The sequence below is a fragment of the Sinohyriopsis cumingii genome, chromosome 13 (genome assembly GCF_028554795.1).
Source record: "Sinohyriopsis cumingii isolate HCF-2022 chromosome 13, ASM2855479v2, whole genome shotgun sequence".
Classification (NCBI taxonomy): Eukaryota; Metazoa; Mollusca; class Bivalvia; order Unionida; family Unionidae; genus Sinohyriopsis; species Sinohyriopsis cumingii.
The window spans coordinates 61385038-61673395 of record NC_142973.1 but is presented as its reverse complement, the minus strand read 5'-3'; the positions used below and the strand labels follow the sequence as shown (position 1 = coordinate 61673395).

General features: G+C 36.1%; 2 protein-coding genes across 2 annotated transcripts; one reads left to right on the top strand and one right to left on the bottom strand.

Annotated features, from left to right (window-relative positions):
• The first annotated feature begins 93958 nt into the window (after positions 1 to 93958).
• LOC149785685 (choline/ethanolamine kinase-like) lies at positions 93959 to 143874 on the top strand. Its single transcript, XM_089979523.1, has 9 exons — positions 93959 to 94337; positions 113534 to 113756; positions 115284 to 115417; positions 118694 to 118798; positions 120752 to 120822; positions 123272 to 123356; positions 125124 to 125232; positions 135725 to 135895; positions 136380 to 143874. The coding sequence occupies exons 1-9, from the start codon at positions 94033 to 94035 to the stop codon at positions 136449 to 136451; spliced, it is 1275 nt and encodes a 424-aa protein (XP_089835649.1). The 5' UTR covers positions 93959 to 94032; the 3' UTR covers positions 136452 to 143874.
• Positions 143875 to 145531: 1657 nt separating this feature from the next.
• Positions 145532 to 285047, bottom strand: LOC149785684 (low-density lipoprotein receptor-related protein 6-like). Its single transcript, XM_089979522.1, has 16 exons — positions 284868 to 285047; positions 223918 to 224311; positions 211767 to 212167; positions 208395 to 208526; positions 203865 to 204065; positions 197072 to 197267; positions 196379 to 196629; positions 195994 to 196134; positions 184566 to 184861; positions 183477 to 183703; positions 182929 to 183113; positions 178169 to 178372; positions 169683 to 169820; positions 167722 to 167936; positions 162089 to 162297; positions 145532 to 160968 (listed from the first exon to the last, which is right to left on the bottom strand). The coding sequence occupies exons 1-16, from the start codon at positions 284920 to 284922 to the stop codon at positions 159378 to 159380; spliced, it is 4836 nt and encodes a 1611-aa protein (XP_089835648.1). The 5' UTR covers positions 284923 to 285047; the 3' UTR covers positions 145532 to 159377.
• Between the last annotated feature and the right edge of the window lie 3311 nt (positions 285048 to 288358).

The window sequence follows — 288358 nt, the reverse complement described above, 5'->3', positions numbered from 1 at the left end:
ATCCGCTTTTCAACTGCCGCAGTCGCAGCCCCTGAAAAAGGTTGAAATACGCGCGAGGAATAGAAATAGTTCGCCACTTGTTTGCATTTGTGAAGTATCATACTTGGATGACCTTAATGCCCCTGAGGTGCTCTTTTATTTGACCACATTAAGCTGATCAAGTTGTGCTTGGGTTAGCCGGAGAAAGTTTCAGTGTGAGCCCGTAGTCATTCCTTATAGCGTTCTTTTTTTTTTGCTAAGACTAACTTTAACTTTCAGAGTTGACATTGTTTTGAATTATGCTGTTCAACTATGAATTTTAGAAACGACTATAAGTTTTCTATGGGCGCGCCAATGACCTTTATTCAGCCAGCAAGGGAGTATTCTTGGAGAGGATCACAGCAATGCATCTGTATTTATTGTTGGTGGAGCAGGCGGGTTAACACGTGCATGAAAGTACATGTCGACCACAGAGTGCTTGAACAACTCGATGTGTTGCAAGGAAAGGTGATAAATCGGGTACAGTATAGTGAAGTCCTGGTGGGAAATCTGTAGACCTGTGTCCATGTTTCGATGCCGGTGCCAATATGACAATAGCTTCTGATATGCAAGTGCGGCTTGATTTTCCGAGCCGCGAGCACCTTTGGCACGCCTGTGAACAATCCCTGGACAACATCACCAAGACCAATTCTATATGTCACATAAATGGGTTTTCCAGAGTTGACAATGTGCATAGACATCGCATGTCCATATACGAATGCCATTGCATTTGATCAGGTTTGTCTCTAATGTACATTTGTATTGTCAAGATCTACCTTCGGAGCTCTAGTATGTGCCCGACCAGGTCCACAAGGGTAAAACGAAGGTGTGTCAACCGGGCATTGTGGCATGGAAGATACACGGGAGTTGTTGGAGTAATCGAGAGCCAAATACTCGGTGGCAAATTCAAGGAGAACTCGAATAATATGAAATACTGTGAGGCCCCTCTGTTGGAAGCTCTGTTTTTTATTTCTTCTCAGGCGATTATGGGCAGTTTTACGGCTTCGGCCAGCATACTCTGTTATGGTATCAGTCAGGTTTTGATATTAGATTTATCATGGTCATTTAAGCTGCCTCGTCCGAACCTGCGTCGGTCGTGAGGAATTTTACGGGTCCTGGGTTACCTCTGCGAATATATTCCAAAATTTATTCGACGAGTGGTTGGCGCCAGGTCCAATGAATTTTTGCAATACCATGCGCATCAAGGCCGCGAAATAGCATCAACACGTTAAAGCCGTCACGCATGACTTTAGGCACGTGTGCGTATCGTTCTGTCACATATACCCAACGTATGTGTTTTACTGCCGGACACGGTAAAATATTCTCAGGTTGTCAGCTGTTCAAGCATCAATCTGCGTAAACAACAAGATCATTCGCACCCTGGTCGAGTTCGTCAGTGCTGGTGCTTTATCGATCGTGGAAAAGAATTAAATGGTGGACGACGAAGACGTCTGAGACAACGCAATCGATTCTGTGAAACCCTTAAGTACATCATAACACGGTTGATCGTCCACTGATGATGTTATCACATACAATGGATTCCACGTTAACCATCCCATGGTCAGATTCAGCAACAATTGGGTTCTCCCAGTTCCAGTTGGCCAAACGATCAACGCACGAACCTAGTTTTGGAGACCTTTTACTGTGTTTAGACAGCCGAGACTTCACCGAGGCAGAAAAGTCACCAACGGTTAAATCTTTTTCGGTGTTTCTCTTTCGCGTCGATGCCTTGTTGAATATCAGTTTCGGTATTACTCAATCAAACCTTCATATTGTTTGTGATGCCGCCTGAAAACGCGTACCGTGAATCCAGCTCAAGTTGTAATGCGTAATGGTAGAGCCGGAATCGTGAAAGCTTGTGTCCGACGTGGAGAAAAGAAGTTTTTGTTCGTGAGTACCACCGTTGGAGTTAAAAGAAACACCAGTGTGTGTTTCCTTGACCGGGTATATTTGCCACGTGTGCAAATTCGCTGCATTCGAATAAACACTCTATATACATATTATGCTTGATATCTTTAGAGACGTAACTTCTGTGAACTTCTTTTGTTTTCTTGATGTTCACACCTGATCCTGAACTTCCAGTTCCAATCACAATCGAGTACGTTCATTCGCGCAGTGTCATGTATTCTTTCATAGACTTGCCAGCGCATTCACATTTGAATTTTCTAATGTCTTTCTTGTTGGTGTTAATGAATATTTTGGGTATTTGATGATATAAAGTTTTGTTTACCAGCAACGTCTAGCCCATATCCTATTGATATTGTGCATCATCAGCGAGTAAGAATCCGTGTACACCATTTTGATGTTGTCACCGTACTGCGGTTTGAACTCATTGTAGTAAAACTCGTACATAAGCAATTTTAACGAGTCTATTACTAACACGTCAACGTAAATGGGTTTTGTCAATTTTAGCTTTATTGCTATGTACCGTAAAGAGCCTAACATCAAAGATTTTGCGTGACTAAGACGCATGATCTGCATTCAGCCTAATGAGTTTGTCTTGCTGTCTGTCAAGAAGATCAACGCGGCTTCGCCTCAGCAGGTTGTTCATAGTTTTTTCGAACACAGCATTAACCACGAACTTGAAGTTGTCTTCTCAAATTCGTTAGTTGCTATTTGCTCAGATCCGTATTCATTTGTATATATATAGCGCCATCCAGACGAACTTAACACACACACACAGAGGATCCGAGCCGCAAATACAACTGCATGTTTCGTACGCTTTCTGTAAAATTGTGTCCGCATTCATCCACGATTCCACACGGATATGTTTAGAGCCACTCGCGGGGCACTGACAGAGCTTCTGGGGCCAGCAGATAATCATTTTGGGCGTGACGAAACTCGTCTGGATACCCATGGTCAACTTGAAAGAAGTATCCATAGTTGTTGTTGCTGTCGTATTCGTGTACGTGTTTGTAGACATCCACGTACGTGGGATCGATCCACTGAAATTCGTCTATGGACATTTGGTTGCATCATCGGCGAGTTATGCAAGTTGTGAAAGTCAAGATACATAATGTAAATGTTTGGTACAGCTGGGCCATATCCATCCACGAGCGTGGTGATGACTCTGAAATACGACCAAATTGTATACTCTCCAACCTAAATTACACCCATCCATCATAGCCAGAGAGTTGGGAAGACAGAAGTGAAAATGAACTCAAGAAAAAAGTAACTAAGGAACCAATAACTACTTCTATTCCTAATGTTCGTTGGACACGCAAGTGTGGCAATTTAAAATGCCACACGAGCAACCCTAAGAACCGTATTAAAACAGCCGTTGACTTAGTGAGGAACAATCAACATCATCCACAGAGATACAATTTTAGCCAGCATTTGCTTCAGTCCTGTTCATGCAACTATCTAAGGTGGAATTCAAAAATTCACTTGTGCTGCTAAAACCAAACTGAAAATCGAAATACTCATGGTAGCAATCTGAAGTTTCGTACTTTACATAGGGTTTAATTTGTAAAGAAAGAGAAATTTCCAGGTTTTTCTAACTGGTTATCCTGGCTGTTTAAAAATGGTCTTGTATAGTTTAGGTATTGTTAAAAGAGCTTTTAATTCTTTTTATTTATGAAAGCAACATAGAGGTACGCCAACATTCGCTCTAGTGTGCATGTTGCAAATGCAAACAACTTCACCTTACACCTCTCATTGTCCAAAGTTATATCTGCAAAGCACCAAACACGCACTGTGTTCACAGTAAGGTCGTAAGAGTTACCCCCCATGCATCGTTCTACAGTAACACGTTATAGTTAATATGCACTACTGCGAATGAGACCGGTATAAGGCGATGTTCTTTGCAATGGCAATATGTATATAGGGGAGAATTCTGGCAAAACTCTATGCTACTTTCATGTATTGTGACTGCAATTTCTTTACATACTGTAATTGTGAAACTGTACATGATGTAAGCACACAGCTGACCATGGGCTAAAACAGATCAGCTGTACTAATCCAAAGTACACTAACATTTATACGTTATTACATTAGGGAAAACGAATTTTGCTAGAGAATAAGATTTCTGCTTCTGAAAATGCAATTAATGAACCCTAAAATATATTTTAAAAAAGAAAAAAGTTATTGCCTCGTTCCCCCCACCCCACCCCGATTTTTCTTTGAAGTCCAGGAAGTGAAAAGAACCAAGCGGGGCTAACAATCTTTTAAAAGGTGCACATCTGAAATACGGCCAAATCTTATACTCTTCAACCTAAATTACATACATCCATCATAACCAAATTAAAGGGAATAAAAGTTCGTTTAATAATATCTAAGCTATACAAGGACTATTTTTAAATTACATTAAAAAAAAAAAAAAAAAACGTGAGGAAAACCAGGGAAATTCTTTTTCTTTTAAAATCAAACGCTATGAAAAATGCGAAACTGTAAAGCGCAACGTAATAGATTTGCTACTCTTCCCTTAAAAATAGAGAATAGGTAGGAGTACCAGGAGTGATTAAACGTACTGAGCAAAAGCTCATCAACAGAGACAGTTAAACTACTTTGGGGAAAAACTTGAGGCGGAAAAGGAGAATTTCCTGGCTGTTGGGAAAATCTGTGCAAAGTGTGAGTTAAAGAACCATTTTCCGGAATAAATCAACGGGCGAATTGCATTCATTATCTTCACAACGACTGTTCAATAGGCGTACAAGAACGTTACTGCCAATATAAAAAAGACCCCTAATACCAAGGTCACAGTCGCAAGACAGTACGAGATCACAGTTCTTCGTAACCAATAGAATGATACTACAACTGGAGTGCAAATGAACTGACACCATTGCACACTGGATATGTTCTAAGGGTAAAGCCCAGTGACAAATAAAGTACATGTTGCAAGACACATGAAGAAGGACAACCTTATATTTGTTATTATAATTTTTATATACAGAAGATGGTGTGTAAAGAAGGCATCTATGACCCATAAATGATCATGTCATATACCTTGTCATTCAGGACACGCACGGAACACCCGAGGAACTGCGTACAACCGACCGACTTTTTGCCGTCCGAAATCCAGCAAAACACGGGCAGAAATCATGTGCCAAATACATGCAGAAACTGAAAACAGAGAAGAAGAAAAAATGGCGCAAGATTTCGTCTCGAACTAGATTGGAAGACCCGTACCAGAACAAATGATGAGTGGACAAAAACTGTTGGATGACAATGGTGGCTCTCCTGACAACTATCAGACATCTGGAGGGAGACGCGTTAAAAAAAAAATTGTGTATTTGAAAGACTATATAATCTAAAAATGGGCATGTGCGTTAATTCCTACGACGGTAATCCACAATTAATTCACAGTAGGAAAAGTTTATATAGGATAGACGGATCTTTCAGGAATTCATTTTAGTGAAACATTTAGCTTGCGATACCTGGTCAAGCTGACAGTTTTTATTTAAAGGATAATTTCATTCATTCCACAGGGGCTCGTATAGTTGCTTACAATCAACCTGTCATACATGTACTATATAATAACTACAGTTATTATATAGTACATGTATGACAGGTCAAGTTTAAGCAACGATACGAGCCCCTGTGATTCATCCTAGTAATGATTCTAGACGCATAAGGCTGAACAATTCTAGTTAGATTTTATTTGTAGTAATTTTAAAACTAGTACAAGAAAACTGCTTTAAGTCTGACATCTATATTAACTTTATGTGTAAGTAAGTTCATACGAGAAAATTTATTTGAAGAGGGGATATGTGATGTAATTTGTATGTACATCCTTTAGTCCAGTTCTCAGCAAGTCGTTTTAAATGGATTTGCTTCTCTTAGAAAGAAAAAAAAAGAACAAATAGAACATCTGCTAGGAGTTTCAGACCAAGCTCTGTCTTCTTTATTCAGTTTGTCCCAGTAAGACAATACAATTAATAAACAATCGACGTACACGCTACACAAATTCATTCGATGAAAATATTTCGACAGTCAAACTAAAGTAGCAGAAATCATCAACGGTTAGAGAATTTAGCGGATGTCTCTCAGTTAAGGTTCCAAATATTTATTTTGTGCTATTGACGCGTTTTCAGAATCTGTTAGGGTAGTTTCTCTGACTTCTAAAACAGGTTCCGAGTTAGTGCATCACCCCAAGTCAAGAGAAACGCATGGAGTTCTTAGTGAAATAGTCCTTACTAGAAGGTCTCCGCGCGTTACTCTTGCCTTGGGGTTCTTACAAGGACTACTACTAAAAACAAACGTGTTCTGAAGGATTTAATGCTATTGGTCAATAGTGTGTGTGTGTGTGTGTGTGTGTGTGTGACTTGTATTTTTCACGTAGCTTTAATAATTTTTCAGTCATATCGCTACGATGTCTGCAGTGTGGCATTTGATAGTGATGTCTAGCACTGGGGCATCATGCCACAGACATATAGCATTATGTCTCACCCAGTCACCTTATCCTGACACCAGGATGACCAGTCCTAACACTAACCTCTTAATGCATGAGCGCCAAGCGAGGCAGCTGTTGGTACTATTTTTGTAAGTCTGTGGTATGACTCAACCAGGGATCGAACCCACGACCTCCCGCATCTGGTCAAAAGAAAATGGGTTTTACTTACAATCTGCATACAAAGGTCAGTCAAAATAAATTTATTAATTACTAGCAAACGGTCGATAGTTCGAAAGTATTTTTGCAGAAAGATCTATTCCAAATAGTGCCTCGCACAGCTGGTCTCAGCTGCCAGAAATGTCAGAAAAAAGCGGAGATCTACTTGTTGGTCTACGTCTAATATGGCAAACCATTAATGACACCGATTTATTAACGAAGATTTTTAAAAAAGAATTGAACGTGACACCTTCATCTTTTCATCACTGAAAATCTGGAAACGAAAACCAGTTCGCGATAACGTTTTCAACAGCTTCGAAAGAACTTGTGTGGAAATATTTTACACCTCTTCATACTCAAATACACAGACATTTTACTACGTCTAATCAAAACTTGCAATTGAACCATTGTTGCAATGGACATGTTCTAGAAGAAACGACACCTCACAAACGAAACGATTATGTTTGGTTGTTTGGAATGTTAAAGACCCAAAAAATAAAAAATATAAAAAAATAAAATAATAAAGCTGGTGATCGTATTCAGTAACGGCCTTAGCCCAATTTGGATCATTTTGGCGGGGAAACCTGAATTTACGCGCGGGGCCCCTTGTGAGCATAGCATTTGGAAATAAACTTGTAAACAAGTTTGATATTATATTGAACTTAAAATTGTCTTCCATCGATTTAAAATTACTTTCTTTCTATAGATATATGATTAAATATTACTAACGCGCGGGGCCCTTGTGAGCGCAGATTGGTCCAATCGGCCTAAAGGCCGGCCCTGATTGGAAAACAAACGTATTTTTACGACGGTTAGTTATCCTGTGCTATGGAACAAGAAGGTGGACGTAATTCTTCCTGATAATGAACTGAAAGCTACAAATGGAGGAGTTTTAAAAGGAACTTTTTACTTGCCTAAATTACAACGAGTGAGAAAGAAAGAAGGCGACGTGTACGATATCAAAAGCATTTTCGATAATATTTAAAAAAAAACAGTGGGAAAACGTTCACATGTATTGTAAACACGCTCGAATTAAACGTCGGAGGAAAGACAAGAGTGGGCATTTTTCGAAAATATTCGTAAATCCGATCCATCGTCGCAACTTGCGCTCCTATCATAGGGTTTAATCATGTGGCTCTTCAGTGACAGTCGACAAGAAAAGTGTACCTAGAGATGTAAACTTCCGGCGCGAAAGGACTCCGATTAGAATAAGTTTTCCTATATAGTCTCTTCATTTGTTTCTTAGTACTGAACTTTCCACTGTGTCCTACTCCTAATAAATCATATGTTAATTTAAAATACCTTGAAAGATGAACCAAGGGTGAAGTTTTTTTTCAAAGGTTATCCGGTATTTTATGGGAGAGGCTGGACAGTAAACAAAACAACTTGCAATGGTCACAGATTTCACTTCCGGATCATCATTAATACTTCATTACTCACTGTGCACTGTCACCAAAGTACTCACGACACCCCCATTATAATGCTCATATTCTTAAGAATAAACAATTACCTATGAATCAATACCAAGAACGACTAAATCTAATTATGTTAACACCAACAAAATGAGAGGGAAAACATATAAAAGAAGATTGGGACTACATTCATGGATACTGAATCCAAAGTAATAATTGTGACCCGAGTCCAAATGATAGCTTGACAGGCGATAATATTGGCAGAGCTAGATTCACGGTCTAGTATTTGGTCTGAGGGGGAAATAATTCCTAAGAGACGAAGTTAGAAAAAAACTATCAGAAGATCATTGTTAGCCCTACAATAAGAGACCATCAACCAGGAGATTTGTTCGAAAATTGTCAACTCGTAAGTATTGTTTACTGTAGTCAATTGTTTAGAAATAAATAAATAAAAACACGCATGTTCGAATTCATTCTCTTCTCCTTGCACTGTTTCCTTCTTTAGATATTTTCCATTAAATAAACACTTAAGTTCACTTCCAAAAATGATCGCACAGATGTGTCAAACATTAACGTTGCCATCGCCGTTAGGTCTTTTATAGTTGTAATGTGCATAAAATCATAAATAAAATACTCGATGTTTCATTCCATCTTCAGGTATAATAAAACTGAAACTTGCTATGATATGAATTGCAAGTATAGATTTTAGGTTAAAAAATATCCACTTCGTACAAACAAATAATACATAAATGCATGCAAGGAAGCAACTAGAGTGTCGTAGAAATGTTGCATATATGTTAAATTGGCACTGGGAACATGATATCTCATATAAACTGTTTATCAAAGGTTTCTTTACAATTAAATAACAACGTTGCATTTGACCAAGGTATTACTTTTGCAGTAGGTGCCTCAATATGACCTGTAGAAAACAGAGTTTAGTATCCTCTATAAGGATATAGAAAACACACACACACACACACACACACACACACACACGATATATATTGGCTTACCGGTAGCCACAATTACCAATACGTTGATGAACATTTTCAAGATTTCATTAAGTGCTGTTAAGCAATGGAAATAATTTGGACACCTTCTTGCAAGGTTACTAATAATATTGGTTAAAGGTTTTGTTTACACATATTTTATTTGATATATTATGATATATTTATATATTTTATTTTACTAAATTATGCAGATTTGGTCGGGCTACAAGTTCTCACCTTAGATAAGCCCCTCTTAATACAAATATTGTGGTACAAATTACTCAGACATGACAAGAAGCAGAGAAAGATATCCAACGCAAGTAAATAATGGTGTGTTACCAACTTTGGAAAGAAAAGCATTTAGTATGTAATGCACCCACAACAACTATATATATATATATATATATATATATATATATATATATATATATATATATATATATATATATATATATGTTACACAACCTGTTGATACAAATCCTTTTAACCCCTCATACATAATACCAACTCTCTCATATGTCCTTTTTAACTCGTGGGAAAATAAATACAAGGGATTTGTAAGCCATCTGTTAAATTTAACACTTGTCTGTGTGTATGTATGTATGTATGTATATATATATATATATATATATATATATATATATATATATATATATATATATATATATATATATATATATATATATATATATATATATATATATATATATATATATATATACCCCAAGGGCATGTATCACTAAATGTAAGGCCTACATTTTTACGATTGTCAATAAGTGTTCGCTTTTCTCTTTGCTAAAAAATACGACTTCATTGTGAAGCTAGTATACTTTCCATTGATTTCACCAGTCATGTTTCTAAGTCAGCACTGAGAACATATTGGCTACAGAGAGAGAGAGAGAGAGAGAGAGAGAGAGAGAGAGAGAGATATGTCTCTGCAAAAGATGTGTCGAGGCTAAGTAGATCATCTGTAATATCACTAATATATGCAAGAACCAGTAACTGTCCTGGAACTGAAACCTGCGGAGCCCAAGTTGAAGCAGACTGAATTGTGGAGTAAAGCTATAAGCCGTCTTATTATATTTATATTTTTGATATATCTGCATGCGTCGTTTTATCAAAATTGTATTGTTTGCAGATAAAATTGTACATGGCCATTTAATTAAATGAGTCAGTCTATTCATCAATAGAAAATTAAAAATTGGGGTGGAGGACAATACTTTGACAGTTCTAAGTATTTTCCAACCTAAATGTGTGCGGATACCGGATGAGATCTCAGCATTGGCCTTGCAGAACAATGCTTCTTGGAAAGCGATATCTTGATATAAAACAGCAGCAGGGAGGGTGAACAGACCACTTTGTAGGAACGTCCAAATGTCGAAAATAAGCCTTCCTACGAACGATCGAAAAATAAAAAGCGTCGACAGATTTAAAAAAGCGTCGACACTTTACTGAGAAAAGCTCTATGGAATTTCCAATTAATACTACTCCATTGTCGGTGGTGATTTTTTTCTAGTTTATTATGTACGCGCTTTACGCAATTACGTCTTCGCGAGGTCCCACCCTCCCTGCTGCTATTAATTAAATCGTTATGTTATAATAAAATAGTACATCCGGAATCTCATATTGCAAGGATAGCTCGAGAACGATTAGAAGCAATCAAAAAAATTATTCCTGTTAGAGATTCATTTAGAGAAAACCTACAAGCGCAGCAACACTCACAAGCTGAGTACGAGGAAGACACTAAAAGGTTATTTAAACCCGTCACTACAGCTGATGAAAAAGCTGCAGCGGCTGCTGAAAAAACTATATGGGAAGATATTGAGGATGATGAGAAGAGGAAAAAGGGTATTTTTCTAGTATTAGAACAAACTGCAGCACAGACTGAAAAAATAGCAAGAAGAACTAAACAGACAAAGAAGATTTTACGAGATCTTCCAACTGATATAGCTGCGGCTCGGCCTCCATCCGTCGATGAAGAAATACTTGAGGGTATTGGAAAACTTCGTACTGAAGTCGCCGACGTGAGAAAAGAACTTGCATCTGAACCCAAACCAGTAGAAGAAAACGTAGAATTGATTGCAAGATTTAGGAAAGGGTTTGTCGAAGATATTAGAAATACTAAAGAAGCTGATTTGCCCGAAACAATATTATTTGGTATATTTAATAAATCTGATATTTTAAAACCCCGTCATGAAAAGTAAGTGATGATAATCTTATTAGACGGGTATATCGTATATATTACAACAAAAAACAAGCTAGAGGTTTAGAATACGATAAACTTATTAAAGAAAAAAAAAGACTTGATAGAGAGAGACTGGAACAAATAGAACAACAATATCAACTTCCTCCACCGCAGCAACAGATAGAATGACAACAAGCTTCTTCACCGCAGCAAAAGTTGATGTCAAAACTTAAAACAATTGAACAAGCAGAAAGAAAACAAGGGGAAAGGGAAGATCTGGAATTGGATGAAATTAGACGAAGGAAAGGATTATACTCACCAGGTAAGGAAGAAGGAGCAACCGGAAGTGGTTTGGGAAATAATTTTGTTTGTCCTGACAATATCCTCAATGATGTGTCACGGTTAGAAGTTCTCATAGGGGGAAAACGTGCCGGAAATAACTCACCAGAAATAACCAATGAAGCAGCTGATATTTGTCAACGATTATTTCGCGGCAGCATCATGGATATCGGTGTTTACCGGGAACTTATTGATGAGCTCGTTGATGATTACAGTGACTAGTTGTTAGATAAATGATAAATAAGATAACATGATCGTATATAATAATTATCGTAGACCTGTGCCGGTTAGAGTAGTGAACTCACGACTACGAGTCTACAGAGCAATTTACGGAGATGGACTTGGTGATGTTATTCAGGGATTATTTACAAGGTTAACCCCAAAAGTAGCACCTGTTGCAAAACAATTATCGATGAAAGCTATCGATGTTGTTCGTGAAAAAGCTCCTGGTGCAATTGGCAATGTTGCTGGTAAGGTGTTCTCGGCGATCAAAGATAGACTAGCACGATTAATAAGACGAAAACGACAACCAGTAAAATTACCAAGTACTGAAATTATGCCCGCAGATGTCAGTAAAATAATAAATCAAGCTGCAAATCAAAAACTAGCAGCGTTAGCAGATCGGGGACTCGGTGAATCGGGAAATAATATCTCAAGTTTAATATCAGAAAGTGGAACTTCCCGAAGTGGAATTTCCCGAACGCGGTAATCAACGTGTTAGACGAAAATAATTACAATAAAATGTTCAAGCGCATGTCCGACACAGCATTTGACATGGAAGCACCTGTCATTAAAGATGAATCGGTACGTGATTATCAGTTTTATTCTTATGACGCACGAATACCAGATCAACGTGGAAGAATTGAACTACAAGTTCATGACACAAGTAGATATTTTCTACCCGCTGAGGCTTTTATTGAGGTAGAAGGTACAATTGTAAAAACGGATACTACTAATTACGCAGATGCAGTAAAAGTTGGTTTTGTCAACAACGGGATTATGGCATTATTTGATAGCGCCACATATATGATCGATGGAAAAAATATTGAATCAATTCAGAAAGATGTCGACGTTGCTACAACAATAATTGGTCTAGCAAGATATTCTGATGGTTATACAAGATCAGCAGGTCCCACAATGATGTTTGTAAAAGAATTCTGGTAACCCTGAAAGCGATCTGTATAATATAAGACGACCAAGAAACAATCTCAATAACGCTGATGCTGATGTGTGGCCAGTAGTTCATGGTGCTAACCCAGATTTCAACTTGGGATTTGCAACGCGTAAAAATATGTTGATAGGAGCCAATAGAAGTTTTTCATGTACAATTCCACTATCGCATATTTTTGGATTTTGTAGAAATGTTAGAAAGGTTATTTTTGGAACTAGACACACGGTTGTTTTGCAAGAAAGGGTGATGAGAACGATGCTCTGTGGAGACCTTTTGGTGATGCTGGTAAAGTAGTATTATCGAAACTTTCACTGTGGATGCCGGTAATGACTCCAACGATCGCAGAAGAACAAAAATTGATTTCTTTCATGGACACATGTGGTAAATCCTTGTTGTCATGGTTAACAACAAGCACATATAGTATACAAACTGATATTAACGGTCAGTTTACATGGCATATAGCATCACAACAAGGTGTTTCTGCACCACGGCATATTTTTATTGCGTTTCATAACCATGATCGTTTAAACTCACAAACTTACTCTCATATGATATTTGATAAACTAGGTATCACAGATATTTCTTTACGGATAAACGGACAACTAGAACCAACAGAAAATTTACAACTAAATTATGAACAAAATCATATAGGACGTGTATATCATCGTTTGATGTCATTCATGGGACGTGATCAAAATGTAGATACTGGGTTGCAAATATCACAGTATGATTTCAGAACTTTGTATCCGATTTATTATTTTTCACTGGAGCATCTTGATCGATCAAAACAATCTGTCGTTGATATACATCTTAAAGCGACGTTAAATACAGGTGGTGTTGATTATAGAGCAATCGCGGTTATACTCAGTGATAAAGCAATGTTACTTCAAGGTGGTAGTGGTCGAATGAGAGTCATTGATACACCAGTGGAAAATCTTTAATCATGTTATTTAAAAACACGAGTATTATCATAAAATGCCATATCATCACGTTAGTGTCAGTCTGACTCCTGGTCAGATTAAAAACCTTCAATCAAATTCAGCAAAAAACTGCGGAATGAAAATATCACTAAAGCGAGATCAGATCACGGGTGGTCAGAATAAACTCTCATTATCAGAACGTCAACTTAAACATTTCAACGGCGCAAAACAATCAAAAACAGGAGTCAAACTTAATCTCTGTAAGGGTGCGATTAAGGACTCAGTTAAAACAGGTGGTATTTTTCCACTTCTCGCGGCCATTCCGGCATTAATAGCTGCTGCTGCTCCAGCCGTAGCAAAAGCAGCCGCGTTAGGTGCCGTTGAAACTGCTGCTGGAATGGCTCTAAAGAAAGCAACAGGAAAGGGATACAAAAAAAAGGGCGCGGCCTAAGATTGCCAGGATCTCGTTGGGGAAGAGGGCTGAGGCTTCCAGAAACACGTTAGACGTTCCAGCATCAAATTTTGATTTACTTAATGCTGCTAAACAACTAAAAATATCTGCCTTTAGAGGTGTTTTTATGCGAGATCAATTACCGAAACAACCGAACAAACTCGAAACAGGTATTATTAATCTTGACTCAAATTCAGGACCCGGTATCCATTGGGTATCATACGCGGTTGATCCACGTGGAATCGTTTATTTTGATTCATATGAGTTAACTCCACCGCGTGAGTTTATCAAGTAAGTTGCACCACTTCACGCGCAAGTTTGGTATTCAAAGCTACCCACACAAACAATGACAGATCCGCTAATATGCGGCCGTGAAGTAATTAATGTACTTAATGCTATATCAAAATCATCCAAACCGCCACATAAAGTCGTGCATGATTATACAAGCAACCGCTTCGTTTTAAACAGATCTTAGATCTTAGATCGTATATAATGGTTGATATTTACGGAAGAAGATCTTCCCGCGTTAAGAGAAAATCCGATGACATTGATCTGTCGAAGTACGCGACTAAAGATGAACTCGCTGATATTATGAACCTGGCTGGAGTTGACCCAGATGAGGTTGTTATTTTTCAGGATCGACATAGTAAACTAAAAACCAGCAATATCAAATGGAATGATATAACTCGACGAGTACTTGGCGCAGTTACGGATAATATCCCTGTGTTTACTGACAGCGGAAAAATCAGGGATTCGAGTGTATCGTTTACAAACATCAGAGATCAAATTACAGCAAGTGTTGCTAATCGCGTGAAAAATACCGCTGACACAATGACGGGAGAACTCAACATGAACGGGAATAAGATAGTAGTTTTAAGAGATCCAACATCCGACGAAGACGCAGCAACAAAAAAAGTACGTTGACATCAACTACAACACCGTAGATGGTAAATTATCCACGTTGCGGGCCGAGTATGACGTTCACACAAACGCGTTCACAAATCTTCGCAGAAACTTTAGAAAAATTAATGAAACCGCAGAGGAATTTTTTGGTAATCCGTTGACTGTTGACGTAAAACACGTTGATATCAAGACGAACATTGACACGATCAAACAAACACAGCAAAACATCGTAGCGGGGATTCCTGAGATCGTTAATAAAACCAGTTTGATTAAAATTCCCGGCGGTGTTACTCCCGGGCATATTACCAACATAGCATACACAGTATCATCTGGATTCGCAACATGGTCAACGCAGAATAATACTATTAAATATACCGCAATAGTCACTGGCGTGTACAGGCTATCTGTGTTCAGTGCCGCAAAATTTGAAATATTTACAACGTTTCCATGGCGTCATTCAGCTGATACGTTTTCTGGAGTTGCAACTATCATATTAAACAAGGGAACCGAAGAAACATTTATTCTGGAAGCAGCAGATAAGAAATTAACCGCAACATCTTACTGGTGGTGTCTAGAATTTGTAGCTGAAACACCTCAATTGGTTACTGCATAAAATATAATGAGTACCTCAATCGACGTTCAAAAATTTAGGTACAATCAAGCGCGTGAATGGCAGGCAGCGTTGAAAGATCGAGTCGAACAATATACGGTAAAAGTAAAGAAATATCGACGACGACTAGTTATCGTCGACGTGATCGTTTATTCAGTATCCGCTGTTGTTGCTGGAACCGGTGTGATATTATCAGCGGTGACAATGATGGCACCAGTAGCCGTAACTATTTGTATTTCAGCAGCAACAACTATTGCAGGTGTGCTCAATTTCATCGCAAAAAAAAATATGCACCTGCATGAATGAAAAATTATCCGATTACATGATACAATTACACACAGCGACGGTCGCATACTCGAAGTTATCTTCGTTGTTATCAGCAAGCCTCAGTGATGGAATGATTTCTGATTTTGAGTTTTCAGAAATGATTAAAATATATAACAGTGCTTTTAAAGGTACGAGTATTAATAATGACATCACAGGAGCTACTCCAGCAGATCGTGACAAACACAACCCCGCACAAGACCACGATGATCTCGGTAAGCTCGACTAATCCCGAATTTACTGTCAATTTTCCAACTGCGATTCGCGCGAATGAAATCGCGTTAGCACAATTACGAGTATGTTACAGCTGGCCAGACATCAGATCGAAATCATTTGATGGTACACCAGCAAATAATTCACTTGTATTTGCTAACAAATACCAACTGGCAGTTATGAGATCGAACAAATCAATGATGAATTTGCGCGTAGAATAAAACCAATAACAGGAAAAGAATAAAAAATATCGATTAACGTTCATGAGCCGACGCTATCTTCTAAGGTTGAAATAAACTCTCCTGATTATGCCGTTGATATTTATCAGTCCACGATAAGATCCGTACTAGGTTGGCCTGATATTGCGCCAGAATATCATGGACCACCAGAACCGAAGTTAAATGAATTTCTCACTGACGATGCCAAGTTTATAATAACTCCAGAATACCGAAATGTGTATTCATGGACTGGTAGGGATACTCGTGTTATTCGTGATGGAAACTTATATCCTACGGTACCGTTTTCTATCATTGATTTTGATATAAAAACTTCAACTAATATTGTTTATGAAGGAGATTTCAAATCATCCGCTAATAGAATTAAAACCGAATACACAACTACATTAACGACATTAGCACATTTATTTAAAAACTATATCCTGGAGTATCCCAATATCAATCTAAAACATCAGATAATTGCAACGATACAACATTTAAATCAAATTGTATTAGATCTTAAATACGCTAATCAGAATATTATTGAAGTAATAAATGCTAATAATTATATAGATTCAGGAAGAAAAAGTATCAAACAAACATATATTGGTCATTATAAAATAACTGAAGCAGATTTATCAAATTTTACATTTCCAGGATTTGAAACCGGCGAATTAATAAGATCACTCAACGATCTTATCGCGAAAAACTTTCCTGAAATACTAGCTGTGTGGAGAAAAATAGCCCCACCAGCAACTGTTCTTAGATATAATAACGAACCACAAGGAGGTGGTAGACATATTTCACCAGAAATCGTTAATATAACAGCAACGATCGCAGTCAATCTTGTTTGTGACGTAATCGATGGCAGCTATCAAATCAGGCTCAACAAGGATACATCTTATACACGTTCACACCACAAGTTCCCCCTGGGGATTTGATCGTGCAAGAACCAACCAATCCTGTTTATCTACGTACACATAATCAGTATTTGTCACGAATAAATTTCAAACTCACAGACCACATAGGACGATTAATTGACCTGTGTGAGGAGGAATTTATTGTGAATCTACATGTAAAGCCTTAAAGACTTTTATCGTAGATCTTCGTCTTAAAGACTTTTATCGTAGATCTTCGTCTTAAAGACTTTTATCGTAGATCTTCGTCTTAAAGACTTTTATCGTAAGATTTTTGATCATAGATCTTTGATCAGAAACATTTTATTTTATCATAGATCTTTGATCTTAATATTTATTTTATTTTATCAGAAATATTTTTATTTTTTTTTAAATATTTCGACATTTTTAGTCAAATTTGTTATTTTTTCAGCTATTTTAGTCGATTCGTCGAGGAAAATTCATCAAATTACAGTTTTTCGTCAGGGCAAACCTCAAGCGGTTCTCTAATTGATTTATCGATAAATCGTTAAAAATCCTCATTTTTTTTCGAAAATTACCAGAAAAATTAACAAAATCGCATGAAAAATCTCATTTTTTGAGCCAATTTTACTGATTTTTGGCGATTTATCCATAGATCAATTACAGAACCGCTTGAGGTTTGACCCGAATGATACTGGAAAATTCATCAATTTTCCTTGACAAATCGACTAAAATAGCTTTAAAAAAATAACAAATTTGACTAAAAATGTTGGAATATTTCAGAAAAAATAAAATATTTCATAAAAAATAAAATATTTCTGATAAATTAAAATATTTCTGATAAAATAAAATATTTCAGAAAAAATAAATATTAAGACCAAAGATCTATGATAAAATAAAAATGTTTCTGATAAAATAAAATATTACACGTGCTCGGTCGTTTCACCAGCGAAGTTACTTTGGATCGTTTCGCCAGTAACGAAGTTACTCGCTGACATAATTTTTCTTAATTGTCTTATACGAGTACTAATTATTTTTTTTTTTTGCCTCGTATTCGTGGGATAACTCCAATCTAATTTTTTTCTACTGCGGCAGAGAGAGGGACGAGTTCCTTTACTTGATCTTCTTCTACGTTAGCTAGCGACTGAAACATCACCGCCTGAATCTGTTTTATAAACTTGTATTCAGATGATAGTGTGTGTATTCCTTGGTTCTTACGTTCTTGTAAAATTTCAAGATCAGAAATTATTTTTTCAGGATTTACTTCATCATATATATTAATTCCATCCTTTTCCAATATTTTAATAGCAACAATTACATCTTTAATATTTTCATAGTTCATTATTATATGGTATATATTTATTTAAATCAAAAAAATATATCCTCATGTGAACCCCTAATCGAGTGTTTTAGCGAGCTCACGAGGATGTTTCAAGGACAGCATAACATGTATGATGAATGATAATCTCATGAACCTCTATCGAGTGTTTTAGCAAGTTCAGTAGGTACATGAAATATATACAATGAATGAATGACAGCAGAAACATTTATGAAATATATACAATGAATGACGATCCATGAACCTCTATTCGAGTGTTTTAGCAAGTTCAGTAGGTATATGAAATATATACAATGAATGAATGACGATATTAATTAAGGACGGCACAAACATATACAATGAATGAATGACATGAAATATATACCATCAATGAAATAATTAAGGACGGCACAAACATATATGGGGCCATTTTCTACGCTCAACAGAACACCCCCCCCAATAATCAGCCATGGGTGATACAAAACATGTATCTACCACCAGTGACGTGGTTAGAGGGGTTCTGTTGTGCGGAGAGGGGCTGGCGGGGCCCCAATTAATTATAAAAATCACTAATAAGCGTAAACCACCGACTGTTGTCAGTCATGAGATTCGATCCTGGGACAGTGAGTATTACGACCAGATACGTTATCAACTGAGCTATCGAACCATCTAACAATATACGTTTCAGAAGTTATTTATATCTACAGATCGGTTTCTGAATAGATTGTGTATATTTCAGTATGGATATAATAAAACAGCGGTTTCTGAATATATTGTAAATATTTCTGTATGGATATAATAAAACAGCGGTTTCTGAATATATTGTAAATATGTAAATGAGCAGCGTGTTCTGCCTTGATTTCTCGTAACAGATTGTAAATATCTTGCACTAACAGCGTGTTCTGCCTTGATAAAATATATTTAGATACTACCACTGCACCATCAGACGTTTTACCACCTGCAGATCGGTTTAAATATTTTTGTATTTCTGAACAGATTGTAAATATCTGCATTGAAACAGCGTGTTTTGCCTCGATTTCTCGTAACAGATTTAAAAAATAGCTCGCTATATTGTACGATGTGAAATACGTTTATTTTTCTATTTTGTAAGTTAGAAACCATAAATATCTTTCTTTGGTATAATTATTGATATTAATTACGACGTAGATGATTAATTAACTAATTACGACCATAAAAATCGGAAATCTACGAAGAAAGCTATATTACAGAAGTAATCTCCCTTTCGCATAAGTCAAAAAATAAGTAGTATAAAATTAGGCTTTCTGACAAAAAGGATAAATAATTAAATAAATAGTAAAAAATATAATTCTACGTAATTACTTGATAGTGATGATTGTTTATCTCACTAACAATATTGGAATATGATTTTCTGTTTATATTTACTGGAAAGAGTGGATTTGGTCATATTTTCCGCGACATATTTTACCACACGCGAGTTAATATCAAAGTATTTCGCAGCCGCGTTCATTGATTGAAATATAATTACTTCGCTGGTTTCTGTATTTGTAGATTTAACCGATCTTGCAAATTTTTTCATGTTTGCCAGTATTACCACGTGCAGAGTTCTCGCTCTGTGTAACAGCTTGAAGATTGGATAAACTACTGTCGATTTTCACCCCATTGATGTGATCGTCACAAGACCGTCTTTGATCAACCCAAAGAAACACTCGTATGTGAAACGATGACAAAGATAAGGTTTCTTCCCAGCAGTAAACAATAGGTAACCAACATTATTAATAACACCAACTGGTTTTTTTAACCTGCAATTTCTGATCACACCGTCAATATTTGATTCGTAGTTTGTTATTATAGGATGTGGGACAAATTTATTTTGCTCCATTATATAATAATATCATTTGTTTAAATCATAATTTGTCTGAAAACTTAGTTAGATAATCCTCCACGGATTTAATAGCTCCGTCACTGACGTTATTTTTTTAATCATAATATCTCTTAAGTTCGCGATACTTTTTACCACCACAACACGCACACAACTCTATTTTACTTCGTACTCCAACACCACATCGCAGACATGGTATTGGTCCTAAGCTTCCACGGTGAACGTTTTGCATGTGTTGTCCGCAAAATTCCCTTTTACAGGATTTATTGCAGTGAGTCAATGAACCCATCATGAGCCACTTGCATCGAGACATTGTATAAATAATATTTTAATTTAAATACTTGTTTGAAATATAATATGAACGAATTCGATAGATTATCCCGAATCAAGCCTTGGAGCGCAGATAAATTTAATCTCGACAGAATATCTCCTGATTTACCAATAAAACATCTAATTGATCAGAAAAATAATTGTTTGATCAATAAAATTCACGACGCCAAGAAAGAATTTCACGCAGATGGTGCATCTCATATCTGGTCAACGTTCAAGATTATACGCGACAAAGATATCATCGACGCTACGATGAATGACAAACGAGCAGCAATTATCATTAACTATCTTGATAATCGCAAATATCTTTTCAGAATAAAATTTGTCGTGTTGACAGAAACAGATGATTGGATTATCCGTGACAAATATGATCCTGTACACGGTGATAAAAAAAACTGTCATACTAAGTAGAGATTCCAAACCAGGTCTATTGACCGGTATTGACAAACCGCATTATGAACGAGCACATCCTGTGACCGCGGTTATTTATGGAATCTATGTGATAAATGAAAAACCCAGCGTTGATAAATTGGCGCCGATGAAATTTTCAAAAATAAATTGTGTGGCTGAACGAGTAATAGAACATTTTACAAACGCGGCCCGTGGAAACGGTCTAACGGATAAAAGACGAAAAATAATAAACACGTGGGGAGAAATGGTTAAAGATACCAGGGCGTCTATCAAAGATGTCACTGAGTTAGGAAAAAGATTAAAATTTCCAATAACCGTAGCGACGATAACAGGAGAGATTTTGTATGAATCAAAATATAGATCAAAAGGAGCTTCGATCGAAATTATTGATCATAACGCACACGCGTGGACTAACGCAGTAACAGTGTTTCCACGAGATTGAACTGTTAAATGTTATCCCGGAGACAATTCTGATGGAGATATGTTTGATTTTATTAAGGAAATAAGTAAAATCGATCCTGTGTCAGTATGGTTATTTCAGAGTTATGGCGACGAATTATGCATGAAAGAAAAGAATAAATTTGATCAGTTTGTAAGACCAAATGGTGTTATTTATCGGACAGATCTTCTCCACGAAAAAATGGAAAATCTTGCACTGCAATATACTGATGACACTGACGAACTATTGACCAACTGTTTTACTGTTCTGTCAGTTGCGGCTCATTTTGCTAGAAAGAAAAATTCGTGGAAGCCAACTCGGTCTGATTTTCTCAATGACATAATACTGCGTTTTGTCGAATACGGACACGGCGGACTATGGAATACTAAATACGATCATAAAAATGTTATTTCAGTTGATACGGTTGCATGTTATCCGGGAAGTTTTCTTGGATACGGAGATTTTTCTGTTTACTTTGAGCAATTCGGTCATCCGACGCACGAGATGACACGAGTATCGATAAATGGACCATTACCGGATTTTGACCTAACTGGATTTGCTTGTATCGAGTCATTTGAAATGTCTAAAGAGCTCCATGCGATTTGTTATACCTGGTTTGGAAAACATTTTTCAGAAAAAATGTGGGCACCAATAGTACTGTTACGGTATATACTCGATTGTGCGATGTTAACACGGTTGATTGTAAGTGAAGCAATTATATCATACTGGAAACAAACCGAAGTTTGGTTACCACAACAAAAGGAGTATTCGGATGAAAATCCCGATATAACCAATTACGAGAATAAAATTACAAAAGATTTCGGTAGAAAAATAATCGGCAAGTTCACTCAAGGAGGAGCATATGATCACAGACGACATTGTACAAGACTGATCATGAACGATGCTGAGTTAGATTTTATAATCGCTGATACAACGAACAGAAATACGTTTATAAGTCGAGAAATAGCTTTCTTGTCAAATGGAACTAAATTAGGTACAATTGTAAGTTATATGGACGGTGAGTCACCGCAGTACACTCATTTAAGATCTTCAATGCTCGCGTACGTTTCGATAAATCTATTATCGATGATAAAGTTTCTACACTCGCTGTCAGAGTTGCTACTGATTCGTTTTATATAAGTAAAAAATATTCAATACTGTTAGAAAAATTAAGCATAGGCACTGGTGCATCGTGGGGTTCGTGGAGAATAAAAAAGGAATATATACTCGATTATTCCGAATCCGCTGATATTGCGGTTAAAGATATTTACCTGATAAAATCACGCAAAAATAATCAGATATCTTCTGCACCATCGGTATACGATCCAATAACCAGAAATAAAACGGTTTATCTAAACGGACCTGGGGGTTCTGGTAAAACCACTCGAGCGATCGAACTATTTCAGAACTCGGATATGATCGTGCTGACACCTACACACAGACTCGCGCGAGAGATGAAACAACGAGGAGTACAATCATGTACTTATCATAGCTTCTTCCGATGGAAGGGTGATGCATGGACATCTTTAAGGATAGGGGAGAAATATATTCCGAGGATTATAATATGGGATGAAATATGCACGGTGCCGTTAGAAACATTAAGAACGTTTCTAGATTGGTTGTTAACAAGAAATACTGCTGTGATAATGTGCGGCGATCACGGTCAACCACCACCGTTTGTTGGACTATCTCCACATGATTGGCTAAAGAACTTTGTTGACTACTATGAAGAAATAACTGATGATCATAGAGCGCTTGATGCAACGTTGAAGGAATTAAAAAAATTAATCAGACTACAACCGAATAAAATTCAGTGTGAAGTAATGCGTGGAATAATTCCAGAAACACCCATGAACGACTTTCTACAAACGTGGCGACCAAATGATCTGATGGTTGCAAGTAAAAAGATAGTTCGTGATACACTTTAACGAGAGTTGTTTCAGTTACAACGAGAAAAGTTTCCGACGCTGCCACTGCCGTTGTGTTATCGACCAGCTGATACACGGCGGCAAAATATTGACGTTGATATGCCAGGACAGACCGAGAAACAGAATTTAGTATTAAATGATATTATCACAGTTGATGTTGATGTTGTTGAAGATGCATTATCGTTGAACAAATCTCCGTGGACACTAGGATATGCAATGACAATACATTCATCTCAGGGATTAACTATTACCGATACAGTTGTTTGGATTATAGATAATCGTATCGAGTGGTCAAACTTAGTTTATCTCGCAGTGTCTAGAGTCAGAAAAATATCTCAATTGAGACGAATTGTCTTGGACGAGTCAGTGACTAGTGATGATATTGACAATGATATAATAAGAAAAAATTATCTGGTTATAAACAAAGCGATAAAAAAAAATCGAGAATTTGATCTTGATGTTCAATTTATCAACGCGCTGAAACAACAACAGAATAATCACTGTGCAAGTTGCAATTGTGTGATGTTATGGAGATATTCGAGTAATAATCCAAGACAATTTACCGTAGATAGAAGAGATAACAGTCGCGGTCATACACGCGAAAATATCATGTTGACCTGTCTTGAGTGTAATCGACGTAGAGGAGCTAGTTAAGTGATCGCGGTGGTAATTGTGTGTCCTCGGGAATTACTTGTAATTGTTCACGTACAAATCCACGTTGAGGAGCAGTTGAATCTAATCTGTAGATTGCGGGTCTACCTGAGGATCTTGTTATGTTAGATATCTTATGTGTGGTAACACTCCAAATAGGATCAGTCACTCTTTTTTTTACCACCTTCGAGTTCACCTCGTTCATATAAATACCTCACAGTGGTATTACCTAATACTGGTTGCGCTGAAAGAACACGTCGTTGTGTAGTTATACTTTTCTTTGTGGCTGCGCTAATAGGTTTCATGTTGGTCGTTCGAGTTACTTCATTATTTAACGCGGCTATCACACTTGGTAATCTTTCAACCCATTCACGAGATCTCGTATCCTGAATAAATTCCTTTGCATATTGATATCCAAATAACCGCTTAGCGAGTGTTCGATTAAATCGTTCAACAATTGCCTGATCACGATGAATTGCAGTATGTCCTCGTCGTATTTTGGTATTATGTTGTTTCATCAGCGATGATACTGGACCAAGAAATTCCTTGCCAGGATCAACCTATAGCAGCTGTGGCCATAGCAGACCACCTCGTTGATAAATTCGTTTAAAAGCATCGGCTACTTCAGATGCTGTTTTCGTTGATAGCGGTTCTGCATCTTTATATCTACTTGCAACGTCAACGACAGTTAACGCTTATTTATATGTCATTTGACGTCGACCAATTTTAACGGTATCATGTGGTAGAAATAATATATCAGCTTGATGAACTTCATTAGGAACACTAACATCAAAATGTGCAAATCGAATTTGCTTAGGTGGTGGTAAATAAATTTGCCATATTGCTTGTTTGGATAACCACGCTTTAGCAGTGTAATGTTAAACCACTGCTGCATCAGCAAGTTTACTAATTGCTGCTTTACCTTTCCAGTATCCAATTGGTGAATAATAAATCGATTCCATTTTATATATTACCAGCCCCTAGTGCTAATTTACCTTTCATTGCGGATCTTACTAACCAATTAGCTAATTTTTCTTTGATATTTTTATTTTTTTATAGAATTTAACGCATGAATTAATTTCACATCTGCAATATGCCTATGTTGTAGATCATTGCTTTTATACGCAACATCATGCTCATGACATGCTTTATCAATAGCGTTTATTGGTTCCTCGCCTAGTTTTGGTTGATCCTGATTATCAAGCCTGATATCGAGTCGAGTACCAGGACCGCAATAATTATATCCTGGTAGATGTTTTTCTCCTGGGTATTTAGCCCACGGAGTTCCCGGTAATTTTCCTAATTTTGCTGCAATATCACCTCCTCGTTGCTTTTTTTTTTTAACGCTGACTTTGCCCCTGAATTATCACCGGGAATAAATTTAAATTTCTTTGTACCACACCGCGTACACTTACCCGTAACCGCTGATCTGTTATTTTTTGTGGTAATAGTTGCTAGTATATCCGTCGGGGTACGCGTCCTGCACTTCACACAATATAAATCCATGGATATTTTATACAGCATGGATATATATGATTTCTCAGCGACAAAAAAAAAACGAGAACCTGTCAAGCACCATCCTGCGTTACCGAATTCCATCAGAATTATAATAATAGGACCATCTGGAAGTGGAAAGACGCAGTTGTTACTTAATCTTATAATGAGATGGTTAAAGTGGGATAAATTGTATTTGGTAGCCCCGTCAGTTGATGATCAACGATGTTATAATGTACTTAAGGATTTTATTGAAAACGCGCGAATAGATAAAGATAACGATGTTATCGACTTTATAACCGATATTGATGAAGCACCATCAGTTGATTTCATAGACGGATTTATTCATAATTTAGTTGTATATGATGATTTGATGCTGGACAAACAATCAAATCCAGCTAGGATTTTTTCTCGAGGTAGACATAAAAACACCGATTTTATTTATGTTACTCAACGATACACACAAATACCAAAAGTGATCAGAGATAACTGTAATATTTTAGTTGTGTTTAATGGAATTGATACACACACGATGAGAAATATTCATAAAACTTGGTGTAGCGGTGACATGGATATAATTAAATTTAAAAACTTCTTTTCACGAGCGCAAGCTACTCCGCATGGATTTATAACAATAAATTTGCACGATCCTAGAACAAGATATCGTATTGGACTTGATAAAATATTTGGATAAATTAATAGCAGCAGGGAGGGTGGGACCTCGCGAAGAAGTAATTGCGTAAAGCGCGTACATAATAAACTAGAAAAAATCACCAACGACAATGGATTAATATTAATTGGAAATTTCATAGAGATTTTCTCAGTAAAGTGTCGACGCTTTTTTAAAATCTGTCGACTCAAAAATTTTCGATCGTTCGTAGTAAGGCTTATTTTCGACATTTGGACGTTCCTACAAACTGGTCTGTTCACCCTCCCTGCTGCTAAAACTTAGGACATCCAAAGTATCGAGGACCTGTGTTCTGTCCTGGAACATACTTTGGCGTCGCAAATTTCGTTTGGCAGTTTGACTTTTGATCAGTGTAAAGATAATAAAACCCGACATTTTTCTTTGCACATATTTACGCTAGGAAGGTGCTTGCCTGAAAGTTACGTAAGATTTGACGTTAAAGCATAGTTCATGAAACGGACAAATCTACTCATATGAGGTCACTTACATAATTTACGCCAGACATAGGTTACACACAACTTACACACGTTGGTGAAATGATCCTTTGTTCCGCTGCTGAAAGTCATTCCTTTCAACGTGGTTTCTGCCATAGCTGCATACGATCAAGGAGGAAACGCGTATCACGTTCACCGAGAAGTTTTAAGGAGATGTTTAAAAACGAGTTTCGTACTGTAGCACCCATTTTGGAACCTATTGTCGCTCGAGGACTGCATGCGTTGGAAGATTCAGCTCTGACTCAAGATCTCTGCAAAAAGTCCCGAAGAAGTCTTGATGAAAACAGCACGTGCTGATTCATAAGAGAAAATAACTCATGGATTATCGAACATCAATATAAATTCGCGTCACACTCCCGGCGAATGCATTGATTTCTTCTTTATGCCATAGAAAAGGAAAGACTTGAAAGACACAAAGAAACACTTCAGACCTCATAGACATGCATCCGCTCAAACAAAGAATGGGAAAAGAAGAACAGCAATCCGAATTTTACAATGTAGATGACTAAACAAAAAAAACATCATGGACCGAGATTCTTGTGAATGTTTCAAGTAAGAACTCGATTTGTTTGCCATGCTACCGACGATGACGACGATGCAAGAGTCTGAATGGGTTGAAATTTGTCCCGTGTCGTCTTTGACTATATCAGCTTCTATCGAATTTGAAATCAAAGAAAAAACCGAAGATTACTTTAATCGTAATAACAGTTACTTGTACCTGCAATTCAACGTTATCAAAACGAACGGCACCAATATAGGCGACGATGTCAGAGTATCTCCCATGCACAGTTTCACTGTTCAGCAAGTTGATTTGCACTTGAAGAACAAACTAGTCATCAGCTTACCTGAAAAATCTTTAAACGTGCAGAAAGGAAGCCAGTAAAGCACATATGGATGCCTCTGTGTTGTGGAAACCTGACACGTTAAACAAGTTGAACAACACAAAGTTGACTGCTGATGACGATGTTTACAATACTGAATTTTACGACTGTCAAAGGAAAATTAAAGAAGGGCGTTGTTTAGAAATGATGGATGGTTTGCACCTGGACATGTGGTTGCAAGAGAAGTATTTGTTGAATGGAGTGGATGTTCGCCTGAGACTGAATCCAGATAGTACCGTGTTCCATTTGAAGGCTGATTCTAACGTGTACAAAAAGATAACAGAAGATTTGTTGTTGTTGTTCTAGGGTTTAACGCCATTTTTCAGCACAAGATAGGCTATACATGGCGGCCAGTATAACTGGTGGAGGAAGAACCCTGGAAAACTCAGGGAAGAACCACCGACCCACGAGAAGCTACTGGCAGGCTTTCCCACGTACCCACGCTAGCCGAGCCTTGGACTCGAACCCACGCAGACAAAGGTGAGATAACAGTAATCCGGAACAGTGAGCGCTTTAGACCACTCGGCCACTCGGGGCCCCGATAACAGAAGAAGCCAGACTTTACGTAATACGTGTGGAAATCATGCTTAAAGTGGGAAATTACATTAGTCAAAATGTGAGTAGAACGACAGCAAAATATCCTATACCACGAGTGGACATCAAAACATTCGCCGTTGCCTCTGGACTCCAATCCAGTAAAGAAGATTATGTTTTCCAACGTTAACTGCTAAAATATTTGCTCATTTGCATCGTCAGCAATGCGGCCCTCAACGAGCTATCGATCAAAATTCTTCCGAGTTTCAGCACGTCAATGTGTCCAAGATAGAAGTCACCCAAGATGGCTGAATGTTGTGTACTAGACCCTTTGAACCTAACTTTGCCGATAAAAATTACTTGAGATCTTACTTTACTCTTGAATCCATGGGACAATTAGGAACAAACAGTAGCCACAGTATTTCGTACGACGATTATGCAGGAGGATATGCTTTGTGGGGCTTTGTTTTAACTCTTGACCAAGGCAAGAACGGAGGAGATTTCCACTCTGTAAAATCAGGCCAACTTGCATGGAGCTAGCACTAGCTCTAGCGAACTGAGTGAACGCCATCTTGTATGTGGAATTCGATGTTAGTTAGGAAATCAACAGTTTGAGAGAAGTGATCAAAGGCTGTTAAAAAATATTCAGCACGAAGTTATGGAGATAGGCGATTTCCAGAACAACAGTCGCAGACCAAGTGAAGAGGAAGTGGAGAGGAAGAAAATAGCCATGATGTCAGAATGTCCAAAAAAAGAACGCCACCTTGTCTTCCGTCTGTTTGTCAGTTGGCTGAAATAATCACTTCTAAACAGAGACTTTATTATGGTTGTTGAATCGACCGTCCTAGTCAGAAACACCACGACAAATATTGATGATGAGTCACGAAGAACAGTTGAAAACTTATATGGAAGATACACAAACACGCATCTAAGTATAGAAGATTTTGAAAGAGCGGCTTAAAGACTTAGGTTACCGTTCCTTATCTCCTTTGCCGTCTTTGGAAACTAAACACACAGAAGCTCCCTTGCAACAAAGTACAGAGACTTCCCCTTTATCGGTTGGTTAGCCGGAAGAATGAACGGTACCGTATTCGGTTGTGCGGAAACCGTTCTCGTCAGCTCCAGAACTGGTCGTGCCGTATGCAAGGATGGATAGACGGGCTTTTCATTAAAGTCCCGCCATAATATGCATGCGTAGCTTAGGGCTGAATTGGTCCCTAAGATTACCGTAACTGATGCCGTATTGGAACGGCTGGGCTAGCTGAACGCACTGTATGGCTCAGGACGACAATATCGTACGGTATGCTAGATCTACTGGGTCCAAAAAAATAGCCCATGCACCCAGTATTGCAGGGTCGAAGACCATGCTCTCATATGCGCGAGGATTAATGACCACTGGGCTGCCAATAAATGGGGAACACTCACCCATTTTATCTATAAAAAATACAGTTACAATAACCACTCTCAGATGAGAGAACACTATGCTGGATCTGCCGATAGTTCTGCCCAAGAAGATAAAGGTCAAGTGGAATATTTTGAAGCAGCCACAGTCGCAGGTGTTCCACCCCTTCCAGGACCGTCTTCTCTTTCACCTAATTCATTTCAAGACTATTTGGATATATTGTAGCTGTAAGGAATTACTGTAAATTAACTTAACGGATATTTGATTTATAACTGTCACTGGACGTCTGTAAATTCGTTTTTTGGATTATAACAGTGACTTTTCTGTTTTATTCAAACATCATTATAATTCACTCATTTGGAATACTTTTGGAACTTATTCAGATTACTCGAAACTCTTAGAACAGATAGAACATAATTAAGACTTCATTTACCATACGGTATGTTATGTCTAATTCTTTCACTTTGCATTTTAGGGAAATATATTATATTTTCAATTATACAAAACTTGTCGGTTATCGCTCCTTCTTGTTACTTATTTTAAAACCACAGAGATTTAACACGACTTACATGCCCTTTCAATCGACCGGGACTATCTTCAGGTCAGAATGGAGGTTTTGTGATCTCATGACACAACACGGCATTGTAGCCGAGAACTATCGTCAGTGGACAATGAGAAAGCCGTCATAAGCTCCTTCTCATCTATGCTAAATTGAGAGTATCTGTCCGGCAAGATCCTGTCCGCGCACTCAAACAATACCCTCGGCCTACTCTGAAGTCTCTGAAGATTAGTGTCTCGTCATAAGGATTTTAGCTTATGCCATTTGAGCGATCCGTGACAGCCTCGCGTTCGAATGCAACATTTCGATCCCAGACATTATATTATTTATTGGCTAGCATGCAGGGTCAACCTCCTCGAGTTTTATCTGAGGAATTTAACTCCGTAGAGACAAAACCCGACTCTGGTGTTTCCTGCGGCTATGGTCCAGACGACCACCAGACACAATTTAAACCAACACAGCCTCTTAGCTTTGCTGGATTCGACAGTGAGTGATGAAGGTAACAAATGTTCAATAATAATCATCTTAACGCAATAGATTGGCAATCGATCGAGAGACCATAGACTGTGTTGCTTTATGTGTGAGATCGAGTCAATGTTCACGTAGGGAAATCAATCATCCTTCCTTGGAAGGATACCCGAGGAATATGTACGATGATCAGCATTCCCTCCTTCTATTACATATTCTCCTAATATTAATGTTGTCCTCAAATAAATTCAAAGGAAATTAGGTTTCTCAGACAATACTTACCTTTTCATATTACGTAAAGACCCTCCTAACCACCCCGCTATGTACGCAGCCTCATTGCTACTTCTCTCTGATAAAAAAACTGACGGTATCTAGCGGTTGCGACTGGAGGTAATGGGAAAGAGTTATTGCTCTTTGTCTATATGATAAAAGAGAAAACGAAAAATAATTCTGGGTTTGAGAAGTAGCAGGCTTTGATGTTTATGTGTTCGGGTAAGTATTCTCGTAGAAACAGTTTACTAGAAATATTTGCTGTCTCTTTGTTTGCATGCCTTGTATTTTGTGCACATATTAGAACCGCTTTCATGATTGCGATTTTCGTATTTATTTGTGATCACCGATTGCATTTGATATGCTTTATTTTATGTGATGGCTTCTACAGACAACAAGGTTGTTGTGAAACGGACAGAAATAATTATCATCTCAGGCAAGAACGCGAACCTTACAGTCTTTAAAACTGCGCGATACCCTTAGAGCAAGCAGCTCGGTTACTAACACACTGTATATTTTGTGTTTGCTACCAGTATTACACAAGGAACACAATAACACAATGTGAATTAAAAGAATAATATAATATGCAAACCCAGTGTATGTGCTGTTTGTATATTAGGTCTCCATTTATTGTCTTGATAGCTTTTAGTCATTAGTTGTTTCATTATGGGGAATAGATGTTGGGAAGATGTTTTTCAACCGTGTGGTAGGTACGTGCGATATACTGAACCGTAGTCACGACACTTGATGATAGCATTAAATAGGTTTAGAAAATGGACCATGAAATGTTCTCAACATAAGAATTTCTTGAGATAATCTTCTCCAAAAAGAGTTTATTAATCAGAGCTAGGCATAAATATGTGTATTTGGTATCTTTTTTTGTACTGGGTGGCATGAAATACCGATTAACGGCTTAGAAATGCAATATAAGTGTGAAATTCGTTTAGTTAATATATGGTCCTTAATTGGATTAAAAAGAACATTAAAGCACCCTTCAGTTGTTGCGTTGAGACCCTTGAAAGTGTAGGGGAAACAACGACCTCGGAGCAGAGTGTTCGATATTGTTTTCTTTGTTTCTTTTCCGCTTGGCCCTGTTGTGAACTTATAATCAGGCTGATATTAGACCCCTGGCTTGTTACAATAACAATATTTAAGGGCATGTAAAGGTTATTTAGCCTGTCTGAAGAATATATGTCTGATGAAACCCTCTCTCTCTCTCTCTCTCTCTCTCTCTCTATAATATATATATATATATATATATATATATATATATATATATATATATATATATATATATATATATATATATATATATATATATATATATATATATATATGTGTGTGTGTGTGTGTGTATGTGTGTGTGTGTGTGTGTGTGTGTGTGTGTTGTAATACCCCGTGTGTTTTACATTGAAAAGACCGGAGTTCAGGACTTAAAAATGTTTGTTATAAATAATAAAGGTAAGATAGAACATGCTTTAAATATCGCATAGTGACTTTACATCAACACAGTGTTTGTCACAACACTATCAACTTCTGATAATATGGAGCAGTCGTGTGTGTCTAAATGCCAAAAGACAACGTTGTAAGAAACCATGTTATGGTGAAATTAACTTTTATTATTAAATTCATGCGTATATTAACATCTAAATTTATTAGATAGACTGTAACACATTCTGACATAGTAGCGTGATCTCAATGAAAATAGTGTACTTGAGCACTTGAGCAGTGTGGTGGGGGATAGCAGTGGCTTCATTTATATAACAATTTTAAAGCATTTAAATTCAGTAGCAATCATGGAATAAATCTATTTAAAATTTCTTATAACAATTTGATTGAGTTTTGAGATTTTACGGTGTCAAAGTTAATGTCGGTTATGTTAAAAAAATATAATTTTTTTTCTCGATTGGATTTTGGACTATATGGCCGAAATTCTTTTCTACTTAGATGTTCATGCTTTGCCGCTCTGCTAGCTATCTGCTGTTGTTAGTTGGAATAACATGGTTTTCGTACGGATGTACCTGTTCCAAGGCCTGCCAGTGCACTGTCTGCAAACATATTTAGAACTCCTATTCATGTCACATGACCTTAGTTAGCCAATCAATGTTTGTCCTTCTCAAGGCTAGCCATTGTGGTAACCAAGTCAAATGTTCAAACTGCATCGAAAAATTCCTCCGAACACAAAATTTAGACAGAATTAAGATGTCCTCTCAATGTCTGTGGTGTGCGTTTTCACTTTTAATCTTATCTGTATATTTATACCTATGATTACATAGAAATGAACGAAAAGAACAAGTGAATTTCGATGCGGATCAAAGCAAGAGTACATCGTACTGATGATGCAATGAGTCATAATACGGTTAGAAATAGTTCCTATACTATTTTGCACATTAAAGTAAAATAACAAATTCTACATAACTAAGAACAGTAACATTAGTTCTAACTTATTGTTCAACAAAAGTCTGACAAGAGAAATGTGATTCTTCAACTGGACACATTGAGTTCATCACTATCCTGCATCAACGCTGTTTCGGTAACAAAACTCCACCAGATGGTTGAAGTTACTAATTTATGGACTAACATCATATTTCTGGTTTTGATATTCCAAAATCATGGAAGGTAAGATAATCCATTTCCTAAACTATTCACGAGAAATTCCAGCACGACACACGCATGGTCCAACATGAAAATGAATAGGGCACAGTAACTGCTAACATGCGAACTTCTTTCCATTTAATATTAATGTCCTGTGGCTTGTAAAACGTTTGATGTCTTTAAATGAATTCCTTGACGAATTCATTAATACTCATGACAACAGCGTGACATTACGAGGACCAGAGCAAGGTTTTATACTCACATTTAGTATAAAACACAGAGTACACATTTAGTATAAAACCCAGAGTACACATTTAGTATAAAACACAGAGTACACATTTATAAGAGATGCAGACGGCGATCTAAACAATGGTGAATGGCATACGTTCAAGAACGGAAGAAGTAATTCACACGTGTTTTCAGTAACAGATAAAAATGACATGATCAAATATGCCAAAGTCTCCTAGGTCAAACATCATCTCGCATATCAACGTTTAACTTCAAATAATCCTCACACCTTAAATGGACAATGTTTGTGCATGCAAAACTCCATTCACATTCATGTTTTTATGACTTTTGGTTCATGTTTTTACATTATCATTTTTATTATTATTATTGGAAAAGGAATGTAGATCTTAATAGTGCATATTTGTTTGGTTTGATGAGTTAGATATTACTATATATATATATATATATATATATATATATATATATATATATATATATATATATATATATATATATATATATATATATATATATATATATATATATATATATATATATATATATATATATATATATAACCTTTGTAACCTATCGTCCTAAATGTTAATAATATTAAATTTACCTTTTTATTATACTGAAAATGCCTAGTTTAGGCTTACTTTACAAAGCCTATGTTCGTGTTTGCTCTATATTTACACTGACGCGTTTGAATTTTTTTGTTGTTGTTGTAAATATTTATGATGCTGCATTGAAGCTTTCATTTTTCAATATAACTAAGCATCAGTATGGCAATCCTTTGCTTTTTAATGTCTGCTTTAAAAGTTCGCGTAATTCTGATCAGAGTCTGTAATCGCGAAAGCTAACCGATCTTATAGCAGCTTTATCAGCCCTCCCCAATCCATGAAAATACCCAGAAAATAATGCATTTTTATTAGTTTTTATTGATAAAAAATACCTTGGCTACATTAAAACATTTCTGTTTTTTAACTGTTAGTTTAGACGTTCGATGATTCTAACTAAACATATCTTTAGAACTCTGTATAATGTTGTACTATATCATTAAAAAATGTTGTAGTTAATGATTATTGAATTTATTTATGAAAAATTGCATAAAATGACATGACAAAATTGATAATCTCTTTTAAGATTTATCTACTCAGTGTCGAAAGGTAACGATATATAGATCAAATAAATTATATCGGATCCCAGTCCAAATGCAAATTTAAAAAATTGTTCCTCCATCTGAGATTTTTAACTATTTTCCTTTTTCTTCATTAACAACAATGCATGTTTCACGCAATATTCCTAACAACAGTTTCTTGTTTTTTTTTTTTATATATTTCTTTTTGAGTAAATTTTGAGCGTTTCCTCAAATTTGAGAAATTCATCAACTCTGAAACTGGGCCCTGTTACTTTATCCTCTAGCTCTAATGATACTCAGCAGGAAGCTTGTTGATAATAAATCATCTTAATTTTCAATAATTTAAAGCATGAATTTATTCCCTTCAATTCGTCAAGTTTTAGGTCAGTGTCGAGATTTCAGTTCCTGGAGTCAAATCTATTACAATTACAACGATACTCCATCTGTAATACTGCTTACGTCATATCTGACGTAAAGTCTATTTCTATTTAAAACTAGATCCCATAAGTGTATGATATTTCCAATTTCACTGCAAGAACAACTGCAGAACATCGTAGACAGATGCGTCTGTGTCCGGTTTTAATTTGATTTCTGTTTCGTATAGTACGCTTTAATTTCACAAGTATTACAATGTAAAGATGGAACAAATGACTGGATGAAAGAGCGTTACTTAACAAAGAAGTGTACTATATATACATCATACAATTTTGTCTCAGTGAAGTGAATTTGTTGAATATAGATACAAATTTTACATGAATTCAAAACATTTACTCTTTGGGAGAAATCTATTGTGATTTATTAATATATACCATTCTCTTGTCGCATGTGTATATGTAAAGCATATTAAGCGTTAATTTAAACATGGTTTGTTCACACTGCTGTAAACACATGTATTACTGTAGAACATTTATGTACATGTGGGTACTTTGAGACTATGTTCAATGTAATATTTTGCCAAAGAATGTTCTATGATTGTCACACGATTTTTATGTGCGCTACGTTCGATGCCATACATGTATTTTACGACGTCCGACATTTTTGTTTTGGAGGCAGTGTGTATATTGGAGGCACCCACAGTTTTCATTATGCGGTATATACAAGCGTAGTTGAACATTAATAAACAATGAACAGTTTATATCACGAGTTTCTACTTTATAATCAAATAATCGACATACCGTATCAGATCTGCAATGCAGGGTTTTTAAATCAAAAGCTATTTGGATTGGAAATGAAAAAATTATAATTAAAAAATGTCAGAAAATTGATATTACCTGTTCAATGACCAATTTTAGATTATTAGATAACTGAGAGTAGATTTTTCTTTGAATTTGGAGGATATGATAGAACTTGATTATTTTTTGATCGTTCGTGGCAAAAACTGGTTTCTGAACAAATATTGGTCAAATTAGGTGGTACACTGTTATTAAAATTAGGAAAAATCAAACTGAAAGAAATCTCTAAATCAACTGAAAAATGTCTTTCGGCGTGGTGTTATTTATGCTTTACCACAACGGAACTATGAACCATTGAATGTTCATGAGTATTTGTCTCACGATGTTCTTAATTTAGTAACAATATATAATTTTAAGTCTTACACAAAGTAGACTACAAACCGTGTTGTATTATTAAGCACGTCTATGATGAACAAGGATCTCTATTCAATTTCGAAGAAATAAAACAAATACTTGGTACAGTACTTTGCTCTTATGTCAAAGATATCAATGAAATAAAAAAAGAAAATTATAAGCTTTTTTGTTGACAGTGTAAATAGTTGTCAAGTAATTTTCGATAAAAAGTCGTTCCTATGAGTAAGAGCAAAGAGTAAATACATTTATAAAGATTTTATAAGAGCCAAGATACAACATACGAATAGTAAAAATTAAACTTAGTCCAGGCAGATGGAGTGTGCAAATGATACATATTAATGGACCGACTCATTTGTGTAGGAAAAAGTTTGTGCCAAAAATACAAAAGTGGTTAGGTTTAATTTTAGATTGCTACATAGAAATATTGCCTCATCCCAGTTTTTGGAAGAGATTAATTTAAGTGATAATAATAAGTGCTCCTTCTGTAAGGAGGGAATAGGGTGCATTGACTATTCAGTTACTTAACATTTTTGGAAGTTATTTGTGGAATGGATCCAAACTTACTATCTAAATTGTAATATTACACGAAAAGATGACTTTATAGGAAACAACAACTTTTGTGATCTTATTAACTTCCTAATTTTGTTTTAAAAATATGTTATATACAGACTATACGTTGTTCATTAAAATTACTAAATCACGGCTATTTAAAAATTGTGATATATAATACAAAAGGCTGTAAAATTATGTTGCCAAATGGAATAACAAACGTGATGTGATAATGAGGAGTGAATCATATTGTCAACTTTTGGTTCGGGATTTTTTACATTTTGTTTATTTTCACATCAACACAGAACCAGGCAATTTAAAACACACTGGGGATTGCAAGAGTGCGGCTTTTGTGTCCAATAATTGTGTACGTGCGTGTGTGTGTGTGTGTGTGTGTGTGTGTGTGTGAGAGAGAGAGAGAGAGAGAGAGAGAGAGAGTGCTGTGCTCGAGTAAGGGAACACATGTAAAGATATGGTTAAAAATATTTTAAAGTAATACCCCATACACCAGGTCAGGTGGTGAAGTAGAGAAACATTAAAATCCTGACAACTTATGTTCAATAAATAAAAGAAATAATCCACTTACCATGTACTACAAAGACGACATATCCGCATTGTTCACGTTCTTATTTTGCCACACCACCAACCTCATTTAGAGGCTAATGTTTGCTGTTATACATTTTACACAATGATTGTTGTGTTTTGTCATCTATTTGTAATTTAACGTAGAATAATAAAATTAGCATTCATAATTTTTCTTGAATTACAATATTTTAGAATTAGTTTTTATATTCATTGTGTCTTTCATTCCTGTTAGAAATATGCACTATTTTCGCTGAGTGTTACATGGTGTAGCATAACCTAAAGTTATAATCAGGGGTGTCGTGCACACCGGTCAGTTTTCGTTCGACCGGCTGCTGGTTCGTGTGAAAGTATAATATATACTGTGTTCCCATTTTGCAAATCACCTTCCAAAAGTGGTAGGCAATGTTATCATTCTTTAAACAGAAATTAATTTGAAGCAATCGTATTGAAACACATACGGTAATATCTGCAATATAACCTTTTAATAAATTTCTGTACTAAAGAAAATCAACTCAAAGATTACAGCATTGACTACTTATAAATAGGGGTATTGAGTCTCCATAGAACTTACACTATTTTAGTACATTTGTATGACTCTTAATTTTATTAAAAAAGAAATGGTCACCCATTTCACATGAAACTTGTATTTATTTTAATAGAACATTTAAGGTATGCTATGCCAATTTATTTATTGACAAATATAACATAAGAGAATCTTTTATCTTTTTCCTATTCCGAGATTCTGTTGTCCATCTACTGGGATGGATATATTGTTTCTTGACTTATAAGTAACTCATTTCATTTCGTATATTATCAGACGACTTTTTATATATCACATGATACTGCAACCAATTAAAGGTTTCAGTTTAAGGAACGCTGAAGACCTGAAACGGGATGTAACTCTCTAAATGTAGGTGAACTTTAAACCTGGTGAGCACGTTACATACATACATACATACATACATACATACATACATTGTGTGTAATATCTACGTTTTTTTTAGTGACTATACAGAAATATTTCACGGGGTATGTGAAAAAGCTTGTCATTATTTTTCCGTGGGTAGGTGGTACTTCCTGGGGTCTTCTCGGCCTCTGGCTTTACTAGATATACTGACCGCCATATATGGCCTATCATGTGCTAAAAATTACGCCAAGCCCCCAAAAATCCCGTGATTAATAAGGCCATGTACACTGACATCAGTGAGGAACAGTGTCTGCTACCTAATGCTCACTGTTCAGTTTATGTATACATGCAATGAGTAAAGGAGTGGTAAGGATGGCATGTCATAAGCAACCATTATCATTATCCTGTGTTGCCCTGCCACACTCGGAAATATGCGGGAAACAACGACCTGTAGCCAAACTAATGCAGGATGTTCGACATTTTGCTTTGTTTTTTCCCGCTTGGCCTTGGTGTGTTAAAAGCTTGCTTTATTAGTCCCCTGGATTATTACAACAACAAACGTCAAGGGCATGTTGTTGTTGTAGGGTTTAACGCCATTTTTTAAGCACACGATAGGCTTTACATGGCGGCCAGTATTAATTGTGGAGGAAGAACCCGGGAAATCCCCAGAAAGAACCACCGACCCACTAGAAGCTACTGGCAAGCTTTCTCACATACCCACATTGGCCGAATCCGAAACTCGAACCCACGCAGACAGAGGTGAGATGGCAATAATCCGTAATGGAGAGCGCTTTAGACCACTCGGCCACTCTGGGCCCCCTCAAGGGCACGTAAAGGTGATGTAGACTTCGTCAATAACATCTGCCAGATGGAGCCCATTATTAGCCTTGGAGTTTGACACAGGGCCAAACCTTTGAAACTATTAAGATCTCGATACAAAAAAAGGACAACAACAATAACAAGAAAAAGAGAACATTATATGTTGTTCCAATATAGTTCAGCTAGCTTGTACGCCTTAACGCTGGATCATTTAATATAGCAAGTTTATATAATATCATGAACAGAAGCTTTGTAATATATCTCCGAAACTGTTTCTCATATAAATTGTACCTTTTTAAAACTGTAATCCGACATATATTATTTTAAAGATAAATGCGTAGATTAGAATTACATTACAAAGGCTATCTTTTTAATTACTCCATGTTTAATTGTGTTGTTTGTTTTAGACATTTCTCATGCTGCATTCCATTTTTTATCTTACAACATAACTAAACTAGAGTATGAGAGTTCTTTACCATTGTACACTATGTTTTAAATGTTTGTGTAAGTCTGTCCAGATCCTGTAATCTAGAAGGCTATTAAACTCATATCATCTTTAATAGCCCCTCCCCCACCCCATGCATAAAAAACAGAACAAAATCATTTTTTATTTATATAAAATACCTTGGCTACAGTAGAACATTCCTTTGGGTTTTTTTAAAAACTGTTAGCAGGGCCGACGGGGGGGGGGGGGCGTGTGGTCCGAGCCCGTAAGGGGGCCCAGGCCGAACCACACTTTTTAATTTAATAAAGAACAAATTTGTTTGAACAAGAACTAGGAGACGCCCGGGTGTTTCTCATCCCAGGGCCCGTGATCGCTATCTACGGCCCTGACTGTTAGTTTGACATTCGTTTGATTCTAACTAAATTGATCTTTAGAAATCTGTGCAATGTTGAAGTATATCCTTTAAAAATGTTGTAGTGAATGAATACTGAATTTCTCAACGATAAAAAAGGAGCGAAGAAAATGTCATGACAAAATGATAACCTCTCCCTCTCTACTTGGTGTCGAAAAGTAACGGTGTATGGATCAGTAAGCTTGTTATTGATAGGCGCCTTCATTTTCCATAATTTAAAACACGTGATTATTCCCTTCAATTCTGTAAGTAGTTTTAGGTCAGTGTCGAATTTTTAGCTCCTTGAGTAGAATCTACTAGTATTATTTTAAAAATTAATTCTGCAATTCTGCTTACATCATATCTGACATAAACTATATTTCCATTTTGATTTTAAACTAGATCCTGTAAGTGTATGATATTTCCAATTTCACTGCAAGAACAACCGCAGAGCATCGTAGAGAGATGCGTTTGTCCGGTTTTAATTTGATTTCTGTTTCGTATAGTACGCTTTAATTTCACATGTATAAGAAGAGTACAATTGAAAGAGCGTTAATTAACAAAGAAGTTTACTAGTACATCACAAATAAATGAAGATTGATGGAGAAAGTGAAATGGTTGAATATAGTTAAAAGTTGACATGAATACCAACTATTTACTCTTTGGGAGAAATTTAAATGTGGAGTAATCTAATTATTAATATTTGTATTGACTGATACTATTTTAAAGGTGGTTAATATTTGTTGTGTCTTAAATCCCTGTTGGAAATATGCACCGTTTCGGCGGAGTGTCATTTGCTGCAGTACAACCAATAGTTATAAATAGGGGTGTCGTGCACACTGGTCAGTTTTCGTTCCATTGGCATCGGGTTTGTGTGCAAGTACGATGTATAATGTATTTCTATTTTGCAAATCACCATTTAAAAGCAGTATAAAATGATATCATTCTGTAAACAGATATTAAATTAAAGCAATCATATATAAAAAAAAATACATTCATTTCTCCAATATAAATATTAGTAAAAAGATATAGCATAGAGTACTTATATATAGAGGTACTGGGCCTCCAAGAGTATATGCTATAACAGTATATGTGTATGACTATCAATTTATAAAAACAGAAATGGTCACCCATTTCGCACGATAATTATATTTATTTAATAGTTTTGTTGCTGTTGGGACTCTAATGTTGCTTCTATGAATCCTCTTAAATCCTACTAGGACTTTGTGGTCAACATCGTTATTTAATACCAGCTGTTAAATCCTACTAGGACTTTGTGGTCAACATCGTTATTTAATACTAGCTGTTAAATCCTACTAGGACTTTGTGGTCAACATCGTTATTTAATACTAGCTGTTAAATCCTACTAGGACTTTGTGGTCAACATCGTTATTTAATACTAGCTGTTAAATCCTACTAGGACTTTGAGATCAACATCGTTATTTAATACCAGCTGTTGTGACTGTTAGTTATTATGATATGTCATGAAATAGAAGGATATAAGAAAAGAACATGTCATTTATTTATTGACAAATATACAATGCTAAGACTTTTTTCTCATTGAGAGTTTATGTTGTCGATATGATTTGACAGATATCTAGTTTCTTGACATTTAAATAACAAATATCATTTATACAGGGACTACGTCGAGTATCAGACGACTTTCAATATACCACATCATTACATTGCAATCAATTCAAGATTTTAAACCGCTCCGGTGGCCTAGTGGTTAGAGCGTCCGCCTCGGATGCGGGAGGTCGTGGGTTCGATCCCGGGCCGAGTCATACCAAAGACTTACAAAAATGGTACTAACAGCTGCCTCGCTTGGCGCTCAGCATTAAGAGGTTAGTGTTAGGACTGGTCAGCCTGGTTTCAGGATATAGTGACTGGGTGGGACATGATGCTACATGTCTGCGGCATGATGCCCCGGTGCTAGACATCAATATAAACTGCCATATTGCAGACATCGTAGCAATATGACTGAATTTTTTTTTAAAGCTATGTTAAAAATCCAAATCACGTCACATCAAGATTTTAATTAAGGCCTAATGATGTCCTGAAACAGGAAGTGACTATCTGAACTTAAGTGAGCTTGCGCAGAAAATTAAACACCTGGGTGAATAGGTCTCTCTCTCTGTCTGTGTCTTTCTTTCTCTCCTTATATATATATATATATATATATATATATATATATATATATATATATATATATATATATATATATATATATATATATATATATATATATATATATATATAAGATAAATATTTCCTTTCAAACTCAAGGGAATGGGAATTTTCAACCCAGCCTCAATAGAAGCCATTTTGTTACCTTATATATATATATATATATATATATATATATATATATATATATATATATATATATATATATATATATATATATATATATCTTATAAACAGACTTCTAATGAGTTTGATAAAATTGTCTTCAAGCGTCTGGACAAGTCAGACGTTGGCTTTCAAGCGTTTTGATAGGTTAGAGATTGGTTTTCATTTGTTGTTGTGCAAGTTACATCAGAAGAAATGTGTTATTGAACCACTGTACATGACAGTGTACATATCATTAACTTCCACTGCACCACATACAACATCACCTTCCCTTGAAAGTGAGCATTTTCACAACTTTCCTATCATAGGAGCATAATGTGTCTTGCGTTATATAAATCATAATCTGTCTGTTTATTTTTCCCAAATCAGCAAAAAATGTGTCCTGCAATCGAAACGATCCGTTAGATCAACAAAAAGATGTCCATTGAAACACAATTTAGCTACAAAATCAGTGTCATCGTCATTGTTATTTCGATGACGCATTTGACTGTCAGCGGTTTGAAAACTACCATAAACATGTGTCGCAAAATTAGAATTAGTATGTAAATGTATTCTTAGAGTACGGATGTCTAAGTTAGACTCAGGTTCATATATGCAAAAAATTATGAACTGAATCGTAAGTCTACAAACTTGAAAACATTTTTCTTGTTTCTGTCAAAATTTAAATATTTATTACAATAAAAGACATCAGAGTAAGTAAAGTCCGACTGAAGCAATTTGACTTTAATTTGCAGAAAAGCGTCGATATGGGCTGCCATGTGTGTGAGATATTCCTGAAAATTTGACTTCTCGTTCCGAAGTTAATGGACTTCGGAATACGCTACACATCGCCGTTATATAGGCAGTAAGACGGCGACCTAAAAAAACACAAACAACACAGTAGGCGTCGTAAATTGTAGGACTAGTTGAGACGATAAGCGAGTATACTTCAAACATCGTACTCAGTCATAATCAAATCATGGTCTTCCATCAAACTAATGGCTTTAGTAGCTTTCGGACTATGTTTTTCTCCTGTATAAGGACCTGAACGATTACCATACTTGACATTGGTTTCCTAAGTAGTCTATTAGTGCTTAAGATCAGTGTACTAATGCGTACGTTGACCCTTACTCGGTCGGTTCATGACCCTATATATTCGTTAATTATTAACGACATCGTTAGAGACCTAACAGACCTATACAGAATTGATATAGTGTACATGCAGATTATACGGCGAACTAATAAGGATTAATCAGATTGCGCCAAATTGATGACGAAGCTAAATAGGTTCGTTAATCTTCAATAAAGAGACACTGGAGCAAGGCACATAATTAAATTCAGAGACAATGAAGCAAGGTGCATAATAAAAATTCCGGTTGGGTTGTAATAGTGCCTTTCATGTTAAGTATGTTATTAGTCATGAAAATAAAATAACGTTTGTGTATATGCATATGCATGTATGAGTGTTGACCAAACCGTTCATGCGCTGTAGATATTCACGTGAACCAAACAAAACCATTCACGAGTCCATGACGTAACTGGTGCATCACTTCTTGGTTTCAATGATTTGAAGTGGCATTTAATCAAATTATTTCAGTCTTTTTTATTCGGTATTGCTCAGGTAGTCTGATAAATCAGCCCCCAGACCCGTATTAGCATGTTGGTGGTTAGGGATCTATTCACACCGATTAATAAAAGATTGCAATTATTGCAGACAAATCGACCGTCTTGGACACATGCCGGTATTTCTCGCAGCTCTCTTGTTACGGTTGGTTAAACCGACCTTTCAGGGTTCTGTACCCTATGTTTATCAAATCCCACAACTGAAAACTTGCAGATCAACGTGGAATTATGCAACCCTACCGGCCGTCGTCATTTTGAATTACCTGGCCGATAAGTGGAGTAGTAGTTGATGGGTGGGTGGGTGTTCTACTACTTTTTGCCTTTTTGTTTAAAACTATACTTGCTGCGACGATTAAAATTATTAATTTTTAATGCTAAAACAAGTACTCTTTTCATCATTCTCAGTTTGGCTCTGGACATTAAATATACTTTTGTAAGGATATCATTCAAAGACGAATACGATCGTTGCAGCAAGTATAGTTTCAAACAAAAAAAAAGGCAAGAAGAAGTATAACTCCCATCACTTACTACTGTATTATTATATCATTGTTGTCTATTCTTGACGACGTGTGATTCTCTACCAACTACTGATCATGGTTGAGACAAATATATTAGAAATCAGATATACTATATTATGAGTTACTACTCAAAGCCCAAACCTGTTATTGGTTTTAATCTCACAGAGATCTGGGTTAAGTCCCTTCCATCAGTTAAAGATGCTGCAAGATATGTTGGGATTTCTAACACCACGATATCTAACAACTGCAATGATGAAATTAAATTTGTTTATTCTCAAAAATACAAAACAAACGGGATATTCTTGAATGATAGTAATCCAAAATTAAAAGCTTTTGAGAATTATACTAAACTGATCATTAGTGGGTTAATAGAAAATTTAAAGAAACCTGATCCAATACATGCTCCTGTTTTTAAATCAGAGCGAAAGTATTTTGTTATTATATATGAAGAAGATGGTTATAAGATTATTTATATTATTTAGTCACAAAACATGTATACTACAATATATCTATCTTGTCATATAAAATTTACACTGCAATATATTAATCTATCACATAATATTTGTATAATGCCCAAGAGCAAACGTATTAACTCCGTCTTTACAATACAGAGTATGATTAAAGTCACACAGGCCTGATTTATTTATGATATTAGTCTTAGTCTTATGACGATCTGATCTTATAACTCTCATCTCAACATGATTAAGAGATCCGTTTAGCTCTGCAAGATAATTATCAGACAATAATAATTTGTTAATCATGTTATTTTGTATGCCTTTAGCAACCTTTTTTTAATTTTTTTTCGTTGCTAAACTTATCGCAGTACGTCTTACTCCTCAATCGGATGAACTCTGTTAAAGGCGTACAGTTAGTTTCATCTTTAAACTTTCCTATAACTTTTTTGTTATCATCGCAGTGAAATCCGCTAGACTAGGGATAATCATAACGATAAAAAAACTCACGCAGATTATAAATATATTTGTACATATCATCAGTTTGAGTAGCATAACACAACGAATCTGCATCAGTAAATAGCACCTCTGAACTCGATCGCTGCTTCTTCACGAAGTCATAGTGAAACCAGTACATGAGCAACTTAGATATCTCTCGCACTGACATTCCAACATAGATAGGTTTGTTTAAAACTAAGTTTGTTTTTCTCTTATGTTCACCAAGAAGATTTTCACTAAATATCTTCATACTCTCAAAGGTATTATCAGCAACAACCCTATCACGTCGTTTAGAATTGTTTATAATCTCAACATTAACACGCTTTCTAATATTCTCACTCGTCTTACACTGTTGTTCATAAGTTTAAAGAAATTCTTTTCAAAGTCTGTCTTACTTACAGCTCTACGTTGTGTGTTAGAATCAATATAGTTTTTCATCCAGGTTGACTGTCTAAACTTTAGCAGACGATACACATTTTTAGCACTTGGCCATGATCCATTGCCTGCTGGGGATTTCTGTAACGCAGTATATATCGATGATTGTAGAATAAATTTGGAACAAGCTTAGCGACATTATTTTACCCAATACCAAATTTGTGCTACGTTAGGATCACTAGATAAACCTGGTACTAATTCTAGTATTGACTCAAAGTCAGCAATGGAACTTTCATTTTTCAATTAAAATTTTTCAAACATGAGTGTATTTCCATCATATATATATATATATATATATATATATATATATATATATATATATATATATATATATATATATATATATATATATATATATACGTTGTTAGATCTACTTTCATCAACTCCAAACGTATTGATACTAAGATTATATTGCTTCTCAAATTTAGGAATCTGACCTCTTCTCCATTCCTGAAAATTTAGGCCTATAAACACATTCTGGTACTTTGATAATATTTCAGGATGATCAGTAGCTGGATATACTGTTGATAATACTGCCCACTGAAAGCATTTGTTATCTTTGTTATCGACATTATTACAACACTTGGAGTTTTTAATTTTATCTGGCAGCTTAACAAACGAACGGATTATGATCTGCGATGTGAAATACAATTTTGTTTCTATATTTTGAAATACCCAGCCTGAGCAAAATGTTGTATAATCGTCTATTTTCGTCCAGATCTCTTGATGTAGTTCTTCTACGAATTATTTTAAGTTTGTTACTAATAACACTTTTCTTGATTTTGTTGTAATAAACGGAGTATAGATTTCATAGTTGTTGCTAAGCAATGTTAACATGAACTGAATTATAATTTTAATTCCCTTGTGCTTGTTAAGCACTTTGCACAATAGGTAGAATCAGGTGACGACGATCATGTGATGAAAAACTTAATAACATATCACGATGATCAAACTGCAAGCTGTTGTCAAATCCTGTAAATGCTGTTGCGATTTTTGTGCTGGCATTAAATTTCATTTAGCAATATCTCTTAACCGCAACATCTATACTATAAGGCTGATTATTTCTTTAATTAAGTATAATAACAATTAGAGATTAGATTGCACTATATTATTTTGAAGAAAAAAAAAATAGCATAAAGCTCGGCAACGTTATGCAAACTGCTGCAGAACAAGAAATATTGACCTAATCACATATAGGATTATTACGCTGCAAATATGCAAGGTACGGTGATTAATCTTGAAACCTATTGGAACACTAAGTTCGGCTGGTTATAAGATTAAAGTAAAAGGAACAGATCCTGCTGAATACACGAGTTTGTTTGGACATTATGCTATGATGATGTTTCAAGAGGATTTCGCGTTTATTATCTTAACGATCAAGTTACTGATAATACTATCTCAAATCTTGATCTGCAAACAGAATTTCAACCGCATACTGTTTATGATCGGTATGAGGCTAATGACAAAGATATTATCCGAAACGTCATAACAAAGAAGGTGGTTGAAAGATTAAACAATATGGGATACTTTTCGAAACACAGATTTTGTTTATTATTACTCACATCGTTTTTTTAATGAAATATTTCATGAAGCTACTTCAGATGGCTTTGTTGTTGATCATATAAACAGTATTAGATCTGACATCGTATTGAATATCTTAGTCTAGTTACATATCAAGAAAACAGCAGACGAAATAAAGCTAAAGATTTAAGTAACATTAAAACTGCTCAACCTGTTGTATCAACTAACCTTAAAACAAGAGATTAAATATTATTTTTATCAATATAATCCGCTGTAAGACGCTTTAAAATCAGTCTGATATCATTAAAACTTGTGAGACAAAATCGGCTTTATCAAAAAGATTAAACAACAAAATACGTTTCTCCTACTTATGATCTAGACATTAGAATTTTGGAGAATATCGTTTGTTAAGCAGGATTCCATTTTATTTATAGTTTCGTTATCATCCTCTACCCAAATAGTACCATGTTTATACATATGTTCTAACTGCAACGTAGTAAGCAATACTCTGCTATTATTTACCTTTTCAACTTCAAAGTGTGCTACCACATCCTTAGCACTACTAAAACGCTTTATTATAGCTTCTTCTATCTGATGCGGGTTTAGAATTTTTGCTCCAACTTTAAGGCGCTGCATTATTGACTTTATTCAGATAAAATTTTATTTAGGTCATATCTGGTAATGCAGTAGTGTCCACATTTCATTAATTGTTTCTCTGTTGTAAATAATGTACAAGTTTTTGCATTTTTTGGAGTTTCTATTTTATCATTTCTAAGATACAAATTACTTTTTCTTATCATCGTTGATATATCATCGCTAACGGCAACAATAACAGGAACATTGGTTTTAAAACATTGCCCGACAGCATCTTTGAATTGCTTAATATTTAAAATGTTGGCCTTTGCGTTTTATCTTATTTCTTCCTCCAAATTACAATAAATTAGATAAAAATTATATTATAATGTCGTTGTTAAGAAAAACTTACTAATCTTAAAAAGGATGATCCTGTCTAATGAACAAGATGAAAAAACCAGTCTAACTTTAGTCTAGATGAATGTGATCTTAGCAAGTATTTGTTTGTTTAATAGCATCACGAGCAAGATGTTGGTAAAATTGTTGATTACGATGACAATATTCTCAGTGGACAAATGAATCAGCAACACTACTATGCAGCATCAACTAGAGATACAACGTTAAGTGTTACATCAGAAAAAAATCAAGATTAATTTTATTATTGAGGAGTATCAGCAGTTTTATAATATACTTAATTACTATTATAATATAGTTAATTGATATACTTAATTATTTTATGAACATCAAAATAGCAGGTCGTCAAAAAAATTTAAAACTCGATTTTATTTTTGCTAAAATATTTAGCATTATAATGAGCAAAGTTTTATTACACATAAAAGAGCAGAGTATTTATTATAATTTTGCAAACCTGTCAAAGAATATTTAAAAAAAATCTACGCTGATTTAATTAAAAAGAGATAATAGAACGCTAAGATCTTTAAACATTTTTAGATGCTTTCAGATGGATTTTGCTAGTTGGCACCCAACTATTAAAACTATCGCTATAACCAAGCCACTTAACTAAACCTTTTTTCACACTCTTTGTTATTACTTTTTCTATCAAAAATGTGTCTTGAAAGGTTTTTTAAGTTTTTGACCGTAGAAGCTTCCAGTAATATTTTCTCCTGCTAAATATTTTAGTTTATATGTCACTGTTATCGTTTTTAGAATCTTATCAACGATGAATACTTCTTTAGACCAATTTGGAGTAAATCCTTTTTCAAATGTTTTTTTAACCAATGAAATTCTAGCTTTATTGTTTTTCTTAAACTTATGCTTGCGATGCATATCTTCATTTGCTAATATAGGATTCTTAACTGCTTGAGCAGAAGTCATTGCTATTGTCCTGTGCTTTGTGTTATTATACTTTGATACAATACCAGGCAGTTCATCAATATACCTATTAGTATTTTAAGCTACAAAGTATTTATAGATTTTTTCTTTAAGTGTGCAATTGAATCGCTTTACAATAACACTTTTTCCTGCTTTTCCAGTCACACACTTTTCAACATTATTTTGTTTCAGAAATTGATCAAACTGCTTATTAAAAACTCTGCACCATGATCACTCCAAATCGTATTGGTTTTCTTTATGTTGTTACTATAATATCACGCAGCGCGTTTGTTTTCGTTTGTCCAACTTTATCAGCAAGAGGAATACTAAAAGCATATTTACTAAAAACATCAATAATATGCAGCAAGTATCGGTTGTTGTCGTTAAACTGAGAAACATTTTGCGTATCAGCTAGATCTACTGCCCATATATCATCAACGGCATTTGCATCAATCTTTCTTTTAAGAATTTTTGTGTGCTCTTCGGTGTAATTCAGAAGCCAGCCTATCAAATGTTTGCGTTCCAAGTCCAAGTGTATGTTTGGTTCCTATAATGTCCTGCACAAGCTTTCTATCAATACGCTTTCTTATATTATTAGGTTTCATATCTCTTAGTTCATCGAGCATTTGTCACCACTTGCAAACTTGTCATCTTCGTGATCTCTGTACTATCTTTGGCATCCATGAGTGATAGGTGCCGTATAACAAACTGACCGTCATGCGCTACTCCTCCCGATTTAAAAACTATATTGTTGTTGATATGAGATCTATTTAACATTATCGTATGTTTTATGCTACGAAAACCTTTATTCGCATCTCTTCAAAATCAGATTATAACAAAGAATGAAAGAAACATTGTAAGCTGAGCACCAGCAGTAGAAATCTTTTCGCTTAGCAAAACCTTCATTGTACAACTGTTACCGAAGATTTGTTACTGCTAACCTTATCGCATATTCAATATCAGCATTATCAGCAGGATTAGGTGGCGCTCACCAGATAATATGTACTTTTGAGAGAGTGACGTATGTAAGGTGAAGTAGTTCGCATTTAAAACATGCACAGTGGAGAGAACGTTTGCATACCTCTATGCTACATTAATGTAATGTGGATGATATTTCTTTTGGATATTGTACTTTTGGAAATTTTACATGATTTAAGCACACTGCTAACTAAAATGACTGCTCCCTTGTGTTAAAAAATCAGTCTGAATTAGTCTAAAGTACACTATACATAGCAGCTATTAAAATAGGGAAAATGAATTTTGCCAGACTAGACAATACCAGCTTCTGAAAGTGCAATGAATGAATTACCAAATATATAAAATGTAAAAAAAGTTATCGGCTCTTTTTTATACAATTGACCTCTGAAGTTCAGGAAGTGAAAATGACCAAGTAGAGCTAGCACTTTTTTGAAAGGTGCACATTTGAAGTAAGGCCAAGCTGTATACTCTATAACCCATAGTACACCCATCAATCATACACCAAAATAAAGGGAATTAAAGGTTCTTTGCATTATACCTAAGATATACAAGGTCTTTTTTAAATAGCCAGTATAACCAGTGAGGAAAGCCGGGGACATTCTTTTTCTTTAAATTCCTAACCCTATGCAAAATGCGAAACTGTATAGCGCCACCTTAGCAGCAAGATTATTGTTAATAACACCAGCTGCCCCAGCGCCTTTTATAAACACTGTTGAAACAGGTTCACCAGATCACGTATCCTTAAACCACATCATATTTGTAGCTGTTGATCTCGAGTAACCTTCGCTAAATGATAATATGTTGATAATTGTACTTGATATTGGTAGGTGTTCTGAAATATATGTTATTGTTCGACTAGCCAGCTGGTAACGAGCACTACGTAATAAACTCCAACCGTTGTTAAGAAGCGCTATTTTCTTCACCAGCATTAAAGCCAGCGCCAGTAGTTATATCGGCCCTCGCAACTCAAGAAAAGCTTTATGTGGCAGCAAATACAAATTCTCATCTCGTATATTTATTGTTCTCTGTCCTGTAGTGTTCATATCATTATAATTATCGTCCAAGTATTCGATATACTCAAATTCAATTGTAGATTCATCAATAAGTTGAATTTCGTTAAGATCGAGATAAATTTTTGGTAATGACATAATTATTATCTTTCTTTAGAAAAAAAATTCATAAGCAAAATGTTGATGTCATCGTAATTGCAATATGTTTTGTCTAACGCTTGACTTGTTTAAACTGCAGGTATGTCAAACCTTGGCTGTCCTGTAATACGTAATACAAATCTTTCTTCACCTTTTGATGATAATAACTTTTGGTTGTTTCCATTTTTAGCTATCATCATCACATAAAATCCCATCCCATCTTACCTACTGTAATTATCATCACATCTGTATATGTTATCATCGCATAAAATCTTATCAATTCCACATCTAAACATTTTGTTACGATCTGTTGTAAAACGATCAGATAAAAACAACTCATGCTTACCATTGCTAGTAGCTTGTTGAGAAAGATCAGCAAATATTTCCTTTGTAACACTGCCACATTGTTCTCTATATCTTAATTTTATGCTCGCTATCATCGAGATCTTTTACAGGTATAACATCATCCGGATATTTTATAACAATTATATCGTCTTTTACTCCAAGTTGATTTTTTAATGTTTCATTATACGCAGACAGCAGTTGATATTTATCCTGTTCTGGATTAAGTGTACACTTTATCGTAGTTTGGATTGTCGTTAAGCAATAAGTATATTAACAAATTAGCTTTACCAAAACCAGGTCGTCCTACTATTAGGTAGTGACAGTTAGGTAAATCGTTATTAAATTTCTGTTTAAGTTTAATATACTGTAATAGACCTGTGGGCTCTAAAGCTGTAATATGATGGGTGGGAAGGGTGGTTTTTCTATGTCATAAATTTAACATGTTGTTCATGTCAATGAATATATAAACTGCTGAAAGAATGAACATTGTAATGTATTAGAATTGTATAGATCGCGACTTACCTCGATATCTGTATTAAACCGTTCATGTTGTATGTCAAGTGTGATTGCCGGTCATGTGGTAACATGTGTCATCAAATTCAACTCCCACATCGTTAAATACTCACAAAATCTTCTGGAATATTATTTTATATGAATTTGTCACACCCAGAAATATGTTTATCACACTTAAATTCCCACCCAAATCATCACTTGAATAACACTAAGCTCGATGACTCCAACAGCTGACATCATGAAAATATGTCTGCAGGCAAGATGGCCGACACTAGATCACATGACCGGTTTCAGACAGTAAATTTGTCAAGTTCATTTTTTTTTCTTGAATTAATTTCACTTGTTGATTGTAAATGCTGGCCTTCTTTTATACAAGAATAAGTATGTTTTGAATATTTAATGGTGTATTCTTCATTTTTATGCTGGTCAATATGTTTTCAATGTTATCAGCGTTCATCGGTAGTTGTGTACTCTTCACCCAAGTTTAACTGTCTTGGTTACGATTTCAAGTACGTTGACGTTTGACGGACACAACAAAATACGTAATGTTAATATATTTGATAATGAAAGAGTGTAAACGGACAAGTGATGATAGTTAAATTGTATATTAACCCTCAGTTTGTGTCGCTGGTTGTAGAGTATCTGTTCGGCACCATCAGACCTGTTCGGCGTCCCGGACAAGCAATGATTGGTTAAATTTACGTCACATGACTACTTTCCGAAGAGTATAGATAGGAGTGAAATTCGAAATTCGGCAGATAGCCGTCAACATTATCGCCTCTATCAACATCTCTCCACCACTTAAAAGAGCATTATATTGAGGTCGTTATAATTACAACTTTCTTGGATGGCATAAAAAAGCTCATAGATACTTATAAAAATAAAACAAGTCTACAAATTTTAATTTCTTTATTCTCAAAAAATAGACTGGAATTACATGTATATTGTACAACAATAGGAATCAATTCAATTCACTGCTATTGATTCAAGCTTAATATAAAAGTAATATGGTGCCACATAAATAAGCAGCTATCCCCCGCCACACTAAGAATTTAGGGTTAACTTTCAAATTACTTACTCCGTGGATCGTCTATTTCTCGCCAAAATTATTACGTTAAGGTATTGCAGGCCAGCATATTATATCATTTGTGTATTGCATAGGTTACACATAATAAAATACATTGATGTTTTAGTCATATTTCTTGTATTAATTGATGTTTTAGTTAGATGGGCTAACTTGTGTAAATGTAATAATAAATTGCAAGAATGCTCAAACTTTTTATTTTTACTATGAAATTGTGATAAGATGCTTATGAGTATGGGACTCCACCCTCCAATCTGTTACTATACTTACTTATATAGTAGCGTAGAATACATTTTGATGTAGTCATATGAACGATTCATGGTATCTACACTTTTATCAGCAATAAATCGCTGTTAGTAAATCTAGCATTCATATTATCTAATATTTTATCAGTGATAACTATTATAAGATGAGCTACTATACAAAGTTTGGAACTCAGATTGGAAGTAGTAGTGCATCTATTGAAACAAATGTTGATCTAACAAACTAATGTTAAAAAATTGGAGATAATTGGTTAGGAAATCTTAGTATGCTGTGAAACATCTTGAATCAACTTATCCTCCTACAGATACTAGTCAGGTTGTTAATTATACTCAACATACAACCACTGTATCTGACAAACATTCATTATCTGGTGGCACTATGAATGGAAATGTAAATAAGCCAGGAAATAAGATAATAAATCTGGAGAAAACGTATCCCTTGACTAACAGAGATAACACTCAAGCAGTAAGTTATATTCATCTTACAAAAGTTAGATTTGATAAGTTTCCATTATCTGGTAGCACTATGACTGGAAATGTAAATATGTCAGGGAATAGGATATTTCTGCAAGCAACGTATCCTTTGTCTAACACAGATAACACTCAAGCAGTGAGTTATAATCAGCTTACAACAGCTGTATCTGACAAGCTCTCATTATCTGGCGGTAATATGACAGGTGCTATAAACATGACGGGAAACAAGATAATAAATCTAGAAACAGCCTACCCACCAACTAATCAGAATCTGAGTCAACCTGTAAGTATAAGTCAGTTAAACACTGTATCTAATCTAAAAGTTAATAAGACTGGAGATACTCTCACAGGCACACTTGTGTTTTCCAATGGTGGTAAAGTAACACGACTTCTAACACGTTTTAGTGGTAGTTCTGATGCTGTATCTTAAGCTTAACTGAATGTAGCACTTACCAATATCTGCCACTGTGTGGCGGTACTATGACTGGCAGCATTAATATGTGGGTAAATTGATAATAAACACTCGATTAGACAACACATTATTGAGCAATAATTCATATGTAGAAAATGTAAAATTTGTAAAAGACAACTGCGTTATTAAGTCTGGTGACACTTTGACAGGCAATATAGATGTGGGTACCAATGAACATATGTTCCTGCTGCAACATCTGATTTAACCAATAAAAGTTATGCTGCAAACACTGCACTAAGAGTTTTAAAATCAGGTGATATAATGACTGGATACCTAAGCATGGGTGATAATAAAATTACATCTACATATGTTCCTGTAGTTACATCCGATCGTTCAAATAGGCTGCATGTTGATTAAGCAGCTTCAGGTAAAACGAGATAAGAATAGTGAAAGACATATTCCTAATCTTATCGATGCCTCAGATAAACGTTGGGGTTTATTGCCACTGCATCAACTCAATATTCAAGAAATTATTCTAACTACGCATTTGCTTATAATAATGCAGTATCAGGATTTCCAGAATGGACAACAAATGATGAGACATTAAATTTATGGCTTAAGATAAATGTCGAGCACAAGTTAGTATATAGAAAATTCAGCTAAGAGGACGGTTAAACTCTAGTGTAGGGCGATTATACAACTGGTGTCTAGAGGGATCTGCAGATAATACAACATTGACAACACTATATACTATCACTGGCAACACTATACACTGCAACTGGAGTATATGTTGGCGGGAATCAGCAATATAGTCTAGATACATCTGAAACTGTCAGCAAATACACTTATTTTAGAATTTACCTTGTAAATGCTGAAAGCACTATTCCAAGTCTAACAATGTTTCAGATATACACACTTGATGATTTAATGTAGCTAAATATTAATAATGACAGAGGAAGTTCCAATTATTACAGTAAAACCTGTCTTGAGAGACCACTGCTATGAGAGACCATCTGTTCTAAGAGATCAGAATCTCCATGCACAGATGTATTGATTATATAGCGTTACAACCTGTCATGAGAGACCACCTGTCTTGAGAGACCATTACTTTTTGGCAGAAGGGGTGGTCTTTCAATACAGGCTCTACTAATTAGTATTTAAAGAATTTTACAATACAATATTAAATCGTGATGTAAAGATTCCACAAACTGTCTCGGCATCAGAAATAGACCAGCAGGCAGCATCGGTCAACACTATTATTAAGCTAAAGGAAACAACGTTCGATACAGCGCAAAACGATACTGTGGCAGGTATGCTAATGCGTGGTCCGCAGGTGCGAGATGCTCTTCGAGAGTATGATCTAATTTCCAAGTACTAATCAGGTGAAATTATCGTAAATACGATACCAAAAAATTAGAAAGTTATTTTTTGACACGCTAAATGATTTTAACAATGAAAATTTATATTTGATTAACAGATCCAACATAATAAAGTCAACTGCACATGGTGGAAAAAAAGAGCAGGAAAGAGTAAAGCAATTTCATGATAGTATTGACGAGGCATCAGAAAATCGAAAATGTAAGATGGTAAAGAAACTAAGAGAAAAATGTGCTAACTGAATACTATTTCGTCGTTTTTTATGAAAGTGCCAATGTAAATGCACTTGCAACATCTTACTTTGTTTTAGCTGCGATATTAATGAAAGATGATAGGCACAAATACAAAATAAAAGAAATCAACACTGCATTAAATACAATAGCAAATATTGAATCAAGGTTAGAATATGCGACAGATGATGAGCGTAATGATTTTTATAGTGAGCTTGACAAGTGAAAGACATAATTAAGTATACTAATGTTGAAGGAGATTTAATAAATCCAGAGCGATATAATAAAAAATTATACTGCAAAATTATAAAAAGATGACGAAAAAGTACTAACAGAAGAAGAGATATACCAAAACATTAAAATAAATTATAGTAGATAATCTTGGAATCACAAGTGACACGTCTTTTAATACTGTGACTTACGACATAACACAATTTGGAACAGCTAATGCAATTCTAAAACGACATATGACACCTAGTAACTTATCATTACATGAAATTTCAAAAGTAAAAAATTATATTGAGAAAACAGAAAACGAGCACAATGATATGGTAAATGATATACCTGATATCGTTTTCTTCTTTGATGCAAGCAACTTAAATGACATAGTTACAGAGCTTGATAGTAGATATCAAAATGGACAATCTGAAGTGTTTAACAAGTACAGAACTTTCTTAGCGGATCCACACACAAAAAATAATGCTGATTTTGCTTTTCTCGTAAACCAAGCAAGCGAGTCAACATTACTATTTACTACTGTTTAGTTATAATGAAGAGAAAAAGAGTATAATAAAAAAAATACCAGAGGAAGAAAAACAATTAGCTTATTTCGTATTATATTTATTATCATAAAAAGCAAACTGCGCTAAGAGAGCATATCGTTATTACGGGAGACTATTAAAAGTGGTAACATACGTTCCTATAATATTAACCACAAATGGTATTGCCTCATCTGGAAGTGCAGCAAATCCTTTTCTACTGATCATCTCTGGTGATGATATAGCACTAACAGCATCAAGCAACAAGCTCAAACCTAGATATGAAAACAAAATGCAGCTTGCAAAATAACACTTACAACGTACAACAAAATACGGAAATCAGCTGAGAACATATCTTGGAGGTGAAAATTATATTATGTTAGATCTGATACAAGAATTTCGTGTAAAGGATCACATGCTTAGCGATCTAATTCCCTTTAGATTATCAAAATATGATAAAGATTATATCAAAAGTCATGAAGAGATAACTTGGTTTTGCTAGATCTGGTTAGGAGTTTTGCTAGAGTATCCGCAATTTAGTGTTAATTATATAGTATAATGAAAGACAAAATAACCGCAGACGAAACTACATTAAAAATGAACAAAATTCTTAAAAATGGTAAGCATATGACAATATTGATTGAAAATTAAAAATATGGTACTTATTTCAAGAATAAAAAAAAGATTAAGCTGTCGTTGATTAAGACTGATAACTGAGTACTTTGATACTCTAATTTATATTACAGACTTTTTGTCTGATAAAATTAATAATCTTTCTGATCCTGTTTCTCGGGATAAATATAGAAAAATCACGATTGATGATTAGCTAAATAAATATTTTGTTGATGAGACAATTGCATCTCATGGAAATGTTTTTATTAAGATGCTATTAACAAACGGAACTTCTAACTATCGCTGTGTGACTAATTTTCAGCCACCAACATGTAACTGGACAAATAAAATCTAAAATCTCGACATATCAAATGAAACTTTAAGCACAAACAATTTTATTTAAAATCTGAAGGTGGAATTTTCGAAATAAAATATTGAAATTTAAATTACCACTGTGAATTAAAAAGATAAATCTAAAAACTCGACATAGCAAATTGCATTTTCAACCACGGCTTTATAATTCAACAGATACAATATCAAAACTCGACACATGACGTGGGACTTTCAACGCAAACAATTTGATTCAACACAAATAACTGGTACAACAACTGCCTCAAACTGTCTAGTTTCATATACTGATAAAATTCCCTTCAGATTTCAATAAATTAGTATTTTGATTTTAGACATGAATACAACGTAATTATCACATAAATGCACCTAAAAATAAAACTATTGCATTTCAAAACCATTCTAAATTGGATTGTCCTTGATGTCCTAGATTTTGTTTGGGTTTTCATTTCATGCAACTATCTTCCGCCATGTAGGTCGGTCTCGAGAACGACTTGTGCATCGCTCCAGGAAAGTTCTGTCTCTGGTCAGCTCGGTCATCACTGTCCTTCATCAGGTTATGGTCGTCCGCATTTACGCTTACCAGCAGGTGTCCCTCTGAGGGCTACCTTGGGTATCCGTTCTTGGGGCTTCCTTATTACCTGTTCGAGCCATATGATCCTGCGCATCTTGATCTACAGGGAAATGTTGCTACATCCCGTCTTTTCATATAGGTTCACTTTGGAGAACTTGTCTGGCCTATAGATGTTGCAGAATTTCCGGAGGCAACTATTGAGAATTAATTTACTTTGCTCGTGTCTGTCTTCACTACTCTCGAACACTCGAAGCCGTACAACAGTACCGACTTTATGTTACTGTTGTAAAGTCTGATCTTTGTCTTCAGGCTATATTATTTTTATTTTCATATAGGGCGGAGTCAGGGGAAAACACTTCTTGCTTTATTTAACCAAACCTCGATGTCCTTTTGGGCACCGTTGTTGTTGCTATGTAAGTTATCCAGGTAGGTGAAATCCTCTACAAACTCATGCGTCTCTCCATCAATAGTAATTGGAGGAGAAGATGAAGCATTTGTGGACATCGCTTAGTTTTTCTTTGCATTGACATACAGGCCAGTTTTATTTAGCGCACTTACTGAGTCTTTCAGATTTTTTCTTGAAGATGAGTGTGCCTTGATAAAATGACGGCCAAATCATCGGCAAAGTCCAGATCTTCAATATGCGAGTGACATGGTCAGATGTTGTTTGACGCATTATCCAGTCGATGATGATGAGGACCAGAATGGGAGAGGATGCAACCATGCTTAACACCAGATTTCACTTTGAACGACTCAGTAAGAGTGTTGTTAACGATAACGCTGCATTCAAAGTGTTCGTAAAACTTCCCAATGAGTTTGACTATATTTGGTGTTATTCCATAGGCTCTAAGAATCCTACATACATCTCGCGGTGAACACTGTCAAATGCCTTCTTGAAGTTAATGAAGTTGATATAAAGGGGGATATTCCACTCTAGACACTGTTGAATGATGTTGCGTAGAGTAAATATCTGATATATGCAGCCGCTTCCTTTGCGTAACTCTACTTGTTCCTGTCAGAGTATGTCATCTATGGCTGTGTAAATCCTTTGGAGAAGAATTCTGAGGAAGACTTTGTTGGGGATGGAAAGGAGTGTTATCCCTCGCCAGTTTGCACAGTTACTGGGTAATTTTATTTGGTAGTTTAACAATGAGGCCTTTTCACCAGTCTTGTGCGATCACATCATTTTCCCATATCTTTCTAAAGAGAACTGGTTATATCAGCTTTTAGCAACTCACCTTGTGGAGAATCAATCATATGTGCCTTGTCGCTCTTCATGGATGCTTTGACCTCTGCTTGGGTGGTTAGGCTGATACCGATGCCATTAATGTCATCTGATGGTGGCGGAACGGTTGGCTCTTCGGGCTCAGGCTGGTTTAGTATTTCTTCGATGTGCTGGACCCATCTCGTAGCCTGCTCCGTTTGCGTTGTTATCACTATTCTCTGTTGATAGTTAACTAGAATGGAGTGGTTGGAGCCTTGTCCACAGAGCTGCTTTGTAATCGCGTATACCCATGTTCAGTTCACCCTTTGCTGCTGCTTGTTCTGCCTCGTTTGCCAATTCCTCAAAAGTTATTTTTCCTTCCGGTCACTCATTTTCACTTCTTTATCCTTCGTCTTATGATCTTTCTGTGCTTCTTCAATCAAACTTGGTGATACAGCACATAGCAGGGTGTCTTTGGCATTCATGTCAGCTTTTACTCAGTCTGAATTAGTCTGGCATGCTTTTACGATTTTCAGGAATTGAAATTCGGCAAGTTACTAGTTTTTTTCAGGTTCTATAAAGAGTTATGTTTAGTTGTTTCAGAAACTTATTAAATATGGGTTGAAAATAAGAGGGCGGATTAACTAAAGTATGGATACCTTTCTTTAACGTAAGTTGTTTTGTTTCTAGCATTACTCTTGGCACATCAAGATCAACGCTAATGGATCTCATACTATTTACTTGACTTAAAATAAACTTATACACCAAACAATTGTATTTTATTACTGATGTCAAAAACTAATTTTTTTCTTCTTCATATTCACAAAATGTTAAACCTACTCCCCGCAATATTATCCTGTTATGTATATTTAATTTGTATTTTAGGGCTTTCTTTCTCTATGAGTATATGTTATGTATAATTGTATTTTAAACTATGTGAAACTGAACAGCAGCCGATATTTCGCTCCTCAAAATGAGAGTTGATTGGCATTGTGGATCGCCGTGTGACATTTGTTGAAGAAAAACAAACTAAACTAGGTGGAGCTTGAAAATATCAGTGATCCCATTATACAAGCGATATAGAGAACAATGCACGCGCATTATTCAATTTAACTCCAATGGAAGTCTACGCCCAATCGTTGAGTTAAATTGGATAATGCTTGTGTCACGTTTTCTATACATACCTTTTTTGTGATAAAACCTTTTCTTCATGAAATTGTATTGTCCTCCATTCTTTCTTTACAGATTTCTTTCACAAATGTGGTGGATGTCATCTCCGTTTTCTTGATATTACTTTTTCAACCATGCTTATTTTGAGAAAATATCACTGTCAAAATCTGCGTGTATCCATTTTTGTATTGTATTTGCTTGCATATCAGCAATATCTGCCTCTCACTGGTCATCAACTTTCATGGACCCTTATATACGGAAACCTTTTTCTCGGCTGCATTTGTAATGTGCTGGTGGATTATTCATGAAACTTAAATTACCATCATTAAATGAAACATAGAAGGAATGAAAACATATGCCGCTCAGCATATGTGCAAGACACATAACTCAAAATAAATATCTTAATTATCAAACAGCGTTAAGTGCCTTAAGAGCTGACACTAATGAACAAAGGCGTGTATAAAATAGGCTCTTTAGAAAAAGTGAATTACTTTTGGCACATATATAGCATCTAAATACATGTGAATTATAACTACAGATTTAAATCGTTGTCAAGATAAATTAGCAAGATTTAGGTACTGATATTCAAATCTCACCAGTTCAATGGATCGTTCGCGTAAGGTTTTATTTCTTCCTTTAGTTAGCATTAGTGTCATTTTCATCACAAGCGCATTTCCTAAAAATGAAAACAGATTATGCCGACTTGTTTATCGATTTCTCGTATTTAATTAGTTTTCCTCTATTGTGCATGATTTTGAAAGTATCGAATTGAATATACCAGGCATTCGATGTTTGGTAATATCGGACGTTGCGCTAATTACCCCCAACAAACAATTTAGCATTACTTTCGCAAACGATAGTCTTTCTTCGTTTCGTTCGATGTGTTCTAATATAACGTCTTCTAGGGATCGGTACGGTTCTTTGAATTCATTTTTGTCTTCTTGGGTGTGACACCAGAAAAAATAATCGCTCATTTCTTGTTTCAGTTTCAGAAGCTCGACGATATAACCTGAAAAGAGCCATGGACTCGAGTCGTCATGATATTGGTATTGGTCTGTGGTAAGAAAGTGCCAAATCTCGTATATTTTGAACAAGCGGTATCCACGAACAAGAGCATGAAACAATTCGATAGTCACCTGCATTACTGTCAAGGCTCGTTATTGGTCATCGTGGCGACAAGGTTTGTGTTGATGAGACGACATGAAGTAAACATCGCATATTCATGAGGATAATGAGGTAAGGATGGTACAAGGTCGTCGGTGAAAGAACTTTTGAATGAATTAAACGATCGAACGCTCTTCTTGACAAATGTATTCCATTTCGACGTATTCTCTCAAACTTTCAGTGACCGGTGGGGGAATCGAGCATATTTTCATACCTAATGATACAATAAAGCATACATCGATGTGTTTGATTTGTTCTCTTCAGATTTGTCAACTTCGTGCGGCCAGCATTGATCATTTATCCGTCTTTCACACAAACTGTTACATGGATTGAAAGGTTGGATGTCCATACAAAGTTCATTGATATGTCGAATTTTGAAACTCTTGAAACATGGATCATAGTCCCAATGTTACAATCACTTAATATTCAAGGCTTTTCAAACTCTGGCGTCAGTGGTAAGTTTTGTCTCACAACTCTTCTAAGGCGGATTCTCAAAATAGGATTTTTTCAGGTCCTGTTGAGGAAAACAGGTCCGGCATTTATGAAATAAACATCCGTGACATTTGTACACCATCTGTGACACTACTTAATCTCAACATCCACGGAAAAGGATCCAATCTTCCTTTCTCCACCGTTTCTACTAAATCTCAACATCCACGGAAAAGGATCCAATCTTCCTTTCTCCACCGTTTCTACTAAATCTCAACATCCACGGAAAAGGATCCAATCTTCCTTTCTCCACCGTTTCTACTAAATCTCAACATCCACGGAAAAGGATCCAATCTTCCTTTCTCCACCGTTTCTTGCATATTGTATCTACTTGTTTTGAGTTTCACACAAGTAATGTAATCAACCCAAAGTTTTGGTTCAATATCAACAGCTGTGAAAGTTATGGGACTGATGTGGCATGAAGACCTAGTTTGTTCTCGGGAACGAACTTATTTCGGTGTACTAATTCTCACGCTTTAGCAATTATGAAAGATTCATTCAAGGGATCGATACCTTCGTAATCAGGAAATGTGTCGAAAATATCCACATGAACGTCGTAAACTGTCCACATAGGATATACTGTACTTAATCATTTCTTCATGAACATTAAATGGGTCTAAAGAGCAGGCTTGTTATGAAGCGTAGAAAATGTATTGCTTCGCATACCGTCGGAGTCGTAGTGGACTTCATCCTAATGCTGGAGTATTACATGTTGATTTGCCATGGTACTGAACAAGTTTGCAAAAGCAGCCTTTGCCCATTTTTCCATTCGAACTATTTTAGCCATTCCACTGAAATGCATGGTCAAATAACTCAAGGAATTTTAAAATGTACGTGTCCCAGTTTCATATAAATGATTTTCGCTCCATTCACGGGTGACTGCTGAAGATTTGATTCCTTTTCTGAGTAATATTTCAAAATCAATCCGTTGTATCCTGATAAATTATGAACAATGTATGAAGCGTATTTATGTCAATTCTCGTAACCATGCACTTCCTCTTCGCTCTAACACCCTTGGCAGAAAAAGTATGAGTGTTACTAAATCTCTTTTAACGTCCCCCTGGAATCAGGCTGTAATTCCGATTGTGTTGAAATAAAAATACCTGAATACAATTATCGCAAGTGCGATGAGCCGCACAAAATTAGAGTTTGAATTCCAGTATCATTAAAAGTCAGAAGAGATAAAACATGCATGATTCTTTTTATGGTTCAGGTAATAATTGAATATTTAATCAGGTTTATTGTCATATCTTTGAATATAATATTAATGATCCAACTCGACAGCTTGGTCACAAAAACAAAGTCATATCTTTTCTGGACAAATGTTAGGGTTTTTGTTATCGATGCAAACGTGGTATCCCCTAATGGGGGACACTATCGATAATTCGTATGCATTGCAACTGTCTCATGGTATGTCACTCGTAACATAGTGAACTGACGAATGTTAGCTTGCAGGTAAAACATTTCATTCTTTCTTGTCATTCATGAATGCAATATCTTGTCTGTAAACAGCTACCACATCACTCTCCAAAAAAAATATGGTGCTTCTGACGGTCAAGTCCATGATCACATTTGTTGCAATGTTATCTGTATCCGAGAAATCCTGTCACACTACTAATAGCATCGAAATGATTTTAATAATGATATATGTGAATGTATTTTCCGTCTGGAAATTTCGGCCCACGAAAGAGGAGAACTCCAAGCACGACTAGTGGGCATATTTTCAATGTATTTCCATTGGCTAGCGTCTTGACGATTTTGCATTCTATAAACTCCTTGGACGGTGTCTTTCAAAATTCCGTGCTTCTTATAAAAAGGAGTTATTCTCTTCGTTGATTGGATTTGCCCCGTTGTCTAATGTTTTATCTATAGTCGTTTCTATTCTGCTGTATCGTTGTTATTTCTGCATGAGTTCGAGTCATTATGGTGACACGGGCTAATCACGTCCGATGTTGATGGTTGTTAATCTGGACAATAAATTGTTTGGTACTGGCTATTAATCATCCACCAGTAACACTTAGCGTCATCCGCTTTTGCAGAGGGGGAGAAACGTGTCGTATTAATTTTTTTCATTAATCATATCAAACTCAGCATTGGAATGTTGGACATATTGAATCTTCTGATTTTTGTAGAAGTTAATTCTGCATGTGAACTAAACTTGATCCAAAGAGATTTCAAACTGTCCTGAGAGATAGATAGTGCAAACATAGCTTCGCACGGTTATTTGTTTTTTAACATAGACTTTATTAAGTTCGTAATGAAGTCAACTGCATTTCTGCCGGAACTTGAGGCCTGAACGCATTAAAGTTAACTGTGTAAATGTAGGCCGTAGTTCTAAACTATTGGAAAGACACTTTGTGGGTATCTCGACTGTGAAATAAGCTTCAAGGACTAACTGACAACCTTCTTTCTTGGCCGATCATGACTCCCGGTCTTGAGAACGAGAGAGATCGCGTTGAATAAAGACCACGAATGTCTGCCACAATATCACTAGTGTGAACTTTTGTCAACGCTTCTCTCAGAGTATGAGGTGACACAGAACGTCGATGCTTTGCTTCTGGTTTCTCCTTTGATCTTGACATGACGGCAGGGGATTTAAGTGTGATTTGACTAGATTACTTCACTCTCCCTTTATATACGGCACAACCTGTACCTAAGTCAAATAAACTCATTCAGTCTCAGATCTGAAGATGGAAAAGCCACGACAGATGCTAATTATCGTCATAGTATGTCATTCCAAAATTCACTCTAACAAGAGTTCTTATTACTCATCTCCAGATTTACGACAAGATACTTGCTGTGTACGTCGAAGGAAGAACGTCGGGATCCGGAATGTCCACAGCGTAAAAGATAAGGAAACCGGCAAGAAATCAATAGTAATAAAATACATTTGTCTTCCACAATGTGCAGAAAAATAAACGAAAGAGAACACCAAAATTCCGATTCGCGAGAATATACCCAAAATGTTAAAGTATATATACCTAGATCTGTTTTCTTTTGTAGTTTGGATAAGATATTAACATACACTGCATAACGGTCGATTTTGGTTTGTTTGATTTGGAAGTTGTGAGCATTATTGATTTCCAAGACATCTACGTGACCCCGAAAAGGAGCTGTTACTGTCTTAAACCTTGTCAACATCCGTACCTACAGTTGCTGTAGAGGTAGTGCTACTTTTGTTGCTGAGAGAGAGAGAGAGAGAGAGAGAGAGAGAGCAATAGGGCACAAAAAGGCTAGTCAGAGTTTACAAAGTACATGCTGCTTTTCGAAATCATGTAGCAAATTATTAGAAGTATGATACAATAGCGAACAAGAATTTAAGAAAAAGGCCAAATTTATGCAACAAACATTTCTGTTTTAATTTTTCAGTTAAAAGTTTATATTATGTAATGGTCAAATGTTACCATTATTGCTGTGCAAAGTCCTAGATACCATTATAAGTTCTTTTCGTTGGAGTAGAGTCACTACACATTTTTGAGGACAAAGAAGATTCTTTTTTTATTAAGAACACTTTGTGTACGATGCACAACTTCAATGTATACTAGTTTTGCCTTTTGTTTTTAAATAAAAACTGTCAGAACTTTACAGTTCAAACAACAACAACAACAACAAAAAAGAAACTGGCTTCACGCCAATTTCTGACTCAATTAAACTGTGTGCAAAATTCAACTCTTTCACCAACGGTACATTGCCATAGCTAAGACTTAACTCATTGTATTAAATAGTACTATTCATCTAAACGTAAATTGAAACAAAACAAAAATAATTGGATTTCATAGGAGTACAAGAATTTCTGATAGTGACAACTTCTTTTTAAGGATTTTGAACTAGGAATCGTCAGTACATGGTTTTGTTCTTAACATCGTGTTTACGTTTTGTGCTGCATTTGATGAAACGCAACAAACAAGCCTCTGGAGCTAGTTTTTCTTCGTGCAAATTCTTGTATAAATGCAGAGGCGTCACCAGGGTTGGTGTCACCCAGTGTGGTAACTCATGGTGTCACCCTCATGGAACTGCTTCCATAACAGACCATACAAAAATTTCAAAGTCATTTTGGTGTCACCACCTATGATGGTTTCACCCGGTGCTGTCCACATCCCCCTAGTGACGCCACTGTATAAATGTGATGACAAATCTCCCACGGTGGTGCATAAATGTGTTGATATTCTAGTTGTCTCATAACAAACACATGCTTAAGGGCCTCTAAAACTATTTTTCATGCACAAATTCTTGCATAAATGTGGTGATATATCTCCCAAAGTGGCGTATAATTAGCAGATATTTTAGTTGCCCCACTTTTAAAGTACGGTGCTAATGTATTGGTATTTTGCTCAACAAACGATCTCCAGAAAGTCGGGTAAGTTTTGCAAAGAAGATTTGGAGTTATGAAATGCAGCCAAAATGATTTTATTTATGGTGAATTGGGAAAGAAGTCGCTACAGACAGATAGGTCCTACTGTATTTTAAAGTACTGAATAATGTTATTTGTGTTAATAATATGAAATATGTTTCTGTTGTTTACCATTTAATACTGACCAAATTTAAAATTATCCCGGTTAGAAAATTTTACATTTTTAGTTCCATAGTTTTTAAATAATCTAAGTTTTGGAGAAGCCTGGATAAACCATTTGCCTGCAATACATATGGATTTGTATCTTTTCCCAAACAACGTTGGACTGTCCAGTTTTCTATGTAAATTTGTCTCTGGAGTTTAGATATAAGAATATTTAAATTTGGATACAACACAAAACAATTTTGAAATGCTATTTCACAACTATAAACATTTTCGTATAATTTGTATATAGAATCTTGTAGATGGAACAGACCATATGCAACTTCTACTAAACACAGATTGTGTCCTTTGTGTTGGAGCGGATCCTAAAATATCGTTTGGTGGTAGTGGGCGGAAGGGGGGTGGGGTGGCGAGGGGGTCTATGGGACGGAAACTTTGGTGGAGGCCCAGGGAGCGAAGCCTTTGGAAGTTCATTGATTTTAAGTGTTCCTATGAAATAATTGTAATCATTTAACTGTAAAGATAACTTGCTCTAGGAATCGTTCGGGTTGTGCTCAGTTGGTGGTGGTCTGGAAAGAAACCTCCCCATTTTTGCAATGTACTCGAAGCTGAATGAATATCGTGTTATCTTCTTCTGATTAAATACATAGATCGTCAGTTTTGGTGTAGACCAAGTCCATACACAATTATTGAATTTATCAACATAGTTGTGTTATCAGAAATCTAGATAATTTTGTATACAACACCTTTATTTTAAGGTCTTTATTTAATGAATCACATCACTATATTGAAGATTTATAATGGATTCCTAATAATAGCATTTATGGCTGATTGATGTAATTTTAATTTTTTAAAAATTAAAAATAAGAATCGTATTTCGTGGCGGAGGTATGGATAAACTTAGATTTGTCAAGTTGCAGTTGATGGTGTCAAGTCTATAACTTTATTTTTCCAAACCCAGCGGTCTTTTTCAGAACCAGTCAGTTCTCTAAGCAACATATATGCTTTTCGATCATTGCCAATCTCTATGTTTTATATTTGTGTATGCTTGTGTCTTCCAAAAGAAACTAAAACGTAAACCCTTATATTTCTGTTGTTAATGTATATAAGTATTTTCATATGTAGTGTGTGTGTGTGTGTGTGTGTGTGTGTGTGTGAGCACTCATAATTTGTTTGTGCACGAAACGTATTTCTACACAGATTGAAATTCTTTTAAGAATTTTGTTTACCAGCAGATTGTTTGAAGCATATTTATAAACAAACAATACATACAAAGTCATGAGCATCCAAAACGTTATATGTGCCCTTGTTGTAATAAAGGTATTGCAAACAGTGGTGAATACTAGCTGTGTAGCTCCGTGTGAAGAAGACATTCGTCGTACTCTTCTCACTTACCAAAAAGTAAGTATGGTAAGTTGGCAAAACCACCAAATGTATTACTGGAAAGATGTGCGTGCCTGGTAAAGTCATGGATTCGATGCTTTGACCTAAGATGATGCTGATTATGCCAACGACATTGTTTTTGACAGATACAAGAAGAAGAAGAAAAAACCATTAACTTTGTGTTTATGAAATGTGAAATAATTTTTCGATGGTGTTTTACTATGTGAAAATTAAATATATGAAATGTATAAAATCTCTGTTGACATTGATGGAATGTTAGAATTCTAAACACATCTCGGTTGTTACGGTTACTTCATACGTTCTTGAAGTGTTTGACGAAAGGTCAGCTCGTTAAAAGTTGGGCGGTACGGGATGATTAATATGTTGATTGCTGGCACTATTGGTCCGGGCAGAACTGAATATGTCAAACATGAAATTGTACACAGCTTTTGTTCGAATGATGATGGAGTAAAACGAAGCAAATTGTTTAAGTGAAGAAACTAATGTTAATTTAACTAATATTCTAAATTTCTCAGATACTACCAACTGCGTGAACCGCTCCAGTGGCCTAGTGGTTAGAGCGTCCGCCTCGGATGCGGGAGGTCGTTGGTTCGATCCCCGGCCGAGTCATACCAAAGATTTACAAAAATGGTACAAACAGGTGCCTCGCTTGCCACTCAGCATTAAGAGATTAGTGTTAGGACTGGACTGCCTGGTGTCAGATTAATGTGACTGGGTGGAACATCATGCTACATGTCTGCGGCACGACGCCCCAGTGCTAGACATCACTATAAAACTGCCACACTGCAGACACCGTAGCGATATGACGGAAAAATTGTTAAAGCAACGTTAAAAATCCAATCACACACACACACACACACCTACTGCGTGAAATTAGGATTTTTCATATAAATTTTAGTGGACTTCACTTTTCACATATCCCTTGTTCTTTATATATTATCCTTCACCCTTCTGCAGAACCTCAATACTGAGACTCTCCTGTGTACGTTTATGGCAACAAAAATGTAGTCGTCATTCTTTCTTTCCATTAAAAGTTTTCTAAATATAAAGAAATGTATCTGTTTGTTTGTAATAAAAAGACTAATGCAATCTATTTGACTTAACGATGAATATTTTACTGACTTACACGAGTCTTGGAACTGACCGAGTTAAAATTTATCTCGCCGCACTCGATAAACTTATGTCGTGCCCATATCTATCAAGCTACATACCGTATGATAAGATATTGAGAAATAAACAAATGGACTAATATTTATGACAGATTTGAAATACAGCGGTAGTCGGATACAGTCACGATTTTATTCCATACTTTACGTAAACTGAAGTAAGTCCGTTTATAAAATAATAAAAAAAACCAACAACAACTAGCTCGAACATGTATTACATATGTTATGAATGAGAAAATTCTGTCAGCTATACAAAAATGGCACCACTGTGAGACATAGTTGTTTAGTTAGGCCCACAATAGATGCAGTTGTATCGATCGGCCTGGTTGGTTATCCTCAAGCATCGAATACACCCGTTTAGGAGCTTGAGCCTACCAACTTCCTGAAGAACTCATTTTGAGTTTTGACGGTGATCCTAAAATGAACGGCTACCAGTACCGAGACAAACAAGGGGCATTTCCTACTATAGGTAAAGTGAAAGCACCAACATTGAAATGTTTCAATTTGACAGTGTAAGCGTAAAACAGTCGTTCTAAAGTGTCTGGAAGTTACTTTTCGGGTAGCTAAAATGTGAGAATATTGTTCAGGAGCTAACGAACGACTTTCTTGACGGATCTTGATTTTCTCAATCCATTGGAGGTATTCCGTATTGGACAGGGGTCACTAGTGTTTTCTTTATAATGGATAGCGCGGACTTCTGCTATTACATCTCTGCTCGTATTCGGCAACATGGAACGTTGTCGTTAAGTTTCTGGTTATTGGGAAGGGAGAACAAACATATTTAAAAAACTCGAGACCAATTTCAATGTTAAATGTCAATTATAAGATATTATACGGAAAGATAAACAGATTTTCTATTCAGAACGAACGACATTAATACCCTAGTCACGATATAAGAGAAGGTGACCAAATACATATATGCATACACCCGAAAATTAAAGCTGTGTGTTTTTGTTTGTGTTATTTGGATTTTAAACGCAGCTTTAACAAATTTTCAGTCATATCGCTACGATGTCTGCAGTGTGGGAGTTTACAGTGATGTCTAGCACTGGGGCATCATGCTGCAGACATGAAGCATGATGTCCCACCCAGTCACATTATCCTGACACCAGGCCGACCAGTCCTAACACTAACTTCTTAATGGTGAGCGTCTAGCGAGGCAGCTGTCAGTACCATTTTTATAAGTCTTTGGTATGACTCGGCCGGGGTTCGAACCCGCGACATCCCGCATCCGAGGCAGACACTCTAACTGCTCTAACCACTAGGCCACCGGACCAGTAGAAAAATAAAACTAAATGCAGCGATGTATGTATATATATTGCAAAACAAATATAATACTTCAAAGAACATACATCTAGGGCGTTTTTTTGTGTAGGAATATATAATACCTATAAATGAATCTGACTAAGCGAAAACCAGTACTCACAAAAAAAAACAGTGTAGAAGTGATGTGATTTTTATTTTTAACGTAGCTTTAACAATTTTTCAGTCATATCGCTACGATGTCTGCAATGTGGCAGTTTATAGTGATGTCTAGCACTGGGGCATCATGCCGCAGACATGTAGCATGATGTCCCACCCAGTCACATTATTCTGACACCAGGCCGACCAGTCCTAACAGTAACCTCTTAATGCTGAACGCCAAGCGAGGCAGCTGTTAGTACCATTGTTTAAGTCTCTGGTATGACTCGGCCGGGGATCGAACCCACGACCTCAACAGTGTAGAAACATAACATTATAGCATATTCATATAGCACACAATGGGCATTAGGAAGATCGTTGGCCACGATCACTGAGAAATAGGGACAACGTCATGGAAACCAGCCAACGACCGGTATGTCAATGGGTGGGAGTACATGGCATATAATAACTTATCATTTATTGGTACAGGGAAGGAAACTGGGGATCTGCTTGGACAAGGACCCGGGAGTACAACCCACCCATAAAAGATAAAAATAGCAATATAGAGAAACCCCTGCAATTAAAACAACTACGTAATTTTTTTTTATTTCAAGATTCTTTTTGATATGTTATTAGAAAACAACACGCAAAATTGGACGGGAATACATGAAAACATAATAGACTATAAATGTTTCGGAAACGTCAAGGGGGCGGGGACACCCAAGGCCAAAAGCTTATCATAGCTAAAGGTCGAAGGCGTGCCCACAAATAAATGGTTTCCTTTGAATATAGTGTTCGTTTCATGACGGTAAGATTAATAGTTCTCTCTCTCTCTCTTTCCATATCGCAGTACTCCTGCATAAGAGAATGCAATCACGCCATTTCAACCAGAGAAGATAGAAAAGTCACAACTCATTACTCTTCTGGTCAGAGACTGAAAAAGAGACATTCGAAAGTACACATCCAAAAGGACTACAGACTACCCCTCGAGAGACTGAAGTCAGGATATTTGTTACAACTGTTGCGAGAAATGACATTGTGCAGCCGAATGTCCGCAGTGTCAAAGAAATGGAACCTCTAAGACATACAAAAAGAGAAACAAACGTAAAGATACTGTGATAATTGTCAAGAAAAAAGGCAATGGTTTACAGTTTCCACGAGTTGGTGAAAACGACAAAAATGAGGATTTTTAAGAAGAATAAGAAGAAGAAACATAAAAAGAACCCATTCGTGCAAAGAAATTCATCAGATAATCGAATGAATGATCGAACTCAAATTGCAGGCATGTCAGCATGAAACAAGAAAAAGCAAAATCCCAACAAGCATTTTATAATCCAAGATATAAATTTATTTTCCTAAAATATAAAATCAAATAAACTGACAGAATAAAAATAATTGTAGTATGTTATGAATTCCTAGAGTTTTCTAAATGTACTATCAATTTCGCATAAATCGCTACAAAAGTATTGCGAATGAAGCTTTTAATGTGATTAAGTGCTAGCACCAAAGAAGAACACTGTTCTAATATCCAATAATTTTATTGTTCAGGGTAAATCCAAAGGAAATTTTAATGTCACGCATGTCTTTGAATGTTTCAAGGTAATCCAACTAAATTAATAAATATTTAAGCCCTTGAATAGTTTCACAATACTCCGGTAAGGTAATGTCTGTTTAGCATAATTTAATCAGCTCTGCAGTTTCAACGATCAAAGTATAACTAAATCAAAATTCCTCTTATAAAACTCACAAGAGTTGGCACACATAAGATAAGAACGCTGTATATATGTAATCTTGCAAAGTATTTGTACATGTTTTGCTGCAGCACATTTTGTAGTAGTCAGTGTGACACAAAACAATAAACTTTAAAGTGTGGCTTGGTTCGCAATAAATTGCTGCCTGCAAAGGATGAAACATACTCTGTTTGGGGACATAATTGGATTTAAAAAATGCCCCGCTAGGATAAGAGTCCGACAGAGATTGTGACCACGGGTCAAGTAGAAACAAATGACAAAAGTAGAGACAATTAGAGACAATTTGTGCCATTTGGAAATATGTGTCATAGAATGAAATTGTGCAGGAATTGTCTTATTACAGGCGGATTAGAGAGATTTATTCTGACCTCGATGTGAGTAATAAAATTTTGGCGGTTTGAAAGAAGTTTATTATGATTGGCTAAGCTAAATGAGGGGTGTGTTTCGGATAAGAAATTAAAAGTTGTAAGTAATTTCAATCGCAAAATTTGGCAGTCCAAGTTCTTCTGTCGAAAGGGAAAAGGGGTGACGGTCTGGAAGAATTTGAGGGACCCAGAACCAGTGGGAAATTCGGCTGCATAGAGAAGGAATTGTCTCAGTCGCATACAACATGTTCATTGATTTAAGTTTGTAATTGTTTGTTGAATATATTTGTTTTCAATTCATACTTCAATATTCTTTGAGTTCAGAAGTTAATCGTTCATTCACTGTCTTGAATGCAAAGCAACTCATGTATTGTAAGAATGTTATACAATATTTTACTGACATGAATGTGTTCGGATTTAGTTGTTTGTATGTAATAAAAATCATGTATTTTGGGAATTTCATGCATTACTCTGATACTAATTGTGAGAATTAATTTACATGTTTAAAATTATATGTATGCTAAGAAATAATTTAACTATGTTTATGTCAATGAATCTTTAATTGGCATGTAATGTAGTTAAGACAAGACGTAACGTCCATTAATTGGTTTGTGTAATTAAATTATAAATTCTCTTAACAGAGAAAATCGACGTGTGTCGACTGATACCGTTCAGTAATTTACAGCTCGCGGTGGGGTGTAATAGTTATCACAGAGGTACAGTTATGTCGTGGTTCTAGTTATGAATGCAATAGTCTCTAGAGAGACATTAGTTTTATGTCAGTAGGATTGTGAATTAGCAACAGGTTGCTAACTGACAATATTAGCCTTGTCTGTTAACATACGATAAGACGATATCTGCATATTATATCTATTTGAAGGGGAAAATAGCCCCATACCGGTACTACCCAGTGGGAAAAAGTGCAGACTACAACCAAGTTCCGGTTAAAAGATCTGGAGAGAGAGAGAGAGAGAGAGAGAACTTGAAAAAATACGGCAATGCTGACCTATCACCAACAGCCATTTAGAAAGAACCATAAAGAACCAGGTTATGCTGACATGCCGGCAATTTGAGTTCGATCATTCACTCGATTCTGTGAAGAAATTGGTTTGATCAGTGTAACAGAACGGCTAATTGCATTTCGCATACATTTTGTAATTCTATGAGGAAGTGTATCATTCAACTAAAATGTTCAATTTCATTTTGTTTATGTAATTGATTAAATTGTTATATTTTACATATGGGGGCTAGTGTTGTTCTTTTCTATATCTCTGCTCAGATCTATGTTATTCCATCCATCATTTTCATATTTTATTTTATAATTTATTCCATCCGGACAATAACACAGTGGTCGATCATCTCCTAAAATACGATAACCAAACCAAAGCATCGTAACAGGTGTGGGAGATCATATCATCCACTCGCAATATCTAGTCACTGAAAACGCAGCAAATAAACAACTCGAAATCCCTAGATTCCAGGAAGTTTTAAATTATTCTATACTGCAAAATACTTTAGCAGTCAACAGTTTAGTTTATATGATTTGACCAATCAGTAGCTTGGTCATTCTTGACACATCTACAGTAAAAATGTATTCACTAGATCACGTGATGACCTGTAAACAACATTCATGTCCTACTTAGACCGATATATAATGTTAAAGTGAACTTGGCAATTCGACCGTGTGACAATATAATAGTAGATCACAGTACTGCTCATTAGTTAAAACATATTTATTGACACATTTACAGCACATGAGGTCAGGCTATATGTCCTCACAACTTACACTAGCCATCCACCAAATATACAGGTAGGTACACGAACAGTGGCAAGGACTAACAGTATGTGTATATACTTATATGTGGATCAGAAATTCAACGCATTAATATGAAAGAATATCTACAATAACATCGTAATGCAAAAAAAAAAAAAAGCAATAATAGAAAATAAGCGTATAACACCTACTTTAAAGAAGAGAGAGGGTGAAAATAGGGGCGGGCACACTACCAAGGGATTCCGTGGCGTGCACTAGTTGGATGTTCGAAAGCATAGTTATTCCTTTTTTTTATTGCATACATATATACTTTTTAATTCTTGCCAGCAAAGCACTCTTCTCCAAAAACTGCATAAAATAAATAAGTATGTGTTTGTATTACAAACCCAATTCCTCCCATCCAACTCCCGTTATCTGTTCCAATAATGCATTTTACAAACACAAGTCTCCCCTGTGACAGGAAAAAATCGATTATAAAATGTTGAACGTTAATGTAAAAATAACGGCGAAACACAACGGATCAAACTTTCGTTAAAATCAAGCATCACACAACGCGTGCGCACGAACACACACACGCAAGAAGCACAAGCATACGATTTCGCAATCTCTCACTCTCCACCTCACACCTAATGGCTGAAGATGACAGTACTGCATTGCGTCAAACATGTAAACAAACAATCAGTACTTCTTTAATTGAGATAGTTGTGACTAATGCAACAAAAACGTTGGCGATGACACATCTGGAAATAACTGATTTAATACGTGATTTGCATGATATATAAGTAAATTGTCATACCTGCAACAGCGATCAATTGATTCACGTTATTTGATAGCCGAGAGCTAGAAAATTCATTATCACTACGTTGATAAAATACTAAATTTGGCAGGACTGATGCATTGATAGCCATCATCTGTGGTTTCTTTTATGTAATTTGCTGGGTATGTTTTTTTTACTTTTTATTTTTTACATAAATATTGCAGCTGTTACATAGACACAAACTACACATTTTAACAACAAGCAATCTCCATGTCGGCGAATTGAGTGTTCGACACTAGTCGCACGTCACCGAAAAATATCAAAGCTGCACTACTTTGTATTTCCACACTTTAAGCAGCAGTTCTTGTATGTCCCTGTCAACCCAAAGATTCCTGCATATTTGATCAGTCATACATTCAAGTTATAAGGAAACAGAGGCTTAAAACCGGTAATATTGCTCTACATCAAGTAATATATATCCTAAAGTCAAAGGATCTCGACGCCTGACTCAATTAAAAATGAAAATATTATTCGCTTCCATTACGGGTTATGCTAAAGAAAATTTTAAAAACTTTCTTAAGATCGTCATCGTTTATCAGTGATTAGTAAACCAAGCATCTATCTTTCAGCAGAGAATTTTTTCATGCTTACAATTCTTAGTCAATAGTACATAAATCTAATGATTTCTGTGTCAAAAAGAATCGGTTATTTAATATATAGATCTATTCGCTGAGAGTGTATTTCATGTAGTACTAATATCTATACTTGACCTATCCATATTTCAGATCGTGGCTATCACATCGTAACTAGCAAAATATATATCTTTTCTAACCAATCTAGAAATGGCAAAACTAGAAAGCTCAAAAAATTGTATTGCATAAATGAGTATTATGAAATTTGAAACCTGACCCCACCCATCTGACTCCTTTATCTATTCCATTAATGCAAGTATGCAGGATGACAAGTAAGGTAGGTATATTTGAAAATGTTTAAACTCTATGTAAACTAACAGTAAAACACACAAAAAACCAATTTGATTCAAATAGAGCATATCTAACACAGTTAAATCACAACCAAACAGTTGCACAATCTTTCAACATATCCCTTCTGCAACTCACACATAATGGCTGAAAATTACAGACACTTTAAATACTCGATACTTCTTTAATTGCCATACTTGTGACCAATACAACCAAAAAAAGACCAGTGGCGACACAGCTAGAACTTCTCGGGGCCTGTCTTATGAGTACACCGATAACAAACATACATGGTAAACCTATTACTTCATACGATATTTCCGTTAACATGTACCTATGAACCATGGAAGGTCGCGGGTTCGAACCCCGGCCTAATCATACCAAAGACTTATAAAAATGATACAATCAGCAGCCTCGCTTGGCACTCAGCATTAAGAGGTTAGTGTTAGCACTGGTCGACCTGGTGTCAGGATAATGTGACTGGGTGGGACATGATAACTACATGTCTGCGACACGATACCCAAGTGCTTGACATCTCTTTAAACTGCCACACTGCAGATGTGGTAGCGATATGATTGCAAAATGTTAAAGCTACGTTAAAAATGCGAATCACACACACACACACACACACACACACACACACTATTCATTCTCTATTTTCTCATTTGCTTTAAGTTTATTATTTTTTTTTATATATCTTAGTTTACGAGGTGGCTCTATTAATTTCGTTAATTTGCTACTACGATATATTTCTGGCATGTATTTGTAAACTGCTACTCATGTATATTTTTAGTTTTCTTTTAGATTTCTAATTCACTGTATAAGATTAGTTATTTATTTTATATATATATATATATCCTTTGTTGAATATTTGGGCCGATATCTTGTTTATATCTCTATAAATACTCTGGTGGAAGGTAATGTTCCACACCATATGAAATGCACTGTTATTTAATCCATAAAACCTAGCATTTTATCGTTCATATCTATTGAATGTGGCACTATATATATATATATATATATATATATATATATATATATATATATATATATATATATATATATATATATATATATATATATATATATATATATATATATATATTACTGTTTATATATTTTGCCAACCTGTACTCTCTGTCTCTCTTTAAAATATTGCGAGATGCTAAATACCAAATTTCAATGTGATGTTCAACTTTTTCTAATATATATTTATAGTTCCCTGTCATAGGATCTTTTCCGAAAAATATCCCAAGATATCTTTCTTTAATTACGTGGAGAAAGTCCAGGGTAATTTCCCCTCCATTTGCTTATTCATAGTATTTCAGGGTTTTATTTCTTCCTGTGTTTTTGTTAGAGCCCGAGGCTTCCAAAACCCTAAAATTCTTTTTCTAAGTATTTAATAAAGAAATGATGTACCATAAAACATCATCTACATGCCGTACAATTTTTAATTCATGCTTTAGATTTGGTATTTTTAGTTCCTTTAATATTGGTAGTAGAGTAGTGGGATACTTTACGGACAATGGAAAAATACATTACAGACCCCTCCCCCGCCTTTGGGAAGGTTTACGGACACAACGTTTCAGATCACCCTAGGAACGTTTTCGGACAATGTGAATTGAACATGGGGAATATTGGGATTGTATACGGACAAGGGAAAGTTGGGTTGTTGTATAAGGATAATAGGAATGGAATATGTGAGGTGTCGTCACGGTACTAGACTTTGGCAACAATGTGGCAAGGAACTGACCTCAATCTCTATCATAATATATTAAGAGAGAAGGTACGGAACTTCCAAATACTTCGTTCCACCCATGATCCTTGATTTCCTTCTGCTGTTTCCGTCGTTAAAGGCACACAACCATACTGTATGGCTTGTTTTACTCCTGAGATATTTTCCTATTCATCAAGCCGTCATTAATATTTTTGCGCTGTACCAAACTGAAGTTACGGGCTCCGAAACGTTAAAGCTGTATGCTTGGGCCAAGTGCGGCAAGACGTCAATGTACCTGAGAGTGTGCTGATGCGTAAAATATTTCCCGGCGTGTTCTTTCAAGGTGCGTTGAAAACGTTCCACGATGATGGCTTTAGTTTCGGGATTCTCGGTGGTGAAAAAAAATGAATGTCACGTTTCTTTAAATCTTTTTGGAAAGCCATCTAAGAGGGTAATGATCACATTGTTTTAACACCAGTTTGAGGGCTCGCACTAACTCACTGCTCGATTTGGAAGTCAATGGCACGACCCAGGCAAATTTGGAAAAGAAGTCGATGACATATAACAAATATTTGTAGCCACGACTGTAGGTGGCCAAATGAGAGCTAAATCGGCTTGCCATTGGTGTTCGATGCCCTCCAGTAAGGTGCGACTTCTGGAAAATTTTCGTCGAATGGGTTTGTGTGAAGTGTTCGTGGCTTGTTCTTGTAACCATCGTTGCACTTGAGGTAAAGGAAGACTTTTCAGACGGGTTTTTGGAAGCACGATACAATTTCTGAACTCTTCCGTATCCGGCAGGTTCTGATGGATCGTAGTGAACGCTGGATAACACCTTCTCAATTTTTGTTAATAAGTCACCCAATATTCACGGACGCTACTGATTTCTTCGTGTTGTATTTTACTGGATGTAATACTTTGCGTGTCCGGCGAGCGATAGGTGTCGAGGAGGAGGAGGATGTCTGAATAGGGGAAATCGGTTCTTGTTTCACTTCTGTCATCACCTTCCTTTTCTCTTCTGCGGAAGAAGGGTAGGCCATAATCTTTTTAATCCTTCCAATTATGGATGTAGTTGGTGTTGTTAATTTGCGTACTTTCTCTTGTGATGTTGTTAAATTGTGTACTTTTCTGCTAGAGTTTGACACTCTTCTTTTCCTTTTTCTGTCTTGTTCAATGGGGTTAGTGGTAGTGGACTTTTCATCAGGGTCTTAAAATCTTTCAGAGTTGGCAGAGCTATTTCGTCTAATGCTCTCTGTTGAAAGAGTTGCAGTCGTTGCAACAGCTGACTGTATCTTTGCGATTTTTCTGTTTCGGACAAATAGTTGCGATCCGTCAACGATTGTAATTCGCATTGAAACTGGGACATCTCGGTCAAATGAGTATTGGGAGCCAAATGAGGGGTCCGTTGTTCTTGCCAACGATGGTATTCCGTCTGTCATTTGTAAAGCACTAGAGCCAGTTTTCGTCCTTCCATCGGATTTCAATGGTCATGCCTGAGATCGTTTGACTCCAGAGGTCCCTTTTATCTACCTGGTTTTTTTCTTATCTTGCTCCCATAAGTCCTCCCGGCACTGTTTCCAATACTCCTTTTTAGCAAGGGTCCTAACAACATGGGCAAAATTCCTCTGCGTTGTACCAACATCTTCTTGTTCTGACCTATGTTTATTTTCTTTTGGATCATTTGGCGAGGAACGTGTTGATGCTTGGCTAAGCATTATTTCTGGTGTTTAGACAAAGGTATCGTTTCTTTTCTTTTCTTTACAGACAGAGAGTGGTGTGCACTTCTTTAAGGGGACATCTTTTTGGTTCAAGATCACAAAAACAATGATCCCATTAATTATCCCAGGTCTTTTTTATATTGCAATGCATCGCCACTGATTGTCTTTACGTCGTATCAACTGGATGACAAGCATCACACATCGTAGAGGACTAAATCGGGACAGTTCTTGCTTGGCCAAATCCAGTAAACTCTGTAACATGCCTGATCTCTCTAGGACTTTGATTTTGGGGCAGATACTTTGTGAGCAGTTGAAACTATAGCTGAAGAGGAGGAGATTGTCACAGCTGGAGGAAAAGTTTTGAAGACGTGGGTTTACATTGTTTCATCAACTTAGGAAGACGGGTGTCAAATTGGGTTTGGTAGTCATCACAAAAAACGGAGAAGTGGAAGAACCTGAGGCTAATGGAGACGTGGTTTGCGAATGTACGGTTGCGTCCTTGTCGAAGTCTTGACACCACTGTATTGGCTACTGGAGACGTGGTCATCGTCGCTGTAGATCGTGGCCTCTTGCGGAAAGAAGCTGTGGACTTTTCTTTTTCTGCAGGCTTTTCTTTTTCTGTAGGCTTTTCTTTTTCTGTTGCTGTGATATGGTCTTGATACCACTTTTTCTCTTCTCCTTGGTCTGTATGGCTTTCTTGGGAGTGGCGTTTTTCTTGGGGAGGACTTTGGGGGCATTGGGATCCTATTTTAAGAGGGAACGAATGATGACACCTCCTAAAGAACCGCTACCTCCAGGTTTCAAAATGATTTGCTTTTGGATTTGAGTGTCAATGCGAGGATCGACCAGTCGCTTCAATGCTACTTTGTTCTCTCAAAAATGCGGTTGGTTTTACGTGGAATGTGAATGATGCCTTGCAGTAATTGACGTGCTGTCACCGTAAACCATCGTAAGACTTCTTTGAAACTGGTTTCTAAGATACGAGCACGTATGCGTGGATTTTTTCGCGACTGATGCCGTACAAGGCACGAATCAATTTGACGGAAAGATGAAACTGTGGGACGTCATGTTGACGCTGTGTGAGACAGACCCCAAAAATCCGAGGTTTTTATAGACTGGTTGTTGTTGTTGGTAAGTCGACGAAGGGGACGTGTACACGACAGGCCCTCCGTGTTGGCACCAGTGGTGAAACAGATGGGTACAAACTCGCAAATAATCTGGGGTGGTGGGTTTTAAATCCACGAGTAAATAGGCGTGTGGGGTTTGAGTGGCATCGTCGTACGCATGAATCAGCCAAGGCGTTCCTAACTGTTTGGCTAAGACTTGCACTTACGATTTATCTCTAGGGCTTTTAAAGAAGACCACGTAATGAGCATTGAGACTGATGGTGCGATGGGCTTTACTTTGCTGAAACAAATTTTGAGTGATGTACATGACACTGGCATTACGATGATGCCCTTTGGACGTAAACCACAGTTTAATTTCGTCTTCGTCTTCCCCTAACATGTCGTCAAAAATGGCTAGATGAATTTGAATGAGGTCAGTACACGATCCCTTCGTCTTCGCTAGGCATGCCTTCCACAAACACGCTGGAATCGCCTTGACTTTCTCGCAAGAGGCTGTACGCCTATTGCCACTCTTTGTAACACCACACGATCCGTTGAGGTGGATTATCGATCAAATGATGTTTATGTTTGATTGAACGTTTGACAAATTCAGTTTTGCCTGAACCGCTATGTCCGGCAATTAACATGTTACAGGATACAAGGCCTCCCAACTGGCACGATATAAGTGTTCGTCGATGACTTTGAAAGTTGAAGAAGAGGGAGCAGAGACAGTAGAGGTAGCCATAGTAGTGTAGGGAATGTCACTTTTGACACGAAAACAGACAAGACAAGAGTTTTTATACTTTTTTGCAGGACACGTATATTGATTTTTTTAAATGGAACACCACGAAAGACAAATATACATAAAAGCCATACGGTTAAGTAGATGGATAAATGCACATCAGAACGATCAAAGTGGAAGATAAACAAAGTTACTGTACAACATGTTTTTGGTACCAAAGGTATCCTAGGGACAGTGTGTAATGTTCTTTGAGTCACTAAAGTTCCCATGATGTCCTGTTGTATCACAGAGGTCACAGCGTACGGCATCCCTGCAATCGCAAGGTACAGCATCGCGCTCCACTTCAGAATCCCCGAATTTGAATGATGTCTGTTTAAAAGTATTCATCTTTCTCGCCTGGTCTTTGTAGTCACAATGAACTATCGGTCTTAGTATTTTTCCCTTTTTGTATGGTAACCACTTTCGACGTGACCGTACGGTAAAGTGAAGTGATTGGGAAGCCGAACTCGCTTCTGGTACACGATGCGACACACTTTTTCCAAAGGTCGACTGACGATTTGGTGTGTGGGTAAACGTACAATTTCGTGCGGTTCGCAGCTGGTCAGTTTAAAGTTTCCATCCCGTCCAGACTGCACGTCTTCTTCAATACGCCAAAGTTTACCAGTCGACTGTTGCGATAATTGAGAGTCAACCCTTTCTCTTTTTACACTCCGTGTGCACTTTTCCTTGTGGGTCCCGGTATTCGTAGCCGTTATTTTTAGGACCGCCACTAGCAAAACTTGGAATCTTGTCGTCGGGATGCTAGTTCGTCCAGGCTCCTAAATGGTCTTCTTCAATGTCAGGGTGCCGGTGAATCAGCCGATCGATGTACATGCAACTGTACGTGTAAAAATACAGAATGCGATCTCCTAGCACTTCTAAAGCTTCGTACATTTTTAAGCGAGCATGGTCTGTCACGTAAGCCGCAATGATGACATTTCCAAATTCGTCAGCTTCTACAAAGTCCAGTTCTTCTTCGTAAGTGACTAGGATCAAGTCCCCACGAAGGACGTCCACCCGTTTCATGTATTTGGTTTTGTCGTGAATCATCTGGAAGTAGCGGAAAGGTTCGGTTAAATACCCAGTCTTGGGTAAACAGGGTCGTCGTGACATTTTATGTTTTTCTCGATGTTTCTGAAGTGATGCTTTCCTGCTCCCAGTATTTCTTTGAATTTCTTTTGTTCTTCGGGCGTGTGGCACCAGGAAGGATAGCCGCTGGCTTCTCGTTTCGGTTTTAAAAAGGCATCCACGTAGTTTGCGAAAATGCCTCTCTGAGTAACGTCTTCCTTGTGGTATTTAGTTGGCTTGGGAAAATGGTAAATTTCGTACCTATCTAACAATTGGTATCCCAGGTCCAGAACTTTGAACGCTGACCCATGTTCCGGTCATGGCGCGTTCTTCCTGGGTATGCTGACAAAGCACGTTTCGGCACAAGTACGGCACAAAGAAAACGTCAGTTTTCCTTGGCAATGGTGAGGTAAAACGGGATGGTACAAGCCCGTGGGAGGCAAGACTGTACTTGATCAATCCTTCGTATTGTAGAATGTTTTCCACGTCGATTTGGTCGGTCAGCAAATGCGGGTGCCCTGTGGGAAAGTGATTATATTTGCACACGTAATGATACTGCGAACACACGTCAGAGTATTTGGTTTCTTCTCCTTTCTCCTAGTCGGTTTGTTACAGCAAACAGGTGGCATTCGACCGTCCTCCGTACAAACTGTCACCTGGGTTCAGAGGGTCCACCAATTTGTATCTTTCCACGATTCGTTTAAATTCGGGATCGATTTTCAAACGGTGATCGTACTCGTGTTCCCAAATTTCCACCACTTGGTATCCTTGTTGTTCTAACTTCAAGCACCGCTGATAATTAGTCTGGTACAAATCTTCCATGGTTCGTTGTAAAAACTGATTTTTATTGTCAAATTGAGGGTTGCTGATGGGACGTCTGTGAAATAAGCACCAGTTAAACTCGTACAAGATCTTGGAGTTTTTTTAGGTCCCAACCATCCACCGAATACCTTCCGATGGTCTTTTCGGCTCCTCCGTTTCGGGCGTGCTGTATCCATTTGTCTTGCTTGTCGCACAAGTAATGTAGCCAGCGTAGGTCTATGACCAATTATTGACGTTTGACAAAATTCGTTGTTTGAGGATTAATGACAGTCAGAGTGTTTACGGGCATGAATCGTTGGCGGGACACTAAGGAACACGCTTTGGCAATGGTGCATGCTTCGATCAAAAGACTGATCTATTCGTGCTCCATAAACAGTTCTCGAAGTTGTTAATAGCAACGCCGTAAATAGACCACGTCAGAACAAGAATATTTTAACGTTTCTTTCTTAAATGCGAAAGGGTCCCCGCCGTGAGTGTGGTACTAAGCGTAGAAAGCTTCTCGTTGTTCGGTGCGCATGTTGTCGGGGTCGTAGTAGTGATCCCCATGCAAATGGGGCTGGATGGTGTGTTGATTGGCTTCGGTGTTGAAAAAGTGTGGTAAATAGCCTTTGGCCGTTTCAGTCATTCTGTTCTGGCCGGACCAGACAGTGCAACCTAGTACATGTGGACCCACTTGGCGAAGGTGAAAACAAAGACAACTCAGTGTAGAGGCTTGTATTTATTCAAATTCCCAATGGATGTACAGTAGAATGGTAAACTGAAAAATAAGGTAAGGGGCTATTACAATATGATCAAAAAATGAGGGAAAATTATAATTACATGACGAAATATATATGTGACGAAATGTCCAGTTCATACGAAAACGAAAATACAATTCAAAACATTGAAATTACACATCTGACGGTTGTAAACTAATAATTAATACATTGAACAGTCCGAAATAATGTTCCTGAGCACAAAGGAATAGATATATAGTCTTACTTGACAGTAGTTTGTCCTGTCCTGTCGATTTAAAACGTGTCGTATGTTGAACGATTTTCAGGAAATCCAGGTGTAAGTAAAATAGCGGAAGCGGAATACGGAGTCAAATCCGGAAACTAATGAAATTTATTTAAACGGTAAAACGGGAGTTCGGGAATTTAATAAACAAGATATTTAATATATTTCCACAACGGATCGAATCACTAGAGGAGTGAATGAGATCCAGAACACATTCCAAACGTTTTAGGCATTCGACTTAAAGGCACAGCCAAGTATCTCATCGAATCTTTAAACTGCACTTGTCCCACTTGGCAGGGAAATGATTTCGGCTTCGTTCAAAGTCACTTTCGGACGTTCGGTACTTTGTTCTGTATAGTATCTCAAAAGAAACTGTCCATCGTACCATGAGAAGTTGTGAGCCATCACCGTGGCATGACGATGACAATCTCCTTAACGTTCGATGTCCTCTTGGTTCCACGTCTCGTCGATGGAGTATATGATCCATTGGGCGAAATCGGCTAGCGTGTAAGGTCCCCGAAAGATTTGTTACGTTCTCCAGGAATCTTGTTGCTGTGAGGACAATGACTAAAGATAGGTATTTGGATGCACTTCTCGCACGTTCGACCAGCCACGCAGAAACAAGGAATGTGAATGCCAGTCGCTTTCGTGTATCCTAAATATAAAAGGACGATATTGCCTTTCTTCTGGTCATCTTCTTCATGTTGGGGCTAGTATATTTGAATGTAGCATTCGTGTTCCGAGTCCACGATTTGGTGAGAAATGTAACATCGCTTTTTTCCTAAACATAGTGCACCTTGGCATTGTTGCTACGTATGATTTATCCACAAGTAGGGCACAACTTCAGGAGCTGACAAGCACTTTTCTGATGTGAACCTTGCGTCTTCAGATGTTGGTAACAGGCAGGGCTGACAAAAGTGTGCTGTCAAGCAGGGAAATGCACACGTTCTTGTCCTTCGTCCAGACAGGATTTAGAAGCCAAACATCCCGAGCATTTCGATACACAATACTTGTGTTGCTCTCAATTGTCATAGCCATAGTCACATTTCTCACAGTAATAACCGTATCCCAGGAATGCGGCGATACTGGTGATGGCATCGAAATGTTCATGTTTTCCGTCTTTGAAATATTTGCCTCGAAACAATGCGTACTTCTTGAGGGTGTACATATGTCGTGTAGCGTGGAACCAAGACGTATTGCAATTTTTGCATTTCAGGAATGCCCTAGGGTGTGTCTTTAGATAGCCCAGCTTGCTGTAACAGGAGTTTTGCTTCTCTTCGTTGTTTCGCTCGGTTCGAGTTTTATATAGTTTGCCAGGCTCTTTTCCACTCTACCGTGTCGTTCTTGTCGGCATACCTTCGTCCTACGACGATGGTACTAGTTAAACACATCTTGTCTTGAGGGTTGTTAATTCGGACGAGACTCTTTTTGGTGCTGAGAAGTTCGTCCACTAATAAGATTGGCGTCCTGTCCCGTGGGGAAGAAACACATTGGGTCATGAACAGTTTCGCTTTTCCATCGGTGATGTGAAACTTGCTGCTGGATTGTTACACGTGTTGAATCTTCTCGATGACTTTGGAAGGTGTCTGTTCTGGTGGACTACTAATCTCGATCCAAATGGGAACTTCAAACTGTCTTGATGAATGGAAAGTCTCAAGCGATCGTCTTCTTTGGCTTGACATTGCCGTTTCAGACTGGTTAACAAAGAATCTCACACGTCAGTGATGAACCCCTCTGCCTTCTCCAACGGTACTTCGGACTTGAAATCTTTAAACTTCGCCGTGTAAGTGTAAGCCGTAGTTCTAAATTTTATAGAGGAGCGCTTTTCCGTCTCTCGAATGTGGTAGTAGATTAAAAGGGTTAATGGTGGTGGATTTTGGTTGGGTGTAGAATCTCTGAGTCTGGATTCTGGCTCATTCATGTCATCTTCAAAATCGCTGGCATGAATTTAAGCCAAGAATTCAGCTACTGTGCGAGGTGATAAGCCACGTTTCTGCCTCATACTTTCTTCTTTCTCTACGAAATGATGTGATCGTTTCATCTTATCATCTTAACTGCAAAATGTCAAATGACTACATTTTACACGCCATGGGTCCCTTTATATCCATGTGAGACCAGTATATATATATATATATATATATATATATATATATATATATATATATATATATATATATATATATATATATATATATATATATATATATATATATATATATATATATATATAAAGGGTCAGTGTCTTCCCTTCCAGTATTCGTTTCCCTCTCAAACCGACCATAACGATGGAAAAGCCCACACAGAATCGAACTTCTGACCAGAGCTTTGCGAGGTGTCATACGAAAGTTTTCTTCAGACAAGCAGACGGAGTACTCCCCCTCCTTTCGAGATAAAAGTCAAGATACCTGCTATATATGTGAGAAGAAAGGGCATTGGGCTACAGAGTGTCCAGACCGTCGGAAAAGCAAGACAGGTATCAGAAGAGACACAAGTCAAGCTACCTGTTATCATTGTCAAGAGAAAGGACATTGGTCTTCAGAATGCCCTAAGAAACAACGGAAGGAAGAGGACAGAGCGATTCCGAACAGAAAGAAGAGGTACCCTCCTCAAAGGAAGAACTAAAAAACGTCAAGAAAGAGAAATAAGAGAAGAAAAGAAGACGAGAATAAAGTGAGGAAGAAGAAAAGAACCTGTGAAAGTGAAGAAATTTAAAAAAACAGATTAAAATACAGAGAGTGAACAAAACGACACAGAAGTTTATGAACTATTTAAAGTGTTGTGCTGTGTTGCGAATTGAATTGTAAAATTTGTAACAAAATAGTCCAGACAGAAAACGTAAGTGTGTCTTGGCTTTGAATTTTTCGAATATGGACCTACATTTGCCCACTCACTCACTCACACGCGAACATCATGGGGCAAAAAAAGGGATTTTGAGTTTTAATTGATTTTGGCAAAAGGAATACTATCTCTTGTCGAGAGAGGTGGGTGGCTCTAAAATGGATCGTTGGGTATTTATTTTTATATATTAAAACATAGCAAACTCAGGAACGGGATATAATCAGCTTTAACTGCCTTAAGCCTTTGCCACGGCCAAGGCCTACTTCTGGACTTGCTCCTGTCGATGATGACTTGGTAGAAATCACTAGGGCTGGTATCTCAGGTTTAGTAACAGGGTTGGGCTGTTTGGTTCGAGAAAGTCTTTTTTTCTTGGGTCGTATCAAAGAAGTCTGATACATTTGTTTCAGACTCCTTAACTCTGCCAATATGTTTAAGAGTACCGTCATCGTTTGAATTTCACTGTACTCCTTCTTTCCTAGACCTTGTTTCTTCTCTGCTGCTGCTTCTTCATCCTGTCGTTTCCTTCTTGCCTCTTCTTCTCGCTGTTGCTGTTGAATGAGAAAAGCTTGTTCTGCTTTTTTTTGCTGCTGTAAAAATTTCTCCAAATTTTATATCTGTCTCTGTTTAAAATCCTCGACGACGTGTGGTAGAGAAGGAGAAGGTGATGAAGGTGCTTGTACTGGAACAAATTCTTACGAAGAAGAGAGGAAATCCACTAAATCCAAATTAAAATCGGTGTCTTCTGGAAGTAGGACTGTGTTGACTTTGCTAGCCGCTGATATACTGTCTCTTCTCGTCTCCACGGCCGGTGCACCCAAATTGATCGTCTTCTTAGTTTCCGTGATGTTTGAAAACTTTGTCGCATTGATTCAATGCGCACAGACGCTAGCGCATCTATATAGGAAATGTGACGTCACAGGCATCTCTCTCTCTCTCTTTTTCTGCGGATTGGAAGACAGACTCCACACTGTGACTGAATTTTGTAACGCGTGTTAGGATTGGTTTTAAAAAAATCAATCCACTTCGATCCGCTCTTCCACTATAAATAACCCCGTTCACTACATTCCCTTCACCTGTTCTTGTCGCAAGATGTGGACTAACGTTGAATCATCTATCCTCGTATCGTCAATGTTGTTCCGTACGGACTTACCCATGTATGTGAAATATCTTGGACAATTATCCGGATCATCGATACCAGCGTTTGGAAAAGACGAATCTATATGTAGAGAAAAGGCTGCTGAAGAGAGTCCTTATCTACGGTCCAGAAGTCAGAAGAAGTTTGAGGAAGATAAGAAGACCTATACGATGCCCTCTATGTTAACGGAAAGGTGTTAACAAAAAACCAGGGTCACTCCGATGCCTCAAAAAGATATTTATTCTCGTTGCCATATATGTGTGTCTTTGTTTGTTTGTTTGTTCACCTGTCCCACCAAGCGTTGTTTTATTGGTATCGTTTATGAACTAGCGAAAATTACTCGCTACCCGATACCCGCCACTCGATGCAAAAACTTAACTTACCCGCCAGCCGCTACCCGCCACTCGCCGAACTAAGTGAACTTAACCGTCACCCGCTACCCGCTGAACTAACCCGCTACCCCATGTCACTGTTTTCTGTTTGGCCCGATTGAGGTCAGCTCCTTGCTACATTGTTGCCAATGTCTCTCGATTACTATGTTACTGCAAACACTGATTATGCCTAGACTAGATCAACTTTCGCGATTTGGCGCATGAATTTAGTTTTTTCATTATTCATTTTTTTAAAAATAAAAATCCTGTTTAAGGACGACCTCTGGCCTGAAGCGCAGGGCCCCCTCAAGAGCGGGGCCTGGGGCGGTCACCCCACTTGTCACTCCCAAACGCCGTTCATGGGTTTCCATCTTTTTTTTCTTCTCAAAAATCTTCGTAATCCCCCTTTTCCCTATATATTCAGGGGTCTCAGACTTAAATCGCCACGAGGGACACATGAGGACTAGTACATTGTCCCTGTACCAAGTCACTGAAACCTTTTCATGCAGAGCAAGCGGTTCAAATAAAAAGTAGCCAACTGAAATGTTGGGAACAATAAGTAACGACCGAAATTTTACCAAAACTTGCTGGCTGTGAAGAAAAATTTGCATTATTAATTATTTTGCAAATTCTGGGTGTCATTGCGGGCCACAAGCGACCCGCGGACAACGTGTTTGAGACCCCTGTATTATAATATGTATCCCCTCTTTCATAAGTTCTGTCATTTTCCCTTCTAAAAATACATTTTTATATAGTAGATCTAAAATTGGAATTAATTGTTGTTTAAAAGTTATATAACAGTTCGATGTTAACCCATCTGACCCAAAGGACTCTCCCTTCTTATATTTGTCCTAATGTTGTTGTTTTTTTAAATTAACAAATTTGGTCTATTTCCTATCTTGTTATCCATTGCCCTCGGTTTTCCCCATCTTCTTAATTTTGTATAATAATACCCTTTCCGAGTACTTTTCTATTTTTTTCGTGTCCTAAGTTTTGTGTTATATATAGTAGTTGGTAATATTTATATGTTTGTTTTTAAAAAGTTTGTCTTTGCAAATGACATTATCAGCTTTAATTTATTCAATATTTCTTTCTTTTCCTTTCCTTAATTCCTTTCGTTTGTAACTATCACTAACCTTCGTATAAAGTGTACCAATTTGTCCACCTCTTATTTGTATGCCCTTCCTTTCAAAATCCTGTAATATATCATATTCATTTTTACTTCTTCAGTGTCGTCTTTGCTTGGAGCGCAGCATTATGGGTTAGTGTTAGGACTGGTCGGCCTGGTGTTAGGATAATGTGGCTGGGTGGGACATCATGCTACATTTCTGCGACACGATGTCCCAGCGCTAGATATCATTATAAACTGCCTCACTGCAGACACACACACACACACACACTTTATGTTCTAAGGAAATAAATTATTGGTTGAATTTTACAAAACTTGTTGGTTTTCGCTCTTTTCTGTTACTTAGTTTAAGAGTCGTAACAAAAGCAAAAGTAAGTGTAGCAAGCAAGATGATAGTAGGGTGCTTCCCATTATGAAGTAAATAATCGTTGACAAAGTGCTTTATAATATTGAAAATGAAGCCAAAATACTGGGACTTTGGTTTGTTGCGCTTTATACAAAGAGCAAATCTACAATAAAGCTTAAACATGCCCACAGCTATGAGGCAAAATGTGAAATTTTCCAAAATGAAAATTTCCAAATCAGAAGATTTGAAATATTTAAAGTAGATACGGCACAATGATCTTTTGAGTTGCCTCTCTTTTAACGCGGACAGGTCAAAAATTGTTCAAACGCAAAACAAAGATTAACGCAAGCACTAAAAAGTGGGCCAGAGCAGAATAAGATTTTGTGCTCATTCATTTTGTGGAAAACAAAATACAAAATTAGCAAAGAGAACCAAAATCGTTTCAAACTCCTGAATATAAAGAAAATGGAGCGAAAACACACACACACACACACAAAAATCCTAGATTTTGTGTTATGTCACTTTGTGTAAATAGAAAAGCAAAATTTGCAAACAAAACAAAAGCATGACATTGTGAGTAGAATTTTAGTTGATATCTCCTCACGTGCACGGGCTTGCAGTGAGCAGAAAAGATAAAACAAAATGACGAAAACAAAACGTATGTAGTGAAAGTATGATAGTAAAAGTACAATTTAAAAAAAATGTTAATGATTAATCAGTAGACTTAATAACCGGTGTTCTTAGTACGGGCCATTGCTGTAATGAGCATGCGCATTTCCTTATCAAGAATACGTGTTAGGTCTAAAAATGGTGTCTTAAGTGAATGTGATTATTTTAAGTAAATATTTGTTTTTGATGTCTCCTTCTTGGGTAATTGTTTTTTTCCCAATATATGTGTACTTCCATTTGTGTCAGAGTAAATATATTTGTAATAGTGAGATAATTATCATCTGGCATTTGCCAGTCATGAACTTCCAAGTGACGTCCACAGGGGCTCGTATCGTTGCTTACAATTCACCTGTCATACATGTACTATATAACAACTACAAGGGAAGATACTTGTCTCCTTGCTCGCGTGACCTATTTAAGAATAAACGCTGATATTTCTCCTTGCTCGCGTGACCTATTTAAGAATAAACGCTGATATTTCATGATACGCTTTAAATTTGGTACCGATATTTAGCTCAGGCATTCGACTGTTTAACAGTATGAAAAGTTTGTCTTAATATCATACCTTTAAGGAATGCCAAATCATTTTCCCACGCTACCGCTTGACATGGCCCTGATCGCACCCGCTTAATATGCAAGTGAGATCCCGCTTAATGGAATACTGTCCTCACTGGTTAAAAGAAAATTACCTGCAGTATTTATTTATAACTTATTTTCAGTTGGCTAATGAGAAGGTAGTATTCCATTCAGCGCGTTGTTCTTGCAAAAAGGAACTCGTGCCTTTCGACAGTGCTATATATGAGACAATTTCTCCACATATACAAGATTTCCCTTTTGCATCCCTGGCTCACCACATACCATCACATGTGTGTGTGTGTGTGTGTGTGTGTGCGTGTGTTTATCTGTCAATGTGCCGAATAATGCACTGAACAATTAATGTATGTCTGTAACAGAAGATCATGCAAAATGTGATCCGTACAAATTAAAACCATTAAAAGTTATTTAGTCATCATGATATAAAAATGTATTAGTGTTTTCATTCAATGTACCAATAATCATGTTTTAGTTTTTTTTATTATAAAGAATTAGCTTGAGTTATTAAGGTCTGGATGTCGAGTACGTATGAAATACAGTTCCATTTCTTCAATTAAAGATTCATTGCTAGTTAATACTTTATATAAGGGAAAGACTTTGAAGTTTCCTTCTGAACAGTTATGTATATGTTTATTAACTTTTAATAACCTGGGTTCTTGTGTATTTGCTTGCTCTCTTTGTACTGTCATTCTCTTTATTAGTTCATTTCTCGTCTGACCTATGTACAGGGCTTCACACCTGACACATATTAATGTATAAATCCCATTTTTTAAATTGCAAGTTATGTTATGTTTAACTTTAGGCACCTTATAATTTTTTAATTTTACTGAGTTTCCTTCTATTATATTTGAACAAATTTTGAATATGCTCGTACCACATTTGGTTACTCGGGCCTCTCAATGAAGTCAAATTTAGATCTGAAAAGACTTTGTTTCAAATTTTTGGTTTGTCTATTACTATTAATAATTTTCCGGTTTTTAAAGACATTTTTCATTTGATCACAACTTTTGAATAAATGTTCAAATGTTCGTACCATCGTATGAGATTTGTATTCCGTGAATTAAAGGTTGTAATCCACAGAATTCTATTTGATGATGGGTTTATGTTTTCATGGTTATTTCCCTTTATCGGTTATTACGGTCTCTTCAGCGAGATAAAAATTAACACGTTTATTGTTACATTGTATCAACACACTAATACATTTTCATATCATGATGGCTAAATAAATTGTTAATGGTTCTAATTTGTATGGATCACATTTTACACTGTATCAATGCATTAATCTGCCTTCACAACATCTGAAGACAACAAATTTAATTCATAGATGTAGCAAAGTTGTTAATATCTAATATATAATCCGAAAATCAAACCTTTTTTCACCATGCCAATGATGAAATGTTCGCACAATTCTGTCATTTTTGTCAGCACAACGATTACGAAACGTTCGCGTATTTCTTTCTCATGAGCATGCACGTGAACAGAAAAGTATTTTTGACACTGTTACGAATGTTAAAGATAATGACGATGACTATGATGGCAATAACAATGATGTAGCCAGTCTCTATTTTTAAGATCAACCCCGAGTGTTGGAAGCTTTGAGTGCCAGTCCTGTTGCTTATAAACGTGTTCAGTTCATTAACCGAGGTCATTCCATTGTCAGTGCACAATGAGATAAATTGTGTTCAGTGTACGATGCGTTCCTCGGCTCTAGACACTCGTGTCAACATTTGATTTACGCAGACGTATTTCTCATTTTTATTTTGGTTTTAGCGTTTATCTTTTGTTGTACAGTCTAAAGTGCGTCATATAAAATTAAAACTAAAGAATATTAAGGTGAAAATATACTGTAATTAAACTAATGTGAAAAGAATTTAGTTTGTAAACATCTCCACTAGCGTAGTGTTCATCATGTGATATATCATGTGATATTTACAAGTTCTCAGAGTAAGTCATCCACCACAGTTACTTCCCTTGCTGACCTTTTACTGGCGACCACGTCATTCTTTCCTCATACATAAACAGTCCAAACATCAGTGATAACCGTACTGACACTTCGGTGATGGCGATTTTCAATTTTGGAGATATGGCAATCCCTCGTGCTGTGACACAACATTTGTACAATTTGGGTCTCATAGATAAATTTGGGGAGATACATGTACGTTATCTCTTTCTGCAGTTTCTACGGTTTATGATAAAACGTCTTCTCAGTCATGTACAAGGAATAGTATTCGGGAAAAGAACGATAAAGATGGGTGAAAACCCTAGTCCCGAGGTTCGGAAAAAGGGATTTAAGATGTGTAAAGATTCAGTCGGAGGTGTATGGGCAGATTTATCAGAAAGTGATTTTGAGATTCAAACTCTGAGGTAAATATAGAATTATTATTTTTACTTGAGCGTGATGGAGGGCATGTTGTGTTCTTTTCCCCCACGCGAGCCCCTATAGAAGGGATGCTTGCGGGCTAAATGGTTGTTGCTGTTGATAAACGGAATTCTCACAACTGATACGTGTTAATTTCCGTTGGAAAGAGTGTGTATATATATCTAGTGTTTACATACATACATACATAACGACTTGTGAGGAGGAAGATAATAACATACTTTTCATAGACCCAAAACTGCTACTTGATATGGATTTTAATTATTATTTTTTTATACAGAAAATGACGTTCACAGTAATGGTGAAGCATTGTCAGTCCATTTTTCTCATTAACAGGCAAGCCCCCATGTTGTTTACATCATTTATCCATCATGTGACGGAAAGTTTCGTGTAGTTCAAAGCACATATTTGGATCGGTTCGTCAGTAGCGGTGGGAAAAACTATAAAAACTATAACATGCACGCCGTGAGTGAGTTTGTTGTGACTGGAGCTCACGGCCCATTACTAATTAGGTCCATACAATTAACAATAGTTGACTAATATTAATATATAACGAAGATTTAAGAGTTGCATTTTATTCATATGTAGGCATCACGAAGATGGGGTGACGTGTGATTGTTTCACTGGTGCTTTGTTTATCATTATCTAGAGATGATCGACCACGGTGTTAGCGCTAAACAATACGATGAAATTAATGGAATAAGAGCTCTGATCAGAGTTCTAGAAGAAGAAAAGAAAATTAATGCCACCGTATGTAAAATATAAAAATTTAATCAGTTATATAAACAAAATGAAATTAAAAATGACATTTGAGTGACTCACATTCTCTCAGTGGGGTAGACAAAATTGTCATATAATCGAGATGCTCATCGAACTCAGAAAGTTTGTCATGTCAGCATTATCCGGTTTGTTCAGATTCTTTCCAAATCACTGTTAATGATAGGTCGGCGTTTTTCTCCTCTCTAACCGCGACGGTGGCCTTAGTGGTTAGAACGTCTGCCAGGGATGCAGGAGGTGGCGAATTCGTACCCTGGCCGAGTCTAACCAAAGACATAAAAATGGCACTTTATGCTGCCTTGAAGCATATAAGTTTAGTGCTAGGACCAACAGCTGATGCCAGGATGATGGGACTGTGTGGGACATGATGCTATATGTCTGCGGCATGACGATCCAGTGCTAGACATCGCTCTAAACTGCCATACTGCAGACATCGTAGCGGGATGATTGAAAAATTGTTAAAACTACGTTAAAAATCCAGACCAGATACACACACTCACACACTCTATCTTCCTCTTGTTTCCTCGGGTCATCAACCGTCTAGGTTGTAGACTGTGCTTTTTCCCCCTGTACAGTACAAGAATGGAACTATTTCCCTTCAGATAAAATGTAATACCCAACGTAAATATGTGTCAGGTTTTTCCCCTTTTCCGGGGATCAAACAATATTCCCATGCATTTTACGTCAGATATTGTCTGTCGTAATTCGACAGAACTAAGTTTTGGTCAGTTTGCAACCTAATTCACAACCATCCTACCATCATAAATTAATGTCATTTCTAGCTGCTTCTCGCATTCCTAACTGAAACCATGACATGATTGGACCTCTTTGATAACTATTACTGTGCTTAAATGGGCTGTAAATCCCCATCTGAATTATATCAGTTGACACGTTCTTAATGCTAACACCATATATTTTCGGTTGAAAAGAATTCACAACTTAATTACACAAACAAATTAATGGACTTCACTCTTTGTCTTCAATGAATTACTTTTGTATTTAGTGATTCATTGACATATATTTCCAGACATAGAAAAATCACTTCTCAGCATACATGACACAGTTCATCTAAGACATAACTTATTTCTCACAATTCAAATCAGAGTAAATGCATGAAATCTTTACGCGTGTTTTCTATTATATACAAAACCACTAAAACCGAACTCGTTCATACCAACGAAATATTATATGACGTTCTTACAATGCTTGAATCAAGTAACATTCCAGATCACGAATGCGCGATGTTTTCTGCCTTTGGGTAAAATTTGAAGTATGAATTTAAAATTAATAAATTCAGCAAATAATTACAAACTTACATCATTGGGCAATTGAGACTGACCTTGTGCGTTATTTAAACCCCCTCTTACTATGCTGCCGAATATCTCGCTTTCATGTCCTCAACTATCCGACACACGTCCCTTGGAAAATCTAACGAGAAACACCTATTATTTCGTGTAGCTAAATTCTGGCTTTCCTTAGACTTAGATTGTCTAATTTCGCGAGGGTGATTTTTTTCTTCTTCAAACCTTGAATTCCATCTGGGAAATCACACACTTTCATTTCGCTTAGCCAATCAGGATTACTTTTTATAACCGTCCAAAGTTTAGAACACCCATCGAATTCAAAATATTCCTCTCTAGTCCGCCGTTATTAACAACTCTTTAACATATTACTTATTGATTACATGGTTTGTCTCAACTGTCATTTTCAGCTATTGGCCATACGTTAACATTGGCTTCTTCTATCTGACCGTTATGGAACTTGCTCGAATTAAAATTCAGTTTATGCCCCAAACAAAGCAAATCCCATCCCAGTAAATTTTATTACGAGTCTAGCCCATACGTCAGACTTAATGGTTACGTGTCACGCTGACCTCAACATAAAGTAATGCGAAATTACCTGTCCAAAGTTTTGCGCCATTACAAAGCGAAATTGTGGTTTTATGACTCAATTTTCAGCAAATGGTGACATCGATCTTTAACGTAAATTTCTTATTGATTACAATAGATACAGTCTAAAAACTTGTGGGTTTTTTAATTTTAAAAAAGCCCTGACATTAGTGGATTTTACAGGAATGTGACTTCTGCGAGAACATTAAATGTGGCAATTAAAAAAATATGAAAATTTCATAACTAATCTAGTATTGGTCGTATTATATTTATATATTGAGTTTTATTTAATTGGCATCCGATTTTGTTTACACGTTCGTGTTGTCTTGATTGATAATGTAGCCCACATAAGTGATGCCTTAGAATGAGTACCAGTTGGGTCAGTAAAGATTCAGTCACTTGGGCGCTATTGTTTTTCACCGCCTAAATACATCTTATAAAGAAGTCAGTAGAAAAAATCTTTCTATTTTACCACCAAAATTCTGCTGAAGAAAAACGATATACACCTGAATATTTGATTACATTATTATGAATTAAGTTAAATCCAGTGCACAATAATTACAAATTTAAATATGTGTATAATGTAGAAAGGAAATGAAAGTACCATTGATTCCCTTGGAAGACGCAGGACAAATATAAATACTAACGATATATAAAGAAAAAAATGTTGTACGAGATCGATTTTAAACTGCACCATACTAATTCCCATTATTAATCAAACATTGTACATTTCACTGTTAAACAGAACACGAATACTTACTACTCATTGGTGATGATCATTTGTAGTGATATACCCCTCGAAAGGGCCTCTCCTTGCACGAGTATATTCTAACCTCAACTGACTGTTTGAATCCTTGATTTTGTTCAAAATCTATTTCATGGAACATGGAGAACATGCTTTGGAATAACTCTCCGAATGAGAACTCGGCTCCAGTACTTTTGGAGAAAGTCGCCCCAGGGTGGTCAGAGAAGTCGTCCAAGATTGTCGATCGATCGATCGATCGAGAGAGGTTTCTGGTATATTAATTTACTTTGCCAATTGTTACCTTACGTATTAACAAAGAATTAAATATGTTATCGTTAATTATATAAATACTAAATACTAAAGCTAACCGTAATGTTTTGTATTTTGTAAGAGTTGTGGTGTCTAGCAAGCATAAAATGTTGGGCCTCTAATTTATAACTAGATCAACTTTTTTTACTTGTTATAAATTTTTAACGGCGCTAAAAATGCGCCACTGATATTGTGCTGTACATTTCAGTTGCAGTTCAGATATGAAATTGAGTATCTATATCTGATTACGTGTGTGTGTGTGTGCGTGGATTGATAATGCACGCGTTTTTCACTGAATTTGACAGTTCATATATGACAGATCATATATTTATACTTGTGCGCATGCCAGCTTAAATTATATGCACGTAAATTTAATTATAACAAGAGGTTATGCATAAACTAGCAAAATAAATTGAATCATAAAATACTGTTTATAAAATGTAAAATTTGAGTGTGCAAGTTAACGTCATCCTCTTTGACTTTTAAATAAATTAACAGGAAATGTTTCAATGCAAGCACTGTCCACTATTTTTATAATGCTGAAATTTGCATATTTCTCACGTTATAAAGAAATGTTTGGTGAATATTTAGCTATAAAAACAATTGTATTATCTGTGTTATAGGCACTTCCAGAGCTTTTCTTTGCTTTTGTACAAAGCCCCCCCCCCCCCCCATTTAAGATTTGGTTATGATTAGATATTTTCGGTAACTTTTCATTACCTTTAAATCAGATCAGTGAAAAACAATAATTGAGAACTAGTCTGGAACATTTCCACAGTTCTACTTCTGTTTATCACGTTATTCTACTCATTCAGCTTTTCGACCGCTTCGTTGGCCTAGTGGTAGATTGTCCGCCTCGGATGTGAGAGGTCGCGGGTTCGAACCCTGGCCGAGTCCTACCAGAGACTTTTAAAAATAGTACTAACAGCTGCCTCGCTTGGCGCTTAGCAGTAAGAGATTAGTGTTAGGATTGGTCGGCCTGATGTCAGGATAATGCGACGGGGTAGGACATCATGCGGCATGACACCCCAGTGCTAAATATCACTATAAACTGTCACACTGTATACATCGTAGCGATATGATTGAAAAATTGTTAAAGCTACATTAAAAATCGAAATCACACACAGACATTCAGCTTTTCATATTGCACATTATTTCCATTCATTTTTCATGCATGAAGTCAGAAGCGTGTACATTTTAAGTTTGAACATTAAAATTTTGGAATGCTCAATTTGCGATAGTTTTGTCATGATTCTGATCACTCTTATTATACAAGTTGTGAATAAGCAACAAGAGGACAAGTGTTAAAATGCAGAAGTCAGTGAAGGAACAAGTAGGTTCGCAAAAAGTATTATAATATTTTTTTTAAAGAAATGAGTTTGACTAGTGAGTGTAATGACTCTCTCTCTCTCTCAACTAATCATGGAGATCGTATATACGTGTGTATATGCGATCTCCATGATTATTTCAGAGAGAGAGACCTCACAATGAAAGCTCGTTATGGCACTTTTGTCTCTTAAATTCAGTTCCTTTTCAAATCAGCGTTGATAATGTTTAGCTACCTGTAATTTTATTCCAAGAAATCTTAAAATCTTCTTTGAGAGTCAGATATTCAAAACCAGCGATTTCTTAGATTGTCAATCCCTACACTAAACCTACGAGACGGACATACACTAAACCTATGAGACAGACACTGTTATCAATGCTGCAGGCAGACTCGCAATCAATAACGACACTAGGTTCAAAAGTGCAACTTCCAGCGAGAGGCTTCGCGGGGTTTTTCCTTGTACGAGGCTCACAGCAGCAGTAAGCATGGACTCGTATTTTGGCATCCATTGAGATTTGTTGCGTTACATGAGCATTTGCAGAGGATGAAAAGTCAGAGGGATAGAATGGGGCAAAACCCAATCATTTCCCGGGGTCTCAAATCCCATTATAATACTACTTCTTTCATTACCATGCCTGTAAAATTGTTACAGGTAGGAATGTTATAAAATAATGATATGTGATCTTATTAAATATGTACATCTCATTTTGCACGTAATGAATAGTCTGTTGAACTTGTACAGATGATGGGAGGAACAGATTCTGTGCTGAAATTATATTTTTCAACCAAAATCGATATTGATTTGATCTATTCATATTTCTTTCAGAGAGACGGCTGTGGAGAATTGTACATCATACCACCCTCCCCTAGTTAGCTCTACTGCAAAATAACCAACATGTCTACAAATTTTACACGTTTTAGATGTTGCTTAAATCAGTTTAGTACAACTGCAATTGACCAAACGTTTTTAATGCCCAGTACAGATTCACACACACTGTTGGTCCTCACCCTTACTTCGATCAGTAACGCAGGGGTCGCCACACGTGGTCTCTACAAAAGCTCATGCTAATGATGCATTCGAAAGCCAACAGCTTAACAACTATACTTGGGATTGCTGTTTGGTCATCTGACGTGTTTACATATACAAATTGGACGGGTGAAAGTTATGAAAAGTGCACACGATAAACACTGTAAACTGTACCCGAATGCCAATCGAATATCTTTTATTAGTTTAGTTACAAATTTGTTAATATTTTGACCCATTTACCCTTATAAGAAGTTAACGTGATTACAGAAAAAATATTTGGTTGCCATAGATCATAGATCTAAATGAATATTTCTACAGGGTTTAGCAGTTAGGCCAACAACATAAAATTACCAAAGATACACATGCATGCCTCTTAGAAAATCGGCCCTCCCCCACAATGCAGTAACAGTTAATTTCTCTTGTACAACCATCATATTATCTTTTGCAATTCAGCCAGAATGCGTACTTATATTGTGAAGGTTGGTATCATCGGTATATACGACCGTATTTGCTGTACAGTAAAAATAGCCTCCAGTTTTATACGTCGGATAGTTTTAGCTTTATCTGTGTGGAATTTCTTGTTGTGCATACGACACCCCCCCCCCCCCCCAGTTTACCTCCAATCTGATTAAAATCAGACTGATTTTGCTTGAACTGTATTGCGTATGAGCTGAACACAAATCTACCAATCAGGCCTTGTAGATAGCCAGAAATGGCTAGGTCGCGTGTTTGCCAGGGCTATGAAATCTATTTCTAATTGCACCGATTGCTAATAATATATGGCTTATTATTTTTAACGGCTTTTTAACATTTATTACGGGTATAATTTCCTTAACTACTCAGAACACACCGCACCAGTAGGCTAAGTGGTTAGAGAATCCGCCTCAGATGCGGAATGTCGCTGGTTCGAATCCAGGCTGACTTATAAAAATGGTACTAGCAGCTGTCTCGCTTGGTGCTCAGTATTAAGACGTTAGTGTTAGGACTGGTCGGCCTGGTGTCATGATAATGTGACTTGGTGGGACGTGATGCTACATGTCTGCGGCATGTTTATACATCCTTATAAACTGCCACACTGCAGAAATCGAATCGATATGATTTAAAAGTTTTAAAGCTACGTTAGCAAGATAAATCACACACACGCACACGCACACGCACACTACTCGGAACTGAAGTTTGAAGAGGTATTGGCATCAAAGTTTGTTAAGTCGCTATTATTTCCTGTCGAACTTGAACCGTTCGTATTAGATGTCGCGAATATTGTCACTGTGTTCGCTTTCATTATTGCAGTAATGCTCACTCGTTCGACTTTCAATCTATTAAATTTCTGAAGCATTAAGTTCGTACATGTTAAGTATGACTAGACTCGACAACAGATGATAAGAAAAGCACACTGTTTAATAGCACGCCAATAACCCAGTTAATTATATAAATTCTTCTTAAATACAAAATTAATTGCCACGCAGCAAGTTACCTATTTTATTTCGAATAAAGTACGAAATCAAAATTGTGCTTCCTAGTTTTGTCAGTAGATAAATTCCAAAATGAAGGTTTTAATTGTATGTGCCAATTTGTGCAGTAATCAAAGCATATGGTAATGATTGTTTTTATATTTTCATTAGTTGTACTTAAATATAAATAGGTTATGAAATTGAATCTTGAAAACTTTTTTTATAAGATAGCAAATTTTACATTTTTTATACACGACACATGTCATGAAATTGATATAATTATTACTAAAAGCATATGCGTTATATTAAATAAATAATTTAATGTAATGAAAAATAGCACCACCAAACTGATTTTATGAATTATGAAGATAATGTCTGTTACTCCATTCATATATGAACATTATATGAATGCAGATATACGCATCGCAAAACACCATCAGTAGCTTGTTAAATTAGAATGGTTAACTAGAAAACATGATCTTATGGAACTTTTTGGGATTTAACGTGGTAAAACTCGTGGAGTCAACTCTTACCTTGACTTACCAAGACTCGTAAAACCTACACACGTGTAGGGGTTGGGGTGGTTTACATAACATTCTGACCATATTTTAAGGATTTTTGCTACATTTATATGTTCTCTCTCTCTCTCTCTCTCTCTCTGTGTGCGCGCGCGCGTGAGAGATTTTTGTGTTGTATTTAATGCACATTGCTTACATTTATTTGCTTGATTTCCTAAATTTGTGTGGAGTTGCCTGTTTTAAAAATATATTTTTCAAAATGTGCCTTTTGTTTTCTTCATATAGTCACTATTCTACTGGGGTGCCCGTAAAATTTACGCACAAACACACACACACACACACATGCATACAGTCCTCCCTAGTAAATATTGACCAATCAAAAGAGATCAATGATCCACTGGGTTCTTGGAGATATTTTTTCTTCTTCACGCCATTGGAAGGGAATGGTATTGATTGTGTTTTTGCCCATGCGTAATGTTACAAAACTTATTCTACACCGTTTAAGAAGAGAGACTTGAATCTTGGAAATGGTTGGGTAGGTCATAGTTATGCACAACAATTTCGTAATTTAAATCCATCCCCCGTGGTTGTTGTTGTTGTTGTGGGGTTTAACGCCATTTTCAGCACACGATAGGCTTTACATGGCGGCCAGTATTAATGGTGGAGGAAGAACCAGGGGAAACCCCCGGAACGAACCACCGACCCACGAGAAGCTACTGGCAAGCTTTCTCACATACCCACATTGCATCCCCTGTGGTGCAGCTGGAGGGTGAAGACAAAGTTATATATAAACGAAATATAAAAAGTACATTCATGAGAAGTGGTATATCTTGTGACTTCTCCAAAACCATTACACTGAGACTTTCAACTTTGGATGGCTAGAACAGTAAATATTTGTAAATTTAACCCAATTAAAACATTTTGTCATGAAAGGCTTTCAAGTTTGTACAAATTATCAGGGTTCTTAATACATGCCTACCCTCGAGTTTTGGCGCATGGAATTTAAATTTTAACCATTTCTCAAGCATCGAAATTTCAATCGGTGCGGTTGGGGCTGGAACATGTTTTGATTACACCTGATTCGCCTCTAGAATACTTTCCTGCCGAGCGAACGCTGTCCATAACAAACTGACCATTGAACTGGGCAGAGACAACTGGTAACTGATGTAAGACTTGGGTGGGTATCTAAGTACCTTGGATAAAGTCAAATCCACTAAGAAAAGAGTACGTGTCAACGATGGCTTTGTTGTACAAGTGTTTACATGTTAGCCTTGTACTCTGCCCTCCCTGGATGTTCCGCACATGAGGCCAATGGCGGCACGTACCGTCGAATATCCGATAACAGAAATTCCAGGTGGCGGAACGCGCGCGCGCGCGCGCACACACACACACACACTTGGGAATAAAAAAAATTGTATTAAATCAGTTAACAGCTGTGTCGCCACCGTTTTTTTTCGTTGTATTCGTCACGGCTATGGCAATTAAAAAATGGAGAATTTTGATGAAACTGTCATTATGTAGTTCTGTAATTTACAGCCATTATTTGTATGTAGGGGAGGGGTACGGTGAGATTGCGCAACTATACAGTATGATTTATTTGCTTTATTTGAATGAAAGTATTTTGGATTGTGTTTTACCGTTATTCTACATAAAGTTTCAACTATTTCGAATATACTGAAGTGGCCCCGAGGGGCCTAAAGCGCTCTCCGTGCTAGTGACTGGTAAATCGTACAGTTGAATGATCGAGAAGGGACTGTCGCGTTATCTGGAGACGCCTTTTATTCTTACTATGATGGTAAATATGGTGTAGAGTTACAGGCGAAACTAGGCTTAAAATCATGATTTTACTGACTTAAGGTAGCGTAGAAAAAATAGTTCCCGGGTTTTTTTTTGTTGTTTGAGTTGTGATATCTATTTTATGGATTTCTGCCATCTCACCTCTGTCTGCGTGGGTTCGAGTCTAGGATTCGGCCAATGTGGGTGTGTGAGAAAGCTTGCCAGTAGGTTCTCGTGGGTCGGTGGTTCTTTCCGGGGTTTTCCCGGGTTCTTACTCCACCATTAATAATGGCCGCCATGCATAGCCTATCGTGTGCTGAAAATGGCGTTAAACCCCACAACGAATATATCGACTTTCCTGTCATGCTACATAGTTGCATTAATGAAACGTTTATAGGGGTGGGATTAGGTCCTACAATGTAAGACGCATCACCTGATATTTATGTTTGCGGTCGCACTATCAACATAACTACCAAGCTATACATTGTAGGACTTACTGTGATTATGATTAATATAAGTGTTACATAAGTGTTATGTAATATATTGTGTTTGGAGTGTCATTTAGTGTGTTGAGTTTGGAGTGTCATCAAATGTGTTGTGTTTGGAGTGTCATCTACTGTGTTATGTTTGGAATGTCATCTAATGTGTTGCTTGCAGTGTCATCTAATGTGTTATGTTTGGAGTGTCATCATCTGTGTTGTGTTTGGAGTGTCATCTAATGTATTGTTTGGAGTTTCATTTAATGTGTTGTTTGTAATGTCATGTAATGTGTTATGTTTGGAGTGTCATCTAATGTGTTTTTTGGAGTTTCATCTGATGTATTGTTTGGAGTGTCATCTAATGTGTTGTGTTTGGAGTGTCATGTAATGTATTGTTTGGAGTGTCATCTAATGTGTTTCATTTGGAGTGTCATTTAATATGTTGTTTTGGAGTGTCATGTAATGTGTTATGTTTGGAGGTGTTATGTTTGGAGTGTCATCTGATGTGTTGCATTTGGAGTGTCATCTAATGTGTTGCATTTGGAGTGTCATCGAATATGTAATCTGTAGTAAAAGATGAAAGCATGCCATCTTGTTACATCTCCAACTAGTATGATACAAGAATAAAAGTTACAATGAACTGTATGCACATAGATATTTAAAACATATATATATATAAGATGGCATGTTTTCATCTTTTACTACAGATTACATATTTGATGAGACTCCAAATGCAACACAATTAAATGACACTCCAAATGCAACACATTACACTCCAAATGCAACACATTAGATGACACTCCAAATGCAACACATTAAATGACACTCCAAACATATGTATGTATGTATCTGTGTGTGTGTGTGTGAGATAATGTAAAATTGTAACAACAGGTGTTGACTTTGTTTACAAAACTGAAAACAGTTGGCTGTGCAGAAAACTGGCTTATGTTGTATTGTAAGAATACAATCATATGTAAACCTGCCAACCCAAATGTTACGTAATTTTTAACTATTATACTAAAGTAGATTATTTCCTTAAATAAATGCATTATATTTAAGACAATAAATAATTGTGTACAATCCATTAGTGATTAATTGCATACCAAGACTAATATTATTAATTTCAATTTGATCTTAACATTTGATGTAATTTGAATCCTAATCATATTCATGAAATAAAATGTACCATATATACTCGCTTATGAGTCCAGGGCAACTTCAAACTGCATGGACTTAGATCTGCTGGCACATTATGTGACAGCTGATTTGGATCAGTGCAGTTTGTTAGCAGTAATCAGTAGAACAAACAATACAGACTCTGATCTACAGGCATGTTATGCTATAGCAGATCAGGATCTTTGTTGTTTGCAATTTGACTCTTATAAACAAGTACATACGGTATATTGTATTTAATATTCAGTTATGTTATCATCTGCACTATAATATGTTTACATCATGAGGTCTGTAACTGTAAACAGATTTTTTTTAATGCAAAATAAACTTTGTGTTCTGTACTGGTTGGATAGAAGACAAATGTTTGTGATTGTTGTACTTAAGGGATTTACCCCATAGGTTTGGTAGTATTGAGTGCCATTACTTAATCAGATATTAACCGACCCTGGTAGGTTATTGTGAGTTCTTACCAATAACAATGAGATCATTCAGGCACACAAATGATATTAGCAAATAAAACAAAAACAATTTCCGATTGTTGTCCGTCAGAATTTAGGATACCCCATGACCGGAAACTAATCCAGTTCTGTGTTTATCTGAGTCTTTCTATTGTTGATAATGGTATTGTTAATACAGTTGAGTAATACAACAGAAACAACATAATCCTGTGTCTGAACTGTGAACGAACTGTTATACTATCTACGTGGCACTTTTACTAGTGGACTCCACCTGTTAATATATTGTGCAACAACAATCATGAATGGTATCAATGAGAAAGCATATTAATATATTATGATTTTTTTCTTCGTTAACATTACATTGTCAGAATCATTCAGTTTTTTCTGTAATGCATGACTTAAAATTACATGAAACCTGTCTAAAAATAGTATCATATATTAAGAACTACTTTGATTTTAAACAATGTACGCTCATGTAGCAGATGCCGAGTTTTTAGTTTATTAGATTTGTTGGTGAACTAACTAAGGAAACTGTTCTGTCCATTGAAAGTAGAGATAATACAGTTAATGATGTGGATGAGTTCACTGAGTCACAAATTAAACTTTCAAACAAACAAACCAACCGCTCCAGTGGCCTAGTGGTTAGATTGTCTGCCTCAGATGTGGGAGGTCATGGGTTCGATCCCCGGCCATGTCATACCAAAGACTTACAAAAATAGTAACTAACAGCTGCCTCGCTTGGCGCTCAGCATTAAGAGGTTAGTGTTAGGACTGGTTGGCCTGGTGTCTTGATAATGTAACTGGGTCACACATCATACTACATGTCTGCGGCATGATGCCCCAGTACTAGACATCACTAGAAAGTGTCACACTGCAGACATCTTAGTGATATGACAAATATTTTTAAAGCTATGCTACAAATCCAAATCACACACATGCACAAATAAGCAAACCAATGAACGAGATATTCATTGTCTGCAACAATCGTGAGAGAAACAGCATAAAAAATATTCTGATCATTTAAACAGTTATTTTGGAGAAATGTTACTAACTTTTCACTCATAGAATGGTTCAGACTATGAACAGTGCTCTCTAGGGTCTATAACAATAGCTTAGAAAAACACATTGTGTCCAAGGGTTATCATATCTATCCGATACGCATCATTTTACAAGTTGGTTAAACTAAAAAAAATTGAGAAAAAAATGGAACTGAAGGTTTTGGTACAGAACTTAGAGCGTCAGAGCCATTAAGCCAAGATGTCAAAGAATTCTTATATCTGCTAGTTAAACCATACAATCATGTATTTAGCTGGGGCTTGTCCAACAGACAGCATGCAAATGACTTTTCAGAAACATAGTCTTCCTTAGTAAGATAGTCAATAATTGCATCATGAATTTCCTCAAAATGTACTTTCTTAGTTAGTTATGCAAATCCAAACTACATGGCCCTGGTCATAGGTTCCACAACTCGATACACACCACAAAATTGTAATGTCAACTGCATTTACAATAGAAATCACATTCTCTTTACTGCACTCAAAATAAAATGAATGTGATATTCAGTAGTGTCTTTTTGATCGTTTCAGTTAAAAGAATTAATATGTTTCACACATTATGTGTCCAAACAATCAATGACAGAAGAGAAACAGAGGTGCAGTTGATTCAGTGCCAGTCCACTGCACAAATCACATGTACATCATACGGAATTGACTTGGCTTGTAAAAAAATTCCAGTCTATCAAAAGCACAGAAGCCAAATTGAGTTGGGTCAACAAAAAACAAAATCCTTTCATTCCAGACCAACTGGAAAAGTTGTTTCAATGCACATTCATTCACAATACGATCCTAAATTTCAATTTTAAGCAGACCAAAACTAGAATTTTCTAAACTAAGTAGAGCATGTGACATGGTTTGAAGATCAGCGGGCGGTGCTATGTGCACAATAGTATTGTTACTGTGTATTGATGAATCTATGGTAGTGTATTACATGTAGTTCAGTTACTTTGTTACATGTAGTGTATACTTGTATTATTAACCCGTAGGTAGAAAAATAAATGAGTATATAATAAAAAGGTTACTATATTTGTGGCAAAATATGAACTCATTTTTTTTATACTAACACTTCTCTCCCTAGGTTGTGCAGTATTACTAAGAAAAACTCATTCATATTTTCCAATACATATGCAATAACCTATAAATATTCAACCATAGGCAGTCAGTGTTAAGTCTTTTTTCTTGAAAATTCACACAGAGGGTTTGGTTTTACGGAGTGTGATTACTTAATCAGACAATCAATGTAATTTGAAAACTTGCCAATTTTTTCACTATTTTTTTCTGTAAAAATAAAATATCTGTCCACAGTATTCCTTATTTAACATTTATATTCTACTTGTTTTAGTACAATTTTAGAAGTAAAATAAATGAATGTAAATTTTCATTGTGCAGTTGTTAATATTGTAACAGTGTGACTCACTTGACATAGGATCCTAATGGCAAAAAATTACCTCAGTGTGTGTAGCATGTACACTCTATCATTGATACACAATGAGATGTATAAAAAAATTTTATTAAAATGAAACAAGGCTTGCCAAGTTTCCTTTTCATGAAAAATTTATACAACAATAGTATATCAAAGATATACATACTGTACATATATTTTATTTAAATCACATAAAAATACACATACTTGCATTTACAAGACAGTTGAGATTGAATGAACTACGCACAGTGCTGTCCAGTGTGTCTGCTACAAAATGTAGTTCTTAACCTTGTGCAAATAATCAAAATCTCCATTGCGAATTGATAACTTGCTTGTTTTATATTTAGAACTTCTATTTTCATTCATATTGATTAAATAAATATAAGACACACTTATGACTTAAACCTGAAAGATGCTTTATATTGGAAAAAGTAGAATATTGCAAATATGCTGGCTTTCACATAAACAAGATGGAAATATAAACTAAGCGAAATGAGTAACAAGATAGAGGTAATTCAAACATTTAAATATATTTACAGTTCCTCTAAGTCATTATTATGATTTAATTAACATTGATACTGACCATTCAATGTTTTCCTCTTTCCGTTTCTTCATGTGAGTACATGTACATTTTTCCATCATTCATGGGTTCAGAGACATCGTCACATGACATAGATGTTTGTTGTTTTAAATGGATTTTCACTGGTATCTTGCTATGAAGGTCCACAGAGAGAAACTGATAAAGTATGCTGGCGGACCATATGAGAGAGAGAGAGAGAGAGAGATGTGGTGGGGTTTTAGAGACTTACCATAAAGGTATTTATTGATTGCCTGTCCCTATGTTTCTTTACGATTTGTCTGTTGTCATACCAACCCACACAATGACAGAACAGTTGTGGGTGGGTAGAGTGACATTTGGACATTTTAATATTAAATATGTTTTTCAAACCTGTATTCAAAGGTTTTAAAAAACATGAAGAAAGAAATAAAAAAATAAACAAAGCATTAAGTTGATTACAGTTTGAGTATTCTTCCTTACATATAAATGTTCTGTACAAGTTTTGACAGGGTGTTGCAACTTTGGTATCTTTGGTACTGTGAATGCTATTAAATTCTCATGGAATGTTTACATTGTTTACACCTAACTGTTAGGAAGTCCCAGGTTCTTGTAGGCTATTTTGTGTGAGTTCAGTTCCTTTTTTCTTTCACTCCACATGACCCTGTGCATGAGAGAGAGCAGAGAGGATTTTGATGATGTTCCGTGTAATGTTTAATTTATTTAGAAGATAGGGACTAGTTAGATTATTTATCGTTATTTTATTACAGTGCTAATGATTAATTAGTTGAAATTCATCAGATTTAGAGAATATAGTAGCTATAGCCTACTGTTATCTATCTATCTATATATATATATATATATATATATATATATATATATATATATATATATATATATATATATATATATATATATATATATATATATATATATAATCTGATTTTAATCTGCATATTTAAGTTCATTATGATATAAAGCTATTGAAAATATTTTATTGAATCAGAAAAGAAACATATTTAGAGAGGTAACAGTTTTTAGCCGGTCAGATGTAAGATTATGCCATTATCAAATGCAGATCTCACATGTTATAGAACCTTTCTTTGAGATGTTATAAACGTATTTACAAATGCGGGAATACATACATAATTCTGTGGTCAAGTACAGTTTTAGAGAAAGAAACAATATAATGTACACATGTAAATAACCTATTATTTTCTGAAATTATATAGTTATACGTGAAAGATAAATTATAAGCTTTAGAAGTTAAACAAAAAAAATAAAATCAAAATATAAAAACATGAACAATAATTTTGATTTTCACCTTTAGTTTCTGTGTGAGAACAAATAATGTTACAGTTAAAATCATCAGTGACAAAGAAAGGGTGAAACCTGCTTATGTAGTCCAAAATATAGCAGCATGATAAAATGTGATCAATTGATCAGGCTGTTGTGGTGAGTCACACTAACCTGACCATGAGTTACATCCTATTTCATGTAAATATCCTTGTCAATCACACAGAGAATTTTCTAGTTTGAAATTATTTGAAGTGAAAAATAAATAGTAAAGTTAAAAACATAATTCAAGCAAGTGTGTTTGTGATTTGGATTATTTATCGTAGCTTTAAAAAAATTCAGTCAGTGGGGATTAAACCCACAATCTCCCACACCCGAGGCAGATGCTCTAACCACTAGGCCACCGGAGCGGTTCAATTCAAGCAAGAGTCCTTTCATGGTCCAAAGAGAATTGACAGAAATTCAAGATAAGACCACTTCTCTTTAGGTGGTGAGTGTTGAAACCATCTATGATATTCTTGACTGACAAAATTTTCTAATTAGTCTCTGGCATTCAAACTGAATCTGAGATGTGGCACCATTTTCATTTTGGACAAACCAGACACCATTAGAAGAATTTTGGTGAAAACAGCTTATATGACCATCTGTTCTGGAGAAGTACCAAAATTTTCAATATGTTCATTAGTATTGGATGTCTGCAACTGCAAAGCACCATAATTTTCATTTGGGACTAAGTTATTATAAGTCCTTTGTGACTAAGTAGATATAATTTATCCTTTGGGACTAAGTAGATATAATAAGTCCTTTGGTGAAAATCATATCTTGAGATAACTCAGTTTTGGAGGAGTAGCAACAAGAAGATTTTCTTGGTGGTGGCCATGCTGGATGTCAGATCAGCATTTGTCGTACCAACTAAACAGCATAAGAAGTCTTCTGACATTTCACTTTGTATTCATCTTGAGACGAAAATGTGTCTTGCACCAAATCATTCCAGGATTTATGTAAAATTTGTTAAAAATTGTATCCGTGTTTTGATTTTAAAACCTGTTCACTTTTTACCACCAAACATATACTGAAGGTACTTCTTAGGATGGAGATCAACTGTGCACCAAAGCTTGGTGGTGGCTTCGAGTGGCCGAGTGGTCTAAAGCGCTTTCCGTTATGAATCACTGCCATCTCACCTCTGTCTGCGTGGGTTCGAGTCCAAGGCTCAGCTAGCGTGGGTACGTGGGAAAGCCTGCCAGTAGCTTCTCGTGGGTTGGTGGTTCTTCCCTGGGTTTTCCAGGGTTCTTCCTCCACCAGTTATACTGGCCGCCATGTATAGCCTATTCTTGTGCTGAAAAATGGCGTTAAACCCAAGAACAACAACATCAACAACAACCAAAGCTTGGTCATTGTGACTTCCTTTCCATGGTTTATTTTAAATTGTAACTTCAATGCTATTGCACCTACTGACAAGATAATGTGCCATTATGATGCTTATGTTCCTCTTGTATATTTGGCTAAATCTTCATTCCGCACTAATGTCAGAAAGAAATGCAACCTAAATTGAGTGTGATGCTGTTATCATATCATACATTGTTCACCAGGTGCAGCAATGAGGCTGTGGCATTTTCCTACCAAGGGATGTAACCCACTGGAGTATGTGAACTCCTTGTATGTCTTGCACTTGGTTACTTCCCATTGCTAGAATAATACTCTAGTAAATGTGGTAAAATGCCACCTGGAGAAAACTGTATGCTTTGATAATGTCAGCAAACTCAATTTGAATTGAATTTGCAGCAATCTTTTCGCAGCAAAAATGTTTTTTTAAAAAGTGTTTGGGGTTTATTTTGAAAGAAAAAGTCATGAATTCTTTACTCAGAATGATGGAGTTCAGGTTTGATAATTCAAGCTTGCATGCAGCAGATGTCAAAAGTATAGCAATTGTATCATCAGTAGTGTATCTGAACTGGTTTTCACCCTTGTTTTTGATTGAATTTCAATCTGTAAAGAAAAGTAAGGTTTAGTTGGTATGCTTGTGTGCTAATGTACAGAGAAGATGGATAAAGGTATGATTTTAGTATGCTGTGTGCTAATGTACAGAGGTGATGGATCAAGGTATGATTTGAGTATGCTGTGTGTTAATGTACAGAGATGATGGATTAAGGTATGATTTTAGCATGTGTGCTAATGTACAGAGATGATGGATTAAGGTATGATTTTAGTATGCTATGTGCTAATGTACAGAGATGATGGATTAAGGTATGATTTTAGTATGCTGTGTGCTCATGTACAGAGATGATGGATTAAATTATGATTTTAGTATGCTGTGTGCTAATGTACAGAGATGATGGATTATGGTTTAGATGATCCCAGGGTCAAAATAGCATTATGGCGGTGATATAATCTGATATTTTTTGTGAACTGAGGAGCATGGTGAAGTTCTATCAAGAATGAGCATGAAAGAACCAGAATAATTGAGAAAACTCAAGATGTGTTACATTGCGATGTCATTGTTACATTATGATGTCTCATGTGCTATCTTAGAACATCATTGACCACGTGATCCATCATTCTTTCTTTTTTAAGTGTAAAAGCAATTTGGATGTACCATATATGTATATATTTCACTTTTAAGTCGAGTCAAATTGCAAACAAAAATCCTGATCTACCACAGCATAATCCACCTGCAGATCAGGGTCTGTAGTGTTTGTTCTTCTGACTACTACTAACAAACTGCACAGACCCAGATCTGCTGGTGCATTATGTGATGACAGATCTGGGTCTGTGCGGTTTGCAGTTAGACGTATCTTATAAGTGAATGTATATGGTATATTTCAAACCTTTTACAGCATGGTTCATTTGAATGCTCAATGTAATTGTGCTGAATGAAGTTTAGCATGTTGTTCCTAATATTGTTGTTTTTGTTTCCAATATTTCAGTGGTGGTCTGACAAACTACATGTACCTGTGTTCAATCCCAGATCACATCGAAGTTCCGGACAATGAACCGCGTACAGTACTGCTGCGAATATATGGCTCCTTTGTCAAGCAAACCAAATTCCTTCTGCAGAACTCAGTTGTTTTTGCACTTATGTCTGAGAAAAAAATGGGTCCGAAATTGTATGGCATGAACACAGAGGGACGAGTAGAAGAATATATTCCGGTATGTTATTTTTAGCTCTACTGTTCATAGGACAAATTATGGGATGATCTGTCGTCCATTCGTCCATTAGCCCAAGTCTGTTATCACTATTTCTCCTAAACTATTTTTAGGATTGCCATCCAAATTTACACACACATTCGCTCCAAGGTTTAGTTGCTCTTAGATGAAAATGATGCCACTTAGGGGCATGCAATATGGCCATCACAGTAACCATGTTCAAACTCTTTTTATAGCTAATCCTGAATGGAGAGTCATATTGATAGTCATAGTCAGATTGATTGGTGTTTACCAGAAGACCATTCATAATGTCTAGTTGGTCCTAAATGAAAATTGTGCTGATCTGATATCCAGAAGAGTAATTACAGTGGACAGTTGCCGTCTTAAAAATCTTGTTATCACCTGAATGGATGTAACATTAATATGGGGCTTTCACTAAAGACTTTTTATGATGTCTGTCCTACATGAAAATAGTGCTGATCTGATGCCCAGTATCTTTGTCACAGAAGCTATGTTAAAGACTTGTGGCTACTCCATAACTAATATTGCCATGGGTATTAACTGGAAAACTTGTTATATTTGGTTGGTTCTAAACGAAATTGGATGCTGCTTGTTAGTGACCATCTTGAAAATCTTTTTATCACTTCTCCGAAATGGATGGTCATATCAGCGTGGGGTTATTACTGAACAGCTTTTTACGATGTCTGGGTGGTCCTGAATGAAAATGGCATTCTCGGACATCCAATATAGTCCCCACAGTGGCCACTTGAAAACGTTGCTGAATGAATGGCTATATTAGCATGGGGTTTTTACTAAACAGTTTCTGTAAAGTCTTGATGGTCTTAAATGAGAATGGTGCAATTGGATATATATATATATATATATATATATATATATATATATATGTGAGAAAATCTTTATCGTTCCTTCCTAAAATGGAAAGTCATATCTGTATGGTGTTTCCATGATGTCTTGTTAGTTTTAAATGGGAATGGTGCAAATTTGATATATATTATGGCAGCCATCTTGAATATATGATCGTTCCTTCCCTAAAATGGAAAGTTATATCTGCAAGGTGTTTTCATGATGTTTTGTTGGTCTTAAATGGGAATGGTGCAGTTTGATATATGTTATGCAAACATGGCAGCCATCTTTTTGTTTCTATCCTAAAATGGAAAGTCATATCTGCATGGTGTTTCCATGATGTCTTTTTGGTCCTAAGTAATAATGGTGCCAATCTGATATCCAGTATGTCCACCACAGTTTCTAATTTGAAAGCTTGTTATTATTGAAGAATATCAGATGGTTTCATCACTGGGCAGTTAAATGGAAGAAATAGCATTATCCTTAATTTTTGTTTTTTTAATGGCTAATAGTGTCTAAGTCCCTTCTTTTTTCTTTGTTTTCATTGTCAGTAGTAAAGTATGAAACCTAAAAATATTTAGTTGGATACAATAGTTAAGCTTTGTCAAGTCATTAAGTAGTGGATAGAGTCAAAATACATATAATAGTCCATAATGCAAATTTCAGTCCAGATGCCTTACAACTGTGGAACTGCAGAACCCCACCATATCGAGAGAGATTGCCAGAAAGCTAGCCAGTATACATGCTTTAGACATGCCACTCTGTAAAGAGCCAAGATGGCTGTTTGACACTTTGGAGAGGTATGTATATAAATCTTCTGCATCATTGTATTTTTGCATATTAGGATTTCTCTGAATTCTTTGCCTTGTTCCACCCAAGCATATTCATTAAAATATGACTTGGCAAGAAATGCATGTAGCATTCAAAATCTCCATGTGTAGAAAAGCTTTTCTTAACAAAGGATTGAATCACATTCTAATAGATATTTAGCTTTAGTGGACAGAAGAACTTGTGTGGTGGCATGTCTTCTATCAGCTGGTGTCGGTTAGTACAAGTTTCTTATTGTTAGTCCTCCACTACTACTGGGAGGATTGCCACGATTCTTTTCAGATGCATTCATCCTATGGTCTAATATGGGCCTGCTTAAAACGTCATCTCTGTGTATTATGTATCTCATCACAAATTGTAATGCAAACAAAATCAAGGGAAGAAGAATCGGACTGTATTTAATGTTAAGTGCTCTTCATTGTCATGTGTTCAGTATATTGTGATATCTGTTGCATGCTACATGTACCTTGTAACACCATAGAAGACTTCTTATGATGTTAAATTGGATGTAAATAAAAATAGCGCTCCACTGATATCCAATATGGGTGCCACATCAGACATTTTGAACACCTTATCACGCATTCTTCCATAAGCTATGTGGGGTTTTCACTTAAAATAAAGCTTGCAGTGTCTGCTGGGTACTAAATGTGAATACTTAAATCGACCTTTGGCTTGAGTCAGAGGTCATTGTTAAGATTTTGGTACTTCACTTAGCTTATTAACCAGTAACACTGTACTTGTATATACACAAGGGGATTTTTTCAGACAGACATTTAGCATTGCACTGAACAAGTTGATAGTACCTTGCCATTGATTTTAAAGTCAACAGTCCTAATTTGTATGGATACATGTGATGACTTCCTTGAATGTTCAGGTTTGGTATGTTTCAGTTCTTAAGAGTATTAGAGATGGTTTCGTGCTTAGCAGTAAAAAAGTAGAAGCAGTCTTTTTTATCTTTTATGCCAGAAATTCTGGTATAAACCAGAAATTCTTTTCCCAGTTGAGCGTAAGTTCTTTTGAAGGATTCGAAACTTAAAACTTTAAACTTGAAATATAAAGAGAGAAATGATAATTTTAATAGCACAATCCAGTGTTTACTTTCATGATCCCACTCATGCATAATTTGAAATGGCCATTTTACAATTTATCAACACACATTTGATCATTGAATGAGAAAGTTTGGTGGTCACGAAATTGGACCACTTTATTCAAGTAGGCTGTATAAACAAAGGGAGGTAAATCATGAAGTGTTCATGAGGTATCATGTTACTAGATGGAATTTACACCTAATAACAGTTGATTATGACCATCAATATTTAAGTGACAAAAACAGAATATACAGACAGGGCTTGAAATTTTGGTGAAAAAGAAGAAAGTCATGGTTATATGATGTACATTCTGGTAAACAATTTTATATACATACTTGTAAACAATACATTATGTACGTACTTTTAAACAATACATTATGTACATACTGTTAAACAATATATTATGTACATACCGGTAAACAATATATTATATACATACGAGTAGACAGTACATTATGTACATACCGGTAAACAATACATTATGTACATACTGGTAAACAATACAGTATATATGTACCAGTTAACAATACAGTATGTACATAGTGGTAAACAAAACATTATATATGTACTGTTAAACAATATATTATGTACATACTGGTAAACAATATATTATATACATACCAGTAGACAGTACATTATATACATACCAGTAAACAATACATTATGTACATACTGGGAAACAATACATTATGTACATACTGGGAAACAATACATTATGTACATACTGGTAAACAGTAAGTTACATACATACCGGCAGACAATACATTATGTACATACTGGGAAACAATACATTATGTACATACTGGGAAACAATACATTATATACATACTGGTAAACAATACATTATGTACATACTGTTAAACAATACATTATGTGCATACTGGTAAACAGTACATTATGTACATACTGGTAAACAATACATTATGTACATATTGGTAAACAATACATTATGTACATAGTGGTAAACAATACATTATGTACATACTGGGAAACAATACAGTATGTACGTACTGTTAAACAATATATTATGTACATACCACTTAACAATACAGTATGTACATAGTGGTAAACAATATATTATGTATGTACTGTTAAACAATATATTATGTACATACTGGTAAACAATACATTATGTACATACTGGTAAACCATACATTATGTACATACTGGTAAACAAAACATTTTGTACATACTGGTAAACAATACATTATGTACATACTGGTAAACAATACATTATGTACATACTGTTAAACAATATATTATGTACATACTGGTAAACAATATATTATATACATACCAGTAGACAATACATTATGTACATACCAGTAAACAATACATTATGTACATACCAGGAAACAATACATTATGTACATACTGGTAAACAATATATTATATACATACCAGTAGACAATACATTATGTACATACCAGTAAACAATACATTATGTACATACCAGGAAACAAGACGTTATGTACATACTGGTAAACAATAAGTTATATACATACCAGGAAACAATACATTATGAACATACTGGGAAACAATATGGTATGTACATACTGGGGAAACAATACATTATGTACATACTGGTAAACAATACATTATGTACATACTGGTAAACAGTAAGTTATATACATACTGGTAAACAATAAGTTATATACATACCAGTAGACAATACATTATGTACATACCAGTAAACAATACATTATGTACATACTGGTAAACGATACATTATGTACATACTGGTAAACAATACATAACGTTCATACTGGGAAACGATACATTATGTACATACTGGGAAACAATACATTATGTACATACTGGGAAACAATACATTATGTTCATACTGGGAAACAATACATTATGTACATACTGGTAAACAATACATAATGTTCATACTGGGAAATGATACATTATGTACATACTGGTAAACAATACATTATGTACATACTGGGAAATAATACATTATGTACATACTGATAAACAATACATAATGTTCATACTGGGAAATGATACATTATGTACATACTGGGAAACAATACATTATGTACATACTGGGAAACAATACATTATGTACATACTGGGAAATAATACATTATGTACATACCAGTAAACAAATCTTTTATTGAAGGTGTCAGGATTATTAATTATTCTTCTTTTCAGTTGGCTGATGGATGCAATGAAATTATTGAAGAGCGCCAACAAAAAAGATGTCCTGCTTCAAAGACTTCTCAGTTATGAATTAGACGATGAATACAGAGTGTTCCTGTAAGTTGTGTTGGCTGAAATGTTTAATTACTTGACTTGGTTGATTAGTTTGCTGACATAATTCATTATTTATTGCATTGGAGTAATTGTTTGTTTTTGTTTATTCATTTGGCATAAATAATTGTTTTTAAATAACTTGTCATTTTAGAATCGAAAGTTATAAAGATTGTAGTTACCAATATACATAACAATTCTTACATTCTTTTGTAATATACAGTAATAAGTTAGCAGTAAAAGATGTCATTTTGATATAAAAGAAATCATCTAAATGCTTTCTTCTAGTAACTTAGCATGACATTATGAAATATGGGGCAAATAACTTTTGTTTTACATACCGTGTATACTCGCGTATAAACCCGTTTGCGTATAAACCAATCCCCAAACTGAACAGGTATAAACCCTAAAAAGTGTTTGACCCGTGTATAAGCTGACCCAGAACTCTGAGACATCTGTCAAGGTCAGTTCTTAATGCATTTATTTAGGCAAACTTATATTTAACAAATTACAGCCTTACTTATCTCAAGGTTGGCATGCATGATTATTAAAAAGAAATGGTATGAACTTGTTTGAAAAGTAATTTAATTTTCTGTTTTCTTATTGTTTCTGCCAAATTTAGATTTGTGTGTAATTTGATTGAACAATGACAAGAATTTAGCAATTGCGAGTTTCTAACACTGCCTCCCCCTTTTGACTCGATTATTGTTTTTTTATGCATTATTGCATTGGACAGTTTATATCAGTGCACCAGTAATTAGGTTTTTACTTTGCTTTGAAATTGTAAATACCTAACTCATTAAAATGTAATACCAGTATGATAACACAGCAAACAAGAATACGGTTCAATTCGATGCTCGAATTTAGGCTACTGAACGTATTTAGCATTCCATTGTGTGGAAAGTTATGTTTGTTCAGACAAAACACAAAACTAGAATTGATTGATGTTGATCTTAGTTGATCTATATGAGAATTGTAGCCATTATTATCACCACTCATCGTAAACATGTAAATTATGCTGGTTATGTGCCTTGTACAATTAAATGTGTACCTTTTAAAAATATTACCTCAGCTTGTAGGATCATTTATATCATTGAAAATGAGTAACTTGTGAACGTGTGATTCAGTCTAAATGAAACAGTAATTAAGGACTAGCTGAAATGTTATCTGGAAGAATGCAATTTGGTCAAAACAATGAATAAAGCAAGATCTTCATCTAATATGTTTGGAAATAAATAAGGATTTAAGTGATGCTTTGCACTGTGTAAGTATTGTACATTATAGTTCATCCTGGTCGCCCAGGTAAACTCAACCGGCCCATGAATTATGAAGTCAGTATTTACCTTTATTTAATTCAGTGCTGGAGAAATCAGAAAATATGCACATGCAAAATAACAAAATCAATCATATTACTGTATAACAGTTTAAAAATTGTCGGGTCACCGAAAGTTACTGGTTTTACATGCCTGTTTCTTAGGACACAGAAAAAGTTATTTTTTCGTGTCTCAAGATTTACAGCCATTACAGTATCAACAAAAAGACCTAAACACTGTCAAGTTTAGACTTGGGCCTGCGGATAAGCTGACCCCACCCTTTTCCAGGCCTTTATTTTTCCCTAAATTATTTAACTTATACGGTATATATTCAAAACCTGTCCAGTTGTAATGAAAGCCAGAAAGTCTATTAATTTATGCACCATGTTTGACCAAATGGTCATAATTTCTGATGAAATTGGCTGTAGATAAACTGAATTATAAATTTCAGTTACATCCCACTTGAAGAAAGTATAGGGATGGTGTTGTAACTGTGGTCTCTCAGTCTGTTTTCATTTTTGTCACTAAAAAGAAATACAATATTGTGTTAGAAAATTTGGCCCTTTCTTATCACTGGTGATGCGATTGGTTATATTTTAGCTTTTGATCAGCTTTTACTTCACAAATTATCCTTTTTTCTTTCCAGTGATATCATATCCAGTGTGAAGTCCAGAGTGAACTGTCCAGTTGTTTTTGCTCACAATGACCTCCAAGAGGGTAGGTATTTCACACATGATAGTCTTTTTGCCCCCTGCTTGCAGTAGATATATCTTTGTTGCTTATATCTTTTTTCCTGAGAAGCTCAATGTAGACAAATTGGAAAGCTTATTTGTATGCATTTATAGAAAACTTGATATGATTTTCAGATCATTGCAAAAAGCTTTTGTTTTGTTCACATTTTTAAAATCTTTTTGACAAAAGTGTTATGGTATGATTATGTAAAAACCTCTTGAGGTAGGTAAATGAAATTTGTAGGCATAATTTTTAATTGTATTTAGATAATGTTATGAGATGTTTGGACCATTAAAGTAATTTTTCAATTTTGTACATAGATTGAAACTTTCTGTAATATTTGTTTTATTATAATCAAAAAAGCTGTGTTACTACCATAAAGCAAACACCATCTGTGCTTGACAATGAAAATTTGATATGCATATTTACATATATAGATGACATTAATAGAATTTGATGCCATTCTTTTCAATTTGTTTAACATTTCTGTTATTTTTGGACTTTGATTTTATATATTTATACAATCACAAATTGAGTTTAAATTTTCACCATAAACAATAGGTAATCCTATTCCAGTTTTGTTGTTGGTGGTGAATTTTAAGGAATTATTATGTCTGATAGTCTTATCTGCATCCATTTACACCCTGCTTGGTAACTCCGTAAAAACTTTAAAAATAGTCACAATTCTTTAAGTTTGCCGTGTCTCTGTTCTGACAAACAGATTTTCCGACATGGATATTGGATATTGAAGTACATGAATTTGGATGGATATTGAATTACATGAATTTATATGGATATTGAATTACGTGAATTTGTATGGATATTGAATTACATGAATTTATATGGATATTGAATTACATGAATTTATATGGATAGTGAATTACATGAATTTATATGGATAGTGAATTACATGAATTTATATGGATATTGAATTACATGAATTTATATGGATAGTGAATTACATGAATTTATATGGATAGTGAATTACATGAATTTATATGAATAGTGAATTACATGAATTTATATGGATATTGAATTACATGAATTTATATGGATATTGAATTACATGAATTTATATGGATAGTGAATTACATGAATTTCCTTTTGTATGCAGAATATGAAGAAAATCTGATTGGATAAATATTTTAAATTTCATCTCAAACTTTTTAAATGCTTTTTTTAAACTGGGTATTTACTCCAAGTGCATAGTTTTGCATTCAAATCCTGTAAAAGTCATTGTGACCTAAATATTCACAGAATCTGATCATTCCAAATGCTTAATCAAACTGATTCATGAAGCTTAAGCTGTTGTTTAAATGTTGGGATCAACATTTTTATAAGTTCATCTGCATGCAAAATATGGAACTGTGGAGTGGTTTCTTAAGCAGTGACAGATCTTGATCTGTACTGTTCACATTTTGATGCTCACTATACATAGATAAATACTGTACTTTCCCAAGAGATCCATTTCTGCCACTGAAATGCTTTTCAATGGAGCCATCAGTGGTCCAGTAATATCAGCGAGAACCTTCTTTTGAGGGATGTTTAAATAATGCATTACAACAGAGGGGGTGACACCAAAATGACTGTCTATAAAATTTACTAAGGATTCTGTATGGTCTGTTACAGAAGGATGTCCATGAGGGTGACACCATGAGTTACCACACTGGGTGGCACCAACTCTAGTGACGCCACTGCATTACAACACATAAAAGGGTATTTAATGATGTGAAGTTAAATTATAATGTGCCAGAAATGATATAAAGTGAAATAAGTAACATTGAAAAAAAATATTTGGTCCATTTTCATGGGCTCCTTAGCTATACTAGCAATATATTGAGGGCCTCTATAGTGAGAGACCTCCCTATCACTGGTATATTGGGTTTTTTCTAGTGAGTTACCAACATGTCAGCAGTATATTGATGGTTTTTAATAGTGAGGGAGGACTGTTTGCACTATATTGAAGGCCTTTACAGTGAGGAACCACCATACCAGCTGTACATTGAGCACTTTTACAGTGAGGGACTACCATCAGAATGCAAGTCTTCATAATAAGGCACCACCATGATGGCAGTATATTGATGGTTTTTACAGTGAGAGAACACTATGCATGTCTTCATAATGAGGATCTCTATTTGAGCATTAGATTGAAGAGTTTTATTGTTGGGGACCATCATGACAACAGTATAATAGTTTTTTTGTAGTGTGGGACTACCACATCAGCAGTATATTGAAGGCGTTTATAGTGAGGGAACACCATATTAGTAGTATATTTGAGTCTTTTATAATAGAGAACCACCATGCTAGCATTGTATGCTTTTTTCAGAGGAGTTTCTGCATACATTCCATTTGCATCCACACTTTCAAGTCACATGATGACCAGATTGTAATGATAGGCAAATTATTGTGAAGTTTTGTAACGGTTTCTTTTCAGGAAATATTTTGTACAATGTAAATTCTGCAGACAACTCAAATATGTTGACTGTGATAGACTTGGAATACTGTGCTTACAATTACAGGTAATTTTTATCAATCTAAAATTAATTTCTCTTTTTTCCAATGGCTGTATTTGTTTATTTGTCATTCTCAATCTCTCTATTTGTTCTTACTAAAATAAAAATAAGCGATGAAAAGTTACTTTGTTGAATACTTTGCCTACTGTTGATGATAATTGTACTGTAAATGATATCATTTTGTATGATAATCAAAATACCTACTGTTGATGATAATTGTATTGTAAATGATATCATTGTGTATGATAATAAGAGTGCATACTGTTGATGATAATTGTACTGTAAATGATATCATTTTGTATGAAAATTACATTGCCTACTGTAGATGATAATTGTATTGTAAATGATATAATTTTGTATGAAAATAACAATACCTACTGTTGATGATAATTGTACTGTAAATGATATCATTTTGTATGAAAATTACATTGCCTACTGTTGATGATAATTGTACTGTAAATGATATCATTTTGTGTAAATTAAATACTATGCTGTAGAAAAGTATTTGCTGCATTTTTTGTTAATTGTCAACCCATTGATTCACAGAAGTGTGTAAAGAAGGATTTTGCTTTAAAAAAATATTTTCAAAATGTAATTTTATTTTCAAAACTTAAACAAAATATTTTGATGTGGATTAAATCATACCTTTTTTATGTTCCTTGAGTATCTCTCTTTGATACACTTTTCTGTGTATTTGAATTTTTATTTCCATTGCATCTCTGATGTCTACATCTTATTCTGTTAATTCTTTCTTGTGACCGCTTCAGTGGCCTAGTGGTTAGAGCGACCACCTCGGATGATGATATCCAGTTGGTCTTACATAAAAATGCTGCAGATCTGAGTTTCAGTATGGCCTCCACAAAAGCCATCTTGAAAATTGTGCCATAGATTGAATCGTCATATCAGCATGGGTTTACTACTAAAAGTGTTTTTCACCAAAAGACAGCTAATGATATCTGGCTGGTCCTGAATGAAAACTATGCTGATCTGACATGCCACCACTGCAGCCATCTTGAAAATGTTTTTATTGCTACTGCTTCGGAATGGAAAGTTGTATCAGCATGAAATGCACTGATCTAGTATCCCAGAATGGCCACCTCATTTTCTTGAAAATTGTATTGCTACTCTTAAATGGAAAGTATATCAACATTGAGCTTTCACCAGAAGGCCTCTTCTGATGTTTAGTTTGTACTAAATGAAAATGGTGACTGTTTGGCATCCATGATGGCCATCATGGCAGCCATCTTGAAAATCTTGTTGTTGCTGCTCCTGTCAACATTGGGTTTTCACCAGAAGACAAATTATTTTATCTACTTAGTATCAAATGAATATGAAAATGGTGCCAATCTGACTTCAGACATGGCTGCCACAAGGAAAATAGTAAAAATTTTGTCAGTGATTCTCCAGAAAGGCTAGTCACATCAGTACAGGGTTTTCACCAAAATTCTTATGGTGTTTTTTAGATGCAAATGGTGCCAATATTTGATCCTATATGGCTGCCACAGTGGCTAATTTGAAAATATTGTTGCTCAACAATATCAGAGATGGTTTCAACACTCTGCAGTTAAATATAAGAAATGCTTTCATTTTTAATTCCCTTAAAAATATTTTCATACTGTAGAGCATCTGCCTCATAGAGAGACTTGTTTATGCAAATAAAAAGGCACTGGCATTGTGTACAGCTGTTGATTGAATTGAAATGCTTGATAGTTCTATTCATCAAATTATTTGAGGAGTACGGAAAGTTTTCTCATTATTTTCTCTCATTCACAGAGGGTATGATATAGGGAACCACTTCATTGAATGGTGCTATGATTACACAGTCCAAGAACTCCCCAAGTTTAGTTTTACGCCAGAGTATTTCCCATCCAGAGAGCAACAGGTCAGTAGCATTTGGAATTATTATTACCATTATAGTAAGTTTTAAATTTAAATAACACACAGTACATAGGTTCAATAGACACTTTATTGTACATATAAAATAATCTTTGGCATAATGGGGGCACCAGCCTAGCTCTGAATTTGTTGTTCTATAGGAGTGCCTCAGGAAGACACACTTGTGGGAGTTTGTAGGGTTGTGAAGTGTGTCCGACACTTGTATGTGGAGCCACAAGGGGCTGATATGAGGTATACAGGGACACTGATAACCGAAACTAGACAAGTCTGATGCTGAGGATGCCATGATAACAAACTTTAGCCGATACTCCATACATGCACTGTAGGAAGTAGATATTAAGTGTATATGGGCATAATAGTTGAGTACATTTAAGTACTGACACAAATTGGGCTTCAAAAGTTGTGAATGCATGAAACTTTGCAATGTCCCTTTTGTTCCATAGGAATACCTCAGGAAGAGAGACTCTTGGGAGTCTGTATGGTTGTGAAGAGTGTCCGACACCTGTATGTGGAGCTGCAAGGGGCTGATACGAGGTATATGGGGACATTGAAAACTGAAACTCGATAAGTCTGATCTTGAGGATGTCATGATAACAAACATCCGCCAGTACTCCATACATTTACCATGGGAAGCGTGTATGGAGTATATATGGCCTGAATAGTTGAGTATATTCAAGTACTGACAAATTTGGGGTCCAAGCAAAGTTGTGAATGCATGAACTTGGGCAGTGGTCCCAAGAACAGAACTGGAACAGTATGCTATGCAGGTAATGCCCCAAATAAATGACATGGTGGAAGGAGGGAGGCGGTTGGTTCTTTCCGCAGATAATTTTAAGTTAAATACAGCATCGACACTGAAAAACATGCATCTCTACAGGCATCCCAGTTTAGGTATGAATGCCTCAAACAACTGACATAATGTTTGATCACATGCTTCAACTGGGTCATCTGATTGGTTCAACATGACATATTATCTAAATTTAGTTACTAGCTTATTAACATATACTGGCTGCATTAACATCATGTCTGGCATAGCAACCATAGTAGACAAAGAGGGGCCCAACAAGGGGCCAGAGAAGGATGTACTGTGTGTTACTCAAACTATATTTAATCAGTTAAATTACAATTTAAATAACACACAATACATAGGTTCAATAGACACTTTATTGTAGAGATAAAATAATCTTTGGCATAATGGGGGCAAGTCCTGTCACAGCACATTACACCAGCCTAGCTCTTGTGGGAGTTTGTAGGGTTGTGAAGTGTGTCCGACACCTGTATGTGGAGCCACAAGGGGCTGATACAAGGTATATAGGGACACTGATAACCGAAACTTGACAAGTCTGATCCTGAGGATGCCATAACAAACGTCAGCCGATACTCCATACATGCACCGTAGGAAGCAAGAATGAAGTATATGGGCATAATTGTTGAGTACATTTAAGTACTGACACAAATTGGGGTTCAAAAGCAAAATTGTGAATGCATGAAACTTGGCAATGGCCCAAAAGAAGTGAAGGGAGTGCTGTGACTATGGAACAGTGCGACTGTAATGAAGGCCCTCAATTTAAAGTAAATGTAAGGATATATACGGATAATAATGATTGAAAATGCATGAAATAAGTTTGGAACTGCCTGATAAGCCTGATGTACATAAACATAGAAATGTTTGACATACATATTAGATAGCCAGTTAGGAATTCACTTGTCTACTAATAGATGATACAGTAAAGAAACAAATAGTGCATTGATTAACACTAGCGTGAACCAACTTAAGAGGCACATGCTGTGACATATGTCTCTATGCAAAGTTAATTCTATCTGGGTGCATCTGAATATACCTACAATATGTATTAGGGGACCATCAACCTAAGGTTTGGATAAGATGGTCTGAAATTCCAGCCTTAGCAGCACTGGTAGCCAAACCCATACAAAAGGAATGCCCATTATAACAATGTGAATCGTAACCTAACCTGGACAAAACGGCGTTATTGGTAGTGATAAAGAAAGTTCTGCTTATATACGTGAATATTGTCCATGAGAAACAGAGGATCAGAAGGACAAGCTCCAGCCTATATCCGAATACAGTAGAATTTCTTCATCACACGGTAAGGGCATATAAGGACATCACAGTTCATAGCATAAATACTGACATCCACCCCCTGACAGAAAACATCAGTTTTAGATGTAGAATAAATAGGCACTTATCCGTATGGAATATTATGTCCTACAGACAGATTGTTCATTGCAGGAAAATGGGCTTCATGAATAGTAAATTCTCCACACCACAAAAAAGCATAAAAAGCAAGTGCACAGGCAGTTTGTCGTAGGAGTTTAGCGTCCTCACTCAGTCCATAGTGTTACAAGCACTGGCATATGTCACATAATATATCATATGTAGTCGGAAGTCGTTTCTGTCTGCAGTCACATTGCACCTTTTGGACAATATATTCTGTTGTCTAAGTAAAGAGCTAGTATTAGTTAAAGGTGTGTGGACACCAAGATGCAAGTATGAATGCCGAATACCGGCTAGATAAAGTTTTATAGTCTGTCAGGTGCAGCATCTGCGTACAATGTGCAACAAAGTAAATCAAAAGTGTCCTCATTCACAACAGGGGGCAAACAATATCCTGGAAACAACAATCCTACCATTAGCAAGAAAGACCTGAAGGTTTGGAAGCCTGTTGAATAAGCACATCTGGTGTTCGTGGTCAAAGATGAGTCCCACAAGAAATTTATAGTAGGCTCTAGGTGAGCAGTAGTTTTGCTGGAGGAGGACACTCGCATGGTTGTTGTTCTGCTGTGGGCGCCAGCTGCTGGAATCGTGTAATCTGTAAACGAGATAAAGCATCAGCTATAGCATTTTTCTTCCCTGGTATATGTTCAGCATATATGACAAAGCCATTAGTAGCAGCTGTCAAAGTCAGATGGCACATTAGTTTCATAATATCAGGACTCTTAGATCTGCCTTTTTTTTATTATTGCAACTGTAGTCTCATTATCACAGTGGAAGACTATTTTCTTTTGATGCCATTCCTGACCCCACAACATTGCTGCCACCACTATGGGATATAATTCACAGAAAGCTATAGACAGTTTATGGGCCACCAAAGGATGTAGCTCCTCTGGCCATGAATTTGCAAACAAGCAACTTCTAAGATAACCCCCAAAACCAACAGACCTGAAACATCAGTGTAAAGTTCCATACCTGCAGAATCAGGGATAACAGCATCATAAAATAGAGAAATCCCACACCACGAATTGAGAAAACATATCCACATTTGTAAATCTTTCTTGCGTTCTCTGGAAATATGTAGGCGATGATGTAGCACCCAAACAAATGTTAAAATTTGCAATAAATAGGAGACAAATGTCCTGCCTGGGACATTCACATGACAGGCAAAATTTAAGTGTCCCAGGAGACTTAAATAGTTCATGTTTTGTTGCAGATTTCGTTTTGAGAAATTGAGTCAGAAGGTTTCTAATTCTGTCTATTTTTTCCTCTGGTAATTTTGCTTGCATGGTTAAGGTATCCACAAGCACTCCTAAATATTCCAAACATGTGGTAGGACCAAGAGTTTTATGAGAAGCAAGTGGGATTCCCAAATGAGAAAAAAGCATTGTCATGATGGCCATGGTTCTATCAGCCATGTGGTGTGGGTGTTCAATTATTAAGAAGTCATCCAACAAGTAGAGCAGATTGTCAGTGCCATAATTATTCACTGCAGTCCAACTGATAGCTTGTGAAAGTTGGGTGAAAATCTTTGGTGAAGACCGAGAACTGAACACTAGACGTACTTAGAAGTAATACTGATTGTTCCATTTAATGCCATGGTAGGGCCACAGACTAGGGTGGATGGGGATGAGTTTAAATGCATCGCAAATGTCAGATTTACATAACCACGCCCCTGGACCTGCCTTTCTCATTGTCTTTATGTTAACATCGACCTTGACATATTTCATGGAAAATTCCTGCTTGTCGATCAAGATATTAAGGTTTCAGTGTTCGTGATAATTATGCAGGGCTGAAAGATCAACAATTAGTCTCTTGTTCCTGGAGAATTTACCCTTAACTATGCCTATAGAATTTACCCGGTAAATGGGGTAAAGTGAAGAATCAAAAGGTCCTATCAGAAATCCCTATTTAGGAGAGTATAACAATGTACATTGTATGAAGATAGCAATAATTACTGTTTACTTAAACATGTTTAGTATTAAAATATTAAATTCCATTATCTATGAGAAACACATACATGCTCATGATATCACAAGTGTCCTGAGGGTGGTCATTCTTGCACTATTTACATTTTTGTAATAAACTGCAGTTAGGCCTGCTACATTAGGTCTCATTGAAATTGTTGCATATTTGTTTCCCATTGAACAGAATTACTGGACGGCCATGTCGATCCATTGGAGTATGACTAGCCGAGTTGAATTTCAAATATTTGGTAGTTCTCTTAGATTGTTGAGTATTCAAAGGCATTGTGAGGTTAGCTGGACAGAATCCACTTGAGTGTAGAGTACTGTTGCAATGAATGCAAACCTCATTCTTTCTACCAGAGAAAATAGCTAGAAACAACTCGGTATCCCGGGCAGACCAATTTACAACAACATTGTGTTGTATTAAATACTGGGAAGCCATGCAAGAAAAAGCATTATGATACTTATAAAAACCAGTTCCACTGTATTTCTGATGCAGTTCGTCAATAAAGTCAGCATAAGAGTCTAATTCAGGCCTCCTAAATGGATAGACCTCACAGAATGTTTTTGTATTTAGAGAATGCCTTATGAAATTCAGAAATAGTTAGTGTGCCTGCCAAACATGGGTCATTCCCATTCACTACAATATGCCACCTTGGTCGATAATTTTAGTCTCTGAGCAAGCATCCATTCCAGGTATCAGCAGTAAGGCAAAATTAACATGCTTACCATTGAGTACGTCCTTGCATATATTGCTGGGCACAATGGTGGGAGTTTGTCAACAGGCATGGCATAATGCAGTGTTTGGGAGAATCTCTAATCCTACAATGTAAGACATAGCACATGTTGTTTTTGTTTTAGTGCTATGTCTTACTATCCAAATAATGGCCTTGTATAGCGTGTTCCGATGTCTATGACATCAGAATGAGTAGTCAAAGTTTCAGGAATATCTCACAAACTTGGCTGCCGATATCGACACTCTTCCACTAATTTATGTGTAATTAATATACTTACTGTGCTGTCTTTATCCTGGCGGAATGAAAATATGACACTAGCAAATGAACGCACTTTCATGTTACGTTAACATACATTTGAATTTGTTGTAATGTGACGATAGTCGAGGTATGCCGAAGTATGTTTAAGTAGGTTCATGTAGGGGATATGTTTCTTGAATGAAACAAAACGATGCTTGCAGTTCCAATAGGCATAATATATTTTTATTCATTTCGTTAAAGAATAATACTTCAATGTAACTCGATTTCTGCATTCCTGGCTTTCATTGCTTTCCAGCCAAATGAAATGTAGGCCAACGAAACCTGAAAACGGGTCCATTTCTTTTGTGAATTTATTAGAGAAAAGACAGGGTAAGTAAAGTCTGGCAAAAACATTATAACTTTACTTTGTAGAAAAGCGTCGTTATTGGTTACCAGTTGTGTGTGATATTCCTGAAGATTTGACTATTGTTACACCGTTAGTCAACATCAAAACATGCTACACAGCGCCATTAGTTAGGCAGTAAGACCCATCACCCACCAGAACAAAAATATCAGGTGATGTGTCTTACGTTGTAGAACTAGACTGATTGAAGGTTAAAGTCACTATGTGATTGACATCTATCCTCGGCAGCTGGACTTCAGGAAGATTGTGAAGGTGTTGTACCTCGCAGTGATATGGTAGTCATTGTGTCAATGTGGTGGCAGATGCTTGTAATTCGGCTAACTGTTGCTTGATAGCTGCCATGTCTGACATGTTGAGATCACGTGGTGTATCAGCTGCTTGCAGGTCATGTGACGATGCTGTTGAAGACACATATGAAGCTACCATCAGGCCACATGATGATGCTCTTGAACACAAAGAAGAATCACCTGTCTGCTGCACATTATCTCTGTACAGTTGAATAAGATGCTTCTTTCCAGTTGAAACTGAGACCTTGATCTCTCAGCTAACTGTTTAACCAATTTTGATGAAGTCTTTGGGAATGTCCGCCCAAGTTGAATTTGTCGCAGTGATGGTGCACTGGTTAAGTTTTGTCTTGCGAACGCTGGTCAAATGATTACCAGTTCATCTTGATCTATGAGAAGCCATTGTGGACTGAATAAACATATGATCCCCAAAAGATGGAAAGTAACATGTGGTATCAGCAAACAGTTTCTGTATGAATGCTTCATGCAACTGACATAATGCTTGATCACATGCTCCAACTGGGTCATTTGATTGGTTCAACATGACAACATATCTAAATTTAGTTACGAGCTTATTAACATATACTGGCTGCAATGAGATCATGTCTAGCAGAGCAGCCATTGTAGGACATAGAACACAAATAATTTTACTATATGTTCTCTACATTTGTTTCTCAATACTGACCTTAACACTGTGTACAATCAATACAAATCATATGTTAATTTAAAATACCTTCAAAGATGACTTCACGGTGAAGTTCTTGTCAAAGGTTGACCTGCATTATTTTGAGAGGTTGGACCGTCAACAGAGCAGCATGTAAACAGAACACAGATTTCACTTCCGGATTGTCACCAAGGCCTTATTACTGACTGTGCAGTCTGTCACCGAAATACACATGGAACACCACACCCTGAGCTCATAGTCTCAAAAAAAAAACCAATTACCTTTAAATCCCAACCAAACATGCATAAATATAACTCTATCACCACCAAAATGAGAGAGGAAAAAAGGTTCTAGAAATAGACTAGAACTACATTCTTTTGAACTGGAAGTACTAATTGTGACCTGATTCCAGTAGACAAAGACGGGCCAACAAGAGGCCAGAGAAGGATGCACTGTGTGTTACCCAAACTATGTATAATCAATTAAATTACAATTTAAAATGTCTGGCTGAAGTGCTGTGATTGAAAACAGTAAAATTATAGAAAGCATATACTCTAATGTATTTTCATGGATATGAAAGTTTTTTGTTTTATTGATCCTTACAATTGTGGATTCAGAAGTGAGCCCTATTGTTTCCACAGAAGGATTATTTGTTGGGTGTTTCAATTCCTGGTTTGTAGCAACCACAAAATCCATGAAAAATGGTATCCCATGAAAATAGGGAATTCACATAAGATTTTTTATCAGAAGGTCAAGATTTGCTCGTAGCAATATGCACTTTGTTTCTCCATGTTAACCTGATTTGAATTGTTTCAATTTGTTCTTACAAATATGTTTAGGGGCCCCGAGTGGCCGAGTGGTCTAAAGCACTCACCGTTACGGATCGCTGCCATCTCACCTCTGTCTGCGTGAGTTCGAGTCTCGGATTTGGCTAATGTGGTTATGTGAGAAAGCTTGCCAGTAGCTTCTCGTGGGTCGGTGGTTCTTTTTGGAGGTTTCCCGGGTTCTTCCTCCACCATTTATACTGGCTGCCATGTATAGCCTATCTTGTGCTGAAAAATGGCGTTAAACCCTACAACAACAACAACAACAACAATAGATATGTTTATTTTATGTTTGTGAAAATGGTATGACACACTTAGGCAATTTTCTCAATTGTGAGTCACTCTATTGGTCATGCATCAAAATAGGATATGAAAAATTTGTTGCAGGATAGACATTGGCACTCTTCGATGCCATAACTTGAATTTTGAAGTGTATTGAGAATTTAATCTTGATGTAATAAAAGAATAGACCATCTGATAAACAAACCTTTCCCCACTTCACAAAAGTATCATGTGTAAAAGAAAACATTTTCAAATGAATCAGAGTAAAATGCAAGTTTTGTAGCCCCATCTAGTCAGTCAAAATTCTGCATGAATTCATATCTGTTTATCTTTTTGTCAAAAAAAGAAAATTTAAAATAGCTTACTCAGAACAAGAGACACAAGGGAGTCTGAGATTGCTCATCTGTCTTGTGTCTGCATAAAAGACAAATGCAAGAGAAGTTGACCAAGAAATCTGTCAGTAGGATGCTTTCTGTAGAAATTTCTCCCATGTGTTACTTATTTCATATGTTGTAAAAAGTACTTTTTGGCTCACCTTTATGTTGAGTCTTTTGACTGCACATTGAACCTTTATGTAGAGTCTTTTGACTCCCATTGAACCACTGCCATCCCACCTCTATCTGCGTGGGTTCGAGTCCCAGGCTCAGCTAGCATGGGTACATGGGAAAGCCTGCCAGTAGCTTCTTGTGGGTCGGTGGTTCTTCCCAGGGTTTTCCAGGGTTCTTCCTCCACCAGTTATACTGGCCGCCATGTATAGTCTATCTTGTGCTGAAAAATGGCGTTAAACCCTAGAACAACAACAACAACCAAAAGTTTGATAACTTATGATAAACAAACTAATGAAAGTGAGAGATTTGAAAGCAGCAATACATTTAGATAATGATGTATGTTAAATGTGTATAGTTCATTTTGTAACAATTTAACAGATATAAGATCTGGTAACTTTTTGAGTTGAATGAGCACTCAGATTGAGTTTTGTTTATACAAGGATAAAGAAATTCTGTTGAGAGCCCTTTTTGATGGCAGATTGGCAACAGTTGTAAAAACGTGTAAAGCTTTCATGCCAGAATGCTTTGTATTCCACATATAGGCATTATTATTAGTACAGACTTGAAAGCACTCTTATGCTGGATGCTTTGAAAGGAAGTCACTGAAATGTTCTGTTTGCAGCAGTCATTGATATTGGATTGAAATTAGTTTTCCAAAATTTAAAGCTTTTTACACCAAGATGCTTTTTGCCAAATTTATATAAAAATTATTTTGGTTTTACACCCTCCATAGGCAGAGGTATTTATATGTAGTAATTCTGTTCATCTGTCTGTCCTTTCTTCTTGCACTCATTGGCATAGCTGATCCTGCAGGTTTTGAATGATTGCCATGAAACTTAGTTAAAATTGGGTGCATTTTGATCAATAACTTGCTCCGGCAATTTTTTGTATTGCTTTTTTTATCTTTTAACAGTGTATGACAGTCTCGTTAGCACAGCTAATCTTGCAGTGTTGAATGGATTGCTGTGTGACGTAAATATTAGGGTTATGACTTGAAGATGCGCATTATAAAAATCACTGAGCTGATACAACTTATTCCCCTTTTTGTCTTGTAGTGTATGACACTTGTAGTGTATGACACTTGTAGTGTATGACACTTGTAGTGTATGACAGTCTTGTTAGTGCAGTTAGTCCCCCAGTTATAGCTCTATTGACAATAGACTAGAAGAGCATAGGTGATGATCTTTTGTCCATTATCCTTTGTATCTCCATTGTCCGATGTCCATCTGTCCAAGTTTCTCTACTCCTCATGAACTACTTGGAGGATTGCCATAAAACTTTAAAGACAACTACATGGTCTGGTTGGTCTTGAATGAAAATGACACCACTCAGACATTCAATACGGCAGCAACATGAACACATTATGGCTACATCTTCCGAAGGGATGGTCATATCAACATAGGGTTTTCACTTAAGACTTCTTATGAAACAGGGGGAGTATTAATTGAAAATAGCAATGAATAACTTAACAGCATATTGGCAGGCTTGAAAATCTTTTTATTACTACATCTCCAATGAATAGTTGTAATGACATGGGTTTTTCACAAGAGCACTATTACTGGGTCTAAATGAAAATGGTATTTTAATCATCTGAATTTCAACATGGCACCATAGTGACCATATAAACAATCTTGTTTCTCTTACCCCTCTTTTATAAATGGAGGCATCAACATACAGGGGATATGTCAAATCACTGACTACATTCTGGTTCAGAATTATGGACTATTATTATGAGATTTAGTCAGCATAATTGTTGTGATTATAATTTTTTTGTTTTGTTGTATTTTTAATCTCAATTTGATGTATATTCCTTCATTTAAGGTTACATTTCCATAGTTTTTTTTTTTTTATTTTTTCTTTGGTTGAGTACATGTATAGTCTGTACCTGTAATTAGTACCTTAATGATGTACCTGTAATTAGTATGTTAATGATCTATGTGTGTAGAGATACAAAGTGACCAGGGATAAGTAGCAGAGGTAAATATGAAAGAACTTTCCACAGGAAATATTTGTACGTATGAATATCAAAGGGGATGTATAAATTAAGAGTTGGATGGGCAATTTGAAGTAAATAACCCAAGTCCTAATTAATGACCTTTTTATGTATCGAGATTCATAGACAAGTTACCCAATTGTATACCTGGAATGTTTTAAATGCACCAAACTGGGTCAGTCATACCACATATCACTATCAAGAAAGTCCCCTCTCCAACCTTATGCTTTGAATCCTGGTCCTGTTATGTTTCTCCAATGTTATGATAAACTCTTCCTCTTTCAGTACGTCTTTTTCCGTGCCTACCTAGCGGCTTTCGGGAAAGAAGACATAACAGACAAGGAACTAGCTGAAATGTACGAGGAGGTCAACACTTTCATCCTGGGAACACACTTCCTTTGGGGTCTTTGGTCCATCCTACAAACTAAAATGTCAGAGATTCCATTTGGATATAGGGTATACTTGATTATTTTCATAACCACAAAAAGCCATTTAATTTGCTTGTTTCAGACTCTGTTACAATCATTTAAATAGAAAAAAAACTACCTCCAATATCAGTATCCAATTAAGAAAAATGGGTTATGTTTGCAATGCAGATTTGACTAATATTTTAACATTATAAACTGTGTGATTTTTGTAGACTTAGTTTATTTATTTCCACAAAACATTGATACTTTTTTATCTCGTATTTGTTGTGTTGCATCATAAAAGATCAAGATTTCAGCAGATTTAACATTTTTGCCTAATTCACAAACAAAAAGGTACTGTATGTAATGCAGAATTGTGCAGTGTATATTACTGGTATATCTTGATGAGTCAAATTAATCTTATCTAACATGCAGGTACTTATACATGTTACAGATTTGATGAAGCCAGTTGAGTGTGCAGTTGTTTTTTGAAGGCAAGTTCATAACATAGTGATTGTTTTTTCTACACACAGGAATATGCTGTCAGCAGGTTTGATGCCTATTTTGACTTAAAGAAGAGATTGGGATCTTTGAGAGCCTATTAAAGACATGCAGAGGAGCAAGAAAGGGACATTAGGAACACACACAGGCCTATCCATTAAAGATTGGAACAAAAATACTTGCATTTACCAGTATATGTACCCTGTTTACCAGAGTAAATCATGTGCACATCAGACACAATTGTAGTGATCTTCCAGAGATGGCTTATTCTTGGCAGAAATATTCCCCATGTTGTTTTCTCAAGCATGAACTCGTTGGGGATCTTTTTTTACTGAACTTTTGCAAATAATTCCATAAAGGTGTCATAATGCTTTTAACATGATTCTGTTTTACCTAGTGTATTTTAGTGTCTTGCTGACTTTGCCAGTCGCCATTTTAAAGTGATTTACCTCATTTTATGCTGTATAATGCTGTCAGTGTTTCCAAGATGGAATTTTGTGGAAAGGCTACGAGGTGTTCCAATTAAAGGAGAGGGTAATATTAAGTCAGTATTTCCAGGAGAAGTCTAAGTGGAGACAACTCTCATAACAAGACAATCATTTCATTAATCAGTTGAGATTACCAGTACATTGTATATAAGCCAATATAAATGCATCCATATATGTGTGTGAAAAGCCACTACATGACTTTCTCACCAGGATGAACATGCTGAACTGTAAAATTCAAATTGTTTTGGCAAGTCATATGGGTTAATACATTTATAATTCAAAGAGCTTTAGTTAAAAAGATGTCTTTTTTTTCAGTGGGCATTAATCTGTTTTGTCTCAAATAGGGATATCTTTATTCATTTGAAATATCTCATTTAGTAATGGAGATACAGTAGAACTTGTCTTGAAAGACCACCCCTTCTGCCAAAATATAATGGTCTCTCAAGACTGGTGGTCTCTCATGACTGGTCATAACACTATATAACCAATAGATCTGTGCAAGGAGGTCCTGGTCATAGCACATGTCTCACAATGTAGGTTTTGTTCTTAATAAACATATCTGTTTTAACATCCCATGTATATTTCTGCATAATTAAAATAGGTACCTAGCTATTAAAAACAGAGATATCATTATTTAAGACAGATATTACTATTAGAAACAGATACCATTATTGTTAAATGATATTGCAAATAAAAATAGAGATATTGTAGTAGATCAGGATCTGTCGAGTTGATATCAGTCAAACAGTATTGACCCTGACCTGCCGTTCAGTATGTGATAGCAGATCAGGATCTCTAGTGCCGAAACTATATATGATATCAGTCAAACAGTATTGACCCTAGCCTGCTGTTCAGTATGTGATAGCAGATCAGGATCTCTAGTGCCGAAACTATATATGATATCAGTCAAACAGTATTGACCCTAGCCTGCTGTTCAGTATGTGATAGCAGATCAGGATCTCTAGTGCCGAATCTATATATGATATCAGTCAAACAGTATTGACCCTGACCTGCCATGCAGTATGTGATAGCAGATCAGGATCTCTAGTGCCGAATCTATATATGATATCAGTCAAATAGCATTAACCCTGACCTGCCGTTCAGTATGTGATAGCAGATCAGGATATCTAGTGCCGAATCTATATATGTTATCAGGCAAATAGCATTGACCCAGACCTGCCATGCAGTATGTGATAGCAGATCAGGATCTCTAGTGCTGAATCTATATATGATATCAGTCAAACAGTATTGACCCTGACCTGCCATGCAGTATGTGATAGCAGATCAGGATCTCTAGTGCCGAATCTATATATGATATCAGGCAAATAGCATTGACCTGGACCTGCCTTGCAGTATGTGATAGCAGATCAGGATCTCTAGTGCCGAATCTCTATATGATATCAGGCAAATAGCATTGACCTGGACCTGCCTTGCAGTATGTGATAGCAGATCAGGATCTCTAGTGCCAAATCTATATATGATATCAGGCAAATAGCATTGACCTGAACCTGCCTTGCAGTATGTTATAGAAGATAAGGATTGATAGTGTTGAATCACCATTTGATACCAGGCAAGCAGTATTGACCCGACCTGCCATGCAGTATATGGTAGCAGATCTAGGTTTATAATGTTCAGTTGTCAACTACATGCTGGGCAGTATGAAACATTATAAGTTACTTTCTTCTTTAGTATACTGTTATTTTTTATATTTTTAAAGCTATGTTTAAAAGTAAATTGACTGCAACAAATAAGAGTTAACTGACTTGTGAATTCATTCATTTTTAGGGCTACCATTTATCTGGTAATGCAAATAACATTTGTATCAAAACTTCCATTCATGGATTGCAAAAAAAAAAAGATGGGGGGGGGGGCTATTGTATCAGCAAAAGGGGGTGCTATTGACTCCACAAAATGGTCCTATTATATCCACAAAAAGGGGTCTTACCATACAATCAAAAGGGTTTCTGTTGTATCGAAAAAGGGGTCCTTTTGTAACCACAAAGTTTGACCTATTGTATCAAGAAAGGGTCCTATTATATCCACAGAAAGTGTCTTATTATGTCAACAAAAGGGGTCATATTTTATCTCAAAAGGACCATTTTTCTTTGGTGTCTTACAACATCATGGTTTGTGGCAACCGTAAAATTTACAAATGTGTAGCCCATAAAAATGTGAATTGACAGTGAACAAGTTGCAGTTTGTGTTCTACTGAGGTATCAAGAAAATTGTAAATGATGTTATCATAGCAATGTCTTGCCAGGGGTAAAAGCATTGGTGTAAATTATTTTTATCATAACATGTTGTTGTAAATACATCGCACTGTAAATAAATTTATGAACATAAATTGTCTTTCAAAATTCATTACTTTTTTAATAATGTATTTGTTATTTTATCACTATGTGGAAAAGTGTATTATTGTATCAGTCAGATGTAAATAATTAACACTTATGAATATTTCATGATTTTTAATGTTGATAAATGATTCCTATCATGGGATCAAATAATTTGAGGGCCTTCAACATTTTTGTGCAGTTATTCTTTTTCCTAGGGAAAAATTATAACTCAAGATTGTGGACTAAAAATGTACAATTTCCTCCCCTTTCCATCTTGTTTTGTCCAATATGGCCACCACTGTCCTGCTCATATATCCAATATGGCCACCACTGTGGTCATCTTAAAAGTCTAGTTAGCACTGAATGGTCGTTATATCAGCATGGGGTTATCACTAAAGGACTTATGATTTTTTTGTTGGTCCAACATGAAATTGGCCCAGATTTGGTATTCATTTATCTTGAAAATCTGGTCATTGCAACATCTTATGAAAGGAAAGTCATGTCAGCATTGGGTTTTCACCAGAAGAATTCTTGTGGCGTCCATTTAGTTTAAATAAGAATTGTGACAATCTGAATTTTAATATGGCAGCCATAGTGACCATCTTATTGCTACTCCTCCTTGATGGAATGTCATATCAACATCGGGCTTTCACCTGAAGACTTCTTACAACATTTAGTTGGTACTAAACGAAAATGGTGCTGATCTGATGTCCAGATGGTCGTCATCGTGAAAATCACGTTATTATGGTTCCTTTTATTGATGGAAAATCACAAAAACATGCGGTTTCATCAGAAAACTAATTATGATAACTAGCTGGTATTAAATGAAAATGGTGCCAGTCTAACCTCCAGTTTTTCTTTCACAGTGATTATATCAAATGGATGGTGATATCAACAAGGGGTTTTCACCAAAAGTATTCTAATGGTGCTTAGTTTGTGGTAAATGAGAATGGTACAGATCTTACATCCAGTATGGCTGCTGCTGTGGCTAAATTGAAAACCTATCAAGAATACCAGAGATGGTTTCAACACTCCGTAGTTAAAATGAAGAAATGGTCTTGTCTTCGGTTCTTGGAAATTCTTTTTGAACAGTTGTTTTGTTTTGTTTGGCGAGGCATGTCTGTCAGTCTAGAAGACATATAAAAGATTAAACCTTTCCTGTACATGTGGGTAATTGACCAATCCTATTCTGAGGTCTGTCAACTGCCACAGCCATAGTGAAAATGACCGTCTTTTTATACCCCAACCCAGCTTTTAAGAGCTATAAAGAATAGTTATTGTCCAGTATTATTTATTAAATTTTGCTTTAATAAGATGTTGTGAAAGGGGATGGTTTATTGAAAGTCGTGAGAAATCCATTTATTAGATGGGTAAAATTTGTTTATTTTTTTATATAAAAGAAACTATTTGTACGAGATAGATATGGAAACTGAATAACTTTAAATTTGTGGACATCAAATTGCGTTGTTTGGTTAAAATTAATATTCATGGGTACTTAATTTCATGGATTTGTCATTTGTGTGAGAAAATAAAATCTATTGGCCATTGTACATTTTAATAAAAGATAATGTATTCACTTCCATGTGCTTTCGAATGCCTACTGCAGTAATTAGGTTGATTGGAATGAACAGGCTTAATGCCTATTGCAGTAATTAGGTTGATTGGAATGAACAGGTGTAATGACTACTGTATTAATTCAGTTGATTGGAATGAACAGGTGTAATGACTACTGCATAATTCAGTTGATTGGAATCAACAAATTTAATTCTTTCCTACACCAGTCATTAGGTTGATTGGAATTAACAGGCTTAATGCCTACTGCGGTAATTAGGTTGATGGGAATGAACAGGCTTTGTGCCTGCCTACTGCAAGTCATTAGGTTGATTGGAATTAAAATGCTTAATGCCTGCCTACTTCAGTAATTAGGTGTATTGATATATTATTCATTGTTAATACTTAAACATACATCCTTAAGGCAATTCATGCAAAGTGAAGTGCATTACTACCACACATGATAAAATGTCACTTGGGATGGATGTGAATAAATTGGGCTTTGAGAAAGTGGGACTACTGTGCCAATTTTATACTTGGCAGTTCAAACATGTTCAGTAACAAAAATATGATCTTGTGTTCTGTTTATTCATTGAAATTATGAATTGTACTTGTGATTAACAAAATTAAAAATGCATTGAATACATTTTATTTGTGAAACAGCTAATATATGAATCTGACATTGTCATGTCTTTTGCACACACATGTACAGATTATATACATATATATGTATGTATGTATGTATGTATGTATATGTATATATATATATATATATATATATATATATGGAACAGATATATGGATATATAGATCATATGAAACTGCTTCAGGATCCACGCATTGCTTTCAGTAATAAGAGATCATGCTTAATAGAGACCAACATAATTCAAGAGTGTATGTACTTCAGAAAACAAACTTGGATTCATGTTTAATTATCTTGAAGGTTAACACCAACATGTTTCTTTAATCTTTCCTAATTTCATCAGATTGCATACAGTTTTAGTCACCATTTATTATTATAAATGGATGTAATATTTTCTATGCAAAGTAAAGGAGGAGTAATTTATTACTCTAGCATTAGTCATTGCATTAGAAACAAGTTTTCAAGTTTATGCATTTGTGCTGGCCAACATAAATTGTATTCAATACATTTTCATTGTTCACTGTTTTTCATAAATGTTTTATGATTTTTATTTTTCAATCTAAATACTGCTGATATTACAACAAGCATGCAATGATGTTTTGCCATCATATGCCACATGGGGGTGGCAAGCATTTTTAAGATCAGTTTGGAAAATATTTTACCATTTGTTGTCTACCTTACCCATGAAAGCCTTGAAAATTGGTATCCCACGAGTTTTATAAATATATGATTTACATTTCCTATATAAGATTAGAGATCTTTTATGATTCCTGGTCTTAATTTGCAGCAACATGTGTATGCATTAATATGTCTCTAAATAACAAGGTTCCATTTTTAATTTGTAGTTATTTTTATCACATTCCATTTTGTCATACATGTCATACTTCATTGTTGATTTTGTAAAATATTGTTTGAAGGGCAGTCTCTGCTCTCATGTAAAGGGTAAGTTACACTCACAGTGATTTTATTTCTTATGGAGTTTTGTGTTCATTAGCCAGTGATCATCAGTCCACATTAGTCTGAGGTTGATCAGTGACTCTTGTCTAGCAAACACAAGGGCTTAAAACTGTCCAGGTCATCAAAATTCCAATATCTTTGAATTTAGGTTAAAAGAATATTATTGATTTACTCAAATACCATTTTGTTGTTAATTGTTTTGATGTTATAATTTCCAGTTTCTAGAGCAAATGCATACATTCATGCAAGCTAAAGTTTCAAATATAAATATCCATTGTTTACAGTTTTCAAATATTTTGAGGGTATGTTTCTCAGTTAACTTCCTTGGTTTGGATTCTGAAAAGTCCATTTTGAATCTTGCACAGTAAAATTTGTTTTGAGTGACCTTTGCTGCAAGTGATTGCCTGTCATTTACAACTACAATCATAATGCATGGATTGATTTTCTATGAACTCCAGTGTCGTCAGTGACCACCTGCAGAATGCAACAAACAGCCACAATTTTGACACTGCTGAGAATGGCTGTATTGCAAATACAGCAGTAATCATCCCCGATCTTTATTTAATCCTTTGTAACCATGACTGCTTAAATAGTAAAGACTTATTGAAAATAAAAAGAATTAGGCAGTTTCTGAAATTTTACAGATCAGTTGAGTAGTGATGTGTATTACAGAGTGTAAACCAGACTAAATTACAAGCAGATTGATCCAAATTAATGACTATCTTGACTATCTCGAGAAGAGAGACAAACACAACTGACATTTAATCCTTTGTAACTATGACCGCTTGAAAAGTAATGACTCCACAGAATAAAACAAACAAACAAGGAAACAAAAAAATATGAAAAAAAGGAGCTCGGCTATTGCTTTGTAAATTATGTAGGTCATGCATTTTGTGATGTTTGTAAACCAGGCTAAAGTGTTTGACATAAACTGCCCATTATGGTGCTGAAGTCAAAATAGCCATCATATAATTGGTCTTTGGAGTTAATCTGTAATCCCTGGAGTGAATAGGGTCTTTGTTTATGAAACCAGCAAGTTAGAATTGTGTCCTGTCATTGTTAAAAGGTTTGTGTTTGTTGCTTTGTTTTGATGTTACCCTGATTACAATTCACACATCAAGCCATCTTAGTGTTGCACCCTTTGTTTATAGAGTTGATTCCTTTTTCATCTGTGATTTAAACCATTGACTTTTCTCTGAATAAAATTCTGTTTCTGGATGGGTTAATTACCAGGTATGTCTTTTTATTTCATTCATTGGTAAACATACCCAAGCTCCCCCCCCACACACACACACACACATTTCCCCCAAAACCTGATCAAAACTGTCATTATTACAGTTGAGCAGTAATAATGTTAACAACTACAATGAGATGAAGATTAAAGATCTGTAAAACAAATTCAGGTGTTGTAAAGGCCAGAAAGTCAATTAAAAATGATTTCATATGCCAATACACATGCATTGATCTTCAGATATAAATGTGATTCATGATTGATATATATTTTTCAGATGAATGCATGCAACATTTGAAGAATAGGAATAAAGACAACAATATATGTACAGTGATTGTGTTTATTTTTACCTCTTAAACGGTGCTTAATTTCAAACTTGGAAACAGGTATTTTTGTATAAATTTTGTTGGCAGAAGGAGCGAGCAATCTTGAGACCTGTTTTACTGTGTATGTTAGCATGACTGACACATAAAAGAACCATAAATAGTGTCAATCTAATTGAGAATCAATCTATAGTCTGTAAGAATGGATTTGAATTGGTGTCCAATGAACCTGGGTTGATGGTCATGATGGTGGGTGCAGTATGTTACTGATAGGATGATGCCACATCAAACTAGTGAGCTATTGATAAGGCAAGATTACACCCACCCACACGTTCACCCCTGGCTCATGGCTGTATACATATATAAGCAGATAAAGGATTTCTTTTCACCCCTGGCTCATGGCTGTATACATGTATAGGCAGATAAAGGATTTCTTTAAGGGGTTTGAATCTGAATGGGATGGAACAATTTTGCTGACAAGTGTTTTTTTTAACCTCCCGCATCCGAGGCTGGTGCTCTAACCACTAGGCCACTGGAGCAGTCAACTTGTAGATTAGAAGCTAATAAGAAAACTACCAACTCAGTGGGGCCCTGAGTGGCTGAGTGGTCTAAAGTGCTCACCGTTCCAGATCACTGCCATCTCACCTCTGTCTGCGTGGGTTCAAGTCCAAGGCTCGGCTAGCGTGGGTATGTAGGAAAGCCTGCCAGTAGTTTCTCGTGGGTCGGTGGTTCTGTGGTTCTTCCCTGGGTTTTCCAGGGTTCTTCCTCCACCAGTTATACTGGCAGCCATGTATAGCCTATGTTGTGCTGAAAAATGGCGTTAAACCCTAGAACAACAACCAACTCAGGTGAATGAGATATGTCTTGTCAGCAAGCTGCCATATATACTCATTTATAAGGAGAAACTGCCAACAACAAAAATCATGATCTGTCATAGGATAATGTGCCTGCAGATCAGGGTCTATGTTTTGTTGTACTGATTATGCCAAAAAACTGCACAGACCCAATTCTGCTGCTGCATTATGCAATGGCAGATCTTTGTGTAGTTAGCTGTAGTAATCATCTTATAAGCAAACATATTGTAGTACTGATCAAACAAAAGTTGACTAGTCAAGGGACATGTTTTGTGTACAACACTCATCAAATTGCAAACACCAGTGACAGATCTACTCATGCACTGACTAAAAGCAATATATTGACATATCTGGGTCTATGCACTTTGCAGCTGAATGCATGGTACAAAAGACAAACATGGTAGGTAACAGCACTGGTGACATTACTCACAAGGGTGTTTGTATGTGTGTGTGTGTGTGATTTGGATTTTTTAACATAGTTTTAAGAACTTTTCAGTCATATTGTTATGATGTCTGCAGCATGTCAGTTTATAGTGATGTCTAGCACTGGAGCATCATGCCACAGACATATAGCATCATGTCCCACTCGGTCACATTATCCTGATACCAGGCCAACCAGTCCTAACACTAACCTCTGCATGCTGGGCACCAAGAAAGGCAGCTGCTAGTACCATTTTTATAAATCTCTAGTATGACTCAGCCGAGGTTCAAACCCATGACCTCCTGCATCAGAGTGGGACGTTCTAACCACTTTGACCACCAAAGCGGTCTCATCACAGGGGAAAAAAATTCACACAAACGCCATTTAAATTTTACATTTTGATATGATTCTCTTTATTGATCTTAATGTACATGGTTGTTTTATTGCAACCAATTAAGCTTATATTTATGACAATGTTGTATTTACAATGAGGATTGATAGCAAAGAAGCAATACAAAACATGAACAATAAGGCACATATAACTATTTTCTTTTCTCCAGTATTTTTCGTTCAATCCATCTTAAATTAAACTGCATTGTATGCTCTAGTATTGATAGTAACATGGCACAAATAAAAATAATGACTAAAGGAATAACATGGCACGAATTGAAACAGTGACCAAAGAAGAAATTTTGGCAAGTGAAAATTTACACTAGTCAAACTATACAGTTTTTACGATCTCAGGTCCCAATTTTAATAATACATTTTACAACATGTTTGGTCAAACACAAGTTAAACTGAATATTAATCTTAGACACTTTCTCCAAGATAGCAGTAAAGTCTAGACTTTTGCAATTTGATTGGAAAAAATTTAGGTTAAATTTCATCCAATAAAATTGCAAAGAACATAGGCACTGTAATTAAAAAGATTCATGACAAGATTTCTACTTTTGGACCACTGTAAAAGTTGGAACACCCTACATGATTTAAAAATATAAATTTTGGGCATGTAATTTTAATGACATTTTTTAGCAGTGAAAAGTTAATGATGCTCTTTTACGACTTCTAATTCCAAATCAGGTTGATTAAATGCCAGGTGTTGGGCGAAACTGTTTACTAGGTGCTTGAAGATAGTTAAACACACCTCTCATATACCACTGCCTAATGCAAGCAAACAACTATAACCCTACTATGAGAAGCACAAAGGGAAACTGGTTTAATACCCACCAAGGCCAGTCCAGTTAGTGGCCTCATTGGAGAAAGGAACTAGCTCCCATTTTTTTCTCTCAGCCAAATAAAGTGCTATTAAAATCCAGCCAGATGTGACTATTTTATCATTTTACAAGAGAAATTGAGCCAGGAATATGATCATTGCATTATTATTCATGCAGGGTCACTTACTTCAATTAAAATGGCTTTTCAGCATTTACAAATACATTGAGTACCTCAGCCAACAAAGTAGCTGCTGTCATAAATATGAAAATAGATCACTAAACAATTTTTTTTCACTCAAAATGTGACCAATAACTATAACAATCATTCATGATTAATGTATATAGTTGCTTATAAGACAAGTCCAACTGCAAACTGCACAAAGATCTCAGTCTGTCCAGTTTTTTATGGGAATAATTAGTAGAACAAATAACACAGACACTGATCTCAGTCTGTCCAGTTTTTTTATGGGAATAATTAGTAGAACAAATAACACAGACACTGATCTCAGTCTGTCCAGTTTTTGTTATGGGAATAATTAGTAGAACAAATAACACACACAGATCTCAGTCTGTCCAGTTTTTTATGGGAATAATTAGAACAAATAACACAAACACAGATCTCAGTCTGTCCAGTTTTTTTTAAAACTGGAATTAGTAGAACAAATAACAGACATCTCAGTATGTCCAGTTTTTTTATGGGAATAATTAGTAGAACAAATAACACAAACACTGATCTCCGTCTGTCCAGTTTTTTTATGGGAATAATTAGTTGAACAAATAACACATAGATCTCAGTCTGTCCAATGTTTTTATGGGAATAATTAGTAGAACAAATAACACAGACATTGATCTCAGTCTGTCCATTTTTTTTTATGGGAATAATTAGCAGAACAAATAACACAGACACTATTCAGGCCCATGATGTTACGACAATCAGGATCTTTGTTCTTATAAGTGAGTATATATAGTAACCATTTTTTGAAGTACAGTAGTTGCTACAGTTACTATAGTTACTGTTGTGTCTGCATAGGTGAGACCAAGACCCACAATTCCTGCTGAACATTACTTGTCTCATTGTCCAAAAGAAAAAAAAAAAAGAAAAACAAGCCAAGGATAGAAAACAGAGGCATATATGAAGGATTGATAAAATATTAAAGAATAATTTCTGTATTAGTTGCTGCATTAGTTGCTGTGTGTGTGTGCCTTGTTATTTTCTGATTTTGTACGTTTTGTGAAAAATTTTCAGGCTGAATTTTTAAAAATTCCTTGGTATTTTTTTCCTTGTCCCAAGATGCAGGATGACAGTAAGCAGACTTTAAGAGACTTGTGTTCTGTTAATAAATCCTAGCCAGATCTGACGGTTTCCAGACTTCTGTTCTGACACTGTTCTGCTGATGAAACTGAAAGTATACACTTTTTAACAATTGTACTAAAATAATTTTAAAACAAGAAATACTGTTAAGTCTAAAAGGAAAGATTGGCCAAGTACAACTACACATTTGAGATGGGAAGGAAACACCTGAAAATATTGGGAGCAGTCATCTAACTTTTAAAGCTTAGGTATAGGTGTCTTTCTTCTATTTATATTTATTAACCCTAAAACATCATATAACTACACTTTTCAACAATAATACAGTTTACACAACCTTTTTAAAGCATGTCTGATCTAGAATTTCAAATCAGTCTCTTGATCTGGTCAGTATTCTTTGAATTTTTCAATATGGAAATTTAAAAACAATACTTTTGTATACTTATACTAACCAAACATGAAAGCAGGTAACAATGACCAACTTTCAAACTGTTTTTTTGTGGGGGGGGGGGGAAGCATTAAAATAAAGACTTAACATCTTATATTGACAGTATGAACATTTTTACTGAATACTACCCAAATGGATAAGTAGTCCTGATTTTACATAAGTATAAAACCTGACCTGCTAATATGTTACGTGCCCACATGTCTGGGTCTATGTACTGTTTTGCACAAGTTTAATATAAGCGATCAAATATATACAAATCTTTAAATAATTATTCTATGGGAGATATGTATATTACAAATATTATTCAATTTACCCATTATTTACGTAGTTAGCACTTCACAAAAAATCAATACATGTACCTCATTCTGAAATCTCTCTCTCAGCACAAATACAATGACTATGATACAAACTTTTCCGTAATACTTAAGTTTTACCCGTTTCACTATAAAAAATGCAAGTAGCACACTTAATTACAAGGAAAGAGAAACTGTAAGATTCCATCCCTATACACCAATTGATACACTGCAACTGAGAACACTACCTTTAAAATTTTATGCCATGAAATCCTATGACTGACTATCAGTTTACATTTCAGTGCTAATGTTTCCCTTCAATTTAGTGATATGCAAGTCTAAAATATGTGAACGCATATAAAAAAAATTAGCCACCATTCAAATTATTCTTTCCAAATTAAAAAAGGACATAAGTATGTTACAAATGGTCCATATAAAATTTAATGTGAGCTTATCTCATGAGGCAAATACCTAGGAAATGTGTATTGTGCAGGTATATAAGAAACAAAATACTTTGTCCACAGACTTGTACATATTCCAGAAACATGGTAATTGTGTAGTCCTACAGTGCAAGATATCTACACTGATATGTTTTTTGGGTCGTTGTAAATGTCTAACACTGTAGGACTACGTAATTATCCTTCCGTGTTTGACCATGCATGTAACTATAAGATTCACATAATATAAAACTATTGCTTCTTCCTGTTAGGATTTCCTTCATTTCCAACTGCTATTCTATAATTAAGATGGTAAGGATAATGGTTAGTTTGCTAACTTGTATGCAGATTACCAAACACTGTTCAACCTTTTACATACGGATTTGCATTAACAATAGTCGACTGACCCCTCTGACTCCTTAAATAATGGACAATGCACTGCTTAATTGCACGTACATGTACATATCATTAAAAACAGCATTTTAGCTTTGCTTTTAAATATCCCCATATTTAAAACAAGATTAATATGGGTACTGTGGAAATTTAATGAAAATTAGATGAAAAACTTTCAAGTTATATAGAACTGAATTTGTACATGTTATACAGTAAAACTACCCAGCTTGGTTAAGCAAACTTTTCTCTGGCCACCTGATTGTGCAACAAGTTCACACCTAGTTGCTCTACTTGGTGAGGAAAAACCTTTTTTTGGCTACCCAATCATGCAGTAAATTCACAACTAGCTGGCAATCAAATTGGTCAGTGGTACAGTGGAATCTGTTGTGCAATTTGATTGATTAATTCCACCCTTGGCCGATGGGTTAAATGAGGTACTCAATCATATTCACTTTCTCGCATTTATGCAGTGTTTTTGTCGATGAACAATGCTCAATTGTAATGAGCCAAGACCAAGGTTTTCCTTCAGATAATGGCAAATCTAATCTGTGATAATATTTGTTCTTATTCATATCTGCTGTCAATGCAAACAACCTTGTACCAGCAGATCAGGGTCTATATTGTTCATTCTCCTGATTACTCCTAACAAACTGCATGGACCCAGATCTGACTGTATTATATGATCACAGATCTGGATTTGTGCAATTTGCAGTTGGTCTTGTAAGCAAGTACATATATGGTACACATATATACAGAGATGATTGCCAGTGATATTTGTAACCCATGATAACTTGTAAGTGCAGTGTACATTTGACTACTCTTAATTATTAATTTGATATATCTTCATGAAATATAATATATATCTACCATTATTTATTGCATCCTTACACAGAATCCTTGCTACTTGCATGAAAGTGGAGTTGTAAAACTCATTTGAAACGGGACACTATTACAGGTTTATTCTGGATGATGATAAAGACTCATAAAAGTTTTTAAAGTACATTTATCTAACAACCAATGCTCTGATTTTTACATCTCAAGACAAAGAAGGCTATAAAACATTTGTGCTTGTATGACCCCAATATAGTACAAAAAATCAAAAAGACAAATATGAACTGGCTGCAGTTATGGCATGACATCTAATTAGATGCACACAACTGAATCTACAGAATGTCATCTGTCCAGCTCAAGGAACTTACTCCTGAATAAATTATTTTGCAAAACACTTTAATTTTATAAAGCCAAAATGCCACTGGCCTTTTAACTCCAAAACAAACAGGCCACTTCCATACTTTACATGTAAAACCTCCTCAAACTTAAGCCAAGGTAAGTGGTTTAAAAGTAAAACTATGATGCATAAAACAGTTTTCTTTGTCTGAACCACAAAATCAATAGACTTCTTCTTTATGCAACATATGTTATCCATACCCTTTGACAATAGTACATGGCTGATAACAAAGTTTTGTGCATAAAACATTTTTCTTCTTTAAGTCAGTGACCTTGACCTTTGATCTTTTGACCTCCAAACAGATATGTTCCTCTTACCCCAAGTGCAAGCCTTCCACAACAGTTTGCTCGAGGTCAGTGGTGTAAAATTTTACTTGTTTAGTCCTACTGACCTTGCCCTATCACCCTTCAAATCTAAGTTTATAATCTAAAGTTCAAACCACCCAGTTTGGTTCAGGCACGTCAAGTATTAAAAAAAAATGTGTTGAAACCATTAATATTCTTTCAGTTAGTGATCTTGACCTCTGACCTTTTGATCTGCAAATCAAAAAGCTTCTTCCCTACTTCAAGAGCATGCTATCCTTTGGTAACTTTGGTAAGTTTGGTAACTGTAGAAAAATCCTTATTTTCTTTCAGTGACAGTGACCTTGACCTCCAAATTGATAAGGTTCTTTCTTACTGCAAGCAATCCAAAAAGTATAAACTGATAGTTGTGTTGAAACCACACTTCTTGTATTCACTGTGACCCTGATCTTTGACCTTCTTCCACACGCAAAGTGCAAACCATTGATACAAGTTTGGTAACTGTAGATGGTGGAAACTTAAACAATTGTGCAGACACAAAAATAAATTCTCAGTCACATTAATCTTGATCTTTTATCCCCAAAACTGACATGGCTCTTACTTAGAGCAAATCATCTACATAGTCTGCTAACTATTTATATCTGAGCTATTCTATGGAAACCCAACTGGTAACAGATGAATGGACATCATAAACATAATGTGCACTGCCTTAAAACAAGCGTAAGGCCTGAACAATCTGATCAGGTCATCTATTTATGCATACAAATGTTTGCCAAATTTAATTTGTCTTCACTGATTTCTTTCCTTGTAATCACTGCTAATGAGTTTACTGGGACAAATAAACCGACAGATATATACATGGGTGGACTCAACTCAACTCAGGACCAACTCAAGGTACCCATGCTGCAAGCATTGCTGGTGTACTTCAAAGGCTTCAGTGAACTGTGGGAAGGGTCATTAATGTCATTCAAATGTAAATTTCAAAGCAAAAGTACAGTCAATAATACTGAACATACAGACAGGTGCAATTTTCATGTTTTCTTCATTACAAAGAGTTTATGAAGGGTTAACTTTTGTAAAGTTTATTCCAAATGATAATAATATGAAGTTATGTTGGTAAAATATGACGCTATTGTCTAAGATAAATGATGTGTATTACTACTGATTCAAAACTATTCCAGATTTCTAATAATAAATTGTTTTTTGCTTATCAATACCTATTACACTGTATGTTACTTAGCTTTTTCTGATCTTTCTGGTGTACAAGATGTACTGCCATTGCCTACCGTATATACCTGCTCACAAGTCAAACTACAAGCAACAAAGATCCTGTTCTGCCATAGCATAATGCTCCTGCAGATCACGATCTATGTTGTTTGTTCTACTGATTTTTCCCAGATCTGCTGCCACATTGGCAGATCTGGGTTTGTACCATCTGCAGTTGGATTTGTCTTATAAGCGAGCATATATGGTAATAATGAAAACCTAATACTAAGCAGGAACTAAAATTTCTAAACCAATTATCAAATTTTGCCCCCCCCCATCATCTTGCAAAATCTGCACCAAGCTATTTTCTGATCTGAATCTGGTTCTTACCTAATTTTAGTAAGTACCCATTATTTACCAGTACTTTCTTTATGAATTTCCTACTTTTTCTGAATTAAAAACAAAAAATTACAAATTAAAGTTTGATTTACTGCTAAACATGCATCTATGTAATCTCTAACATTATTTATACAAACTCATCAATATGCTGTATTAGAAGTCACCAGCAATGTAAAAATGATAAATAAGGCACAATCACTAAAACTATCAAATGCCATATCACCATCTGAATATTTGTATTGCCCTTGCCAATTCTGGCGACTACTAACGACAACATAGCAGCCATTTTTTGTACATTCAATAAAACTTTTGCTATGTTTACTGAAATATGCATGTAGGTGTGCGTGTTTATATATCGTGTATATGTTGTGTGTGTATAAAGAATCTTTGGTTAAAAATAAAATTTGTCAACCAATAAAAATGGTTTCAATTGCAATCATGTAAAATGTGCGCACAACTGTCAAATTATACCATCAAAAGACCGGCTGTTCCTCTCTGACCAAAGGTAGTTATTACAGATGTAAAATATGCACAATTTTGTAATTTCATGTTCAGGGGATCCCAACCTTTGATCTATCAATCTCAGACTCAATAGGGAGCTTCCCAATCTCAAATGTAATGCAGCTACTAACACAGATACACCCTATGGAACCCAAAAGGACAACTGTAGCTCAAGTGACCTATGTCTTTAATATCTGGATTTGAGAATAGATAGGTTTATGTCTCTTGACCAAAATGGAGACCAATTATAAAGTTTGATGAAAATCAAGACAAGCAAACTTGAATTACCATGCTGGAAAGGACAATTACATTTTCAGCTCATCTGACCTGGACCTCTGATATAGCAGCATGATTAGGATTCTGCTCCTATCCATGGATAAGCCACAAGACAAGTTGGAGGAAAAGAGACCACAAACTAAAACTCTGTTGCAGAAACCTATTTGTCTACAAATGAATGGAAAGATGAACATAACTAATGCTATATTTCCCCAAACCTTCAATATGGGAAGATGGGAGGGGGAGTTATTTAAGCTAGTTGTACTTTTTTATATTTCAGGTCTGATAGTTACAAAGAAAAGCAGTCATTTGCCATACCACTGAAATATAGATACAAGGAGTCTGTATTGTACTTGAATGTTCCATTCCTCTCCTTTGCCCATGTCCTTAATACTATACCAAGTTGTAGCCTTGTTTCTTCCATGTGTATTAAAGAGACAGAAATGTGTATTGGACTCTAAATGAAAATAACCTATGGGCAACTATTACTCCATGCAAATTAATGTTGCCAAACACACTGCAAAAATCATTCATCACATCAATGCAGAAACTGAGTTGTGTATTGAAAATAGTGTGATCTAGTGTGCAAACTTGTGACATGATTTGTGAATAGGCACCAAACATCCAGTTGCCATAATAGAATCTGGCATAAAATCTACATAACAATAAAAGCTTCTAAAAAATGTACATGTGCTAAATTTACTATCAAAATTCTCTTTATACTATCACATACTCAAGAATGCATATTTTATAGTGTCATTCAATCACATAATATACACACATACTAATTTAAAGTAAAAGATATAAATCTGACAAAATTTGATACAAACATCTTAATGGATTCAACATGCAGGTGCTTAAAATCAAAATTATCTGCATTTAAAACAGTAATAAATGGCCCTAAATTCAATAATTTTGATACAAGGCCCTACATTCAATAGTCCTAATATCACAAAATAAGTAAAAGTTTATACTGCCACAGTGTTAATGGAAGGCCAGAAAATTATAAAATAAAACCCATCTCAGAAAAATATTTTCTTCTTATTAATATGTAAAGTCATTACTGGCATCTGTTTGAATATGGATGGTAAAATGACCTTGTGGATACATATAAAAGGGAGCATAAATATGGAAAATTTCCTTAGATGATACTGACACAATGATATCCATATATCAAGGTCATAATTCAAAAGCCTGCTGGCTTACAACCTTACTGACCTCTAGCTTCAAGTGTGACTGTGCATACAAGATTAGGTATGTACAATTTGTACATGAAAAGGGCACATATCTGCAACTCAGATGGTCAGATGCATATACTCAGTCTACCGTCTACCAAGTCTTAAGTATCACATCTACCAGGTGACATGTACTGAACTGCCAAACCCAAACCTCTCATCCCATATCATCAGAACTAAATGGAACAACTGACCATGATTATAATACATGGGCAAAGAATGGTCACAATTCATTACAACACACTAACATTATCAAGGCAGTCACCCGTAATTTGTTGAGTGAGCATCTGATTGGAAGATTCATCAATTCATCATTTTAGAAAAAGGAATAAAATTCACTTTTTAATGAAGAAATACTGGTACTTTATAGCCAAAATGTTTCATGACTAATTTCTTTTAAAGAAAACAATAAAATTATCATGAAAAATACATTTTTAAAAATAAAAATGTGTGTATGTCAGGAAGTTAGAATCTGAACTTGAAATTAAACACAGCAAGTTCTGACCAGATTTCAGGATTCACATATATTATTTACACTGATTACATTTACTACTATATTTGCATCCAGATTTACTTATATACACAAACTTCACACTATTTGTCATGATATGATGCTGTGGCAGTCTTGAACTTCTTCAATCAGGCCACGGTAAATTTGTTTTCAAAAACAGTTTAGGCTTCTTGCCTGCTAGTTAATCTTGGTGACTAAAATTGTTGCAAATTATCAGCACCCGAGGAGGCACTTAAAGTTTGTCTTTTTTTTCCCTCAAAGTAGGAAATAATCCTTCAATGTCACTGTGGCTGATATCCAACTGAGAAAGACAGGTTATGTTCAACAAGAAAGTTCACAAATAATGCTTCAGCACTGGTAGCATGCAGGGCTTGAGTAGGTGGCTTAAAGTACTCCAAAATTGAAATCTGCTAAGGGTGCCAAAGCAGTGTGCTGTTTCACATCGTTCTGCCACATTCCTCCAATGGCTCGTTTTGTTGCTTACAATTTATCTTTCATACAAGTACTTATAATAATATTACTACATGGTACATATATGTCAGGTAAATTATAAGCAACAATACCTGTCCTTGTGCACATTCCCAATTGTAAAATTCATGGTACACTACTGTGCGAAAAGCATAATGTACATCGATGTTTGATGGCTAAATGCAAGGCCAAATTTTGGTGTACTCCAATCTATACTTCACTTTTTGTGGAATACAAATCTTTTTCCTTGGAGGTGAAAAGATTTTAAATGCAGTGTAGCTTAATTACTAAATGGTATTAATCCAGAAGATGAAACATCGAACAGTGAACGATTAGTGGTGTCGGCGCATGGGTGGAAAACTGTGAACTCGAGTAAATTAGGATATATGCTAATTTTTCAATCTAAAAAATTCCAGCACTCAAAAGGCTGTCTTCATGTAATTTCCTTTATGTGCTTTTTGCTACCAATGTGCTTCCTCACATCGTTTTTGCCATCATGCCCAATGCTAAAATTTGTGGCACATTGTGTGCAAAAACCATGATGTATATTGGTATTTGATGGCAGAATGCATGATAAATGTTGGTATATGCCAAAGTAAACATTACTTTTTGTGCAATTTCTTTTCCCTTGGTGGTGAAAACGCTTTATAGATGCAGTACCGAACGGTAATTCAAATCAGTGTTGGCAGCACATGCGTGGAGAAAAATTCCGGTTAGGCCCCGGTTTCTTTCAAAAGTATTTGTAAAACTACTCTTGTACATATAGATTAAAATATGCTAAAATGCTTGCTACTGGGCCAACAGTACCAAGTGGCTATAGTTCTAATATCGCGATTAGCAGTGTCGAACATTTTTGGCAATGGCTGATATCAGAAATAGCACTTAACAGGAAAATAAAAATAATTGAGAATTGGGGAATTTGTGATTTTTTGGCACGTGGCATGAATTCGTGAATCCTGTAGAAAGTCATGAAATTCACGCCAAAATCATGAGGGTTGGCAGCTACGCATACATTGATGCTCTTCAGCCACAATGTTCAGTCTCACAAATGTGAAGATATAAGACTTTATCTGATCAGTTGATAAAATCAGCAATTATGATTTTAATATTGGTCACCAGAACATGTCCCTTAAGTGGTCACTATCAGATCTTCAAGTAGGACAGTGGAGATCTGATTTTAATCAGATGGACAGATGGGTCAATTACCAACAGATGGATAAGTATGCTAGAAAATCTTACACATATTCATCGTGTCATTTATAAATCCATAAACTGTCTCAGTTCATAATAAAAATCTGAATATAACTGAACTTTTTATATGATGGCAATGATTTTGAATTGTCAATCTTCTAAATTCTTCAAAGTTGTGACAGTGATATTTCCTAGAAAGATTATTTTCAACCCAATATTTAAAACCAGGTACCAAAACGGGGCAACACTTATTTTGAAATTAAGGACCTTCATTCTACACTAATTTATCTTAAGTATGAAAGTCATCAGACAAGTCAAGATATAGGATTCCATCAAAACTGTGGCAATATGAACAGAAAATATCACCACCTTTAAAAGACTGTTAGCACTTTGACAACTTTAACAATCACCTATTTTGTAATTTTACATCAGATCTTGATATTTGAAGAAACAGATGAATGTACTAAAAAATTAAATTTTCCTGCTATTTGTCATCTTTTTCCTTCAATAAATCTACAGAACAAATGGAAAATTTTTGTGATAAAATATTTTAAATGGATAGGTTATACCATAACCACAAAACAAAACCTTAAATACTAAAATAAAAATGGAACACTTAGAATATCAACTAAAAGATCAGAAAAACATCTTTACTTGCTAATTTTCTTAAATAAGCAAAAATCAATGCTTCAACAAATGAAATAAACTTTAAAGAACAATCTCAAACAAAACCTATTATAATGTATACACACACTCAACTACAAATCAAAGACATTTCAGCACCTTGTGCTAATTTTCTCCTCAATTCATCTCACTTCTATAAATATTCTAAATACATATAAATGTACTTACAAAATTACTTCTTACATTTTCAGTTTACACATTACTTGTTATATTTTACATTCAAAGCTTCACAGAAACCAAACAGTGTAAATATAACAAAATATGCTGATAAAATGAAAGTAACTGCTTTGGATTCACTTTCTGACTCCAAATGCTTCAAGTTTCCTTATTAGCTGCATACAATCAAAATTTACACTTTTTCTAAATGCATGCAGGTAAAGCAAATTATGCCTTGAGGTATAAGGTAACAGAATTTGTGAAAATCCCCCCTCCCAAAAGCCCCAAGGGTAGTATGTTATGGGGTTCTTCTTCAGGCATGTATATACACAAGTTATTACTCCTCCCCCCCAATACTTCACAATATCCTTATAAATAAGATTTTAATACAATTAACCTAACAAGCTCATCAAAGATCATTGCAAACAAATGCCCAAGTTTTCTGGAAAAAAAGACTGGTATAATAAATGTACAAAATTTTCTCATAATTTTAAATAAAAGCAAACAAGATTTGTTTTCCATAAAACAAAATGCAGACCTACAAAACAACAGTGATGCAGATATTAGGAAACCAATAACTGATGAAAAGTACCAGAGTGGTACAAGAACTACTTTATCACTGCAACAATATATTGTTCACACTTAAACAAAGAACAAATAACACACAATGGCATGCCAAACCCATCAGTCTGAGGTAGCACAAGATGAAAGAAAGAAAAATCATACCGTATTTACCTGCTTATAAGACGAGTCCTACTGCAAACTGCACAGACTCAGATCTGCCATCACATAATGAGCCAGCAGATCCGGGTATCTGCAGTGTCTTAGGAGTAATCAGCAGAACAAATGATATAAACCAATTTTCATGCACATTATGCTAAAACAGGTCAGGATCCCTGTTGTTTGCAAATGGACTTGACTTAAAAGCAAATAAATACAGTACTTTGGAAATTGCAATGAGCCACAATTTTGATCTTACAAATCACCATAATCAAAGGAAATATACCACAATGTTTCATTACACTTAATTTTGAATTTGTTCTGTACAAATGTACAACATCATTGATTTTTATATACATCTATGTACAAGTAAAAACTTTACTGGCAGTAATGGTTTATAACTAATCAGTTCCAAAGAGGCCGGGCACCAATCATAGAGAAAAAGGTAGAGAAAAATAGTTTGAGCACTTGTTCCTAGCTAGCCCATCCTCTTCTGAACCAAGTAGCACTTCAACATTTAAACATGCATACATAAAAAAGAAATGGCAAATCAATACTGGCTTTGATCTGATATGATATGAATACATATATTGGTAGATAAAGTAACATTTGCATTTCATGCAACAAGTAAATCCATACTGCAAATAGCTTAGAGCTTGCGGAACTCTAAAGGTGTTTATTAAAGTTGAACTTCAAAGTTCTTTTTGGTCAGTGAAAAGAAAAAGACACCAAAAAATGTTCAGACATTTATGTACAATTGAGAATATTTCTTTATAATAATAATAATAATAATAATAATAGCAGCATCAACTGTACAAAGCCAAGATAATATGGTTGAATTTTATCAGATCCATAATCCATAATGTATCATGAAATCTTTGTTCAAGTTCTCTCCACAAAGGTAATGTACTTAACAATATACCAGTTCACTAATAAATATTAATTCAATAACAGCTTCTCCCTAGAGCCACATTAATCAATTATATAGTAATGCATATTCACTATTTTTCAAAGGGTATGAATTTTTTTGAGTTTCACAGTTGCTCCATAACACAATTTTAAGTCCATGAACAATGTTTCATTGGAAATGATAGGACCCCGTCCCCAATAAAAATGCCATATTTCACAAAACAATAAAAACTGATCACCACTAACATAAAATGAATTTAAGATACTGAACCAAGAATGCCAGCTCTTAGGTATTTGCAGTAAATTAACTTGTGCCACAACACACAATTTGATTTGTGATACAATGAAACTAGCAATCCGAGTTGCCCACTGGGGAGGGTGGTGGTGGAAATGGATTAAAGAAGCTTCTTTCTGTTGATGGAGATGGTGGACAGCTCATTTCATCAGAGAAGTAATGGCTGCGTGGGGTTGGTGGAGGTGGGTATGGATCAGAATCATAGTCCAACACAGTGTTGTTATAGTATTTATGTCGGTAATAAGGTTCGCTATCTTCACAAACATCTGTACTGCAAGGTGTTGTGGGTGGGGGAGGAATGTGCCGAGGTTTTGATGGTTTATATTGCTTAAAAGATCTCACAGTTGAAGGACTATTTGAAGAGTATCCAAAATACTCCCCTGCACACACAGATCTGTCTGTTACAGGACTTGGTGGGGGGTTTAATGTTTCTTTTGGATACTGAGTTACTGTGGAGCTGCTTGAGGAAGCTCCTGTTACATGATTTCTATCATAAAGTGGGGCACCACTGCCTGACCCTATTGAAAGTGCAACCCCACCACCACCACGAGAACCTTGCCTACCTGATATTGTCGGTGGGGGTGTGGTCTGATTTTCAGATTGAGGATTTAACGGTTTCATCATCAAGATGTCTCTCTCATCATAATTCAATGGTGGTGGCGATTTCCGCCGACATGCAAACACAATGGCAAAAATGATGACTAAGGAAATAATGCCCACAACAATGGCAACTGTATACTGCGCTGTTTGGGAAGAGGTATGATCAGGGGCAAGTCTTGATGGACAGCTTTGTTCATCTGACCCATCTTTACAGTCATTTTGTCCATTACATCTTAAAATGCTCTTATAGCACTTCTCATCCTGTGCACAGCGACTTTCATCTTTGTCACAACAATGATTTTCATCACTGTTATCAGCACACTCAGCTTTCCCATCACATACATTTAGCTCACTAATGCAAGTGCCATCGTCACATTTATGCTGGTCTGGAGCACATTTGGGACAATTCTGCTCATCAGAATTGTCTGTACACTCTGCTGTGCCATCACACTTCCAAGTACTTGGTATACAGTGAGTATCACCACTAACACATGTAAACTCCTCCGAAGAACATGACGGGGGATCAGCGCAAGTTTTGTAATCTGGCTTTAGCATCAGATCTATGGGACAAGAGCATCTAGCAACACTTCCATCAGTGAAGCAAATATGAGAACAATTGCCATTATTTTTTGCACATGGATGTTTTTCGAAGTCGGAGGGTTCCATATATAAAGCTGCATGCATATCACTTAATCCTAAAACTCTCCCTTGAACAAATTCCACATTTTTTCCAGTCTCTTTGTTCATTCTCCCAATCACATCCTGGTCTTTGTCAACCCAATATAGGTAATTTCCGAAAACTGAAATGGCTTTTGGATTCTTTATCTGATTATCCAGAAGAACACGTCTGTTTCCTCCTGACAAATCAGAACATTCTATCCGATTCATACCCAAGTCTGCCCAGTACAACTTGTCTGCCACAGGGTCTATGGCAAGTGGTCCTGGCCTCCCCAAATCCAGTATAAAAAGAGCAATTTTCTCAGTACCATCAAAAGCTGACCTTTCTATTTTAGGTGGGGTCATTAAATTTGTCCAGTACAAGTGCCTGTGAAAAAAAGAACATCTTAAAGTGAATTAAATTTTTTAAACAGAACAGGGATAAGTTTCTTGATTATTCTCCAAGACAACAATCTGAAAATAAAATGATAATCATCCACAGTATTTGTAATTTTAAATGAATAAAAAAGTATTAAAAAAGTACAAAGTTGTGGCTTTTTCATTTGAATTTTCCAAAAAGGAGAGAATAATACTTTTTTCTTCTCCCTCTCCACCATTAATCAAGAATTCTCAAATTACATACACAGTTTTTTGCAGTGTCCTTGAATAGCAACACATCAATAAAAGACAGATTTACTAGTGTTCAACCAAACCCACTCATCTGAAATAGGATAGCTCTTGGATTTAACAGCATCAATCATATTATTTCATTATCAGTGTTAACAAACAAAAAGAGGAAAACCCTGGTTCACACCAAAATGGCAAAAAACCTAGTACCAGGGTTCATACAGAATTCTGAATGATAAATTCAAAGACTTTTCCCAAACTTGTAAAGACCACAAACAGAGATTTCCAAGACCTATTTTCCAAGATTTCCAAGACCTATTTTTGCTAATATTTTGTTTACAAGTTATGTTATATGAGAAAACAACTAATGCAAAATACTATAATATTGTTTAATGATGAAATTTGAACTATAAAATTAATCAAAAGAAAGAAACCAGGAAAACTCAACTACATCCGAATCTAACAACCTTGGACAATTTTATTTGTGATTATGGAAAGAAATTAAAATGTTTGGGTTTATTTCAATTTTCAAAGACTTTTAAAGACCTCAGGTAATCTGCTTGATTTTCCCAAACTTTCAAGGCCTTGAAAATGCTACCTCATTTTCCCCAAAATGTCAAAGACCTTCAAAGACAGCAAGAACCCTGTCTACTCCATCAGACAGTGTATAATCTACATAAAATTGTTAATAAAATTGATCTGTCATATCACATGTGTACTCACAGAAGTGAGGCGGTGGGTACAATGATTGAGCAGGCAGCAACTTAAAATTTTAAATCACCCTGTCAATGGAATTATAACCATTACCATATTTTCTGAGCAACTGTGCTACACTGAGGTGCTTTGAAGTGAGTTACATTACTGTACATTATATAACTTACCCTTTTAGAGGATTGAGTACAATGTTCCTGGGTCTTTGACTCTCTCCTTTGATAATGACCCAAGCTTTAGTCGGCTGGGTCATGACGGTTTTAATCTTGATGATGCCGATCTGGTTAAGCTGGGAACAGGTCCAAAATAAACTACGAGAGTAAGGATCCACAGCAAGATCATATGGCTGAATGTTATCCCCTGCTAACACTGTTGTGCTCTAGCAAAACAAAGTGTATAACTGAATTACAATTGAAATATTATGGTCCTGGTATCAAATGAGTAGGGTTGATATCACTCTCATTCAGCTGACATGTTAACTTGTGAATGCAAATTCACACATGCACGGAAACTGTACATTGTCTATTAATAATGGTGTAATTTATAATTTTTCCTAGACCATATATAAAGAATACATTCTCCACCTGAAACTGAAAAGTTACTGATACAACTAATATTGTCCCCTGGATCACTTCCATCCCCTACAGTCTAAGCCCTTATGTATTCCATAAAAACTGTCAATACAATCTGAGATACAAAGTCTGATCAAAATCTGATCAGAAATGTGTACTCTAAAGTGTTCACAAGCTCAGCTAATCAGAAACTAAATGAAGTTTGTAAGATGCATGGATGTTGCTCATAAATGATCTGAGATCTTTATGACACTGACTTAGGTACCAAGTCTGACCAATCTCTGATAAAGCCTCTAGAGTCTTCACAAACAAGTGCTGATAGATGGAAAGATGACATACAACAATGAATGCAAGGAATATCATAAGCACAGATGGTATTTAGCCAAATGAGATAAAAATAAGAGGAAGAGAAGAGGAAACAATGACTGACCAAATTTTTATTTCTACGCATTTCATCTGTCAAAATTTCTTTCACAACTTAAAATAATAAAGATACAACATTATGCCCTGCCTGTGAAAGAAACTACACTAGAGATTGCTGTAAGAAAGATACGTATGTCTTGTTACCTATGGAGGCAGACGATACAATTATATTTCATATTTAACTGACCACACAAAATATATAACTAACAGTAGAGGCATATAACAAAAATCAGCCATCAGATTACTCAGTACCATAATCATTGCATTCTGTAATTTTACATCACCATCTGCTTCAAATTCTAACACCAAACAAAAGACCCAAGTGGACCTCAGATTACTCAACCTTGCTTACAGTTAAATAAACACCAAATGCAAGAGCTGTTCCAAAGGAATCTGAATTTGAATGGGGCTTTCTGTCAAAATGTATCCTCATTAGCCATATCTGTATCAGATCAGCATCAGTGGAATAAAATTTAAAGGCCTTCAAATTCTGTTGAGCAGTTTTGGAGAAGCCAGTAATAACAGCCATGTTGAACAGTAGGTCATGAACTTAAAAAGCCTTCATACCAAGATACACCGCTCCCTCGATAACTCGCGCCCTGATAACTCGCGAACCCGCTTATAACGCGGTGTCCGGCGTGGATCCCGTTTTTTTTAAAGAAAATATTTTTTAAAAATGAAGAAAATCATGATCAGAACTGATGAATGAAACCTTGATATATCGCCCGTTTTATCGTCGAAAATGGCGGTTAGTGCCCGAAAAGTTAGAATCAACATCGTGAAATTTTCAGGTTTTAATAAGGAATCACATATCTTGTTAGATTTTATCGGAAAAAATATTTTCTCAGTTCACTGTAAATAATAATACTGTATATGTATACGGCGAAACAGCGATCAATGAATTATAGTAAATGCTAACAGGTGGCAACACTGAATGAAATGAACACTAATTAAATATGTCTTGTCAGGGGAAATTAGTGTTTTAATCTTTTCATTGTGTTGCAGTGTAAGCAGTATAATCGTTGCATGTTCTCTTCTATTCAGACATGAAAAGAGTCAATTGACCGTCACATCGATGCCCGCGTGCACATCTGTGAAAACCTAATTAAGTGCCGGCTGCGTTTTGATCGACGATTTGGGGAAGTGTTTGCTGCATTGTAAAAATCAATTAAAATAGACCTGCTTTTTTTTATCATGTTAAGTCAGTCTTTTGTATCAAATCAGGTAAAAGACGTACAAAAATACAAAAGTTCAAAGGAATGCAAATCCTACATCCATAAACTCCTGTGGTCAATATCGTGTCTCAACATCAATCAATTTAATTGGACCAATCGAACATAGTTTCAAATAGTATGTACTTATTGTCATTAAAGTATATATTAATCAGTAATTTATCCTAATCATTTGTAAATGTGATCATGGACATCAAGGGAATCAAGCGAAAGGCGTACTCGGTGAATGAAAAGCTTACTGTCATAGAGAGGGTTTGTAATGGCGAATCAAGATCAAAAGTAGTGAACTTAAACTTGCCGAGTCAACACTCAGAGGTTGGCTCAAGGATGAGAAGAAATTTCGGGATTATTTGCATGAGGTTGATTCTGATGATGGATTTAAACGGAAACGGAAATGCACTGCAAACGACACAGAATTAGATGATGCTGTGTACACCTGGTTCACACAGCAACGTGAACAAGGTGTTCTGATTTCGGGAACAATTCTCAAGGCCCAGGCAGAGAAAATGGCCAAAACTATGGATACTGATTCAGATTTCATGGCAAGCCATGGATGGCTTTGTAGATTCCATTGCCGACATGGAATAAAACAAAATTCGTTGTCGGGAGAGATACGCTCAGCAAATCAGGCGGCCGCATCTAGTTATCCCAACCAACTCCGAGAGATACTGACCCGTGATGGATATACAGACGACCAAGTTTATAATTGTGATGAGGCTGGTCTACGCTATCGGATGATGCCAGACAAAACTCTAGCTACCAGAGATGATACACACAAAATGAGGGTTTCAAGCTGAACAAAGAGAGATTAACACTTTTGTTTTGTGTTAACAAAACTGGCACACATAAAATGAAACCATTATGTGTTGGCAAATACAAGTCTCCTCGTTGTTTTCATCACATGAATATGGACACCCTTCCATTTGTATATAGAAATAGTGGAAATGCATGGATGACTGCAACAATATTTACGGAGTGGTTTTCTAAGATGTTTGTCCCCACCGTCAGAAATAACCTGCGATCCAGGGGCTTAGAGGAGAAAGCTCTACTGCTATTAGACAATTGCCCAGCAAATACTGTCGTATTCTCACTCGCGTATTTGTATTTAAATATTTTTTTTTATATATTTCTTTTTTTACGTCTGACATTTAGACCCATTAAATTCATGGTTGGTAATGGTTTATCTTTGTGAATTTATTTTTTTTACATTTTACTCTATCTATCTATCTAGTGATAGCAGATTTTTTTTTTTAGAGCAACACAAGTTTCGATGTTGTCATTTTTCGATATGAATGTTATCTTTTTTGATAAAAGAAATCTTGATTCATTTTGAACAAACAATAAAACTAGAATGTATCCAAATCAACACAAAAAGCAGTGACGTAATACACAATGTGTTTAGCGATACACATGTTAAGAGTACTGATACCTCGTGGAATAATGTTTGTTTTTACGATCTTTTCAAGATACTTTATCCAGAAATTAAAGGTAATTTATAAAGAAAAACAAACAACACCTTTATAAAGAAATATTTATTCACAGTTATTTTCAGCACGATTATAAAACGAGTATTTAACAATGCAAACTCCCCCCTTTCGCCTCTCTCTGTCGATCTCCATCTCTTTATTAGTTTTTTTTATAGGTCCCTCGGTAACTTGCGCCCTCACTTATAGTGCGGTCGATGTTTTTGGACCCCGTTGTGCGCGAGTTATCGAGGGAGCGGTGTACCTGCTGAGAACAGACAAACTTTTCAATTTCCAACACATTCATAAATGCTTGTCAAAATTACTATTTTTGTTGTTGCAAGACCAGCAAAACACATTTACATCCTATGATGATCCATACAAGAGGAAACTTATGAAACAATTAAAATAATATGCTGCTTGGGTTGTTTTGAAGAAAATCTATCTTGTAGGTATTGTTCTGTTGTTAGTAATGGTGTCCATATTTTTGGCAGTATACCTGTACAAATATGAAAGACCTTCATGCCAATATGCTTTCCATCATATTTTATCAAATTCCATTTGACAGCTTTTGACAAAAATTAATTTATAGGCTTTTATATTTTAGCAACAGCAGCCATAATGGAGGCAGATAGTCACCATCTGTCAACACCTGAAAGGCTTTCATAGCTGGATGCTTTATATGAAATTTGGTAAATTTTTGTTGAGCAGTCAGTTAAGCTTTTTGTTCCTTGAATTTTAGTAACAGCTGCCTGTTTTTCATTGTGTGAGAACTGTTTTGGTGACAACCACATGCCAATATGACCGTCGCTTCAAGAGAAGTAGTGATTATATGATTTTCAAGGTGACTACCATTGTGGCCATAGTGATGGTCTGATCAGCAGCAATTTTATTTAGGAACTACTAGATATAATAAAGTTTTTTTTTATATAGAAATAACCCAGAAAACCACGTATCCATCGATTCACTAATTATAATGTGATTTTCCAGATGACTACCATGGTGATCATAGTGGAGATTTGATCAAAACCATTTTTTTTAAAGGACCAACTACATAATCACGAGAAGATTTAGTTATACATATGCAACCAAATGTACAAAAAATATTTCAATGGATTCCAAGAAAGCAAAAGTTTAAACTGGTTACATGTGGGATACTAGTGGCCACCTAGTGTGAACAAGTAGAGTTAACCTTTAAGAGTTGCTTCAGTTTGTCTATATGATATATAGACAGAAAAATACTTTTTTTAAAATTCAGGGATGAATGGATTTGGAGAAGAGAGTAATTCTAATGTGAGCAGATAATGCATTTGAGAGTGGAAGAATAGTACAAACTTCTGATGGAAATATAGATGGATAATACTTCCCATGTCAGAAAATTCTATAGAATCACTTCAAACATGAAAATGGTACAAACTAAAAATGGCTGTGTGAGGTCTGCAAAAGAAAATGCTTCTTAGCATGAAAGTAGCAGCTAAAATGTGGACAGGATAATCACAAATCCTATCCAATCAATGGGAGATCACTCTTATCTGATCCCCACCTATGTGGTCAGACAATTTTTAGGTTTCTTATTGCTAAAAACTAGCTTGGGTGTGCTGGATTTGTGAGGTAGTAGTCATACTCCCAAGGTATTATGACTAGGTCATGTATTGGCAGAAGGAACAAGAGTTCAATTCATCTAGCTCCATCTCAAGTGAGAATTTCACATTTTTCTCACTCAGGGCAAATTAATGAAATTGAGGACACTTTCACACCACAAAAATTGCTTTGGGTGATTTGAAGATTTTTTTCCTCACTCAGGGCAAATTAATGAAATTGAGGCCACTTTCACACCACAAAAATTTCTTTTGGTGATTTGAGGATTTTATAACAATTTCTATCACACACACACACACATTTTCACCATTTTTCAAACCATATATAACTTTATGAACACTGCTGGGATCTTTGATAGTTACAAGATCAAAATGTTTTGATATTTAAAATTCCAATTTCTAAATTTTATGGAGAGGTCTCTAGTAAATACATTGGTTCTGTAATAGGTGAATTGCTACTTTTCTAGCTGAGAACAGAGGATGAACTCTTTTCAAATTCTAAACAAGTTTGGTACCTCACTTCCATTATCACGGGCTCTTCTGATAGACTTAGGTTTGCCATTTTTGCCACCAATCCAGTAAACATAGCCTTCCTTGGGATCATAATCAATGGATTTGATATTCCGTAGCCCTGGAATTGGCAGCACCACATCAGGAGAGTTTTCATCTGGTTCCAGCACCAGACGACTGATGAGATTCTTTTGACTAAACAAGAGGAAAGATCTGGGTGCTGCAAAAACACAAGACATTTTGAATTCAAATACCTAACTCTGGTTTTAATAATCTGAACTAAGGGAATTAACTTGCTTATGTACAAACCTGGTTTAAATATCATGCAATAAAACTGCCTGATTCAGGACTTAAGTATAACACTGAAATAATCCAAGGCATTGCACACAGGCTATCGCAATTTTAATGCAACGGTACAAAGTTCTTGTAACTTAACTTTTATGAATATAAGAATTTTATTTTTCCATTATCAATAGGCAACAGATGATGTACATTACTGACACATCTTGAACTAGTAGGAATGGCCTCTGTGAACTGTTTGATAGTTTCACTACATTAAAGAGTAAATTTTGTAAATGAATAAAATAGCTACTATTGTGTGTGTGTATATGTATGTATATGTGTGTATATATATGTGTGTATGTATATGTGTGTATATATGTGTGTATGTATGTATGTATGTATGTATATATATATATATATATATATATATATATATATATATATATATATGTGTGTGTGTGTGTGTGTGTGTGTGTGTGTGTGTGTATATATATATATATATATATATATATATATATATATATATATATATATATATATATATATATATATATATTCAGTCTGTGTGAGGGGAGTTAATAAATTGTAGAGTTATAACCCTTTTCCAGGGGGTGGAATGCCTTATAGTTTATCCTAGACATACAGGTAAGCCTGGAATGCCTTATAGTTTATCCTAAACCCACAGCTAAGGCTGGAATGCCTTATAGCTTATCCTTGACCCAAAGGTAAGGTTGAAATACCTGACAGCTTATTGTAGACCCACAGTTAAGGCTGGAATGCCTTACAGTTTATCCTAGGCCCAAGGTTGAAATGCCTTGTAGTTTATCCTTGGCCCATAGGTAAGGCTGGAATGCCTTATAGTTTATCCTAGACCAATAGGTAAGGCTGGAATGCCTTATAGTTTATCCTAGGCCCATAGGTAATGCTGAAATGCCTTGCAGTTTATCCTAGACCATTAGGTAAGACTTTATCAAAATGAGAAAATAATTAACTTTTTAATGATGTTAAGTAATTTACATTTTCTTTGTAAGTTCCAGCAATAACAGTATAAATTCTGAGACTCCCTTTTTTAGAATGTAAAAATTACTTATACTGGTACTGGCTTATGGTTTTTGAAGTATCAATTCTGATGTTCCCTTTATCTGAATTAAAAATTACTGGTTCTATCATTTGATCTGGAGTTTCCCTTTTGAATTTTTCATGATCTAAATCAGTTAGTTCAAAGTATCACACTGACTTATTAAAACCTGGGAAAACTACAACATTTTTAAACACCTGTGTGAAAATGGAGCCAGGAGGCTGAGATCTTGGACCAAAAAGCCTCTCCTTCCTGATGAACCAGCCAATTCCAAACATCTTCCTCGAGAAATGGAAATAACCATTAATTTAAAAGTATTTTACAATGAGAGGTATTTTACTATCTGACTTTCTTTGATTTGCTCAGAAGAATTGCTTCTCTCTAACCCCATCTTCAGTAAGAATTCTAAATTTATCCCAAGCCAAATCAGTTGACATGGAATCAAAGGAAATAATAATTAATACATTTTAAGAGGCATTACTCTCCACATCTGAATAAGTGTCAGAGCTGCAGGAAAAACCTCAAACAGTTCATGTCGCCTCACCAACTAATTTATCTTTCTGAATAAATTAAGAGATAAATTAATAAAGAAAAAAAAAAGATTACCTGAGCAAGTCTTGTTATCAGGATTAAGTGAGTAGTGAGTGGGACAGGCACAGGTGTAAGAATAGTTCCCTCCCTTTCGAGGATTGGCCAGACACAGATGTGAACATCCACCATTATGAGTACCACACTCATTCCAGCCTGAAATTCAAAACAATTCTTTGATACACACTGGCTTCTGTAGAACTTGCTTCAAACAGATATTTTTAATGCATCAACCTTTCTTTTCATTTCTTGTTCTGCATTCCTATTGCATTGTTTGGCATTTATGCCATCTGACCAACCTTACAATGATGTAGTAATCCAGTGTTACAATAATGGGAGTAATGCACTTGGTGATACAAGATTTAAATCTAAAAACCAAACTATTGGGTGCTGTGGTGTAAATCCCATACAAGTTTGTATGCAGTAAATCCTCTGAACTTGTTTTTGTTCTCTCTCTCCATACCTGCCCTAACAAGACCTTCTTACTAAGGCAGTCAACAAAATAACACATACTGCCATTGTCAAGCTGGAAAACATGCATTTTCAAAATTCACAAGTGTGAATCACGACTGATGCAGCAACAGGAATATGTTCAACTAAAACATTTGTAAAGCATACATGCCAACCCCACGAGATATAAGCATAATTATTTCTATCGTAAGTGGCAAATAAACTTAATTTGGGGTGTAAAAATTGTAATCAATATATTACCTGCCAGGATTACTGCACATATGACAAAGAAATATTTATTTTTTATGCTAACCTGGTCATGCAGCTTATCAAAATTCTTGTCACAAAGAGCAAAATCCATATGGATTAGAACCAGAATACAAACACAAAATATACTGAAATTTTTTTAATGTTCAGCCTCACTTTAACTAATCTACATGTGTAACTTTTGTTGAATGATTGTCAACTGGAATTCTGCAGTGAGCATGATCATGTGCTCTAAGTGCATTACTGTCATATTTTCTTTTAAAGTTTGAAAAGCAGTGTTGATTTGTGGTTTTTTCTCATCTGACATGTTTTGAAGTTTGAAAAGATCCATCTGCTCTAACATTTTCCATTGTATAAAATTCAAAATTCACACTGTAAAGTGTTTGACAAAACATCTGGCACCATTTCATTAGAAGTATAGACTGGTCTGCAAACTAGCTATTATCAATATAATAAATCTGTGAGGCAAAATTCATATTTGAAGAAACCTGTCTGTGTTCTTGGAAATGGGTCATATAAAGTTACCATAAATAGCAAATAAGTAATCTTACGCTATTCTTACACAAGAATAATCTTTTTAAAAATATTCTCAAATTTATATGAGTGGAAATAAAGAGATGATAATAAAAATGACAAAAAACAACTTTTTATTACTTATTTTTAATGAAAAAGCATAACCCATATACAGGCAAAAAATGTAAAACAATTGGATGAAAATAAAAGCCTAAAAAGCCTAAAAATTACATCAAAAGCATCTGTTTGGCATGTATGGTAAAGTATATTTGGACCTTAATTGCATCCTGTACAGTTTCACAAACTGCAGTTCCAAACCCTTTGGAGCTCAATGGTTTCTTCCCATCTCTCAACATGACATAATCCTTGGCTTCTATTTTTAATTTCACAAGACTGCGAAAATCATACCCCCCCAATCAGACATACTCAAATCAACATATGAGGTCCAATAAATTTAACTGCTGCCCTTCCTGCTTCTCTCCTTGAATCTGAAAATTCCTTTTATTTTTTTGTACTGAGTTTTAGAACACTTCTAAGAGGCTTACTGTTCCTTTTGTCTTTAATATTTTTTGCTTGATGGATGCCTGTTTTAGAAAATTCTAACAGCTTGATCAAGATAAGTTTTTCATGAAAAAATATTTGCAGTTTGAAGTGCCTGAGGTGCTCCTGTAAAATTATTCTGGTTCCTTGACCAAATGCCATGGAATCTAATATGAAACCCAGATCCAGATCAAACATGGCCAAGCCAGTATCTACATGTACTGCAACAATAATTTTTCCCTAATTTGTGCTTTTATTCAGCAAGTCCATAAGATTTACAACTAAACTGTAAGGGTTGGCAGGTCTGTTTTTCTTTATTAACCAAACTAAAGATATACTCTTGACTGCACATGAGATATTCTACAATGGTAATTGCAATCTGGAAAAAACAATAATGATGGATAGGTCACTAATTAACATATCCCATACTATCTCTTGGGGTTCAACCCTAGAATGCACAGCTTCAAAGCACAAGGCTTAGAAATTGTGATATCAGGGCTGCCAACCATCCAGACTTGCATTTAGTGAAAAGAGGGATAAAAACGAGTGACTTTTGAAAATAAATAGTGCAAAATACCATGTTCGCTTTTAAAATAGCCTTTTTTTTTTTTCTTTTAAAAAATACTAATCTATAGCTGCCGATCCCCAAGTACAAAAAGACTGCTTATGGCAAAGACACTAATTTTTGGGAACAAATGTTTATTTTTAAAACTTTAATGCATATGTAACCACTTACAACATCTATAACCGTCTGTAAAGTAGGACAGTAACTTATTTATTTAATGTCAAAGATGCATGTGTTGCACTCTTGCACATTCTGAATGGGCACCCTGTTCCATTTGGGTGCCCATTAAGAAGGTACAAGAATTCAACACACACTAAGACACAGGTTGTTTACAGGAGCCTTTTCCACGCCTTGTATTTCAATCAATATCGATTCCAACATGCCAACTTTCAATGATGATCTGATGTCTGACGATTTTTTAAAATGAACTGTTTTTGTTCTAGCACAAGTAATCCATTGCGATTTTACTGTCTGGAAAATGTGTGTGAAATAAATTGCTAGCAACACAAACAACTTAAAGAGGAAGGTTCCATTCTAAAAGAAATATAGTAAAATGAACTTCTGACTGAAGTATATCAAGGTTTTCTCTTTTATTTAGAAATGTTGTAAGTTCAGGCTGTATTGTTGATGATGAAGCAGCAAGCTGATGTTGAAAGGGTTTTCATCTCAATAGCAAAATCACAATTACACCATTTGCAAAATGCAAAGCTTTCTTCTTTTCTAGATGGTTTCACAAATGTAAAATGATGGCATAATTGTCCTTCCAGTTCTGTTTTCTTTTCTTTGCAGGAGAAAATTCTGAATCTTCTGCTTTCCTTTCGATACGACTAGAAGTTGAATATTATGAAGATGAGATACAGTGATAGAGGCAACCACAGGGGCCCGTTTCCAAGAAAATTCAGAGTATCCATCAACGAACAAAGGGCTGGTGGTGGTGGGGGTCCAACCTGTAACAATGTAAAACCACCCCCAAGCCCCTATTCATTGATGGATATTCTTAATTTTTAGGATAAAGGTGATTTTATACCCAATTTAAACCAACTGAGAATTTGAGAATTCAGGACTCTTTTGCATGCTGTGTGAATCCATAAATCACTTAGAGAGTCAAGAAAGTCATACCAAAATCATGTTGTTTGGTAGCACTGTTCTATTAATGTTTGGTTTGCTAATCACACAGGTTTCAAAATTAAATTCAATTATATGTATATCAATGTATAAATTCAAGTTTAAAAATAATAAGGCTTTAATTAAAAAATATAGATTGATACTGAAGTTGTCTGCACACAAGCCAATTGATTATGCACGTTTTTCCTTATTATTATATACTCATTTTTCTCTCCGATAACTTTACATTGTTAGAATCGTTCAATATTTTGTTGTTGTGTTGTTGTGCGGTTAACGCCATTTTTCAGCACACGATAGGCTATGTATGGCGGCCAGTATTAATGGTGGAGGAAGAACCCGGGAAAACCCCAGGAAGAACCACCGACCCACGAGAAGCTACTGGCAAGCTTTCTCACATACCCACATTGGCCGAATCCTAGACTCGAACCCACGCAGACAGAGGTGAGATGGCAGTGATCCGTAACGAAGAGCGCTTTAGACCACTCAGCCACTCGGGGCCCCAGTTCAATATTTTACAATATTTCACTCACATGCACTTCATATTGTACTCACATGTGCCCAATAGTGTATTAAGAACTACTTTGTAAACAAATCATGTACACTCACATAGTAGCCACTTTACATTTTAGTTGATTAAATTTTTTTCTGAATGAACTAAAGCAAATGTTTCTTGGACTGCCACATACCAGCTGCTCTGCCACATTCCACATTAATGTTTTGGATACAATGTTTCGGATTTAGGATAGAGACAGATGCCAGACAGGTCTGGGTCCCTACAAATAACATGCAAGTGACAAGGCATAAATGTATCTTCTTTAGCTAGTAATAATGGCAAAAAATATACTTACAGTTTTACATCCTGAATTTTCTCAAAATGTACTTTCTTAGTTCTGCAAATCCAAATTACATGAGCCATGTCATGGGTTATAAAGCTTCATTACACATTTTAAAAAATTGTACTGCAATTTCAACTACATTCCAAGTGCAATTACATCCACCTTACTGCACTCAAAATGAAATAAACATTCCAGTGTTTTTTTGATAATTACAACTGAAAGACTTCATATTTTTCCCACATTATGATTCCAAACATTCAATGACAGAACAGAAACACTTGCAGACATCAACACGCTGCTCCCTTGCTGCTGAAATCAGACGTACTTCATGTAGAACTGACACAGATAAATCCAGTCATTATCACAAAATTTAGCACTATCGACAAAAATACCAAAATCTATTCATTCTAGACTAAATGGAAGAGCTGTTGTAATGCACTTTCATTCACAATTTGACTCTAAATTTCAATTTTAAGTAGACCAAAACGCCATTTTCTTTCAAAAGTGATGTCTGGTGTCCGACTAAATTCAAATTTATCTGGGCGGAGTTATGTGTGCATTAATAATGTTGTCGTGCACTGATGAATCTGCGCTTGTGTATTTAGCTTTGAATAGAGCATAAATTCAGTTACTTTGTTTCTTGTAGTGTATTTTTGTTTATATAATAAAGCCTTAGGTAGAATAAGAAAATGAGCATATAATAAAAAGGTTACTGCATTTGTATGGGAAAATATGAACTCGTTTTGTTGGATGGATATACTGCACTCCCAAGGTCGTGCAGTATATCCATCCAAAAAACTCATTCATATTTTCCCATACAAATGCAGTAACCTATAAATATTGTATAGCTCTGTGCCCACCCTGTGTTCAAGACAAACACAGACACAGGCCCACAGGCTAATAATTTCTACCTTCCTACGGGTGGTGCAGTTTATTGTAAATTATATTATACCTGTAGCCTTCATTGCTTTATTAGATGTCTGCTATATTAGATGTCTGCTATCAATTTCTAAGTATATTTTAAACTATAGCTCTGCACCAACATCATGTCCAAAGGTGCAGGGCTACACAGGTCTACACATTCTGATCTATTTGTCTTACAGATTAGACCATGGGCAAAGCGCAGAAATACACATCTAAGGATAAAAATGTCCTAAGTCTCTATGCTGACCTATCCTAACTGCAAGAATTTCTGGCAGACAATGAAGGTAAGTCAAAAAATTACTCTTCAGCCATGAAACGATGGAAATCTTCACGATCAGAGACAATCCTGGCACCCAATTCACCACCACAGGTCTCTTTGATATTGGCAACTGCTATCAGCCTTGCCAGCCCAAACTAATGGATCACACAACATCCTCCCCACACAGATGACCTATTTCCATTTTGACCAGCCTAGGCCATATATATGCCATGAGAAGAGACTCCTTAATCAATTGGAAGTCATAGTTTCAAATTCAGAGTGCTCTACCAGTTTTGTATGCAGCAGACCTTGACTCTCTTTGCCAGCTAAGCCTCAGGCATCACAGATGTTAGCCTCATCTCATGCAAGAAGAAATGATGATGCTTGCTCTGAAGTGCCTTTGTTGGTTCTAGACTGTATAATGTTGCGGAAAGATGAGGCCTTATAAGCCTGCATCAAAGTTTTCCACCTTTTACCTCCATAGTTCTGCCCTCCTCCTCCCACTCCCTGAACCAGAGTTCCAGTATCTGTTGATATTATGACAAAAAAAAAGGAAGAATCCAATTTTAAATTACTTCCACAGGTAGGCAGAATTACAGACATTTTGAACTGCTTTCACCAGCAATTACAAGATCCAAGCATCAACCGACTTTTCTTCACACAAAAGCGACTCCCATCAATTTTTTATCGGCAGTTCTGTCTTTGCCATACACCATTATTTAATATAGCAACCCACTGAGATAGTACAGCTTTGGGGATGACAAAGCCACATTCCATACATATGAATCAGATGGCCTTTAATGACACTAAGCAGTTGGTATACAATATCATAGCTGTGGGCTCTATGTTGGACTTGGTATCTTTGAACAGGAACACAGTTTATCATCTCTCACTCTGAATTCCACAGGATATGCATGGGAGTCAGTCTCAAGAATGGCCAAAGTACTGAACAAATCTGCTCAACACACACTGGCTAATGCCGTAACTACAGTTACAAATTTACAATTAGTGGAATGAGACTAAGTGCTCTTTACCTCCATTTTCCTTAAGATCACCATAAGGCCGAGCTAGAGCACAGCCTTTATCCTCACACCTTCTTTATAATGGCCAAATCAAAGAAGTCTGCAAACAAGCCACCAAGGACATCAATTTCCCTCTCCTACAACCACAGTATCAATACAGGGGCATTCTATGAAAGGAACAAAAGGACGCAAGGGCCACATTTAGGACACAAACCTCTGAAAAGCTGTCCTATCAAAGCTCCACCCATAAAAGGCAATGTTTCTCACATTGCAAAGTGGATAAAACACAGAGAGGGACTTACTATTTGCTACAACATTTAAATAAAACAGCCGCCACCTCTCAGAAAATGACATTATTTCCTCTTCCCATTTCACAGATCATGGTTGGTGGAAGGTTCCAATTCTTTGCTGCCGAGTGTGACAAAATTTGCCAAGACAATCAATGGACTCAACAAGTGGTTTATGAGTAACTAGACATCACTTTCAACACTCCTCCTTCTCTGTACAGATGCCCAACAGCTACGAACATCCCAATGGACCCATTCAAAGACACAACCTTGCAGCAAGAAATAAAGAAATAAATGACCTTCTCCAGAAAATATAAAGATTCTCCAGGGTTTTATTCCAAAAAGTATATAAATTCTTCAGGGTTTTATTCCAGACTTTTCCTGGTCCCACAGGCAAATGGCACTCTGTGCCCCGTCTTCAACTTAAGTACCCTCCATTAACTGGATTTTGATGGAAACACCATGTTGCATTTTGAATTTGATCCAAGCAGGAGACTTCGCATTCATTGTGGGCTTAAAAAACACGTACCTTCACATCCCAGTTCATAAAGCTTCCTGGATGTTCCTGCGATTCATCTGCAATGACATTATATGCCAGAGTGCTTCCATTTGGACTCAACATCAGTCCCTGGGTTTCACTTGTCTGATGAACTGAGTAATGGCACATGTTCAGACCATTTCTACAGTGGCAACATCAAGCTACTGGGATGATATCCCGCAAAAATTTCAGGTGAATTATATCTGTGAAGATGACATGATAGCCTGTGTTACAATCCTTAACAATCTAGGGTACCTTGACAACAAGGACAAATCCGAACTAGTACCATCTCAACAACTTTTTCACATAGGTACAGAGGTAAATTTAATGGCAAAAATAGAACATTTCCCTTAGGAATGGGCACTGAAAATACGAACAATGGTGGCTTCTTTACTTTCCTGGAAAACTCCATCTGCATGGGAGTTATTTTGCCTACTAGTCTTGCTCAACCTGGCAATGGATCTCATCATCCTAGGCCACATTTTTATTTGCCCATGACCTTTTTATACTGGCTTGGGACTTTCTAAAGTGGTATTGTCAACAACAAACATACCAGTAGAATCCTTGTCCCATAAAAATTAACTAATCCAGATAGAATGGTCTCTTCACCCTTTGGTTTTCACTCAAATATGTGCCCAATGGGACTGACCATTGGTGGACCTGTTTGCAATATGGTGGAATACCAAACTCCCAACCTTTGTCTCACCACTCCTGGATCCAAAAGCCTGGGCAATCGATGCTCTATCCACAGATTGGAACAGCCTCGATGAATACGCCTACCCTCCAACATCTGATTCCAAAGGTGATACAGTGAGCAAGAGAATTAGTGTTGCCTCATCGTCATTGCACCACTCAGATGGGAGAAGTTATGGATCAAAATAACCCCATATATCTCACAATGGAAACTTATTGGAAAATTGGTATTTTTCCCTCATCTACTCAAACAACCATGACGGAAGTTGTTTCATCTCTACCCAGAGCTAATGAACCTGTGATGTTGCATGTTAACAGTCACCAAGGGAAATCGATAAACTAGCCCCCACCCCACCCCTATAATCCTTACATAAAGGAAAAACGGGTGATATATTATTATTATTGAGGAATAGGACTTGTAATATATGAACTCTCTATACAAATGGATATTTTATACAGCTATTCAAATGGTTTATTTTATTTACCTGACTGTCGTGACTGATGGAAGACGAGCAGATCCATTACTTTGGCGACATTGTCTTGAATCTGTGTTCTGTTGGCACCAGAGGTTTTGTTGGCTCTTTCTATAGTTCTCATCTGCCAGTCTGCCCAAAATAAATAATCTTGGTACTGTGTGATAGCCATGGGATTGGGCAGTTCCTGATTGATCACACGCATACGATTCTTGCCTGTAATAAGAAGTTATGTACACTCTGTATGAGTTACCACATGTCATGAATAAAATGAGAGTCTATCTTCATCACCCCATATGACATCCTGTATTAGCCACCCCACATGTCATGGATAAAAAAAGAGAATTCTGGGAAGCATATCAAATATACATTAATGATATAACAATGGAGGCAAAGCATCTAATGCCATTCTTTCATTCTCTTCAAATCTCCCATCAAGACTTTATAAATGAGAATAACTATTAACTACTACAGTGTCAATTACAAGCTTCTTTTTACCCATGACCAAGATCTTCAACTCCATTACTACTGTTTAGAGATGCATAGATACATAAGCTAACATATCATCAGATGCACCTATGGATAGCAGGGTCAAAACCTCTTGCATGTTTTACAAGAAAATATAGATTAACAACTTATCAGACCAATACAAGTATCAAAACTGATTCAACTACAAATCCCATTCAATTCGATAGCATAATTAATCTCCCAGTGTTGCTGAGAAAGATGATGCAACATCAATACAGATATGAGGTCCAAGTTGGCCAGAGATCACCTGGCTGTCATCTGTTTAGTAGCCTTATGCAAAAGTAGTTGTACAAGAAATCTAGGTCTGGAAGATGATTTTTGTTGAAATTTCTTCCACTGCTATAAACTGCATATGTTGTGAAAACAATTATTTCAACATTTGTCTAGTCTTTGTATTTTAATCTAAGCTTCATAAGGTCTTTAAGCCAGGATGGTGTTGGTCAAATTTTGAAGAGTGCTTTTTGTGATAAATTGTTTAAATAATTGTTATTGTTATTTTTAGTAAAATGTAATGGCTGATTGGCATCATATATATATAAAACTGAACAGCCTTTGATCTAGGATGCTTAAGATTTGGCCAAATCCCACTGAGCAAATTTTTTCAAGTAAATCATTTAAAGGTTTATCTATCTTTACTAACCCTGACAATAACTGATGGTGGACCAGCACAGATTTTACAAATCTGAAATCCTTTAATACCAGAATACCTTCCGATAAATGCAATCAAATTCTTTTGAGTGGTATTTGAGAAAAAGTCATGTAAAGATTTTCTGTTTTGAAAAATGGTGGATATATGTGAAGGCAGATTGTTATCATCTGTACAAAAGTAGTTCATGCCAGGATACTTTCTGTCAAAAATGGTCAAATTCGGTTGTTTTTTTTCTTCTGTTTGTTGCAAAACTGTTTAAAGGTTTACCTATTTTTAGTAATGGTGGCCATATTTGATAGTGGATTGGCATCATCTTTGCTAACCTTAAAACCCTTCAAGTCTGGAGGCTTTCTGTTAAATTTGGTCTAATTCTTATGAGTAGTTTTTGAGAAGTTGTGACAAGAATTTTCTATTTTTAGCAGTGACAGCCATATTTGATTACCAGTTGTCATCATACGTATACAAACATGAAAGCCCTTCATGCATTAATACTTTGTCAAACTCTGTCAAATCTGGGAAAGTGGGTTCTGAGAAGAAATTGTTTTATAGATAATGATAGTAGATTTGCATTATTTGTATGAATATAAAAGTATTTCCTGTCAGGATCCCAGACCTGCCAACCATAATGAGTTTGTCTCAGTAAGGCAGTTGATTTTTTTCTGTAACTTTGACCAGTTTTCAGTAAGGTGTAACAAAGTATCATAAACTGCTACTGTAAAGCTGGATAACATAATTAAAAGCTCAGTATTCGAAACATGCAGTGATGATAAACATTATGTTCAACTGAAAAGTTTGTAAAGTACGTGTAGACTTTATTTACCACTAGTACAGTTGCATGAACTTTAGTTCCAAACCCTATGCAGCTCAATGGCTTGTTGCTGTCTCTCAACTTGACATACTTCTTGGAAATTACTTTTTCATTTCACATGACGATGACAATCATATCTCACATCACAAGTCATACTCTAATACATATAACTGTGTCCCTTCCAGCTTTTATTAACAAGAATCTGAATATTTCTTTTTATTTGTCTGTGTTGATTATAAACACTTTTCAAAAGGCTTATTTTCCCTTTCATCTTAAACATGCATTGCTTGCTGGATCATGCAGACGCTTCACATGAACAAATAGGTACAGCTTAAAGTGTCTGAGGAACTGCTATAAAGTTAGTCTAGTTCTCTGACTAATTACACTAATTCTAATATGAAACCCAGATGAACAAATTTTTTAGATATTTTGGCAATGATAATTTTCCAGCAGTTTTTGCTTTTATGCCACAAGTCCATATTTTAAGGGTAATTTTTGTAAGACTTAAGGCAAAATCGTAAGGGATGGTAGGCCTGGGATCCTCTCTGCCTAGTTTGGTTGAAATTGTGTCCAGTATTTTTGAGATGATGAAAATAGCATCTACTGAAGGATACACAATAGATAATGCATGCTAGACATAGAGCTGTACTTTAATCTCACTTTGGTCTTAGAGCACTGAGAGCTAAATATAAAAACCCAACATTGTTTCTGATCATGAGATGGTATTTTTAATTGTTTCTGATCATGAGATGGTATTTTTAATTGTTTCTGATCATGAGATGGTATTTTTAATCAAGGAGGCTTTTTTCCTACCCCCTTGCTCTAAGCAATGAATACTTGTTCTTGGATATATGGTCAGTTCCGCATTACATAGGATAGTTATTACTCACTGAATTCATAACTTAATATTTATTGCACAATTTAAATTCAATCCGAAATTTACATTCTCAATGTATTTATTGCACAATTTGAACTCGATCTGAAACTTCACTTCTCAACGTATTTATTGCATAATTTAAACTCGATCTGAAATTTAAATTCTCTATGTATTTATTGCACAATTTAAACTCGATCTGAAACTTCAATTCTCTATGTATTTATTGCACAATTTAAACTTGATCTGAAACTTAAATTCTCACTGTATTTATTGCACAATTTTCATTCAATCTGAAATTTAAATTCTCATCGCATTTATTGCACAATTTAAACTCGATCTGAAACTTCAATTCTCAATGTATTTATTGCACAATTTGAACTTGATCTGAAACTTCAATTCTGTGTATTTACTGCACAACTGAAATTCAATCTGAAATTTAAATTCTCATTCTATTTATTGCACAATTTAAATTCGATTTGAAACTTCAATTCTCTATGTATTTATTGCACAATTTAAACTCGATCTGAAACTTAAATTCTCACTGTATTTATTGCACAATTTTCATTCAATCTGATATTTAAATTCTCACTGCATTTATTGCACAATTTAAACTCGATCTGAAACCTCAATTCTCGATGTATTTATTGCACAATTTAAACTCGATCTGAAACTTCAATTCTGCGTATTTATTGCACGTGCAAATTGAAATTCAATCTTAAATTTAAATTCTCATTCTATTTATTGCACAATTTAAACTCGATTTGAAACTTCAATTCTCTTTGTATTTATTGCACAATTAAAACTCGATCTGAACCTTCAATTCTCTATGTATTTATTGCACAATTTAAGCTAGATCTGAAACTTAAATTCTCACTGTATTTATTGCACAATTTTAATTCAATCTGAAATTTAAATTCTCATTGTATTCATTGCACAATTTAAACTTGATCTGAAACTTCCATTCTCGATGTATTTATTGCACAATTTATATTCAATCTGAAATTTAAATTCTCAATGTATTTATTGCACAATTTATATTCAATCTGAAATTTAAATTCTCAATGTATTTATTGCACAATTTAAATTAAATCTGAAACTTAAATTCTCTATGTATTTATTGCACAATTTAAATTGAATCTGAAATTTACATTCTCAATGTATTTATTGCACAATTTAAATTAAATCTGAAACTTAAATTCTCTATGTATTTATTGCACAATTTAAATTGAATCTGAAATTTAAATTCTCAATGTATTTATTGCACAATTTAAATTAAATCTGAAACTTAAATTCTCTATGTATTTATTGCACAATTTAAATTTAATCTGAAATTTACATTCTCAACATATTTATTGCACAATTTAAACTCGATCTGAAACTTAAATTCTCTATGTATTTATTGCACAATTTAAATTAAATCTGAAACTTAAATTCTCTATGTATTTATTGCACAATTTAGACTCAATCTAAAACTTCAATTCTCTATCCTTTTTTTTTTTTTTTTACCTTGGTAAATTATTCTTGTCCATAGTGAAAAGCAATGGTAAAACAAGAAGCTGGCTATGTCCTGCATACCCCCACTCTTCAAATAATGAGGGCATGTTTGAAACGATAAGAGACTTTGAAACACTTTTAACACATGTTGTCTAGGGAGTGGGCAGATGTATCAGTCAGTACACATGCACAAAATGAAAGCTATGTTGAGCTTCTGTGAATGTGGGAACAACAATAAACATTACTGATCATTAAGCTGAATTTACAACTACCTTCGTTCATTAACTCCGCTTTGACCCTTACAAAAGTGTAATGGAGATGCAAGACTAGAGGTCACGTTGCATTGACGTACAATTTCATGTAAGATGCAAGTCTGTGCAGCATTATGCTATCAAGAGAGGAGAATTACAGAATACCTTCTAAATCTGAAGACTCTATTATATGCTTATCCATATCTGACCAGAAGAGTTTCTTTTCAGAATAATCAATGGTCAAGCCATGAACTCTGCCCAAATCAGACAAAAGGACTTCCCTGTTTGAACCATCAAGAGATGCTCGCTCAAGTTTGGGAGTCTCTGACCAGGTCGTCCAATAGATGTAGCTGGAAACAAAAAGAGTGCAAAGTGATACGAATAATACTTCCAAAAGTATGTATGAGGAATAGGAGACAAGATTTGCTACTGTAATTTAATTTTACAAAATATCATACTCATTCAAATTATCTATCAGAAATATATCAAACTGGCTAAATTCATGAAAACTGACTGACGTTTTGACATTAGTATTTACAGCAATTCAAACATCGCAAACTTTCATTTCCTTTCAATGGCAGTCTGAAACCAAGTGTTTCTAAAACATCTTCTTTTCATAGGCAAATGCTAGTTATGTTTCCTGGGAACAAATATTGAAGGATGAATAATTGTCTAGCAGTTGGTTCTCTTAAAACCATAGTGTTCCTACTTACCCATTAGGTGGATCAAGGATCAGTGCTCGTGGGTGGGTTAAATTTTTCCAGATAAGGACCTTTCGAGCAGATCCATCTAGCCGAGCCACCTCAATGCGGTTACTGCCAGAGTCAGCCCAGTAGATGTTATTTGCTACCCAGTCAACAGCCATTCCTTCTGGATATACCAGGCCAAACTGAATTATGGGCTCTACTGAACTCCCATTCATAAAGGCACGGCTGATAGTCTGAAATGGATGAAGGAAACTTTAAGATGCTAATAGTTCATGTTTTTAGTATCTATCCTCATTTACAGAGGTGATCAATAAATCCTCTGATGGCAAATAAATAAAATTCCAGTGGCATAGAGGATTAGTGACAAGACTGGCAGCAGATCCCTTTTACATACATGGTGTTAGGTCAGTGAGGCTTGGATTTGGTCACACAAAAATCTGTAAACTATTTTTTAAAAACTTTTTACATAGACATTATGTTTCTAATCTATTAGACTCCAAATTTTAAAATTGAACTGAGTTCAAATAATAAAACCATTTAGTGTTTCTCCAAGCCACATTCAGCACGGCATGGCACCATGACCTATTTGCTTGAGCATGATGCCTTTTTCTTATGTGCCATTCCCTTTATAAGGCTTTTCTCTGTTAAACATGCCCTTTTTTGAGAGATTTCCCAAGTACCATCCTACTTTTATGTAAAATTTGAGTGCACCCGTTTATGTTCTTTTTATTGTAAAAGCAACAGCAATAACAAGAAGGAGAAGAAATGGTGATAAAACACAATGCCCTTTTGACACGGGTTATTCATGTAAAGAGCACATAGGTAGGATGATTACCATGTCCTTTTCAGATCCTGTTGAAAACAGTTATTAAGATGCAACATCATTATGTCATAATGTAACACAAAGTTTAGATCATTAATGACACTAATATATGATAAATTTATATGTAATTTTTAACTTGACAGTAGTTGGTTATACATTTCATAACATTCCTACACTTAAGGTCTTCTTAAATTTTGTACTTAGAAAAAAAAAAGATCTGGAAGGTGTTTGATTATATGCTGTTGTCTAATAACTAATTCAGCAACACACACCTGCAAACCAACATCAGTCCAAAATATTCTGTTATCTCGTATGTTGAAATCAATAGCATTTGCCTTCTGCACGCCCTGGAGTGGGATCTGTACCACACGGTGATTGGTTTCCAGAGACATTCTCTGGATGTCTTCATTTCGTGTAAAAAGTAGAAATGCTTCTGGTACAATGCATGTTTTTCCATTACTGATGAGTTCTGATCCCATGGGACATGCACAGACAGGACCCTTTGGTTCAGGACGATACAGGCAGAGATGGCTGCATCCAAAATTGTTGTCAGCACATGGGTTTGTACCTAAAACAAATAAAATTAATGAAGAAAAATTGCCATGTATTGAAATAAGATGTGTAGTAATAAATGTGGCACAAATATTTGTGCTTTTCTATTATGATATGTATTTCCAAATTTTGGCAGGAAGAAACCAAATTGTTTAGTAAATTATGATTCTCCTATAATACTTAAATGATCAAATTACATTAGGATAACTTTCATTGCTACCTCCAAATCCAGCCCTCCAGGAAAGATGAAACAACATACAAAGGGAAACAACTCTTACAGGTCAACTCCCTTATCTACCTGGTAGGTGCCTACTGTTATACCCAGTTTAAACCACTTTTCAGCATGTGCAACATCTAAAAGGATGCTCACATTGTGAGGAAAGGTGGGAGGGATTATTTGTAAAACAAAGTAAACTAAACTTACTAAAAATATTGCTTTCTCCATCAAATACATTACCTGATCACATTACATTTGGAGAATAGGTAAGAAGATAAAATACTGAGCATCCTACCTCTACCTGTCACCCAGAAGAAGCAAGACTTCTCTACCAATTGATCAGAATGGGTGATGCTAGTAATACACATGCTAGGACATCCCTATGTGATTCTGCACTTGATTATTTTATTACCCTATCCCACCCCACCCCTGACAAATCCAATGAAAGTGGGCAATATGGTTTGGTTACAAAGTTGTGGTGTCATAGGGGATGGTTACTGTTTGTGCAGCTACCATTAGTCTGACGAGCTTCATTCTCTCCTCTCTGAGGCCATGTCCTGCTGATAACAGCTAGAGAAATCGGTCTCGGCATGCCATTTCACTCCGTTATGTCTCAAATGGAGATGCTACATTCAAATGCCAGACTTGTGAAAAATACACATTTTGTGAACTGAGATTTTAATGAGGTGCACCTGTTTCTGAAAGAGGTCAGTGTATTTCGATTTTATAACTCGACTGAACCAAATCACTAGCACTTGTGATGTTATATATTGCTTTCTAGACTTGAGAGGCAGAAAAAACCTGGTTCACAGCCATTGCAGATGTTTTCTGCATGCTTCAAATAATATTTGAGAGCATGTATTGGATTTTGTAGCTTCATTTTGACATATCAATTGAGTAGGGGCAAATAGTTATTTGCTGATTGCCTAGTGATGGCCACCTGTTTTTTGGCAAGGAAACCAAGTTGTGTCATTAGGACTACTGATCTTTTTGTGATGGATTTACACATAAGTCGGGTCAACGTAGACATGTAGCCCACTGACTCTGCGCACATAAATCACAGGAGATTTTTTCATTTTTGCACAAAATTGGAGTAGGAAATGCATTTGGGGGGATACTTCTGAATACATCCAAATGCACCTGCTTCCACGAGATTTTTAATTAGCCTGATGCCGAGTTGTGTTAGAAATGTCAATTTTTATTGGCTATTTTGCTCGTGCATGTGCAGAAGGGTAAAAGTTTGAGTTTTTATTATTTTTTACCTTTTTGGACTTGTCATTTGTGTTCTGGCCACTTTTTACTCCAAATCCCCAACTTATCCTTCTTTTTGCAAAGGTTCTCCCATCTGTGTGCAGTTCAGACTAGTCTGCCTTAGATCTAAGGCCATAAAGTCTAAAATCTGGACACAAAATCTGGTGTAAAAACATGGGTCTCAAAAAGTATCTTTATTCCTCTGTGTTTTGTAATGAGAGAAGAAAGTCCAGATTATTTGGTATTATTTTAGAGCTACATATCTCTACTTTTCTGTAATACCACCCATTTTGGTGTATCTTAAATTACTTTGATGCTAAAAAGCTCAGAAGTAGGGTACTACCTCCTGATGCATAAACGAGTTAAGGTAAACACTATCAGAAAGCAAGTCTGATATGATAACAGACTGATGGATGTGGATGACAGGGGCTTGAAGTTAAAGCATGTCAACACCCAGGGCAAGTTAAGTCTTGGAACAACACAAGTGAGCATGGTCTGGATAGATGATAATCAGATGACAAGTTGGAAAGATCCTTGTTGTGTCCAATATCATCTCGTCCAGGATGTTGTAATGTGTCCAAGATCATGGACCAGTATCCCTTTATGGTGACAAATTTCAAAAAGAAAGAGAAAGAAATTGGCCAGCAAAGGAATGGAGGAAGAGACTGGTGTGATGTCAGTGATGTTATACCAATTGTTAAAAACATCCATTTCCCTCCATATATCTTTAGAGTAAAGGGTCTTCTAGTTGTTGCGATAATCTCCAAGACTGAAGCTCAGAGCCCTTTTTCATGCAAAGCATCCCCTGACAACAGCCTGGCATGAAGGAGGAGTTTCTCTGGACACAAATGGAACAGTGGCGATTTGGGCTGCTTGAGCAGGGTGGGGATTGTCGTGACTCTCCTGGTGATCCAGGATTTGTCCCATCATAGAGTGGCAATCAGATCCAGCAGTTCATATCCCTCACTGTATGAACTACTTTTGTATCAGGACTGATGAAGGGAAGGCCAATGCTCACCTTACATCCCAGCTGATTGATAAAGTACAGACCGCCCATGCTGTTCACTTCATTGCAAAAAGACCGATAATCAGGTGGCCCTATAGGACATAGACTTAACTGAATGTGGAAGGACATAGAGACCACTTTGTGCGAAACAGATGTCCTCTCTTTGATAATAAAATGTTAGGCCATTCTGTTATGTGGCAGATCTGAATATTTATCTAGTAACGGACACACCATGGCGGTAATCCCATACCAAGATAAAAATGTCTGGTGATTTCATCCTTTCATGTCTGAGGGGGTATATGACCATTACCAAAGTGTCCGACGACATTATGCTGTCCTTCAATATGACTTGGATCACCCAACCGTTTTGCAGAATGAAATCGATCCAAGCCTACCGAAAAAAAAGAGTTTGGTGCCCACAGGTGGATCACCAGTGGACTGGGGAAACTATAAGTCACTGATGATTGGCAGGATGCTGGAAAAACATTATTTCCTATCTCCCATCTTATGACTGCTTATAATTTGTCTGAGTAGCTTGGAAGTGGCATTGAAGACTTGTTGATCCTTAGTAATAACTATGTTGGGTAGTTATGCCAAAAGTTAAAACATCCATGTCAACATTAAGTATTTCTAAACAGTATGTATCGGAGTATTACTTTTACCATATAGATGAGAAGCTAGCTTGGCAAATGATAGTCCTACAATTTAAGACATAGCAAATGTTGGTTTTGTTTTAGTGCTACATCTTACTATCCAAATAACAGCCTTGTATAGTGTGTTCTGATGTCGTTGACATTGGAACGAGTAGTTAAAGTTTCAGGAATATCTCACACATTTGGCAGCACATACTGACACTCTTCCACTAATTTATGTGTAATTAATATACTTACTGTGCTGTCTTTATCCTGGCAGAATGAAAATATGACACTAGCAAATGGAAGCATTTTCATGCTCCATTGATATACATTTGAATCTGGTGCAGTGCGATGGTAGTCGAGGTATGCCGAAAGAATATTTAAGTAGATTCATGTGGTAGATGTTACTTGAACGAAACAAAACATTGCTTTACAGTTCCAATAGGCATAATATATTTTTATTTGTTTTGTTAAAGAATAACATTTGAACTTAACCCGATTTCAGAATTCCCGGCTTTCATCGCTTTCCAATCAAATGAAATGTAGGCCAATGAAACTTGAAAACAGGTCCAGTTTTTTTGTGACAATTTGAATTTATTAGAGAAAAGACATCAGAGTAAGTAAAGTCTGACTAAAACATTGTGACTTTACTTTGTAGAAAAGCAACATTATTTTAGTTGCCAGTTGTGTGAGATATTCCTGAAAATTTTACTTTCGTTATGATTTTAGTCGACATCAAAACTCCTGGCGCCCAAAACATAAATATCAGCATCATGGTCTTACATGTAGGACTAGGCAAATGACTCATGGAAAAGAAGGCTTTTGCATTACTGGGGTCACAATTTTTTTCTGATACTGGGTGATTTCTGATGTTTGAGGCAATGTTCTAAATGATGGACTATCACTGTCATCATCTACATCATTAAATCAAATCTGTTATAATCCTGCAATAACAAAGAGAATGGGTTGAGTGTTTCATGTAAATATTGAACTTGTTGCTTACAAACAAACAACTGAATGAATACCTATTATTAATGACAGCAGCAACTGAAACAGATAGGTCAGAGTCTCAAGTCTTACATGTACCTCAGGAATAACAATGGATCCCAACCGTTTTTTGCTCCGCATCTTATGATCTCATTTACCTATTTTGACAAGTTTTGTCACCCTAAAATATATTTAAAAAATCGTGGCAACCCTCCAGAACATACTCGCAACCCGGTTTGGGTTGTAATCTGTGGGGTTGGGAAGTACTGGATGTAAACAAATCACTAATTTCTTTTATTCTTCTTACTGTGAATGAAGTAAAACCTCTTGTGTACAAGTATGGATAATACAAGCTAGTGTTAAACACATCACTGCATATTTTTCTCAGCTGACACACACAGAGGACAAAATGTTTCTGATTTTATCTCAAATAACAATCAAAAAATTTCAACCAACCAGGCTGTACTACTTGTATTACATAAGCTACCATATGTGCTCACTTACAAGATAAGACCAACTGCAAGCTGCACAGATCCAGATCTGGCTGCACATAATGCACTGGCAGATCTGGGTCTTTGCAGTTTGTTACAAGTAATCAGCCCAACAATAAAACAGACCCTGATTTGCAGGCATATTAAGCTAAGTTACATCATGATCTTTGTTGTTTTCAGCTTGATTCGACTTATAAACGAGTATATAGAGTATATATGGTACACTGAAAAAGAAAATAATATACAAAAGACTTTAAGGAAGCAAGATACAAATCATTTGCAAGGTTTTCATAATCCCTTCAAAATATTCAGGTGCATTTTTACCACCCCAGGAACTAGGTAACCCTAATGCACTAATCAATCAAACATGCAGCTCAAATTCTATTGTTATTAAGTTGGTTGATGTTGAACTTTAGTGCAGCATTGACTCAAATTTATTAGCTTTAAAATCAGGAATTTAAATTATCTAAATAGCATGTTTTATCTTTGTTAAGATATGACCTTTGAAAAGGTAAATGGAAAAAAATTGCTAATTTAAAGCAAAGCTTTTTTAACCTACAGTTTTATAGTAACACATAAGTTTCTCCTTTCTAGCTGTCAAAGACTGACATGTTTTGCCTTCCAATCAAGTTATCAATAATGCAACATACAAATAAGAGTAATAAATCAGAAATAAATTAATCTTAAGTGATATGACCCTGAATTGACAACTGACTTTAAGCATAAGAAAAACACTGCTTCAATTATTTAACAAAAATACAGATAAATTGTATCAATTGTATTTTCAAGGTTATATCTGATTATATATTAAAATATTGATCGCGAAGTTATATTAATGGCTGTTCAATTTCCTCTCGATCTGTGCTAAAGACAGCTTTCTGTATTACTTAACAAGTCACACTATTTAACAATGACACTGAATAACACTATGGGGTACCAATTATCAGAACTACCGGAATACATTTATCATCTCCATCTATTCTGCTTTTTCATTTGTGGCGTCAGTAAGACTTTAAAACTGGGGGCTTCTACCTAGCATTGCATGACTGTTACTTTACAATGAACAAGGGAAGATCAAGATAAAGAGTTAAATGAGGTCAGATTCAAAACAATTATCACCAAACTGCTATACAAACTGAGAAACCAGGAAGAATGATTGAGGGAATAATCAATAAAACTTCTATAAAGAAATTGGTTTCTTTCTGTTGTGCAACAGGAATTAATTAAATAAACTTACAACAGGGGTGTGCTCTACTTATTATATTTATGAACTAAGGGCATAATTCAAAGTTTCAGATCAAAGGATTAATAAAATCATTCATATTCATTTCTGTAGGAATTGGGGAGGGGTGCGTTTTGGAATTTTTTTGTGGTAGCTTTAACAATTTTCCAGTCATATCGTTACGATGTCTGCAGAGTGACAGTTTATAGCAATGTCTAGCACTGGGACATTATGCTAAAGACATGTAGCCACAAACACATAGCATCATGTCCCACCCAGTCACATTATCCTGACACTAGGTCGATCAGTCCCAACACTAACCTCTTAATGCTGATCGCCAAGCAAAGCAGCTCCAAGTACCATTTTCATAAGTCTTTGGCATGACTTGGCTGGGGTTTGAACCCACAACCTCCTGCATCCTAGGCGGATGCTCTAACCACTAGGCCACTGGAATTGTCTGCAGTAGGATAGGAAAATTCAACCAGAGAGTCATAATTATTCATCAGATAAGGTATTCCTTCAGCTCTGTCAAGTGTATTATGCTGCTAATTTCTGATAACAAAAGTGGAATGTTCCTGTGAAATACTGATCCACAGAAATGGATTATTTTTCTCACATTCCTGAATGAAAAATGATGGTCAAGGCAAATATGGCACATTGTAAATATTTATGCAACTTCAAAACAGCAAAACATTAAAAAATTTCTCACCATAAGATAAAGCGTAAAAAGTTATGATTACAATGAAAATTTCACCACAAACTTTAACTGATGTTTACATAAATAAAAGAGTTCCAAGAATAATGCTTGAGACCATGAAAAGTATTGACAGTATTGATTCCAGGAATGTAAAAAGTAGGGCCCAAGGTACCCTACCAAGTAAAAAAGTGGGGTCATTTAGAAAACAGGCTGCGAATATGCCAACCCGTTTCTTGCCTATTCGAAAAAATTCAAACACACAGTTCTATTATTATTATCAACCTCCCCTACCGCAAACCTTCTGTACTGGGTTTTGAACTCTACATGCCAGAATCATGATTCCCTCAAGAATTTATTCTGGTCATTTGAGTCTACATTACCACTCACTCAGGAGCAAGTAGATATCTCCTTGTGAACACAACATGCTAGTATGACTTTGCCTTTTGCTGAACAAGATTTCAAGATGTCTGTCATTGTGGCCATACAGGATGCAAGATTGGCACAATTTTCATTTACTGCCAGCTATGTATCATAAAAAGACTTAAGGTGAAAACCTAATGTTGATTTAACTTTGCATCTATGGAGAACAGCAATAAGATTTCAAGCTGACCACCGTTGGGCATCAGACTGACACAATATTTAAGACCTATTAGGCACCATAAGAAGTCTTCTGGTGAAAACCCCACGCTGATATGACCATCCATTATGAAGAGGTTTTGTTTTGGTTTTTGTAAGTTTAATGCCATTGTTCAGCACATGACAGGCCATACATGGTGGTCAGTATATCTGGTGGAGAAAGAATCCAGGAAGACCCCAGAAAGAACCAACAACCCACAGAATGCTAATGGCAAGATTTCTCACATACCCACACTCACCAAGCCTTGACTCAAACCCATGTGGACTGAGGTGAGATATGATAGATCAGTAAAGGCGAGTGCCTTTGATCACTTGGCCTCCTGTGGTCCCTCATTTAAAAGGAAAAGCAATAACAAAATTACTCCTGTGGCAGCCATATTGGTGAACCGCTCCGGTGGCCTAGTGGTTAGAGTGTCTGCCTCAGATGCAGAAGGTTGTGGGTTTGATCCATGGCCATGTCATATCAAAGACTTACAAAAACGGTACTAACAGCTGCCTCGCTTGGTGCTCAGCATTAAGAGGTTAGTGTTAGGACTGGTCAGCCTGGTGTCAGGATAATGTGACCGGATGGGACATCATGCTACATGTCTGCAGCATGATGCCCCAGTGCTAGACATCACTATAAATTGTCACAATGCAGACATCGTAGCGATATGATTGAAAAATTATTAGAGCTATGTTAAAAATCCAAATCACACACACACACATGCAGCCATAATGGATGTCATATCAGCATTATTTTCAGGTTGGTAGATAGATAGATGGACAGATTGAGCATCAAAATGTAATTAATCCAATCCTAAATCTTAACTAGAAATAAGTTCTGAAAGAGGGAAGAGATCAAAGTGTCACTCATATCAGCAACACAAATGTCTGTATTGCTTCTTTTGCAAAGGGTTTTTACCACAAAAAAATGTTCACTGCAAAATGATTCACTATATTATATATTCTTCTTCATTTCCTGTTTTCTTTCTCCCCCCCCCCCCCCCCAGGAGACAAGAATATGGTAAGATAAACTGCTGGGAAATACAACGATTTAGGGGTTAAAGAATTTAGGATAATGTATGGTAAATCTGTGTAAGCACAGTGCTCATGGAAAAAAATTTGGGGGACATAGGCCCAGTGCTGGTGGCTTTAAAAAAATCACAAGCCCCAACTGAATCTTTACAAGCTCAGACTACAATTTCCATATGCCCAAAATGCCATCTTTTTAATATTTGTCACACAACGTTGCGATTGCTACAATTCAAATATAAATTCAACAGGGTTCAATAGTGGCTTTGAATGTAATGCAAATGTCGTTAGTGTTCATCATTACACTTGCTAAAGACTAGATATTCTGTTATGTATATTTGATTTAATTTATATTTGAGTATATTTGATTTAATTTATATTTAAGTTAATTGGTTGTAAGTTTTAAAATCTTTTTATTTTTATTTCATTGCATGTTAAGTAATGTAATTTTGTCTACTGGAATTTGATACTTTCCAGAAATTAGTTTGACCTCATTGTTTTATCGTAAACAGCGAACTTTGTATCTAAAAGCTGACCTAGTTCCTGGCCTTCATTGAGATTCAAGTAAACAACTTCTTTTTTTAAATTAATTTTTATTGTGGGATGCAAAGAGTGAGATTGAGGATGTACTGGAATACGTGACTTTAGACATGTAAATACTTCTAAACTGTTCTGGAAGGTGATCAAGTGACCCTCATACACTATTTTATTTTGTGTCTTACTTGACTGTATAAACTTTGTCTATAGAGAAATTAGTCATTTGGGTTTTTACACTGGAAAGTGCTTGTTTGTGACCAGTTTTGAGTCAAAATTTTATTTTATGGAATTATAAATTCTTTTTCCTGGAAATATTTGAGTGCTCATACAGAATTTATGGACAAAGACATTTCTTGAAATTTTATTCAGAAATTCAAATACTGGAATATTGTTTGTGAATCAACAAAGAACTGTAGACACATCTATACTATAAAGGCTACAGTATACGCCATCGCCTTCCATTTTGGAATTTTCGTTGGGACTCAAACTTGAATTCATTAGAACATTTCACAACTAGGACTTCTAAAATTTAATTCATGGATTATTCTTGGATTATTTCTGGATTTGATTTCTTAAAACCATCTTATTTTTTCATTTTTATATTCTTTTCCCAGGGAAATAAATTATTTGTTAAATTTTTCAAAGCTTGTTGTTTTCACTCTTTCTTTTTTGCTGTTTATTAGAGCCTAAAGATGTAACAGGCTCTGTGTCCAAACTCTTTTGCTGGATTCTCTGAGTAAGTTCTGGTCAGAACCGAGTTGACTCATGTTGATATGCTTGTTGTTGTTGTTGTTGTGGGGTTTAATGCCATTTTTCAGCACACGATAGGCTATACATCGCGGCCAGTATTAATGGTGGAGGAAGAACCCGGGAAAATCCTGGAAAGAACCACCGACCCACAAGAAGCTACTGGCAAGCTTTCTCCCATACCCACATTGGCCGAATCCGAGACTCGAACCCACGCAGAGGTGAGATGGCAGTGATCCATAACTGAAAGCGCTTTAGACCACTCGGCCACTCGGGGCCCAGTTGATATGCTGTTTACAATATATGCAAAACACTCCCTTTATTTTTTTTTGCTGGCATGCTTCATAAGGTAAAATTGTGTCAACCAGGAGTTCTGAAATTTATTTTGTTGTGCTATGCTGATATCTACTTACTTCCTAAATCGGTTTCAAAAATGATTCACACTTGAACACTAATCTGACCAAAGAAATGATGATGCTTTGCAATTTATGTATGCAGTAAAAACTGTTTTTACAGAAACATTGCCGCTTTTCACAAAGTTGACAAACATTTATCATACATCCTTCATTTAAGACAATGAAAAGTAATAGCATCTGTTCTCCTACATGCATCTGGCTTTTCCTTTGATTCACCTATATTGGGTTGTCCCACTGCCTCATCCTACCTTTGCAAATTAGAACAATGGGCTTACCCATTGCAGTCTTCAACACATTACCAGTTTTGGCAGCCAATTAAATAATAAGTGAAATGGTGGTTTATACCTAACCTCTCTGCCTTTTATCAGCTCCAATCATGACTGTTACCATATATACATGCAACATGTAATGGGCATATAATAAAAGTGGCATGGTTTTTTCTTCTTTCTATTTTCGAAGATTACAGAAAATTGTTTTCTCAAAACATAACCATGGCAAGGGATTTGTGAGAACATGTTTTTAGCATGACCCACTGTGTTTCAATATTATTAAAATCCACTTCATGTAAAAGAGTAGTGATCTTGATCTGATTTTAATCAGATTGTGCCGTGTTATGGCAGGTATGACATACTGAAAATACATTTCCACATTTCATCAGCGTGATCAAAGTTTTCTTGGGTAAATTAGATATGTTTTTCAACAAGCATAATGGGCACCTCACTTAGAATACAGGATGGGTCCGATCTGATTAATTAAGCATTCAAGTTCTTTTTCCATAAACAACTTAAAATATATTTTAGAACATTTTCTTTTTTGGAATGATATTAATGTAACCCTTTCAAAAGGTGATCCATATAAAAGGGGAAAATTAAGATGAGAATAAAGTTGTGATTCTTTCAACTTCACTTCATCTGTTGCATTTGTGTTAATGCCAATCGCATCCATTTTACATTTTCTCAGTACCACTTTGAGTTACATGTAAATGATGACATATATTTCCATCCACTGAATTACCATTGATTTTTGCACTGTTCTGTATAAGTACACAAATATATCATTCCTTTCTTTTGCCATTTTTCCTGAAAATGGCACCCACAAGTTCAGGGAAATTCAAGAGAGATTTCTTGCTAAATGTTCTGATGATGTGCATTATAACTTTGTTACAACCCACTTACAAGATACATCTTTTTGGTAAAACAAAAATTACACAGTCACTTACGTGCTTGTAAGTACCTACGAACAATTTTAAGTTATGTTTGCTTTGTTAAGTAATTGTAAGATAAATACTTTACCTTCTGCCTTGTTAACGTTGACAGCCTTAAGTCCCATCAGGTCAGGAAGAGCATCTACAATGGTGGTTCTGTTACGTCCTGTATTTTTGTTGACCCTCTCAATAGAACGACCCTGCCAGTCTGTCCAGTATATGTAATCCCCTGGAAAATAATAAACAATTATCAATTATCTATATGATGACCACTGTTTTCTCTTTAGTGGGCATAATGAAATCTTTATTATTATTATTATTATTATTATTAGTGTTATTATTATTATTATTATTATTATTATTAAATATACATTTAAATTTTCCAAGGTGACATTAACTGCCAAGTTTATGGACTTTGAATTTCTTCAGCATTGCAAAGTTAAAAATATCTTCTACACAGTAAGAAAGCTCACCCAAAAGGCTAAAGCCAAAAATGTGTGGAAGATTGTCCTTGACCAAAACCCTTCTACCAGTGCCATCAAGGTTTGCTACTTCAATCTTGTCCTCCTTTGCTTCACCCCAGTAGAGTTTACGATCCTGAAAATCTATTGCAAGCCCATTGGGCCAGCCAAGGGATGTATTAATCAGGGCTATGCGGTCACTGCCATCCAAATTTGCTCGTTCAATTTTAGGCTCCTTGCCCCAATCTGTCCAATATATGTAACTGAAAGTTGAGAAAAAATATAAAATATTGTTTTCTGCAACAACAAAAAAAATCAGCCTTACAGGCAAACAAAATGAAATATATAGGGCTATAACCTTCGATCAGTAAGGGCACTGTGCAACTTTTACATTGTCTAAGTTCATGTATTTTGAAAAGCAGAAAATCATACTGTACACTGCCATCATATTTCAGTCTGCTACCTTTATGCTTGTAGGTTCTTTCTGTGAAAGTATAGCACTTAGTTTTTGGAGAGCAGATTTATGATGCTTTAAACCTGCATTAAGTATTGGGACATACAAAAAATGCAATAAATCATGTGTACTGGGACATACAAAATATGCAATCAATTAAGCTGAGTCTTTTTATTCTCTTCTATTCACAGATGATGGCAAAGTTATGGCACATTCAGTATAAAAAAGAAATCTAATATAAAATAACTCACCCTGCAGCTGGGTCCAAACATATAGCTCGGGGTTCATCCAGCCCTTCTGATATCAGGACACGACGGTGAGTTCCATTCAGCCGCACTACTTCAATGCGATCAGTTCCTGTGTCTGTCCAATAAAGATTCCGTCCAATCCAGTCCACAGCAATACCATCTGGGTGGTCAATCTCACTACTAACAATTATCTCTGACCCTGAAATTTACAAGAAAGAGAACAATTAATAACAGCTGCAAACTATTTTTTATATGCATACAGTGGCTATGTAGTGCCAACAAGAGGTGAAGTCTGTAATATGTGGCAATAAATTGCACAAAATTGGGGGAAGATAAAGCATTCCAAAATAAATGTACAAGTACAAAATAAAAAATGTAAAGATATTAAAATTCTGTAAAATGTATATAAAATAACAGATAATGGCAACACTGTAAAATCCTTAAAACGTGATTATAAAAATCATACCAAAAAAGTTATACTTTTTTGCCACAAGAAACTTCCTGCATACACTTTGAATGGGACTCCAAAAAAATTTAAATGCAAGGCTTAACAACTCGAAAATCTGTTTGCTCAACAAATTATCTAAATTCCCATCAAAAGATTCCAAATGTAGACTTATTAAAGTACTGAATCATATCTTTTTAATTCTACTTGATAATTTACACACATGCATTATCACATAACATCTCATCAAATAGATGTTAATAATAATTCAAATCAATAAAGATATGATTACTGTGTCTAAGGTGTCCAAGGCAACACGATTCTAAGCCTTTTTTAGTTGTTTACTCAACAATACCCAAACAAGAGGCCAAATGGGCTTGAAATCACCCACCTTTGTAGCTGACATGTCAACTAGTAAATACAAATTTATGCATGCACTGAAACTAATGGGGGAAAAAAGCTTGGAGCACATAGTTGCTACATTATCTGTTATTCTTGGTGTCATATATCTTATTTCCTTGACCATGTACATGTACACAGTACAACTGTGTAATTTTTCATTTCTCCATGTGGTACTAGCAGCTGCCTCAGTAGGTGCTCAGCATTAAGAGGTTAGTGTCAAGATTAGGTGACCTGGTGCCAGGATAATGTGACTGGGTGGGACATGATGCTGCTACACATCTGTGGCATGATGCCCCAGTGCTAGACATCACTATAAACTGCCACACTGCAGACATTGTAGCAATATGACTGAAAAACTGTTAAAGCTATGTTTAAAAAAATCCAAATCTCACACACTTTTGTATGCAGCATGGTGGGGGTGGAAACTGCATGGAAAGGATTAAGAAAAAGCCCCTCCCCCTTCCTCCCATGCATCCTGATGAAGTTGCTGCAGTTTCTTCCAGAGAATGGCTCTGCATATCATCCTTTCTTGTGGATTTGCATTGAACCACCACTGCAGAGTGGACATGGTATTGATAAAGTGGGTGTGGTTCACTGTTTATGACCCCACCAAGCACTAAAATGAGAGAGGAGGGAGTTGTTGTTGTTGTTGGGTTTAACGCCATTTTCAGCACACGATAGGCTATGCATGGCAGCCAGTATTAATGGTGGAGGAAGAACTGGGGAAAACCCCAAGAAGAACCACCGACCCACGAGAAGCTACTGGCAAGCTTTCTCACATACCCACATTGGCCGAATCCTGGACTCGTACCCACGCCAACAGAGGTGAGATGGCAGTGATCCATAATGGACAGCGCTTTAGACCACTCAGCCACTCTGGGCCCCGAGAGAGGAGGGAGGCAGAGCACAGTAGAGCAGTTAATTACCTAGATCATTGTCCATGTAATTTAAAAAAAATCTAAAACCACATTTTAGATAACATTACTATCTTATAATCATGCACACACTTTATATAAAATACTACAGGTAAAACCAATTATAACGCGATTCTTCTTATAATGCGCTGGGCAGCATGGCATTTGTTAATTTAAGGTGACTTCTCTTTTTATGTTGTTGTTGTTGTTGTAGGGTTTAATGCCATTTTTCAGCACACGATAGGCTATACATCGCGGCCAGTATTAATGGTGGAGGAAGAACCCGGGAAAATCCTGGAAAGAACCACCGACCCATGAGAAGCTAATGGCAAGCTTTCTCACATATCCACATTCGCCAAATCCAAGACTCGAACCCACGCAGACAGAGGTGAGATGGCAGTGATCCGTAACAAAGAGCACTTTAGACCACTCGGGGCCCCTCTTCTCTTTTTAACATCCTAAATACATGCTCTTGGAAAAGCTGATTATTCGTATCCCAAGCAGATTTTTAATCCCAGCACTGTGTTTAATGTTTCCTTAATTTCCAAAATTTCAAAAACATACTGCAGTGTTATGTTTTTTTTAACAAAAATAAAGAAAAGCTATCAAGTTCAGACAAGTTAAAAGATTTTTTGATACAGTCAGCATTTTTTATTGTTTGGAGGAAGTAACATGTAGCTAGTTTGAAATTTTCTGAGAATTTGTTAATGCGATCCTGCTTATATCACGGTTATTCTCTGGACCCAGAAATTGTGTTAAAATGGGTTTATCTATATATATTGCCTGAAGAATCTAAGTTTCTAATTTTTTTTAAAATCCAAAGTTATCAGAACCATAGGCAATTTCTTTACCATCAAATAATTAAGAATAATAATGTAGTTCTTTGATTTTTACAATGCTACACGTTTAGATTACAAGTTACAGAAATCATTACATACAAAGCTCACAAAAGCAGCGTGTTAGTCATAGGAAAAGAAGGGAGGTCTTCGTGATCAATTGCCAAAAACTGATTCAAAGAAGTAAAGATCAGTGACTAAATGAGTTTCTCTGTGCTGTTTCAACATCACCAAAAACAACCCATGATAATGTCAAATGAAAATACAAAGTATCAAATCATCTAGTTATGTTGTGTGTGTGTGTGTGTGTGTGTGTGAGAGAGAGAGAGAGAGAGAGAAAGAGAAAGCACTGCTTTATGATCATGTACTGAAGATATGTTAAATCCATGCTCATATTTTCACAATACACATTTTTCCCAAACATTTTTCAAACAGAGATTCTGAATAATGAAGTATATCTGATAGCCTCAAATATCATAAACTTTTGACCAAAGGAAGAAAATCAAACATGGAAGCTGTAATTGATGGTGCAAGCTTATCTCCACTGCTGCAAAATAATTAAAAAAATCTTTTACTGCAACTTAATTATCAGAGGGAAATGTAGAGAGAGGATTAGTCATTTCAGCAACAAATTTATTTCAGCTTAATTGTGGTCATCTATCAAATTTCTTTTGTTGATTGTTGGGCTATCATAGGTGCTGCTAAATACAACGATTAATATCAACAGACTTTGTGTAATGACACTTTTCCCATGCCTGGAATTGCAACCGACTTCGTTCCAATTTTTGGTAATATTTTATATAAGTGTTGACAATGGTTACTCCCTTGATATTATTTAATGGAGGCAGGTCCCTTAAATATATATACAGATGCATCAGAATATAGTTGACTCAAAGTGAACTGTGCTGTCGATGACAACATGTACAGCCATTGCTGCTAAAGGGCTAAATGCATGGTTAATATTTCTGTGTAAACTTTGTTCTTTTATTTATTTTCAATAGCAATGGTTGACAGTTGGACTTTTTGGATTATTTTCCCACTTTTCCTTTGTAATGGTGGAATAATATGCCATTTGCAAAAAGCCAAAAAATGTGCACCTGGTCAATTAATCTGAACATTTTGTAAGATAATGTTGTTGAACCATAATAATAGTCACATATTCATCACTAGATGATCAATTTTTAAAACATTTTTTCTACAAGGGAATGTACTTTGCATAAACCCAAACCTGTGATTCAACAGGCTTCTTATTGCTGGTTACACTCATTGCTTTCTAATAAAAAACGCTCAAGTAACTGCATGCACTGTACTATATACTTTGTTTCTAAATGAAAATTCTAAAATTTAATCTTTTGACAGTCTACAAGTGCTATAAACAATAATCTAGCATACCAAATCTGACCAGAAAAATGGCCTCTAAGTAGTAACAGGCAAACTTCTTGTGGGTACCCTTTGAGCCTAACGATCAGTTAAAGGGTACTTGACCAAAGGGAAATAGTATTAAATGTGTACAAACCTCAAGTCCACATCTTTTTTAAATTAGCAGTATCACAACCTAATGTCATCTGGTAAAAGGTTTAAAAATTCATTCTCATTGTCTGAAAAAGTTATAAAATCCTCCACAGTCATCTGGTACAGTAAAACCTGTTATGAGAGACCGCCCCTTCTGCCAACCAAAAGCGGTCTCTCAAGACAGGTGGTCTCTCATAAGAGGTGTGTGAAAATGGACTGGTTTTCAGGATCAATAGTTAGCATTGTTGAAAAATAAATAATACCCATACTCACTGTACATGTATCATATCCTTTATTCATGAATCTTGTTAAATAATGCATGCATTCCTCTCAAAATATCTTTATATAATAAAGATATACATCTATCAAACGAGAATAAAATTTATGTTTCAACATCACATTAATGTATACAAAAAATTAACAGATATGATGTATATATCTTATTTTATACACTTATTCACTTGTTTTTTTTTTTAAAGAAATCCATTATACTTCTTTGTTGACATGTTTTACTCAGCTATTTGGTCTGAACATGTATCTCAGTTATTGCCCTTTCATGAATCAACTTCCCACTTACTGGTATGTTTTTACTCCTTGCGACACAAAACCACTCCCATACTCGCTCGTTCAGATCTCCGTAAACTGTCCGTCGTGCCGTGGCATATTTCCTCTTTGCTTGTGCACCTTTCTGCCATTCGTTTCTAATGGACTTCTTGTCTTTGATTACATTTTGAACTTGCGTTTTACCGACGCTTAAGCTGACTGCTATTTTGCGAGTGGTCTCGTCTTTTTCATTTCTTTCAATGACATTAATCCTTTCTTCCAGTGTTAAAATTTTTCTTTTTTTCAGCGGAGATTCTGCCGTTGTTATTAGTGTTGACGTTATAAAGACTATCGGTTTTGATCAGGTTTTGGGGAATTGTGGAATAAATATATATTATGTACCAATGAATGAAACCAAAATACATAATTAACTCGTCAGGAAACAATACTGTACATTTATTCTGAGACGAAGTTTAAATCAACAGAGTTATAGCTCGATAAACAAATGTTCCGACCATCTGCACCCACGTAAACAGATTGTGGTTTGGTGAAACACTAACAAAAGAAATAAAAAATAATTTTAAAAACATCCGGAAATGATTCTCACTTACTAGTATTAAAGACAATGAGCTCATTCACCGTCCAGGCATTATGGATTAACTGGAAAGCAAACGACGTACTCAAACCAACACTGAAGCCCTTTCAAACGATTTCTCACTTGGACATAAGGACTACCGGCGTTTTGTGAGTTTTCATACAGATAAAGAAAAAATACAAACCTCTAAATTGACTGCGTATATCCATCATTACTCCCTTTGATGTTACTCTTACTGGCTATTCACATGACTTCGGCACTACAATGGCGGTTAGTGACATGTACTTTAGTCTGGTTTACTGCAGTTTACAAATGACACCGTACGCTGGAGTTGTAAATTTCACAAAACTGGTAAGACAAATTATTTTTAAATACTTTATTAGAGCAATCTTTGCTATTTATGCAGTCTTTGTTACTAAGGATTAAATGATGGTTAGAGGTGTTTATCCCGATATATGGTTGTTCAACTATAGTGTTATTTAATGTGCACTTTGTTTGCATACTACATTTATCCCGAGCTCTAGTGTTTACAAAGGATTAAGTTAAGGTCAGTGGTGTCAATCTGTTTTGATTTTTTGGCGATGCGGTCGTTCATAGCAGTGTCAAAATGCATATTTTGCCAAGAAATCGTGGTCGCTGGTCGCGTTCAGCAGGTGGTCGTTCATAACATATATAGTAAAATCGATCCGTGCATTACGATTGTGGTCGGAAATGACAGGTGGTCGCTCATAGCAGAGGTCGCTCATGACAGGTTTTACTGTAAACTGTTTTGGTCAAGTCGTCATAAATATTGTCAGACTTCCTTTCCTTGGCCTCACCGTCATATGCAGATGCTTATTTAGAGACTGAGCTTGAGGTTTTTAAGTAACACTCTGATCCTATAATTCATGAAAACTGTTTAGGCTTGCAACTGAACGTATTAGAAGTGCATCAAGATTAATTAACCACCCTGTTACTTGCTACTGTACCACACTCGCTGCTCAAACACATGGGAAAACAAGCTATGGGATTAAGGTAAATTATTTACTGAAAAAGGAAGACCTCAGCTTAGCACTGATAATGTACATGTATTTCCAGCTCAATCAAAAGGACTGTCAACTTTGAAAATAAATTGAGTGCTGCCTTTACAAGCAATGTCAGAAACCTTTTATACAGTAAATGGGTACCCTATGGCTCATTTTATAACCTGGGTTATTATCAACAGGTGGATACTTGAGTACCCAGATACCCATTAGCATCTTTAATTAATGCATTCATTGCTAAAATCATCCAAGATCTACATAAACTTTCATACCTAGTCTGATCAAAATGAAGTCCCAAGATCAAGTGCTAATGGATGAAAAGACATTGGCTGACAAAACAATTCACAACAGACATAGGGTCATACCATGCAATACATAGTTTCTTGCATCTGTATATTTCAGATGAAACTAGTTGAATAATTTTAAATTTTGCTTATCACAACTAAATGATAAAATAAATCATGAAACTCATTTAACTCCATATGAAAAGAAAATTGAATATCCCCATAAATGTACAAGAAACTGACCTGATCCATCAAGTTGAGCTCTACGGATGTTGCGCAATTCATCATCTGTCCAGTATACATATCCTTCTACTGGATCATAGTCTACAGCAATAGCATGTTTGACGTCATCAAATGGTAAGATGACTGCTGTGTAGTCAGGCGTGTCCAGGGATATCCTACGGATGTCTGTGCGTCGAGCCAAAAGCAAGAGATTCTCAGCACCTAAAACACAACAAAATGTCTTGCATTTTACACCAAACATCTGCAGTCATTATGGGCACAAATCAACAAGTCAATACTGATTAATGCTTAAATGGCTTTGGTATGATCTAGTCTTGTTAATCTGGTGCAACCTACTGCCACTGAAAATAATGGATTAACTCTACTGGAATGTTTCCAGCCTATTGTGACGGAGTCTAACCTGTGTTCCCTTGCACTACCTATATTAAATGAGGTTGGTTTTAGTTAGATGGCATCAGAAAACAAAAATTCAAAATGAATTTCAAACAATGCATGAACACATCTGGCAAATGGATAGAATGATAAATTGGTTATCATAAAAGTAAATCAGAAAGGTGGAGGATTATTTCAAAGGATATAAACTGATTATCAGAAGAATCTCTCTTTTGCCAATGACCCCCACCCACCCACATAATTATGAACATGTCTCAAATTGTGCAGGCAACAGAGGCCCATAAACACTGACTGCAGCATAAGCAAGGAAGTGAGATAGCAACAGAAACATTTTGGTTAACACTGACACTGAAGGGGTGGGGCATGACAATTACATTCACATTGGTCCTACACATATACTCATGTGATGGATTTTAATAATAATGGAAGCAAGAACTAAGGAAGTCAAATAAAACTAATACATAATTACCGACTCTTAATACAAATCTGGTCAACAAGCTGTACTAACAAATGTGTACATCAGTAGAATTTGAGTTGCCTCCCTCACAGAATTAAACCAAGAGTAAGCAAACACAAAGGAACTAAAGCATCCATCAAAGCAAACACAAAGGAACTAAAGCATCCATCAAAGCAAGCATAAATAAACCAAAGCCTCCTCTGTGTGTGTGTGTGACTTGGATTTTTAATGTATCTTTAAAAAAAATTCAGTCATATCGCTATGATGTCTGCAGTGTGACAGTTATAGTTATGCCATCCAGTCCTAACACTAACCTCTTAACTCATTCGGCCCAGGAGACTTTTGTCATTTTCGCCTGAAATGGGGGTAGGAAATTCATTTTGGAGATTAATTCTAAAGACATCCAAATATATCTGCTTCTGAGAGTTTTTCACTTAGACTGATGTCTAGTTGTGCTAGAAACATTTTTCATTGGCTATTTGGCTCGCACATGTACATAAGGGTAAAAGTTTGAGTTTTTTTTGGTTGCTTATTGGACCCATCATTTTCTACTCCTGGCCACTTCTTACTCCCAATCCCCAACTTATCCTACCTTTTGCAAAAGTTCACCTGTCTATGTGCATTCCAGACCGGTCTGCCTTAGATAGGAGGCCAAAAAGTCTAAAATCCTGACACAAAAACTTTTTCTGATAACATGCAAATTTATGGTATAAAAAAATCGGTCTCAAAAGATATGTTTCCCCTGTGCTTTTTGTAATGCAAGTAGATTATTTGGTATCACTGTAGAGCTACATCTGTCTGCTTTATTGTAACTTAAATGACCTTGATGCAACAGAGCACGAAAGTAGGGTACAGCCTCATCATGCCTACGGGCGGTATTGGGGCTGAATGAGTTAATGCTGCTTGCCAAGTGATGCAGTTGCTAGTATCATTTTTATAAGTCTCTGGTATGACTCAGCTGGGGTTTGAACCTGTGGCCTCCTGCATCCAAGGTGGTCGCTCTAACCACTTAGGTCACCTGAGCAGTCTGCCTCATAACTCATCAAGTGCCATTTCCAAATGTCAATCTGGTTGCACTAGTTATTTCCTAACACAGTGATTTTAAAAGTCACAACTTGTTCACTGAATGTGATTTTAAATGTTATTAATTGTTCATTGACAGGCAGTTTAATTGCTACTACTTGTTCTTGACAGTACAAGGAAATGAACTTTCCTATTCATTGCATTAATAAACACAGGCATCATGTTGCACTGTCATGAAACTATACTGATAAAATATACAAACCAAACAGAGAAAAATCAGAAATATATACATTTTATTAAAACTTACAAGTTACTTTCAAAAGTTGCACACAAAACTTAAACAGAAAATCCAGAGAACAACGAAAACCAAAAATGAAGGAGTTATCTACAGTGTGTGATTTTAACAAGAAATAATGCTAATCCACATCCGAGTGTTAATGTTATGTTGGAACTTTTCATATGTTATAATCAGCTGGAGATAACCAATCTGTTAATTAGCTTGTGTCATTATGCTGATAGACCATAAAGTTCTCAACATCAAGTCAGCTTAGCCACTGAGCAAGCACTTAATTAGGTTCTTGCAGAAATTCTTGCAGGCATTGACATGACAGTTGATTGACTCGGTACTGAATGGATGAGGGCATATTATATTAGGCATATTATATTACAATAATTCCAATTTGTATGAGAATTGACTGTGTTTTCTATGTTTTGATTGGCTGTAAATGGTCATATGATACTGATCGAGAATTTTTTACACAGCAATAAATTCTGCGAACTACTTTTGGTTCCCCGTTTCCAGATCATTTGATGTGAAGTTTTATCTATATCAACGCCTAACACACTCATAATAACAACAAGATCCCACCCACCCACTCCTGTGATTTCCGATAAAAAATGACAAGCCACAGATTAAAATAGACCATTAGAAGTTAAAACAATGTCATTTCACAGATCTTCCTGCATTCCAACACTCACCTCTTTAGCCGAAGAAGGCATATGGTGGGCTTTAGAAGCCAATCTTCAGAAATTATTGCATTTCACCTCGACAACATGTTACAGCACAAGTTATTAAAGGTCAGGTTCACATGTCAACCAAGGGATATCACTAAAAATGGACTCGATTTTGCTTTTGAAAAATCAAAATGCATTTTAAAAAAACAATGACACAAGCATAATTTTCACAAAAAAGGGGAATATTCCTGGTTTAACCGCAACCACTATTTTTTTTATAAATTAAAATAATGATCATAACAATATATCACTGGAATGACCCGCTGTGACATTCTACCCTGTATCACTGTATAAAGAATCAATGAATCTTGGCTAGCGAAGATAGGGCTATGTATTCTATCGCAGCTAAGAGGCTAATGAACGAAAACTTCCATGTACATACAAGTGGATGTTTTGTTGATTAAATCTGCTGATCTGATGTTAGAAATGAAGTAAATTGGAATTATAAGGATCAAATGATCATAGTTGGGTATTTATCGATGTGTAAATTTTACCCAATCACTCACAAAGTTTACATAAAGTCCTTCAGACTTTATTTAGTTTCATCATTGAATCCTACATATTAACATCAAATTAAAAAATAAAAGTAAAATATGAATTTAACTTGAGACATCTTTAATCAGAATTTTATTTCATACAGTGTTGCCACCAATAGGTTTTTATAAGCATTTTCATTGATAAGAATTACATCATATATTGTGTAATTTACTGAGAAAGCAATTATGTTCAGGAAAATCTCATAAAACATGATTTCCCATTCAAATTTGCCAATTTCATGATGATGATTCTAAATTTCCATGCACTAGCTGCCATCTACATTGGCCAAACAAGCAATAAATCATTCTTTCACTGACTAATTAGAATGTAATTTATTTTTAGCTAAGCAATTAGAAACTGTCTGTGGCCTTCTCTGGAAACAAAACATAGGACTTACTGTTGCCTCAATGTTAGAAATGGGATCACAAGTTATCCAGGTGTGCCAGAACAAAGGGGCATTGTTTTGGGGTTAGTGGAAGAAAAAAGGGAATGTAAAATATGAAACTACTGTTTACTGAAAAGCATGCTGCCACTTAATGCTGGTCCATTTCAGTGTTATTGCTATTCATGTTACACCAGTTACAAACCATGCTGCCACTTAGGGCTGGTACATTTCTGTACTGTTGTTATTCATTCATGTGACACACGTTACAAACCATGTTACCACTCATGTCTAGTCTGTTTCTGTGTTGTTGTTATCATGTTACTCAAGTTACAAACCATGCTGCAACTTATGCAGGTCTGTTTGTGTTGTTATTATTCATGTTACACAAATTACAAACCATGTTGCCACTTAGGGCTGGTCCATCTTTGTGTTGTTCTTATTCATGTTACACCAGTAGTAATTATACAGATTAAGTAAATACTACAGAATCGGTTTGACCTAGTAACTCTGCTGACTTCAACCATGCCAAGAAGAAGGGGTTAAAAGGTTAAGTTGAAAAGAAAATTGGTCACCAAGTCATTGTGCCATTCTGGTTCAATTACTGTTGTGCTACAACCATGTGCATACTAATTGTCATATCTATCCAACATGGAAAGAAACTCACCCTAATGGGAAAAATCTGTGTTTACAATGATAGCCTTATTAATTTGTTAAAACTTACCTTTGGCACATGTTTTTCCATCAGTCTGAAGTTTAACTCCAGTGGGACAGGCACAGGAGAAGTTGGGCTTGCTCGGGGACATAAGACACAGGTGGGAGCAGCCTCCATTATTTGTTCCACATGGATTTGGACCTGAAAATAATTTCTTACTTGTAAAGCCCTTTTCAGAAAATTCTTAATCATCTACTAATTTAAGTATAATGATTTAATTTCTTCCAACCTAATTGACATTTAATTTAATGATCTCAAATATACAAAAGTTATGCATCAGAACTTAAAAATTCAAGAAAACGTAAGTAGTTAACAGAACACAAAGAAGTAGCAGGTAAGGGATGGACAAATGCACATACTTGCAGAATACTGATATATAATGGCAAATTTTTCACACAAAAAAATAAAATCATGCAATTGCAGGGGGAAATCTGGTTAATAATAATAATAATAATAATAATAATGATAATCCAGTGATTCTGTGTCCATCTACCATCATGAAATAATGTTCACAAAAATGAAATCTGACCTTAAAAGAACTGTAAAGTTTCTGGGCAGACACTGAAAGTTAATAAATTTGACTGTCCTATCTCAATTAGAGAAAAAGTGCAGAAAAGGGTGTGATCAGTGATCTTGACCTTCAAAATAAAACTTTGCAAGTCATGATACTGACATGCCATCAAGATGAAAAGCATAAGTGATATTGACCTGTGATGTCAACCTTGAGGATAAGACCTCCAACATGCAATGCAACACATCTTGTGACAATATATTGGTTGTTGTTGTTGTTGTTGTTGTTGTAGGGTTTAATGCCATTTTTCAGCACACAACAGGCTATACATGGCAGCCAGTATTAATGGTGGAGGAAGAACCCCAGAAAGAACCACCAACCCACGAGAAGCTACTGGCAAGCTTTCTCACATACCCACACTGGCTGAATCCGAGACTCGAACCCACGCAGACAGAGGTGAGATGGCAATGATCCGTAGAGCACTTTAGACCACTTGGGGCCCCACGATATATTGGTATTACAAGCTTAATCCATTTATCTTAAAAACAGCTGTTAAGTTAGAATCCATGAAGGCAAATGTGCTGAAACAATTCTGAAGGTTTCAAGTGGAAATAAAAGTGTAACAGAAAATTTCAACATATAACACCATGATACTGACTTCAACGGTAACACCCATAATGTGGCACACAACACACCTATTGATGAAAAGATATATTAAATTGTTTTGCTTGCTCACATGATCATAATCTTGTATCTTTCTTACCAACATTCATCATGTATACATGTATATTGGACAGTGCTGTGAAGTTGAAAAAACAACTAATCTACATCATTTTGTTGCACACTTTTGAACTTGAAAGCTGGATGGGAAGTGAAGACACTGTTTACAAGGATTTTCTTAAACGGAATTGCATGCCATATTGATGGACAACTGGGGACAGCTGCGCATGTAAATTTGAATGCTTCTTGATAACTTTCTGCTGATAAAGGAATACTGCCAACAATTCATCTACTGCCAGAAATTTGACTTGAAAGTAAATAACTTTCTATCCAACCTAAATTTAACTGGAAATATTATATTGCTTTTTTTTCTGGAACATACTCATACTGGGTTAAATTTATACCTGTAAAATATTGCCAAAACATGTAAAACTGAAAAAATACCAAAACTAGTGTGTACTTCTTGATTTTTTTTTAAATCTGTGGAACAATGAATGTTTGTGGTGATATTTTTCTTTTCTTTTTTTGTCATTTTGGTTCATTTTTGTCTTTTTTCAAACTGACATTTTCTTTTCTTGTTCCAGATGGTTTAATAAATATAATGAATATTCAATATCTGCCATTTCATTTTATTTTCTACATTGATTTAAAAAATGTATTAACTCTTTTTTTCTCTCTCCACTCTGCTCACTGAATTCAGGATATTTTCTCATGTTAATTTCTTTTTTTTTGTTCAATCGTTTTCATTCAATGTTCATTCAATAAATACACGCAGCCGTTAAGGTCTACTTTTCATGACAGGGACAAGGGTGAGAATTGCGTTAAAGATAGCTCTTGCTTTATTTTATTTTTCACTTCATTATCATTTTAGTGTCATGCATAAACTTTGCTGCAGAAGCTTTATGAGAACCAAAACTGTCACCAGATCCTGAATTTGTCAATTCAACTGACAAATTCACTGGTTTGAAAGTCCAACCCATGCCAATTATGGGATATTGTTTGCAATAGCTGCAAAAACATGTTCCCTTCAGAGTCAGTGAAGTGAATCCATGGATAATTATCAACCCAATGTGGCTGAAATTATTTTGTCTCAGTGCTTTTAGCTGCCATAGAGTTTGGTTTATATCTTTTGGAGAAATAGTTACCTCTGACTGAGTGGCAGTCTAAGTTTTATCCTTCTACTTTTACATTAAGTTATCTTCTCTAAATCTTCCTTATGACCATTCTTGTGAAAACATTTCAAGAAACTAATTTTATTCAAAATATAAAAGATCACTTCATTTGTCAATTACTCCTTCTAAAGTGATCATAATATACATTTTTGTTGTTTAAATGAAATCACCAACCACTAATTAATGTAATCAATTCACTTCAAATGCAATATTGCCCACTAAGTTGATCTTCGGTATAATCAATTAAAAAAATGAAAGACTCATTACTATTATTTAATCAGTTCATAAAGTAAATGGACACAAGTAGGTAAAGTGCTTTTGAATAATTTCATTGCACTGACTGTGGACTGAAATCAAAGGGCAATCTGCTTGTGAGCATCCGGGTTGAGTAAACACCACTGTTTAGGACACTGGTTTGGCTTTGTTTTGTTTGAAGTCTTTTGATTGCCTGGCCCAATATGCAGTCAAGCAGTAATAGAACTCATGCACATGAGTAGTTATCAATGACCGCTTATTGTTGTATCATAGGATGTGAATGAATAAATGAAGTGAGGTTAGATTCAAGCATTCAGAAAGCTCAGAGGGCAAAAATGGACCGATGATAAAAGGATTAAAGTAGGAAAATAAGTACTTGCCATACTTGTTTTGAAATAAGAAAAAAGCACTTGTCCCAGGCTATTGCTTTGGAAAATCTTACTTGTCCAACTTTAAAAGTTACTAGTCTGGGGCAGTGGCTATGGGATTTGATCAGTCTTGTTTCTCTCTTTCCAACTGTAGTATGGATCTATTCCACTTGATACAGGAGATGGTATCATTCATCAATATTCCACTATCCGTGGAATGACAATAAATGGTACCCTAGATCCAAGACATGAGTAACCAAAGTCACCATCATACAATAAGGAAAATATCATACTACAAAGATTCTTCCCCCTTCCCATTTGTGTTACTTACTGCAAATTTTTCTCAAATACACACCTGACTGTTGTCTTTCTGCTGCAAATACATGAATATCCATGGGAGAATAGATATTACTGTGTACAACTTTTCGATTGCCTCCATTTAACTTGTTACATGAATGAATGGAAGTTGTCTCCCAGTCTGTCCAGAAGATGGTATCTTGATACAACGTCAATGCAAATGGATGAGGTAAATCCTTGTCAACTACTACATTACGATTGGAACCATCATAATTACAGCTGTGTATAAAACTCAATTTAGCATCAGCCCAATAAATTTTTAAATCCTCATAATCAATGGCGAGACCATTTGGCCAGAATATATTTTCATCTACTAATACAGATCGAGATGCCAGGTTCCCATCCATCCCAGCTCCTTCTATTTTTGGAACTTCTCCCCAGTCAGTCCAGAACATCATTCTGCAATGAAAAGAACAAAAATTATAATTTAATAACAAACTCTCCCTGTATATGGTGAAACATCAATAATCCTAATAAAAACTGTAAATACACAGTGCTGGAAAAACATCAAAATTCTCCCTTTACCCCAAAGGTAAGATTTAATTCATATACCCCACACGATGCATCTGTGTTGGTCATAAGGCAGTCTCCATCATCACTATTCATGGGTGACTGAAGCAGATATTATTCGAGCAAAGAGGACTAAAGTAGCTTAACAATGATATGTTGACACTGTACTAACATTAAAGCAAAAATACAACCAAAAGGGCTGAAATTTTGAGACCAGACCCTTTTCTGGAATCAAACTTTTACATTTCATCACAATAGATCTAAAGCAGACTGATACAAAATGGCACATAGATCAATGAACTTTTGCAAAAAGTAGGGCGAGTTTAAAATTTAGAGACAAAGTGGCCATGGTCTCAGAAGCCAGAAGAGCACCCCCCCCACACACAAACAAGCTTGTGTCCACAGTTCAGACTTCCTCTCAACAGATCCAAAGCTGATTTGTCCAAATTGCATACTTTTTGCAAAAGTAGTTTCAAGTTTGAGATGCATTCAAGAAACAAGTAAAAAGTCCAATTCTCTGAAATATGTTAAGGGCATGCAAAGCAGTGAATAAAAAAAAACTTCTTTATATATCTGGTGATAAGAAAGTCTCTCTCTGAATCACACATGCTTGGAATCAGTTATGTCTCCTATCCCAGACCTGCCAACCCTGATGAGTCTGTCTCAGTAAAGCAGTTGATTTTTTTCCTTAAGACTGACCAGTTTTCAGTAAGGTGTAACAAAATATCAATTACTGCTATTGTAAATCTGGAAAACGTAATTTAAAGTTTGAAGCATCGATGATAAACATTATGTTCAACTGAAAAGTTTGTAAAGTACACGTAGACTTTATTTACCACTAGCATAGTTGGACAAACTCTAGTTCCAAACCCTATGCAGCTCAATGGCTTGTTGCTAACTCTCAAATTGATATGATTCTTGGAAATTCTTTTCCATTTCACATGATGACACCAATCATATCTCCCACCATGAGGCATACTCAAGAATATGAATACCCCTTTTTATTCTTCTATGTTGATTATTAACACTTTTCTAGAAGCTTATTTTCTCTTCCATCCTAACATGCATTGCCTTCTGGATGCCATTTTAAAAAATCTATAATCAACAACAGTCTGACCATGCAGACACTTTGCATGAACAAATAGGTGCAGTTCGAAGCATCTGGGGTGCTGCTGTAAAGTTTGTCTGGTTCCCTGACTAATTTTACTAATTCTAAGATGAAACCTGGATCCAAATAAGACACGGATGAACCAATTATCCAGATTTTTCGGAAACGATCATTTTCCATAGTTTTTGCTAGCATGCTATAAATCCATATTTTAAGGGTAATATTCATAAGACCTACAGCAAAAATCGTAAGAGTTGGCTGGTCTGCTATTCCAGTGAAGCAATCTTGAAAATCTGATTACTGTTGTTTCTCCTCCTCCTCTGGAAAGTTTGATAAAGGGATGTCACCAGAAGACTTCTTATGATGAGTTATTGATTTAAAAATAAATTTTATCTCTACTGGTGATAGACATAAGGAGCTGAAGAGATGGCCTTTGTTGTTCATTCGTTCAAGGTCTACTTAGTCCTAAATGAAATTGGTGATTGCTGAACATTCAAAATGGCCACAACGGCAACACTCTCGAAAAACTTCTTGCTACTCTTTTGGAATGAATTGTCATCAATTGATGTGGAGTAGCAAACATGATTTTCAAGATTGCTACTACTTATGGCCATACTAGACATCCGAGCGGAACCATTTGTATCTAGGACCAAGCAGATATAATAAATCTTTTGATGAAAACCCCATGCTGATATGACGTTCAGTTCAGAAGAAGTAGCTATAACTAGATCTTTTTATGGCTGCTATGGTGGCCATATTGGGCACCAAATGGTACCATTTTCAGTTAGGACAAATTAAGCATCATACTTAGAAGCCTTTTAGTGAATACCCCATGCTGACACGTTTTGGGAGGGAGTAAACTAATATGCAATATAAAGATCTCACCCGGAGTATGGCATAAAGTTGGCCAATCAGATGCAAAATCACCACATTAATATGCACAGATGTTGCTAACATTCAAACTAATTTCAGGTCTTAATGCTATCACCTTACATATTAAATCTTATCAAAACTGGTCAGAAATAATGCCCTCAAAGTGTTCACAATCAATGATGGACAGACAGTAACTGACAAGCAGCATATACACCTAGCCTTTTTACATGTTGTTCATGTGTTATATTTGCTGTAAGTGCTTGTTATGACTTAAGTTGTTCAAGACACCTGCAAATACTTATATCTATTTTGTTTATAAACATAAGTAAATATATTCCATGATCTGGGCCATGTTTTAGACCAATGTTTAGAGAAAACTGTTTTCTATAAATTTTATGGACAACCTACTACTTTGTGCTGCTCCGATACTAGTTAATATTATCTCTAGCCTGCCATTACCCATGAGGGATATGTTTATGTTACACAACATGCTTCCTGCAAGAGTGGCTAAGAAAACAGAACTGCTGATAGTAATAGCATCCATACACCTCTTAACTGCATTTTGTACTGATTTCTTTTTCTCCTCATTTAATCTACATGCATGATTTAATAATGGTGGAAAGAGAATAATATTGCATAATCAATCAAAATTTGTGTTATTAAAACAACCAGTTTGAGAGTTTGAGAATAATAATTGACTAATTTGTCTTGTATGTCGTGGCATAACAGTGAAAATGTTTAAATTAATCACAAGTCTGAAACAGCAGTAGTAATGTGAAATGAATTTGGACTGAAATCAATCACAGAGATCATAATTAATTAATTGGTCAATTCACTTAAAATTACCAATGCTTGTTTAATATGAATAGAATTATCACTGAAACATCCTAGTCTATTGTTGGAACATTGTTCTGTGAGCAGTGGTTAGAAATTCTCCCAATTTGATACTGAAGGGATGCAAAAAGAAAGAAGACACTAATGAAAATGAGAAATGTGTCAGTACAACATGATTGCCTTGGCCAATATAATGCAATAGAAGGACAAAATTACATGTTAAACTAAGGCCAAAACTCTGCATTTTGTTTTTACTACACTGAAAATTAAAAATGACCTAACATCTTCCTAACTTAACTATTTATACCAAATTTGTTTTCAAACAAAGAAGTCTTTTAAAAGTTATTCCTCTACACTGATTATGGAAGAGACATAAAAATTAAGAAACAAAAAACCAAAAAACAGTGTTCAAATAAATCTGACTGGGAATCCAGGGACAACCTAGAGGTTTCTTTGAGCTATGTTTTGAATATAAATGTGCAAAATAACACAAATATCAACAATTATGTACGTGTGATTTTAACAGATGGAAGCCATCACAAATTTCAACACTGTTGTGTACATATGATTTTACTCTTGAGCTCCTACCCTAGCATCCAGGATCCAGAACCTTTGTCATCTACTGTATCACCATCAAGTAAGATCGTATCAAATGAGACAAACCTTCCTCAATAGTGTAAAAGCAAACAGGTAGCCAGCAAGGCTGCATATTACCTATGCAACTGTGGCTTTTGATCCTCAATCACATCCCCATCTCTCTGGGGCTGTATCCAGGACTCCAAACACTGGTTATCTACATACACATCTTTGTGAAATATACCAAAATATGATCATCTTCCTTCGATCAGTGTAGGCAGAGCTCATGTTGCAAAGATCTAGCCAATATACTGATGGATGGCCAAAGATATTGACAGATACACACAGACAGACAGACGGTGGATATCCTTAAATGCCCAAATTTTAGACAACTTCAGTGACCTAAGTGATCAGAGTGTCCACCTTGGGTGCAGTAGGTCATGAGTTCGAACCCTAGCTGAGACCTACCAAAGACTTATAAAAATGGTATAAACAGCTGTCTCACTTGGCACTCAGCATTATGAGTTCAGTGTTACGACTGGTTGGCCTGGTGTAAGAATAATGTGACAGTGTGGGACATTGTGCTATATGTCTGTGGCATATCCCAGTGCTAGAAATCACTATAAGCTGCCATACTGTAGTGTAGTGATATGACTGAATAATATTTAGAGCTACGACAAAAATCCAAATCACTCACACACACATGCCCAAATTAAAAAACTTTGTGATAAAATATAAAAACAATATTTTTATTCTGATTTGGTGTATGCCCTCTATTACACTGTATACCTTGTGAAAAAATAACGAGTCTTTGATGAGAAATGTAACATAATCAGGTTCTGGTTTAAATAAACATTCTGGTCCTGAAGAAACTCAACGATACCCACCATCAGGAAATCATATTACCAGTCCTTAAGGATCCCACATAGCTGTATGCACCTGGTCTACATGAACTTATCATACTGCTTAAAATACAGACCTGCCAGCCCTAACAAGACATCTTCAGTAAGGCAGTCAATTTTTTTTCCCACAAGTTAGATCATTTTTCAATGAGGTGTAACAAAATATCATTTACTGCTGTCAAGCTGGAAAAAGTGCATTTTAAAGTCCAGAAGTGTGATTTAAGGCTGATACAGTAATGGTAAACATTGTGTTCAACTAGGTCTATAAAATTTGTCAAGTTTAACTTGAACCTTGATAACTCCAGTACACTTTAACAAACTGCAGCGCCAAACCCTATGGAGCTCAATGGCTTTTTGCTATCTCTCAACTTGACATACTCCTTTAAAAAGAGGAAATTTCATGTTAACCAAGAATCAATGCATTCTCATCCTTATTGCTTTTTCCCCCAGAAATCTAAATATTCCCTTTTCTTCTACTGTGCTGACCATTAAAACTCTTGTCCTGAAAATATTGTTTCATGGACACCATTTTTAAAAGAAATAAGTAACAGCATGATCATCCAGACATTTTGCATTGCAAAATATGTGCAGTTTCAAGTATCTAAGGTACTCCTGTAAAGTTGGTCTGGTTAACTAACCAACTTCACTGAACCTAATGTTAAACCCAGATCTAAATCAAAAACAGACAAGTCATTATCCAGATTTTAATGCATATAATCAAGGTCTATAACTTGTGCTTTTATTCCTTACTTAAAGTCCGTATTTAAAGGGTCAAAACAATTATGGCAACACATAATGGTTGACAGGTCTGACAATATGACACACTGGATATGAGCCATACTGGTCTATTTTTCAACAGCTAGAAATAGGTCACAGTAGCCTAATTGGCTTGTTAGATTTTAAAAAATCTTTCATAAAATCATGTGTCAGACCTTAAGATTATCCAAGATTAATAAAAGCTAGAAGAACTGTCAATAACTGGCAATTTTGTCAGCAAAGATAAGATATCACTGTGATTGGAGTAGAATTGGTCTTGTAGTAAAGCTTTACTCAACATTAAAAAAGACAAAAGAAATTTAGTTCCTGGTTGAAACAAAAAATGTATTGTCAAACTGTACAAAATGTTCTTGCCACACACTGAAATCTGAGTACTCAATAGGGCTGGTACAGGTGAGGTTTTCTTTTCTTTTGCACACTATTTGGTAAGAGGTGACATTTAAAGCCACACAGCATTTCTTTCAAACTAACAACTGCACCCATTTACACTGTGAAAAATAGCTGCAATGTAAGTCAATGATAATGTTTCCTCAAAAGATGACTTAATCTTCTGACCTGCATTTGCATGGACTTGTAATCATTTACACCAAAGGTGATAATTTCCACCTGGATAAACACTCTCATAAGGAAACTTGATCAGTACCACAAGTGAAGATGTCATCAAATGCCACAAAGCCCAAGGTAGGAAAAGAAGAAATTCTAGCCATTAAAAACGTGATTAGCAAGATTTTTATATTAAACACTTTAAAAAAAGTTTTAAATTAAGAATTACATTAACTTTATAGCTGCTCAGATTGCCAAACTGTAAAGAGTTGACTAAGAGCATGAATGGAGCCAGAGTTATAAAATTACATTCTGCATTATCTCAGTAATTCCCAAAGAGCTACCTGGGCATATAATTCACCTGAGCAAGTTCTTTGATCAAATTTTTTTTTATTGTGAACAAGATAGGACTTCGGAGACTCCAAAGCACTGATAGCATCTAGAAAGCATTCCAAGCAGGCAAGGAATTCACCAAGCTGTGAATGGCCTAACCAAATCTTTCACTGTTAAGAGTGCATCTTGAACTCCTAATGATTTTACAGGAAAAGAACTCAGAACTGATGAGAATATTACCCATCTTCCCCAGTTAGTATAAATCTCAAATATATAATGATGGAAACAATAAAAAAATACATAGGTTTTCTTTTGTTGTCTAGCAGGGATCTTCTGTGGTGACTCATTTGGTAGAGCATATGACTCATAATCCAGGGGTCGTGCATTTGATACCCACCCAGGTTGACTGCCTCAGTGTCTATGAGAGGCACAAAGTTCCCATTTCTTCTGTAAGATATGGCCAATAATGTTTTCAAGTGCTGCTGTTAAAACCAAAAATAAAATAAAATATTCTTCATCACACATACTGTCTATACTCGCTTATAAATTCAGTCAAAACTGCAAACAACGAAGATCTTGATCGTAGCATAGTGCATCTGCAGATCAGGGTCTATACTGTTTGTTCAACTGATTGCTCCTAAGAAAACTGCACAGACCCAAATCTGCCAGTGCCTGCAGATCAGGGTATGTGCAGTTTGCAGTTGGTCTTTCTTGTAAACCTGTACATAAATACTTTAAACTTCTGTAGAAATGATTATCAAACCAAATGTGAACAACAAATCTCAATTTTGGTCAATACTGAGAATTGTGGATGGAACAATACCAATTTTAGAAACAATAACTCTGCCCCCCCCACCACTCCTGACATGCAAGAAGCTATGTTAATGAATGTGTGCATATGTAGTTTGGCATAATAACTTTAGAACCTTTAATAAAAACTTAATTAAAGTTTATAGTTTTATTTGGCTTTCATGGTTTTAATGGTAATTTTTCCAAACAAGTAGATATATTATGCTGCAGAAAACCGAGCTAAGTGTCTTTCTCAAGGACACACTGCTTCAACCCCACACAGGCAAATATAGAACCGATGACCATTACATTAAAAGTCTGATGCTTTATCAGCTGAGCTACCATGGCTTTAATTAAAAATATATAGTTACTGAGGGTTCAACAAGGAAGAAATGATATAATTTTAGAGTCTGATCATAAAACATGTTGGAGTATGTTGCCATAGTTAATAAAATTAAATTAACAAGTATGAAACAGCTAAGCTGCCTTTCCTAGATACATTCTTTTTAGACAAGCCACTGGTATTAAAAAGAATCATTAAATGACTTCTTCCCTGCTGAATACACAGAAAGCATCCATGTATGAAGACCTTTCAATATTTCTTTCTTTCTTTTCAGTCAATTTGCTTTTCTCCGATCTGGATGTAGTTTTCCAAGATAGTGCAGATGCAGAGTATTGATCATTTTTATTAATACAAACAACTTGGTCACGGACATGTGCTACTGACAAAGAAATGTATGGTGACATTTAAAGTCACTATCTTGTAGACTTAAACAGTGAAAGTGCATTAATGGGTTTGGCTCTGAGTGCAATTCTAGCCATGAAACTTAAGTTCATTTGTTTGCTTATGATGGATATACATGCTCTGAAACTGAGAGAGATGCAACTCAGACCTTTTCACTGACTTCTTGTAACTAATAATTATTAATATTAAAATTCAATATATAGATATGCATGTTGGATAAATTAGATTACTAGTATCACCTGGGCCCCGAGTGGCCAAGTGGTCTAAAGCGCTCACCATTACGGATCACTGCCATCTCACCTCTGTCTGTGTGAGTTCGAGTCTCGGATTCGGCCAATGTGGTTATGTGAGAAAGCTTGCCAGTAGCTTCTCGTGGGTCGGTGGTTCTTTCCGGGGGTTTCCCGGGTTCTTCCTCCACCATTTATACTGGCCGCCATGTATAGCCTATCTTGTGCTGAAAAATGGCGTTAAACCATACAACAACAACAACAACTAGTATCACCTGCACCCAACCCCTCCAACTGTTGGTGAAGACACCAGTAGTGATCAAGCAAATCACCAAGTTGTAATTAGTGTTCTTTCGGACAGCCTTGAAAATCAACTCACTGACCTTGAGCGATTGCAAAGGGGCTGCCCATTAATAATGAACTTTTGACAGTTAGATTAGGCAAAATTCTACTGACTGGTTCTGAGGGTAACATATTTTGTATCATCTAAGAGAAAATGCTTTGCAGTTTCTGGTTCACTGCATGAACATTTACTGGTAACTGATAAATGATTTTTAAAAGCTCATCATTTAATAAACAACATGCACAAAGCAGTTATATGTCTGTTATGTGTTTACCAAATCAATCAACTAGACATCAAAAAAAGTCTTTTAGTGAAACCCTTTGTTAATGTGACCAAAAATTTACAAGATTAAGCAATAACAAGATTTTCAAGATGAGTGCCTTGATGGCCATATTGGATATCAGATCAGCACCAATTTCTTTCAGGACCAACACATTATCAGAATTCTTTCAATGAAAAGTCCATGCTGATATGACCATCCATTCACGAGTAATGGCAGCATGATTTTCAAGATGGCTGCTATGATGGCCATAGTGGATGTCCAAGCAGTACCATTTTCATTTGACTGCTGCAGTGGCCTAGTGGTTAGAGCATCCACCTTGGATGCGGGAGGTCATGGGTTTGATCCCTGTCTGAGTCATATCAAAGACTTATAAAAAAGGTACTAACAGCTGCCTCACTTGGCGTTCAGCATTAAGAGGTTAGTGTTAGGACTAGTCGGCCTGGTGTCAGGATAATGTGACTGGGGGGGACATCATGCTACATGTCTGCGACATGATGCCACATTGCTATACATCACTATAAACTGCCACACTGAAGACACTGTAGCAATATGACTGAAAAATTGTTAAAGTTACATTAAAAATCCAAATCACAACCACACCATTTTCATTTAGGGCAACAAGACCATGGGGGGTGTGTGTATGTCGGTGGGTGGGTGGTTTCAATGCAATCTTCCAAGTGGTTTATAGTTCAGAGGTGCAGCAATAACAACTTGTGCTAACAGCCAGACAGCCAGATAGACAACAGATTATCTTATATGCTCTTATGGTCTATGACTATTAGGGCTAATAAAAAAACATGAACATACCATGCTGAACAGGAAAAACACCCAACACAGATGATATTGTACTCAGAATATGAAAGCATTCAATAACCAGAAAAAGGAAGGGTATGTACCTCCATAACTGGAGTGATTGTTTTCACTGATGCCCCCCTTAGCATGGACCCTGTGTCTACTGAGCGACAAAGAACAAATGCACCAACCCATTTTAGGACATAATTAGATCCAGTACCACAAGTTTCAATAAAAGGCAAATTCTTGTGTGTAAGCAAACTGGTACACAGCTATCTCTAGTCACTGCTAGACTGGCACCACGATGAACTAGAAATCTAGATCGCATACATCACATCTAGATTACACACATGCCCTAGCCCATAAGGTATAACTGATTCCTTTGTTTCAGATGCAAGGGCAAACTTTTCAGTGAATCTGTGACCATAACTCGGGCAAATATTTACAGAAAAGGATGAATCTCAAACCTGACTATGGTGTCCTTGATATTCAGGGCAATATTAAATATGGTTCAACTCCATGCAGTTTTCCAAAAGATACTGAGCATAAACAAATGTGACAGACATGGGTAACAATACAACTTATATACCGTCCACCAAAACTATGGTGACATCATAAAAGAATGAGTGTAACTGCAACATATGCTTATCCAGCATGCTGTTTGTATGAATCATAAATCCAGTGTATAAAAGGGTTATATTTGTTTAATCATGAGAAAACACCAATTATACCACCGTCTTTATACAATAGCTAAAAATGTGCTCAACAAAGACGGATAGCCTAAAAACCTTAAATGACCTACTGTATATATTTGCTTATAAGTTGAGTCCAACTACAAACAAGAAAGATCCTGAACTGCCAAAACATAATACGCAGTAGTCTATGCTATTCATTCTACTCACTACCCCTAGCAAACTGCACAGACCTAGATCTGCTGGCACATTATATGAGAACATATCTGTGTCTGTGTTTGCAGTTGAAATCATCTTATAAGTATATGCTTAGAGCAGTCATTGTTGAAATAAATGCACCCACACATACAGATGAAAAGCAACTCGATGTCCTGAAGTGTAAAATAAGAATGCAATTAAAATAAAACTAAACTGTATGGGTATTTGAATGTCCCAAATCCACAGCAGGGTCAATGAATGTGAAAACAAAAGTTATGTTTGTTTTGTCAGTTTTAAATATATTACTGGCTATATCACATAGAGGAAATAGGAGCTAAGTGAATTTCCCACGGAGCACAGAGGCAGCCAGCCCCCAGCCTCTATGGTGGCCTGGGCAAATATTGAGCTCCAAACCCTTGGATTACAAGTGTGATCCTCTACCAAGAATCTGATTATAATCATACAGTGTTTCCCTTTACGCACATTTGTGCATTAGGGACGCACGCTTTAGAAAACTGACACACACATTTTGTTGCTGTGTGTTTTTTTTGACGCAAAGGATTTTCACAATATGATCAGGATTTATTTAATACCCAATGCATTGGATGATGGATGGCATCGTATATACTTTGAGTATAGGCACTGACTGGTTCCCCGCTTTGTTTGCTCCCTGCCTTGCGCTCCTCTATTCGTATAGCAAAGTGCAATGCAGGGAACATATAAAACAATGAACCAGACTAGCATAGACAATGTTATGACGGAGTAGCTTCCCCTAATCTCACGAGCTTCTCGCGATTTCCATTGAGCTCAGCAAGCTGTCATCTAGATGTTTAACCTCAAGGCTTGTTGCACTAGAAAGTGATCTCCAGAGTAAAATGTCACGCACTAAAAAACATTAGCGAAGAAAGTGAAAGAAGCAGAACACAAAAGAGTAACTGTGGATCAACTTTAATGAAAAATGGAAAAAATAATTTCCTTGACTGGAATACGGCACATTCATTATGATTATTGGTGTGACTTCTGATTGCGTGATTGCAAAGACTGCAAAAGCGAATAGACCTTTCATGACAGGATTTTAGAATTTTTAAAAATCTGCCCTCGTTTGCCGTAAGATATCTGGAGAACACATTATAACCTAAGACATTATTTCACAACAAAGAAATCAGTAAACTTGCAGAGACAAATGCGTTATTTGGATTACAAAGTCAGCGGGACATTGCAGATTTTGTTGGTTTTTAACTTTTGCTGCAATAAAAGAAAGATCTTAAAGTTCAAGTGTAACTTATTAGAAAGAAGATGAATCATTATCCTCCTTGATATCTGGATATTTGTGTTCTAGGACGAAGTACAATGAAACCTATTATAGTACACATTTTATGAAAGGCAGTAAATTAACTCCCATTTGGTTAAATGTGTGCCAAACAATCAGATTCACTTTCAAATTTCTGAAAGCTGCATTTTCATTGGCTAATTCAAAGGTCACCAGAACATGACTCCTAAGCGGTCATTGTCATATCTTCATGTAGGATAGTGGCGATCTGATTTTAATCAGACTGCTCTACCAACTGAGCTACCTTGCTTCCTGGAAATGCTAGTAAAAAACCAATACTTTTCTTCTACTTACCCATGAAATGGATCCAATGCGATAGCCCTGGGCTGGTCAAGATCCTGCCAGTACAACACTTTACGCATTGTTCCATCCAGATTGCTTACTTCAATTCGGTTTGTTTCTGCATCTGTCCAGTACAGTTTCTTTCCCAACCAATCACAGGCCAGACCATCTGGAGAGGCTAATCCTGTTGAAATGATTGCTATAGTTACTGAGGTATTATTTATCTGTGTCATTTTTATTGCTTCCAAGCTAACATCTGTCCAAAATATGAGGCCCTCTGAATATACAAAGTCTACGGCGGCTGCATCTTCCAGCTTATCAGCCACGACAGTAGAATTATTTTTAGCATTCTGAGCATCAACAAGGCAGATGTCTTTGCGATCAGCAAACAGCAAAAATGGTGATCCTGTGAAAAAAAAATCACATTGTATTCATCAAGTCTGAATTGATGTAATCAGAGAAGAGCTTAAATAAATTCTACAGTTTAAGGTTTCTCATTTTCTGCTTGGGATTCTTGTTGATTTTTAAATCAAGGACTTGAGATGATTGGTTTTAATGATCGTAACTAGGCTGTCACTTTTTAAGCTGCTTCTGTGATAAACAAGGCCTGTGAACAAGGAGCATATGGTAAGATGTTTAAATTTAGCAGTCAAATAGGGCAATTTTACTGTTAAATTTAAGAAACCATGCTGGTTCACTGCTGGTTTCAAAACTGAAGTGAAGCAGGTTTAAACCATACAGTAAAATCAGACTGCATCAGCAAGTGTGGAGTATAACACAAAACCAAAATGAAACTGTCAAGTTGTTCAATTCTGTACTAATATTTTAGGTCACAAAGTTGTCGACATTCTTTTCTTACTTTAAGTGAATGCTCCTGTCAACCAAAGTGCAAGGCCCCTGCATACATATAAACAAAAGTTTTATAAATGCAGCAACCAGTCATGAATACTAGTTGAAAAGCAAGAAAATAATGACTTGCTGTGGTGAATTCAAAAAGTGGTGGCCACAAGAACAAAAAACTAAAAGTTTGAGCCCAAGATTGTCTTTCCACACACAGCCAACCAGAAACAATGCCTCAAAAGCAAGGTGATTTATGATAGGTTTACACTAATTGACAATGGATAACAGACAACAGCCATCCCATGAGCTGCTCTAGTCTATGTACAGATCAACTTTAAAAAGTGACAATATGAACAAGAACCAAAAATGGCTAGGATGTGCTTTTACATGGGTTACTAAGGAATAAATTTATTGAAGCAGTACTATGTTAAGTAAGGTAAAAAAGATTCCTTCAAACACATTGAAAAGGGACACTGATACACAAAATAACAAGAGTCCTTTAGAGGAAATTCTTCAAGTTTTCAAGAATTTCAAATTAGCTATAGTGGATGTCAAACTGGCACCATTTTCATTTAGGACAAACAAGATATCATAAGAAGCCTTCTGGTGGAAAGCCCATCAGCACCAATTTCACTATGGATCAACTACTGCATATGTCATAAGAAGTCTTTTTTTTTTTTTTAAACCCATGTTGACATAACCAACCATTCAAGAGTAGCAATACAAATTTTAAGATGGCTGCTGTGGGGGCCATATCTGACATCTGACTTGCACCATTTTCATTTAGGACCAACCAGGCATAAAAAGACTTCTGGTAAAAATCTCATGTCACTAAGGCTCTCTATTCACGAGAAGTAACAGTGACATGATTTCCATGATTGCTGTTGTGGTGACCTTATTGGAAATCAAATCAGTGTTATTTTCACTTTAGAAGAACTAGGCATCAAATGCCTTTCACTGAAAACCTCATGTTGACATAACTATCCATTCAGGAGGAGCAGCAATAACAAGATTTTCAAGATGGCTGCTGTGGTGGACAGACTGAATGATTGAGCAGTAACATTTTTATTTACGACCTAGCAGACCATGAGATGAATGTGTGTGCAAGGTTTCATGGCAATCCTCCAGGAAGTTTAGGATAAGTAGCAATAACAAACTGGAACAGATGGACAGACCTCAGATAACAGACCATCCCATGAACTCTGATGCTCCATAACCACTAGAGCTAAAAAGCGACTGGCAAGAAAATATCCAGCAACACATTGAAAAGGACACGCTAGGCTGAAAACAAGCCAAAAGACATGTAAAGACCAAAAATATTAAGCATCCAGTAATATTTGTACATGCACACTAGTCTATGGAAAAAAGATACTCCGTACATTGGATATGAAGGAGGACTGTGATCACATCAATCTTTTTATTTTTTTATTCTGCTTGTAATATTAAATTGGACTGGGTCTGATGTCACTGAAAATGTCTGGAATAGAAGTAGGTATTCTATCACTTCCATTTCAATATCGGTCACAGAGACCTGTTTTTGCAAAAAAGGATGTAGAAATTGTTCAGATGCATCCAAACAGCAATTTTTTGTGATATTAAGTAAGATAATCTTCATACAGCATGCTGAAAACTTGTCACTAGTTAAATAAAAAAATGCAGCCCCAGTGAGTAAAACAGGAAATATTGGTCACAATGAACGTCTTTTATTAAAAGGGTGTGGAAGTAATAAAGATGCATAGCATAAACTCATCATTCTAAATATGAACAGTAGAATATTAAACAGAATTGAATCCTTGACAGTGATCAGTAAAGTCTGGGCCACAAGGATCAAGACTGATGTCAATGAGTTCTGCTCATCAAGATGCATCACCTCAGTAAGTTTCATGCTTCTTGATAGGATATGTGCATACAGAAAACCTATGTTATCACGAGCTAACATGTTAGCCAAATCTTAACCTATGCCCAAAAAAAAACAAGAGAGAGAGAGAGAGAGAGAAAGAGATGTAAACAATCATCTAATCTAATGATTCAAGTATGAACAGTAAATATGCAAACTTTATCCAAAGTCAGTGAAGTATCAAATAATGTCATGGTGATTTACTTTAAAGATGAGGGTTTGCTACTCATCAAGATGCCCCTGACCAATTTTCATGATTCCTGGTATAACAGTAATCTTAATGTAAGTTTAGAAAAACTATTTGGTCATGAACTAAATGCATAAACTACATACTCCAGTAAAATTTATCACAGTGACCATTCCTTGCTGAAAGGTGCATTACTAATAGAAAATACAGTCAACCACTATCATAATTCTGTAATGAAACATTACTTAAGCCTGATCCCAAGTCTGTTAAACATGAAAAATGGGTCACAGTGACCTTCTTTTATGACAAGGTTGTAGTGCTCATCAAGATGCATCCCTTTGCCAAGTTTCATGATTCCAGGCATATAATATGTATATAAGGTACCAAAAACCTATTTCTTCATGAGCTAGGCACAAAAACTTAAAACCAGCGAAACGTGAAAAAAAAAGGTCACAGCAACCTTGTTTGTAAGGGTGTGGAACAAACAGAGATGCATACAATCATCTGGTTTGATTACTTATGTACAAAAAGAGCTTGAGAAACACAACTTAAAACACGAACTGTAAACAAAGTCACTGAAGCATGAAATAGGGATACTTTGTGATGAGAGTGAACTTCTTCATTAAGATGCATCCCCCAAGTTTCATGAATCTATATGTAACGCTATTTATACAGGTTGCAAGAAACCTAAATTGTCACAAGTTAAACCCAAAATGTAACCATGTTGGAAAAACAAAAAATTGTAAATTGTTGGTCACCATGACCATCTTTTGTTGTAAGGATGCAGTACTAATAGAAATACATCATCTGATCATTCTTCCTTGAACAGATTTGGAGAAATAATCATAAAATGGAATTGAACAAGTCAGTAAAGCATGGAATGTTTGTTGCAGTGAGCTACTTTTGTGATATGGGTTTAAGATTTCTTAAAATCTCTCTCTTCACAATATCACAATTCCAGGTATAACAATATTTATACAGCATGCCAATAAACCAACAAAATCTTAACTCTGAATAATTACTGTACACATATGTACCAAGTTAGCCCCCTCAGACCCCTCTCCAGAGGGTGGGTGTTAAGCAGCCTACTCTAAACTGCTGCCTAGAACCTAGAAAGAAACAATTACTTTAATTCAGTGAGGCTGAATATACATATATGTATACTTTTACCTATGTAGACAGAGCAGCAGAGGGGGCGAATCGGACATTTTGTCCAATCGTTATTTTGCTTAATTAATACTTTCTGCACTCAACGATCTAGTGTCGTCAGCGCCTGGTAAAAAAAAAACGACGACGGTCCATCCTACACGATGGTGACGTCATTTGGTTTAATTAACACCTTCTGCGCGCCGATCCCCAGTGTCGTCAGCGTCCGGTAAGCACATCGACGACCGCGTCGATGTCATCGCCCCCTCTGCTGCTAAGTGGTTATTTACAATGATCTTACAAACAGAGTGATCACTAACTCCTCCTCCTGTAGATCAATTAGGTTATTTGACTGATCGGTGAGTTTAAAATTAATTCTCGTTAAAAACCGATCATGGCATCGCATATAGACCGGATTAATCGGATTCTCAACGATTAAAAATCCCGGAGGGGCTGTTGGTGAAAATGAATAAAGGATATATCCCTGTTGAGCTTGATTTGATTGATTGGTATCTACCTGGTAACTCCCTTCGATAACATCACACACTAGATTGATTGCTATTACCGATGCGATATTTACGTTGTATGGAGCAATATGCCTACCATCATCCCCGTTATCGTGTCTGAGGATATAAGTTGATGGACCGATAAAATCATTAAGAGACTTTCTTAGTTCTGGCGTGTTGTATCTTGGAAACTTAAAATCGGGTAAATCGGCTTCTGCGATATTATACTCGGTTAGGAATTTTTGTTTATTATCAATTCTGCTAGTGGATATTACCCCGATGATTCTTTCATTGATATATTCCATGTCTAATATAAGTTGATTTAACACCTCAACGTGTTTTTGTGCTTTTGTTTCCCGTAGCTGTTCTAGTTGTGATTGGTAAATACGATTAATCTCGATAAAAAACCTATCGATATCATTTAAATTAACTTCGACCTCGACGACCGATCCAGGAGTTTTCTCGTACCTAAAATACCAATACATGGTATTCCTGTCTTGAAATGTAAACCAGTCGGGGGGTGACGAGTTTTTCATAACAAACAAAACATCTCGATAATTGGGATTAATCTCATGATACGATTGTTTGCCCTCGGGGTTTTCATAAGGTGGATTCTTAGGCCATCCTAGTATGGTTCTTATTGAACTGTTATAAATATCAACCATATACCCCGGTGTGCTTATTTCAATCGTCGACGATAACGTCGGTTCATGAACCGTAATAGCGATTTTTGATTCCTTTCCTGTGATCGATTTTATCCTGCGTTGAAATTCTTTATTGATTTGTTCTATTTGGTATGACCCAGTTGGTATTGTAACCTCCTCCCAGTTTGGGGTTCCATCGGGTTTATTTTTCCGTGCAAAAACCAGCGAGTTATTAGGTTGTTGTCCGTTAAATGCGTCCGCTCGAATATTAGGCCAACTGTGATATACTCGCAATTTTGCCAGCGCTATTTCCTTCACTGGAACCGGTGATGGAAAGTTTACACTGAATTCGGGTTTCGTTGATGTTATCGATATCATATTTGTTTGTACCGGAGTGGTGTTCTCCGCGATCCGCTGAAGTAATTGAAACCCTTCGGGGTTCAGTGACATTATTATTATTTGTTGTCTTTAGTGTTTAATATTAATAACCAGAGCCCATTGAGGTGGTTCCGGCTTCCAGTTGAAAATCCTCGATTTTTGACATCGCGGAGCTATACAACTGGACCATCGTGGAGAATTCAACATCGGATACGAACAAATTATCAATCGATAACGAGATCAACCCGGATAATTTCGAGTATGCGTCGGATACTATTTGATGTTTTACTGTATACTCGTTGAGTTTTTTCTGAAAACACGATGATATCTTTTTAGTGATTGCGTTGGCGACTCCAGCAACTGTTGTCATTGCGGAGACAGCGATTGGAACAGCGATCGGGGCTATCGTGGTTACCGTGGATAAAATAACACCGGTACCGGCTATTATACCCGACACCGAGTACACGACCGCGTCGATGGCGGTTATTTTACGACGGTATTTTTTTATTTTTACACGGTATTGTTCGGAAAGCGTTTTCAAGTTCGCGGAAAATTCTTTTGCGGTATCGAATCGATATTGATGTGACGTCGGTGATACCTCTGATTCAATTTCCTTGGTGGTCATTTTTATTTTAAAAGAGCTAGTGTTTTTAATTACTTAGATCCACTACAAATTCCGCATACCATGTGATGTTTGCCCTAAATAGACTGCTATCAACGGCTTTAATTATAAACCGTTCGATTGTATCCTTGTCGATGATTGTTGATATTGTATTGTTAAACCCGGATGAACTCGGCGATGATATACTGAACTGCATCGCCGAAATCAATGTCAATCGATAAATGCCCTTAACAATTGCGGTGACATCTATTGCATTACGCGTAGGAGTCCAATCGAATGATCCGTATTGAACCGTGTATACGCCACTGCCGATGATCCCATGAGGTGTTTTCATTTTTTCGAGTTGCTCTGTCATTCTAGGTAGTTTGTCCTTAATCGCTTCAACATCAGTTTTGATTGTTTTTATTTCCCCTCCATACGCGTCTACATTTTTTTTGTTCGCTTCAATATTAGTTTCGAGTTGCTCTGTTATTCTCGGTAGTCCGTCTTTAATCGCTTCAACATCAGTTTTGATTATTTCTATTCTACGCAAATTCGCGTCTATATTATTCTTGTTCGTTGCAACATTAGTTTTGATTGTTTCTATTTCCCGTGTATTCTCGGTCATACTTTTTTTGTTCGCTGCAACATCAAGTTTGATTGTTCCTATTTCATATGTATGTACGTCTATACCTTTTTTGTTCGCTGCAACATCAGTTTTGATTAATCCTATTCCCCGCCAATACGCGTCTACATTTTTTTTGTTCGCTTCGACATCAGTTTTGATTGTTCCTATTTCCTGTGTATGCGCGTCCACACCCTTTTTGTTCGCTTCAATATCAGTTTTGATTGTTCCTATTTCCTGTGTATGCGTGTCCATATTATTTATGATCGTTGTAACATCAGTTTTGATTGTTTCTATTTTCCGTCCATGCGAGTCTACATTATTTATGATCGTTGCAACATTAGCGCCGATTATTTCTATTTCCCGTTCATGCGCGTCTACACTCCTTTTGTTTGTTGCAACATCAGTTTTGATTGTTTTTATTTCCTGTCCATACGCAGTGATATCATTTATAGTTATTGTGATTTCATCCGGTTTGGCATTTTTTTTACCAAGGAATTTATCAAAGTTGTCATCGATCCTGTTAACATTTTTTCGTAACGAGGTAAATTGGCCCGACAGCGTCGTAAACTCCAAAATAGTATTTTTTATTGTTGCAAGATTCGGTTCGGTTACCGTCGGGGTTCCAAAAAAACTAGCGGTAGTGAGTTGTATATCGGTGACAGATTTTTTCACCTCGGCGACAGATTTTTTCACCTGCGCGTCAAGTTCGGTCACCGATCTATCTAACCTTGTAAAACCGTCCTGGACTAATGTTACCCTATCCGTCACCGCTGATATATGTCCACCCGGTTTGAGTCGTCCGTCGCTGGTATACAGCGCGATAGTGTCCTCGGCGGCATCACGCTGTCGTATTAAAACGTCATTCAGTGACACATTACCGGATTTCAATTTACCCTGGCGGTCTTGAAATACAACTATTTCGCCCGGGTCAACACTTGTTAGATTCAACATATCAGCGATTTCATCCTCAATTAGTTTTTTTATGTCGGCGGCGGCCGTTTCCGTGTATTCTTTCAGCGCCGAAACCGGTCGTCCCCAGATATCAATCATTATTATTGTAAATGTTATTCTCTAAAATCCGTTGAGCTTCTACGACCCCACTAGTGTATTCGTTTACAACCACATGAGGTGGTTTTCGCGATGATGAAATCGCCGCGAGTACGTTCAATACCTCACGGCCACATATCGGTGGGTCACTCAATTGCTGTGTTGGCAGCGTGGAATAAAAAACCCGGGTTGAACACGCCGGGGCTGAACACGCCCGGACATACCGCATGAACTCTTTCGGCGGGGCTAACCCGTATGAATCAAAATAGACGATTGCACGCGGATCAATCGCGTACGCAACCCAATGAGTTCCCGCTCCGGAGGACCCATCGAGGTTAATTATGCCTGTTTCAGTATTCCTTGGGGCCGCCGGTAATTGATCCCTCATAAAAACACCTCTGAAGTTTTTTATCGCTAACGCGTTTGCGGCGTCTATTAAATCAAAATTAGACATTGGAGTCATAGACTCAGGAGTCATTGACTCCCGAGTTAATAAACGGTTCCCGGTAGTCTTAGACCCTTTCCCGAATACCATGAATACGGGGTTCCCGGTAGTCTTAGACCCTTTCCGGCCACGGGTCGTTTTTTTTTGTAGCCTTTCCCGGTTGCCTTCTTTAATGCCATTCCCGCCGCGGTACCAACGGCCCCCAACGCCGCCGCCTTAGCCACTGCTGGTGCGGCCGCGGCAATCAACGCTGGAATCGCAGCTAACAGCGGAAATATCCCACCGGTCTTTTCCATGTTTTTAATTGCTGCGGCGGAAAAATCTATTTGAACACCCTTTTTATTCTTCATCGCATCATTGAAATGTTTTATTTGACGCGCCGTCAACGATATCTTATGATTACCACCCGCCATCTGTGACGGCTTCAGCGTTATTGTGGTTCCGCATTGTTTAGCCGACTTTGATCGTAATTTCTTGACTTGACCATCAGTCAACTCTACACTGACGACACTATACGACATTTTATTGTAAACGCGTTTGTGTTTTCAATTACATGTTTTCCACTGGTGCATCAACGATTCTCATTCGTCCACCAACGCCTTCCAACAGCATTGATTTATCGCTGAGAATGACAGCAACCGCTCTATAATTAACACCACCCGGGGCTATACGAGCTCGGAAGTGTATATCAACGACGGATTGTCTCGTTAAATCAAGATGTTCCAACGAAAAGTAATAAATCGGATACAGGTTTTTAAAATCAAGTTGTGATATTTGCAAACCAGTGTCGACGTTTTGATCACGACCCATATATGACAGCAATCGATGATACACACGTGCGATATGGTTGTCGCCGTAATTAAGCTGTATATCCTCGGATGGTTCCTGTTGTCCGTTTATTCTCAGCGAAACATCCCTGACTCCTAATTGATCAAATATCATATGGCTGTGTTCTTGACTACCCAATCGATTCCTATTCTGCAGCGCTATGAATATATGACGCGGGGCTGAAACACCCTGTTTTGACGCCAGGTGCCATGTAAACGTATCGGCGACGTTATCCTCTTTAGCATCAGTTGTTACCGCTAGCCAACTCAACAGCGATTTCCCTCCCTGTTCCATAAATGCTAACAATCGTGCTTCCGTGGTAACTGATGGAGTCAGCACCGGCATCCACAATGCCATTTTAGTTAAAATGACTTTACCGGCGGCGACACCAGCAGCACGCCATATTGCATTGTTATCATCGCCCCTTCGCGTCAGCGCGATTGTATGCTTAGCCCCATAGATAACTTTTCTGACATTTCTGCAGAATCCAAATATGTGATGGAGTGGAATCGCGCATGAAAACTTTCGGCGTGGTCCTTGCAACATTCCTACTCGTGTTGCGAATCCTAGATTGAAATCATTGTTGGTGCTTTTTATAACAGTGAAATTGTCACCTGGTTTTGCTCTGCGGTCTGGGTTAGCTGCTTCATCCTGGTCAGCTGCGGTATTTCGTGGTGTCAGCACGTTAACGTACTGAAGATGGTCAGCGTTATTGGTGGTGTCCTTCGAAAACATCATAGATGGGCCCGCCGATCTTGTATAATCATCCGAGTATCTCGCCAACCCAATTATCGTTGTTGCAACATCAACCTCGCGTTCTATTGATTCAATTTCTCGCCCGTCAATAAGATATCTGGCGCTCTCAAATAACGCCATGATACCGTTGTTGACGAAGCCAACTCGAACACGATGGTCATCTGCGTATGGTGCATTATCGGCGGCATTTGTCACGAGTTCTCCCTCGATTTCGATAAACGCTTCACACGGCAAAAAATATTTACTGGTATCTTGGACTTGAAGTTCAATTCGCGATCGTAGGTCAGGTTGCGCTGCATAATAAGAATAATATTGATAATCACGGACAGAATCATCCCTGCGTACTGGGGCGTCCATATCAAACGCGGGATCAGCGGTACGCGCAAACATTCTATTATTTATCATGTTGATGTTTTCAATTGCGATTTTTTCGTCGTAAATTCTTTGAATTTAAACCACTCCCCGCTATCGCGTTCATGAGCGCGTTGGTTGCCGCATCGGCGGATGGCGAAGTCGTCGCCAACGACTCTAATTTTTCTTCCACGGCGTTATTTATTACTTTACTGACATTTGCAGGCATCACTGTCGTTGATGGCATTACCGGTGGTTTCTGTTTTTTTCTCCTGAATTTCACCAATGACATTAGTTTGTCCCGCGCGGCTGAAAACGCCCTTCCGGCAACATCTCCAATGGCACTAATACCCTTATCACGAATAACATCAATAGCCTTCATTCCTAATTGTTTGGCTAACGGCGCTACTTTTGGAGCCATTCTTGTAAATAACCCCGCAATGGTGCTACCGAGACCATCTCCATAGTACGCGCGGTAAACAGGCAATCGCGAGTTTACCAAGTAGACGAGTACTGGTTTATCATGGTTGTAGTGTATGATCATCCTTATTAAAAACACCAGTTTTCCAATTAATCATCCACGAGTTCGTCTATGAGCGTTCGATATGCATTAATGTCCATAATACCGCCTGCAAATAACCGCTTGCAAATATCAGCGGCCTCATTGATTATTTCCGTAGAGTTATTTCCGGCTCGTTTTCCTCCAATTAGTACTTCCAGCCGTGATATATCACTGAGAACACTATTAGGGCAGGTAACGCCGTAGGATTCTTTACCAACAGGGTATCCTTTTCCTTTTTTTGGTGTTCTACTCTTAACTTTCTCGAGGAATTTATCGTAATCGGGATCACCACGATGTGGTAATGCTTCTCTATGTTTACTCGCTAAATACACTATTCTTGCCCAGTTCTCCGTCGAGGTTATTTTTTTCTTGTAACCTTCATTGATATACTCATCTCGAATGCTCTTAGTTGATGTTGTAGCAACAAAATTAACTAATTCTTCATCGTCGTCGATGTCTCTAATTTGATCTATTGTGGACTTTTTAAGAACATTACGGGGTATATTTCCCTCTTTCTTTTTTTCTTTCGATGTTTCTTCGGGTGTTTCTTCGGGTATTTCTTCTTCTGGTTCTTTCGCAGTAGCACCTAATTCTTCCTCGTCGGCCATTGTAACATAAGGTTCTTGTGGTTCGGTTATAGCGAGTGGTGGTGGCCTCCGTGTTGTAGCAGCCGCTATTTTTGCAGGGAGTGTTTCTAAAGACCTTTTTGTTTGTTTTGTCTCTGCCGCTATCTTTTCAAGCGCACCAAGAACGGGTACAGTTGCCGCTGTAACATCCTTAGTCGCTTTAGTTACCGGGGCAAAGAGTTGTTCGCTTCCAACAGTAAAATCGGTTTGCATTTGTTGTCGCGTTTGAAGTTTCTCTCTCACTCTGTCTCGTAACGGTATGAACTTTTTAAGCGCTGCTAGCCGCTCTCTGGCTAACCGAGTAGTAAGTGATTCACCTACCATTATTGTAAATTGATCCGCAATTTTCTAATTTTCCGCCGAGTGTACCATCGGGGGCTCCACGGAGTTTTCGTCTATAATCCTTCTAATGTTTTTGATCTTACTAGAAATCTCCCGGCGTCGTTCATAAACACGTCCGAGTTTTTTTCGTATTATTTCAACGGCAGTAAATAGTCCAATGAATGCATTTGCGTCATTGTGGTACAGGTTCTCATTAATCGTATGTTGTAATCGTTTTATAAAAAAATACTCGCGGGCCAGGGTAAAACGCCCCCGTTTCGACTGTTCGTTAATAATCTCATAATCGGATAATATTTTTTCACTGTCGAGACCATCAGATAATTCAATTCCTTGATTTTTTAATTTTGAAATCTCAGTTAATATATTATTGATGTCTTCGATATTCATTATTCTTATAAAACATCTTATTTCTAATATCAAAAATTTTAATAAAATTATTGGGGCCATTTTTGACCCCGTTTTTTGTATGGACAGTACAATGCCGTAGATCTCCACTCGAGTGTTGTGGCAGATTGCAGGCATACATGGACAGTACAATGCCGTAGATCTCCACTCGAGTGTTGTGGCAGATTGCAGGCATATACATATACTTAATTAAGGACATTCACATCTTGGAACCCCAAAGCATACATCTCCGGGAGGGAGGCCTAGGGTGACAAACGTCATCGTAGACCGCCCAGAAGATATGCTTGGGGGACATCACTACATGTACTTAATTAAGGATGAATATATTTATAATGAAATGATTGATGGATGATGGGACGGCACAAGACAGCACAAACATAAAACGGCGGGGCGGAACTCTACGGCCAATTCAACCAATCAAAAGCAACCCAATTAAATTAACCCGGTTGCATGATTGTAAACAAAAGACAACCACACGCCCGGGTCAAGAGCGTGGGTTAGTTTTGATTAGTTGAATTGGCTTTCGAAAGCCCCAGGCTTATAACGAGTCATCTTATATATAAAGTGACTAATACAGCGGCGTCAGTCACAAGGTGTGTGTTAATTTGAATTCCCTTGAATCGTTTGAATCCTTAAATACTTATTAATGGTGTTTCACGGCATTTAAATGAAACCAAATACTCAAATAAAACATTAAAAAAAAGAATACAGCTGTTAGATAATAGCGTGTATTTCATTAGTTTTCATCGTAAAATGATTAATTAATCGCAACATTAATTGGACTTCAAGGGACGCAACATTAATTAGACTTCAAGGGACGTAACTCTTGTCATGCGACGCTATCACAAAACGAGTTATCTCCCTTTGATGTTATATATGAAAATCGAATTCTATGACCCGTCTTTTTTGAGATCGCTGTTTGATATATTCGTTCTGCAACAAATTGTATTGAGGCGATACAAATGTCAAAATATTTTCCTGCCTCATTCATCGACTGAAATATTTTTTCCTCGTGAGTTGTTGTATCAAATGACTTTACGGGTTTTGCTTTCTTTGAGTATTTACCAGTTTGGCCTTTTTTACTATTTTCACTCTGAGAGATGGCTTGCAGATTACACAGTCTATTATTTTGATAATTAGAATCAATGTGATCAATAACGAGACTATCTTTGATCAATCCGTGGAAACATTCATAGATGATTCTGTGACAGAGATATTTTTTCCCTCCAGCAGTAAACATCAAATATCCGTGATTGTTTTTCCATCCAACCGGCTTCTTCAGTCTACGATTTCTAACAATACCGTCGCGAGATGCCTCGTAATTGACGAGCAGGGGATGCGGCTGAAATTCTTGGTCCATTTGTATAATAATACTACTTGTCTAATTTATTATTTGGTTTAATTATGAATCTTTCAACGTAGTCTTGGGGGGTTTTGATGACGAAGTCGGCGGTGGGGTTGATGACGGCGTTTTTTATTCGTTTATCGTAATAGCGTTTTAGTTCCCTGTATCGCTTTCCGCCACAATTGATACACAACTGTGATTTTCCTCTTACACCGACGTGGCAAACCAAGCACGGGAGGGGGCCAAGAGAACCATTACGAACGCTTTGTAAATGATACCCGCAGAATTCACCTCTACATGATTTATTGCACGGGGTTGTCGACCCAATCATCAACCATTTGCAGTGATTCATTATACTATATTCTTTCATTTAAATACTTGTTTTAATTATATGGATGAGTTCGAGAGATTGGCAGCAATTAAACCCCGGAAAAATATTAGGTTTAATCTCGATAGAGTCCTCAAGGACACACCAAAAGCGTTAATAAACGATAAAACCCTGTTGAGTAAAATACGCGATTGTATCAATGAATTCAAGCGTGATGGCGCATCTCACAGTTGGTCAACATTTCGAATTGATGGCATTGTTGATGCTACCATGAACGACAACCGCGCAGCAATGATAATATCACAACTTGACGGTAAAAGGTATTTCTTCAGAGTAAAATTCATTGTCCGGGTGGAATCAGGTGATTGGATCATACGTGATAAATTTGAACCGGTTCTCAGCGACAAGAAAACAGTCATTGTCAGCCGCGACTCCAAGCCGGGGTTGTTAACCGGAATTGACAGACCATACTATGAACGAGCGTATCCTGAAACAGCAGTTGTTTATGGAATATACCCGTTAAATAAGAAACCTGATATCGGAAAACTGAAACCGATGAAACAGTCAACGGGGATAAATTGTGTAGCAGAACGAATAATAGAGCATTTTACAAATGCATGTCGAGGAAACAAATTGACTGATTTACGACGTAGCAAAATCAACCAGTGGGAACTAACCGTAAAAGAGCGTGGAGCAACCATCAGCGACATAGCGAGATTAGAAACATCGCTGAGATTTCCAATAACCGTTACAACGATAACCGGTGAAGTATTATACGAATCGAAGTATAAATCGAAGGGAGCCCCAATCAAAATTATTGATCATAACGAACACGCATGGACGCCCGTGATCACAATATTTCCACGGGATAGAACAGTAAAGTATATACCCGAAGAATTTTTAGGAGAAGAATTCTCCCGGGATGGTTTCCTCGCGGAGAGGAAACTATTTGATGCTATTGCCTACTTGTGTAAAAACGACCCTGTATCAGTGTGGTTACTTCGCAGCGCTGAAAACGATGCGGATACCTTTGATCAGTTTGTAAGACCAAACGGTGAATTATATCGCACTGAAGCATTTCACAACAGGATGAAAAAAACCGCCATAGAATTTGAGGAGCATGATGAACAACTGCTAACAAATTGTTTTACGATTCCATCGGTTGTAGCTCATGTTGCAGCAAGGAAAAATGCGTGGAGACCAACGCGCAGGGAATTTCTACCGGATGTACAATCCAGTTGTTTGGAATACTATCACGGTGGACTATGGAACACTGAATACAACCGCGACGCTATGATCTCGGTTGATATGGTTGCCTGTTATCCAGCGAGTTTTCTCGGGTATGGATCCGCCGCTGAGTACTTTAGACGATTTGGACACCCCAGTCATGAAATGACTCGTGTTGCTATTAATGGACCACTGCCTGATTTTGATTTAACCGGATTCGCTCGCATAGTATCATTTGAATTCGCGGCAGGACTCCATCGCTGTTGCTATATTTGGATCGGTAAACACATGGCTGAAAAGAGATGGCTGCCAATAGCGCTGCTACGGTATATGATTGATTGTAGCATGCTAGTTTCGTTGATTGTCAGTGACGCGATTATATCATACCGGGCACAGACTGAAGTCTGGTTACCAGAACCGGAGCGTCTAGATAGCATAATTGACGAGTCCAGAAAAAACATTGATGCCGACGAGGAATATATCATCGAATGGTCCAGGAGGATATTTAACCAACGAAACCGCGAGGCAAAAGATCTCGGTAGAAGAATAATTGGTAAGTTCACACAAGGTGGAAAAAACCACGACTACAAACGATATTGCTCACGGCTGATTATAGATGACGCAGAATATGATTTCGTAATCAAGGACACAGTGGCAAAAAATAGATACGTGAACTGCAAAACAGCTTTCTTGTCCAATGGAACGAGGTTGGGTACAGTTGTTACCTACAGCGATGGAGACAGCCCGGCGTATCCACATTTGAGGGCGTCTATGCTGGGATATGCCGCTATCAATTTATTCTCGATGATAAATAGATTCCCCGATACCGCGGTTAGAGTAGCCGTTGATTCGTTTTATGTTGACGTAGCGTATAAGGGAAACGTAGCCGAGTTTACTAGTCCGGACGAGAGTTGGGGTACATGGAGAATTAAAAATGAAATACGACGCGATTATTCCCCGTCAGCAGATGTCACCGTTGAGAACAACTACTTACGCGGTGATAAATTGTCAGAATGGTCTAATGCACCATCGTGTTCTGATCCAATTTGTAGACACAAGACGGTTTATTTAAGCGGCTGTGGCGGGTCAGGAAAGACGACTCGGGCAATTGAATTATTTCGAACGCGGGCAAGTATAATCGTGCTTACACCGACTCATAGACTAGCGCGAGAAATAAAACAACGAAATGTTGACGCCGTTACTTATCACAGCTTTTTTCGATACAGCGGCGGTGAGTGGACTCCTGATCGAATGGGTGAAAAATTTATTCCCGACATTATCATCTGGGATGAGATATGTACTGTTTCGTTAGATACTTTACAAATGTTTCTTGAGTGGTTGCTGCGCGCGAATACAGCGGTAATCATGTGTGGAGACCATGGCCAACCACCACCATTTGTCGGCGAGGGTCCACATGATTGGTTAAGGGGTTTTGTGGACTATTATGAAGAAACCGATACTGATTACCGAGCACTTGATGAACAACTGCGCGAGGTTAAGAAATTAATCAGATTACAGCCGGATAGAATTCAATGTGAAATAATTCGCGAGGTGATTCCGGAAACGCCGTTAAATGAATTCTGGGAAACATGGAGACCAAACGATTTGATTGTAGCGAGTAGAAAGATAGTCAGAGACACACTTCAGCGGAAGTTGTTTACGTTGCATAAGGAAAAGTTTCCAACGCGTCCAGTGCCGTTATGTTATAGACCCGCGGACACACGGCGGCAGAACATTGAAGTTGAAATTCCAGGCCGGACAGAAAAACAAATTCTCGTGCTGAATGATATCGTGCTCGTTGATATCAGCGTCGTCGAGGACGCGCTACGTGCTGATAAATCCCCGTGGACGCTAGGATACGCAACAACAATACATTCCTCGCAGGGACTAACCATCACGGACACAATTGTTTGGATAGTTGATAATCGCATCGAATGGTCGAATCTAGTCTATCTTGCAGTGTCCAGAGTACGAAGGATAAATCAGCTTCGAAGAATTGTTATTGACGGAGTCACTGACGAAGCCGGCGACAAAGTCACCATCGATGCAAGCGTCATTGATAGAAAACTCTCGGGTTACCGCCAACAGGATAAAAAAAAACAGCGGCGTTTTGATATTGATGCCGAATTAATAATCTCGCTACGACAACAACAGAATAATCACTGCGCGAGTTGCAATTGTATAATGAGTTGGCGTTATTCGGATAAAGACACTCGCCAATTTACCGTGGATAGGATCGATAACAGTCTCGGTCATGTCAAAAACAATGTGAGGTTGACCTGTCTTGAGTGTAATAGACGCAACGGCGCTAGTTAAGACCACGCGGGGGTAATTGAGTATCGTTAGGTATCACTTGTAGTTGCTCGCGTGTAAATCCGCGCTGAGGAGCAATTGAATCCAGTCTATAGATCGGTGGTCTACCAGTTGATCGTGTTATCGTTGATATGTTATGTGTGGTAACACTCCAAATAGGATCGGTAGCCCTTTTTTTACCGCCTTCAAGCTCTCCTGGTTCATATAGATATCTAACAGTGACATCGCCAAGAATCGGCTTAGAAACGCTATTTATTTTTAATTTTCCGGGTATATACTCGTATTTAATCGCGTCGCTGGGCTTCATGTTGATTACTCGGGTAATCTCGTTATTTAACGCTGCAATTACACCTGGCAACCTTTTAACCCATTCACGAGATCGTTTTTCTTGGATGAATTCCTTCGCGTATTGATATCCAAATAACCGTTCAGCGAGAGTCCGATTGAATCGTTCAACAATTGCCTGATCACGATGTAGCGCAGTATGACCTCGTCGTATCGCGACGCTATGATGTTTCAGCGTTGATAAAACAGCGCCGCGAAATTCACTACCAGGATCAACTTGTAATAGATTTGGCCAGCGCAGAGGACCTCTTCGATAAATCCGCTCAAACGCATCGGCTACTTCAGTTGCTGACTTTGTTTTCAATGGTTCCGCTTGTTTGTATCGACTCGCAACATCAACTACGGTTAGCGCGTATTTGTAACCGTTGTCATGCGGCAGAAATAGTATATCAGCCTGATGAACTTCATTAGGTACGCTGACATCAAAGCGCGAGAAGTTGATTTGTTTAGGCGGTGGTAGATAGATTTGCCATATAGCCTGTTTGGATAACCAATTAGCCGCAGTGGTCTTTGTTACCTTTGCAGCGCTTGCAAGCTTACCAATTGCGGCCTTCCCCTTCCAGTATCCTCTCGGAGAATAATAGATGGAATCCATCGTTTTTCTTGGATGATTGTTATTAATTACCAGCGCCAATCATTAATTTACCTTTCATAGCCGATTTTACCAACCATGAGGCCAATTTTTCTTTGACGGATTTATCAGGAATAGCATTTAGCGCGTGAATTAATTTTACATCCGCGATATGACGCTGTTGCAGATCGCTACTTTTGTAAGCAACATCATGAGCATGACACGCCTTATCGATAGCGTTTATTGGATACTCACCGGGTTTGGGCTGATTTTGATCATCGAGTCTAATATCTAATCGTGTTCCGGGGCCACAGTAGTTATATCCTGGGAGGTGTTTTTCTCCTGGATACTTTGCCCACGGTGTTCCGGGGAGTTTTGCCAATTTGGCTGCGATGTCACCTCCTCGCTTTTTTTTAAAACATCTCCGGGTCTAATAGAAATAAATCTAAATTTCTTTGTACCGCATTGTACACACTTACCAGTAAGCGCCGATCTGTTATTTCTTGTCGTAACGGTTGTCATATCATTTGTGCCAGTACGCACTCTACACTTCACACAATATAGATCCATAATTTATGTATAGAGATATGAATATAATTGATTTTTCGGCGACTAAAACAAGAGAACCAGTTAAGCATGTTGCAGCGTTACCAAACTCGATCCGGATGATTATCATCGGACCATCTGGATCCGGCAAGACGCAATTGTTACTCAATTTAATAATGAGATGGATGAAGTGGGATAAGTTGTATTTGGTTGCTCCTAGCGTAGATGATCAACGATGCTACGAGGTGTTGAAAGATTTCAACGAGAATGCATCAGCGATCGCTAAAAAGAATGTTATTGAGTTTATTACGGATATCAATGATGCACCGGGTATTGATGATATTGATGGCGACGTTAACAATCTAGTCGTGTACGATGATGTTATGTTAGACAATCAAAAGAACCCAGCTAGGATATTTTCCAGAGGCAGGCATAAAAACACTGACGTGATATATGTCACTCAACGATACACTCAGATTCCAAAAGTAATCAGAGATAACTGCAATATTCTTGCTGTATTCAACGGCGTTGATACACACACGCTACGAAATATCTGGCAAACTTGGTGTGGCGGTGACATGGACTTTAATGGTTTTCGAAACTTTTTTAGTCATGCTCAGTCGACCCCACATGGATTTGTAACGATAAATTTACATGATCCTCGGACACGATATCGTATCGGACTTGACCAAATATTCGGTTAGTTGTAAATAATTTTCATTGTAAATAACCACTTAGCAGCAGAGGGGGCGATGACATCGACGCGGTCGTCGATGTGCTTACCGGACGCTGACGACACTGGGGATCGGCGCGCAGAAGGTGTTAATTAAACCAAATGACGTCACCATCGTGTAGGATGGACCGTCGTCGTTTTTTTTTTACCAGGCGCTGACGACACTAGATCGTTGAGTGCAGAAAGTATTAATTAAGCAAAATAACGATTGGACAAAATGTCCGATTCGCCCCCTCTGCTGCTGACAGAGACACCTGAGGTAATACAATACTGTAGCTTACTTCTATTTCAGGGGCCCTGAGTGGCCAAGTGGTCTAAAGTGCTCTCCGTTACGGATCACTGCCATCTCACCTCTGTCTGCATGGGTTCGAGTCTCGGATTCGGCCAATGTGGGTATGTGAGAAAGCTTGCCAGTAGCTTCTCGTGGATCGGTGGTTCTTTCCGGGGTTTTCCCGGGTTCTTCCTCCACCATTAATACTGGCCGCCATGAATAGCCTATCGTGTGCTGAGAAATGGTGTTAAACCCCACAACAACAACAACTACTTCTATTTCATAGAAGTGTGCTTAAAAAAAAATTGAGGGATAAAGTTCCCAAATCAGATGCACCTCTAAGCCACTGTTCTTATATTTGTGCCAAGTTTCAAAAACATATTTCAAATGAATCTGAGTTATGCCATGGAAACAATTGTAAGTTTGGTACTTGCAAAATATTTCCATGGCAACCAAAAATAATGACAATAAATAATTTTAAATAGGAAAAACCAGCACTAGACCTATAATTTGATGTGTGTACCAAGTTTGATATGTACATTGTAAATGATCTTCTAGTTGCACTCTGGAAACTATCTGGCCAATTTTCAACATGTTTCTATGGTAACATCAAAAATATTTACATCACAAAATTCTTAATTGCAAAAGGCACCTCAATGCCAGCAGTTTAGTATGTGTAGCTAGTTTCATAAGCCCTTTGGATAGTTTGTCAGATGTGCTATTTGTTTCTATAGAGGAAAACACTATTAGAACTATTTTTAAAATATTTTCGTTTAATATCTGTACCAAGTTTCATAACATAATCAAACTTTTTTAATTATGCTTTGAAAACAGAAGCATGACCAATCTAGCAAATACTCCCAGGCAACCTAAAAAATGTTAATGAAGAAAAGTTTCTTGACCACTAATTTGGTTAAGTACCAAATTTCAATATAATACATGTAGCATGAACAGCACATTATACAAATGCCCCATCTTTAATAGTCCTCTATGTAGATAATAGCCACTTTTCTGCAGAAACCATTTTTCTTCATTCAGTCTCATTGACCTAGATCTTTTGGCCCAAAAATGAATAGGCTTCTCCCTTACCCTAACAGCAAGCCATCCACTGGCGCAAGTCTGTGATGTAGAAACATTGTTATTGTTTGATTAGTGTAAAAAGTTTCATCCACGGATATATATTTTAAATGGTCTTTTTATTATACACTCTAAATGAAAGGGTGACAGATGGATGGATGGACATAATAGCAGCTGGATGATCCCTGACCATACTCCAGCCAGCTTCCTTGAATACAGTGAAATAATGATTACAAAGGTCACCTCTACGGATCTTTGAGTACCCTCCAGTAACGACTGGAAATCTCAATTACCATGCAAAAATACATTCAAATTGAAGTGACTTTGCAAATGAAATATTTCTTACAAGAGTTTTATTTTTTTAAATTTTCAATCCTCCGATTCTAAATTTCAATATTTTGAAAATTTCAAATGTTTACTTTTAGTCTGCACAGTACAAGTGAAAACCCCAAGTTGATATGACAATCCATTCAGAAGGGGTAGCAATTACAAGACTTTCAAAACAGACACCATGGTGGATATAGTGGATGTCAGACCGGCACCATTTCCATTTAGAACCAACTATACCTCACAAAACCCCATGATAATTTGACCATCAATGTAGGGTAGTTGTAACAAATTTCTCCTAAGAAATGGATGGATGACAGACTGACAACAGACCATCCCATAACTTAAAGCTCTTCTGGTATATAACCAACATGACTAATGAACCCCAAAATTTAACCAAAGTGAAGCATGAATACAAGTCAGTGATATACATCTGTGATGAGGGTGTAGTACTCACCAAGTTTCATGATTCCAAGTATAACAGTACTGAATACACTGTTAAAAAAAAAAAACATGAGCTAAATGCAAAAAGTGAACCAAGACTGTACAACCAATGTACAGGTACAAATTTACCCACCCACCCCCAGCCCACTACCATGGGAGTAGGTACAATGTAACTCATTACAAAACTGTTGCTTATGACCTATGAAGGAATAATGAGAGTTTACATATGTATTTGCTTCTATCTGTGCACACACCAATATTAATGCCAATGCCTGTGTGTGCGCATAATAATAACTTACCTATACTTTAAAGAGGCAAGCTAAAAACCCTATTTGGTCATGGAGTAAACACAAAAACTTAACCAAGCTAGTAAAATATGAAATGCAACTCCCAGTAAATGTTGTAAGGGTTTGGTACAAACAGAGATTCATAACTCATAACATCATGCTGCATCATGATTCCAGCATCAGAAATAAACTTAAAACACAAGTTAGTGAAGCAAGAAACATAGCTCAGTGACCTACTTTTGTGATCAAATGTTACTTACCAAAATGCATCCCCTCATTAAGTTTCATGAATCAAGATAGAACAGATATATACAAGGTGCAAAAAAAACCTATTGAGTCATTACATTAAACACAAAAACTTAACCTAAGCCAGTATAAAGTAAAATGTAGGTCACAATCTTTTATTTTAAGTGTAGTACTAGTAGAGATGCATACAATCAGCTAGTTTTATAAATCTAGCATGAAGAGCCAGAAAAAGAAACTTAAAAGGCAAAATGAAAGCAAAACCAGTGAAGCATAAAAGGTGGGAAGCAATAACCTATTTTTATGAGGCCTTAGTAATGTTAAGGTACAGTGTGGCTGCACAAATAGATTCTTTTATTGTTGCTGACAAAAATGATGAAGTCAGTACCAGTGATGTGGGTAATACAATAGTTCTACCCTACATTGTTGAGGTAAACTAAAACACCAGGCTTTATCCAGTACATGTAACTGGTACCATCAGCTTTTACAATGGCTAAATTGTTCTCTGAATACAGGGGCACAGGATCATACTGAAGGTGCTGCTTTCCTTGAATTTACTCCCCATGACAAGGGGAGGTGTTGGTGGATCATTCATGTAATTTTTTTTGCATTTTTGCTCTTGTTATTTCTTGGCATTTCTATGTATGAATTCACATTGTTAGAGGATCAAATGGAAGTCTAAAACCTAACGAAACATTGCAAACTGTCTAGCAAAATCTTGGCTGACATATGATTCACCATCAGAATAAGAAACAGTAGCGGCAGCTGAAATACACTAAGCAGCTATGCCTGGTTGTCATGCCTAGATAACAACTGGCAACTGGTACAAATACCATTCAAAATCAAGAACCATATATCAAAGCCAAGTCAAATCAGAAGAACACATTCTGCCACAAGATACTGAAAAGATATAGGAGTCTGTGTAACTTCTGAGCCTTTCTGTTTTTTTACTAAGGTTGCAATAAATTAAAAAATTCTAGAAGCTTTTCGTCCCAATGCTTCATTCGATGAAATAAAGAGAGAAAGTTATCAGAGAATTAGAGCATTACAGATCTAAACAATCTCAGATGCCTAGTCTTCAACAATAAGTAATTATAACTAATAGAAATACATAGGTTACATTATTTAATTACAAACAGGTAAAATGTTTATTTGACTGCCCTAGAACAATTTTTCTTTTTTATTTCAAAACTTGACCAAAAATTTGCCCAAGTAAAAAAACAGTCATGTTCATGCTATAACTGACCCATTTGACAAGTAACTGTTGTTGTTGTTTTGGGTTTAACGCCATTTCTCAGAGCAAGATAGCCCATACATGACAACAAGTATAACTGGTGGAAGAACCTGGGAAAAACCCCATTGAGAACTGCCAACCCACAGGAGGCTAGTGGCAGCTTCCTCATATACCCACATTGGCCAAGCCTGAGACTCAAACCCACATGGACAGAGGTGAGATGGCAGTGGTTGGTAAAGGCATGTGCTTTAGACCAACTGGCCACCCAAGGCCCCACATGTACTTCTGAAGGTGAGGTTACCTGAAGAATATACAAGTGATCCCTATGTTTCGAATTTTTTACCACAATGATGTCAATGCATACATGCATGTACTGTCTGTACATTTATAGGGGTTGCTGCAGAATATTGAGAAATACTTTAAATTTGGTCATTTATAAAGAAGTTAGATAAGCATACAAAACAAAAATATTTGTTTTTCAGTGGCATTTCATTCAGTATTTGTGTCTTTTAGCAATTACCAGAATGCAATCTAGGTACACTTATCAGTTAAAATTAATCACCATCTAGGTACTCCAATCAGAATTAATAACAATTAATTACCACATTGTAATCTAGGTACTCCTACCAGTTAGAATGAATTACCACAATGTAATCTAGGTATTCCTATCTGTAGAAATGTGATCTAGGTACCGGTACTCATAATGTGTCAGTTAGAAAAAATGCAATCTAGGTACTCCTATCAATTTGAATTAATTACAGTATATAGTTCACACTGTGCTCATCTGAAGTTGTTTGGCCAAAATACATGAACAAAATGACCAAAGTGTGGATATACACCTTAACTAAAGCTCTCCAAAAGAAAAGTTCCATTCAAGGATTTGCAATTGCAAGATTCTGGCTGATTTCTTGCACACCAAGTTAAAATATGAACTGAATAGGCCAAATTCCCTCATCATGTTTCCAAGCCCAAGCTTTATGCTGAATTCCCATATTAAGAAAATTTGCCTCTTTATTCAAAAGGGGGAGGGGGATTTTCAACCTAAATCTGCAGTTCTAGAATTGACTTCACAGCAGCAGAAGCTATGTTCATAAAACTGAGATGTCCCACTACAGTGCCTATAATCTAACGTAAATGTAAAACTAAAACTTGGGATCTCAAATGCAGAGGACACTACATCGCCCACAATCCAAACCTGGGGACCACAAAACATTATAAATCGACAAAGGAAAATTTTAGCACATAATTATTTTCTAAAATAAAATGAGATAATCTTATGTTGCAAGTTTTACCACAACTTTTTTGACACTTTATTATTCATATTTTCCATGGATACTAACATTATTGCAACTAACATTTTATAGTGTGCTAAAGTAACTCATGAAAACATTAACATATCTGAATATCTGGTTTAGCTATCTATGCACTAAAGAAATTTTATTCAGGATCTACCTGTCATTTAACTTAAGTGTTCACACCTTACTACCAGTATTTACTATAATAAATACTAATTTTCTTGATCACTTTTCTTTTCAAATTGATCATCAATTAAATTATTTAATGTGTATTTGCATAAATTTAATTTCTTTCGTATCTGATACAACTCAAAATAAATTAAATCTTCCTTTGCTAAGTATGACTTTTACCTTGAAAATGCGTTACCACAAGCCTTGAATTGCCAATTATTGTATTTACCATATATTTGGGATATATTTTTGGTCAATGTATTTCTTTGGACACCATACCTTTTTAGAAACTTTTTTGTGCACTGTATGTTCTGGAAAATGTTTCTTTTAGTCAGAAGTTAAGGAACACCTTCTAAATCATTTGAAAATTATATGTCAGAAAATGCACTTAAATTTTATTTAAAAAGATATAAAACTTTGTACTTGAGATAAAACTCTTTAATCCACAGTAGCATCGCCTCATCAATCTAACCCTTCTACCACACATGTATGATCCATCCTTTCAGCACATTAATATGTTTTAGCTCCCTCGGGCTTTGAAAAATTGTCATTGGAGTCTACACATCTCCTTACAATGCCAGGAGTTAGATTTTTTTATGGCATAGTCTTTGGAATTCTCACACTTTTAACCCCCTTTTATGGGCAGTTCAAGTTTGTTGATTAACTTTTAAGTAAGATAGTGTTGATGACACTGAATTTAACTATAACTTTTAAAAATATTGGCCTTTAATATTTATTTTATATTGACGATCAAAGTTACTATATAATGCAACCAAAATATCTAATCTGTCTAGGTGTCTAAGGTGTGTGCAGTTAATTAGGTCTAGTCAACTATCATTGCTGACATGTCATTAGTTACAATGGTCATTTCTTAGGCGTTGCTGGAGAGTGGCTAGAGGGTCAATTACTGTATATGTCAGATCCAACTGTACAGACTCTTATATGCCATCACATAATGCACCATTCAATCAGAATCTATGTTGTATGCAGTTGGACCCAACTTATAAACAAGTAACTATGGTCAAAAAGCAACGTTCCCTCTAAGTTGCGCTCGCAGCTGCTCAGACATCCCCGTGCAGCTGAATTATTCTCTGCTCAATTCACCGTAATGCTTGCACAATGCAGCTGAATTGTTCTCTGCAAAAGTCACCATAATGCTTGCACAATGCAGCGTGCACATCTATCATTCACCTAGAGGGAACGTTGTCAATAAGATACATGGAAAGGTCCATACATAAGGTCACCTACAAAACCATACAAAAATAATGGGGTAAAAGTCACAGCAAATGCATTTTATGAATTTGTTTTGATGATCCAGTACAAGTATTTAGCCTTGCAGTCTTGAGGATATAGTATGGGACCGATGCATGCCATAAAAGTTAAGTAAAAGATGCAAAAGCCACAGTGGCAGAGAGTTCAGCATGCAAAACTCACAACCAAATGGGAATGGGTCCAAATCCTATCACTCTATCAGCCCAGGTTGGCTATCATGGTGTGTCCTTAAGATAGTCATTTTTCTTGGCACTAATAACCTAACTGTACTGTTGTTGTGCAAAACATCAAACCAAGTGTACAAGTATTCATAACTAAAGAGACGAATTACACAGGGTTCATCGTACTACAGTATAAATGCATATGATGACTGTGGATGGAAAAATTAATTATTATCAACCATACCCTGAAACAAACTAAGCCAGCTACTAAGGTAAATAAAAGCTCTAGGCTGGCAGTATATCACAGTTGAGAATTCCCCTGCTAACAAGGTTCCCATACAAATCAAAGTATGACACCTGTCACAGCACAGACTGTCCACCAAAAGCTAAGTGCATAAACTTGTCAGTGCATAATCTACTCAGGCCATGATCACCTTAGGTAATTTCAGTCCATTTTTAATCCAATGCTAGCATGATTTTGGAGCAATATTACATGCTACATTTAAGAACCATGACTTGGTAGTTTTCCTTTGTTCAAGTACCTCGCTGTTCTTTTAATTTTAAATTACTAATACTCAACAATATACACACAAATCACTAAGGGTTTCAAATGTTGTAATATGGAATCTGAGATTTACTGCACTGTACCAAGACTGTATGAACCTTTGTAGGAAAAAACAGAAACAAAAAAAGCTATTTTTCAAACCACACATGGCATGTGACATTTTAAATTTATTGACCACTGATTCTCAGGGCACAATAGAATGATCATATAGCTGTCAGTCTATCATATTTCAGGTGTATTATTGTAGGACTTGAAATAAAAACTCCCAAACATACCCAATATACACTGTATATATTCACTTAAGACAAGTCGAACTGCAAACAACAAAGATCCAGATCTTCTGTAGCATAATGTGTCTGCAGATCAGTTTCTATGGTGTTTTGTTTTACTGATTACTCCTACCAAACTGCAAAGACCCAGATCTGCCAGCGCATAATGCACCAGCAGATCTGGGTCTGTGCAGTTTGTAGTTTGGGCTCATTTGTATGCAAGTATATATGGTACAATGACAGGATTAGAAAAACAGTCCTTTCTTATGGAAATTTGAGAATATCATAAAATCTCATTATATTTGTCATCAGAGGTAAACCTGGTCTGTGCTGAACCAATTTAGTCACCACTGCATAGTGACTTCTTGTTACATTCAGTACTCGTTACTTTCAGTATTTGATGCAACAACACTTCCCTACTAATGTAGCAGGCAGTTCACATCTACAATGTGAGTGAGAAACCTTGGATCTGATTTTGAGAAAAGGGCAGTCTGTTGTGTTTGATTTGATCAACTTAATATTTTTGCTGTAAAATGTATAATTGTTTACTTGAAAAATTGGGAGTTGACTTAACACATTAACCTCCGGTGGTTTTTGTCATTTTTGCCTGAAAATCAAGTAGGAAACACATTTTGAAAACTTTCTGAACAGATCCGAAAACACAAAATCCCAGTCAAGCTGCAAACAACAAAATCTAACATACTGCCTAGTTGTGTTAGAAACATCATTTTCCTTTCTTCAAGTACTTCACTGTTCTTTTAATTTTAAATTACTAATACTCAACAATATACACACAAATCACAAAGGGTTTCAAATGTTGTAATATGGTCAAACTGCAAACAATAAAATCTAACATACTGCCTCGTTTTTCATTGGCTATTTGGCTCGCACATGAGCAGAAGGGTAAAAGTGTGAGTTCTTTTTTGTTGTGCTAAACGAAGCCATTATTTTTCTATCGAGACCACTCTTTATTCCAAATGCCCATCGTATCCTACTTTTTGCAAAGGTTCATCTGTCTGTTTGCAGTTCATACTGGTTTGCCTTTGATCTGAGACCAAAAAGTCTAAAATCCAGACACAAATCAGATTCCGACCATGGGCGAATTTTGGGTAGAAAAAAATCGGGTCCAAAAAGTGAGTTTTTTAAATATGTATTTTGTTGTGCAACTAGATATTCCAGATTATTTGGTATCATCCTAGAGCTACATCTGTCTACCTTTCTATAATACCACCCACTTTAGTATATCATGCATGACCATAACGCTACAGAGCTCAGCAGTAGGCTACTACCTCCTGCCACGTTAACTTGTCGCAAGGGGTTAATGTGTTAACCCCCAGCACCATACCCATGCCCCTGTATCTGTAAGCAAGGATTTCCCTTTCCCCTTCCCTGGTGCATTGGGATTATATAAAAAGGGTGGAAGGGGAAATGGGGGGGGGGGGGTAGGTACAAGTGATGTATCTTTTACGATCTTGAGGCACTAGGTTATCTTAAATGTCAAGTTTTCGAGCTAAACTCAGGTGAGTTTACCATATATACTGGCTTATAAGATGAGTCAGAGAGCAAACTACCCAAATCTAGAACTGCCATTGCATAATGCAGTGGAAGAACTAGATCAGTGCAATTTTTAAGGAATAATCAGTAGAAATATAACATAGACCCTGATCTGCAGACATATTATGATATAGAAAATCAAGATCTTTGTTGTTTGCCTTAACTTGCTGCTCTTGTTGTTGTTGTTGTAGGGTTTAACACTATTTTTCAGCACACAGTAGGCTATGCATGGTGGCCAGTATTAATGGTGGAGGAAGAACCCGGGAAAACCACGGGAGAACCAGTGGCCCACGAGAAGCTACTGGCAAGCTTTCTCACATACCCACATTGGCCGAATCCTAGATTCAAACCCACGCAGAGGTGAGATGGCAGTGATCTGTAACGGAGAGCGCTTTAGACCACTCAGGGCCCCTACCTCAACTTGTAAGCAAGTACATGTGGTAAGTACATTACTAGGGTTCTGTGCTTCTTGTGTGTCCAGCAGTCTTTCAACAACAGCTTCTGTTCATTCAATCAGTTTTATTTATGACTGTACTGAGATGAAACTTGCTGTTTAAGTTTGAATCAACATGAGGATCAAATCTGATGCCATGCAAAATCATTTAATGCACATACAAATAAAAGAGTACACTACTGATTGGTAGACATGATAATGCTCAATTTGTTTTATTTATGAACAGATTTTAATTAAACTTTTTTTCAACACTGCATCAAAACTATCTCAAAAGAATGTCATACTGTCAATTCCTTTATTTTATGAGCATCAGATTTTGTGGATTTTGTAAGTTCTTAAATTCAAGAATTGGTGAAGAATATCATATTGTTCCAAAGAAGGGCAACTGTTCCTTGGAACTTTAAATTTATGGTTTGAAGCAACTTTGAAATCACATATTTGCTAACAGTGTATTCGCATTAACCAGTAATATTTGCATATACTGAACATATTATCTGATTGACTAAGCATATGGATCTGCAATGGCAAGCTTTTGAAGAATTTTTTGCTTTAAGGGCAAGATATTCTTGAATGAATTTGATAAGCAGCAAAATCTGCATATTGTAACAAGTTGATTAGACTTGGACAAATTAACCTTTTTAACAACCTGGAATAATGAATGATTTAGCAACTAATTTGTTACTGTTTAACAACAAATCAATCTGTGAAAACTTCTACCATATCAAGACATTTGAAATAGAGTGTTTTGCCCTGGGACACACCACAGCGAATGACTTTGCATGGTCTGGGACAGATTTCAACCCACACCACTCTGGTCGCATGTCCAAAATGCTAGCTATAGAGCCAACATGCCTCCTCCTTTACTTACACATATCAACATATCTTGATGAAATCTGCCATACAAGTCTGTATGAACTCCAACATGGTCTGAAAACCAAATAACCTTTTTGGGGGATCAGGACCATTACTGGTAAGGTAAACAAAAGTACATTCATATCATTTCTTACACAGGGGGTATAATCATCTGATATGAAAACCTGTTACTGGCAATATTATAGCCCATTATAAATTGTATATCAATAGACCTTTCCAATAGATTTAACGGGTGCTGCCATGCTTGTATCATGTGACATTCCGCCATTACAGTACAGATGTTACATGGTGCTCAGGACCATGCAGGCTACATTCATACACATTTACTGTAAATATTCATATGCACAAGCATTTAGGTTAAAAAAGCAACAATGTCAACTAATATATTTGCTGAATTGAGTAAACCTAAAGCTTATTGTTATTTAAACCTTTTTCCTGTGCAATCTGATTTTGTATTGTTTTGTTTCTTTGATCAAGAGGCTATAATTCATGCAACCTTTCATTCTGTTCCCTGTTCTAAATTTTAAATTATTAAATAGTTTTTGGGTCCCTAATAATCACATCAGCTAAAAGAAATCATACTTTTGTCATGTCTTCATATTAACATATTTTTTCATTTACTAATTCTCATACATCACCTAAGTAGGTGCAAAGCTGAATTATATTCACTAAGAAAAATATACACAAAAATGAATAATTATTAATTTCAACAAATAATTACATAAAATAAATAAAATTATATTCCCAATTTCGATAAATGTCAAATCTGAAAATTCAAAGACATAAAACGTATAAACAATTGTGCCTATCAAAGAATTTGGTCACATCTGTATGAGACATTCTTCAGTAATAATAAAGGCTTCTTCACTAGCCATGGTTCCGATAATATAACCCTATCTACACCCTGGCGGATTGAACAGATATGTCTGCAGCATGATGCCCAGTGCTAGACATCACTATAAACTGCCACACTGCAGACATCATTACAATATGACTGAAAAATTGTTAAAGCTATATTAAAAATCCAAATCACACACACATGATTTGATAGAACAATGTAACATGAAAATACAAAAAAAAAGATCTGCTTTTAGCCAGCAGTAACACATACTTCTGCAAAACAGGCATTAAAAAAAGCTGGAGCTCAATTAGCACTTGTTTTATCGGAGTGGTAATTATTTCTTAAAGTGTTTTCACCATTAGGCACTAATTACATTTTAATTGATACTTTAGTCATATACATTTTTATTTACAGTGTGCTGAAATTCTAAAAATTCTGGAAATATTTTAAATAAGAAAACAAATGGTATCAACAAATGCCCCCACATGATATGAATATTATTTAAAGGTACTAATAAGCAGCAGCAGTGGAGTGTGGTACTGTAACAGGAAACCTGGATAGCATAATTGTAAGTGCATCGCACACCATAAACTGATGGATAAATGAAAATCCCCCTCCCCCCATCAGTTAATAACTCATTTTTTATACTATTAAGAATGAAGTCTATGTAATGTATGTCTATATATATGTAAACATGTAGTTATATTTTAACAATATTAAAAGAGTTTACTTAATACATGCCATAAATGGGTTCTGCAAATTAGAATATGGAATATCATGCAGATTTGATGCAGACCTTGATCTAATGTCACATAATATATATCAGAGCCTAAGTGGTATTTCTAGACCCAATGGCACTGACCACATCAATTAGCCATATGCCAATCAACAAAGCAAAATTCCATATTTCATTTAATTAAAACCACCACATTTCTGTATCACTCGCCCTAAGCAGACACTGATGTGCTTTTAAACATTGAGCTGGCAGATTAAAGACTAAGCTGCACCATGAAATCAATTAATAACAAGCATCACAGACCCTGATCTGCTCTTGTACAGTGTTCTGGCGGCAAAAATATATCTGCTTGAAACCATGTGAAGATACCTTACAGACAATGATGTGCTGGAACATTATGAGATTGCAGATATAATGGATTAATGTTTGCAGTTGGGTATATACCAGACATGGGTAAATATGACAACTATGGCAACTAACATTCAGCTTAATAAAATCCCGTAAAACAAGAGAACTGCAAGTGGTATTGATACCCCCCCAACATATGCTGTATTCTTTTTAGCAACACTGACATTTATCTTCAAGCTACTGATTCTTAATTCAATAAGGTTTTTTCAGGTAAAAAGATTATAGTACACTACAAATTTTAATTTAAATCATTTGAACAGAAATTCTTCTCCAGGATGAAATCTGTTTTTAGTAAGGTTTTCTTGACCTTGAAGGTACACTCCCCAAAATCAGCAGGGTTATTTTTTTGTGTTCTTTACCATATGTTAGACTTGGGTAGTCTCAAGTGAAATAATATGGCCAAATCTGTTTTCAATGACAGTGACATTGACCATACAGCTACTTTTCCTCAAATCAAACAGGTTCTTTTTTTGTAGCTAATGGGAATAAAAGTAATATATTATGTTCAATACTATTATCTAGATCTTAAGTTTTCATCCAGAAATGAAATGAATTAGCGATTTCATCGTAGAAACTGTGACCTTGATAGATATACTGTCCCCAGTTCATTAAGGAATCCTTGTTCTAAGGTGAACACCTGTCCCAAGTTACACTGAAATATATTCACCAGGACACAAGATCTGAAATCCTGGGCAAAATCTTTCTTATTTTATTTAGCAACAATGACCTTGACTTTCAAGCTACTGACCTTAAAATTGTTAGGGTTTTTCCTTTTGGGCTAAAAGAAACAAATGCACCATATTGCATTAAAATCTCTCCACAGAACTTATGTTATCATCTGGAAATAAAATGCATATGTAATATTAGTTTAAATAGTGACATTGACCTATAAACTGACCCAATAATCAGCAGGTTTCTTCCTTACGCTAAACAAAGTATATGTTTCTAGTTGCAGTGAAATCTGTTCATTAGAATTAAAATTATATGGAAAACCAAAGTCTGAATATCTGGACAAATTACATTAATCCTATAACAAACATTTTCATTTAGGACCAGCTAGGCATCATAAGTCTGTTGGTGAAAAGTGATTAAAGATTTTAAAGATGGACACTGTGGTGGCCATACTGAACATCAGATCAGTACCATTTTCATTTAGGACCAATGGACAGTTCCGATTCTGAATGATAAGCTCCACACACTAAGTTACTGTTGCTACGGCTTACAGACTATTGCAAAAATGGTGGATCCAGTAGCATCAACATCAACTAGCAATCAAAATCGCTGATACCAGCTCAAATTACATCAAAGCATTAGTTTTATCGTCGTTCAGCAGATTAAAGACATAACGATTTTAATACTTGCAATTTCTGAGAAAATAAATAATTTTTATATCGATTTCATGCAGGTATAAATCGATTTAAAAACGTTTAAGTTTGCTAGCCATCTGCTAAGCGGCTATACTTTAATGCCACCATGCTGGCCTCTTGTTATGTTAGACTGTTTTCATACATTCCATAAAAATAAAAAAATTACGGATATCGAGATGTGAAACAAAAAATCTACTAGTCAAATCTAATCCACTGAGCATTTGCATTGTCACAACAAATTTATTTATGGCAAGCACCCAAATGATCCATACTGCAGCCTGATAATATTCTGGTTAGAACTCGATAAATTTAACTCACGATCAGTTCAGTTACAACTCAATTACGTAATTGTTTCTGGCGTCAAGTTGTGGAGAGAATTCCTAGGGTTTTCCCCAACTTTCATCAATATTTGCAAAATTCATGGACTTTTCATGGTCAGGAAAAAAGTTCTCATTTCTCCTGATTTCCCAGTAGTGTGGGAACCCTGTACAACATACTGCTGGCAATCTATGTTGAAGAACAAACATTCTGACAAATTAGAAGGTAACATTTTGCTACAAAAGAACAAAATAACAAAATCTTTCTGTTCTTGCAAAATTATGCACACTTATTAATTATCCGATTTTCTAGTATGGATTCTGTACTTTAAACAAATTTAAAATAAAGCTTTCCTTATGTACCTGTTAAATTTATATCATGTATAATTGTCATATAAGAATAAAACAAGTATTTCTATATCTGCAATTAATAATTTCATTATGTTTAGGAAAACAAATATTAAAGTTTAATAAATAAACAGGAAATGTTTTACATTCTTTATGCCATGGTAACATGTCTCCGCAGTTGGACAGATGAAACATTTCATAAGGGTATCATTGATAAACCAGTATATTTGAATTATATCAGTTCCATGTAAAACTATCTTTCATCATATTGAATTATATCAGATCCATGTAAAACTATCTTTTATCATAATCTCTTAAATAAGAAGGAAATAATTGCATCCACTGTGACCTTTGTACGCTAATTAGTGTGACTCATTTTATTTTACTATATTGATGTTGTATGATTTTGGAGGTGTTTTAAATTCAGTAATTTGTAATAGATTAGTTTTACTTCAAGCCAAAGGACAAAACTATATAGCAATGGCTGGAAATAGCTGATTTATAGTCTCAAGCCTAATAAATGACAAAATAAATATTTTATTTCACCTCTTCATAAATTTAAAATACTTTCTGAAAACCTTCCATAATAAAAACTGTATTGAAGATAACTAAATTTAAAATTTTGAAATAATTGATGTCAAAATCTAACTTTGTAATTATATATATGAATAGGATTAGGGACAATCCAGAATTTAAAGTTTAGGGTGGTGTTCTGTCAACTTGACACCTGTTACATTTCAATGCTCGAGTTTGAAAATTTGAATAAAATCAGCACTAATAAAGCATAATGCAGAATTCCAATATTCCAAATGTGACTGGATAATGTGACTGGGTGGGACATGATGCTACGTGTCTGCGGCACACACACACACGTTTCTTTTAACAAACATAAAGTCAAGATTATGATCATTGATATCATTCCCATTAATACTAAACATCCTAAATCTGGGCATTAGAATAATGTAGAGCCAATGAACGATGTTCATTTAACTCTGCCTACACTAAACTATTTACAAGTCCAAAATATTTTAGAGTGAATTTTTCATTTCTGGAAGCTTATCATCAAGCTGTTTTTCAAGAGCTCTAAGTTCAGAGATTTTGTCCTTAACACTTTTCCTCAAACTACTGGATCTCATGATAAAGGAAATTTTCTCTGCTTTCAATGCCTAGTCATCAGAAGCAGCTGTCACTGTCTCAATGCCTTTTTCAGTACCTGCCTTTCTTCTTCACCCATCCCCATACAACAACAAAAGTAACAAAGACATTTTTTATTATTATTATATTATCACTCATTTAAAAACAGTGTATGGATATTTTAAACTATTTCATATTAGATAATATTTCTCTCAGCTTAGCTGTAGTCTATATTTTTCGATTCATCATGTTCATTGCATTTATTTTCTGTCCTATTTCCAATGAATCATAATATAGAACCGGATTGAACTAATTTCATACTTAAGACTATATACAGTTACTATTTCCTGAATATCCTGTGTTTACATACTTCTTTCATCAAAAATGATTTCATGTTGAAGGCTTCTTGTTTTGCCACATTAGCCACTATTACAAGAGCTTGCTGTTTTTTTCCATGTGACCTTACAGCACTCTCTCCCACTGCATGCAAATCAATATCCTTCTGGCATAATTAGCATTCTGCAAAACTGTCTTAGAAAGATCTCATAATCCAAACTTTACATTTGTCTTCGTCTAGCCACCCACATTGGAATCGGCAGCCAGCCATTTCAAAGCATACAAATGCTTCAAATTTAAACTGCGGATACATCTGGGTTCATACAATTAAAGTTCAAAATGTATGAATGTGCAGTGGCCAGTTGCAGAAATTTCCCTTCCCGCACAAGCAGATCTTTTTTTTCCTTTTCTTTTTTATTTAAATCTGTAAACAAAAACTTTTTTAAATTGCTTTAGGTTTGAAGAAAATCAAGGCTTTTCAAGGTACCCAAACAATATTTTGATTTTCATGGTGTTTTGAAGGCTTGAGTGACAAATTCAATTTTCAAGGCTTTTCAAGGTCACCTACGGACCCTGATCTATTTATGTTTATTTGTTTGTATGATTTTGAGTGTAAATCAATACCAGAGTGTTATCAACCTCTTCACTGGAATGCACCGACCAATAAACAGAAAATTTGGTAATAAATTGTACATGTACAAAACAGGAGTCACTGCATAAGCTCAGTAAAGTACAAAAATTTAATCAATGACCCATGACTTGTCTCCAAGGTCAATTACATGTAAGCCTGTTTTTAATGCTCCTTTGCAGTAGCATAGATATGTTAATGGTCAAATCTGCACCACTGTCATTCTGAGCCAATTAAATATTGTGTTGTAATGAAAACTCCAAGATAAACTCATGCAATAGTAGTGATGACACAATTTTCAAGACGGCAACTACGGTGCCATGTTGGAGCTCAGATGAAAACCCTTTCTGTTCAAAACCAGCTACATATTGGTCATATACTATTTTTGTGACAACTCCTGCTTACAAAACCATACCTACAAGAAGTAAAATGACAACTCCATGCCAATAAGACCAAATGTTCAGGAGTAACAATCATATAAACAATTTCAGGATGGCTAACAAGGCAACCATTTTGGAGGTCAGATTAGCATAATTTTAATACTGGAATATTAATAATGCAAGAAAGTTAATTTTTGTTCTTTTTAAAATGTCGGCACAACCTTCCATTTAGGAACAATAGCTGTTACAAGAATTTACCGAATTTGGGAGGTTACATTCAGATCATTTTCATTTAGGACCCACTACATGTAGTGAGAAGTGTTTTGGTGAAAAAGCATGTCAAAAAGATAATCCCTTCAAAGGCATAGTGATCAGGGTAGAAAAACCCAATGCCTCGGAAGTCCACGACAACAAAATGTTAGCTTCTGGCAACTATGTGTATCACAGTCACAGTCCAGTGGGGCAACAAGACAATGATGGCTATGGTTTTATAATGAGCTTGATTACTATTATGAAAAATCAATTTATACAGCCAACCTCTGGATCTGCTACTTGTTATTTATGTCAGGTGTTAATGTTTACTAATGATTAGATACCTACCTGGCCGAGTGAATCATCGATAATAAGTGCACTTCCTGCAGTCACCTAGCTCTTGTAGGGCTGGTTAATGCCAGATGTAAAGCTCACTGTAACAGGAATGTTTATTTTTTCCTGGAGCGGATTAGGGTATTGTAAAAATAACCATTATCCAAAGAGAAAACATCAGGAACAAATCATTACTCACAATAATCATGTGATATTTAGACATTCTTATACTAAAATATGCTGAGATTATCGCTGTTTTCATATCCCTCCACACCATGCAGAGCACCTTTACCTTCGTGCTTTGATACGGATATCTGAAAAAGGTCCTTACTCATTCATAATTCTCTTACGTATTTTCTTTGTGCTATTTATAATTGTCTTTTTTTGTGTGCAAAGTGTGAGATATAACTGAATCTACAGAAACAGATGCCATAATTTGATAACAGAAATTCAGTACATTTTTTTTATAGAAGATGAAATGAACTCAAAATACAAACAAGAGTGACTCACAGGGACTGATGTTCTGATGGTTGAAAAGAATTTCCAGGCAGTCAGGAATCAATAAGAAGATTTGTTAAGATAACAATCATAAGCAGCTGTCCTTGAGAACTATTTTCATTAAGATTAATTAGACATCACACGTCTCTAAGTGAAAACCTTATGAAAATGAAACCATCTAGTCAGGAGGAACAGCTGTAACAAAATTTCGAAATGTCCACCATAACTGACTTATTACTGGAAATTAAATTGGTACTGTTTTCATTTAGGACCAGAAGTAGCGATAACAAGATTTTCAAGATGGTTACCATGATGGCCTTACTGATTTTAAACAGGAACCATTTTCATGTAGAACCAACCTACTAGACACTGTAGAAAGTCTTTCCATGAAAACCCCATGTTTATATGGCCACTGTGGCACCATTTTCATTGAGGACTAACTTGACTCAGGGATGAATATGCGTGTAAACTTTCATGGTAGTCCTCCAAGAAGTTTTGACATTGTAAAAATAATAAGCCAAACCTAAGATGACAAACAGGAAATTTGATAAGCTGTTCCAAATTTACGGCCGACAGGGCATACAAAAAAAACACAGGAGAGGAGCAGAGATTTGTCATTATAGGCATCTTCACATGATGACCACAATATTTATCACACATGGTGATCCGTCATAAATAATGAGACTAGATGTATTCACAAAACAAAAATGGCAACAAGTCCAGCAACACTGAGAGCAGTGATTTGATGACATTATCTTCAGATGATGACTATCACAATTACCAAGTTCTATGATTATTCACTGAAAAATGTGACTAACTACCATACATACACAATTCTAAGTAAGAGTCATTCTGCAAACAGCAACTATCCTGACCTACCATAGCGCAATTAAAGGTGTCGACAGGTACCCGCCCTTCGTAATTTTCTGGGTAAGAAAATGAGCTATGGGGTACCCATTTAGTTCATGTAAAAATAAAAACATGTTTCCAAAGGCAGCTCAGAGATTACATGTCGATGTCAGGAGCGAACGAGACACAAAATAACGAGTACAGTTCAAGGCTCATGTCAGGTGATAATGATCCAGCGTAGACCTCCATCTTTTGATCTTAACATCGTCGACATGTATGACCATTTGGGTATGTACAGCGAACAGTTTCCTTATTTTCTATTAATAATAACTGTACATGACGCAGTTCAAAGAAAACAGACAGGTTTCTTGAATTTTAAACCTTGTGTCACAGGTTCATTATAGTTTGAAGAATAGTTATGTGCAGACCAGTCTATGTTGAAAAAACATGGCACCAAATATTATAATGAGAAATGGGCTTTACTGACGTGACTCATCTGTGTCATATGACTGAAAAATGTTAGCGGGAAGTGCTTTCGTTAAACTGAAGAAATGTGCATCAGGAAACAGACAAATCAATCGGGCTTCACAAATTTTGAAAGAGAGAATTCTGCAGTGATGTAATACAGCATTAAGAATTTGTGGACTTGACTTTATGACCTTGGAGTGAAAGTTAAATGTGATGTTGATTAATGAAAGTGAATGATATGTATATAACATATATATATATATAATTTATAGTCTGTATTTTCGTACTAATCCACATGGATTTAGCCAATTTGTGACAAGAATTTTACTGCTGATCCAGTCAAGTAGCCGAGATAAATGTATGTTTTTCATTTGATTTTCTGTCATTATGGCATATAATATATAGATCACACATTTTACGCTCAGATTGCGCTTTTTTGCCACGCATATTTGTAATAATTATGCTTATATCTCTCAGAGGGTCGGCATGTATGAACTAACAAAACAGTTCAGGTTCACATTTAATAATTTCCCACTGACAAGGTATCCGGGTAACCGATCATTACAGTTGTTGGATACACAGTTGACTTTTTCTAAAATTTTGACATCTCTAAGCACACTGCATCTGCAGATCAGGGTCTATGCTGTCTGTTATACTGATTACTCCTAACAAAATGCAAAGATCCTGATCTGCCTGTGCATTATGTTGAGCTGGGTTTGTTCAGTTTTCAGTTGCACTCATCTTATAAGTGAGTATATACAGAACATTCAAATGATTCTGTCACTCAGCTTACAAGATGAAAAGGTCAGTAACTCTAACAAAACTGCAGAAGCATAGTGATTTGTCAATAGGTACATCTTCAGGCAATGACCATATTATTTACCAGATATCATGGCAAGCTATCAAAAACTGCAGGATCTGTTCCGTTAACAAGACTAATGGATGGAAGGATGAATAGACATTTACCCTTTTTGGAGAGAGGGTATATAAATGGTACAATAAATATGTGTGAATAATGGGCAGAGATCAACTGCCAGATGATAAACAGTATATGTTGGAAAGGTTTCAAGAGACTAAGGAAAGTTAAGAAGGGAGATTGATGTCAGAAAATAGTCAACTTCTTTTCCTCTTAATCAAAACTGATCTCAGATATATTGATCCATCCCAAATTATTTTAAGTTCAGATCAGACACAATATTAATCACATCTGCCACATAATATGTCTGCATGTCACAAAAAAGTATTCTTACAATTAGTCACAAAAAAGCATACAGTTATAAACATGAAAGCATGTCTGGATTGTAGAAAACATACATGTTTATACAGATAAGGCAACTCTATGCTATATTTATCAATGCCAGTGTCATTCCTAGCCCATATACTGTATTTCCTCCATTAGAATTGACACTAACCCAGAAAAAGCAAACATTTGGATTTGTCACTGCACAATATGCTGGCATGTCATAATCTTTACAATTTACCTGATCCATTATTACCAGCAAGCACTCTCTGCCAGTATATAATGTGTTGGCAAATCAAGGTTTGTGCTTTTTGTGAGCGTTATATTTTCTACAAGGGTAAATAAGGCAGGTGTGTAAACTCCTGTTTGCCAGCAGCCTCACTACATGCCAGTCTGCCAAAGGCAAACTTCTAGAACCTTCCTTGATAATTAGTGACCTTACACCAAAACGTCTGACAAGACTAATTTCAAATATTAAATATGGTATGGCCTGCTATGCCTGCAGCAAAGTAAACCATACAAGAGGTATTAAATTAAATTCTAGCTTGAGTAGGTAAATGTATCATTAAGCTTCCCTTTCTTCTGCAACCTGATCACCAAAGATAGGTGCTCAACTTTAACCTGGAAGAACCATTTATAACTGAACAACTTTAAAGTCAGTTACATATCTATATTTAACAAGTACAGAATCTACAAAGTAATGTACATGTCCTGACAATATAAATTTGCAAACTATTTCAGTTTGGTGCTTGACACAGCACAGCAACACAAGAAGTTCGTTAATGACGAGTAAGTTTTGGAATGTGAGTGTGTGATTTGGAGTTTTAACTTAACTTTACCAATTTTTCAGTCATATTCCTATGATGGCAGTTTATAGCGATGTCTAGCACTGGGACATCATGCTGTAGACATGTAGCATGATGTCCCACCCAGTCCCATTATCCTGACACCTAGGCAGACAAGTTCTAACACTAACCTCTTAATAATGAGCGCCTAGTGAGGCAGCTGTTAGTACCATTTTTATAAGTCTTTGGTATGACTCAGCCAGGGTTTGAACCCGCAACCTCCCACATCTTGGGCGGATGCTCTAATCACTAGGCAACCGGAGCAGTCGATGAATAAGTTCGTGATAATTGCCCTGTTCAAAGACATGTCATGGCATCAAACCTGGGTGAATCTAATTGTAGGATTCAAACCCGCAAACTGCATACAGCAAGATCTTCTGTTGTATAATGTGCAGATCTGTATCTGTGCAGTTTGTCAGGAGTAATAAGTAGAATATACAAAATATACCCCCCCCCCCATTTTCAGGCACATTTTATTACGGCAGATCTGTATCTTTGTTGTTTGCAGATTGACTTGACTTGTAAGCGAGTAAAGATACTTCAGCCTACAGGGCATTGGCAAATCAGAAAAGAATCATTCAGAAAAACAAGAATTTTTTCTTCATAGACTGTCTGATGCATCACGGTACACAAACACATAAGAGTTGTACAGAAGCAATGGGAGTTAAATGTCTTGCACAAAGAAACAATGCAGCCACTGAACCAAGCAGTTCAGGTAGGATTCATACTCATGACTATTATCATGTTAACCAATGAGCCACCGCAGTTCCCTTTGCATTTACTGGTACACGTAATGTGCATCCCTGTTCCCATCTGCTTTCATGGAGGCTGAAAATGGATCCAGGGGCTAATGCCAGCTTCACATGTGTATTTGTCTTTTTACATTCATGAAGCATATATATTGATACAGTATGGACCTATTTCTAAAGTATGACTCATCCCCCTTCGTCAACCTTCATGTCAGTGGTTCCCAATCTTTTCGAGTATGATGACCCCTTCTTAACTTCCAAAAATTGTGTGGACCCCCACAGGCTAATACTTCTACCAAATACATAACACCTTGGAATAACCCCACTGTTCCCTGTGGACTGCAGCCTACAGGTTGGGAACCAAAATTATAAGCCATTTTTTTTGGTCAACAAATCACATATAATCCTATCCTAATGTTTCCATTATCTATTTTGAGCAATGAATGATATTTATTACACATGCACACTCATATGTCCCGATGGACTGAAACACATTAAATCAATGCTATTTCTTCAAAAGTGTGCAATAACTAAATATTTTAAATATGTAAAAAGGTAACAAACTCGCATCTCAAGATTTTATCAGCAACTACAGACCAAATATTAAAAATTTTCTAAATATGATAACTTATAAATTCAAGGGGTCAGAAAAAATAAACTCACATGCATGTGACTTCTATTTTCTTTCTTTGAGTTGTTGTTGTCGTAGGGTTTAATGCCATTTTTCAGCACACGATAGGCTATACATGGCAGCCAGTATTAATGGTGGAGGAAGAACCTGGGAAAACCATGGAAAGAACCACCGACCCACAAGAAGCTACTGGCAAGCTTTCTCACAACCCACATTAGCCGAATCCGAGAATCTAACCCATGTAGACAGAGGTGAGATGGCAGTGATCTGTAATAGAGAGCACTTTAGACCACTCGACCCCTCAGGGCCCCTCTTTCTTCAAGAAATCACACCAAAAAAATAATTGCCATGCCAAATTAACAGTTCACAATGTGAGCTCAATCACTTAACATTTCAGGAAAAAATCTGCTGACAAGCTGAGAAAATGTCTCACAAGATGGTTGGCTGAATTTTAGTTACACTTTCAGCATTTATTTCACTATATTATTCCAAGGAAATGGGAAATGCATATCCCAAGGACACAAAGGCATATCAGAATGAAATCATGGCTTCACACCACTTCAGACACTCTACCAACTTATCTACCATGACTGGTCTCAGAGAAATGCCCAAAGTGGTTTAAAATTGTACATTTTCCAAGCATCCTGATAACAAACATGTTATAAGTAAGACCAAGAAGCTGCACTGCATTAAAACTGTCCATCTTTGCAAACCTAAATTTGAAAATGCATTTAGGGTTCAAAAACATTATAGTCATCCATTTATAGTCTTCCATCAATGGATGCAGCTGGAACTTATGATATACAATGTCATCATCTATGACTAGGACGAGAATAATTTTTAAACAACACAACTGAAATAAGGCTGAGGACAAATTAATGTAAATATCATTGTAAAAACATTAATATTTTATGTTATAACAAGAATATCAGACAAAAACACTACTGCATAATGTGCCAGCAGATCTGGGTAGGTGCAGTTTGTTAGGAGTAATCAATAAAACAGACCCTGATCTGCAAGCACATTAGCTATGGCAGATAAGTATCTTTGTTGTTTGCAGTTTGACCTGACTTATAAATGAGTATTTACAGCATATCCATATAATCACAGGTTGCTATGTACAGTGATGTGACATCATACACAGAATAAAATAAAGCCACATTATTAAAATGCATACCATCAACCAGCAATAACTTGTGAAACTGCTTATTAGAGCAGCAGACTGACATTGCAATGGATGTAATTCATGGCAAATCACTGTAGAGAATGGACCGAATGTTCACCACTTTCCTACATTCTGTTATAACAAGGCTGAGTTTGCATTAAACATCATCAGAAGCATGAGACAAATTCCTCTCACAAAAATTATTGTTGAGTCAAGTGAGACCAATTTAAAGAAATAATATATAAAACATGTCTGAACAATTGTAAATGGTCAAAACAGACTGATGTTTGTTTGAGGATTTTAAACTTCACTATGTCATAATTGTTCTAGGGTTTAACGCCAAGATAGGCTATACATGGCGGCCAGTATAAATGGTGGAGGAAGAACCCAGAAAAACCTCGGAGAGAACCACCAACTCACGAGAAGCTACTGGCAAGCTTTCTCATGTACCCATGTTGGCCGAGCCATAGACTAGAATCCACGCAGACAGATGTGAGATGGCAGTGATTCGTAATGGAGAGCACTTTCGACCACTCAGCCAACTGGGGACCCATGCCATGATAGAATTCACTGCTTGGTTCTGCAGTATGCCAGTTCGGGTTCTGATAGTACTGCCACTAGCTATCTGACGAAGCAAGTAAATAATCCAAAGAAATTAAATTCTGCTGTTAACATCTAAATTGAAGATTTTTTCCACTTGGGTGGAAATCTTTAAATGATCAGTTTTCTGTCTACTGACTTTCTTAGAAATGGGAGGGATCACATTAATTATAAACATGGTGATTTTTAGGATCTTAAAATCATGATATTTGCTATGTTGTTCATGAAATACATGAGTGAAAAAAATATTTATAACGAAAATTGCATATCCTCCATGAGTTGCATACATTTTTAAATACTAGATTCTGAGCACCACCCCTAGGGGGTCTATCAAAATTATGTTAGTACTGTGCACATCAACATACTACCCCCAATAATATCCCAAGATTTGAAGTCTCTATCTGAACTGTGTTGTGAGGTTCTGGGCCACATTACAAAACACAAACATAAACAAGATAACAACCCCCATCTGTTTTTCGGAAAAGAACAGGGATTTTAAAAAAAAAATGAACCAGTGTGTCAGGAAAATTATTACCTTTCTTAATTTTTCACCTCAACTTTCAAAATATGGGCTAGAAAGTCATGGATGAAATCACCATGCTAAATCATTTGACACATTTAATAACCTTAAGGTGGTTGAGCCCTCTGTTGAGGTCAAAGAGTGTAAACCAACAAACAACACACAGAGTTAAGTCTACTCCTACCTGCCAAGTGTCAAACCTTTTGTATCTTTTTCAAGTACTGTTTACCAGCCCCCCACCTGTCAGTCTGTCATCAACACACACTGGCATTCAGTACTTTCTGATTAGTAGGTAACTGTACCAGTAGACATTGTAGCATGCCTGCCAACCCTCTCTGATACAACATGAACATAAACTGATTAGCACTGAATCAATCTGATGCCAGTACATGTAAATTATGAAAACAAATTTAACTTGTATAATGTACACTTGTACAAACTGCTGTATAGCTAGCTGATAAGACAAGTGATGCTGACTGAATTAACGCCAATGATGTACAGCAATGCACAAGCCAACAGCATTATCTTTTTTTTTTAAAGATTTTTTTAAAATTCTATCAAACATCAAAGCTAGCTGGTTTCAATTCATTGACTATATTTACATACATTCTATTATGACAAGAATAGAGGAAACATTGATAATAAAGCAAAATTTTCTATTTTTGAATCATTATATTAAATTGTGATCTAAATTTACTTTTTGTAAAAAGCAAACATGCTACATGATTACTGTCATGTTAGTTTTCACAAAACACAAACTATGTCTATTCAATCATAGGGGCACACTTGGCTGAGAGGTGCAGGGTGCTTGCCTTTACAAATCACGCACCTTTAACCTCTGTCCATGCGGAGTTTGAGTCTCAACCAACATCGATATTTGAGAACGTTTGCCAGTAGTTTTCTATGCAGTGGTGGTTGTTTCTCAACCAATATAATAGCTGCTATGTCCAGCCTATCATGTGGTGAAAAATGGTGTTAAACCCCACAAAACAAAATTACCCAATCATGTTTTTTGGTGATGTTTTTTTTAAATCTGTAATCTGACAGAAACGAACAAGTGATAAAGTTTTCAGGATGAGCACCAACTTCTTTAACAGGTGCATTTTGATGACATCACCAAATTTCAGTATTCCTTGCATATTTAATCATTTGTGCATCAACACTGCACATAAATTACAAATTTAGCAATTCCATTACGATCTGAAAAACAAATTAAAAAATCCTTGTGTGTTAACACATTAACCCATGGTGACGCGTTCAAGTGGCAGGAGGTAGTAGCCTACTGCCAAGCTCTGTAGCGTCAAGGTCATGTATAATACACTAAAGTGGGTGGTATTATAGAAAGGTAGACAGATATAGCGCTACAATGATACCCAAAAATCTGGAATTTCTAGTTGCACTACAAAATACAGAGGGAAAAACCTCATTTTTGGACCCGATTTTTTTCTACCCAAAATTTGCCCATAGTCGGAATCCGATTTTGTGTCCAGATTTTAGACTTTTTGGTCTCAGATCTAAGGCAGATCAGTATGAACTGCAAACAGACAGATGAACCTTTGCAAATAGGATAAGATGGGCATTTGGAATAAAGAGTGGTCTTGATATGAAAATATGAAAATAATGGGTCCGTTAAGCACAATAAAATAATTTTTTTTACCTTTCTGCTTATGTGCGAGCCAATGAAAAACGATGTTTCTAACACAACTAAGCAATATGTTATTGGAAGTTGGTGTTCTGGGATTTATTCAGAAATAGCTTTCAAAATGTGTTTCCTACTCGAATTTCAGACGAAAACGACAAAAACCTCCAGGGGTTAATGTGTTAAAAGCTCCTTTCTCAAGAGAACGTATCCTTGCATAAATCATTTTTAAAGAGGAACAGGGTGTTTTTGTTAGAAAAAGAGGATACTGGTCACAATAGCAGCAATCATGTGTTATGATGATGACTGTACACTGTATGCATTATAGTATTTGAAGACCCTCCCGTTTGTACACCAGTACCAACAGTACCAATTTTAAAAATGAAAAGCACCAAGATATTAAAAATGTACAAAACTTAATCAATTCATGAATCAATTTACAATTTCTATCCTGTCACCAGGGGGTCCCAAGTACTGTAAAGTTATTGTAATTTCAAATCAAACCTGCATTTTTTTAAAAATAATATGGTTGTCATATTTTCAATGGGTGTGTCAATGTTTTCAAACAATAAATGTGACCTAGTTTTAGTTACTCTCTTCGAACACATATATACAAGTGTTCAATCTTTTTATCATTTCTTAAAATAGAAATATTACAACTAGACATTACAAATATTGGATGCAGACAACATAGTTTTTACTGAAATGGACTGTTCTAGAAACCAGACAAGAATGTGAGCAGTCTATCTACTTGCTAACATTGAGTTTCTGTTTGGTTTTAAACACAGTGGTTTACAACCTAATTTTTCATTGGTCACTGCCGTAGCTGTAGCAGTGGATCCCCTAGGGGTGCAAGACTGAGTCAAAAATCTCCTTGGTGTCAAAACTGGAGGTCAGACTGAGTAAAAAACAAACTTTGGTATCAAAACTGGGGGTCAAATTAAAAATTTGGGGGTCTCCAAAGCGCAAATGAGGGTAAAGGGAAACACAGCTGTAGTGCCTGAGTGCACTTTTAAAACTGATCAGTCTCAAGTATTATGTATTGAAAAATAATAATCTTTCTGACTTGTTTCACTTTGATGTAGCCTTCGTAATGAAGATTTTACAACTGAATATTAGAACATTGTAAACAGCCAGTTTGCATCACTTGTGTGAACTACATACATAAAACTACATAGTGTACCTAAAATAAATGCTACTGTTAAATACTTGCATGCACCCACTTTGCATACATGTAGGTATTTCATGTTTCAAACACCCAAGAAGGTCTTCTCATTAATACACTAACCCTAAAATTTGTAGGATTTCAGCACTTTTTACATAATGGTGCGAGACATGTCAATTTTTTTTATAATGTGATAACTGTGTTTGCTGAATTTGTAAAATGTTTGGTTGCAAATTGAAGGAGCCGATAGTTCAAGGAGTTAAGTATTACTTGGGAAAATATGTTATTCCATTATCAGATGAGAGCAAAATTTGGGCAATTTTATTTTTTTATCATCAGAAGCTTAAGGAATTAAGTAATGCTGTATTCTTTAAAATGTAAAAGCATTTGCTTTTTGAGGCAAACACAAGAAATATGACACTCAACAGCTCACACTTGGATACAATCACCAGGCTTTTTGTAAATAAATGAAATTGACATAGCATAAGAAAGAAGTGGTGGTCTCAAAAACCATTGATTCAAAATCAACCTGTGCATTTATTATGAAGATTTCCATGGTCCTTAGCAAAGTTATATCAAGCACCTTTCATTTATACTCCCAAAAGAACATTTTTTTCATAAATCATTTAGTGGTCCTGTCAGATCTAGCCCAAGGATCAGTGCTAACACTATTCCTGTTAATCAAATGAGCCATATGTTTACAAACTTTTATTTTAATGCAGGAACTGATGATATACATTAGATGATAAGGCATTTGTTTCTGCTAAAGGCAGGGGTGCACAACCTTTTTCGGCCAAGGGCCAGATTGCATTTCTAAGACCACTAGAAGGCCACAAACACTAATTTCTTTCATATAATTACTGTTCATGAGCCAGATTTCTGTGTTGTTTTAATTTGCCCTGAGGACCAGACAGAACATGTTTGCACACCAGATCTGGCCTGCAGGCCGGGGATTGTGCAGCCCTGTGCTAAAGGTATGAAAAAAATTGGGCAGGAAGGTCAATACTAATTTTTAGTGCTTTTCAATCCAGTTCATGTTTGTTTCCAATTGAAAATGACCAGCTTAAAGTTGAAAAAAAGACACCAATAGTACCAATTTTTTTTCTGCAAATGTGATAAAACAATGTTCTCAAAAGATTTAAAAACTGAAGAGTCATTTGACCCTTGAGCGCCTATTCTCAGGAGTTCGAATGAAAATTTCAATAGTAAAAACTGAAATCTCAATAGTTATTAGTTTTTTAGTCATGAGCTCATAGCTGTGATTGTTCATTATTCATGAAACAAACTGACTTCAAGATTTCTTGTCTGGTTGAATAAAGAAATACACTTGTACAGAATTATGTAAGAAACAAACAAGCTAACACCACAAAAGACATGCCATTACTCAGTGTTAAAACTTCTAATTACCGGTATGTACATATGTAACTGCTTATTTGCTATATTAAACAGGACAAGATATTTTTTATACTTTACTATATTTTTAACTTCTAAACATCTTAAATTTTTAATTCCTCAAATGATGTTAAATGCAGAAATATACACATACAACTATGAAAGTTATTCATAAATCAAATATCTAATTTCTGTATCATAACCAATTTAATCTCATCATCAAGCATCTAACCAATGCATCAACATGAACAAGGTATATCCAGTTTTATCAAGGATGAACATCACAATTAGTGTCTCTTTTATATTCTTAAGTTATGTCAACAGAACATGTCAGCTAATAATTTCCCCCTATTTTTACTCTTTACAAATTTAGCAACGATCCTCTCTGCATCAATGTTTTTGACTGATGGACCTTCTTTGCACATCCTGATGAATTCTGTTAACATCCCATATCCTACAAAAACCTTGCTTTTGTCTTCAAATAATATGGCAAGATCACAGGGTATAAAATTTACAGAACATAAAGCATTACAAAGTGGTCATGACCCCTTTCTCTCTAAATTAAAAAACCATGGGCAAGAACCTTGAAAACTTGAGCTTGTCCCTGGAGTCAGGCAAGTGAATTTGTAAATCTCTTATTTATGTCACATAAGGTTTGCAGTTGCTTACGACTACAAATGAGATGAATACCACATTAATCCCTAAATGTATTCTGATTGGAAATGAATATTCATCTCTGTTTTTAAAGGTATCAAATCCATCCTCATATTTTTTTGTCTACATTGGTATTTGACTACCCCCACCCCACTCACAACTATAAAATGTCCAAACTGGAGACTGAGAATTTCTGCTATGGCATAAGAAACTTGTATCCAAATGTCATAGGTGACTGTTTAAAATGAAACGCAGACATGGGTATTTACAACATTGTATTGGTAATATGAACACTGCAGTAGGTCACAATTGGTGTGAATAGGCCTTATGGCTTCTGTAAACAGTTTATTGCAACTCTACATGAGACAGGTACTCAATGGTTCCCATCATGTAAAATTTTGCATGAATCACATACTAGCTTCATGGAAAATGTACTACTTCTAATCAAAAAGAATATATTCACATAAACAAATTTTGGGGCACAAATTTAGGGATGAAAAGTAAAGTCAGATATGAAATGAATTGGATATGGAACTTTTAAACTTGTCACTTCTGGCAAAGAAATTGTGCTTCCTGCACAGAACAACATGACATTGTTTCAGTTTGGGTTTTCTCAATTGACCGAACAAATGGAATCGGCTCTCTCTGGCAAGCAGAAGGAAACTTCTGCAGCTATCTCATCTTAACAAACTATCAATGTTTTCTCAGCATCACAAATGAAGACCCCAAAGAATTTCCAGCAATGACTGAAGGTCGAATTCAGTTGGCTTTCTCCCACTGAAAAGGGAGGCATAGTATACACTGTGTAAAAGCAGAGTAGGAAAAAGCATGTTTAATTCACCAGAGGGGTCATATAATTTATAATTTCCAGCACCTAGATTTCATATGACAGCAGGTAATTTCGAGGCATTTTTTCTGTTGTTCTATATAAAAAAAATTATTTTGTTTCTGCAGTACATGTGAAGTTAGATTAAACTTATGATGCATAATGATCATCACAAAACTGAATAATGATAAATACACTCAAGTATGAAATATTCTTTGTTTGCCTTTAATTATTTATTATTTTATACTTTGTTCTCAAGCTTAAATAAATATGTTGCGATCAACAACCTCTGAGGTCCAGAAAAAACCCATGAAAAATATCAAGGGGTTAAAAATACCCCATAACTTGAACTGTATTGGAACCACTGGATATGGTACCAGGTCACTAGTTCCATGTAGCAGCCAAGTTCAGGTGTAGACCATCACAAGTAAAGAGGATTCCCAACGAAAGAAATGACTGATCTGAAACTAAACTCAACCTTTACTGCAGTTTGCACATTAGGCTTATATATGATGGCTATTTATATGTAAATCATTTCTCTACAACAAGTACCGACATTTTTAATATATCAGACAATTTAAGTAAAGCATCCTTATGATCAATGTGATATTGTTTCATACTGCTAGACAATTTTACATGATGACAACACTGATAATGCAACTGGATGTATGTGTTTTGATGGATCTACAATAAGAATAAGAAACTGGTGGTTTACAAACCTGAAAATGTGTTTCCCCAACATAGAATTTTATTCAAAGGTTCCGAAAATATACATGTTTTATCAAAGATAAAAAATATAATTCAACGACAGTTATTGCCAGCAAGACCAGTAAATAACCTGATGTGTAATGTACAGTACACTTAATTTTCATAAACATTGGGGTTTTCCCCCTAACGATGTCACAATCAATATGAAAATAATACATATTTTAAGAAAATAATAAAAAGAAAATAGCAGAGATGTGGAAATACAGGATTCAGTTGGAATGTGGTACTTGTTTCTGTGTCACCGACAGGCACATGCATATTGTTGAGATGGTTGCTGATTATATAAAAGCTGCAGTCATACAGTTATGTCATTTTCAAGGAGGCATAAGAAAGAAAAAGTAAAATGTTTTCCTTACACAAATTACAACATGTACATATGGCTCTGTACTAATACACAGCAAAAACAGTAACAAGTCTTAATTAACATCACACTCCTGACACCTGTTTGTTTCTGTTCTGAAGTCATGTCATCTGACCCATGAACATCTTAATGATATAAAGCTGACATCTGCATTACTGACTTTCAAGAAAATAAAGCAAATGACAAATTTTAAGCACATTGATAACTAGATTCCCTTATAATGACTTCAAAACATAAGACAAAAATAAGTTAATATATTTGAGTTTAAGTTTTCAATGCATGATAACTAAGGAGAGTGCTAATTGTATGACTGACTGACCACAACTGCACAAAACAAAATGAATGTCAGACAATGGTTCACAAATTGGCAGAGCTCTAGATGATTGATACAGAAAGGCTTTGTTGTTATTATAATTACCTTGTGAGTCACAGCTTGAAATTTTGATGATACAGCAGGTTTGAAGTTGTTCCCCTGTAAACTAATTCAACACTGCATAGTTTACATTTCACCGTTTCTTTTGCAAAATAATGCCAAATTGACTAAGTAACTTGATTGATATTCAATTACCAATTTTCTATTTGAATGTTCACAAAAAGTATTTCATCATGAATATTTGGTAATTCATTTTAGCTAACTTGTGACATGTTTACAGGTTCTAACAAGCTTTTGCAATGTTTAATTTTGATGACTGTAAGAAAACTACCCGAAACAGAAACATATAAAAGAATGCAACCCGATCAGTCTCCAAATCATTTAATGCAACTGTAAAAAATGATTAACATCTCAATTATTAAAATTCAGTTTAATATCCTAAGTTTGGTGCTCTGCAGCATTCATAAAATACTAGTAGTAGTACCATTTCAAATTTACAAAACTGCAATTAGTTCCAAAATCAGGTAGTAATAAACCCAATTAATAAAAAATATTATTTTCCAAAGCAGCGGAAATCAAATTAAATGACTTGAACAAGAGTCTCAGCAGACCGCTCACATAACGATCTTTAATTCTGTTAATTAAACCATTTGCTGACGTGTTTTGCATAAAAACACTACACACAAAAATAATAAACAATTTTTTTCTACAAATAAAAGCACACAACTCATGTTAATATGAGTAGTCTTTCCTTTCTAATGGACCACTCCGGTGGCTTAATGGTTAGAGCATCTGTCTTAGACACGGGAGATCATAGGTTCGAACCCATGTGAGTCATACCAAAGACAAATAAAAATGGTACTAACAGCTGCCTCTCTAGGCACTCAGCATTAACTCATTAACCCCTGGCACTGTATTTACGTGGCAGGAGGTAGTAGCCTAATGCCGAGCTCTGTAGCATCAAGGTCTTGTAAGATACACTAAAGCGGGTGGTAGTATAGAAAGGTAGACAGATGTAGCTCTATAATGATAACAAATAATCTGGAAATTCTACAGAGGGAAAAACCTAATTTTTCGGACCTGATGTTTTTCCACCCAAAATTCGCATGTGGTCGGAATCCAATTTTGTGTCAGGATTTTAGACTTTTTGGCCTCAGTTCTAAGGCAGACCGGCCTGAACTGCACACAGGCAGATGAACCATTGCAAAAAGTAGGATAAGATAGGCATTTGGAATAAAGAATGGTCTCAATACGAAAATGATGGGTCTGTTAAGCAAAAAAAAACCAAAAACACAACAACAGAACTCCCTTCTGCTCATGCGCAAGTGAAATAGCCAATGAAAAACAAAGTTTCTAACACAACTAGGCATTAGGTTAATAGGAAATCACTTGGAAGTCAATGTATTAGGATGTTTTCAGAAATAACCCACAAAATGTGTTTCCTACTTACATTTCTGGTGAAAACAACAAAAACCTACAGGGGTTAATGAGTTATCGGGTGCATATTGATGACGTCACCAAATCTGAATATTCCTTGCATATTTAATCACTTGTGCATCGACATTGCACATAACTTAAAACTTTAACCATTCCTTGACAATTTGTATAAAAAAAAAGCCAAAATCCTTGTTAACCCATTAACCCCTGGCACCATGTTTACATGGCTGGAGGTAGTAGCCTACTGCCAAGCTCTGTAGCATTAAGGTCATGTATGATACATTAAAGTGGGTGGTATTCTAGAAAGATAGACAGATGTAGCCCTACAATGATAACAAATAATCTGGAAGTTCTAGTTGCACTACAAAATACTGAAACAAATTTTTTAGACCTGATGTAATTCATCCAAAATTCGCATGTGGTCAGAATCCAATTTTGTGTCCAGATTTTTAGACTTTTTGGCCTCAGATCTAAGACAGACCAGTCTAAACTGTACACAGGCAAATGAACCTTTATAAAAAGTAGGATAAGATGGGAATTTGGAATAAAGAGTGATCTCGATACAAAAATGATGGGGCCGTTAAACAAAAGAAAACGAAATAAAGTTCTCCAATTTTTACCTTTCTGTTCATGTGTGAGTGAAATAGCCAACGAAAAACAAAGTTTCTAACACCAGGCATTAGGTTAATAGGAAATCACTTGGAAGTCGATGTATTAGGATGTTTTCAGAAATAGCCCACAAAATGTGTTTCCTACTTACATTTCTCGTGAAAATGACAAAAACCTACAGGGGTTAAGGAGTTGTCGGGTGCATACTGATGTCACCAAATCTGAATATTCCTTGCATATTTAATCACTTGTGCATTGACATTGCACATAACTACAAATTTAACCATTCCTTGACAATTTATAATAAAAAAAAGCCAAAATCCTTGTTAACTCGTTAACCCCTGGCACTGCGTTTACATGGCTGGAGGTAGCAGCCTACTGCCAAGCTCTGTAGTGTTAAGGTCATGTATGATACACTAAAGTAGGTGGTATTATAGAAAGATAGACAGATGTAGCCCTACAATGATAACAAATAATCTGGAAGTTCTAGTTGCACTACAAAATACAGAGAAAAAACTAATTTTTTAGACCCGATGTAATTCACCCTAAATTTGCATGTGGTCAGAATCCAATTTTGTGTCCGGATTTTAGACTTTTTGGCCTCAGATCTAAGGAAGACCAGTCTGAACTGTACACAGACAGATGAACCTTTGCAAAAAGTAGGATAAGATGGGAATTTGGAATAAAGAGTGATCTCGATATAAAAATGATGGGGCCGTTAAGCAAAAGAAAATGAATAAAAGTTCTCCAATTTTCACCTTTCTGTTCATGTGAAACAGCCAATGAAAAGCGATGTTTCTAACACAACTAAGCATTAGGTTAATGGGAAATCACCTGGAAGTCGAAGTATTAGGAGTTTTTCAGAAATAGCCCACAAAATGTGTTTTCTACTCACATTTCAGGCGAAAACAACAAAAAGCTCCAGCGATTAATAAGTCAATAGGTTAGTGTCAGCATGATGCCCCAGTGCTAAACATCACTATAAACTGCCACACTGCAGACATCATAATGAGATGACTGAAAAGTTGTTAAAGCTACGTTAAAAAATCCAAATCACACACACACACTCCATTCTAATGTGATGGATGAGCCTGTTTTATTTTTTACTTAGCAATATTCAGGTGCTTGATTGTTCCACAGATCACCTGCATGGAGCTCACAGATCAGTTTGAGAACCTCTGATCTAGAGCTCTGAAGATAGAATATCTCCTCAAATATGCAATCAACCTAAGTCATGGAGAACAACAGAGCTCTGATCCACTGCCTTTCTAATAGCCAATAAACTGAGAGTCTACAAGTATAAATTACAACATTAATTACTCATTAAAATTTGGAAAATGATATCATTTTACATGAAGAACCTTCTGGGTCAAGTTCCAACTGAAGTATGTCAGGAAGTAAATCAGACAAAGAAGTTTTTGCTGTATAGGGTAACAGGACTCCTCCAAGTTTAAAGATGGGTGAGTCAAGTTCCACAAATACATGTAACCATACAAAACCTGCCTGAAAAGCCACCATTTCCATAGTAATCACATTAACTACACAACAACAATCTGATGGCCCATACAACCGAACTTTTTAATAAATCAGCTTGCAAGTAAGTGTACATTTTGGTATTTTTAACATAGCTTTAACAATTTGAGTCATATTGTCAAGATGTCTGCAGTGTGACAGTCCTTAGTGATATCTAGCAATGGGGCATCATACTGGAGATATCTTGCATATGTCCTACCCAGTCACATTATCCTGAAACCAGGCTGACCAGTCCTAACACTAACCCATTAATGATGATTGCCAAGTGAAGCAGCTGTTTGTACCATTTTTACGTCTTTGGTATGACTCAATCTAATTAAAATAAGATCTCCACTGTCCTAGATGAGGATCTGATGACGACTGCGTAAGGGTCATGGTCTGGTGACCCTTGAATTAGCCAATGGAAATGCAGCTTTCAAAAATCTGAAAGTGAATCAAATCATTTGGTACATGTTCATGCTCTTCGTCCCCACTGCTCAGTTTCTAAATGCAAAGATATAAGATTTCATCTGACTGGTTGATAAAATTAGCAATTATGGTAATAACACAGGTTACCAGAACATGATCCCTAAGTGGCTGCTGTCAGATATGGAGATCCGATTTAAATCAGATTGTCGTATGACTTGGCCAGGGCTCGGATCTATGACCTTCCTCATCCAAGATGGATACTCTAACTACTTAGACCACAGGTGCAGTCTTGCATGGAAGTAGCTAACAAGACAGAAACCTTCCTGTAAATTAAGACACACTGGATCCCAAATCAGTCCACTTTATTTTAGCACTGCATGTATCCACTGAAGGCCACAGGGTCACTTACTTTAAAATTTTAGTGGCCATTTCAAAGTTTAGGTTGCAATGCCCCAATAATTTAGCTGACACCAATAATGTAAACCAAACAAAAAACAAAAAAACAAAAAAAAAACAGTCAGGAATCAATGATAGAAAGACAAAAATAATATTCTTAGTTAAGGCGAAAAAAATCAGGACCAATCATAAAAATTATATAAATTGCAAAAGGTTGCTTTCGATAGTGAGGTTTACTGATCTTAATAGGCATGTGGGATCATCTGTAGGGTTCCATCTGTACAGATATATGCTAGTGAAAGAAGCAGACTGTACACAAACAAAACAGGAAATGGATTTGCAGTGGTTTGTATAGCCAAACATCTGTCCATATTACAAAGTTTTTTAATAGAATGTAAAATATTGTTGTAAATATGCATTTTAACGTCAAAACATTGAAATAAAAAATTAAAAAATGCAACAACAAAGTGCTGGGAGTATGAAGCATAAGTGTTATTTTTTGATATACCACTTTCTTCCAGGTGGTCTAAATAAAAATAGAAATAAAACAGGGTCAGAACCAAATTAATTTGCATGTACCTCATACAGTCATCTGCACAGAAATATAAGGATCCAAAGTTCAAGACCCGATTCAGCATTTTAACAATCCATGCATCTATGAATCACAAAACACCACAAAACCACTTAAAAATGTACAACTTCAAAATTTCCAAGGGATGCAAGCCTTCATATTTTTGGTTAGAGATTTCAGCTGTTTCAAGTGTTCATGGAACTGAATGCTGAATTGCACAATTCACATGCAAAGTATTACAATGATTGATGAAAACTGAAATTATTCTTTGTGCAAAAGCATTACTGATTCACTTTTTCATGGCTCAACAATCTTCCTTATTACTTGCAGCTGTGTATTTCTTCTTTGGTACAGCTGGTAATAGCAGAAAGAATTAACATGAATACTGCAAATGACACATTATACCTTCACCCCATGATTAATAGTTCTCAAAATTTGTGTACAAAAACCACTTTTTACTTTTAGTCAAGGTGACCTTGACCTCTGAACACAAACTGAAAATCAAGTTTTCCTTAAGCCAGGTGTAAGCCAGTCAAAATTTGGTTCAGGCGTGTCATGTAGAACTATTTGTTCTTTTCACAGACAAAACTTTTCTCAGCCTGGGCCTAACAATCAACGGGGTTCTTCCTTAACCCAAGTACAAGCTATCCTCATAGTTTGATAACTGTTAATGGTGGAAAACTTGCATTATTGTCCAGGAAAATCATTTTATTCTTTCAGTCAAAGCAACCTTGTAGCTTTTGACCCTGAACTCCAAATGCTTTAAGGTCTGCAAGTTTTATACCCTGCAATCTCACCACAGTACACATATCAGCACCTTTATTAAGTACTTACATGCAGGGCATTCTACTTTTACATAAATGACCTCTGTTATTCTCATCTACTGTATGTGTCATTTCTATCCAGTAGTTAATATCAAAGTCAGTCTCACACTTTCTCATGTAAACATGATATTGTGAATATTTACTATTTAAAACACATTTTGACAACAAGTATATATTTACATTTTAACTAACCAGTTATGTTTTAATTTTAAAATATCTGCAGATAACTAAGATTTAAGAACTTTCAGGTCTCAAGTTTGCCTCAGGCAGCTTTGTTAGATTGTCTGTTTCTAATATCTACACAATCTGCTTTCAAAGACTGTTTTTGTATGCATGTCACCAATTTGACAGTGAGTCAGCAAAAATTATTAATACAATTCGTGAGAATTCTTTGATATATATTTAACGATTAACAAAAGTAGGATTTTATTAAAAGCATAACTGTTATGAAAACATAGCCAGAGATCTCAGAAATGCTTAATTACGCGTATTTGGATGCCAATTTTTTATCTGGGATGCAGAAAATTACTGGAACGGGAGCCCTCCATACGCATGTAATAGGTTTGCGGCAAAATTCAAAGACTTGCCAGTCCTGCTTCAGCCACCTGCTTTTGGGGAAAATGTGTTGATCACTTAGCTGTGCTGATATTTACAATGACAGAATTCAGTGACTGAAAGGCCCCTTGATGTACATACATGTTGCCATTATAAGAGTACATCGAAAAGAACATGATGCAATAGCTGGGTGGCAAGTTCAAAGGCTTTGACTGGCCGCCGGGTGGTAAATGTACTTATATTTACCGTGATTAAATTCAGAGGCAGAAAGACCCAGAGATGTACATGTGGTCATTTATAAAACTACACCAAATAAACAACATTAGCTTTCATTATTGTGTTCATTTCCGAATGTATCAGAAGTAGCAGTGCACGAGATTTAAGACATGTTGAGACTTAGACAAAATGCCATTCATAAATCTGGATAAGTATTTTGAGGTTAAACAGCAAACTTATGAAGAATGTAATGAGATCCAGAAAAGTGATAAAGCTGCTAGAATTGATAGTTCAGATAGGACAGTAACTAAGTATAAGAAAGTGTGTGATGCCTAGCTTAGTGTTTGGAATAAGTCCTTACTTGGATTGACAAAATTCAGTATCACTCTGATGGACGAACAAGAACTATTTAAGAGGTACATTGACGGTCCATACTTCTTAAAAAATGCCCCTCGCCTTAGCCATGGTTAGTTCTAGTGTTGTAGCAAAATGTATTCATTAATACATCAGTAGCTAGGCCTAGTTTTTATATCAATTATGTTGACAAACAAACTCTTGGCCATTCACAAGCATATGTTTTGATAGCTGATTGACCATTAACCCTTTTCCGAGTAAGGTAGCAACTATCAATTTCCTGCATGATATCCTTTGATGATAAAACATACAAACGTGTTTTAAGATCAGAATCGGTGATCTGGTTATATATTAACTGCCTCTTGTACACTATTTCATCATAAAATTAGTTTGAAACTGTAAGTGAACCAGTAGGCCTAATGGGAAATAATGGCACACTTCGCTAAGTCTGGGATGTGCCAGTTTATTAGACTGTCTGTTTTCGTAAATCATCGGGCGAATATTTTCAGAAAAATATAAAAATCATTGAAAGCAAAGCCAGGGTATTATTTTATTAAAGATTTAACTTTAAAATGCAAATTATGTAGGTCAGAAATGTATGGGACAATGCTATGTTGTGGAATTCGCGAGATGCGCTTTAATGTCTAAGCTGTTTTCAGACTTGACATGTATTTGTGAAAATACAGGGAAAAAAACAGCAAATCAAATACTATTTAACCACTGCCTAAAATTACTACAAGTACGTAGACAAATAAATAAACCATAAATTTGCACTCCTGTCAATGGACTGTTGTAATGAAGTGATTACATTACAAAAACCTCTGTCTAAAAATAGATGCACTCACATCTGATTTGATTCTGTAGGAAAGAAGGGACTGCAACTTTTGATGGTGGGACTCCTATTTTTACCAAAATGGGAGTCCTGGACTCCTAGTTTTAAAATCCTAGCGAGACCTCTGATCGCACCTACAAGTGTTTATTATGCTTTTATCTTCATATGATAATTACAGGAGATGAATACATAATTAATGCCTGGCAAACAATTAAATGAACAAAAATAAGTGTTCTCAAATCTTTTTCAAAAGTCAGATTGTCAAATTTTGTTGCACGACATCAATATCAAGGTGACCAGACAATAACTGTTAAGTCAATGGATAAATTAAGTGTACACAGTGCCTTCAGTTATAAGAATCAAGTACAGTCTAGCTTTCATTCTCACTCTCTTAAAAGGTAGCTCTTCTAACTATACCTGCATTCTAACACAGTTTAATATATGTATGTACAGTACCTACATGTATATATTTTGGGATAACTTAATTATCGGCATATGGTTTTAAGATGAAAACAAAGAAAACTAAAGTTCCAATATATATTATGCAATATTCTTATAATATATCATATTTGATCTTAAAGTTTTTCAGATATCAGGATATTGAGTTTGGTGCAAGATATAGTTCAACAATCTAAGCTATATCACAATATAGTTTTGTTTTGGTGCAACCCAAACATAAATAACGTGACAGTTCTTACGTTGTAGGACAAGGCAAGCTAAATATTTCCAACAAGTTCAGTTTTGGCAATCTGGCTTTTATACAATTTGTAAATCCCCAATTTATATACGTAGAAAAGTTTGTCATCGATAATTGTTTAATGTAGACACTTGAGCCTCCATCGACAACAATTTGTTACTGTACTCTACATCCTACCGAACATCTTGGTAAACGTTTGTAATTCAGTTAATTATCTCCCCTGATACCTGTAATCTAAACACATTTACGAAGACTAAATTCAAGCGCTAGAAACTGGCATAACTTTGTTTTTTGATACAGCAAGTAATATTGCGCGAAAAAGTTCATACAATATTACATTAAAGGCGAAAAAGTAAACAAGTGGCAAAGAGAAAGGCAAGCAAAGGTAGAGGTGAGTGGGTAGTTTTGAGGTGCAAGGCTATTCAACTGGTTGCGATCAGAGAGAGATAAATTTCTGGTGAACTCCATGCCTACTTTCGGATCAAAGCATCACATACGATTCGAGACAGTATAAATCAAACTTAAAAGCGTGTACCAAACAATGTAATAGACTCTGTACGTGGAAAACTGTGTTTCTACAGCGCAAATGTTTAGTAAACAACCAATTTCTCACCTTGAACACTTGTAATTATCCCTGTTATTAGCACGAATGCCAAGCACTTCTCCATCCTAACGGACAGGCAGGATATTTCGAAAACGAGCACATACTAATCCCGGCATTGAGTAGTCAGCTGCACACTAAAATTCTGAAAGATACACATGTTATCATCCTCACGTCTGCCATTACAATGTATTACGGTGTATAGAACTACTTTCACGTTGCATGTAGATATTCTTCCGCTGACACTGGCGCCGGCAAGCCTGAAGATCCCAATTGGATGCAAGCGTATTATGTACAAAATGTCAAGTTGATATTTTGATTACGGTCTTTCCCTTATAATGTTGTGAACAAATTATAACAGTTCTTAAGCCTTTAATACTGTTTCAATTAAATTCTTATCTGGCATATCCAGAACTATTTTATGCGAATTAAGAAATTCTATAATTGTCTTCTTCGGGCACATGCCAACTACAACAAATGTGACGACCATCAAATAGAAAGGAGGTCACTCGTTAAGTTTATCCTTCTATCAAATCCTTAAATCAAACATTGGGTAGATCTACTTCGTTCTCCTTGATTATAATTACCGTGTCATTTGTGAACTATTTTGTTGGTATTTTTGTATGTTAGCTGGGGGGGGGGGGGGTCTTTGATTTTACACATCAGCCAGCCACACGAGTATGCATCATACAGGGTTCAAAGAAAGAAAGATGGACAGGAACAGGTTCTTGAATGGGAAGGCTGACCATATAGTGAATCAAAATAATGATCACATCGCAATTTTTGTTTACTACACATATGTTGTCAGGATTTCACACGTTCCACTACATCACCACCAGTGTCTATGGGGCATTACCTTAAAATGATTTTCAATTCTGACTTTTACACATATTCCCTTACTTAGACACACGCGCGCGCGCATTCACACACACACACACACACATATATATATATATATATATATATATATATATATATATATATATATATATATATATATATATATATATATATATATAATACTCACAAATATTCTACACAAAAATCCATTCATTTACAAACCCTAAGCTATTTACAATGGATGTTTACTTGATGTGAAAGTGAAGAAAAAAGCTAAGAAGTCGACTCTAAGGTTGACAAAAAGATTCATGTAATGGTGCTAAATTTTGTAGATAATTTCGCATTGCATTCTGTCGTAGTCAGCATCATATGTAACATTAAGTTTTGACGTGTGGGCTAGACCTGAAATAAATTGCTGACTGCAAGGGATGAGGTCGCCTTTGTTTGGGGCATGAACTGAATTCGTTCGATAACGGTCGGACAGATATGTCAATGTAAGGTCAAAGAGCGGAACATTACAGAGCTGAGACAAACCAGACTAAACATTTAGGGAAATCTTGGGTCATTTTAAACAGGAGTCATAAAATGGTATTTTCCGCAATGAATATTAATAAAGGCGGACTAGAGAGAGTTATTCTGACTTCGATGGGAGCATTACATGTTTTTGCGGTTAGAGAAAATAACCCTTATTGGATACGCTAAACGAGGCCGACCAGTCCTAACACTAATCTCTTATTGCTGAGCGTCAAGCGAGGAAGCTGTTAATACCATTTTTGTAAGTCTTTGGTATGATTCGGCCGGGAATCGAACCCACGGCCTCCCGCATCCGAGGCGGTCGCTCTAACCACCAGGCCACCGGAGCGGTCCATCTGGAGAAAGGCCAAGCTATATACTCTTTAACGCATATTACACACATCAATTATACACCAGAATAAAGGAGGTTTTCTCACGGCAAGTACTTTGTTTATTCATCATTCCGAACTTTCTATTTTTAAATAACTTATGACGTACATAAAACAATCTAGAGCAATACTGTATGTGGAAACGGAACACGAGCACATTTTAACAGTCATGTATATTGAATAAACATAAATAACACATAATTCCGTGACATAATACATCAGGATACTCCTCGCTACAGATTACCATAATCTGAGACGTAAATTGTATTTTCTAGAAAAGTTTAAAGTTTAAAGTCATGCTTTTTGACTTTGTGATCAAAGAAGAAGTCATGGAAACATGATTGTGTTCGTCCGTATGTGAAATAAATACTGTCGTGCAATTGTTCTATACGCCTGTATAGCCCAAAGGTAACCCGGTTGTCTGTACTCCCTTCGGTCTCAGATTCAACCGGTTGCCGCTTTATCATAGTAAGTGCTTGCGAATAAAAAGTCGATGGATTCGTGGTCTCTTTGAGTTCTTCTGCTGTTAAAGACACCTAGATTACGTAGAGTAAGATGTTAAAACTTAAACGATCTACGTAAAACATAGAACGCTTTAACTCACGCTCATTGTTATGATAGAAACATAACCCTTTTGAAATTTGGTTGAAATATTTAATCTTCCTGTTGGCGGGGCTTTAAGTTGGGTTAGAGAGAGTGTTGTTGTTGTAGGGTTTAAGGCCATTTTTCAGCACAATATAGGCTATACATGGCGGCCAGTATTAACGGTGGAGGAAGAATCCGGGAAACCCCCGGAAAGTACTACCGACCCACGAGAAGCCACTGGCAAGCTTTCTCACATACCCACGTTGGCCGAACCCGAGATTCGAACCCACGCAGACAGAGGTGCTATGGCAGTGATCCGTAACGGTAAGCGCGTTAGACCACTCAGCCACTCGGGGCCCCTGGGTTAGAGATGTTTGTATCCTTCAGTGTTTGTGTCTGCTAGCTGTAAACAGAAGATTCCAAAAGCTAACTTTTGTCCATGATTCAGAATGTTTATAAATCTAACTTTGTCCATGATTAAAAACTGTAAACGGAATGTTTTTATACATTTGAGTTCAATGCCAGTTTGGGTTACAATAACTGTCTCCGTTGGAGTGTTTTGCATTCTATTACGTTATAGGTCAAGTAAGAATGTGTATAAATAGGGATTTGATAAATAGTTCATTCCTGTTTTAGGTCAGTCTGTGGGAAACGATTTTTGTTTATCAGAATTTACAGTTGTGTTCAGATATAATTCGAGAGGAATTACTTATTTTAAAATGTTCATTGGAATTACTAAACTGCTTATTTCCTTTTGGATTAAAACAGTTAAGTCCCTTTTGGATTAATACAACCCATTCAGTTTTGGTCTATATTATGACTCTAGTGTCTTAACTACGTAACAAAACCAAACGTTTTGTATATTTCACAATAATAGTTTAGTTCCCTAAAATACAAAGTGAAAGAATTAAAAGTAGCTTAAAGTATGGTGAATGATACCTATTTCCTAAAAGGTTCCATCAGTTCTAATAGTTCCGATGTAATTCGAATATGTTTCAAATATATTCCCAGTAATAACTGGAATGTACTGAGGTGTCAGCAGTACAAAAGAAATCACTGTTTTAATCCAAATGTCTTAAAGTGTATTTATGGTAAATCCAATATAATCGAAATAGTCTTTGAATGGTATTAGTAGTGAAGTGGGGCGATAGGGCCTCAAGGGGAATTAGCATTACA

Bases quoted from the DNA above. Each gene is read 5' to 3' on its own strand.
- LOC149785685 (XM_089979523.1), top strand. From the start codon at position 94,033: ATGGCGATTTTCAATTTTGGAGATATGGCAATCCCTCGTGCTGTGACA. The intron at 123,357-125,123 runs GTAATTTTTATC...TCTCATTCACAG, and splicing joins TACTGTGCTTACAATTACAG to AGGGTATGATATAGGGAACC. The intron at 135,896-136,379 runs GTATACTTGATT...TTCTACACACAG, and splicing joins AGATTCCATTTGGATATAGG to GAATATGCTGTCAGCAGGTT.
- LOC149785684 (XM_089979522.1), bottom strand. From the start codon at position 284,922: ATGGAGAAGTGCTTGGCATTCGTGCTAATAACAGGGATAATTACAAGT. The intron at 183,704-184,565 runs GTGTGTGTTGCT...CATCCATTTCAG, and splicing joins GGACTGATGTTGGTTTGCAG to ACTATCAGCCGTGCCTTTAT. The intron at 162,298-167,721 runs GTACCAAACTTG...TTGTTTTGCTAG, and splicing joins CCCGTGATAATGGAAGTGAG to AGCACAACAGTGTTAGCAGG.